Raw genomic sequence first — 259,062 nt, 5'->3', positions numbered from 1 at the left:
CAACTACAATACCCTGTTGTATAGAATGTGATTTTTATCTAAATTAGTTTTTTTTTTAATTTTATTTATTTATTTTTTCCCCCAAAGCCCCAGTACATAGTTGTATGTCATAGTTGCACATCCTTCTAGTTGCTGTATGTGGGACGCAGCCTCAGCACGGCCGAACAAGCCGTGCGTTGGTGCGCGCCAGGATCCGAACCCAGGCCGCCAGCAGTGGAGCACGCGCGCTTAACTGCTAAGCCACGGGGCTGGCCCTAAATTAGTTTTAAGATATTATTTTATTTAGAATTAAAATCAGAAAATATTCTGCATAACTTTAATTTCTAGTAATAAGCCCTATAAATGTGTTCTTGAGAATATTACTTTGTACAGTTCATCTTTAATCTTTCATATAACCACCTACTTCACAATCTGTGATTTTTATAATTAAAATGATGTTTATAATTAAAATATAGATGAGATATATTCAGGGCTTAAATATCAGGTTTTTTTACTTAAACACAGTTGAAGGTTCTACTGGATTCCAAAGGTCTCCAGGTCCAGATTTTTTTTTATTGAGATATAATTGACACATAACAGTATATAGTTTCAGGTGTACAACATAATGATTCAATATTTGTATATATTGCAAAATGATCACCACAATAAATCTAGTTAATATGCATTCCCGTATATAGTTAAAAAATTTTTTTCTTGTGATGAGGATTTTTTAAATCTCTTAGCAAGTTTCAAATATGCAATATAGTATTATTAACTATGGTCACCATGCTGTACATTACATCCCCAGGACTTATTTTATAACTGGAAGTTTGTACCTTTGGACCCCCTTTACTCCTTTCCCCCACTCCCCTCCAGGCCCAGATTTAGGAGACTCAGTTGGGGTTGGTGGCAATAAAATGGATTCTAATCCCCCTAATATATAACGAGTCCTGCCCCCCTTTTATCTGGGTTGATTTAAGGGATAAAATTCACCAAACTCATTTTAATTGAGAGTGTTATTTTTGCTCATTTCTGATTGAAATGCTGTGATAATCTTGAAATAGTAAAAAGAAAAAGAACTGAAGTAATACTCCCTCCACACTTTCCACTCTGCAAATGTTTCAAATAGCTTTACAAAATAAATATTTTAAAAATATTTATTTCTCTTAGTATGTTTCAAAAATCTTATTTAAATTATTCATGGACACAAGGTGTAATTTTCTAAAATTAACATATAACTTAATTTATAAATATCATTAATCAGTTATAAACCCAAATATGTCATTTACATCTGAAATTTTTCTATCTTTCCTAAAAATAGTCTACATTTTCCCACTCTGTTATATAGGTTATAGATAACTAGAATTATAGAATATTTTGGATATATATGGGATCTTAGAGCTCATATACGGCAACTTCTTACCCAATTCATAGATCTCTTCTATACCACAATTAGCAGATAATCATGTGCAATCTTCTTAAATACTTCCTCAGGCAGACTATAACTTTATGATGTACTGTAGAACAGTTCTAAGTGACATAAAATTTTGATGGGCTACGAGCTGTGTTGTGGAGCAGAGGATACATTTTAGGTAGAAGAAATAGGATGAACCAAAGCATGGAAATGGAAATGTATTAGATATGTGTGGCAAACAAACGGATTACAGATTGTCTGGAGCATCAATGTACCTGGAAGGAAGTAGTAGGATATAAAGCTGCAAGTTTGTGAAAATTTTCAGTAAATGGGGGTAAAGTTCACGTTGCCTTACTTCACCAGTAGAAGAGCTGCACTATATCGCTCACTTAGCTCGTGGATGACATTACACCCATGTTGAAGGTAATCAAAACTGTTGTTTGATAGATAATTATTAAGTGCTTGTTTTTTTTTTTTAATTTGTGATAAAGGAAGAGAATTATGTGTTTTCCTTTAAGTTTTGTTTACCTATTAAAAGGAGAAATAAGGTAATTTCCTATATTAATCCTGGATTTTATATGCAGAAGCCTAGGGCCTTGAACTTTGGTGACATGAGATCATGACTGCTGTAGTCGCAGATATTTAGAGGAGCTCCTGGGGAGTCAGGAGAACTTTGGATGTGAAGTTACACTCCCTGTACCTTCCAAACACTTACTAGAGAGTTGTAAAGCAAACTAATGACCTACCCAGAAACCTCCTAACAGACCATGAGGAAATGCGTCATGAGGATAAGGAAGAGTCTGCAGACCAGCTGTGGGGGGCCCTTATGTGCCCTATGGCGAGGACTAGCTCCCAGGGGACTCACTTTGGGATTACCAGGCATGCTCTGGGAATAACGGTGTTCTTCAACTTATTTTTTATCCCACCATACTTGAGACAGTGAAATTTCTTCTGCGCACACATCTGACTTAACCCCAACTTCTTGAGACATGAAGATTGTGGGGTGAGTGTATGAAGATTGTGGGGTGAGTGTATGAAGGGTGTTTGCTAGTAGAATCACAGAGACACCATAAATATGTTCCACATGTGTGAAGTAATACACAGTACATCATGACCATCTAATTTTTCAGATTCATATTATTGTTCAAGAAGGCTCTTGGCTTCCTCCTTAGGGTTGTGTGTGTGTCTGTGTGTGTGTGTCTATTACCTATTTAAAAAGGACATAATGACCATATTGTCTTACATTTACCTTATAATTAGCCCTCAAATATGTTACTAGCCATTGCATATCTGCAAGTATAGCCATTCCGTATGTATCATTCACCTGCAACTCGCATTCCAAAGAAAGTTTGGGTGATTTTTCCATGAGATGGTTTCATAAGTAGAAAGGGAAGATTATAGACTTCTCTCTTTGAGGGCTTTAAGGTGTTCCATGTCACACGTTATGCCTTATTCTTGCCCTTGAAATCTATCAAAAAGCTGGCTTCAGATTCTAGGTTTGCAAGCAGGGGTTTTTCTCAAATCCTGACCCTGCTACTTTACAGAACTCTTTTATTCATTCTTGTGAAAATTTTTGTGTATGAATTCCATTCTGTGTGAAGATGCTGGTACCAAACTGGTATTGACTTTCATGTTCTCATTCTGTGTCTGTTTTCTCCAATACATACAGTGATAAAACAGATATGTTGAATAAAAGAAACAGACTCAAGCCAGTATGTTACAGATGAAATCAGAAGACCAGGATTTTTGTTTTGACTTTGTCTTTTTGACTATAGTTTCCTATACCTTTAACTAGGCGCTAGCTCCATCTTCTATGAGACACAGTTTTCTCACATATAAATGATTTTGGACTTGATGTTCTCTAAGATCCCTTTCAACATTAAAATTTAATAAACTGTATTAGACTAAGCCTGCAAAAACAAAGGGAATATTTCTATTGTTTTTATTAGGTTATTGAAATTTAATGAACCAAAAAAAGAATTTTAATCCACTTTCACTGAGGGAATAGAGTTGAAGGAAGGAACATATCTTGTCCTGTCTGTAAAAAGTTTGTATACACCCCTTTAAGAAAGTTACGATTTTCTCCAAAGAGAAACAATGAGCTAATTGCTTTAGAAGGGTCATAACTTTTGTTTGAATCACAAGGTTTAAAGTGACTGCTAGGTGTTACCTAATCCAACCCACTATCCAAAGAGTTCTAAACTGAAGTCACCCTAAACAGTTCTTTGTTTAAAAAAAAAAAAAAAAAAAGAATGGGAAGACGGGCAGGGTAGACATTAAAGACCCCAGTAATTCTATAATTCAGTCAACAAATCTTGCTCGCTGTGGAGATGGATATGTAAGTGAAAAAAGAAAAGAAAATCTTATTTGGGAATCTCTTTCAGAACTAAAAGAAAAAACAAGATAATGCTGGATAAAGAATGTTCAGAAACCTCATATGAACCTTGAAGAGTCATGCTATATTTTAGAAAATAAGACTCTTGTATTAAATTCAAGACATTTTAAAATTGGAGAGCACATTATCGTTATATATATAATTAAAAAATAAAGTAAGCAGAACATAAAATCATTACCTTTGTTCATTAGAACATTTCTAAAATTTAACCATGCTTATTGCAGAAAGGCATTTTTTAATATTTCATAAAGTCTGTTAGAAAAGAAGCTTATTCTTGAATGTCAATCAGCTGTTTTCTTATACTGTGAAATTTTTTTGCAGAAATGAGAAGTTACTTGCCACAAAAAATTACACAAGATAGAGCTGGCCCCGTGGCTTAGCGGTTGGGTGCTCGCGCTCTGCTACTGGCGGCCCGGGTTCAGATCCCGGGCGTGCACTGACACACCGCTTCTCAGGCCATGCTGAGGCCGTGTCCCACATACAGCAACTAGCAGGATGTGCAACTATGACGTACAACTATCTACTGGGGCTTTGGGGGAAAAAAAAGAAAGGAGGAGGATTGGCAATAGATGTTAGCTCAAAGCTGGTCTTCCTCAGCAAAAAAAAAGAGGAGGATTAGCGTGGATGTTAGCTCAGGGCTGATCTTCCTCACACACACACACACAAATTACACAAGATATATATGGATACATTCGTGTTGTAAACAAATTCAAAGACAAGAAAAGCAGAAGTCCCCTTTTGCCCATTATAACATCTGCATTCTCCTCCCACAGTAACCACTGTTATCATTTTGGACTTGTCTTTTTTTCTGAATGTATGTATTCACATATGTTGAAATACATAATTGGTTTTATAAAGGTTAGGTTTTTTAACAAAAACAGGATATTGTACATATTGTTATGCAAATCACTCCCCTCTTTTTTTTTCAGTTAATTATATATCTTGGAGTTCAGATAGAATTTCTCTCCTGGAGTTATGTTTTTTATCCTGAAACATAAACTTTTCCCTCCCCACTAAATCACTGCCAACAGCACACAGACATGCCCTGCCCCATGTCTGTTCTCTACTCGTTGAGAATTACCTATATTTCCTGTCTCCACTTCCTCACAACCCATTCCTTCTGTTTTGTTTTAGAATTTAATTATAGAAAAGTTAAAAAGAATATAATAAATATCTGTATTCCCACTACCTGGAATGAACTACCCTTAGTATTTTGTCATACATGCTTCTAGTCTATTTTATTTTTTTAAATTGAGATATAATTGACATATACCATTATATTAGTTTCAGGTGTACACATGATTTGATATTTGTATATATTATGAAATGATCACCACAATGTCTAGTTAATATCCATCACCACAGTTACAAATTTTTTTTCTTATGATGAGATCTTTTAAGATCTACTCTCTTAGCAACTTTCAAATAATAATACAGTGTTGTTAACTATAGTCACCATGCTGTATATTACATCCCCATGACTTATTTTATAACTGGAATTTTGTACCTTTGGACCACATTCACCCATTTCATCCACCCCCTACCTCCCACCTCTGATAACCACCAATCTGTTCTCTGTATCTATGAGTTTCGTTTTTGTTTTTTTTTAGCTTCCACATATATGTGACATCATACACTATTTGTCTTTCACTTTCTGCCTTATTTCAGTTAGTGTGATGCTCTTAAGGCCCATCTATGTTGTCACAAATGGCAGGATTTCCTTTTTTATGGCCAAATAATATTCCATTGTATATACATATACCATATTTTCTTTATCCATCCATCCATCAATGGACAGTTAGGTTGCTTCCATGTCTTGGCTATTGTAAATAATGCTACAATGAACATGGGGGTGCAGATATCTTTTTGAGTGAGTATTTTCGTTTCCTTCAGATAAATACCCAGAAGTGGAATTGCTAGATAACATGGTTGTTCTATTTTTAATTTCTTGAGGAGCTTAATACTGTTTTCCATAGTGGCTGTAACAGTTTACATTCCCACCAACAGTGCACAAGGATTCCCTTTTCTCCACATCCTCATCAACACTTGTTATTTCTTGTCTTTTAGATAATAGCCATTCTAATAGGTGTGAGGTGATATCTCATTGTGGTTTTGATTTGCATTTGCATTTGACTAGTGATCCAGTCTATTTTTTTTTTTTTTTTTTTTTTTTTTTTTGTGAGGCGATCAGCCCTGAGCTAACATCCGCCAATCCTCCTCTTTTTTTCGCTGAGGAAGATGGCCCTGGGCTAACGTCGGTGCCTATCTTCCTCCACTTTATATGGGACGCCGCCACAGCATGGCTTACCAAGCAGTGCGTCGGTGCGCGCCCGGGATCCGAACCAGCGAACCCCGGGCCGCCGCAGCGGAGCGCGCGCACTTAACCGCTTGCGCCACCGGGCCGGCCCCTAGTCTATTTTTAAAGAAGTAAAACATTACACATGAAGCTAAAGGATCTTTTAATCACAGCCACATTCTCATCTCCTCTCATGCTTTGCAAAGGCAACTGTTATCATAGGTCTTTCCAGTCCATTTTTTATACTTTATGTACTTATTAGTATATTCATAACCAATATATAATATTTTTTGTATTGTTTTTAATTTACATCAATAGTTCCATTCAACAATTGCTTTTCTTCACTCAACATTATGGTTTTGAGATATATCCATGTTTACAATTTATAGATCTAATTCATTTGTTACCTGCTATATAGTATCTCATATCATTATACTACAATTGATTTATCTATTCCTCTAGAATGGACAGTTTAGATTATTAATATTTTTCATTTTTTAAAAATTAATAAACTCTTTTTTAGAGCAGTTTTAGGTTCACAGAAAAACTGAGCAAAAAGTACAGAGAGTTCTCACATTCCCCACCCTACCTCCCCCGACACCTCACACAGCCTCCACTACCGCCAACATCTTGCACCAGTATGGTACATTTGTTACAGTAGATGAACCAACGTTGACGCATCATTATCCACCAAAATCCATAGTTTACATCAGGGTTCAGTGTTTGTGTTGTACATTCTATGGGTCTGACAAATGCATAGTGACCTGTATCCACCATTACAGTATACAAAGTAACTTCATTGCCCTAAAAATCCCCTAATCTACCTGTTCCTCCCTCCCTCCCTCCCACTAAGCCCCTGGCAACCACTGATCTTTTCACTGTCTCCACAGTTTTGCCTTTTCCAGAATGTCATATAATTGGAATCATAAAATGGTAGCCTTTTTAGAGGCTTCTTTCACATAGTAATATTCAATTTCATATTAAAATAACGTGCTTCAATGTACAACAAAAAGAATGAGCCCTAATGAAAACCAGGGTCTTTGGTTGATAAAGATGGATCAACATTGGTTCATCTATTATAACAAAAGTACTATACTGGTGCAGGATGTTGATGAATAGATAAACAAAATGTGGGATGTCCATACAATGGAATATTATTTGACCATAAAAATGAATTAAGTATAGGTGCCAGCCCGGTGGCGCAAGTGGTTAAGTGCGCGCGCTCCACTGCGGTGGCCTGGGGTTCGCTGGTTCGGATCCCGGGCACACACTGATGCACTGCTTGGCAAGCCATGCTGTGGTGGCGTCCCATATAAAGTGGAAGAAGATGGGCATGGATGTTAGCGCAGGGCCAGTCTTCCTCAGCAAAAAAAAAAAAAAAAAGAAAAAGAGGAGGATTGGCAGATGTTAGCTCAGGGCTGATCTTCCTCACAAAAAAAAATGAATTAAGTACTGATACATGCTGCAAAATGTATGAACCTTGAAAATATGCTAAGTGAAAGAAGCCAGATATAAAAGACTACATATTGTATGAATCTGTTATGTGGAATGTTCAGAATAGGCAAATCTGCAGAGACAGAAAGTTAGATAAATTATGCCAGGGACTAGGGGAGGCAGACGAGGAGGGATTGGGGAATAACTGTTAACAGATATAGGGTTTCTTTTTGGGATGATGAAAACGTTCTAGAATTAGATAGTGGTGATGGTTGCACAACTTTGTGAGTATACTAAACACCACTGAATTGTACACTTTTTAAAAACAAAAATAAAAACAAAAAGTTCAGTAAACACCGTTATAGCAATTTCCTTGTGGAACTGTGCAAGAGTGTCTCTTGGGCACATATCCAAAGTGGAATTATTGAGTTGTGAGTTATGCACATTTATAATTTAGTAGATGCATCCAAATTGCTCTCCAAAGCAAGTGCACCAATTTACACTCCCAACAACAAGACTTTTTACTCCACATCATTGCCAGCACATCCTACTTTTATGCTAAAAGTTTTTGCCAATCTTATGGCTATGAAATGGTATCTCATTTCTTTTATTTGCCTCTCTTCTCCTTATTGTAAATGAACACTGTTCCCTCTATTAGCCACTCAAGTTTCCTTCTGTGGCTTACCTACTGATGTGTTTTACGCATTTTGCTATTGGCTTGTCTTTAAAAATTGATTTTAGAAGTTCTTTATTCTTTATATATATAAATTGCAATTATCTTCTTCCCATCTGTCACTTGTCTTTTAACCTTGTTTGTCATATCTTTTGCAGTATGGACTTTTTAAAATTTTAATATAGTAAACATTAATTTTTTGCTTTATGGCTTATGCTTTTTAAATTTTATTTATGAAAGCCTTCCTTACCATGTGGTCATAAGGATATTTTCCCATATTCTAATATTTATAGAATTTTGGTTTTTTCCCCATCTATATGTAGTTACTCCATCTGGATTTTATTTTGTGTGTGTGATGTGGGACCTACTTTTTATCTTTATGCATACCCAATTACCTTGATATCATTTACTGAAAACCGCTTATTTGTGGTGTTAATTATATCACAGATTAAGTTCCTATATTTGTATGGATTGATTTCTAGGCTCTCTATTTTGTTTCATTGATCTCTTTGTCACCTCTTCACTACTTTTTTTTTTTTCTGGTGGGGAAGATTGGCCCTGAGCTAACATCTGTTGCCAATCTTCCTCTTTTTCGCTTGAGGAAGATTGTCCCTAAGATAACATCTGTGCCAATCTTCCTCTATTTTGTATGTGGTGTGCCGCCACATCATGACTTGATAAGTGGTGAGTAAGTCTGCACCTGGGATCTGAACCCACCAACCCCGTGCTGCCGAAGCAGAGCACGTGAACTTCACCACTATGCCATGGGGTCGGCCCCTCTCCTCTACTTTTTACATTACTATACTACACTCTTTTTTATGTTTTTTGTGAGGAAGATCTGCCCTGAGCTAACATCTGCCAATCCTCCTCTTTTTTTGCTGAGGAAGACTGCCCCTGAGCTAACATCCATGCCCATCTTCCTCCACTTTATATGGGACGCCACCACAGCATGGCTTGACAAGCGGTGCATCGGTGCATGCCAGGCGTCTGAACCGGCGAACCCCGGGCCGCTGGAGCAGAGCGCGCGCACTTAACTGCTTGCGCCACCGGGCCAGCCTCTATACTACACTCTTTACATTAATGCATTACAATACTAGACTCTTCACATTACTTCAGCTTTTAATATGTCTTGATATCTGGTAGAGTTTTCTTCGTTGTTCTTCAAAATCATCTTAGATATTTGTACAGCTTTATTTTTCCATGTGAATTTTAGAATCTGGTTATCAAGTTTCCTGAACTATGCTGTTGTCACATTAATTTCTAAAATAATTTGGGAAGAATCACAGCTTTAAAAGATTGCATTCTTTCATCCATGTACATAGTACCTTTCTCTCTTTATCCAGCTCTTCTTTTATGCTCTTCAATAAAGTTACTTTTTTCCAAAGACCTTATGCCATCTTTATCATATCTTAGGTTTTTTTATAGTTTTTGTTGCTATGTCATTGCTATTTTAAAAGGTTTTTTTTTTTTTTTTTTGGTGAGGGAGATCAGCCCTGAGCTAACATCTGTGCTAATCCTCCTCTTTTTGCTGTGGAAGATAAGCCCTGAGCTAACATCCATGCTAATCCTCCTCTTTTTGCTGAGGAAGACCGGCTCCGAGCTAACATCTATTGCCAATCCTCCTCCTTTTTTTTTTTTCTTCCCCAAAGCTCCAGTAGATAGTTGTATGTCATAGTTGCACATCCTTCTAGTTGCTGTATTTGGGACGCAGCCTCAGCATGGCTGGAGAAGCGGTGCGTCAGTGCGCGCCCGGGATCCGAACCTGGGCCGCCAGTAGTGGAGCACGTGCACTTAACCGCTAAACTATGGGGCCGGCCCCTAGATTTTTTTTTCTAATTGGCTATTTCTGGTATAAAAGAAACCTACACATTTTTATACATTGATTTTGTTTCCACCACCTTTTCACAGTTAATATTGCCATAGCACTTCCACAGTAGTACTGATAATTTTTTTATGTAAATGATGATATCATTTGCAAATAATGGCTATTTGTCTCTTTCTTTTAAAATTAAATGCCTCTTATTTCTTTCTCTCCTCTTGGTGCTTTGACTGGCGCCTCCGGGAGAAGTTAGGACAGTATAAGTGATAGTGGGCATCTGGGTATCTTGTCTTGTTCCTGACTTTCAGGAAATATTTCTCAGGTTGAGCCATTAACTGTGGTGTCTATTTTGGTAGCCCTTTATCAGTTTGAGACTATTCCCTTCATCTTCTTGTATGCCAAATGGGCGTTACTGAATTCTTCTCCCACATCTATTGCGATGATCATATTATTTTACTCTACTGTAGCTGTCGTTATTTCTATTATTTTTGCCTGATAGGGTTGATTTTTACTTTGTCTCTTTCAGTGCTGATCAGTCTTTTCAGAGGTTTCTGTATTTTATTATTTTTTTCAAAGAATAATTTTTTAGTGTTTAAAAATTTTTCCTTGTTTTCTATTTCATTAAATTCTTCTATTATTTTTATATATTTTATCCTATTTTATCAAGGTTTTACATTTTGTTCCTTTTATAGAGTCTTTAATTGAATATCTAGCTACTTTACATCTTTTTTGTTTTCTAATAAATTCATTTAAGGTTATACATTTTTCTCAAGAGGAACTTTTTGCTTCACTGACAAGGTTCAGTATTAGTGCTTTTATTTTCATTAACTTCTAAATGTTTCATATTTTCTACTGTGATTTCCTATTTATACAATGTATTATGTACAAATATTATTTTCAGTTTTCAAATTTATAGGGAGTTTTAAAGGTATTTGTGCTGTTGACTTCTACTTTTATTCAAGTATGAACAGAAAATGTGGCCTATATACTATCTTTGGATTTTGTTGACATTTCTCTTGTAATGTAATATGTGGTCAGTTTTTGAAAATATTCCATGTGTTGTTGAAAAAAAATCTTTGGAGAAAAAAGTCTTTATATATTTATTTGAATAAGCTTATTAATATTGTTTTTCAAATTAATCTAGATAATTAGGCTATTTGGGGGCTGTTTGATCTATCCATTTCTTACAGAGGTTTGTTAAATTTTACCATTACGATTATGGAATTATCAATTTTTCTCTGTAACATTGTCAGTTTTTCCTTCACATAATTCAAAGATATGTTGTCAGGTGCATGCACATATTATACATATGAATGTCATATTATCTTGATTCCTTTTATCAGCATGACGTATCCCTCTTTTTTGCTTAAATTTTCTTTTTTTTTTTTTTGCTGAGGAATATTGGCCCTGACCTAACATATGTGCCAATCTTCCTCTACTTTATTTGTGGGTCGCCACCACAGTGTGGCTGATGGGTGGTGTAGGTCCCTGCCTGGGATCCGAACCCGCGAACCCAGGCTGCCAAAGTGGAGCATGCAAACTTAACCACTACGCCACTGGGCCAGCCCTCTCTTAAATTTTCTGTATGGTCTCATTTAAGGTATGTCTATTTTAAAGAACACATACTCAGATTTAGTGTTTTTAATCTAAATTGAAAGTCTTGGTATCTTTCATAATCTATGAATCTGGTTTATTTACATTTATTGGAATTACTGGTATATTTAGGCCTTTTCTGCCATCTTATTTTATGTTTCATGTTTTTCATACTTTCTCCTGTCCTCTCCTCCATCTCTCTCTTCAGCTCATTCCAATGGAACCTCCATCCTCACCATTCCATTGAAATTCTCTTATCAGGGTAAGCAGCAACCTCTATGTTGTCAAACCCAGTGTTATCTTCTCTGTCATCTTCCTGAACTCTCAGCAGCATTCCTCATGGTCAACACCTTTTTTTCATGAAACACTTTCTTTTACCTTCCATGATATCACATTTTCTTCTTCTATCATTGGCCCTTCAGTCTCCTTTGCTGGCTACTCTCCTCTGCCAACTTTCTGATGTTGAAATGCCTCAGAGTTCATTCCTGAACTATTTTCCCCTCTCTATCTACGCTCTTTTCCTACGTGATTTCAACCAGTCCTTGGACTTTAAATATGCAGACAATTCCACTCTAATCTCCCCACCCAAGCTTCAGTTTCATATATCCCAGTGTCTACCTTACCTTTCCACTTAGATTTCTAATGGGCATCTTGAATTTAACATGTGCAAAACAGAACTCTTGATTTTCTCCACCAAACCTGTTTCTAACTCAGTCCTACTTATTTTAGTAAGTGGTACTATCAACACCTCAATTTCTCAGTCTAAAACATCTAGTGATCATTCTTCCACTTTTCTTACCCTTCACGATGCAATCCATTTACCTTCACAGCATAACTTGAATACCTCCACTTCATTGCCTTTGCTTCCACCCAAGCCTAAGGCACTCTTGCTTAGACTGCTCTAATAGCCTCCTAATTGCCCTTCCTGCTTCCACACTAGCTTCCTTATCCCTCCAATGATTCATACTCCACACAGAGATATTTTAAAATGTAAATCAGGTTATGCCACTCACCTTAAAACCTTTTAGTGTATTCCCATTGTAGTTCAAATTAAATCCAAACACCTCCACGATGTCACCAAGGCCCTTCATAATCTGGCATCTACCTAATTCTTTAAACTCCAGTCCAATCATAATGGCCTATTTCTCTACCTCCAGCATCAGAGCCTTTGCCATTGCCATCTCCTCTGCCTGGAACACTCCTCCCACCTCTTCAGATGGATGGCTTCCCCTCATCATTCAGACCTCAGCTTAAATAGCATCTTCTCAATGAAGCTTTACCTGGTCATCTCATCTAATGGAGCCCCCATCTCCTATGTTTTTCCTTATCACATTATCCTGTTGTATTTTGTTCATAGCATTAAAATTATCTTGTTTATTTGTTTGTTATATTCTTTCCTCACTAGCATGGAAGCTCCATGAGGGCAGGGACCATATCTATCATGTTCCCCCACACCTAAAATTAGTAGGGACTCAAAAAATATTTATCCCATAAAGGAATAAATGGATCTACCGTATTATTTTATACTGCTCCATGGTATAATTAGATACATCTACCACAGTTTACTTAACCCTTACTCTATTAATGGACTTGTAGATTGCTGCTAATTTTTGCTATAACAATGCTACTCTGAAGATTCTTGTGTCTTTTTTGGTAATTGCATGTGACTGCATATTGGCAGGGAGCCAATAAGAGATGAATAAATAAGACTTATCCTGTACTCTTCCCTGACATTATTTCTGTTTCCTCTTCCCACAGAGATATAAAGAGCCCTTTTACACAAAGTAATTTTTAAACATAAAACAAGTTTGGTTTTTTTAATAGCTCAGATCCAAAGAGAAAATCATTGCTTTATCATCAAGAATGTATTCTGTCCCAGTCTGGTTAGATTTAAAATTCTCTTATATCTCAGAAATCACCATAATTATAAGATAGAACAAGTCTCTTAAAATTACCTCTGCAAATAATTTTATTTTTTAATTAAATTAATTAATTAATTTATTTTTGGTGAGGAAGATCAGCCCTGAGCTAACATCCATTGCCAATCCTCCTCTTTTTGCTGAGGAAGATTGGCCCTGAGCTAACATCCATGCCCATCTTCCTCTACTTTATATGTGGGACGCCTATCACAGCATGGCTTGATAAGTGGTGCGTAGGTCTGCGCCCAGGATCCAAACCTGCGAACCCTGGGCTGCCGAAGTGGAGTGTGTGAATTTAAGCACTACACCACTGGGGCAGCCCCTGCAAATAATTTTAAATTTGATCTTTCATCAGTTTATCATCTTGTTCATCTCTGTTGGCTCCCTGCCTGTATACATCTTCAGCAACTTATACTAGAATGTTAAAAACTCCTATACTGAACATTTTGTAACTGTCATTTTTATGGATATTTATTGCTATTTATATTAATTTTTATATTTAAAAACTATTGGTATATTGAAATATATCAAGAAAAATATAATTTAAGAAAATTAGTATTGAGTTAAAAGACAACATATCTGCTAACGTTCTTCTTCATGGCCAATAATTTCTTGTATTCCTTACTTTTTCCCTTTATTACTGTTCCTCTAAGTTTTTTGCTAAAATGAGATGATGTTTTATTCCTTTTGAGTACTATATACTGTACCTAACCATATTAATTCAATTGGAGAATGTGTTCCTTTGGCTATTACAGATTTTTTGAGTTAATTGCCTCATTTAACTGAATATCGAGAAGTAGTGGGCTTCAGGCCAGGCTTGATCCAGTGAAATCTAAAGTCATGGAAATAGATATGATTGCTGATTGCTTTTGGAGAGAGTTGAGTCTTCATAACACATGTTTTATCTCAAGGACAAATGCCAATCAACTAAGAGTGTTTTCCTGAAGGGCTATGTTGTGAAGAATTATTCAAATTCTGTTGATAGGAGTGCTATGATCAATTAATGATGTCTGCTGAGGGCAAAGGGGAGAGAAGGTGGAAGATAAGAAGCCCATGAAAGGGACACTAAAATCAAGACTGAAAGGGAGGACAGAGTTCCTAGGGAAAAAAAGAGATCAACGGTATCAAATGCTAGTGGAAGGATTCAGGATGGGTTTCTTGTTTACCCTTCCGAAAGCCATTTCAATAGTACATGTGCTGGTGCAGTAGTCAGATTATAATGAGTGAGAGGGGAAAAGGAGAAATTGGGGAATGAGGCAGTAAGTACATTTCTGAGGTTTATAGATTTGTGAAATTGGTAGATACTACATGCTTCCCCTGATTTTATTATATACAGTTCTTAAAAATCTACATTAAATCTAAGAGTAGACTGCATCTGAAGCAGGAAGAATGTAAAACCTAAAGCTAACAATATCCATCAAATGACTTTGTAGCACCTGGTCTTAAGCAATACGTTTTAGCACCATTAATCTAGCTTTTACGTCACATTCGTCAAACAAAGAGAAAACATCAGGGAACCACGTCAAGGGGACTAGCTAAGCCACCTGGCACAGTGATGCTCAATGTGCAGTCACCTGACCAGCAGGCACCAGTGCCACCTGGGAACCTGTTAGAAATGCAAATTCCTGTCCCATCTCAGACTTATGGAGTCAAAAACCTGAGGGCCAAGACCCAGCAATTTGTTTAACAAACCCACCAGGTGATTTGAATGCACACTCTAGTGACTGTATTATAAAGGTGATGGCAATTTCTCATTAAATAAGCCACACAGTTATTAAGTTACTAATCCACTTGGTCTGCCTGGCCTAGCTTCTGTACTGCCAAACCCTTTCAAGGGGTTAGAGCCAGCTAAAAGTCTTTTCAGGGCAGTGTGGTCTGCTGGCCAGCTGTGGTCTATTAAGAAGGCTCTGAGCTGGAGGAAAAATGATTACTCACATTGGAGGCCAGCAATCCCCCCAAGTGAGAGAACCTCCTCTCCCTGATTCCCCCTGGCTTGAACTCAGACGTCTCAGGCCCCCAGAGCCAATTCCTAACACATTAAAACTGCATGCGGTAATTTTTGACACATTTGTCTGTAAGGAACATCTTGTTTTGTTGAATTTTTGGCTCACTACCCATTTGTAACATGTGCCCTGTGAAAATTCTTCCCTTTTTGACAAGAGTTTATGTGTACATCTATTACATTGCTCTACTACATACATATACATACATATTATACTGAATTTCAAAATAATCAGATCCTTAAAAAGATCTCTTCATCTAGAAAGCATGTCTCTCTTGCCGAGTTCTCCCTTTCAGTCTTGTAATTATTATGGTCTTTACCTCAAGTAATTAAAATCTGGCTTCTTCGCATAATATCACCCCAGTGTCAGAAAACAGATTATCTAGCCAGCATTAGTAATCATTTTATTTATAATAATATAAATAATCATTTTATTTATAATAAAAATTATAATATGGATTTAATGGTTATCTGCACCATCAATTTCAAAGCATTTTTTACAGCAGCCTTATGAGTGACATTTTTGTTTCTCCTTCTGAACTTTGTCCTTAATTTGTCTTGTAACTATATGAATCTCTAAATAATCTGTGCTTCAGAATTATCATGTAACCTTGAAATGGTTGATGGTGTTTATGATTGTTTTCAATTCATGTCTTCAACATATTTACAATTCTTTTAAAAATTTTCTTATGAGCTCACTTATATGTAGAATCTAAAAAAAGACACAAAAACCAAAAAAAAAAGAGATCAGACTTGTGGTTACCAGAGGTGGAGGGTGAGGCAAGGTAGAATTGGAGGAAGATGGTCAAAATGTACAAACTTCCAGTTATAAGATAAATAAGTACTAGGGATGTAATGTACAACATGACGACTATTGTTAACACTGCTGTATGATACACAGGAAAGTTAAGAGAGTAAATCCTAAGAGTTCTCAACACAAGGAGAAAATTTTTTCTTTTTTCTTCTTTCTTTTCTTTTTATTGTATCTATATGAGAAGTTGGATATTAGCTGAACCTACTGTGGTAATCATTTCACAATATATGTAAATCAAACCATCATGCTGTACACCTTAAACTTATACAGTGATGTATGTCAATTATTTCTCAATAAAACTGGAAAAAATTTTCAAATTGTTTTAAATTCATTGCTACCAATCAAATGCAGGTTCATTATTATTCTCTCTCTCTCTCTCTTTTTTTTTTTTTTTTTTGGTGAGGAAGATTAGCCCTGAGCTAACATTTGTTGCCAATCCTCCTCTTTTTGCTGAGGAAGATTGGCCCTGGGCTAACATCCATGCCCATCTTCCTCTACTTTATATGTGGGATGCCTGCTACAGCACGGCTTGATAAACAGTGCATAGGTCTGCACCCAAGATCTGAACCTGCAAACCCCGGGCTGCCGAAACTGAGTGTGCGAACTTACCCACTAAACCACTGGGCTTGCCACTATTCTCTTTCTTTTTTAAATCCACCTTTCAATTAGTGCAATGTAAAATCACGTATCACTGATGTTTATTAATAATCACGTAATAGCATAAACTACTGTGTTTCAAATAACCTCCTAAACTTTTATCAACATTTAAATTGACAGGATTTTCTTGAAAAACTGTCAATATAAAACAATAATTTCTCTTGCCTCAAAAATTATAATCCTTATAAATCAGTTTGGTTTGAAAGAAAAGAGAGAGGAAGAATGTTTACAAAATTTCACATAAAACCACATCTAGTGCATTCAATAATGTGTATTTAATAAACTCAGTTTCTTCTAGAGTAAGTTGAATAAACTGAAATTATCCAGATCTTCAAATCAGCATTTGATTTTTTGCTATGTAAGCTTCCTTTAAAGTCCTCAACTTGACAGGCCGGCCCCGTGGCTTATCGGTTAAGTGCCCGCACTCTGATGCTGGCGGCCTGGATGTGGATCCCAGATGTGCACCGACGCACCGCTTCTCCGGCCATGCTGAGGCCACATCCCACATACAGCAACTAGAAGGATGTGCAACTATGACATACAACTATATACTGGGGCTTTGGGGGAAAAATAAATAAATAAGTAAAATTATAAAAAAATAAATAAAATAAAGTCCTCAACTTGAAATACTTCACTTTAAAAACATTTCTATTGCAGGGAAAAAATAACCCCACAAATTAGTACCATCATAATTATAAAAGTATGAAACAGCTGGAAAGAAACACAAAATTCTCTTATGCTGTTGGAGCTTAAGACTCCAATAAAGAATCTTATCTGATTAATAACTGAGCAGAGGAGAAGAATGTTTTTCCAGGTCTAAAACAAATCAATAAGAAGAGGATGTGGGCCGGCCCCGGGGCTTAGCGGTTAAGTGCCCGTGCTCCGCTGCTGGCGGCCTGGGTTCGGATCCTGGGCACGCACCGACGCACCGCTTCTCCGGCCATGCTGAGGCCGCGTCCCACATACAGCAACTAGAAGGATGTGCAGCTATGACATACAACTATCTACTGGGTTTTAAGGTGAAAAAAATAAATAAATAAAATCTTTAAAAAAAAAGAAGAGGATGAAGACTTCCCAATTGTTAATAATTAACTACCAGTTCAAACTATAAAAGGCTAATACGCACTATTATCAGATTGGAATTAATCTTTGTTGCCAGACTTATACAGCTCTTCCTCTCTACTGTGACTAATGCTTTGATGGTAATTTCCAAATTATATATCTATCAACATATCATTAGTAATATTGGTAAGACCTTAACCTACATACGCTATCTTTTTCAAGGTTCTTAATATGTAAATGTTTTACATAAGTGTTCAATACAAATTCTGATGATACAGGTTGACATTTCTTAAAAAGATTTTGTTCTATTTCTGTACACAGTATTTCTAGAATAGTAGTCTCAATATTTTTATCTTATGAAGAGAATGCTCTTACTAGAATCAAAATAACATTTATATTTTGAAAATTCAGTAATATCTGTAACCACAGAAGAGTGGAACAGTAGTTGTTTTTTCCAGAGAAAGAACTTCTCTATTTCTTTGCAGCTATTCAAAACAATATGTTGGAGTTTTGCAAAATCAGGAAGTAACATTAAACAACTTACTTTCACCATCCTTGATAAAGAAGTCCTAAAACTAATCAGCAGTAAGTTGTCAATTTTAATATTATCTAGACTTTAAAGTGTATCGATTTTTTTTTAAAATAATTTTATTTATTTATTTTTTTCCCCCAAAGCCCCAGTAGATAGTTGTATGTCATAGTTGCACATCCTTCTAGTTGCTGCATGTGGGACTCGGCCTCAGCATGGCCGGAGAAGCAGTGCGTCGGTGAGCGCCGGATGGGAACCCGGGCCGCCAGCAGCGGAGCGCGTGCACTTAACCGCTAAGCCACGGGGCCGGCCCTAAAGTGTATCGATTTATAGCTAAATGTCAGTGAAACACAACTAACCAGAATGCTTTGAGATAAACTATTTGATTAACTTTTTAAAATTAGTTGAGCGTTAAAAAGAAAGACCTTCTTGATGAAAATCTCTTTAAATTTCCAAATAAATATTTCCACGACTTTGTAATTACACTTTAATTTTCCTTTAGCCACAAAGAGTCTAATCTCCCCTTACAATCAATAGCTGCAACAGCAAGTTTTCTTGCACTGTTGTGGTCTGTATAGAGACACCCTGTTCTCGGAGCTCAGAGGCTGCTTCTTCCTAAGAGGGAGTTGCAGCAAAGACTTCTGATTTGGTACATGACATTTTAAGGGAGCCATTTTATGCGACCATTTTGGTACATTGATATTTTGTAAACTTTATCATAATTTAATAAGACTTGCTCACAGTTACACAAAAAATTAAAACATAACTAAGATACAAAAATCTTCCCCCCCAAGTCAAATAATCTCACTCCCCAGAGGTAGCCACTGTTGACCAATTCTTCTGTAGACTTTTTAAATGTATACACTAGCATATATATTCTTTTAAAAGTTAATTTAAATAAAAATGAGCTATATATATGGTTCTGTACAGTTTTCTTCCTTTAAAAATATGTATGAAGGATCTACCTAATTTTAATGGCTGCATATTATTGTATTATTGTAGCATAATTTAACTGGTATTCTATTTGTACATTTAAGATACTGCTAGGTTTTTAAAAATTACAATGACCATCCTTGTATATACATTTCATGCATTTATGCGAAGTGGAATTGATGAGTCAAAGCTTTTATGGACTTTTCTGTGTTGACAGATATTGTCAAACTGCCCTCCAGGTAGGTTATATCAATTTATTGCACCATTAACAGTATATGAGAGTACCTGCTTCCCTATTTATCACCAATACTAGCTGGATATTATTGAACTTTTCCATATTTTCACTCTGAGTGAAAAATGCTTCATCCTTAAAATTATTTTTATTGTTTTATTTTGCATTTATTTATTTATAAGGCGAAGCATTTTTCCAAATGTTAATTTTTTCTTGTGCTATATATTCATATCTTTGCCAATTTTTCTTTAGGCTTGTTTTTGTCTTACTGATTTGTGAGAGCTCTTTGCCTATTAGCCTTTTCTGTGTCATTCATATATATATTTAACATCTTAAATATATATATAAAATATTATTCTGAAGGACTATTTTATGTAACCAATAACAAAAACGGGGGCAACTCCATACATACTAACATGGCATTAATTACAAAGTATTTCCAAGTAAAAAAAGCAAAGGGAAGAAAAGTATGCTTCCATCTGCTACCAAAACAGATAATATTACACATATGGTATAGAATATCTCTGGAAAGATACCCAAGAACCTGGTTGTAGTGATCGCCTTTGGGAAGAAAAATGGGGAGACAAAGTGGGAGGGGAATTCACTTTTTAATATGTACATTTTTGTACTATTTCAAGGTTTTTTGTTTTGTTTCGTTTTACCATGAATGTGAATCACCTATTCAAAGTTCATAATTTTTCTAACGAAGTGAGATAATTCAAATTTCACCCTCTTTCTTTTATGGCTATCCTATTTTCCCAAAACTATTGTTGAATAAGCCATGTTTTACTTATTATTCTGAAATGTCATCTTTATCATATACTAAATTCCCATATAAATGTTAGTGTTTTTCTGGATTCTTTATTCAGCTTCATTGATCCGGTTGCAAAGTGTTTCAAGTACTGTAGCTTTATAGTAAATATTAATTTATAGGGAGAATAATCCTCCATTAATACTCTTCTTTAAAAGTTCTTTTCTGTCTATTCTTATATTTCTAGACGAGCTTTTTTGGCCAGATTTTTTTATTGTGGTAAAATATACATAAAATTTACCATTTTAACCATTTTTAAGTGTACAGTTTTGTTGTGCACATTCATTGTTGTGCAACTGTCACCACCGTCCATCTCCAGAATCTAGATGAATTCTAATAACACTTTGTCAAGTTCCAAAAATAATGCTGTTGATATTGTGATTGTTATGTTCAATGTATAGAGTAATTTACATAGAAATAACATTTTTACAATATTAAGTCTTTGTAACCAAACACAATATAGATTTTTCCATCTTATTTATTCCTTCATTCATTCTGTCATCATTCACTCAAGAAACACCTATTGAGTGCCTATTACACCAGGAATTCTGCTAGGCACTGGAGATACAAATGTAACGAAAGTAATGTATCTGTTATCATAGATTTTATGCTATCCAGAAGGGACAATAGAGATTAAGCAAACAATCGTACATGTAAACATAAAATTATGAAGCTTTAAGGGAGAGACGCATGGTCATATGGTGGGCTTATATTAAGTGATTTGATCTAATCCCGGGAGTCTGGCAGTCTTCCCTGAAGAAGTGACAACTAAACTGACTCTGGAAAATAGACTCAAATCATCTTCGATTTCCTCCAAGTAGCTTCATACTTGCACATTTCTTAGGTTTGTCTCTGAGTATGTAATCTTTGAAATAGTATATGGGATCTTTTATTCACTTTATTTTTTAAATGGGTCTTTTCTCTTTATAGGAAAGCTATTGAACTTTGTGTATTAAATTTGTAACCAGCTGCCTTTAGTATTTTCTTATTGTTTTTGAGGGAATTCATTCTCTCATTCTTGTAGTTTTTGGTACATATTTGCCTCAGCCAATAAGAGGAATGTCTGCCAAAACTTCCATTCTTTGGGAAGTTTTGGGGTAGATGCAGCTTTCTACTCTCCACTTTTGTGAACTTACAAGTGATGTATCTGTTTGGTGAAATGGTGAGAAGATGACACCTATTGGATCACCTTTCTGTATTGGGTAGAGTTACTGTGTGAAAGGCTATGACTTGTATGTGGCCCATCTCTCCTCGCTCTCTGTAGTCAACAAGTAAGGCAGACCCCAAGCCAGCAAGCAGTAGGCTGTTGACATGTTTGCTCTGTTGACGTAACTCTCCCATTATAGGAGGGGTGTTTGAGTTCCACACGCCACATTACTTCATGTAAAATTTCAAGTTGTTTGGCTAAGAAAAAAATTAAAAATTGTATTTTCATTCTTACATCTTGGATTTTCACCTACTTTATTTATTTATTATTTTTTTTAAATGAGGTGAGCCCCATTTAACATTAACTTTTTTTTTTAATTTTATTTATTTATTTTTCCCCCAAAGCCCCAGTAGATAGTTGTATGTCATAGCTGCACATCCTTCTAGTTGCTGTATGTGGGACGCGGCCTCAGCATGGCCGGAGAAGCCGTGCGTTGGTGCGCGCCCGGGATCCGAACCGGGGCCAGCAGCAGCAGAGCGCGCACTTAACCGATAAGCCACGGAGCCGGCCCTCACCTACTTTAGAATGCAATTAAAATGCTTAATTGTATCAGCTGGGAGAGTTTGATTAAAGAATAAAAAGCATCCTGTCAATGTGGTACCTACTATTCACTAGACCAAGGGTCACCAAACTTCGTTGATTGTACATTCATCATAAAAGTTTTTTAGGCAGCCACCACAAAATTTAATTAGTAAATAATCTATATGTACTTTAATAATGTTCTTTATATTATAAAATACACACAGAACAGGGATTTTTAAAGAATGAGAGATTTCTAAAATAATTTTTACTTTGCTTATTAAATGATTCTCAAACATTTGGCTTTTATCAAAAATATCAATAATAATTTCAGTAGTTTTGAAAATCTTGGTTTAACGTCGTGGATAGAAAGCTACTTGCAAGTCTGATTTTACATTCAGTTTATTTCACTTCTTGGTTTTATTTTATTTATTTTATTTTATTTTTTGTGAGGAAGATCAGCCCTGAGCTAACACCCATGCCAATCCTCCTCTTTTTGCTAAGGAAGACTGGCCCTGAGCTAACATCTATTGCCAGTCCTCCTCCTTTTTCCCCCCAAAGCCCCAGTAGATAGTTGTATGTGGTAGTTGCACATCCCTCTAGTTGCTGTGTGTGGGACACAGCCTCAGCATGGCCGGATAAGCGGTTCGTTGGTGCGCGCCCAGGATCCGAACCAGGGCCGCCAGTAGCGGAGCTCACGCACTTAACCGCTAAGCCACGGGGCCAGCCCCTCACTTCTTGGTTTTAATGTCTGCCATAAATGAAAAATACACCTCAAAAAGGTACTAAGATTCAAAAGAAAGCAGTGCAACATCAGAATACTCATTTTTCCTGTCCTATATCCTAATTATGGAAAGATTTTTGTTGAAATTCCACTAGAAATATCCATGTTCCCTAATGTCAATCAGAAGATGTTGCATTTTTATATCTGACAAATGGATTAAAAATCCACTGTAACTCTTCATTTGGAAAATCTTCAAACAAGGTTGACGATTCTGTTTCCAAATTTTGGCATGCTTGAACTTTTATAGGTGACAAACTTACTTTCAGCACTTTAAGCAATAAAATCATGGAAAGATAAAAACATTTCCAAATGTGTGTTTTCAAATTGATAAGCACTTTTCCATGCATTGTTAAAAGGTCACTGTTACCTTGAAGGAACAGATAAAGTGTTCCTTTTTTCTGTTCCCCAAAATAACTGCCAACATAGCACTTTACAGAAAGCCACTTGTCAGCACAGGAAAGGACAGGAAATTTGAAACGCTTTCCTTTTTGTAAAATGAAAATGTGTAACTTATCTTCACTTTGGCAGCTCTTTTAAATATTCTGCCACAAAATATCAGTGAGCCTCTCTCTGCTGTATGAAAAAAACTTTATACCCATTCTACAGATACTTAAATAGTACTGTAAAGAGTCTACACTAAAATTTTAAAGTCTTGTTTTTATTAAAATAACTAGATTGATGATAACCTGTAGAAGTTTGTACAGTCTGGCCCAACTTTCTTGTTATTATAACTCGCCAATGAAGAATCCAGTGATTTGATTTAATGTGTGTTATTAGCACTGTAACCATATTCCAGAAAATTCATTTATTCTAGTGAAATCAGTTGCTCCAATAAAAAAAAAATCAGTTTTGTTTTCCCATGAAAAATTGTTTTTATTAAAGAAGACATTTATTATTGAAAACATACCCTCTCTGGGATATCTTTCCTTTAATGGCTTAAGAAAAATAGTTCTTCCTATATTTCATTATTGACTCAGAATTTAACAAATACCATAAGCTGAGACATATTAGAAACACTTATACTTTCATCCAAATGAATATGAACCTCCCACACAGCATAATTTATTCTAATACTTGTTTCTTCAACTTTCCACAGTATTTTCTATGCATATTCCGTTTAGTATATATTACCCAAAGAATGTGTTTTCGCTTGTCTCTTTTTAAAAATTCTTCAAATTATTTTAGCTTTTTTTTTTTTGAGGAAGATTGGCCCTGAGCTAACATCCGTGCTAATCCTCCTCTTTTTGCTGAGGAAGATCGGCTCTGAGCTAACATCTATTGCCAATCCTCCCCCTTTTTTTCCCCCAAAGTCCCAGTAGATAGTTGTATGTCATAGTTGTACATCCTTCTAGTTGCTGTATGTGGGACGCGGCCTCAGCATGGCCAGAGAAGCAGTGTGTCGGTGCGCGCCCGGGATCCGAACCAGGGCCACCAGTAGCGCAGCGCACGAGCTTAACCGCTAAGCCACGGGGCCAGCCCATATTTTAGCTTTTTTAACTGTGACAAAAAAGAAATAGTTCCCCAGTGGCATATGAGTTTTCTTTTCAGTTGTCGCTGTTTTTGTTTTGCTCTGTCTTTCACTGTTAGGTAAGAAACCTCAGAAGAAATCTTAGAATTCTAAATATTTATTACTTAATTTAGTGAAACTGTATAAAGTGTTGCATGTCAAATAATTTTAAATATCGCTGAAAAGATTGTTGAGATTTAGCTTCATATTCTGAATACCTTGATTTTAAATATCTTGCTAATAGCGTTTTTATGTTATCATTAGCTAATATCTGAAACCATTATAATCACTAAGGCAAGATTCATTTGCTAGAAAAGTGGATAGAAATCTATATTTCAAATAGTCTTCTTTATAGTTTCTAGGTCTTTTAGCTGACTTCTTGTTAGATCTCATTAAAGTGTCATTTTTTGTCATGTGTTTTAGCTAAGAAGAGATTATACTAGAGATAGGAAAAAATTCTAGTTCTGCCATTTTGTTGTTGCTTTTATTATTGATCTTTTGAATTCTTGTCTTCTTTGCATGACTGTTTTAAAATCATATGCTTATTGTCTTAGGCCAGGTTCTCAAGGAGCAGAGTCTGAGATGAGGTGTCTTGTGCCAGTGCTTTTCGGAGAGTGATCTCAGATGAAACCTGTAAGGGAGTGAGGGGAACAGAGTAGGATAGGGGAAGGGCCTAGCAAAGATGTGGGTTCAGCTGAAGGTTATCCTCAGTCTGATCCCACAAGGAGCTCTGGAGCATGGATGGCACTGCAGAGCTGCCTCACCTTGAGGAGAGGAGGCAAGCCTTTTAATTCCCTTTATCACTCAGTCATTGGCTACTGACCACCTGGGGTTGGGGTGCGAGGGTGGTGGTGGTGTACAACCCCCCATCATTTAAGGGCAATTCTCCCAAGCAGAAGGGTACAGCTATGAGCTGTTAGCAGCCAAGAGTCACAGCTTGCAAGGACCGGTAATGAGGATCTTGGCAGGGCACCAATACCCATTTTGTGAGGTTAGTTTAGTTAAAACTAGACATAATTGGTAAATCTTTTATTCTACCATTGTACGATGTGTCACAATGTGCTGAAAAGGAGCATAAACACTTGAGGGTGACACTTGTGGAATTCCTGCTCTTGTTCCTGGATACCCACCACCATAGGTGACCATCTGACCTTCAGACTGAGTAAAGATGCAAGTGGCATTCCACATATTAAATATTAGTAAAAGTTAATTTCCTGTTTTTAGATTAAAAAGAAATTTAAATACGAGTTCTAATATTTTCTCTGAACCTCAGTGAGTCACCTTGCAAAATCCATCTTGGAGATCACTGCACCAGTCACTAATGCCCAGGAAGCTCAGGCCTGTCAAACACGTGAAATAGAAAAAGCTCGTCTACTACATCCTTTCACCTCCCCTTTCAGTGTCTTTTTCCTTATGTGCACACCCTGTCCCATATTTGCCTGGCGTCTTCATACTATATCTTCAGGCTTGCCAGAATCCCCCATTTCCAGCACTGTCGTCCTACATAAAAAGTTTCTACAAATCAGTAAAACCAATGATTCAACAGGTAAATGAGCAAGAAATAGCTCATTGAAATGGAAAAACACTAATAATAACAGAAATGCAAACCAAAACTATAATGCAATAGCACTTTTTCATTTATCAGATGACAAATCTAAAATAATTTCATAATACATTGTGCTGTATAGGGCTGGAGAAATAGATATTTTATTTATTATTTATTTTTTTTAATTTGTTTATTTCCCCCCCCCCCAAAGCCCCAGTAGATAGTTGTATGTCATAGCTGCACGTCCTTCTAGTTGCTGTATGTGGGACAGGGCCTCAGCATGGCCGGAGAAGCGGTGCGTCGGTGCACGCCCGGGATCCGAACCCGGGCCGCCAGCAGCGGAGTGCGTGCACTTAACTGCTAAGCCATGGGGCCGGCCCCCGTGAAATAGATATTTTATAGAGGTCCAGTTTGGCAGTAGCTATCAAAATGTAAAATCCACATTCCTTTGATCTAACAATTCTGTTTCTAATAATTTATGCAAAAGGTATACTTCTGTATTGCAAAAGATGCATGAACAAGGGTATTTACAGCATTGTTTGTAAAAACAGAAAATTAAACAATTAAGCTATAGCCACAATAAGCTGCATTATTATATAACGTATGTTTTGTATGTGTACATGAAGAAATCTCTAAGGTATATTGTTAATTGGCTGTTGTACGCCATATGCTGATATAGGCATAGAATATTTCTGGGGGAAAGACAAAAAACTGGTAATGCTAGTTGCTTCCTATGTAGGAATCTGGGTGGTTGAGGGACTAGAAGGGTCCCTCACATATATATATAGTTATAGTTATAGTTTTCACATATAACTTTTGAACTCTGTGCTTACATTAACCTACTTTTTAAAAAGGAGGAGTATTATTTTTTAAAATAACTGACAAGTTTTCCACTTCCTTTCTATTAGCTCCCACTGGTGTTGGGAATGGCGGTAGTTACCTAACAAATAGATCCTAACAGGAGGGTTAAATAACTGATTACCATTTAGAAAAAAGATTCTGAAAATATGGACCAAGGACACCTGAGGGATCCCCAAGATCCACTCAATGAGTCTGCGAATTCCTCCGTTTTCCTGCTCCATATCTGTGTGAAACCAGATTTTCTTCAAACACTTAAACGAAACAACATGATTGAATGGCAGAGGCAGCTATGAAAACCCAGGTGTCTTACATATGTCCGATGTTAAGGAGATTTGCAAATATGTAAAACAGAGCAACTCTTCTTACTATTTTTTTTTGTTTCAGAAAATATATTTTTCATAAAGTATGTTATTTATGTTAACATGTAATGGGTTTAATATTGTTACTTAAAAATAGGTAAATAGTTGATGGAATACTACTCAGCCATAAAAAAGACAAAATCGTCCCATTTGCAACAAGGATGGACCTTAAGAGTATTATGATAAGTGAAATAAACCAGACAGAGAAAGACAAACACCACGTGATTTCACTCATAAGTGGAAGATAAACACATAGACAAAGAGAACAGATTAGTGGTTCCAGAGGGGAAGGGGGTTGGGGAGTGGGTGAAAAGGGTAAAGGGGCCCATATATATGGTGACAGATAAAAATTAGACTATTGATGGTGAGCACGATGCAGTCTATACAGAAACTGACAAATAATAACGTACACCTGAAATTTCACAATGTTATAAACCATTATGACCTCAAAATAATTTTAAAAAATAGGTAAATATTTTAAAATTTTGTTCTAATTTTGAATACGGTAAGTATTGATAGACATAATGCACATAAACAAAAGCTCTTTGGAGTCCTCAATAATTTTCAAGAGTGTAGAGGGGTCCTGAGACCAAAAAGTTTGAGAACCACTGGTCTAGAATGCTCTCTTCTTCATTCATCATCTCTCTCTTCTCTCTCTCCCAGTATTATGTTCCTTCTTGTACATGGAGATTTATGTACCTGTATTATTCCCTCTACTTGAAGAGAGGGAACTCTCTGTTTATCACAGTACTCAGCAGTGTTTTGCATGTAACAGAGGCTCAATTAATATTTTTTCCAATAATTATTTGCTGAATTAAAAAAGAGTGTTGGTCTCCCAGTTTTCTTATAAATCTGCTCTTCTTTTCAAATTTATCTTTGCTTGACTCTGCTGCTCTTGATAAGTAGCCATTGACCCATCTCTCTTTTTTCTTCCATTGCTAAAATTTCTGAGATGCATGCTCTTCGCTTATCTCTATGCCAAGTGTGGTACCTCAACGGGTGTGGAGAGTGTGGGAAGGAAATAGGCCAAGAATTGTTTTGCATCCTGCTAACTTACACACTAACCTTCCTCAAGTATTGGTATTCTCATTTTATTCTTGCTCAAGAGCCTACAGAGTCCCTGTTTACCATCTGAGGTGTAAACACCTCTGCCTGTGTTCATGCCACAACTTTATCCCACCTACCAATCTTATCTCCCATTAACCCAGCACTCATCTTCTGCAGATAGGCTGGTTGCCTCACTGGCTCCCATATGCTCATTCCCAATGATAGACTTTTTGCACTAGCCACTCCCACCACCTGGCTAGATGCTGTCCATCCTCTAACCCCACTTCAGGTCCCACAGTCTCCATTAAATCTTCTTAGACAGCCTTTTCTTTCTTTCTGTATCATCATAGCAAACATGTACCTGGCAGGTGTCAAGCTCTGGGTTAGACATCAGTGACAAGAAGTCAAATCAAACATAGTCCCTGTCCTCCTCAGGAACGTATCCAACAGGGAGACCAACATGACCATAATAAATTCTACGTTCCAAGCATTTAGAATGCATTATCTCACATAATCCTCAAAACAACCGTTATATCAGTGGTCTTACTGTCCCGAATAAGAAATGAAGCAAATGGATGCTAAGTGGATATGTAGCCTGCCCTGTCACATATCTAGGAAGTGCCAGAGTCTTCTTATCTCCAGAGTTGGAGTTCTTAATTATCATCTTATAATGCTTTCTGAGCAAAAAAGAATCAGAGCATAATCGGCAGTGATTGGGGAGCAAGGAAGAAAAAGCCGTTGTTTCTGGGAGGAGGGAGAGCTCAGGACTGGTAAGAGAAAGTTGCATGTTGTCCTTCTGTGTGGCCACAAAAAATCCAAACACAGAAACCAGCATTATCAAGGGCATGGAGCTTTGAGTGAGAGAAAAACTTGGGCAACATGTTGCTCTTTCTTTTGGATTCCCATAGAAGAGGTCATCATCCATGCTTTTAATTACGCATCAAATTCAATGAAGTGTGTTTGTTTTTTATGCATCTGTTTCTGCCATTAGTTCAGTGAGGATGGGGAAGGTGTCTTATTCATCTTTCCACACCCACTAGCTCACAGTAGGTGCTCAATACATGTTCTTAAAGGAATGAGTGATTGGCATGTGGGATGTGTGAGGCTGGGGAGAGAGCGCTGATAAATGAGACTGAAAGCAGGGTAAGGCCTGATTTTAAAGAGCAGGCAGTGGAGATTTAAGGCTTATTTGTAGGCAAAAGGGAGCAGAGAAGTGAGAAAGGTTTTTTTCTTTTTCTTTTTTTGGTGAGGAAGATTAGCCCTGAGCTAACATCCATTGCCAATCCTCCTCTTTTTTTGCTGAGGAAGGCTGGCCCTGGGCTAACATCTGTGCCCATCTTCCTCTACTTTATATGGGACGCCACCACAGCATGGCCTGACAAGCAATGCGTCGGTGTGCACCCGAGATCCCAACCCGTGAACGCCGGGCTGCCTAAGCGGAGTGCGTGCACTTAACTGCTATGCCACTGGGCTGGCCCCCTGAGAAAGGTTTTTTAATGCCACTATTTTCCAAAGTAATACAAGTTTATAGTTTTAAAAAGACATAGTACTAAAAGGCTTATAACTGTAGTTCTCTGCTCTGCCCCCAGTCCTGTTCACCAGGCAACCATCCTCAACTCTTCTAGCTGTTTACTCAAATTTAAAGCCATATTTATAAACAATGTTCTTATAGGGTTATTTTGTTACTAAGTTTAGATATTGACTTCCTGCCATGGTGGATGAGGACTTCATTCTGCCATGCCCACTCCCCTCATTACCGTGGATGCTCTTTAGATCTTCTCGCAGGCCTGGGATAATGACGTTTCCCTATAGCGTATCTTAGCGTATGCTCTCATTCACTGCTCGGAACACAATGGAGACTCATGTCCTTCTGTTTTAGGACACATTTTTGTATTATTCCTTGATAAATACCTTTCCTCCACTTTCTCTCTTCCTGTATCTCATATTAATTGAACCTCCTGAACTCTCTCTTTTAAAAATTCTTTTCTTTTATTTTCCATCTCTTTGCTATTTGTTCCTTCTGTGAGATTTTTTTCATTTCCAAGAGCTCTTTATTGTTAACTAATATATATCATAAAAAAATTATGTTAGGGCTTTTAGTTTGGTTGACTTGGATAGTAAAGCCACTGAGAGAGGAAACACAGAAGGTGGAGAAAATTTTTTGTGGAACTTTGGGGACATTTCATTTAGAAGGAGGCAAAGGGGCTGAAAGAGGACTGGGATGAAAGAAAGCCCAAGAACAGTGGTGTTTCACAAGACAGAAGTCAACATTTTCAGATGTAGGGAGGTCCTGTCAGATAAAAGCAGAGAAAGCCCTTGGATTTGGCAATTAAGAGTTGATTTGTGACCTTTGAGAGAAAGGTTCTCATGGGAGCCTACAGATTAAAGCTATATTCTAGCAGACTGAAGAATGAAGGCGAGATGATGAAACAGAGGCAGCGTATAAGGTATTATAGAAAATGGAATAAATCAACGGGTGGTGAGAGTCACAGGAAAGTTTTTTGTTTTTGTGTGTGTGTGTGAGGAAGATCCTCCCTGAGCTAACATCCGATGCCAATCCTCCTCTTTTTGCTGAGGAAGATTGGCCCTGGGCTAACATCTGTGCCCATCTTCCTCTACTTTATATGTAGGAGGCCGCCACAGCATGGCTTGATAAGCAGTGTGTAGGTCCGCGTCTGGATCTGAACTTGCAAACCCTGGGCCACCAAAGTGGAGTGTGTGAACTTAACCACTACACTACCGGGCCAGCCCCAGGCAAGTTTTTTATAGAATGGAAGAGACTGAAATATCTGTAGGAGGAAGGAAAAGGCAGCACTGAGGAAAAGGTTGAAAATAAAGTGAGGACACAATTGATGATTCAAGGTCTCAGAGGACATGTGATTAAGTGCATAGGCAGAGATCAACCTCAGAAAGAAGGGCTCTCCTGAGGTTCCTAGATCTCCTTCTTACAACCTCTGCTGCCCTTAAAACATACACAGAAAACACCCACCCACAAAGTTTTTGTCTTGCACTAGGATCTGTCTGTGTCTCTCTCCCTATCACACCAGTTCAATTTATAGGAAACAATAACTCACTGTAATATATATCCTAAAATATGAATTATTCAGTCCAGAACAACACAAAAGAGGCTTCATCAGAAGAGACTAAGGTGGGCTTTGGCACTCCTAGTTCTAGTGTCACTGAAGTCTCTCCATCAGTGTGGAGTAAACAGATGTCTCCCATGCTCTGTGCATCCAACAGATAACTGCTGTATAAAATATCCACGTGTGTGCACGTGCATACACGTACACCTCCCAAAGACACTATACTTCTCAGAAAAAATACAGGGTTAACACAGAGTAATCCTCCACTCTCCCTCCTCTTAGCCTGCTTTATTTTTCTTTCTAGCACCAGGGCTGATACTTCAGCATGACTACATCAATTGCTATAATATTGAAATGTTCTACTTCTTTGCTGGCCAGTAAATAGCTGCTGCCCCAGATCCTGAGTTCCTCCCCTGCTCTTGCTATCCTTGCATTTCCCAGACCTTCCCATGATCCAGCAACTAAAGGCATAACACCAGTCTCGACAAGGCTAAGGCTGGCCCGTGTTCTGACTGCAGGTGGGGTGGGGGAAGGGAGGGGTATATGGCAACAGAGTCACAAGCTAAAGCTTATATACTAACGCTTTAATGGGAAGTTCAGTGTCAAGGCTGTTGGGGTGAGCAGGAAAGGGAAGTGAGGCAGTGAAGGAAGAGAGCAAATACAAGGGAGGACAAAGGGATGTGAAACCAAACCAAACCAAGTCTCCCAAGCTGGCCAGATCAGTGTTACATATTTGAATATTCCACCCTGCATAGTACTTATGATTAGCTGAAATTACATTGTATACTTTTTAATATAAATTATAGATATTGTCTGCCAACTAGAAAGTAAGCTGCATGAAGGCAGGGACTTTGTTTTGTTTACCATTGTATCCCCAGGACCTAAAATATATGGGGCACATAATAGGTGATCAATAATATTTGTTGCATGAATGAATCAATTTCTATTAAGGAGAAACATTTTCTAAATAAAACACATTTTATGTAAATTCCTGGCCATAATAGATGTAATACTTTATATTATTTTTGCAGAGTGGTTTCCATTCGTCATTTTTTACCCTCCAGTTTCTTAATCACGCCTGGAGGCCTCTTTGTGCATAAAAAGTGCCCATAATGGTGACCATGTCATGTGACACGGTCATCTGCTTCCAGGTCTACGACCTGTCTACTCACAGACCCAGCAAAACGTCAAAACCCCTGGTTTTCCTTATCTTAGTCAATCAAAGAGGCAGTTAAGGCATCTATAAGGGAAAGAGGGACATTTGTTTTCTCCTCAGAGCATTCTCCCAGGGGTGGGGGGCAAAGGTTATAATTTATCCCACTCATACTTGGTATTTATGATTTTGCTTTTTGAAAGAAACAGTTTTCTTCTTTTCACCGCTCATGCCGCTCTAAGTAGTAGTCAAATAAGTTTTCTGAAATGTAATTTTTTTTTATGTGGAAGATTTACAGGAAAAATAATTACATGCTACAAGTTTAAGTGGGAAATCATTATCAAGAGTAGTCAATTTTGTAGTACAAACCAACAACTATCATGTATCGATTTTCAATATTTGAATTTAAGGGTCAGAAAACGCTAATTAAGCATATTAATATATTCATGCCTCAGACGTAATCTACTTAATGTTCCTTTTCTCTTCTAAATTTTCACTTCGTCAGCCTGGGAGCAATCATCTGTAATCATTTGTAATCATCTGATTACAAACTTATTCAAGCTGCCGACCCCCACAGCGACTCTGTATCTCCTTCATCACAATGTATTTTTTAAAATGAAAGAAAACATGGCTTTATTGCATGTGATATTATTATTGCTCAGATATTAAGATGCTGGCAATCGCGATCAGATCCATCTTTATAATGCTGGGCGCAACTTAGGATATCACGTTATCTGGCAAGGAAATTTATTTAATATAATGCTTAGAAAATTAAATCCAACCTCCTACTAAATACTTTTCTAGGATAGGAGATGAGAGAGAGTCAAACAATATGTAAATCCAAAAAGATGTAGACAATGAGTAGGGATACAATTGGTATTTGAGTCAGGGGGCTGAAAGTTCCAGAAATCCTGCAAAAGAAAATAGAAGGCTTTCCTATTTCATTTACAGCTCAGATAGTTTTGCACTATACTGTCACATACATCAGTTGGAGATCACATGAAAAAAAAGAAAAATCCTAGGGATATCAGATTAGTCAAATAGTCTGTATTTCACATAAGTTCACATCAATTATCTTTTTATTTCATGGATCTTCTTTGCCTATAACTTCAATCTACATCATTTAAACTTCTTTGATTCCACTTCCTGGCAGTTGTACATTCCTAGTGCTATCATTAAAAAAATTCTTTTTCAAGAATCCTTTTCAACAATTAAAGAGCTCAGCAAACATCCTTTTTTGTCATCTTTTCTATAATCTCTAGGAGCAAGTGGTGTTAAGTGGACCAAAGGTTGGAACTTGAATTAATAATTCCTGAATGCCTACAATGTGGCAAGCACTGTGCCAGGCGTCCTATTTATATTATGCTAATTTTTCATAAACTCCCAAAAGAGAGATACTGTTGCCTGTTGTGTAGTTTGAGGTTTAGAGAGATAAATAACTTGCTCAAAATTACACAACTTCTTTTGAGTAATAGTCCTTATTAAAATACCTGCCTGTTGGGGCCGGCCTGGTGGCGCAAGCAGTTAAGTGCACGCGCTCCGCTGTGGCAGCCTGGGGTTCGCCGGGTCGGATCCCGGGCGCGCACCGACGCATTGCTTGGCAAGCCATGCTGTGGTGGCGTCCCATATAAAGTAGAGGAAGACAGGCACAGATGTTAGCCCAGGGCCAGTCTTCCTCAGCAAAAAAAGAGGAGGATTGGCAGATGTAAGCACAGGGCTGATCGCCTTGCAAAAAAAAAAAAAAAATACCTGCCTGTTGTGGTTATGTTTGGAAAAAAAAGTCCTCAGTCATTTAGAGACACAGAGCAATATTTACCAATGAAATGATGTCTTGGGTTTGCTTATAAATAATCCAATAGGAGATGTGGTGGGCACGTGTGTGCAAACAGAAATAAATAAGTTAGCCATTAGTTAAAGTTGACTGATAGAGTCATATACATAAGGGTTCGTGATATGATTTTTTCTACTTTGGTGTATGATGGAAATTTTCCACACTGAACAGTTTTTAAAAGTAAGTAACCTGGAAAGCAGAATTAGGATAAGATGGGAGAGAGGAGAAAAAAAGGTGTAAATGTATAGTGGTATTCACCTTAGCAATTCAATAACTCTCTCAGCTATGTCCATTCAGAGCTAATCCTGTAGCATATGCTCTGAATCAACTTCACATGCGTAGGCAAATAGGCACTTCCATATCTTATTTAAGAAAGAAGTGAATTTATTTTCATAGCAATTATTAAGATCCTAAGCTGCTCCTTTTGGTCCTAACCATAGTTCTCTGTTTAAAATAAACTATGGTTCTAAATCTTAATTAAATAGAAGACTCAGAGACTAGTTTGTCAAATACTCTGGACTTTTTCTCTTCTCCTCTAAACTCCATTTAACGTGCTATTTTACTATTTGTTCATTCTTTTTAACTTCAAAGTGGCAGGAATAGAACAGAAGCTTAACCAGTCAATTCACCACTCTTGAGCAGCTCTGGGAAGAGGTTTTTTGGTGTGTTTTTTTTTAACAGATGGCCAAGTCATCCAGGGTCTTGTAGGCCACTGTAAGGACTTTGGCTGGGCGGCCCCGTGGCTTAGCGGTTCAGTGCGCGCGCTCGGCTACTGGCGGCCTGGTTCGGATCCCGGGCGCACACAGACGCACCGCTTCTCCGGCCATGCTGAGGCCGCGTCCCACATACAGCAACTAGCAGGACGTGCAACCATGACATACAACTACCTACTGGGGCTTTGGGGGAAAAATAGGAGGAGGATTGGCAATAGATGTTAGCTCAGAGCCGGTCTTCCTCAGCAAAAAGAGGAGGATTAGCATGGATGTTAGCGCAGGGCTGATCTTCCTCACAAAAAAGAGAAAGGACTTTGGCTTTTTTTTTTTTTGAGGAAGAGTGGCCTTGCGCTAATATCTGTTGCCAATCTTCCTTTTTTTCCCCTCCCCAAAGCCCCAGTACATAGTTGTGTATCATAGTTGTAGAGTTGTAGCTCTTCTACGTGGGAGGCCACCTCAGCACGGCTTGATGAGCGGTGAGTATGTCCACGCCCAGGATCCGAACTGGCAAACCCCAGGCCGCCGAAGTGGAACACTCGAACTTAACGGCTATGCCACTGGGCTGGCCCCACCGTGTTTTGATTAACATAATTATTAGTTTCAGTACTAGTCCTGCCTGTTCCCCAACTTTCATATGTCTAAACTAAAAGGGGTAATAGTAAAGTCCATCTTAAAACTGAAGGAGTTAGAACACCACCATTATCTTAAAAAAACAGTTTGGCATGATGGCTGATACTAGCTGGCACTTGTCACACAATGTTCTCACTAGCACCCCACCCTCTGGCTTCAAGGGCAGTCTTGTTGACATTTTCAAAAGCTCCAGAGCTGGTAGCTTGCCAGGAAGTACTCCTTACACAGTAGAGGCATGCATGTATTGGGAATCCTTCAAGGGATTCAAGAGTTGGGCAAAGGAATTCAAAAGTTGGTGCTTAGGAAAGGAGCCAGAGGCTTTAAATATAGGCTGTTAGGTCAAGGTCTCAAGGACTAGCCAGCTAAATGAAGCAGGGAGGCAGAGAGAGGCAGGCTGGAGTAGAGTTTGAAGGTAAGGCTGTTCCTTTTAGATGCATTTTACCAGAGAGTGGAAAATGGGATTGGTTTGTAGAACCTGTATGCTTATACTAAGCCACTCCCACAAATACAAGACAAAAATGTCAAACATGGTTCTCTGGAATGACTTCCAAGCCTGAAATCCCACTCTCAAATGAATGATCTGAAGTTCTTCATCTATGTGTTGCTGTGAACATATTCTGTAGATGTGATTAACGTTCATAATCAGTAGACTTTAAATAGAGGAGATTATCCTAGATAATCTGGGTGGGCCTGATTCAATCAGTTGAAAGGCCCTAAGAGCAGAACTGAGGTTTCCCAGAAGAAGAAATGCTGCCTGTGGACTGCAACTTCAGCTCACGCCTGAGAGTCCCAGCCTGCCTTTCCTGACAGCCTGCTCTACAGATTTCAGACTTGCCCCCTAGCCAGCCCCCAAAATTGTGTAAGTCAATTCCTTGCAAAAAATTCCTTAAGATATATCTCCTACTGGTTCTATTTCTTTGGCTGAGCCCTGATACAGTGAGTGAGCATAAGTATTTCCAATAGTATTATGTACAATTTGGACTTTATATTTTAATAATAACAAATACAAATATTTTTGTGTGTATACAGGAGTGTGAGTGTGTGTAGGGGTATACATATATATGTGTTCTTTTTGACTAGGTCCAGCCTTGGGCTCCCAAGTCCTTTCTTGTAGTATCCAGTTCTAGCAAGGATTCTGGTAAGTCAGTTTAACCAGAATCCCCCTCCCTCGATATCTGATTGGGTTCCTCATCCTTCACTATCCCCCAGGTGATGTCTGATTACCCCAGCCTGCTTTCAGCAAGAATACTGTTGGGTCAATCTAGCAAGAATCTCCCTTACCCCTGATGTTTCCTCTTGGTAATTTTCCATCCACTGACCCCCACACCCTGCTCTTTGGCTATAAAGTTCCACTTTTCCTGTTGTATTCAGAGTTGAGCCCAATCTCTTTCCCCTATTACAAAACCCCTCCACAGTAGCCCCCCTTGAATAAAGTCTGCCTCACCGTCTTTAACAAGTATCATGCATAATTTACTCTTAACACCTCCAGCCTTTTCTGATCACATACTTTTCAATAAAAATTTCTTTTTACCATTCACTCCAATATATATAGTAATATTTCAAAAAGTTTATACTGTTATATCATGCACACAATTTTTTAAAACACAGAAATGGAAAGAAAAATTTTTGAGATTAAAAAGTAAATACAAACAGGGTTTGTAGTATTCTCTTCCTGCATCGCAAGAGTCATCTTGCATTTATCTCACTTTGAGGTCATTCCTTAAACTATTTCCCAACAGACGATGAACAATGATGATTCCATTACTTCCAAAAAGGCAGTAACGGTTCCTGTTTCAATTTCTATTTTTAAATTCTCAACAAATAAAATAACTACTTAAGTTTTTTCTCTTTTAAAATGGAACACTTCAGGAGCTTCCAAAAGACTTCAAAAGGGTGAGTGCTTAGGACAATCAGTACAGTTCAGCCCAATGTGCTCACAATTCAGTCACTCAGCTGATTATCACGCTGCTGAACACTACTAACCACAGTAGCAGTCTTAATACCTGCAGTTTTTAATGGTTTTTATTCTTAGTCATATGAATTTAATTTATTCCAAATGGTCTATTGATTTAAAATGGGAGGCAAAAGCTAAATACCATTAAAATGCTAATTAATGGAAAGCATTAAAACTGATAATTCTCCATTTTTGCCTTAGGGTGATTTTCGTATCCATATACATCATTTAGTACATCATATAGAGCATTAAAAGGAGAAATATAGCAGTGATTACACTCCATTTGGCTCTTCATTCATTGAGAATAAAAAGAGGTTATATCATCCTCGTTTTATTTACAAATAACCTGAAACCTTCTCTTATTATTTAGAAACAAGATACAAAAATTATAAAAATAATTTTATTTTTTAAATGAAAATACAATAATTCCAAGCATCAGTCATAAAAGCAGGTTTTGCTTGGCTTTAATCCTGTAAAGTGTACTTAATTTTTAATCCAGAAATGTAGAAGTATTATATATCACAAACCTTGCTTTTTTCTTAGGCAAATGAAACAGTTTGTATTACATGTTAAACAGGAAAAAAATCTGTCGAAAGAGAAAAGTCCACTCAGGAGAAGTGTTTGGTATTTATAGATTGATTTTTACTTTTGCTAAACACAAAAGTTATGAAATATTACTAAATGGGATCTCAGAAGTAAAAGGAGATCATGATTCATTAAAGGCAGGGAAAACCGTGCCCTAAAACAACATAATGTTTCCATAAAGGCAGAAAATGGACTTCGTAATACAATCTTGAATAACATACAATTTGTGTACCTCCTGAAATTGGTCACGCTTGACATTTTAACTATGGCAGTATTTTCCTGTCAAGAAAGCAGCCAGTTCTGCTTCATGTCATAGCAACACGATTTATGTAAGCAGTTGCCACTCGCGCCAAAATAGTACATGTAATTGCTAAATTTAGGGTACTTTAAAAATATTCTCGAATGGACACTGATATGAAAATCAAAGACCGTTTTGTTGTAACAGCAAAAATTTTACAAACCAAGAATTTTACTATCCACTTAGTGTGGTAATTACGAAGATCTAGCAGAGCGCCACGCACAATAGTAAATGGTTTGAAACACTAATATTTATCTTTACAAACATACATGAAGTCTTTCCAGTTTTCCTAAGTGTCCGTTGGCTTTAATGGTGCTGATAAGTGAAAAGATGAAGAGTACAACGGAATACATCAAAACCACACTAAACCTCAGCGGGAGCTAAGAATAAAGAAGAATTCAGCAGCAACCACCCCACTTAAAGCTAGAGGACTTGAGCGTCCGGGACTACAAATCCCAGAGTTCCCTGGGAAGGAGGCGGAGCTACCTACAAATTGATAACTTTTTCAGCCAATGACACAGCCACGCCAAACAAGGCGTGAAGGATTAGTGCCGCGTTCCAGCACGGAAGTCACCGTTAGAAGTTCTCAGCGTTTGTGGGCGCTTCAGGGCCTGATTCTAACTACTAAGCACTTATCACCCGCGGTAGAAGCTTCGTAGTCACCATAACAACAGCCGCAGTAGAAGCTTCGTAGTCACCATAACAACTCTCTACCAGAGTTTGGCTGGGTGGAAGTTCTAGCGTCTAAACGCTGAAAGGAACTCACTTTGCCCACTGTCAACGGAAGGACCCAGTCACCCGAGGAAGAGGCGGAACCCGCTTTATTCTTGCCCTTTATTGGCCACGCAGCCAGGACACTCTAATAACCTTTATCACAACCAATGAGTCGCTGAAATTTCCGTTTAAGTAACGTCAAGGGCGGTGGTGTGCGGTGCTGTACGTAGGCTGGGTCCACGCAGGCGCAGACATCCTGCTTCCGTTCACTGCGGCGAGAAGCCAGCGCCCGGCAACTCTTCGCGCCTCCTTCCCAGCCTCCTTCGCTTCCCTTGGGCTGTGGCCCGCCTCTCGGCTACTGGCCAACCCTCTGCATTTTCCTTGGCGCGTTTACCCAATCAGAGAGGCAGAGGGTGGAGTTCCGGTCGTCCGCTCCGCCGTGACTGAGCTCGCGTTCTCTCCCGCGCCAGTAGTGGCCTTGCAGGTGAGGTATAGTTCACGGGGCCGGGCAGGGCACGTGTCTGGGGTGGGCAGCCCTCTCGATGGGCGGCGACGGTGCCGGTTGAGTCTAGAAAGCCGGAGTCGCTGAGCCTTTAGCCACAGGCGTGCTGAGGAAAATCGGGAGGAGCTGGGACGAGGGGGCCACGTGTTGGGGCTTCTGGTGCCGGGGGCGGAGCCGCTGGGTCAAACCCGCGCTGTGCCTGCCCCGCGGGTTAGGTTGGTGTGCCCACGCCGCCCCCAGCGCTTCCTCCGGGTCATTTTTCAGTAAAAGCGAAGCGCTCTTCGCCAGGGGTTCGGGGAAGGGTAGCCAGGACCTGTTTTTCCCCTGCCTCTCGCATTCTCTCCTATCCACCTCCTGGGTTTGTTAGTTTTCGAGATCAGAAAGCAAATTTTCTTTTGGGAAGAGACGTCCTGTAGTATATAGTAAGAACTATGAGATGAGCCCATGTGTTAAGCACGTTACGTGTACTGTCTCATTTAATGCACACAGCAATCTGAAGGGGTAGGTACTGTTACTGTTATCATTTTCACTCGAAGAAGCACTTAGATAAGTTAAATTACTCGTCCACGTGTTCTCTTAAGCTTGTCTCTGACAACTTAAATTGAGTGAGGCATTCGGTTTCCATGGACATAAAATTAAAATATGGTATTACTTGTAAAGTGTTTGCTCCTGTTTTCTTCCTAACTTGAAGTGATTTTAGAAGTTAATACAACACACTTAGAAGTAAACTGATTGATGTTATCGAGGTAAAGTGATTTGGTAGAAAGACATTGGAGTAGGAGCCGTTTACTAACCTTTGGGCAAGTCACGCGCGCGCGGTCGCAGCTTTCTCAACTGCAGAATTGAAATCAATACCAGACTTGTCTACTTCCTAGAGTTGTGAGGATCAGATGACATAGTGGATTATAAATTACTGAAGTTAACTACATATGACTTTCTGCTTTTCAAATTCTTTCCTGTGGAGGCTAGACTATCATATCTATATATATAAAACAGTGGTAACATGCAGCCTAGTACCCCTTAAGTGTAGCAGTAACTCTTAAATCTGTGTGTCCCGCTTACCGAGGGTTGAGGACAGTATTCCCTGTGCATGCAAAGGTGTTACTTGTCTGGTTTGTAGTCTTACGTTGCTGTAGATAGCATAAAGCATAAGTAGATCAGCTCACATAACTGCTTTTCTGAGTTCTGGTTCCTTCTGGAGGCTCTGAGAGGAAGATGCATGTCCTTGCCTTTTTCAGCTTCTGGTGGCCTCTTATACTCCTTGGCTTGTGTCTCCTTCCTCCATGTTCAGAGCACATTGCTCCAGTCTACTTCCATCATCATATCTCCTTCTCTTCTGTAGTCAGATCTCCCTCTGCCTTCCCCTTATGAGGGAGGGCACTTGTGCTTATATTTAGGTCCCATCTAGATAATCCAGAATAATTTCTCCACGTCAAGATCTGTAACTTAATTATAAAATCCTTTTTGCGATGTAAAGAAACATTCATTCATAGGTTGCAGGAATTAGGACTTGGATATCTTTGGGGGCCGTTATTTAGTTTACTACAAAGGATGTGAAGAAGGGTAAAACAGATCCTATCCTAGTGCAGCTTAAAAGTCTGGTAGGATATGCTATAAGAAAGAAAAATCAACGTTAAATGACTTCCAGATTGCTGTGAAAAAAAACTTCCAAGTTACTATAGGTTGGTGCTTCTCCAACTTTTCCACTGGAAAACAGTAGAGGTATATGAATATTCCTGTGATATCTGGATACAAATTAACCCCTGAGAAGAGTGAAATTTCTTTGAATTCTAATCTTCTACCTTAAAAATCCATGTGAATTTGGCATTCAATTTTATAATATGCCCATGTTTGATATTGTCGACTGTTTATTTTGTGGCTTCTTAAAATAGCCAGTTTACTGTAGTCATACATGTGTCCCCCAGTTTGAGAAGCATGACCTCAGTTGATAGGTATTCATTGTAAAGAAGCCATTTAAGCAACCAAGTAAAGACTCTGTGTTCCATTGCTCCTAAGGCTAAAAAGTGCACTAGGCTTTGAGGGAACCGATAGTCCATCATCATTGATACTCTTCAATCTCCCCAGCAAGAATACGGTAGCTCTGATGACTTCAGTTTTTGTCATATCTTCAGAAGAAGATAACCATCTGTTGCTCTCATGTCTGGCTGGAATTCATAGTTCTCAGGAGACAGGATCTGATGAGTTGGGTTTGTTACCATCCAGTATGGATATGTTGGAATAAGATAATGCATGAAAAAGAACCCAGCTCCCAGTAGGCATTGAGTATATAAGAACTGTTCAGTAAAGATCTCGGGGCTTTTTGCATGGAGTTGGAGTGGGAAAGGGCAAGGAGAAGCACACGTGGGACATTTCTATGGGCCAGGCCTGGGAGTGACCTACATCACTTTTTCTTGTGTTCCTTTGGCTAGAACTCTGTCACATAGCCATACCTAACTAGTCTAGTTTTGTGCCTACCTAGTGATCTGCTGCTGATGAGTTAGCCATCTCTGCTACAACAGGCAATACCTCTAGCCAGCTGTTTAAGACTTGTTCTCAGCTCTTAGTTTCCAGCCTTTAGTTCTTTAGTTTCTTCACCCTATGAACTCTGGGTGAATCTTCCTCAGAAAAAAAAAATTTCACCATTCCTTGAATTGCAGCAGAGCTAGTGGTTAAGAGCACAGATTCTGAAACCAAACTTCCAGAGTTGAGTATTGGCTCCAATTACTAGCTCTGTGATCTTGGGCTGTTTACATGTAACCATTCTGTGCTTTGGTTTCCCCATTTGTGAAATGGAATAATTATAAGTACTTCATAGGCTGTTATGAGAATTCGAGTATTTACAGTGCCTGATAAACATTATTAAATAAATTCCATCCTCATTGATTTTATTCAATTTCACTCATTAAGTGTTAATGTAAAATAATACTTAGAAGAGGAAAAGCTCTAGGTGATGGCTTATATTTTAAATTTATATCTTATAGCTGGTATTATTTTAAATCTGTCTTTAGGGCTGTACAGACTTGGAAATTTGCACATCCAGGCAACAACTTTGCTTTGGACTTCACATCATTCATATTGTGATTATCTTAAAAAAATCTTTATTAGTATTAAGACTTTCCACGTGTCCACTTTCCATATATGCTTTAAATATTTTGACTGTATGTTGCTTGGTTGTATGAATGATGATGATTCAGTTAGTGTAAAGAATTTTAATAACACCACTTTACATTTGAATGGCTATTTAAAAACGCTTTGTAAAATACGTCCTTTATATCATTTGAGAGGCAGTATAGGAAAGCATTTAAGAGTGTGGGCTCTGAAATCTTAATTGAGTTCCAGTCCCTGCTATGCAGTTGTGAGTCAAGTGCCCTTTGGCAAATAGGTCGCCTACCTTTTCTAAGCCTCACTTTCCTAATTATAAAATGGGGGAAGTAAACATACCTCCTTTATGGGCTGTCTGAAGGTTAGATGAGATATAATGCGTATAAAGCATTCAGAACAGTGTCTGGCATATGGCAAGAGTTCAATATATCTTAGTTACCACTAATGTCATTGATGCACACCAAAGAACCAGTGAATAGAACAAGTGGAAATGTGAGGAAACCAAGATTCAGATCAGATGTATAACTGAAAGTCACATGCAAAAAAAAAAAAAAAGGCCCTTTTGCTTCCAGTGCAGATCTTTTTCCATAAAACACTACCTCCTTTTCTATGGTAGCACCTCTGAGCGCTCTCATATTCACTAGGTCCATCCCAGAGACACGTTCCTTCATTGCCCATTGTGTTTCCCGTTGTTGGCTGCTTGTTAGAGTGTTTTTATCTTGGTTCTAATTCTTCACAGTCCTTCCCTTTCTTTGAATCCTTCAGCCCTGTGTTACTCAGACTTAAAGTTGTTAGCATGCATAACAGGCATCTATTTTCAAGAAAGAATAGATATTGAAAAACAATTTTTCATAGTGGTTAATTTTTTTTTAATTTGTGGTTCCATTATCCTATTATTAATTTGTATTTAAGGTAGCACTGAATTATTTTTACAAAGCTATTTTATTCTCTCCAATCTTTCCCCTTTTTATCCTGAGATTGTAAAATTGAAGTTTTTCTTAAGAACTAAGAAAGGAGTTTGAGAATTGCACAAATCCCCTGAGCCATTCTAAAAATAGGAAGAATACAATTTATGAATCATTGGGTTATTTTTGAAAATCTTGAGTGAATAAAATGTAGATGTATCTTTTTTTGGCATCAAAAACATGTTTATATCATATAAGCAAAGCTCATAGTATTTACTGCATTATTCTGGAAATTTGACATAGTTTGATCCTATAAAGTATTTTGTGAAAGAAGAGTAGCATTTTGAACATATTGTTTAATTCCAGAATTTGGGTGTATAGGATTAGCTATTAAATTACGTTCAAACCAGGAGGTGTTCACTGAATGCTTTCTGCATAGAGGCCACTGTGTAAGATGGTCAGATGATGTTCCCAAATCCTAACCTTTCATTGGCTTCCTCAGTTATGCCTTCATGGTGCTTTCTATGACTTCAGGAGATTGGAGTGAATTGACCTTCTCAAAGCTGTGGTCATGGATGTTTTATCAGTGTTGTTACTATTTGATTTATTTCTTATGTAGGAGCTTTGCTTTCTCTAGAAAAGCGATAGCTGCTTCTAAGGCTTGATTTTGTGTGTATTTCCTGTCTTTGTCATTGTTTTACATGTATGTGTAGTTTCTTATCTTTGCCTCCTTATCTTCCTCTAATGAGTGTATTTTGTGTGTGTTTGCACTCTTACACTCCTCTCACGGGAAGTAGGACTTCGTGGGGTGGGCTGTGGAATTAGCTTCAGGCTGGTAAGAGGATTGATATTAGAGAATTGGAAAACACAGTTCCTGTCCTTAAAAAGTTTATACTTGACAGTGGGGAGAAACAAATATAAACATGTAAAACATAACTAGAGATAAGTAACACTTCAACATATTTAGTATGTGATTATTGCTGTATGAATAACAGACAATATTTTGGCATTTAGAGGAAGTAGAAACTTACTTTAGGCTGGGTTAAGAAAGATTTTGTAGTACTGGTAGAATTTGAGCTTGATCTTGAAGCCTGGGTAGGATCTAGATAACTCAGGAAAACAATGTAGGATTATTGGAGAGAAGTAGCAACACTTTTTGCAGTTCTATTGTAGGAAAAATATTTTACTACTAAAATATTAATGAGTCTGGGGATGCTCTGAAATACAGTGTGTAATTCACATGTTCAAACATCTGCAGCCCATGCAGAAACAAAAGAATGTGTATGGTATTTGATAGAAGTTAAGTATTAGTGTTATGTGCTTAAGAAATGTTTGTGAAATCATATATTTGCTTTTATTTCCCATTTAGTGTCATGCTGAATGCATGAAATTAGTTTCTAAGAACAAAACTCTTTTATATGATATTTTTCCTGTGGGAAGTAAGAATTTGCCCCGTTCTTGCTGTCTTTCTCCAGGAATCAGTTGTTAAATCAAGTGTTTCCTGTCCTGCTTTGTGTCAGGCACGGAGGAGGTTATTGCAGTTGCAGATGAGAGGTAATGAGAAACTGAAGGAGGATAATGACAGGGCAAACACTGAGGAGATGGATGTGAGGGGTGATTTTCAAGGTAGGCTGTATTAGCTAGTTGAATCTTATCCTCTGCCGCCTTTTAATCAAAGATGATTCTGAGATTTTGAGCGTAGATGACTGAGAAGATTGTGTAGTTAACAGAGATGAAGAAAACAAGTATTTGAGTTACATTTTGGGTATATTTAATACGAAGTTTTGGCAGCACGTTTGGGGTAGACGTCTAGGCAGACAGATATTAGAAATATGGGATTGGAATTTTGGAGAGAGATCAGGGTTGAGGATAAAATCTATGAGTTCACGTAGAGGTAATAATTTATGTTGCCCAGGGAATAGAGGAAAAGAACAACTAAGAAAAATTCAATCTCAGTTATCATGGTTAACAGTATGAGGTGTGTATGTGTGTATATATATATAATACACACATACACATGCATTTATATGGGGTGTATATATATATAGTAGGATTTATATCTAATAGTTTATTCTGCAAGTTTATCATCTGACACTTGCATTTCTTTGAAATTCTCTATGCTGGTACTTATTGGTCTTTTTTGTGACAGGCATCATTCTAGGCACTTAACATGTAGTAATTAATTTATTCCTTGTAACAACCCTGTGAGGTTGGCACTCTTATCCCCTGTTTAAAGAATAGGGGGCTGGCCCCGTGGCTTAGCGGTTAAGTGCGCGCGCTCCGCTGCTGGTGGCCCGGGTTCGGATCCCTGGCGCGCACCGACACACTGCTTCTCCGGCCATGCTGAGGCCACGTCCCACATACAGCAACTAGAAGGATGTGCAGCTATGACATACAACTATGTTCTGGGGCTTTGGAGGGAAAATAAATAAAATAAATAAAATCTTTAAAAAATAAAAATAAAATAAAATAAAGCATAGGAAGCTGCAATACATGGCTGGTAAAGCCAGGATTTGAACACTGGCAGTCTGGCCACCCCTCCATGTCCCTCAGGCTTGATATGGGTAAAACTGTGAGAGGATTCTAATCTAAAATGGAACCAAAGGATATGAAGTGGAGAATCTCACACACGTGCCCTCAGAAAAACAAAACTTAAAGACTGATTTCCCGTAAATGCCTGATTTACAGAAGATGGAAACTTATCCTTTGACCAAAGGCGTTCACCGAGAATCTCTCCCCATCTTTGAGCCAACAAAGTTGATGCGTGGCCCCTAACTGGACTTTCCGCTTTTGCACTTCTTGCCTATAAAAGCATCCTGACCTAAACCCTCAATGGACTTGCCTGTAGATCGCTGCAGTTTGCATGTCCTGAATTGCAGTTCCTTTGCTATTCCTGAATAAACTCAATTTCTGGTAATCCGAGCCTGCCTCAGTTTACCTCTTTTCTTTTAGGTTGATATTACATGGTGTCAGCAGTGGGATCCAGAGGGGCCGACCACCAAGGAATGACAACCTCCAGAATTGAGTGAGGTTCCTGCGCTTGAGCCTTCTGTGCTCTTTGCTTCTGCGAGTTGCTGTAACTTTCGGTTTGGTAAGTCTCCTCTTGGATTTCAAGCCCCCTCCTTTTGGTTGTGCTCTCTGACTTTATTTGGGATCTAGATTGTCCTTCTGGTGGGTACTCTTGTTTCTGATAATGGATCCCAGTCATCTGAATGTTCTAAGGGTGGCCCCCCTTGGGGATCCCCAGCCAGTTTTATGTTAAAAAATTGTGGTCCTTCCTTATGCACGTGTTTGACTAAATAGACCAGTCTTACTAAGGATTACTTAGAATTCCAATGGCCATTATGGGGAACCTTTGATCTTCCCAAACTTGTTTTTCTCCCTAAACTTGTTTTTCTTCAAACTAAGTTAGAAGACCATGGCTACAATATTAAACAATTCAAATGGGATAGTTATTTTAATAAGTATCTGGAGGCTTCTAAACGTGTACTAAACAGTACAAATTACTGTTTCCAAAGTGACAGAAGCAAATAAACAGCTAAAGATGGATAAAAAAATTGCCAGAGGCCTCTTCCTCAGTGCTACCCCAGGTCCTTCTTAACCCCACTGTTCCACCTCCTCTATATCCCTCTTTGCCACTTCCTAACTCCTCCCCTCTCTCTTAACTACCTTTCTTTCCTGTTGCTGGAAGCTCACCAACCAAGCTCATTTAAACCTTCCCTTGTAAAATTAGACCTTCTGAGGATCCTACTAAATCACCCCAGATTTCCTATACCCCATGGACAAAGGCTGAAATTAGGGCTATAATTAAGGATTTTCCCAAGGTAACTGGGGATCCCCATACCTTTGCTGAGGAATTCAATATTATAACCCTAACTTACTAAACTGGTCTTTCCAATCTCTATTAGTTAGTCCACATGCTTATTGGAGAAGGTCAGGCCGAACAATGGATTAAAACTGCTGGTTGGGGAAACCACAAACAATCTCTAGGGTTTAAACTAAACCAACCACCAGCCCTTTTATATGATCAAGTTCACAGTATAACCAAAAGGCTACATGAAACCATTCCTACAGCCTTCCCCAAACCCCTGGGCTAGAATAAAATTCAGGCCTGCACCCAAACGTCTGCCAAATCTGCCCATAACTATTACAGCAGACTCCAAATTGTTTTCAAAGAAAATTTGGGACTCCCTATAGATGTTGAATCCACCCAGGTGGCTTTTTTTTTTTTTTTAAAATTTTTTTTTTTTTATATTTATTTATTTTTTCCCCCAAAGCCCCAGTAGATAGTTGTATGTCATAGTTGTACAACCTTCTAATCGCTGTATGTGGGACACGGCCCGAGCATGGCCGGAGAAGCAGTGCGTCCGTGCGCGCCCGGGATCCGAACCCGGGCCACCAGCAGCGGAGCGCGCGCATTTAACCGCCAAGCCACGGGGCCGGCCCGACCCAGGTGGCTTTTAATTCCATGTTTATAAATGGCCTAAACAAGGACTTATCCCTGTTGGTCAAAAGAACCCATGTAGAATGGGAGACAGTGTGCACCCCTGACCTTGTCAGTCTGGCTAATCAATCAGCTTGCACCCTAGAAGATGACCCCAGAAAAAAAGACAACTAAGATTTTGAGTCTCCAACTGTAACAGATAGAAACTCCAAAGCAAATCCATCTTACAGGACTGTGTCATTATTGCAGAAAACCTGATCATTGGAAAAAGGATTGCTACAAATTGAAATCCTAACAGTCACAACCTTCCAAGAACCAGTGGACAAATCCACCCCAGTAATGGGACTCTGCTGACACACAGGGACTGTTTTCCATTCTGCCATTAAATGGACTGGGGGAGACTACTTACCAGATTGGGGATGAATTCATTATAGTATTAATTGACACAGGAGCTACTCTATCAGTGCTCAACTCCACTACAATTAAACAGTCCCTTCCTTGGTGTAATACATTTGTTCAAATAGTGGAGGTCTTAAACCACACCGTGTCCATATTTACAAATACCCATTTTCCCTCGGTCATTCACTCCCATGCATTTTTTAGGACAAGATTTCCTGGAGAAATAGAATGCTGCCATTTTTTTCTCTCAAAAGAGGGAAATATCCCTTGAGTTCGAATCCAGCACTCAGGAAAATTCAACCCCCTGTGCCTTTACTTGCTCTGTACAAATCAAGGAAGTCCAAACTTTGGACTCATCCACACCATTAAGCCTGGTACCCTCCACTCTTTGGGCGAAATCCTCAACAGGCGTAGGCAGAATTCATAGTTCCCTTCCATTAAGATCCAGATTGACCCCTCAAAACCCCTCCCAAGAATAAACAAATACCCTATAAAGAAGCCTTGCAGGGCACAAGGCTTTTTATAGAGGACTGTACAGCCCAAGGACTCATTACCCCTTGCACTAGTCCTTGTAATACCTTTATCTGTTGGGTTTTTTAAAAATTTTATTTATTTAATTTTTTTGGTGAGGAGGATTGGCCCTGAGCTAATACCTGTGGCCAATCTTCCTCTATTTTGTATGTGGGTCGCCGCCACAGCATGGCTGATGAGTGGTGTAGGTCTCAGCTGAACCCTGGCAGCTGAAGCCGAGCCTGCAAACTGAACCACTATGCCACTGGGCCGGCCCAATAATACGCTTATCTTGCCTGTAAGAAACCCAATGGCTGAGGATAGAGATTTGTCCAAGACCTTAGGGCAGTAAATAACATCATAGTTCCCCTAATCTGTACATGCTATTGGCATCCATCCTTACTGGAAGCAACTTTTTTCCTCTGGTTGACTTATGCAGTGGATTTTTTAGTATCCCTGTTGATAGGGATAGTCAATATATTTTTTGTCTTTACCTAGGAAGAACAACAATATACCTGGACAATCATGACTCACAGCTTTACTGATAGTCCTTCTCACAAGTTTTAAAGGCTGACTTAAATGACATAAAATTCTCTGGAGGATCCACCTTACTATAATATGTGGATGATTTGTTTCTTTGCTTGCCCTCCAAAGACTCCTCAAAAAAGACAATATTCACCTGTTAAAAATCTTGGCTGTTAAGGGACACAGGGTCTCGAAGGAGAAAGCACAGTTTGTCCAAACTCAGGTCTGATATTTAGGACATGTAATCTCAGAATAGGGACTACACTTAGATCCTGATAGGCTTCAAGGCATTTTAGACGTTCCAAACCCCAAAACCAAATGTCAATTGTGAGGTTTTCTTGAGCTAGCTGGTTATTGTCATAATTGGATCCCAAATTTCTTCTTAATGGCGCAGCCCCTATATGCCTTAATAAAGAACACCAAACCTGACGTCGTTTGGGATGACCAGAATAGCTTGGCCTTTAAGACCTTGAAGGAAAGCTTAATAAATCCACCTGCTGTTGAACACCCAAATTATCAGCTACCCTTTTTCCTTTTTGTATATGAGAAGGCCCTTGGAATGTGTGCCCAAAAACATGAGGGCTATTACTGACCTCTAGGTTACTGCAGCCAACAATTAGATCCAGTGGCCCGAGGATACCCCACATGCCTTAGAGCTGTACCTGCTACTACTCTTTTAGAAAAGGGTACCAAAGAGAGAGTTATGGGATCCTCCTTGACCATCTTTTTACCTCAGCCTCTCGAGGCTCCCTTAAATTTGCACCACACTCAGCATCTTTCAGCAAGCCATCTTACTTCCTATGAAATACTCTTACTAACCGCCCCTCATATCACTCTTGTTCACTGTAACGGTCTCAACCCTGCTACCCTTCTTCCCTCTTCTACTGACGAAATTCCCCACGACTGTCTGACCTGGACGGATCGCCTGTTGAGTCCTCACGATGGTTTACAAGAAACCCCCTTGGTGAATGCTGATCTTCCCTAGTTTACTGTTGGCTCTTACCTAAAAAATGAGAATGGTAAATTTTGTGCCAGGTTTATAATATCGATTCCATTCGAGGTCATCGAGGCTGCACCCTTGCCGTCAGCCACTTCAGCCCAACAAGCTGAGTGCCACTTCAGCCCAATAAGCTGAATTATATGCCTTCACTGGAACATGCATTTTAACCAAAGGCAAGACAGAAAACGTCTATACTGATAGTTGATATGCCTTTGGAGAAGCCCATCGCTTTTAAATGTGTAAATGATGAGGTTTCCTCACTTCCAGTGGAGATAAAATTAAGAATGGCCCTTATGTCCAAAATCTGTTGGATGCCATACTGCTATCAGCAGCTCTAGCTATCAGTAAAGTCCCTGCTCATTCCAAGTCTGATTTGCTGTAAGCCAAAGAAAGCCACCTCACCGATACTTTTGCAAAAAACGCCACCCTTTTGAGATCCATAGTCTAAACCTCTGTCATGGTCCAAAAGGCTACTCCCCCTGGCAAGGACCTAAGGCAACTAACCAGGGAAGTATCACAGCTGACCTCTGAAAGAGAAAAACAAAATTGAAAAGCTAAAAGCTATTGATACCATGAAGAAAAGAGACTCTGGTTTAGACCCAATAATAAGCTAGTCCTGCCAAAAAATCTAAAATTTCCCTTAATAACCACCATACATGAATTAAACCATTGAGAAAATGATAACATTTATGCATCAGTATTGGTGGGGAAACATTGGCAAGACCACAAAAAGTGCTTATCTTGTTTGTTCCACCTGTCCTAAATTCAACCCAGGGAAGCCTAGCTGCACTGCCCTGGGACATTTTGATTTACCCAATGGACCATTCAAAGTCTGGCAGATGGATTTCATACAGTTGCCCCTTTCTCTTGGATATAAATATGTTCTAGTAATGGTTTGTATGTTTTCACATTGGACTGAAGCATTTCCATGTAGAAAGGCAACTGTCTCTTCTGTGGCTAAAGTCCTTTTAGAAAACGTTATTTCCACTTGGGGAACCTCCCTGGAACTCCGTAGTGACCAGGGAACCCACTTTACTGGACAAGTACTTTGACAAGTCTGTGCCATCTGGCCAGTTCTGCAACATTTTCGCTGTGCTTCTCATGCTCAGTCTTCAGGACTGGTCAAATGTACAAATGGAATTATCAAGACCCAGTTGCTTAAATTAGTTGAAACCGTCCAAATACCTTGGCCAAAAGTATTACTGCTGGTTCTTCTAAATCTTAGATCTGCTCCATTTAGGATTCATAAGCTCTCACCCTTTGAAATAGTTGCAGGATGACCAATGCATTTGGCCCCTGCTTCCTTTGACCCACAACTAATAAAAGGGAATATTCTTTAGTTTTGCAAGGGTCTAATTAAATCCATTGAGAGAAGTCATGCTTTAGTAGAACAATCTTTCCACAGCATGCTCTTGGGAGATGAAGACATAAAACACCACACTTTACATCCTGGAGACTTCATCTGTTAGAAAAGGCATCTCCATAAAGACTCCTTCTAACCTTGTTGGAAGGGCCCCTACCAGATGTTGCTGACTAACCCATGTGCCACCAAGCTCCAAGGAATAGACTCCTGGATTCATGTGTCTAATTTAAAAAAGGCCCCCAAACTGAGTAGTGGTGACCTACAGCTAAAAATTTCTAAGGGCTGAAGCAGATGTCATCAGAAGTAAACAGCTTTCCCAAGATATCTGGACCAGGCTTGTGTAACCTCCCCCTTTGCCCCATTCTGTATCACTCAACCAAATCATGCTGCTTAAAGTTGTAATTGTCTTTTCTCTGGCTTTCTTGCTACCCTCTCGTTTAGCTTTAATGCATCCTTTCGTTCCCACCTTACAAAAACTGTGATTCTGCCAGCCTTACTGGTTGTTGGATTTGAGCCAGGGCTAATAACACTCATGATGAACCTGAACTGCTGGCTGGGCCATTATCCTTGGAAGGATGGTGAAATCTGTCTGGCAGAGATGTAGGATTTTCCTTTGGTACCTTTGAAGCCTTATGTATTCTCCCTTCTGGTAAATTGGCACCAGACATTACAGCATTCCATTGGGTGTCCCTCACCCATAAAGGAATACCCCTCACTCAAGTCTGGACTCTTACCCAAAATCTTTCTTTGTGTTTTGAAAACATTAATGGGACTGGCAAAACTCTAGGCTACCTCCCACTAAACACTTGTAACTATACAGTTCTGTATGACTCAGATGATCATGAGTTCACTCCCTGCTGGAAGCAAGAAGACTATAATGTCTCCTCCATTAAAGTCTCTCTTTGGTGAGGTAATGAAAATTATAACGGTACTGGGGAATGGGAAGTGACTGTGCTTCCTTTCAATGGTACTTCGTGGAGAATTGATCAAAAAGCTGGTGAATAGTGGGAATTTAATTCAACTTACCTTCTCCCTGGAGATTCCCCTCCATCAGAACCTCACTCGCAGCAATCAAACTCACCTATTACTCCAAATGTATAGAAATTTAAGATGTTCTTGTAACCATTCCCCCTATGCTGACTATCATGTGCTATGTGTAAATGACTATATTTTTGATCATGAGATCTCCTATTTTGATCATCCTAGATCTCCTATCCTAAAAAAGTCTGGGCAACAGGGCCCACTTATGCCCTATCTTTAGAAAAAACACGGTTATTTCTTTATGTGTAGCAGAAACATATACCCCACACTCCCTCTTAAATGGAAGGGACGCTGTGGAGTTGTTGCCCTTGCTCCTGATGCCCAAGTTGGGAAAACCCTCCCTTCCACTGCCTACATACCCAATCTGGCTTCTTTCACTTACCAACTTAAAAGAGCACTTGGATGCTGCAATGGATATAATTTTGGGTGGTTGCCCACAAATTACCCTATAGTAGATAGAAAGGGATTTGGGCATGCCGTCACCCAAGCCTTTTTCCCATGGGTTAGAGGAACAGAACTTGAAAAAACAATTTGCAACCTCTCTATAAGCATGCCTACTAACTTTAATGCTTCTGTTAGAGCTTTGGAATATCAGCAAACCCAAAAAGACAGCCAAGCAGAAGTAGTCTTACAAAACTGTGGCACCCTAAACCTCACTGCACGGGCCGGCCCTGTGGCTTGGCGGTTGGGTGCGCGTGCTCTGCTACTGGCTGCCCGGGTTCGGATCCCGGGCGTGCACCAACACACTGCTTCTCCAGCCATGTTGAGGCTGTGTCCCATATACAGCAACTAGAAGGATGTGCAACTATGACGTGCAACTATCTACTGGGGGGCTTTGGGGAAAAAAAAAAAAAAAGGAGGAGGATTGGCAATAGATATTAGCTCAGAGCCGGTCTTCCTCAGGAAAAAGAGGAGGATTAGCATGGATGTTAGCTCAGGGCTGATCTTCCTCACAAAAAAAAAAAAAAAACCTCACTGTACAACAGAGAGGAACTTGTGCCCTGTTTGGGGAAGAATGCTGTTTTTACATCAACAGATCAGGAAAAATAATGCCAAGAACTAAAAATAATAAAGGACAATATCAAACTGTTAACTGAAATAGGCCAAACCCCAGGGACTTAAGACATTTTTGACCTATTAAATATAGGGGACCTATTAAATAACTGGGGAAACTGGTTGAGAAGTTTATTCCAGTCAGTAGCTATAATTGAACTTCTGACCCTGGGTATAATCCTCCTAGTTAAATTTCTGCTGTCTTGTATCAACAGGCAAACGTCTTCTTCCCAGATATATGTACAAAAGAAGGTTCCTTTCTTTTTCAAGGCTTATCCTGAGGCTCAATTGACCGTGGAAACCAAACTGACCACCTTAGAAGAGCATGACTGAGATTCCCCATTTCTCAATCCTTTTGTTGTTCAAATGAAGTCAAAATCTCCTTGCCGTTTCCTTCCTCTGTGGGACAGGGCATCTGAGGATGGTCCTCCTCAGTTCTAAGGGATACACAATCCTCTTATGACTAATGATGTCTCTGACTAAACAAAATACCCAAGCAATAAGATTGATCAGCAGTGCTTTCTGCCAAAGATCTTGCTCCAAAGGGGTAAATGTGAAAGGATTTTGACCTAAAATGAAACAGAAGGATGTGAAATGGAGAATCTTACACATGCACCCTCAGAAAAAGGAAACTTAAAGACTGAGAAATTGATTTCCCATAAATACCTGAATTACAGAAGATTGAAACTTACACTCCGACCAATGAGCATCTGCCAAGAATCTCTCCTCATCTTGCATCCAGTAATATCACTGCATGGCTTCTAAATGGACTTTATTCTTTTGCACCCCTTGCCCATAAAAGCAGTCCACCCTAAAACTTCAGTAGACTTGCCTGTAGTTCGCTGTAGCTTGTGTTTCCCGAGTTGCAACTCCTGTGCTGTTCTCAAACTCAATTTCTGATAACTCTTGGTCACCTCAGTTTACTTCTTTTCTTTTAGGTTGACACTTCATTTTCTTAACTGATTTTCAAAAAGCAGAAGTTTTAAATTTTTATTAACTCAAATTTTTCTTTCCTGGTTTGTGCTTTTTATATGCTAAGAGATCTTCGCCTAACCCAAGGTCATAGGTTCCCTATTTTTTCCCTAGAAGTTTTGTAATTCTTGCTCTTATATTTAGGTCTGTGATCAATTTTGAGTGAATTAATATTCATTTCTTACTTCTCCTTTGTCTGATACTAATAAACCACTGCAGCTTTCTTTTTGTGTGTGTTGTATATCTTTTTCTATCCATTTATCTTTAACCCACTTTATATTTAAAATAGGTTTCTTTTAGGCCTGGCCTGGTTGTGTAGTGGTTAAGTTCGGCGCTCTCTGCTTCAGCAGCCCAGGTTTGGTTCCCAGGTGCAGACCTGCACCACTCATCAGCCATACTGTGGTGGCGACCCACATACAAAATAGAGGAAGATTGGCTACAGATGTTAGCTCAAGGCGAATCTTCCTCAGCAAAAAAAAAGAACAAATAAATTTAAAAAATGGTTTTCTTTTAGACAACATATAGTTGGGTCTTACCTCTCCCCTCCACCCCCCAACCTGAGAATCTCTGCCTTTCAATTGAGGTTCAGACCATTTATATTTAATGTAATTATTGACATGGTTGGATTTAAATCTACCATCTTGCTAGTTGTTTCTAGATTGTTTTCTGTTTTTCTCATCAGTTGTTTGTTCTTTTTTTTCTTTTCTTGCCTTCTTTTAGATTGAATGTTTTTTATGATTATATTTTATTTCTACTATTCGTTTGTTAAAATAATTTTACCTCTTAAATATTTTCCTTTAGTGGTTGCTCTAGGGTTTACATTATATTTCTTTAACTTGTCAAAGTCTACCTTCAAATAATATGATACCATTTTATGTTGTTAACAACTTTGCAACATTATCTTTCCATTTCCTCCCTCGCATCCTCTTTTTTTTTTTTTTTTAAAGATTTTATTTATTTATTTTTCCCCCAAAGCCCCAGTAGATAGTTGTATGTCATAGTTGCACATCCTTCTAGTTGCTGTATGTGGGATGCGGCCTCAGCATGGCCGGAGAAGCGGTGTGTCGGTGCTCGCCCGGGATCCGAACCCGGGCCGCCAGCAGCGGAGCACGTGCACTTAACCGCTAAGCCACGGGGCCGGCCCTCCCTCGCATCCTCTTAGTATTGCTGTCATATATTTTACTTTTAATAACCCCTCAATATGTTGTTAATATTTTTTGCTGTAGACAGTCAATTATTTTTTAAGGAAATTTTTAAAAGAAAAAGTCTTATATTTACCCTCATGTTTACTGTTTCCAGTGCTCTTTATTTCTTCGTGTCAATCCAAATTTCCAGTACTCCTTCTGGCTGAGTAATTTTAATGTTTTTTGTTTTGTAGATCTGCTGGCAGTGATTCTTCTCAGCTTTGGTTTATCTGATTTTCTTTTACCCTCTTTTTTTTTTTAATTTATTTTTTTATTGATGTTTGAATAGTTTCTAACATTGTGAAATTTGGGGTTGTACATTTTTGTTTGTCCATCACCATATATATGTCTCCCTGCACCCCTTGTGCCCACCCCCTACCCCCATTGCCCCTGGTAACCACAATACAGTTTTCATTTAACATAATACCCTCCAGGCCCATCCATGTTGTGGCAAATGGGACGATTTTGTCATTTTTTATGGCTGAGTAGTAGTCCATTGTATATATATACCACATCTTCTTGATCCAGTCATCAGTTGAGGGATACTTAGGTTGCTTGCACTTCTTGGCTATAGTGAATAATGCTGCAATGAACATAGGAGTGCATAAGCCTCTTTGGATTGTTGATTTCAGGTTTGTTGGATAGATTCCCAATAGTGGGATAGCTGGATCGTAGGGTATCTCTATTTTTAATTCATTGAGGAATCTCCATACCGTTTTCCATAGAGGCTGCACCAGTTTGCATTCCCACCAGCAGTGTATGAGGGTTCCTGTTTCTCCATATCCTCTCCAACATTTGTTGTTTTTTTGTCTTGGTGATTATAGCCATTCTAACGGGCGTGAGGTGATATCTTAGTGTTGTTTTGATTTGCGTTTCCCTGATGATTAGTGATGTTGAACATCTTTTCATGTGCCTATTGGCCACCTGTATATCTTCTTTGGAGAAGTGTCTGTTCATTTCCTCTGCCCATTTTTTGATCGGGTTGTTTGTTTTTTTGTTGTTCAGTTGTGTGAGTTCTTTATATATTATGGAGATTAACCCATTGTCAGATATATGTTTTGCAAATATTTTCTCCCAGCTGGTGGGTTGTCTGTTCATCTTGATTCTGGTTTCATTTGTCTTGTAGAAGCTCTTTAATCTGATAAAGTTCCACTTGCTTATTTTTTCTTTAGTTTCCCTAGTCTGGGTAGGCATGTCATCCGAAAAGATTCCTTTATGACCAATGTCAAATAGTGTTATGCCTATATTTTCTTCTATGAGTTTTATAGTTTCAGGTCTCACCTTCAGGTCTTTGATCCCTTTTGAGTTAATTTTTGTGAATGGCGATAGCAGATGGTCCACTTTCATTCTTTTGCATGTGGCTGTCCAGTTTTCCCAACACCATTTATTGAAGAGACTTTCCTTTCTCCATTGTATGTTCTTAGCTCCTTTGTCGAAAATTAGCTGTCTGTATACGTGTGGTTTTATTTCTGGGCTTTCAGTTCTGTTCCATTGATCTGTGTGTCTGTTTTTGTACCAGTACCATGCTGTTTTGATTACTTTTGCTTTGTAGTATGTTTTGAAGTCAGGGATTGTGTTGCCTCCAGCTTTGTTCTCTTTTCTTAGGATTGTTTTAGCTATTTGGGCTCTTTTGTTGCCTCATATGAATTTTAGTATTCTTTTTTCTATTTCCATGAAGAATGTCATTGGGATTCTGAATGGGATTGCATTGAATCTGTAGATTGCTTTAGGTAATATAGACATTTTAACTATGTTTATTCTTCCAATCCATGTGCGTGAGATGTCTTTCCATTTCTTTATGTCGTCATCGATTTCTTTCAGTAATGTCTTATAGTTTTCATTGTATAGGTCTTTCACCTCCTTGGTAAGATTTATTCCTAGGTATTTTATTCTTTTTGATGCAATTGTAAATGGTATTATCTTTTTGAGCTCTCTTTCTGTTAGTTCGTTGTTAGCATACAGAAATGCAACTGATTTTTGTAGATTGCTTTTGTACCCTGTGACTTTGCTGTAGTTGTTGATTTTTTCTAATAGTTTTCCAATGGATTCTTCAGGGTTTTCTATATATAAAATCATGTCATCTGCAAATAGTGAAAGATTCACTTTTTCGTTGCCTGTTTGGATTCCTTTTATTCCTTTTTCTTGCCTAATTGCTCTGGCCAGAACCTCCAGTACTATGTTCAATAAGAGTGGTGAGAGTGGGCAGCCATGCTTCATTCCTGTTCTCAGAGGAATGGCTTTCAGTCTTTCCCCGTTGAGTATGATGTTGGCTGTGGGTTTGTCATAAATAGCCTTTATTATGTTGAGGTACTTTCCTTCTATACCCATTTTGTTGAGAGTTTTTATCATAAATGGATGTTATATCTTGTCAAATGCCTTCTCTGCGTCTATTGAGATGACCATGTGGTTTTTATTCTTTGTTTTCTTGATGTGGTGTATCATGTTGATTGATTTGCAGAAGTTGAACCATCCCTGCATTCGTGGTATAAATCCCACTTGATCATGGTGTATGATCTTTTTAATGTATTGCTGTATTCGGGTTGCCAATATTTTGTTGAGGATTTTTGCATCTATGTTCAGTGATATTGGCCTGTAATTTTCCTTTTTTTATATTGTCTTTGGCTTTGGTATCAGGGTGATGTTGGCCTCGTAGAATGAGTTAGAAAGTGTTCCATCTTCCTCTATTTTTTGGAATAGTTCGGGAAGGATGGGTATTAAATCTTCTTTGAATGTTTGGTAAAATTCACCGGAGAAGCCGTCTAGTCCTGGACTTTTATTTTTTGGGAGGTTTTTGATTACTATTTCAATCTCTTTACTTGTGATTGGTCTATTCAGATTCTCCATTTCTTCTTGGTTCAATTTTGGGAGGTTGTATGAGTCTAAGAATTTATCCATTTCTTCTAGATTGTCCAATTTGTTGGCATATAATTTCTCATAGTATTCTCTTATAATCCTTTGTATTGCTGTGGTATCCATTGTAATTTCTCCTCTTTCATTTCTAATTTTATTTACTTGAGCCTTTTCTCTTTTTTTCTTAGTCTGGCTTAGGGTTTGTCAATTTTGTTTATCTTCTCAAAGAACCAACTCTTTGTTTTGTTAATCCTTTCTACTGTTTTTTTGGTCTCAATTTCATTTATTTCTGCTCTGATTTTTATTTCTCTCCTTCTGCTGACTTTGGGCTTTGTTTTTTTTGTAGTTCTGTTAGGTGTAATTTAAGGTTGCTTATTTGGGCTTTTTCTTGTTTGTTAAGGTGGGCTTGTATTGCTATGAGTTTCCCTCTCAGGACCGCTTTTGCTGCATCCCATATGATTTGGTATGGCATATTTTCATTTTCGTTTGTTTCCAGATATTTTTTGATTTCTCCTTTAATTTCATCAGTGATTCATTGGGTGTTCAGTAGCATGTTGTTTAATCTCCACATTTTTGTCACTTTCCCAGTTTTTTTGTCGTGGTCGATTTCCAGTTTCATAGCATTATGCTCTGAAAAGATGCTTGTTATGATTTCAATCTTCTTAAATTTATTGAGGCTTGCTCTGTTTCCCAGCATATGGTCTATCCTTGCGAATGTTCCATGCACGCTTGAGAAGAATGTGTAGTCAGCTGTTTTTGATGGAGTGCTCTGTATATGTCTACTAGGTCCATCTCGTCCAGTTTTTCATTTAAGTCCACTGTTTCTTTATTGACTTTTTGTCTGGATTATCTATCCATTGATGTAAGTGGGGTATTAATGTTGTTGTTGTTAATGTCTCCTTTTAGGTTTGTTAATAGTTGCTTTATGGACTTTGATGCTCCTCTGTTGGGTGCATATATATTTATAATTGATATGTCTTCTTGGTGGCATGTCCCTTTTATCATTATATATTTCCCTTCTTTGTCTCTCTTAACCTGTTTTATCTTGAAGTCTACTTTGTCTGATATAAGTATGGCAACACCTGCTTTCTTTTGTTTGCCATTAGCTTGGAGTATTGTCTTCCATCCTTTCACTCTGAGCCTGTGCTTATCTTTAGAGCTGAGATGTGTTTCCTGGAGGCAGCATATTGTTGGGTCTTGCTTTTTAATCCATCTCCTGCCACTCTGTATCTTTTGATTGGAGAGTTTAATCAATTTACATTTAGGGTAATTATTGATATATGAGGGCTTAATGTTGCTGTTTTGTCCCTTATTTTCCGGTTCTTTTGCATTTCCTTTGTTTCTTGTCCCATTTATTTTGGACTGCCAATTCAGTTTGGTTGTTCTGTCTTAGGACTCTTCTAGTTCTCTCTTTGTTTATCATATGTGGTTTTGTTTTGATTATTTGTTTAGTGGTTACCTTGAGGTTTGTATAAAACATTTTGTGTGTGAGATAGCCTATCATCTGATGGCCTCTTATTTCCTTACACAAAGTCAATTCAATCTCTTTCCTTTTCCCCTTCTAAGTCATTCTTGTTATACCTTATTCTATCTTGTGTTGTTTGTGTGTGTTTACATTGATGAGGTTATATTTATTTTTGGTGAATTCCTTCCTTTGATCTTTGATTTTGGTATTTAAGTGGTTGCTAACCTATTCCGATAAAGATCTACTATTTTTCTGATTTTGTCTACCTATTTTTCTCCTTGCTCCAAGCTTTGTATTCCCTTTCTCTTCTTTTTTTCAGGCCTGAGGGCCTTCTTGAGTATTTCTTGTAGTGGGGGTCTCGTGGCCATGAACTCCCTTAGCTTTAGTTTATCTGGGAAAGTTACTATTTCTCCATCATATTTGAAGGATATTTTTGCTGGATAGAGTATTCTTGGCTGAAAGTTTTTGTCTTTCAGTATTTTGAATATATCATTCCAGTCTCTCCTAGCCTGTAAAGTTTCTGTTGAGAAATCCACTGAGAGCCTGGTGGGCGTTCCTTTGTACGTTATTTTTTGTTTTTTTCTAGCTGCCCTTAACATTGTTTCTTTGTCATTGACTTTGGCCAGCCTTACCACCATATGTTGTGGAGTGGGCCTTTGCCTGTTGACGTATTTAGATGACCTGTTGGCTTCACTTACTGGTATTTCCTGCTGCTTCCACAGGTTTGGGAAGTTCTCAGCTATTATTTCCTTGAATAGGCTCTCTGTTCCTCTTTCCCTCTCTTCTCCCTCAGGAATACCTATAATTCTTATGTTACATTTCCTAATAGAGTCAGATATTTCTCAGAGACTTTCTTCATTTGTTTTTAGTCTTAGTTCTCTCTCCTCTTCCATCTGGAGCATATCTGTATTCCTATCCTCTATAATGCTAATTCTTTCTTCCATATTGTCAGCTGTGTTCTTTAAAGATTCTAGATTCTCCTTTATCTCTTCCATTGTGTTCTTCATCTCCATCAGTAATGATTGGTTTTTCTTTATGATTTCAACCTCTTATGTGAAGAAATTCCTAATCTCGTTGAATTGTTTGTCTGTGTTATCTTGTATTTCGTTGAGTTTTTTTATGATAGCTATTTTGAAATCTCTGTCGTTTAGGTTATGGATTTCTGTCTTCAGGGTTGGTTTCTGGGTCCTTGTCATTTTCCTTCTGGTCTGGTGATTTCATGTGCCTTTGCATTGTGGTTCCTGTACTGGCTTTGTTTTTCCTCATCCTGGAAATATCTGGTTGCAATTTCTACCCGCCGCCACCGTGTGGGGGTTAACGGCTGTGTAATCTGAGCGCCCTCTGCTCTGCCTCGGCTGCTTGCTGCAATCAGCCAGCCGCTTGGTCTGGTCTGGTCAGCTGAGCTGCAGTGTTGGGCATCTGGGGGGGGACGGCTCTTTCTTTTGCCTGCTGGGTCCCTGGTGTGGGAGGCTTCTCACTTGCCCCTTGTTATCCGCTCTCCTGGGGTGCTCAGATGTTGATGGTACCCCTGTAGCAGTTCTGAGTCCTCTGTGTGGAAGTTTCCCACTGGCTGAGAGAGCCCAAAGAGCTATGGTTTCCCCCCAGAGGGCTGCCCCTCCCCACTCTCTGGGAGCCGTGCAGACCTGGATCGCTGATCTGATGGGGAGGGAGAGGAGTTCTCCTTACCTCTCCCCACTTTCTCCAGGGGCCCCAGCACGGTCCACTCTCATATGTGTGGCAGTGTGGATCTTTGTGATCTTCTTTTTTGCTGTCTAGGAGTCTGTTGTTGGTCTGTGACTATTACTTTTGTTGTATCTTATCTGGGGAAGAGTTTACAGGAAAGCTCACTCCGCCATGATGCTGATGTCACTCCTTTTACCCTCTTTTTTGAAAGGTAATTTTGCTGGTGCAGAGCTTTGTGTTGACAGATTTTTCTTTCATTTCAGTGCTTTAAAAATGTCACTCCTTTGTCCACTGGCTTGTATAGTTTTTCTGTACCTGTTAGCAGTCACTCCCAATTTAGTTAGAAGTCACTCCCTCCCTCAGCTGCTGGCAACCATTAATCTTTCTGTCTCTATAGATTAGCCTATTCTAGACATTTCATATAAATGGGATCATACGATATGTGGTCTTTCGTGTGTGGCTCCTTTCGCTTAGTATAATATTTTCAAGGTTCATCCACATTGTAGCGTATAATAGTACTTCATTCCTTTTTGTGGCAGAATAATATTCCATTGTATAGATATACCATTTATTGTTTATCCATTCATCAGTTGATGAGCATTTGGGTTGTTTCCACTCTTTTGCTATCATGAATAATGCTACTGTGAACATCGTGTACAGATTTTTGCATGAACATATGTTTAACTTTATGAGAAACTGCCAAACTGTTTTCCACAGAGGCTGCTACATTTCACGTTCCTACTAGCATTGCAATAAGCATTTCCATTTCTTCAAATTCTTGCCAGCACTTCTTGTTTTCTGTTTTGTTTTTGTTTTAATAGCCAATTTATAGTTATTTTATTTATTTATTTATTTATTTTATTTTACCCCAAAGTTCCAGTAGATAGTTGTATGTCATAGTTGCACATCCTTCTAGTTGCTGTATGTGGGACGCGGCCTCAGCATGGCCGGAGAAGCAGTGCGTTGGTCCGTGCCTGGGATCCGAACCCGGGCCGCCAGTAGCGGAGCGCGCGCACTTAACCGCTAAGCCACTGGGCCGGCTATTTATGTTTTATTTTATTTTATTTCTGTGAGGAAGATTGGCCCTGAGCTAACATCTGTGTCAGTCTTCCTCTACTTTGTATATGGGATGCTGCCACAGCATGGCTTGATGAGTGGTACATAGGTCCGTGCCTGGGATCTGAATCTGCGAACCCTGGGCTGTCAAAGCAGAGCACACGAACTTAACCTCTACGCCACCAGGCCAGCCCCTTATAGTTATTTTAAAGTCCATCATCAGGATGGTCTGTTCTGTTTTCTTTGCCTCATTTCTTGACAATTTGTTCTTTTTTTCTTGCTTGTGTGTCTCTTTTTTTAAAAATTGAATTCTAGGCGTCATGTGTAGAAGAATAACAGAAACTGAGGTAAATAATATTTATCCCTGGAAATGGACACCTCTCTGCTTTTGTCAGACTGTTAGTGTGGGGGATTGAAGGGTCTAATCAGTAGGTGAGCTGGTTTGGGTTTTGTTGTTGGTGTGGTTACTTTCAGTACACTACAGGGTTGAAATTCCTCAGCTGTGGGCTGTTAATATCTTATGGTTGGTGTTGGGCCTGGGATGCTGGAGGGTCTTCCTCATTGCCCTCTTCCACTCTCAACTTTTAGCAGGCCCTGCTTGCCTGTGCCGAATAGGGGATTTCTCACACGCTCTTCTTCCTCCTCCAACAGTAGACTGTTGATGCTCTTTACTCAGGGTGAGAATCGTGGTGGAGGCAGGGTTTCATTCTCCATGATTTTTTTTTTCCAAATGTATACATGTGTACATAATCACCACCCACAAAGTTCTCTTGTTCAGTTTCCCAGTCCACATCTCCCCCAAAAGATAACCAGTATTCTGATTTCTAGCATTATGGATTTGTTTTGCCTGTTTTAAAACTTCATATAAATGAAATCATATAGTACTCTTTTATGTTAGGATTCTGTCACTAAACAATTCTGATTCATCCATATTGTTGCATGTACCAGTAGGATGTGTTTTTCTATTGCTGTGTAGAATTCCATTGCATTACTATACCACAATTTTATCAGTAAAGACTACTTAAACAATTGGATAATTGCCTAATTACCTAATTAATCATCTTATAATTATCTTAAAAGCTTGTAATTGTCCTAAAAGTGAGATGCCAACGGTATATTCACCTTGTTGCTCAGGCCGGAAACCCAAGAATCATCTTTGACACCTCTTTTCATACCCCACTTGCAATCTTATCAGAAAATTCTGTTTATTTTTCTTTCATATTTGTGGTCTGAATCCAGCCACTTTCCCCACTTTCCTAGAATTTTTTTTTTTATGTGAGGAAGATCAGCCCTGAGCTAACATCTATTGCCAATCCTCCTCCTTTTTTTTTTTTTTTCCCCTTTTTCTCCCCAAAGCCCCAGTAGATAGGTGTATGTCACAGTTGCACATCCTTCTAGTTGCTGTATGTGGGATGTAGCCTCAGCATGGCCGGACAAGTGGTGTGTTGGCGCGCACCTGGGATCCGAACCCCGGGCCGCCAGTAGTGGAGGAGCGCGAGCATTTAACTGCTAAGCCACAGGGCCGGCCCCTCTTGCCTAGAAGTTTGCACAGTCCTCGTTAGTGCTTTCACTCTTGCCTGAAGTCTGTTGTCCAGGCGGCAGCCGGAGGAATCCCTTAACAAACGTCTCTCACCTGTTCTCAACCTTCAGCGGCTTTCTTTCTCACTTGAGAATAAAATCTCAAGTTCTTACCATGGCCTACGGAGCTCTTATCTGGCTCCAGCTACCTTTTTAGCCTTATTTCCTGCACCACTTTCTTTCTCTGATGGCTTTAGCTGCTCTGGCCCACTTGCTGTTTCTCTCTGGCCAGGAGGCTCTTAGCCCACATAGTCCAATACCTTGCTCTCTCATTTCATTCTGGTCTCGGCTCAAAGGTCATCTTATGGGAGAAGCTTTCCTTTAATGGCCGAATCTAAAAGGACTTTTTTTCTTCGTTTTTCTTGCCTTAATCAGTATTATTTTTTATAACACTTAACACTGGCCATTTTCATTATTATAATTAGTGATTTGTTTATATATTTATCTGTCCCTCCACTGCCCCTCAGGAGGGCAAGGACTTTGCCTGTGTTCTTTGCTGAATCCAGTGTGTTCTAGGCCTCTCATGTCAGCCCTTCGAAAACTGTTTTTGAATTATTAAATATGGTAATTCTTTAGGACTTTTGAGTAGATTTAAAGGTGATATTGCATATAAATTCCTAGCTATAACACATATATTCAGGTGGCTGGTTCTTTGATAATGTTAATGTCATTCTGTTATAGGCCAAGATTCTTTTTATTCCCCCTCTCTGCTTTTTTTGCAGTTATGAAAGAGCATTTGCTTAATTTTTAAAAGCATCTATTCAAAATTAGAAAAAGAAGTAGTAAACATGTAGTACCAATTCAAAAATTGGATTATTCCACATTGCTACTAACTGTTCCAAATTAAGACATCTGGTGACTGGGAAGTTGGGTTTCTCTCTGTGTTTGGTTAACCAGCTGGTTGTTCTGGAAAGGCAAAGGCCATTAATTGTTCTTGTTGAAAGAAGCTGGGCATTCACAGACTTACTTTAAAGGGTGACTTTTGAGTGGAAGATTTACTTGAGAAACTGGACATCTCAGGAAGTTATTGAGGAAAATGTCTTTGTTTTAAAAAGATACTTTGCATGTTATATCTGGAATCTGAAGGATAATCTCATAGTGCATGAGAAAGTGTGTGTGTCATTCCCTTCCACCCCCTCCCCCTTTTCCTTGGTAACAGATTCCTGCACTTTAAAAACTGTGCTTTCCCTAAGAATTTTAGTGTATTTAATGCATGAGATGCCATATGTTGCTGCAACCAGTATCTTGAACATTGATGTGAATAAGAATAGCATATTCAGGCTCACTGAGCAGGATTAATTTACAAAGACATTAAGTCTCAGTTATTAATGAATATGATATTGAAAATTACGTTGAAGTTGTAGCAGATGTTAGTTTAGCATACCTTCCACTAAATATTCAGCACTTCGAACCAATTTAAAACAAATGGTTCTTTGGCAAATTGTTTTAAAGCCAATTCTATGTTTCTTTAAAACATATACAAAAATTTCTCTAAATTTTTGAAACAAGGGTTGTCTGAGAGATGTTCTACTAGAGTTAAACCAATGCATGCTTTTGAGCCCAAGGTATTGTTTCCTCTAGGACATACTGATAATGCGTATGAATGACTCTCCCTATTTTACTCTTCTCAGTTTTTCTGAAATGTTAGTAACCATATTGCTAAGTTTCACTTGTACAGTTTTGCTTCAGATAAGCTGACATTAGGTATGCTTGATAAATAATAAGCTTCTTTAATGTTCAGTATAGAGCTTTTGTGGCTACCATTAGATTTTTCAGGTTTGCCACTGACTGTGCCACTAGCATATGACATTAGACATTAGCAGTTACTGCTTCCAAATGCTCTGCTAGTACACCGGCCCTTTAGAAAATATGCTATGTACTTACTGTAGAGGCAGTGCAGTGCAGGAGTTAATAGTATGGGCGCTGAAAGAATACTTGAGTTCAGAAGCCAGCTTTATTATGTATTAGCTGTGCTTTTCTCATCAGTTTAATGAACAGAATAGTACTTATGGGGTTATTATGAGGTTATATCATCATTATTAAAAATTTTAGCAATATAGAAAAGTACTGGAAAGAAGACAACACACCCCCTGCGCACGCACGCACGCACACATACACACACACACTCTGGATACTTGAAATACATTTTCTGAACATTATTCTGGAGGACATTATTCCTTTCTGTGCATATATACAGATAGGGTGAACAGAAGCATGCATGAATAGGAATAATTTTAGTAAAGTAGGGTGGTAGATTATACATTTTCTCTAAATAGTATTACATTTAACTTGGATTTAATAAATGAAAAATAAGTAAAATGAAAGAAATTACTGAAATGCAGGCGTTTCTTTAGTATACGAGATTAATTCCCTTTGAGTTTAACCCAAAGAAGAGATCAATGGTATTAAGAGGTTGGAATCATTGTGTTTTGGAGTTTTTTTAAACTCCGTGTTTCAGATATCTGTACAGCTGACTGACTGATGCAGTCAGATGTAGGTTTTTCTGGTCAGCAGATACCCTTTCACGTGGTGACTGGGGAAGTCAGACTCCTTTCATTTTATGGCTCAACAATCCTGTAGGGCCTTGGAGTCCTCTGCATCCAGCCAGTAGATGGGTGAAGGGAAAGTGAAGAAGACACACCACCTCTTGGTCACCTGGCCCAAATATGACATGCTTCACTTCTGCTGGCCAAAAGTAATCACATGCTGGGGCTGAGGCGATCCTTAATGGGGGACCTGGGCTCTCTTTTCTGAGATCCCATGAAATGTCTTGTGCCAAATCTGAGGTGTATCCCACTCATTTGGGCTGCTTCTCATTTCCCAAACCTAGCATGCAGACCTTAGAAGTATAGGAATCTCTACCAGACCTCCTTGCCTTTGCTGAGTTCCTGCAGTGCTAAGTACGGATGTTTACTTTTGAGAGTTTTTCTGAGGTCGCCTACCTACCCGCTCAGTTGGCTTCCCTCCAAACTTGGGAGTATTAGTAAGATCTCCTGGAGGGAGTGTATCTGCTTATGTTACTTGGAATTCTGTAAGGAAGGTATGTCCCTTCTCCCTCATTTATTTACTTATTCAGTCATTTATTTTTATCAGTATGACTCATGGATATTTATTTTAGTCTTTGGGTTATAATCCAATGTTATTGTTATTTTGTTCCTCCAGTTGGTCTAGGTGACCAGTGGGAGATCTTGGCTCCTGCAGTGGTATTTTTTTAAGTGCCTCTTTATTTTCTGGCACTGTTTGCTCCAGGCTCATCTTGTATTTCCCTGCCCTAGACCTAGAATCAGCCATTTGTCCAAGGCGCTCAGAAGGGATTTTTAATAGGTTAGATCTTAAGCCTTTCTGATTGGTACCTAACTAAAAGATAAGGTTATTGGAAAAGTTCACTGAGAGCTTAAGGCAGTGAAACTCTTAGCATCTTCTAAAACATGTTGAAGTTCATTTGCTCTTTAAAAGGCACCAACTCAATTTGATATATTAATAGTTTATTCAGGTTTAAGAGTTGTTTGATATTTGTGTTCGTGAAATTTTGCATGTTGATTCATTTTTTAAAAAGTTTTAACATAAAAGTAACTGAGACTGCTTACATTTTTAAAAAGCTGTAAGAATTGTAGTTTTAAAAATGTGAATGTGAAATGAAATTAAATATAATAAGGCAAATCTAATGAAAATCCCTTAGAAAGAAAGAAAGTTAATATTTGTTGCTTATTTTCTTTATGTCAAGAATTGTGCTCTCTGCATACTTCCGCTCTCTGTTCCTGTATCATCTGTGATTACCTCTGTCCTTGGACCTATCACTCTATGTTGTAATTGTTTACTGGTTTATCTCCCAACTTCTTGAAGACAGCAAGTACGTTTTTCATCTGAGTCTCCAGTATTTAGCATATTGCTTGGCCATAATAGGCACTCAGTATTGAGCGTGTCAATTGTTATCCCCATTTTAAAGATGAGGCAACTGAGGCTTAGGGAGTTAGGTAATTTGTGCAATGATGACTTTGCTAGCTTGTGGTAGAACAAAGGCTTGAAATTAGGATGTTTGATTCTTAAACCTATTACTTTCTTTATTGTACCACACTGACAGTTTTTTGATAAGCTGAAAATACTTCACTGCATTATTTCCAAATTGACAATCTCTGAAAGTATTCATAAGAAACTGGTAACGTTTGTTGCCTCCTAGGAGAGGAAAGGGGCTTGAGGACAAATATTCCAACACATTAGTTTTGGAACCTTTTCATTTTTGAACCATGTGACTGTTTTAGATATTCAAAAATATAAATACATTTAAAAATATATATAGAAACTTACCAGATGGAGTTTCATATTAAGTTTTTAAGTATTGTATCATTTCAGTGGTTTGGTTTTTTGTTTTGTTGATATCTTTAGAATCAGGCATCCTAACTTTATTACTGAGCATAGATTTTTATAGAGTCTTCTGAGAATTCCTTTGTATATCTTATTTTTTCTCTTTTATTTTTGAACAAAAATAATTGAAAAGGTGGGGAGGGAGAAAAGATAGAGTGTTCTAAAGGGAGCAAAAGTTCCAAGTCTCTCTTTAATATGAATGGAATTTGACTTTTTAAAGTATGTTCCCTAGGGCCGGCCCTGTGGCTTAGCGGTTAAGTTCATGCGCTCCGCTACTGGCGGCCCGGGTTCGGATCCCGGGCGCTCACAGACGCACCGCTTCTCCGGCCGTGCTGAGGCGGCGTCCCACATACAGCAACTAGAAGGATCTGCAACTGTGACATACAACTATCTGCTGGGGCTTTGGGGGAAAAAAAAGGAGGAGGATTGGCCATAGATGTTAGCTCAGAGCTGGTCTTCCTCAGCGAAAAGAGGAGGGTTAGCATGGATGGTAGCTCAGGGCTGATCTTTCTCACAAAAAAAATAAAATAAAATAAAGTATGTTCCCTAAATCTTTCCTTGTAGGAGCCCCTTACATTAAGTCAATATTTGGTGGTATACTCAAGACTTTATTTGATTACCTCTAATTAGTTGGGGTGGTTCTGGCTGCATTAACTAAAACTCTGCTGCAAACTGACTATTTAAGTCAGAAAATGTCAAATCTCATAAACAAGGAATAAAAGTTCTTTCCATCAGTTGGATTGGGTCCACTTTAGATTTAGTGTTCTACATCTTGACAAATTATAGTTGGGAGGGAAATACATGCATGGATTGGCAAAAATGTAAGGTTTCTGAACCAATTACTGGTTAGAAGTGATAGAATTACTGTGATTGGTTTAGGCTAATCAGGATCTGCCCCTGGAGCTGGGGTCAAGTCCTGAAACCTGTTGATGCCACATGGAGGAGGGAGAGGGGGATGAGTTGAAGGGGTTCCATCATACTGTCCACTAGAGTTTCTTAATTGACCTTCAAATAAAATATGATGTATAACTGACCTCTCTATGCCTCATAATAACTTTTGAGGAATGTCATTGTTCACGCTGGATGATGGGTGCTTGGGGGTGTCTTTTTTTTTTTTGTGAGGAAGGTTAGCCCTGAGCTAACATCCGTGCCAATCCTCCTCTTTTCGCTGAGGAAGACCGGCCCTGAGCTAACATCTATTGCCAATCCTCCTCCTTTTTTTCCCTTTTTCTCCCCAAAGCCCCAGCAGATAGTTGTATGTCATAGTTGCACATCCTTCTAGTTGCTGTATGTGGGACTCCACCTCAGCATGGCTGGACAAGCAGTGCATTAGTGTGTGCCCGGGATCCGAACCCGGGCCTCCAGCAATGGAGCGCATGCACTCAACCACTAAGCCACAGGGCCGGCCTGCATGGGAGTGTCTTTTACTCGTCTCTACTCCATGCAAATTCCATAATAAAAGTTAAAAAAACAAAAAAGAAAAGTGGGACACAAAAAAATAAAGAGTAAGTGATGGTTGCTTACTGTAACCTTTTTCTAGGTTGATGTGTGTTTTTTGAATCTTCCTGCTCGCTTTCTTTCTCCTCTGCTTGTATGTAGAAGTAACATGTAATTCCCCTGCTCAAAGCCTAATAGGCATATTCCTTAATTAAAGTTGATGCTATTACTTCAGTACTTACTATGCAGAAGAGCAATAGCAGAATATTGGAGTGAACATAGGTTCACAGGTTTTGAAGTTACAACTTGGGTTTCAAACCAGACTCCCCCTTGTATCCTCCTCATAGTAGCTATGAGAGCATTGGCAAGTTACTCCATCTCTCTGAGCTTTAATTTCCTCTGTAAAATGAGGATAATAATACCTATCTCATAGGGTTAAATGATTAGGATAAAAAAACTAGATGTAAGTTTCTAGCACACAGCCTAGCATTTGTTGAACTCCAATTATGATTATTTTCTTCTCTGTGAGCTTCAATTATCCTAGCCCAATTTATAGATATGGTAGCATTATTGTAGTTAAATTATAGCTGTGGATTGTGAAGTTATTAGAACCCATTCCTGAATGACTTTTCCCGTTAAGCTCTGCCTACATTTGGGACATTTGCTGGACCTCTGCATTTCGCAGTCATAGCTAGTTCCTGATATTCAATGGGCATTATTAAGTTTCACCTGTGGGGAATTAGGTTTTTCTGACCTAAGTCTGATAAATTGTCCCAAAAAAGTCTTTCATCCAACATATGCTGCAAATACAATTGTTACTCTTCAGTAGTAAAAATGTAACGGTATATGATGCTTATGCTGTCACATCTTTCAAGTATGATGAACATTTATACCTGAAAGATAGAAATACATTTGTTTTTAAGGATACTGTTCATTTCTGATTTCACACAAAATAATATGCAGTTTTTAGTATAGTTCCTTTTGTAATCAATAGTTTCTAAATAGATGTAAAATGTATGTTTTTAATACTTTTTTTGTCTCTTGTTCAAATGGGAAAAAAAACTACTTCCTCTTCCATTATGGAATTATTTAAGCTAGGCTGCCCTTCAGATTTCATATTCAAACTTAGCCAGTTCAGGAATAAGAGCAATACCTAATTGCAGCTAGATACGTTTAGAATGTACTTTATATACAGAAAGAGCATTTTAGGGGGCAGGCCCCATGGCTTAGCAGTTAAGTGCGCACGCTCCGCTACTGGTGGCCCAGGTTTGGATCCCGGGCACGCACCGACGCACAGCTTCTCCGGCTATGCTGAGGCCGCATCCCACATACAGCAGCTAGAAGGATGTGCAGCTATGACATACAACTATCTACTGGGGCTTTGGGGAGAAAAAGGGAAAAAAAAAGGAGAAGGATTGGCAATAGATGTTAGCTCAGGGCCGGTCTTCCTCAGCGAAAAGAGGAGGATTGGGATGGATGTTAACTCAGGGCTGATCTTCCTCACACACACACAAAAAAAGGCATTTTATTGGGTTTATTTTAATAGGAAATAACATGAAATAATATTTCCATTGATAGAAATAACTTAAATCTTGTTAAGGCAAAAGCCACAAGAGGAATTCATACTTATGTTTAGGGATTTTGTTATTAAGTAATCAACTCTTAATTATCTAAGGACAGTTATTCAGATAAGAGATTAGTCAGCAGTTCCCATCTAATGTGTTGCAAGATGGCAGTTCATCAGGAATTTAAAATTCTCACCCCCTTGAAGCTTATCCTAAAGCATTTGTTTTGGGGGCCTTTCTAAACATCTTCCAGCTGCTGCATTATATTCAGACATGAGAATTCTGTATCCCAGTAAGAACCACAACAGCAGTGGTGGCTCAGTGCCTGGGCACTGCTGGGGTTCTGCTTTTCCCTGGTCTGCACCAGGTGGGTCAAGATGAGCTATTAGTAATTGTTCTGCCTCTGTTCTCAGCACAGTTAGGGCAATATTTAAATTGGTTATGATGGCCTGTTACATCCTCTAACTCAAGGACAAGGAATTTTCATAAGTGAAGAAAAATTCTTTATAGCCAAGCAAACTATCATAGTTTTAGACTTTACTAAACTTCCTTTATCTGGACCTCTTTTCCTTGTCTCAGCTCAGTGTTGGGAATTAAGAGCGCAGTGTTTCACCTGTGTATGATTCAAGAGGTAGTGGCAGCAACTTCGCTTTTCTTTATCCATTCCTTTCTCTTTTCTCTGCTGTTCACTTTCGGCTTATCCTCATCTCTCTTCTTTTCTCCTCTCTACTCTTTGCTTTAGTACTCTTTTCTGTCCCTCTCTGTTTGTGCCCCTGTGTATGTGTGTGTGTGTGTGTGTATGTATATATTTATATAAGAAAGTCTCACTCCACGTCCTCAGTCAGCTCTCACTAGCCTGTTGAGATCTAGAATGCTAACCAAGCTTCCTTTTATGCATCTAATAGAAACAAATAGAGAAAAGATAAAAATTATGGTTAATCTTATTTGCTGTCTTCATACGTTTTTGTTAGGTTGAACCATATGAAGTTATCAATATTATTTTGCTCTATAGAAATAGATTTAATCTAACACTTCCCTAAGCAGCCTGCAGCCCAGAAGTAGGATTTGGACATTGATTGGATGAGAGCCCTGAGTAGGAGAGTTGGATATTTTCCAGAGATTCTGGCTTAGATAACCAGGTAGATCAGAGTGTTGTCATGGTGCCAGTACCATTGACCAACATGGAGAAAATTGAGAAATGTACATTGTTTTTGTTTTTAAGGGGAAGATGTGGTGGGGGAGAAGGGAAGCATAAATAATCAGTTTTATTTTGGGGTGTAGTGGGACACGTTCAAGGAGAAATGGCTAGTAGACAGTTGGAAATATGGATTTGTAAATAGATGATCATTTGCATATACGTGGCACTTGAAAACATGAATGTGAAGAGGTTACCCTGGGAGAGTATAGAGGGAAAAGAAAAGATAGCCTATGGCTTCTCTTGAGGACAGGGCAGTGGATCATGCAAAGAAAACTCAGATGAGGGCTATACATAGAAATAAAAGTATATTCATCATTTTGGAACAATTCATTAGTATGTAAAGTTAAGAATTAACTAAATAGCCTTGGACGGTTATATTTCAAATATGACTCACTTGCATATTAATGTGTTAAAACATAAACAAGAGGTTTTCATGTTTCCCCATAAGAGATTCAACTATTTTACTGTTTGTGTCTGCAGACGAATATAAGCTCCATAGCTTGAGAGTCTTGTGGGATATACTTACCTTACCTCTAATATCTGTCTTCCTTTCTTGTTTTTTCTTTTTTCTGAAGTAGTGTACTGCATTTAAACAGTGTGTCACATGGACAGCCATTGCAGTTGTTACCATTGCTACGCTCTTGAAGTGTTAGTTTGCTGTAGCATCCATCTGGGGCCCACTCTGCCTGCCTCTTCAGTCCCCAGAATCTTTTGAATTAAAGCCTTGCAGGGGCCTGTTCCCATGTGAAACAGACTCTCCAGGCAGCATAGTGGAGGAAAGGAGCACAGTACTATCATCCTGCTTGGGTGTAGTCGTGCATAGTTGTAGTCCTGTAAATTACTGTTAGCTTAAAAGCCACATTAAACTTTCTTATTGTTTAAAATGGTCATCAATCTGCTCTTCCATATGCAGGGATCAATGTGAAGTAGTAGCAAAGAATTGTTTCTTTCATAACCTCATATTAACACTTTAAATATTTCAAGAGTGAGCAGTTGTTTTTACCTGGAATTAAAAAGAGTTTCTTCCTTGGAGTGCATAAGCAGTACACTCGTAAGTAAATACACATTTTAGGATATATTTGAATAGCTTGTGCTAAAAAATTATGTTAAATAATGTTTTTCTTCACAAATATGAAATCTTCCTTTATATTTCCTTAAAGTACTGTTCAAGAATGCCATTATTTTACTTATTTCCATGAACAGAGCTCCTCCTGCAAACATACAGACACATGCAATATACTTTTAGGTTTATTCTGTTTCTTCTAGAATTCTTCAGCTCTTAATGTGTCAAAGTTGAATATATTCGTGAATTATTCATTCATTTATTCAACAACCATTCATCGATAACAAATAAGCAAAAAAGAGTCAGGTTATAAGTTCAACAGTAAAATAGGGCTTTTCAAAAATACTGAGTTAAAAGAGCAAATTGCAAAAAAGATACATATAAATGTGATGCCATTTTTGTAAATTCTTAATCATAAGAGTTGTGTCTTTAATGTTTCATTTCTTTAAAAAACTGAAGCAAAATGGCAAAATGTTAACATCTGTTAAATTTGGGTAATATGTATTTGGGTGTCTGTTATACTTTTTCTACATTTTGTACATTTGAAGTATTTCATAATTAAGCATTTTTAATTTTTAAATTAATAAAATAGGCAATATAATAGGGAGTGACAGGGGCTACCTTAGGTTGGTTGATCAGGGAGTGTCTCTGGGGAAGTGACACACTGAGACCCAGGAAGGAGTTACTCATGAAAAAAATGTAGGGAAGGGGATAGGCAGAGAAATAACTTGCTCCAGTCCTGAGGCAGAAGCAAGCATGGCATGTTCAAGGAAAGAAGGCCATTTTGCCTATCTGGTTGGAAAACCAACAGTTGTGCTGTGGAGGTAACTACCACAGCATAACTGGTAAGTGGTCATTTAGTCTCTGAAAACTTATGTTGAAGGAAATGCACCATTTTCAGATTTATCTTATTCTTATACAGATATTTTCCATGTGGAGCTTACTGACTAATGGGGTCAGATCAAAAGGACACAGAAGCTGGCTTGAAGGGTTTCTCAATGACCAAGTCAGGGCATTTGAGCACCAAAAAGAACTACAAAGTGATGGATTATAACACACAATTTTTTAAAATCATAATTTCTTAGTTATACTCAAAGAGAGAGAAAGGAAAAAGCTCTTCTTTATAGAAGAATGCTAGTTAAGGTAGAAAATGACTGTTTAGCAAATCCCAGTATAATCATTGATTTAGGCACCGATAATCCATGGATGCTAAAATCTTTAGATGAAAGGTTGTTGGAGAGTAAGATATTCATACAGTCTAATGTTATCACCTCATGATTACTTATTAACTACAAAGGGAGGAAAGTACCTTTAAAATGGAGAGATCTGGCAGTCACTGCCTTAAGCAAGTAATCAAATGTGGTGTTATGTGCCTCCTTGATGTGATGCAGTAAGAATTACCCAGTATCACCTAAATAGTATCCCTGTGAAAAATGTGAAACTGGAATCTAATCATAAGGAAACAATTAGAAAAATCCAGAATATGAGACATTTTATGACACAACTGGCTTGGACTTTTTGAAAAATTCAGTGTCATGAAAACAAAAGATTGGGCAGGTGCTCTATGCCAAAGTATTTAGGAATAAAAAAGTGATATTGTATCTGCATTTTTCAAATAGTTCATCAAAAGATAATGTGTGTGTATGTGTGTTTATAGAGAGAGAGAGAAAGCAAATAAGTTAACAGTGGACCTAGGAGGTGAAAGGCAGTGTGTGTGTGTGTTCATTGATACTATTCTTTCAACTTTTTTTTAAGTTTTTGAATATTCAAAATTGAAAGTTGGAGAGGATACTTATTCCTGTTTTGAATCCAAATCCAACTTTTTAATATTTTTTGCCCACTGGCTGAATTGTGCTGTTTGGAGCCACTTTGATGTATCCAAATTCTCCCCTATGTGGTGTTAGTGATATTGGTAGTGGTAATACTGGTAATTTTTACGTAACATCTGTTGAATATATGTTATATGCCAAACATTGTGCTGAACACATTATTTCAGTTAATCCTTCTAACAACTCTTGAGTTAGTACTCATTTCTCCTTTTAAAAATGAAAAGACAGATGCTTAAAAAGCTATCACTAAAGCAACAGAAAAAAAGCATTTTGTCTTAAGAATGAAAATGTGAATTTGTAAGGCAGGCTAGAATATTCATTGGTGAAAGCAAAATAGAAAAATTTGTGATACAGTCACCAGGCATGCATATTTCTCTGGCCTTGAACTTGTTCTGCATACAACCTACCTACCATTGAGAGGCAATCTAGTGTGGTGGTGAAGAGCACGGTCCCTGAAGCCAGAATGCCTAGAGAAGCACTTCTCTAGATTCCATACTGGGAACCTCTATTGCATTAGTTTCCTATTGCTGTTGTAACAAATTACTACAAACTTGGCTTGAAACAACACAAATTTATTATCTTATAGTTCTGAAGGTCACAAGTCTAAAATGGGTCTCACTGGGCTAAAATCAGGGTGTTAGCAGGGCTGCATTTCTGTCTGGAGGCTCTGAAGGAGAATGTTTCCTTGCCTTTTCCAGTTTCTAGAGGCACTCACTTATTGACCTCCTTCACCCAAACCAGCAATGTATCTCTCTCTGCCTTTTTTCCGTAGTAATATCTCCCTCTGACTCTTATCTTCTGCCTTCTACTTTTTTTTTTAATTTTATTTATTTATTGTTTTTCCCCCAAAGCCCCAGTAGATAGTTGTACATCATAGTTGCACATCCTTCTAGTTGCTGTATGTGGGACGCGGCCTCAGCATGGCCGGAGAAGCGGTGCGTCGGTGCGCAGCCGAGATCCGAACCGGGGCCGCCAGCAGCAGAGTGCACGCACTTAACCGCTAAGCCACGGGCCGGCCCGTGCCTTCTACTTTTTTTAAAAATTATTTTATTGAGGTCATAATGGTTTATAACGTTGTGAAATTTCGTTTGTACATTATTATTTATCAGTTACCATATATATATATGCCCCTTTACCCCTATGCCCACCCCCAACTCCCTTCCCTTCTGGTAACCACTAATCTGTTCTCTTTGTCCATGTGTTTGTTTTATCTTCCACATATGAGTGAAATCATGTGGTATTTGTCTTTCTCTGTCTGGCTAAATTCACTTAACATAATACCCTCAAGGTCCATCCATGTTGTTACAAATGGGATGATTTTGTCTTTTTTTATGGCTGAGTAGTATTCCATTGTATGTATATATACAATTTCTTTATCTATTCATCAGTCACTGGGCACTTGGGTTGCTTCCACATCTTGGCTATTGTGAATAATGCTGCAATGAATGTAAGTCTCTTTGAATTGTTGATTTCAGGTTCTTTGGATAAATACCCAGTAGTGGGATAGCTGGATTGTATGGTATTTCTATTTTTAATTTTTTGAGAAAAGTCCATGCTGTTTTCCATAGTGGCTGCACCAGTTTGCATTCCCACCAGCAGTGTATGAGGGTTCCCTTTTCTCCACATCCTCTCCAACATTTGTTATTTTTTGTCTTGGTGATTATAGCCATTCTAACAGGTGTAAGGTGATATCTCACTGTAGTTTTGATTTGCATTTCCCTAATGATTAGTGATGTTGAGCATCTTTTCATGTGCCTATTGGCCATCTGTATATCTTCTTTGGAAAAATGTCTGTTCATATCCTCTGCCCATTTTTTGGATTGGGTTATTTGCTTTTTTGTTGTTGAGTTGCATGAGTTCTTTATATTTTTTGGAGTTTAACCCCTTGTCAGATATATAACTAAATATTTTCTCCCAGTTGGTGGGTTGTTTTTTCATTTTTTTTCCTGGTTTCCTTTGCCTTGCAGAAGCTCTTTAGTTTCATTAAGTCCCATTTGTTTATTTTTTCTTTTTTCCTTTGCCTAAGTAGAAATGGTATTCGAAAAGATGCTAAGACCGATGTCAAAGAGTGTACTGCCTATATTCTCTTCTAGGAGCTTTATGGTTTCACGTCTTACCTTCAAGTTTTAATCCATTTTGAGTTAACTTTGTGAATGGCGAAAGATAATGGTCTACTTTCATTCTTTTGCATGTGGCTGTCAGGTTTTCCCAACACCATTTATTGCAGAGACTTTCCTTTCTCCGTTGTATGTTCTTGGCTCCTTTGTCAAAGATTAGTTGTCCGTAGATGTGTGGGTTTATTTCTGGGCTTTCAGTTCTGTTCCATTGATCTGTGTGTCTGTTTTTGTACCAGTACCATGCTGTTTTGATTATTATAGTTTGTAGTATATTTTGAAGTCAGGGATTGTGATGCCTCTAGCCTTGTTCTTTTTTCTCAGGATTGCTTTAGCTATTCGGGGTCTTTTGTTGTACCATATGAATTTTAGGATTCTTTGTTCTATTTCCATGAAGAATGTCATTGGGATTCTGATTGGGATTGCATTGAATCTGTAGATTGCTTTAGGTAGTATGGACATTTTAACTATGTTTATTCTTCCAATCCATGTGCATGGAATATCATTCCATTTCTTTATGTCATCATCGATTTCTTTCGATAACGTCTTATAGTTTTCATTGGCTAGGTCTTTCACCTTGCCGCCTTCTGCTTTTAAGGACACTAGCGATTACATTGGGCCCACCTAGATAATCCAGAATAATCTCCCTATTTTAAGGTCAACTGATTAGCAACCTTAATTCTATCTGCAACTTCAATTCCTCTTTGCCATGTAACCTAACATAGTCACAGATTCCAGGGATTAAGGCATGGACATCTTTAGGGGACTGTTTTTCTGCCTACACATCTATGTTTCGATTCTAAAGTTATATAAGGCAGCTGGGTCCAGGAGAAGAGGATTCCAAATTGGAGACCCTGGCTAATGGTGAGGACTATGAGTAGGATGAGTAGGACCAATAATTGGGTTTGAGCTAAAAGGAATTCATGAGCAATGTATGTACATGTATTTACATTCTCTTACTAGCATAAAGTATATATGGTAGATTTGGTATTCAAGAGTGATTGAGTGAGAAGGAGGCAACTGAGTTTTTGTTATATCATGGCAGGGAAATGATTAAAATATTAAAATAGATTTTATTTCTGTTGTTTTGTGCCAGCCCTCAGAGGGAAATGTTCATGGTTTAATTACAATTTTAGAGACGCTTTGGGTTTAATTTTAATTTTTGTATTTTTATTATAGATTTTTACTACCTTGGATGCCACTCCTGATATGGAGAAGATTGAAGAACAGTTTACTAATCTGAACATTGTTAGACGTTCCTCAGGAACTAAAGAGCCTACTTATCTGCTTGGCATAGACACATCAAAGACTGCACAAACAGAAAAAGGAAGCTTGGTTGCTGTTTTATGTTCTAATGGATCAATCAGAATATATGATAAAGAAAGGTTAAACATACTTCGAGAATTTAGTGGAAATCCTGGACTTCTTAATGGAGTCAAATTTGCAAATTCTTGTGACAGTGTATATTCATCATGTACTGATGGCACTGTAAAATGTTGGGATGCTCGAGTAGCCAGTGAAAAACCTGTCCAGCTGTTTAAGGGTTACCCTTCCAATATTTTTATTAGTTTTGATATCAGTTGTAATGATCATGTCATTTGTGCTGGTACAGAAAAAGTTGATGATGATGCCTTGTTGGTATTTTGGGATGCAAGAATTAATTCTCAGGATTTGTCTACTACCAAAGACCCACTTGGTGCATATTCAGAGACACATAGTGATGATGTCACTCAAGTATGTTTCCATCCCAGCAATCCCAACATGGTAGTCTCAGGTTCAACTGATGGTCTGGTAAATGTATTTGATATTAGTGTTGATAATGAAGAAGATGCACTGGTTACAACCTGTAACTCAGTTTCATCAGTAAGCTACATTGGTTGGTCTGGGAAAGATTATAAACAGATTTACTGCATGACACATGATGAAGGATTTTGTTGGTGGGATCTTAATCATCTTGATACTGATGAACCAATTACACGTTTGAACATCCAGGATGTCAGAGAAGTAATTAACATGAAAGAAGGTAATTTGGACTATTTGATTGGTGGCCTGTATCATGAAAAGATGGACAAATTGTTTGCCGTTGGAGGAACAAACACAGGAATTATTCACTTAATGAGCTGTACTACATCAGGATTGATCCATGTGACCAGCCTTCAGGGAGGGCATGCTGCTACAGTCCGTTCTTTCTGTTGGAATACGCAGGATGATTCCTTGCTAACTGGAGGAGAAGATGCACAGTTATTACTTTGGAAACCTGGAGCAATAGAGAAGACATTCACAAAGAAAGACAGCATGAAAATAGCTTCCTCTGTGTACCAGCGAGTTCGAGTTCACAGTAATGATTCTTATAAGAGAAGGAAAAAGCAGTGATATTACATTGGGAGTTTACTTGGTAGGTTTTATAGTTGCAAGTAATTACTTTTGTGTACTACCTGTGGTAGACATGTTTAAGTTCATATGTAAAAACAAGCCAGTTAGCACACAGTCCTGGAAAAATGTTGAGAATGGTTTAATTTGGGTCTTCATGTATTCTAAAATTATTTTTTTTTAAAGCCATCAGTTGAGTATATAATCAGTGAGTTGAAAGTAAAATTACATTCCTCATTTTTCCAGCCCATCTGTTGAGCTAGTAAATGTTGGGTTTAAAGAAATAGCTTTGATAAGGACTTTTTAGAAGTAGATGGCTGGTGTGACTTAAAAAAACAGGTGGTTGGAGCTGTGTTTTTTTAAGCTCAATTTTTTACATTTTAAATCATCTTCATTATTTGTAAAACCAAATCAGACTTTTTTTCATTTGAAGAGCTCCTTCTTGCTTAATACTCATAGATTACATTGGAGTAGTTAAATATAAATATTCTAATGAGTCTAAATAGAATTAAACTTTTTTAGAAATAAAGTGATTTGCATCTATTTAAGAAAAATATATTTAGTAAATATTTGCATCTATACTTTAATGTTGCTGGTTAAATAGTAAACAGGTGTTTCACTGATGAAAAGGAAATTTTCTTGCAAAATTCGTTTTGAGACTCAAAGCAAATACACAAAATGAAAGTATTTATAATAGCAGAATGACTATTTTTATTTCAAAATACCCTAATATTTTGTGACAAAATTTTCTTCCATAGTGTTTCGTTCATAATTTTAAATTTGAATTTTTGTTTACTGCTGATTTTTTCATCCTTCCTGTTAAATATTTCTCCAAAGAATCTTAATTAAAAATTAATCTCTCTATGGGGCCGGCCCCGTGGCTTAGTGGTTAAGTGCGCGCGCTCTGCTGCTGGCGGCCTGGGTTCGGATCCCGGGCGCGCATCAACACACCGCTTCTCCGGCCATGCTGAGGCCGCGTCCCACATGCAGCAACTAGAAGGATGTGCAACTATGACATACAACTATCTACTGGGGCTTTGGGGGAAAAAAATAAATAAATAAAAATCTTAAAAAAAAAAAAAATCTCTCTAAATGCTTGGTATCTTTTATTATGCTTAATTAAAAATAAAATATCTTTTTATAGATAAAAATATTTGTAAAATTATTTTTATCTTTGGAATTACAAATATTGTCATGAAAAACACAAATGTTACTTTAGAACCTTTTCTGTTTCTCTTTAAATGTTAATAAGGACTTATCTCTGAGCCTGTAACACTGTGGGAAATTTTTATTTTTCTGTAGAACAATGCAACTTACATTGAAGCTGTGATCTAGCCTAACTCACTTGAGACTGAACAATAGGTAAGTCACTGTTAGACGTATTTAAAATATATAATTCTTTTTTTATTGTGAGGAAGATCCGCCCTGAGCTAACATCTGCCAATACTCCTCTTTTTGCTGAGGAAGACTGGCCCTGGGCTAACGTCCATGCCCATCCTCCTCCACTTTATATGGGACACTGCCACAGCATGGCCTGACAAGCGGTGCGTCACTGCGCGCCCGGGATCCGAACCGGTAGACCCCTGGCCGCCGCAGCGGAGCGCACGCACTTAACCGCTTGCACCACCAGGCCAGCCCCTAAAATATATAATTCTTAATTGGAGAAATTCAGCTATTCTTGGTGTTGTCCAAACCATAAACCTAAGGGTAATTCTGGACGTTTCTCTTTTCTTCTAATCAGTCAATCACCAAGTCCTATGCCGTTCCCCCTCCTGAGATCTGCCAGCTGTCCTTTTGCCTCTACCCACCACGACTGCCTTAGATGAGACTTGCATCATTCCTCACCTAGATTACACACCGTCTCTAATCTGCTCCAGTTCATTCTTCCCACTCGTTCAAGGCTGAACATCAAAAACAGGGATTTGATAATGCCTCGTGCTGCTTAAAATCTTTGGTACATTTTGATCTTTTGATGGAGCACCATATAAAAGTGAAAAGCCATGTTTTCAAGATATTTAGGATATGAGACAATGCTGACTATGTTGTAAGTGGAAAAAGCTGGTTAAAAAGACTTTTAGAGATAGTGCATTTAGAAAACAACAGGAAATGAAACAGAAGTTATCAGAACAGTAGAGGTTTTAAAAATATTTAAAATTCAGAAGTAATTAATAGAGTTGGAAGATGCAGATGAAGAAATATCTCTGAAAGTAGAACTCAGAGAAAATGAGAGAAAAGATAAAAGCCACAGAAGATAAATATAGGGGTCTAATATCAGACTAATAGTTTTACAAAGTGACTTTTTTTTTTTTTTTGTGAGAAAGATTATCCCTGAGCTAACATCTGCCAATCCTCCTTTTTTGAGGAAGGCTGGCCCTGGGCTAACATCCATGCCCATCTTCCTCTACTTTATATGGGATGCCGCCACAGCATGACTTGACAAGCGGTGCGTCAGTGTGCGCCTGGGATCTGAACTGGCGAACCCTGGGCCAGCGCAGCAGAGCGCGCGCACTTGACCGCTTGTGCCACCGGGCCAGCCCCTGAAAAAAATTTTTAAACACGGAGAGGGATTATTAAAATGAAAGATCATAAGAGGCTATCCCAGAACTTCTCTTCAGTTTGAAAGGCCCAACACAGTGTCAAGTGTAATGAATGAAAAAGACCCACACCAAGGCATAGCACTGTGCAGTTTTAGAACTTCAAGAATAAAGAAAAAATATTAGAAGTTTCCAAAGAGGAGGGAAAAACACTTAGAAACAAGAATAACATCTACGTTAGACTCCTCATTAGCAAGTCTGGATGACAAAAAATGGTGGATCAATGCCTTCAAAGTCCTGAGGACAAATTCCTGCTATCTGAATTTACGATAGTCTCCAAACTCATGAAGCAAATAGATTACAATAAAGTTTTTTGAGACATCCCTTGTTGAAGTGAACATTTCCTACTTGCTCTCTGAAACTCAGGAACCAAATTTATCACAGTGTCCATTGCTAACCAAACTCATTGGCTGAACCCAGGAAATAAAAGAGATTTGGATTTCAGGAGATAATTGCTTTTTCAACCTATAATTCTATGACCAGTCAAACTGCCCTCAAGTGTGAAGTTAAAAACATTTTCAGACATACAAGATTTCAAACTTTACTTTCTATGCAGCTTTTTAAAAGGCTACTAGAGGATGTACTTCACAAAATATAAGGGAGTAAATCAAGGAAGAGGAGATACCAGAAATCAGGGCACCAAGCCAGCATAGTGGCAGGATAACAGCTTTCCAGCAGGACTATAGTATTAAGGCCAGGTTGGAACAAGAGGACGAGAGCTATCAGGAGGGAGATGCCCAGGGAGAAAAATGAACTGACAAATTACCCAATGCATTCAACCATGTGGAAAATGGTATAAGTGGATTAAAATCACCAATTAAAAGAGACCCTCATATTGAAAATAATTTAAAAGCTTTCAAAAGTAAATAAACAGGGCCGGCCCTGTGGCTTAGTGGTTAAGTGCTTGCGCTCCGCTGCTGGCGGCCTGGGTTTGGATCTCAGGCGCGCACCGACACGCTGCTTCTCCGGCCATGCTGAGACCGCGTCCCACATACAGCAACTAGAAGGATGTGCAGCTATGACATACAACTATCCACAGGGGCTTTGGGGGAAAAATAAATAAATAAAATTAAAAAAAAAGTAAATAAAATTCACTTAAAGACATAGGTTAAAAAATAAAAGGATGAGAAAAAGTATACCAACCCACAGAGTGGGAGAAAATATTTGTAAATAATATATCAGATGACAACTTGCATCCAAAACATAAAAAAAAACTCTTACCACTCAATAATAAAAAGATGACCCAATTTTTTAAGTTGTCAAAGGATCTGAAGAGACATTTCTCCAAAGAAGATACACGAATGGTCACTAAACACAAAAAAAAGATGCTCAGCATCACTAATCATTAAGGAAATGCAAATAAAAACCACAATGAGATACTACTTCACACCCACTGGGATGGCTGTAATCAAAAAAAGTGTTGGCGAGAATGTGGAAAATTGAAAGCTTCACACACTGCTGATGGGAATGTAAGATAGTACAGCTGCGGTCTGGCAGTTCCTCAAACAATTAAACAGTTGCCATTTGACTCAGCAGTTCCTCTCCTAGGTGTATGCTGAAGACAATTGAAAACATATGTCCACAAAAAATGAATGTTCATAACAGTATTATTCATAATAGCCAAAAGGTAGAAACAACCCAAATGTCCATCAATTGATGAATGGGTAAAATATGTTATATCCATACAATGAAGTATTATTTAGCCATAAAAAGGAATAAAGTACTAATACGTGCTACAACTTGGATTAATCTTGAAAACATGCTAAGTAAAAATAGCCACAAAAGATCACGTATTGTATAATTCCATTTACATTAAATGTTCTGAAGAGTCAAATCTTTAAAGAAAGAACATATATTAGTGGTTACCTAGGGCTAGGAGGTGGGAGAAAATGAGAGGATTGGTGGATGATAGCTAAAGGGTATGGGATTTCTTTTTAGGGGTGATGAAAATATTCTAAAATTGATTGTGATTATGGTTGCACAACTGAATATATTAAAAACCATTGAATTGTACACTTTAAATAGATGAATTGTATAGTATAAGAATTTATCTGAATAAAGCTGTTACAAAAAAAAAAAGATATGCCAGACCAGTATGACCCCAAAAGTCAGGGTAGCACTCTTAATTTTGTTGACAAAATGGAATTTAAGGCTAATGTAATGTTGATTGGGAAACCAGATGAAAATGAAAAAAGTTAAGTCCATTTTGTTTATGAATATATATTCACAGTTAAAAATATTAGCTAACCAATTCCAATGGTGTATTTAAAAAAAAAATGACCAAGTAAGATGACTCAACATCAGAAAATCTATCACAGTAAAGAACAAAAAGGAAGAAAATCATGATTATTTTAATTGATAAAGGAAAACATGGTATGTTTTCATATCTATTTATGAAAAATATAAACATCATGCTATCAATAGAATAATTTTTTTAACTTGGTTGAGGTTTATATATCAAAAATCTACAGTAAATGTTAATCTTAGTGGAGAAATGTTAGATTAAATACGTTCCCTTTAAGACCAAGACTCAGTGAGGAAGCCTGTCACAGTACTACAGATTCTGGCTAACACTATAAGGAAAGAAAAAGAAGCATAATGTGTAAGGATTGGAAGCAAAGAGGAAAAACAGTCTCCTTTGTAAATGATATATACCTAGAAAATCCAACGATTGACAAACTATTCGAACTATTAAGAGATTCAGCAAAGTTGCCAGAATAGGGTCAGCCTATGAAAATCCAAAGAATATCATTTCACGATAGCAGCAAAAGTTTAAAAGTATCAAGCAATTGACTAAGATTATACAAAATCTATTTGGAGAAAACTTTAAAATTCCAATAAAGACATAGAAAATGATCTAAAAAACTTTCCATGCTTCCAATGAGATGATGATATAAAAGTGAACATTATAAATTTAATCTGAAAAATCAATGTAATCCCAACCAAATTCCAGTTGGGTTTTTTGAGGAATCCAAACTTACTTTGAAATTCGTATGGAAGAATAAGATTCACAAATAGCTAAGTAATCTTAAAAAAGAAAAGGATTTTCCCTAACAGGTATTAAGACATTCCACAAAATCATAGTAGTAAAAACTGTGATATGGCCTTAGAATAATGCAGATGAATAGAGCTCAGAGACAGAGCATGGATATATGGCAACTTAATATTTTATAAAGGTGGCATAATGGAAAAGGGAGAGTTTGTTATTAGATGGTATTGAGGATACTAGCTCACTTATATAGAGAAAAATGAAACTAGCTTCCTTAAATGATGAGTAAAACTATAAATTTAATACAAGGAAGTGTGGGAGAATATCTGTGACCTAGAGGTGGCAAATGGCTTCCTAAACTTCAAAAGTATGAAGTATAAGGCAAAAACAAAAGAAATTTGATTATATCAAAATTGAGCATTTCTGGTCACAAAAGATATATAGGTAAATGACAGAATGGGAAAAAAGATATTTGAAATCAACAAGTGGTTAAATTTAGAACACAGAAGGAACTCCTGCAAATCAATAAAGGAAAACAATGCCAATGGAAAAATGAGCAAAGATTATGAAAAGGCAAATTTCAGAAGAAAATGAAAAGATCATTAAACTCCTTAGTAATTAGAGAAATGAAGACTTATAACAGTTACTTTATACCTTTTAGAGTTACAAAAATTAGAAAATTAAATGATATCAAATGTTGAAGGCATGTGAGCATATAGGAACCCTCGTGTGCTGCTGATGGGAGTGTAGACACACAGATACAGCTAATCTGGAGAGCAAAAGAATATGTGTGCCTGTACTCTCCGACCTGGCAATTGCACTGCTTGGTGTAATATCCCAAAGCCACTTTCATACAGGTCCATTATTAGGCATTATTTGTGATGTCATGAAGTCGGAGACCACCTGGATATCCCCCCCTGGGAGACAAGGGAGGTGAAAATGTGGTGGATGTACAAAATGAAGTATTCTGCAGTATTTGCAAGCCACAGACTAGATGTACATTTAGCCATATGGCTTGATCATAAAAATATAGTACCCAATGAAATTCACAGTAAGAAACAGAACGCATCTGTGGGGAAACCATTTATATAAATTTAAAATATACGAAAAACAACATTTTGCAAGAACATACAAACAGTTATACATATTAATCACCATAGAGGGTTGCCTAGTATACCAAGGGGAGAAGAGAATGGAAGTGGGTCTGGAAATAAAAGAGGAGGGGAGAATGAGAAGGAGGAGGAAAAGAGAAGAGACAAGAAATTTTAATAGGAAAAAAAATTACTTTGAAAGGATATTACAACTCTATTAGGCACACGGAAAACCATGCAAATGAATAGGAGTGGGGGGTGGTTTTTAACTCCAAGGGGTAAAAAATTGTGTAAGAAAAGAAATGTAATCATAGTACACTACTTGACCCAGTGTTGAATAATATTTATGTAGTCATAATAATGTAAGCACCATATTGATTTAATCAAAAGCTGTAAAAGTATATTGGAAACAGGGAAGGAGAGTGGAGGGGTGTGCAGATGCTTAGTTTTCCTCTTCCGTTGGAGGAAGTCAATATTCTCTCTATGGATAAATCAAGAAAATAGCGGTTTAAGCATATTATTTAGAAGCATGTAAGTTAATCACGTGCCAAACAGCCAAAAGAGTCGAAGGTGGTTCCCTCTGGAGAAGAGAGAGAGGCAGAAGAGGAGGGACAGGGGGCTGCTGTTTTTGCTGTCCTTTGATCTTTGTTATATACATACCTTGTGGTAGAATATTAGGATACTTCTGGCTGCAAATAACAGCTCAATTCAAGTTAGCCAAATAAAGAACATATTACCTCACATAAGTTCAGAAGTGGAGCATTTCCAGGGTTGGTTGTTAGCAAGAATGCAAATTCTGTTTTTCTGCTCTGCTGCTCATCTTGTCAGCTTCAAGTTCACAAGATTAGTACAATCAGCCAGTGATCACACCCACACTCAACAATGTCCAGTGGAAAAGGGACTGTTTCTTCACCTGTGATTCTTTTTATTAATGATCACACACACTTTCTGAGAAGCCTCGCAGTAAGTGTCATTGGCTGGAAATTCATTATGCGCCCATGCCTAAAATAGTCATAGCGAGAGGAATGCCCATCACCACCGATTGGCCCAGTCGTGGTTCACTGCCTGAGGGGCTGGAAATGACACATGCTCCATGGAAGCACACGGGTTCGGAGAAGGGGACATACAATTAGGTTGGAGTTGATGGCTAGTTGTTGAGAGGATGACCAACAGTGTCTTCTACAGGTACCACTTCAGTTATGGGTATGTGTTACTTCAAAAAATTTTTCATTTTAACATTGAATCAGATAAATGTGAGATATTTGTGAAGTAATAACTTGCACTGTTTTCTTTAGTCAATATGCATTAAGCGCAAACTATTTTATCTTTACTGGACTACCATTTAGAGGAGAGGTTGATGTTAAAGATAAAAAGGAGATATAAAAATGCGTCAAATGATTTTTGTTGTCCTTTTGGCAAATTTTATGTAATCTTCTGCCACTGCTATCAGCAATGTCGTATTATATCAATTTACTGTTCAATTACTGACCCAGTAGTAAATCCATTCTCAGATCCACAAACCAGCTCTCAATTGTCCAGCTTTGATATTATTCATACGTTATGTCTTTTGCACTTTTAGTGCTGCCTGGGTTTTGTGCATTTCACTGCCCATTATCTTTTTGGTCATGGAAAGTGTAAAATTAGAATCACACAACTTTGTAGTCCCATCACCCTTCATTCTTCTAACTTGACACTTTATGTATAAGCCAAAAGAAACTACTTGAAATCCTTGAATGCACCATGAATATAATGCAACCACGCTTTGCATTGGTTTCATTATCTGAAAAACGGAGATGAGTATGTGACAGAAACTGCTAATTGTCTCCCATTATCTGTTCTCCTTTCCGTAGTTATAGAACCCCCAAATAGGGGGTGGGGACGTGATGCCCAGAATAAAGACTGTATTTCCCAGAGTATTTTACAACTGTTTGTGGTTAGAAGACTATGATGGGGTAATGAGATATATGTGGAAACTTCTAAGAACCTACATAAAATGACAGTTGTTGAGTTCCTTGTGCTCCCTCTCCTACTGTCTGGAATGTCGATGTGATGGCTGGAGCTCTAGCCAACATCTTGGACCATGAGGATGAAGGCCACTAGCTTGTACAGTAGTTGGCTAAAAGTCTGAGACCCTGAGGTTTTGTAGAGAAAGAAAGAAACTGCTCTATTGTTTAAGCCACTGTTATTTTAGGTCTGTATTACAAGCAGTGGAACCTAACTGATAACATTGTATAAACTTTTTAAGATTGTTGGTAACATTACATAAGCTGATACATGTAAAAGCTCTTAGAACAGAGTCTGAGAATAAAGTAAGCACAAAGTTTATATTTATAATTATACATATGTTTATATTTAAAATGTTATACTATTTCCATGCTTTGGTAAGATTGTTCCCTCTGCCTGGAGGTTTGTTTGGCAAACTCCTATCTCTCTTTAAGACCCAGATCCATCATTTCCTCCTCTGTGAAACTTTTTCTGATCCCCATCTGCAGAATTAATTCTTCTTTTGCTTTATACTAGTTCTTAATTTTGTGTATATTTTTATAGCAACTTGCACATTTTTGTTTACACATTTGTCTCCCTACTAAACCACTCGCATTTAAAAAAAATGGAATTCTCTTTCAATAAACATAAAAATCTGATGGCTCATGTGAATTCCCATACTGTCTCTAAAGGTATTACAATATTCAGTATGCCAGTCTTGCAGAACCCCCACCCCTATTCAAGGATCCTGATGCACCACTCCTGGAGGAGACATATCCTTCCTTCCCTCTCCTGGCCCGCTCAGCTGATCAGCTGAGATAACATCTGTTGGGCTGGGCACTGTGTTAGGTGATGCTGGAGAAAGAGGTTTGGTCTCTGCCCTCAAAGAGCCTGCAATGTGCTAGGTGCAATAGAGTCTCACATGATAGGAATAAGAGTACAGAGTGCAAAAGTAGGAGGATGCGGAAATGATTCATTCTGTTCTCAGGCACAGGTTAAGAAAAGATGATGCCTGGAATGTATTTTGAAAGAAAGATATTTCACCCGATGGAGAAAGGGGAGAAAAGAGCAACAGAAGATAAAATGGGCAGAAGGAACAACATGTGCAAAGGCGCAGAGGCATAAAATACATGGCTAATTTTAGTCATGAGCATTGGCTCAGGTCTCCCCAAGTTTCTCTGCAAACACATTCACAAAACATTTCTTAGGGTGAGTTACCTCTGCAGATGGCACATCACATCTGTTATGTCTTGATTTTTCACTGTTTTCATTCTGAGGACAATGTTTCCCTGAGTCTGTTTTCTAGACTCGGTACCACTAGATAATGGCTGAATTGTTAACGTTACTATTCTGGAGAAATGTTCCTTGGGGCCAGTGCAAGGGGCAGCCCCCGCCCTTGGACTCATCCTGCAGTTGTGTGCATTCAGGAGCTCTTCCTTCTAAAGGCTCGTCCGTTTCTCTAACATTCAGAACATTTACAAGACTGCCTGGTAAAAACTTCCTGGCTAGTTTTTAGCTATTCGTTTCTAGTTAACAGCAGATTTGTCGGTTTTCTACCTTCTGTCTTTAGTCCCTAGCCGACGGGCAATGCTGCATTATAGTGTGTCTTTATTTATTTATTTATTTTGGTGCTCGTAACTTGCTCGTTGATTATGCTAGACTGTATGTATGAAGTGGCTGTCTCTGTCTTCATTTCTCTTCTCTAGAACAGAATAAAGAGGCTTTACAAAGAATGTAGCCTGGCCCAGGAGTTGAATGAGATCCTATCAGGTTTAGCCAAGTACTGTTTCCCCAGAGACCCTCAGTAGCTATGACTCCCACAGGGTCCTGAGTGTGGCATGATTGTGCTGTCACTTGGCTGGATAGAGCTGCAACATTCTGCCTGGCAACTCCTTTTAAAGTTAGGTTGAGTTTTCTACAAGCCTTGAAGACTGTTCCAGGTCCAAGCATCATCTGTAAGCACCTGCCAGTGCGGTTTTCTGTCTGTGTCCATTGCACTTGACTCATGCACCTCTGCTGTGACGTGTGTGACATGCTGTAGATATTTATTTCCATTTCTGACTGTTCTGTCGGGTGAATGTAGCCATCATCCATTACTACCATTAGTATTGACCAATGCTAAAGAATTGAATTAATAAGAAGTGAATGCACCGTCTTGTGAATGCTTCTTCTCTTCACGGAGGCTGCTTACTTAGCCGTGGAGTCTTTGACGAATAAGACCCAAGTTAGAGTGCTGGTTCTCGGCATCAATCTGGCCATGCAAATATACTCATTAATCGATGCTCAGCTCCTCCTACGTTAGGATGACTCGTTCTCTGCACCACTGTGGTCTTTTGGCTGTTCTTTATTGCTGCATCTATTTCAGGGCAGTCGATCACTGGCTCTAGGCTTGAATTTTGGCTCTAGGTTTGATCCCCTTCCTGGCATTGCTGCCTGAGGCAGTGTTAGAGTAATCTTCGCAAACAATTTTGTGAGGGAGGGACCATTAATATCCCCATTTTACATATGAGGAAATAGAGGATGGAGAGGTAAAGTTACTCATGACTCTAACGCTGGATCAAGAAGCAGTATAAGAATGGGAAGTAGTTGGCTCCTGTTATGACCTGGGCACATCCTCAGGGTTGTATAGGAGGCAGCAATGCGATGAGGTTAAGAATGTGGACACAGATGCCACATTGCCTGGTTTAATCCTGGCTGTATTACTTATTCCCTCTGATTTTGGAGGGTAAGGTACGTAGCCTCTCTGTGCCTTGGCTTCCTCATCTGAAAAAAATGAGGAAATTAATAGTCTTTGCCTTTTAGGTTGTTATAAAAATTAAGAGTTAATACAGGTGAAGCACTTAGCATAGTGCTTGGGCCATGAAAAGTGCTCAGTAAGTATTAGCCATTATTATTGTTATTATTATTACTATTGAAACCAAGGTTGCCAGGTAGTAGAAGCCAGATAAAATGAGGTCCAGGGTCATTAGTCACTGATCACACGACTTGTACTTATGTAATGCTTTCCGGTGTTCAAAGAACTTTTGTATTCTTTATCCTGCCTGATTCCATCACCACAAGACAATGTTGGCTGGTACAGCCAATTATGCCACCTTCATTTTATAGATTCATTCATTCAGCTCTGTTTATTGAGGCCTCTTATGTGCCAGGCACTGCTATGATCTGAGAATTCAAAGTTGGAAACTTATGGTTCCTGCTCTTGTGTTAACAAGAGCTATCTTTGGGAGTGGCTTTTGAAGGGATATTTTACTTTCTATGCTTTGTTTGAATTTATATTATAAAAATATATCATTTTTATGGTCAGAAAAGAAAAAGTTGTGGTGCGTGGAAGTCTAATGGAGAGGCAGACGTGCAAATTATAATACAATTGTCATTGTGGGGGAATAGACAAGTGTCAGTGGACGTACAGGAGTTCCAGGAGGAAAGTCAGAGCAGTGGCATTTAAGGCATATTGTGTAGAATTTTGCCAAGTGAGTGAAGAGAGAAGGCTGTTCAAGTGGGGGAAGCGTGAATGAGTGTGGCGTTATCTTGAGGAAACTATGTATCCTTCAGTATTGCTTGACATGAAGTGAGGGACAAATGGTGTCAGTTAAGGCTGGTTAGGTAAGCAGGAGTCAGATAATGAAGGAATGTAGTAGAAAGAGGTGTTCAGCATTTTCCCTACAGGGGATAGGTGCCCATGAAGAATTTTATACTGGGGAGTAACATAATCAGATTCGTATCATTCAGTTGGCAGTGCAGGCAATGGGAACTGATAATTTTCTAAAAGGCTAATGCAGTCAAAGCAATACCAATACTGGAACTCAAGTCTTTTGACCCAAGTTTAGCAGGTTTTCCATTAAACCGTGCTGACTCCTCTATAGAACAATATATAAAAGGTCCCACTATTTACTATATGCATCTGCTAGTGTGAATTTAAATTCATGACTAAAAGAATGGGAAAAGATTTCACATAATCACTAAGTAACATAACCTTGTCTTTTATCTCTTTTGGGGACATGCCTACTAGAAGATAACTTTTCTCTTGAATTCCATCTCCACATCTGAATGGAAGAGAGCTTAACATTCATTTATTCTTCAGATATGTGCAGAGTATAATTTCCACTGAACAATTTGTTCTAGGGCCTATATCCTTTAATAATTCATGCAAGTTTTGTTAAGTCTAGATTTAATTTCTCTTGATATAGGGTAATCCCATTTCCTCCAGTTCATTTCATAGGATTATATATCAAGCCCAAAGAAGTATGGACAGCAGCCTTTAGCAGGAGAGCTTACTTTCTCTATGGGACAGTAACTACCCTCAGTTTGATTAATCCTCTCTTTGCTTCCATACCCCTGTCCTCATCGGAGGGCATCAGTCAGCCTAATGTGCAGCAACCTGGCCAGCAGGGACTCTTCCACTGCCAAAGACAGTGCTTTTGCTTCTAATGCTCTCTACCCAAGGTCCATGCTGTGTGGCCGAAGAGAAGGGGAATACAGTCCTGCACTATTAGCGCCCTCTCTTGGCTTTTCGTACCTAAAGCACTGTCCCAGTAATCTGGCAGGACCTTATTAGAATTCCAAAGGTTCCCCGAGCTTCCCAAATCCTCATGGTTTTGATCCTGTGTTATCATCAGCACTTTAGTTTGAATTCATCCTAGGGATGGTATCATCATTCTGGCAAAATTCATGTCATTGAATGTCTCTTTGCCATCTGTGTTCTACTTCCTGCTTGCTGGAACAAGAAGTGCTAAACTATTCTCTCTCATCAATGACAACACACTTCTGGGGTTAAGTTCAATTTTTTAAACTATACCCAGCAACATGGTCTTTTATTCATGCACTTACTCATTCACTTATCCATTTTCTGAGAGCTTAGTATATGCCAGCCACTGTGCTAGTTACTTTAGGCACAATATTGAACGAAACAGATAGATCCTTCATCATGAATCTTCTGATCTAGTGACCCTGATGTTGGGGGGGGGGGCGCGTTAAAAGTGAAGAACAGCTTGTTAACTGAGACTGGGAGGAAATGTAAGCGTCTACAGTTGCCAACATTGTAATTGATGCATCTTAAGTAAGAAGTTTAAACATATTTTAATGGTTATATATGAGCATGATTGCTATTTTCAATTTAATTAGAGGGAAGGCAATATGCCGCCTCTTAACATATTGCAGTGGAGTCCATGAGAATGGGGCTATTTGTTTAAAAGTTAACATGGTTCCTAAAAAAACTAAATATAGAATTACCATATGATCCAGCAATCCCACTTCTGGGTATATATCCAAAAGAATTGAAAGCAGGATCTTGAAGAGATATTCACACATCCATGTTCATTGCAGCAGTACACAATTGTCAAGAGGTGGAAGCAGCCCAAATGTCCATGCACAGATGAATGGATAAAGAAAATGTTGTATATACATACAATGGAATATTATTCAGCCTTAAAAAAGAAGGAAACCCTGTCATATGCTACAACAAGAATGAACCTTAAGGATGTTATGCTTAGTGAAATAAGCCAGTCACAAGAGGACAAATACTGTATGATTCCCCTTATATGAGATATCTAGCATTGCGAAATCATGGGAACAGAAAGTGGAATGCTGGTTGCCAGGGGCTGGGGGAGAGAGAAATGGGGAATTGTTGTTTGACGGCTATAGAATTTCAGTTTTGCAAGATAAAAAAACTCTAGAGATCTGTTACAGAACAATGTGAATACAGTTAACACTATTAACTGTACATTTAAAAATGGTTAAGAGGGAAATTTTTATTTTATATGGGTTTTTCTGCCAGAATTAAAGACAAAATAAAAATTTTTTAAAAGTTAACATGGTTAACATGGAAGCAACTGTGGGTATGATAGAATGAGTGGTGAATTGGGGTCAATTAGAAGGTTGGGGTTGCAGACGTGGCACTGCCAATTCCCTTACTGTGTGACTTCGAGTTTGTATTTAACTTCTAAGCCTCAGGGTCCTCATTGGTAAAATGGAGATCATGTCACCTACTTCAAAGAGTTTTGCAAGGATTAAATGAGATGATATGTGTGCAAGCTGGCAGACCCTGAAGCACTAGTCAAATGGCAGCGATTTTGACGGTGAAGGTGGTGGATTTCTCTGCCTTCTGGCTTCCCCACTGTTGTGTCGGCCGCAGCTGGGCATGGCGGGATGTGGAGGCACCAGCTCCAGCTCCTCTCTTCCATTTGTCTCGCTAATTTCGCCACTTCAAGTTTACAGATGTTAAAAGTGTGCTGCCCAACCTGGTTGCTGATCCTCTTACCAACAACTGTTCTTATTGACTTCTCTCCAGGAAGTTCCACTTGTCTCCCTTTTCTTATTTTAGTTAACTCAATCATAGAATTGGAGAGATTAAATACAGACAGATGAGACAATTGAGTAGCAATGCAAGATAGTGGGCTAACTCCTGACTAGGACCCTTAGAGTAGCTCAGACCCCAGCCTCCCCTTGAGGGAAGGAAAAGGTTTGAATAAACATATCAAAAACAAAAGGAATGGAAGGAAAGGTTGGCATTCCTGGTGTGAGGGAACCTCATGAGCAAAGTTTGTAGGAAAAAATAAATGAGGGAAGTTTAGGGGACAAGGAGGACACTGGCCTGCTTGAAATGATGAGATTGAAAGATGAAAAGGGCTACAGATAATGGGGGGGCTTCAGTAGCAGGCTGACGGTACTCGATTCTATGCAGTGAGGAGTCCAGTCATTTCCGTTTGAGAGTAGAGGAATGAGCTGTTGAATGTGAGTTTTAGATAAAAAAATTCGTGGGTCTAATGCAACTACAATAAAATCTCAATGGGTTATTTAGGAGAACTCTACCAAGTGATACTGAAATTCAACCAGATGAATCATCGGATGAGAATAAGTAAGAAAAAGATATAAAAGTGTAATGAAAAAGGTCTTGCCTTTTCAATACGTGGTGGTGGGAATATTAGTTAAAAAAAATCAACTTAGGTTCCCATTTCACACCATATGTCAAAATTAATTCAAGCTTGATTAAAGAGTGTAGTGTAAGAGAAAAAGAAAACAAAAATTAGAAGATAATATAGATAGGGCCGGCCCCGTGGCTTAGCGGTTAAGTGCACGCGCTCCGCTGCTGGCGGCCCGGGATCGGATCCCGGACGTGCACCGACGCACCACTTCTCCGGCCATGCTGAGGTCGTGTCCCGCATACAGCAACTAGAAGGACGTGCAGCTATGACATACAACTATCTACTGGGGCTTTGGGGGGAAAAAAATAAAAAAAATAAAATTAAAGAAAAAAGAAGATAATATAGATAAATGTCAGCTCTCGGGATGGGTAGGATTTTTTAGGGAAACAGAATCTCTTATATACTGCTGGGGGGATTGTAAATTGGTACAATCACTTAGGAAAGCAATCTGTCCCTTCAACTTGTGAAGTTGAAGAAGCACATACCCAACCACCTGATTCCACTTCTAGATACACACATGAACTCAAGAAACCACAGTACACAAGGAGATGTGCCCAGGAATGCTCAGAGCACCACTGTTCAAAATAGTAAAATGTTGGAAAAATCCAAACATCACAAAAGGAGGAATAAACTGCAGAACATTTGTAAATAGAATGCCATATAACAGTGAAAGGGAATGATTGATGGTATCTGTATCAACATGTTTAAATTAAAAGCACATCATGTTAAGTGAAAAATTAAGCTACAGAAGATAACACATAGTATAATACCAACTATATACAATTCTAAAATATGAAAAAAGTACTACACGCCATTTAGGAATATGTACATATTTAGTAAAAGTATGACATCATGGGAATAAAAATCACCAGATTCAGGGTCATGGGGACCTCTGAGAAAGAAGGGATGTGATGCGAGAAGGTTACACAAGAAGCTACCACCATGTAGGTATTTATTTCTGGTAGGTACAGGGGTGTTTATTGTATTAGTCATTTGGTGCTTTGTAAGTCTAAAATGTTTTGTGAAATAAAATTTAAAGGTAATACATATTCTTTATAAAAAATTAAAACATCTACCTATATAATTTAACCTTTACCACCCACCTCCAACCCATGCTAAAAGGTATTCACTAACAGTTCCAAGTATATTCTTCTCGACCTTTTCTAGATATCTACATATTTCATACATGAGGTTTTTCTTAACATAATAAAGTGCTACTTTACCTATAATTCTGTAATTCTTGCTTTTTTTCACTTAATATCATAGACACCTTTCCATGTGAGTAGGTATACATTTCTCTTATATTTAACAGCTGTATGGTATTCCACAGTGTGAATATGCCATAATTTATCCCTCAACTGATACATATTTAGATTGTTTCTACTTTTTGTTATTAAAGTTCTGCAACTAATATCCCTGGTGAACCTTAGGAGTATTTTTGTTTGAAAGATTTCCAGGGGGAGGAATTTTTACAGGAAAGACTTTCTAAGCATTTATGCTTAGAAATGAAATTCCAAAGGAAATATGGTCTACTCCTCTATGTTAAGTCAATATATAAAAAATTCATATCAGTAAATCACAAAGGCACTAAAACTATAATAGAATAATAAGCAAAGAACGCCAATAGACAATTTGCAGAAAAAGAAATATAAATGACTACTAAATACATGGAAAACATTTTAACTCTTCAAGCGCTGTAATTAAAGAGATGAAAATTATAATTCATTTCAAATTTTTGGCCTATAAAGTTAGACAAGATGAGAAAGAGAGTAACGGTGTTGGCAATGTGGCAGGACTTAATCAAGAACTTAAAAATGTTCCATTTCCTTAGACTATTAATTCCACTATTATAAATGTAATTTGAGGAAATAATCAAAGAGGTTATCAGTAGACAATCATTGTGCGTATTTTGGTTCCTTCTCTTCTTTTTCTTCCCCAACACACATGTAAACAGCAGAGAGCCCCCAACATTCACTCCGTGCAATGCGACTCTGATACCCTGACTGCCGTTGATTGGACCAAGCAGGTACTCGACCTAGGCTGGGCCAGGACCCCCTTTCCAGGGATTCTAGCCGCACTTCTGGCTGCTCGCTTAAACGGAGACAATGCAAACGCGAGAGCTTGATCCGTTATTTTGTGCCACCACGTAGTCCAACCCTCAGAGAAAGCCCTTCTTCAGTGCGAGAAAAAAATGGAGCATGACCACAGCAAGGGACAGAGACAAAAAAAGACCCGAGGGCTTTCCCGTCCTGCTGCTAGCTACTGCTGGCTGAGGCTCAGTGCCTCCCTGCCCGGAATTCTAGTAACAGTTCCCCGCTTTGCTTACACCGGCTCCCGTACTCTGGTAAGGCTCCTGCTGCTCTGACTCAAGAGGGAGAACCCCAGATTCTGCCCTTGACCTCAATACCCTCGGTACACCCAGAGAGCCAGGGGAAGTGAGGAGCCTCATTTCCAACTCCGAAGGTCTACTGGAAGGACGAGAAGGAATGGAAGGAAGAACTTAACACTGGTTGAGCACTTACTCATAAGATGAAGATCATCCATGTGACTCGCTCTGGATAGTTCCTGGCCTGTAGTAAAGAACACCATGCACAAACACACCAAAACACAGGGTGCCAAGCGAGGAGTGAGTGAGAGTTCTGAGTGTCACAAGCTTCAACTTAAACATTACTTCGGATTTTTCCTTTTTAATTTATTTCCATTTTCCCCTGCTGGTCACCAGGTATTACACTGGGCTCTGGGATTCCATAATAATTAGCCCTTGATCACAACATCTGGTAATACACTAGAGTGATGGTACTTATCATGCCTTATTCAGATTTGAATTTCCCCAGAGCACAGGGTAGTTTCTTAAATGTGTGGAATGAATGCATGAGGGAATGATTAAATAAAATAATGGAAATTTAGTCAGGAAAGTTCTCTGATATTAAGTATTTGAAAGCCCTTTTGAAATGTACTGGCCGTCATGATGGTGATGATTTCTCTTGAAGCTGAGCACTTACCACAGTTTGCCTATGAAGCCAGTGAATTTTAGTTAATTATAACTTTTTTCCTCTAAAGGGTCAAGACAGAATTTTACACTTTGAATGAGTCTCTTCCAATACTTGTTTTTCAAAAATACTTTATTCCAGTTGCCAACTGGTTTGTTAAGTGGGTCACTAACCTTCCAAATCTGAGCGTATAAGTTTCTTGACTTTGAAAAACTGTCAAATGGAACATTTTCAAATATGGGAAGTGACCACTGCCATTACCCTTGTTTTCAAAGCTCTTTAAACCTAAATTCTCCAAAGAAACCCACAAAACTCTTCTTTAAGAGGGTTGATTTGGATCCACACTGCAACCTAACTCTACCAACAAAGTGTGCTTCTCACCAAAGACAGAATGGAGGTTCTTTGTTATTTCGGAAAGAGACAAATATCAAGGGAAATGAGCTGGAAAGGCTTTATGTTTTCTAAGTACTCTACACAGCGCTATACACAGACGAGACTGCAGAGATGTCCAGGGGTAAAACACACAGTAAAATAGTCTAGAATCGCGTGGCCTGTCTTCTAGTCTTAACTCCTGCCCAAGTTCTGCACTTACTAGATGTATAACCTTGGAAAAGAAACTAAAGCTTTCTGTGTCTTAGTTTCTGCATCTGTAAAATGGGATAAAATACCTACATCAATGGGTTATATGTCTGCCACAGTTCCTGGCTCAGAGTGTTCAGTGAGTGGGAGATCATGTTGATGATGATGGAAGACTCAGCCCCTTGTTTCTATTTTCTTTTCTTTATGACCTTGTATAAGACATTTAACCTCTTATTAATTAATTAATAAGTTAATCTTATTAGTCTTTCCTTGTGTAAGATGGAGAAAATAGTAGCCTTATATTCAATTACTCAGACATATCATTAGCAAACAAGGACATAAAGACAGAGGTAACTTGGTACAGTGTGAACTGGAAGAACTGGGTTCAGACTGTTGTTCTACTAGTTACTAGCTGTGTGACACTGGACAACTTCCAGGGGTAAAATACACAGTAAAATAGTCTAGCATTGCGGGGCCTGTCTTCTAGTCAACTTCCCTGATCCTCACTTTTCTTATTTATAAATTGGAAATAATATGTATCTACAGAGTTAGGGTTCAAGTTAAATAGCGCATATGAAAGTGAACTAAATTGCTCTGCACATTTGCAATTATTATTACCTGTACGATACAAGATTGTATACGTTGTCCTTATTGGTTTATTTTGTTTTAGTAACAGTGTGCTCAGATTTAAGTTTTCACCCTTTTTTTGTTGTCTTCCCCCTTTAGAACATTGTAGCAGTGATTGACCCTATGTTCATAGATTTTACCCAATTTTATTGATATCTTAAAAACTGTGTTCTCGCTCTATGATAGGTAAGAACCCTAGATACAACATTCAACCATAGGCTGCATTTTCTAAAGTATGGCGTTGGTGTTTTAAGGGACATAGTAAAAATAACCTATTGAAAAGCAGTAGCTTGCTAAGAATCGAGCTCATTTTCATGTTTAGTGGGCCACTGCACTGTCTTTCCTCAGGTAGGTGTGTTCTAGGGGGACTTAATTCCGCAAGTGTAATTCTTAAGAATATCTGCTTTGAGTTAAAAAACAAACAAACAAACCTCGAACATGATGTAGTCTTCACAGAAATTGAAATATAATGATGTACACCTGAAATTTATATAATGTTATAAACCAATGTTACCTTAATAAAAAAAAACCTCACAAATAAATTTGACTTGATAAATTACATTAGGAAAGAATTCTGGGCAGGGTCCACTTTAAATGATTTCCTTTCATGCTTAAGATTAGATTTCATCTAAAGATTTCAGTTAGTTCAACCCTTAGGAAACCCCAGATTCAAGGCCTAAGAGTAACTGAGGCCTGGAGAGGTTAAGTGACTTGCCTGTGTATTATTAGTCAGGATTCTTTTGGGTGTAGGTTATAGAAATTCAACACCAAAGTAGCTTAAACAAAAAAGGGAATTTACTGGCTCATATAACTGAAACTAGCTTCAGACATGGAATCCAACACCTCCAAATGTGTTGTTAAAACTTGGCATTTGGGTCTGGCCCCGTGGCTTAGCAGTTAAGTGCGCGCGCTCCACTACTGGCGGCCTGGGTTCGGATCCCGGGTGCACACCAACGCACCGCCTCTCCAGCCATGCTGAGGCCGCGTCCCACATACAGCAACTAGAAGGATGTGCAACTATGACATACAACTATCTACTGGGGCTTTGGGGAAAAAAATTAAAAAAAGGAGGATTGGCAATAGATGTTAGCTCAGAGCTGGTCTTCCTCAGCAAAAAGAGGAGGATTAGCCCGGATGTTAGCTCAGGGCTGATCTTCCTCACAAAAAAAAAACAAAAAAACTTGGCATTTGCCAAAGTTTCTTCCACTGTATTGGCTTCCTCAAGGATGGAAGAGGGGGAGAGAGATGGTCATAAGTAGCTCCAACTTACATCATTTCTATGGTTTATGATCCAAAAGGAAGAGAGGCACCCCTCATCCCTCTCCCAGCATTCACAGAGCAAATCTTGGGGAAGATCCAATTGACCCCCTGGGGTCATGTGCCCATCTCTCTGGGGGAGTGGAAGAGGGAAGCAGCATGGTTAACAGTCCCACCAGGATCTCATGAAGTGAGGGGTGTGGTCCTCAAAGAAAAGAGGGGATGAGTGGGAAGCAGATATCCACCACCCCAAGGCTAGGCCATTACTAAAGGCAGGGCTAGGACTTGAACCCAGGACCTCAGTCCTACTGTGGTTCTGGAGGTTACAGTGAGGAAGAGAACTAGGTAAGCTTAGAGAGCAAAAATAGATTGAGCGTTTTAAAGGAATATCAATTAGAAATGAAGATAAAGCTCTGAAATGTTAAGTCAGATGACCATTTTTTTATTTCACAAGTATATGAATATTGTAAAATGCAAATCTGTTATTGCTAATGAATGCTGCCGCACACGTCCCATAATTTAGTGCAGAAGTGGATTGAAAGGCGTGTCTCTCATGTCCTTGCTCCTTGTTTTCTTCCTGTCACAGTGGGGTATGCCAGAATAAAATTTTAAGGAAAAAAAAGAAAACTTCTTAAAGAAAACTTTCTAGATGGAGAAAAAGTATTAAAAGAAGAAGAAAGTGGGTGATTATGGTAATAACTAGTATTTATGGAGCAGCTGACATGAACCAGGCACCGTAGTAAATGCACAGCCTCATTTCAGTCTGATGACCATCCTGAGTCAGGAAGTGTCTGTCTGCTTATTTCAGGCCAGGAGACCACGACTGTGAAAGGTGAGTACTGCCCCCAGCTCCTGCCGTCAGAGCTGGGATTCCACCTGGGGTATATCTGATCCCAGAGTCTGTGTTCTCCTCATTGTGCTTACGATTAGTGATAGCTTTAGTTCATTTAATTGTGTAATTTGACTATTTTACAAGCAATATTATTGCTTGCGATATATTATTTTGTATTTCATCCTGTGTGAAATAAAGTGCACTTGAAGCTGCCTTTCTCCTTCCTGTTGTTTTTTGTTTTTTTTTTTCAATTCTCCTTCCCCATCAGTGACATAGGGCCCCTCTTCCTGCCTTGATCCCTCAGTGACCTGGGCCTTGTCACTGCCAGGTAGGGAAGTGGAGCACCTAGACATTTTAACTCTCAAGCAGTAATTATACACATTAATCACATGGAAAGCCATGAATAACCTACCACCCTTGAGGCACCTCTGAAAATGCAACTGCACCATTTAAACTGTGGCCCAAGAAAATGTCACTGCTCAGGGTGTTTCCTATGTAGATAAATGTGACTCAAGAAATGTAACACCAAAGTGCCTTGTCTACACTAGTTGTGTGTATACTCCTTTTATTGTTTTTCCTAAAAGAGCAGCTGTCGCCTCAGGCTCTTTCACTGTTCTTCCCTCTCAGCCCACAACCAGCTCCATGTCACCTCCACCTCCTACACATAAGTTGGGCTAGTCTACCTCTGATGAGGCTGCCTTATTAGCATAAGTCTTTTCCTCCTCTATTGGTTGATAATTGGTTTGATGATGCTTCTGCTGATTTTCTTGGCCCTTTTCCGTTTACCAGTCAGCCACCATTCAATAGTCTATGTCTTCTAGTCTCATCACATGGCCAGCTTGCCAGTAGATTCATAAGCTCAGCCTTGATATCTGGGAAGTGAATGCTGTCAATGCTGTCCGTTGATAGCGATGGACAGTATTTTGTCACTTGATAATGGCTTCCCAGATGGCTATAATGTATATGTTTTTGTATTATCTAGAGTAGCAGTCTCCAAAGTTTTTTGATTATTCATTCCCATCAGTATATTTTTTGGGAGCAATTCTTAACCAAGTATACATATATTTATTTATAATATACATATGCTACCACAATTAGCTTATAACAATCACAATATATACATAGGGTGAAGTTCATTGTTAATGACAGTGGATATAAATCACATTCAAGTAATCTTGACGAATTTTTTTTTCAGCCAAAATTTGGTTGGATTTACTAGATTGTTATGTTAACTTTGAAATGTGGCTGTCAAAGATCTGATACTCCGAGAAGCATCAGTTCTGTCATTTGGTTGTTTTCTTGTGGTTTCTTTGCAAAGGAACTTCTGGTAAAGTCACTTGTCTATTTTCTATGAGTTAGTTTAATTAAACCTACATAATATAATCAGTAAATCCACTTAATTGAACCTAGCAAACTGCAATAAGTCACTACATGTTGACAGGACTGACTGGGTGGGACCACCATTGCCAACCCCTGAAAATGGGTAACTCCTACTTTCCTTCAGGACATCTCCTATGCTGTTGTAGACCAAAAGACCATTTCATGTTGAGTGCAGGGTCACTCATTCCATATATAAATCATTATTTGAGCTTAATGCCTTTCTTTTTCAATTAGAATTAAGCATAAATAGATGACCTCATATTTTCTTCTCCTGCATCCCAAATGGATTGCCTTGCACTATTCCTGGAATATAAATACTCTTGGGATGCATGGATGTCCTTTAGAAACTATTGGTCCAAGGAACAATTTCTCACATAGGCAAGGATGTTTCCATTTAAAAAGACCTGCTCATTTCAGTTACTCAGCCATTTTATAGAAAGTGAAATAGTTTTGAAATGAATTGTCTTTATAGAGATCCATAATTTGCAAGCAAAATCCCCACTCTACAAAATGTGAAATGTTCTAAGCAACAGCTGTGAGCATTTGAAACGTGCACTACTCTGACGGTTCAACTGTTGCCAAGGGAAATGGAGTTGGCTTTAAAACCTTCCTTGGTTTTTTTTTTTTCTTTTTTTGTGAGGAGATCAGCCCTGTGCTAACATCCGCCAATCCTCCTCTTTTTTTTTTTTTTTTTTTTTTTGCTGAGGAAGACGGCCCTGGGCTAACATCCGTGCCCATCTTCCTCCACTTTATATGGGACGCCGCCACAGCAAGGCTTGCCAAGCGGTGCGTCGGTGCACGCCCGGGATCCGAACCAGCGAACCCCGGGCCGCCGCAGCGGAGCGCGCGCACTTAACCGCCTGCGCCACCGGGCCAGCCCCCTTCCTTGGTTTTAATTCTGCATTTACCCTCAATTAGAGATTGAGCCAACAAGTTCTGCATGGCTGGGGCACCGAACTTTTCCCGAAGACTGGTACGGAAAATGGAGTGTGGAAATATAAGTTTCTTGAAGCTGGGAAGGAGACTGGTATTCTAGCCAGTTTTACAAGGCCCAGCGGCGATAAACTTTTCAGAGCAAAAATAGGCACCATTGCATAGTGGCCCATCATCTGGACTCAGCAGGGGGAGCCTGCTACCACCTGACAGCCATCTTTTCCCGTTTCCCATTTCAGTTCTAAACAAGAATCTTTTTTTTATCCTTCATGACACCAAAATTTTTTTTTCCATTCAACAGCCATTTCTGGTAGTGCGCCTAGAAATTTGCAATACTTGAGCGTTAAACAACACAAACAAGAAAAATGCGATGCATTTTTTTGTTATCACTTGTACATATGTTATAGTTTTATTTATACACAGTTCTATTTCCTAACTGTATAGAAAACATGATATAATGCTGAAGGCAAAAACTAGGGCACAGAACGACACACACAATATTAAAAGAAAAAAATTGTAGAGGTCAAGTACACTAAAATACTAACAGTGGTTATCTCTGAGTTAAGGGAATATGAATGTTAATTTTGCCTTTTCTTTTTTCATTTTCCAAGTTTTGAACAATTGGTACTCTGACATTTGTAGTTAGCATTAAGAATTTCTTTCTTCCTTTTTTCCCCCCTTCAAAAGATGTACGTAGCGTGCATTCAAATAGAGCGACAGTCCAAGAATATTCTCTGGAAATGCACCATTTGGCCTAGGGCTCACCAAGGACGCAAACACATCTCTACATATTTGATCACTTGTTCTAGCCAGAGTTAAGTGAAGTCTTCTCCATAAACTCTTTCGGATCCAACCTGCCAATTAAAAGCTCCCAAGCTCCTCGAGTTTGGAGCCGGGTTTCCCTGAGCTCTGTGTAGAGTGGGGGCGGATGCGGTGGATCTCACGAGCTGACGGCAGAGCGCAGACAGCGTTCCCACCTGCACAAGCCACAGTGAGGGGCCTCAACCAAGGCTTGTAGGAGCTTCAGGAAGCTGATGCTCAAAACAGAGGTTTAGGGAAAAGGAGACTAGGTGGCAGAGAATTAGAAGCGATACCCAGCCCTTGGCCAGGCCCCAGGGTTCAGACTGCGGTGCCAGGCCTCCCACAAGGTTCAGCGCACAGCGACTGCTGGGGGTTTCACAGCGGGCTGCAAGGGGCCCGGTTACACACGCAGTGGCGCCCGGGCGGGGGCGCTGGTTCCGGACCCGAGGGGGGACTCCTCGAGCCCAGAAGGGCCACCCTAGCCGCTGACGGGAGCGGAACCAAGGTCCAGGGGGCGCCCCCTGGACCCCACCCCTAGCCGACCCCTGCCCTTGGAATCTTCTGGTTGAAGACGACCGCTGCCCAGAGAAGTCTCGCATTGCGCGGAAACCCATCCATTGATCCGCCAGTCGCACACGGCCCGGGCTGAAGGAGCTCCTCTCAGGCCCGGCGGGTCCCGCGACTCTCCTCTCCAGCCTACCCCACCGCCCGGCGGAAGCGGCAGCAGCGCGGCTGGAGATCGCGGCTGCATCCGGGTCCCTCTCGCCTCAGCCCAATCCTCGGCCTCCTCTCTTCCCACCCTCCTGTTTCTCCGCCCCCCCCGCCGCCAATCCCTGATCGGCTCTCAGCCGAACATGCTGGCCTGGGAGTGAAGGCGGACGCCGGCCAATGAGGCCTCGCTTCCCGTTTGAAGCCGCCAGTGAGTGGGGGCCGGAGGCGGGAGCTGCTGGCCAGAAGGTTCGGTTGCGCGTGTGCCATGGACTCAGCCGCCCGGTGATATTGACAATAGGAGAGAGAAAGGGGCATTGACGGGAACCCACCGCGGGTACGGAACGGCGGCTCTGGCAGCGGCGACTCCAGCTCCAGCGGCTCCTCCTCCTTCTCCTTCCTTCTCCTCCTGCTGCCGCTGCGGATCCAGTCTTCCTCCCTCCCTTCCCCCCCTCCCCACGTCGTCGCCGCCGCCGCCGCCGGGTCCGGGGCAACGAGCAGAGGCGCCGCCCGCCGGGAATGTGAGCGAGGAGCCACCGGCGGAGCCGCAACGGGGTCGGTGCCGATTTGATGGGACGGGCCCGCGGGGGAGGATCGTGAGGCCGCCGCCGCCGCAGCGCTGAGGTTCAGGTCCGGCCGTGAGGCCTAGAGGCGCCGCTGCCGCGGAACCGGAGGGACGCCGCGCCGGACAGCCGTCGCCCCGGGCTCCCTGCCGCTGTCCGGACCTCCTCCCGCACGTCCCGGTCCCGCCACCCGCCCCCGCTGCGGCTCTCTCGCCGGTCTCCCGCCCCTCGATACCACAGATCATCTTTGGATTCTTCCTCAGAAGCTTCAAGGTAACTTCGTCCCTCCAGCACCGCGGCTCGCCCGCTTCCCTTCCTCCTCCTCGTTCTCCTGGGGAACCTGCAGGGCACCGGCCCCGGGAAGGCCTGGCCCGGGCAGGCGAGGGGTGCGGTGCGGTGGGGTGGGGTGCGGGAGAGGGAGCGCCCGTCCCACTTGTCTGATTTACCTGCAAATGCTTCTGATGATGCCTCTCGTTCACTCTGTTCCCCTTGGCCCTTTTTCGGCACCTTCCAGCATTGGAGGCCTATTTTTGCCCCCGTTTATCCACTGACGGGGGTGGGGGGAAAAGGGGGGATTGGTGTAGTGAGGAGGATTCTATAGCGGCTTATCTTCTCCAGGGCTTGGGGTGGGGGGCGGGGTGGAAGCAAAGGGAGTATGTGAGCATCCCTACAGAGAGACCCCTTCCCCGTCTCCTCCACCCCAGTACCCTCTTTGGATTATCCTGAGCCTTGGAAATGCCCCGTGCCCGCTGCTCAGAGGATGATAAAGCTTCGGGCGCCCTGGTTCAGGGTGAAACCTGTTTCCCCGGGCTTTGCACGGACCCGCTGCTCCTGCACGTTCAGTTCTGCAGCGCTTTAGGGTTGAGATCCTTGACGTTTGTTCTGGGCCGCGGGCATAAGGGGCAAATGATTTTTTTAAAAAAAAGTTACTACCGATAAATCATCTGTAGAGATGGGATATGAGGAATAAAGAAGAGACAAAAAGAGTGATGGAGGAATAGGATCTACTGAAATCTTGTGTTGTTAGTTAAATGAAATCTAAAAAATTCACATACCAGATTGGACAAGCAGCCCCTAAATTTACAACATGCAAATGTGATGTGGAGCTTCTTGCTGATGCAGTCATTATAAAAAATTTTAAGTGATCTTATTTCTTTTATAGTCGTTCATAGTTTGCAATTCCATTTTGAATCTGTCACCTTTTAAGGCTAAATTAGGTAGATTTCCAAAAACTTTTTTTTTTTTTTTTTTTTTTTTTTTTGTGAGGAGATCAGCCCTGAGCTAACATCCGCCAATCCTCCTCTCTTTTTTGCTGAGGAAGACGGCCCTGGGCTAACATCGGTGCCTATCTTCCTCCACTTTTTTATATGGGACGCCGCCACAGCATGGCTTACCAAGCGGTGCGTCGGTGCGCGCCCGGGATCCGAACCAGCGAACCCCGGGCCGCCGCAGCGGAGCGCGCGCACTTAACCGCTTGCGCCACCGGGCCGGCCCCCAAAAACTTTTTTAAAAAAAAGAACCAAACAAGACTTCAGAATTCCAAACCTCAACATCATGTGGTTTTGTTTTTTGTGTATGTTTTTGTTATTCTTACTTTGTCAGAATTCAGGTAATCCAGGTGACTTTTTATTGTTACACATTCAGGAAGAAACTCTCTTACTCTTTTATTTAGAGGTTAAAAAACATTTGTCTTATGTTTTGGAATGACAGGTGAGTAATTGCATTTCAGTATTTCCCCCATATGCATTATTTGTATTTGAGTCTGCCATTAATCTTGCCTCGAGCATCAGTGGGGTGGAAATGATGGCATCTGTGAATGAAATTGAGCTTAACACTTGTTATTTTAGGAAATAGCCTTCTTTTCAATAATTTGAGACAAGAGTTAAAAAAATTCAAAAGAACTGTTCACTTCTATCAGTTTGATGGAATGAAAATTAATATTTGATGATGAACTTCAAGGGAACTCAACTTGGTTGTCTAAGTAGGCTGTGAATTTGTTTTCATTTCAACTTTGGTGCACAATTCCATCACAGTTTTGTTTATTAAGCTTTAATAACTTAAGATGGCTTCATTCAAAAAGAAGACTTCTTTGAAATGATTTTAATTATGCCTTTTATGTGTTCTGTTGAAAGTAATCTAGGTTGTCCTCATTGGCAGTGTGGTGTAGTTTATCGTAACTAACACAGTACATTGCATTAAAAGTCATGTCTAGATAGTTTCAGTGATTGTAAATTTCACCTTGCTGTGATACTTTGGTGTAGATTCTTGAAGTACAATGAGAGTTTCAACTCCAGAGCCATTCATAATATTAAATATCTTGGGAAAATGTATCGATGGAAGTTTTCCAGCTGCAGAATAGCTCCAGAATTACTTCAGGAATCTCAAGTTGAGAAGAGCTTTGCAGTTAGAAAATGAGTAGATGGCTTAAAAGAGTTCTTCAAGTCTAAATGAGCATCTCTAATGCTTATCATAGCGGGAACAGCACAATACTTTAGAATTACAATATTGCTGATATGGTAGTTATATTACTTCTATTTTTCACCAAATTTTTGTGTTTCCCATTGAACATATGACTTTTCCTAATTGATTTTACTTGCTTTCTTGATCACATATTCCCATCGGCATCCATATTGTATATAGGAATTTTAGAGTTTGTGTCACTCACATGTCTGCTTCCACTGTGGGACTGTTTATGATACCTCTTTCTCTTCAGTAGGGATATGTCCTCAGCACCAACTACTCCTCCATCAGTGGATAAAGTAGACGGATTTTCTCGGAAGTCCGTCAGAAAAGCCAGACAGAAGAGGTCACAAAGTTCCTCACAGTTTAGGTCTCAAGGCAAGCCTATTGAGTTAACACCTCTGCCGCTGCTAAAAGGTAAGGCTTGTAATCAGGTAATCGATTCCTTTTCAGCTGATCTTTTTTTGTCTATATATAATTTTCTTTTTGTAGAGTTTCACATTTGTTAAAATTCTGTGTTGCAATTGAAGGGATGGGAGATTTCAGACATGTTCAGGTTACAGGTGTGTGACCAGACACGCCCACTCTCCTTTTTAAAAGGCTCAATTTAATATAAATTGCTGTGGACAAATGGAAGGAAACTTATTATCGGGGGAATCTCTCACATTGTTAAGTAGAAAGACTGAATGCCAGAGAAATTTTATGATGTCTGGGTCTGTTTTTCATTTTTCCTTCTGTTGACATTTAGATGTATACGTGGTATGCAACAACAGCCACAAATTGTACAGTCTTAGTCACAGGAAGTAGGCCTAGTAGAGGAGGTGGTACCATTAACTTACATATAGAAAATGGTGTTTGAAAGAATTAATTTTTAAAAATCAAGAAAAAATGGTCAGTTAATAATTGATTACATGCATCTTTGTTTTCAGATAGTACAAATAGAAAACAAATATGATGATCATACTTGTTTAGTATTACTTTTCTCTTTCCTTTGGAATGAATTAAGAACAAGGTTTTAATATAAGAACTGTTTTTTCTAAATTAGACCTTTCAACTTTTATTTGGGTATGTGGATACTTTTTGTTCCTTTTAATTTTCATCTGTTTTGCTTTATGAACAGGCATTTTTTTTTTTTTGAAATATATCGGAACATAGCACTTAGCACGGAAACTATCAGAATCTACCTTTGAGGGTAGATTTGTGTCTGCTGAACACTTTAGAGTCAGGAGAAAAGGGAGCATGAACAACACAATGCACTTTAGTGGCTCAGAGGAAATCAGAAAACCTGGTTTACTAGTTCATTAATGAACATTTATTTCTGTGACAGTTTGTGAAATCAGAAGATATTATAAGAAAAACTGGAGTTTGACTAGCCTAGGATATTTCAAACTTTTATTTTTCCCATGTGAACATTTTTTTAAGGGACGGAGTTTCATAAATGAGATTTATTTTTATATTTCCAATGTTTATACTTGAAATTGATGGAAACTAAATGAATACTGATTACTGATTATTATTATATAGAATAAAGATGCTACATCTACCAGTTAGTAAAGATGAGCTCTTATGAGTTTGGGGGGAGAAAATTTTGGCTAAAGCTATTTTGCTGGTAAAAATGAAAATAGTCTTTATGAGGATTTGGAGGAATAATGAAGGAAAAACTCTCTAGGGATAAAACTAACCGTGCTTGAAATACAAAGTTGGGAGGCATATTGGATTTTTTTAGTAATTTATTTAATCTGAACTAGACATGTAATAGCTATTAGTGTCTATATCTGGCAAAGGACTTTATTCTGAGTAAGCAGATTAAACTTTTTTAGGGTTAGAAAGAATTTTAAACTTTATCATTGTATTAATTTCTTGGGGCTCATGGTAAACATTTAAATTAGAACTTAACTGACCACTCATAGCCAGGGTGTTGGTTTTGTGGGTAGTAAAAGAGGCATCCAAGAGAAGAATTCGGCACATGTTTTAATATTTTATTGTTCCTTATCTCATTTTTTTTTTATTGTGGTAAAATATACATAACATAAAATTGACCATTTTAACTATTTTTTTTTTTGTTTTTGGTGAGGAAGATCAGCCCTGAACTAACGTCCATGCCAATCCTCCTCTTTTTTTGCTGAGGAAGACCGGCCCTGAGCTAACATCTATTGCCAATCCTCCTCCTTTTTTTCCCTTTTTCTCCCCAAAGCCCCAGTAGATAGTTGTATGTCATAGTTGCACATCCTTCTAGTTGCTGTATGTGGGACGCAGCCTCAGCATGACCGGACAAGCAGTGCGTCGGTGGGCGCCCGGGATCCGAACCTGGGCCGCCAGTAGCGGAGCACATGCACTTAACCGATAAGCCCTGGGGCCGGCCTCCCATTTTAACTATTTTTAAGTGTGCATTAAGTGTGGTATTAAGTGCGTTCACACTGTTGTGCATCCATTACCACCACCCATTTCCAGAACTTTTTCATCTTCCACAGCTGAAACTCTATTCCTTAAACTCTAATTCCCCATTGCCCCCTACCTCTAGCCCCTTGACAACCACCATTCTACTTTCTGTCTCTATGAATTTGACTACTCTAGGTACTGCATATAAATGGAATCATACTTTTTTGTGATAGGCATATTTCACTTAGCATAATGTCCTCAAGGTTTATCCATGTTGTGGCATGTGTCAGAATTTCCTTCCTTTTTAAGGCTGAATAATATTCCATTGTGTGTATGTACTACATACTGTTTATCCATCTGTCAGTGAACACTTGAGTCGCTTCTACCTTTTGGTTATTGTGAATAACGCTGCTATGAACATGGGTGTACAAATTATCTGTTCAGGTCCCTGCTTTCAGTTCTTTTGGGTATATACCCAGAAGTGGAATTGCTAGGTCATATGTTTAATTTTTTGAGGAATTGCCATACTGTTTTCCACAGCAGCTGCACCATTTTACATTCCTACCAGCAGTGCACAAGGGTTCCAATTTTTCCACGTCTTCACCAACGCTTTTTTTTTTTTTTTGTGAGGAAGATCAGCCCTGAGCTAACATCCATGCCAATCTTCCTCTTTTTGCTGAGGAAGACTGGCCCTGAGCTAACATCTGTGCCCATCTTCCTCTACTTTATATGGGACGCTGCCACAGCATGGCTTGACAAGCGGTGCATCAGTGCGCGCCGGAGATCCGAACCCGGGCCGCCAGCAGCGGAGCGCGTGCACTTAACCGCTACGCCACGGGGCCAGCCCTACCAACACTTCTTTTTTTCTTTTTTTTTTGATAATAGCCATCATAATGTGTGTAAAGTGGTATTTCATTGTGGCTTTGATTTGTGTTTCCCTAATAATTAGTGATGTTGAGCATCTTTTCATGTACTTATTGGCCATTTGTATATCCTTTCCTCATTTTTTAAGTGAAGTCTGGTAGTATTGAAAATGTTCCAAGAACTCTGCTCTCCAAGAATACGATTTTTGTGAACTTGTATATTTTGCCAGCATGGGAGAATTGGAGAGTAATAGGACCATATAATACTAGATATATGCACAAGCTTAATTCCAGACGGACTGAAAGTGATTCTTGTGTAGTAAGCACGTTTTGGGAAAATATTCTGGAAAGTATTCCATAAGTTAGATTTATATATTTATAGAATAACAAAGAAGTACAAATATAGAATTACAGATATAGACTTCAGGAATGTGTGTTTGCTCTTGATTTTTGTAGTGAATGTAAAGAATTTGTTAAATGACACTTGCTTTCCTTGCAATGGATTGACTTATTTGTGTGTTGCCTTCTCACCAACTTTAGGAAGTAATTTGTGGAATATAAAGAAAATATAGGAAGATTTTCTTTTTTTTGTTTTCGTCATTTCCTTGGGAGAAGCCAGAATAAATTATATATGCATGCTAGTGGATATTGATTGAATTTCTGTAGTATTGCTTTGACTAAATTGGAAAGTTTGAGTTAATTTTATTTGGGGGTACAATATAAATTGCTGTTGAATTTTGTGGGTTGCTTTAAAGAGTTAAGTAAAAGACATGTCCTCAAGGTCTTTAATTTTAGGGGAGTTTGAAAATGAAAATTGTGTAAACGTAATAATTATATAGCTCATCTCTTTAATATGTAATTTTTAAAAGCTCAAAAATTAGGTATTCATTAATGATCACTTATTTTCTGTGTGTCCATTCTCAAAATGTTTAGTATATGTATCATAGTATTTGACTTATAAGTAATACTGCCATGAATTCGTAGCATTTTAAAAGTCTCTTCGCTTGCAGAACTATAATAAAGTGAAAGGAAAGTTTCGTCTATTTTGCCCTTTTTCTAATACGTGGGGTTTTGACATTTGTATCAATGTTATTTTCTGTAGAAAGCAATGCCAGCATGTAGTTCGTGTAAATCTATGGTGAGCGACCTGGCTTTTCCTCAGCTGTGTGCGCATAATGAAATTGCAGGATAAACCTTGAAATACAGACATTTGAATCTTCTCCATCTTTATGTACTTCTGAAAATGTTTTCAAAGAGTCCTCAAGTTTTTTGAGCATAAAGACTCTTGGCCATTTTGCTGATAAAGGAAATCCAGTAGAGGCTTAGTGCCTTCTGTGCTTGACCAGAAAGTAAAGACTTGGGTACTTTCCTTGTGCCTACACAGCAGGGTACGAAGCACGCTTTTACAATTATCTAGGTGAGGTGCTGAATAAGGACCATCTAAGTTAAACACTTAAGCAAATAGACACACACACATTTATTCTAATGATAATAATAATAGTAAGTAGTAGTAGTAGTAGTAGTAGTAGTAGTGTCTGGTTAGGTGATTTATGTTCTCTCCCCTCCCCATCCTCCCATGCCATATTTCCTTCTTTCTTTAACTTTAAAAGATTCTGTAAGTTTAGATGTGAGTGATTGTTTTTAAAACTACCACCTCTTTGAAGATGGGATTATAGTGAAAGTGGCATTATTTCTAGTCTCACAATTCATTACGTATTTCTGAGGCATTTTGCTGATAGTGTGGACATTCAGTAGTAAACATTCCCCAAACTATGGTGACTGGAGGTACCGTTCAGCAGAAGGAAACTCTTTGCCTCTTGGTGTTGAAACCTTTAGATGGGTAACCTTGTGTTTCTATAACACTCCTTCTCTGATGAAAACATTTGTTTTTAAGCTCTAGGCTTATGATTCAGCTTACATTTTTATTTTTTAGGGTGTCAGTTTGTGAAAACTTTAAAAATTCCAATTTAAAACTAGTTTTTGTGCTTCTTAAATTGTTAGATGGGGTAATTCTCTCTCTCTTTTTTTTTTTTGAGGAAGATTGGCTCTGCGCTAACATCTATTGCCAATCTTCCTCTTTTTTTTTTTCTTTTTTCTCCCCAAAGCCCCAGTACATAGTTGTGTATCATAGTTGTAGAGTTGTAGCTCTTCTATATAGGACGCCGCCTTAGCGTGGCTTGATGAGCAGTGAGTAGGTCCACGCCCGGGATCCGAACCCACGAATCCCAGGCCACTGAAGCGGAACATGCAACCTTAACCACTATGCCACCAGGCCGGCCCCTAGATGGGGTAATTCTCTTTCCTCTACATCTGCTTTGTGTAGGGTAAAGAAGAAATACACGGATATAATTGCCAATTTTTATAATGGGCTAGTGCTCTAATGTGTATTTATAAAGAGACTAGTCTCTTAAGGAATAGTGTTCTCTAGTTTAGTGCTTACCTCTTCCTTGTAGGTTATGATGCAGTGTCACATGGGGGAAGGACATGGGCTTTGTTGCCTGCAAGAGGCCTGGCTCACTCACTAGCTGTGTTGCCTGGGGCAAGTGAGCTAACTCTGGAAAGCCTTTGTTTCCTTGTCTGTCACATGGGATGATAATAATAATTGATAGATATAGTAGTGCCACATTCAATAAATACTAGCTCGTGTTATTTAACTGGGATTTCTAACTGGAAGTTAGAATAAGAGTAATGTGGAATTATTATTTGACTTTTATATTTTCCCAGCAAAAAGTTGAAATTGGAAATTTCTCTGAAAATTATGAAACGAGCATAGTTTTGTAGTCATGAACCTTTTTCAACCAAAAAATTCAAAGAAACAGTTTGCAAATGTATTGAATTTAGTAGACTAGTTATCTTAGACATCTTTATTTGGAGATTTTCACCTACTGCATTGGTAGCCTGCCACATTTTTTAGTGTAATGCTTTTTATTTTTAACTTACTCATTTTTTGGCTAGGTAATACAGTTATATGGTTCAAATTTCAAAAGATACAAAAGGATGTATAGTGAAAAATCTTCCTCCCCACTCAGTTCTACTAGTTCCCCTTCCCAGAAGTCAAAATATTCTTAGATAGAAGGTGTAGACATTCTTAAGTCCTTGATTGAATTTGAAATGCATTGAGCAGCTGGAAGTTATATGCACATTTTGTATGTCTATGTCTATTTTTAAATGGGAGAATTTCATAGCATTTTTTGGATTCTCAAAACGGTGTCTGAATCAAAAAAGGTTAGGAACTATCGATCTAGTTTGTACCGTAGATTCATGATGTGTGTTCTTTAGACAACTAAATTGTAGTATGAATGTGTGTGTGTGGTTTTAAAAAATAATCATAAGCTTTGCTTTTGAACTAGAAGAACACCTGTAAGTTAATAGTTGTTAACATTCAGCTTTGCAGCTTTTGAAACAATGTGGCAATATTTTTCTTTTTGGAAAAAAATTATAAGATCTTGCACAAAACCAAGTGTCAAATTACACAGTTTTCATGTGTGAAAGATTACACTCAGTTGTAGTGGTATTTCATTCACTTTTAGGTGGGAATATTTTTTTTTATATATCCTAATAGTTTGTTTCTGTAGCAGAGAGAAAATTCCCATACAGAGTCTTATGTGGGCCAAAAGATGTTGAGAGTAAGCGTTCCTGATTTATTAATCATTTAAAGTAGGGTAGCAACGTGCGTTCGTATCCCATTCCATATGAGTGTGATAATTATGCTTAGTTCTTAACCTAGGGTTCATGGATTTCTGATTGGGGATAGGGTGTGTGCATCGTGGATGGGCTGTAGGGTTCTAAGAACCTCCTAAAATTCTATGTAATGTTTCTGTGTATGTGTATTTTTTTTTTTTTGGCTTCGTTGCTTTCATCAGATTCTCAAAGATTTAGCCCTGCCACTCCTGTTCTTTCCCCATGGTTAAGAGCGTTTGGCTTAGAGTAAAAGATTGGGAGTTGTTATTGTTATTGTTATTATTATTTCCTGAGTATCATGTTAGCTGTATGTGAACACATATGCATTGGACACTTAACAGTAACCATTGTAAGCTGTAAACAGAATTCATCATAATGTGGGTCTCGCCAGGATATCACCCAGCTAGGGCATAAAAATATCAAGGTGCTAAATGAATCTTCTCATAAGCTGAGGTCATCCTTTCTACCTAGAATTTTCTTCCTTTGACTTTGTATCATTCTTCAAGTTTCAGCTCAAATGGGACCTTCTTAGAGACCATCCCTCATGACTTTTAAAAATAGCCTTTGAAGTTACTATCACTCTTGTTTCTTCCATTGTAGTTATAATCTGAAATTATTTTATCTTTGTTTACTTGTCTGTTATCTGTTTCTCCTCCCCCTTTAGAATATAATCTTCAGTGTAGAAACCTTGTTCTCTCATCTCTAGGGCCTCCATCAGTACCTTGTACTTAGTAGGCATCCAACAGATATTCGTTAGTAAATTAATGCACATTGTTAGTTGACATCTAAGTTGTTAGTCATAGTAGTATAGGCATTTATATTTTCTTTCTAAATATTAAAATTTTTTTTCCCCAAAATCCAGGCTATGCAAATTTTATTTTAACTTGTAATTTACACAAGATTAGAAACTTGTTTAATGAAGACTTTTTATTTTGAAAGGATCAAATTGCTGAGTGTTCACTTAAAATCCTGAGAGTGGCTTGGTGCTCTGGTAATTCTCCATGTTTCAGGATAAAAACAGAAATGATATCCTGTGGAGGGAGGATGGAGTGGATTTTATGTATGACATACTAAGAGAGATTCCTTTTACTTAGGGGATTCATCACTTTTGTTTTGCAGAAGTTAAGATGTTAAGTACAGTGAAATCCCCTTTCTCTGCTGGTGTTTGGGGACTGAATTATGGGCTCATCAGATCGCCAGACTTTCTTTGTAGAGTTTGAGAGAATAGCATATCTGAATACTATAATGGGCTTTTAGAGCAGGGTTTCTATTGTCAAATTTTCTCTTGTTTTTTTTTTTTTGTGTGTGTGAGGAATATCAGCCCTGAGCTAACATCAATACCAATCCTCCTCTTTTTGCTGAGGAAGACTGGCTCTGCGCTAACATCTGTCCCCATCTTCCTCCACTTTATGTGGGATGCCGTCACAGCATGGCCTGATAAGCGGTGCGTTGGTGCACGCCCGGGATCCGAACCCGGGCCGCCAGCAGCGGAGCACGCGGACTTAACTCCTATGCCATGGGGCCGGCCCTTCTCTTGTCTTTAAAACTTTTATTTTATGTTAATGTTCACTGTTAATATTAATTAGATTTTGTAGTGCTTGAAAAAGAACAGTAAAATTTCTAGACATTTCAAAAATGCTAACTAAGGTAGTTCTTTGGTTTGTTTGCAAATAATGACATCCTCTTTTACTACTTAGAAGTACTTGAATATTTTATGAAAACAAATATGGGATCTTATTTTTGTGTTACAGTAAAATTAAGCCTGTAATGAACATATTAATTGAATAATATGATATTACTATGTTGTTATATTATTACCTAATATATAACAGTATATACCTAATATATAGGACATATTTTACCTAAGGGAGGCAGGTGGCCTCTCTGAGGTAAGAATGGAGGCCCTGGGGTCACACACACCTGGGTTTGAATTCTGGGTTCACTCACAGCTGTGTGATTGCTAAGCAATGGTTTTTCAATCTCCAAAATTGGGAGAGTGTTAGAACCCACCTCACAGAGTCAGAGTAAGTGCCATAAAGCAGGTGGAACGTTTAGCTCAGTGCTGAGTATGTTTAGGAGTTGAAGAATATTAACTGTTATAATTGTAGGAAAAACCGTATAGTGGAAAATGCTTGCCACTGTTTTTCAGTTGATTTTTATTCCTTTAATACCTTACAGGGATTATTTCCATTTAAGGAAGAAAAATATGGAGTCTGTAGAGCTTTGAGAATTAGGCTTTTAAAGCAAAAAGGAGAATGAGTTCTGTGGAACAATCTCAGCATTACTGTTTAGTTAACATCAGTTTCAAACTGACTTCTCATTTCAGAAATAAGAACTTAAAGTAGCTAAGGTAATTATTTTCAGGGGAAATTCCATTTGCAGAGAGTTAACAGGTAAAATTATTATTCGATAAACTTATTTTGGAAGTCTTCTACTAGGACAGGATCTCCAAATACTTTTTGTAATTGCTTACTCCAATCTGTAAAAGTAACATGCATATCTGTGTATACATAGTATACATGTGCAGTTATACAAATATATAATGCACATTAAGAACATACACGTAGGGGCCAGCCTGGTGGTATAGTGGTTAAGTTCACGTGCTCTGCTTCGGTGGCCCGGAGTTCGCAGGTCGGATCCCTGGCACGGACCTACACACTGCTCATCTAGCCATGCTGTGGCAGGCGTCCCACGTACAAAATAGAGGAGGATTGGCACAGATGTTAGCTCAGCAGCAATCTTCCTCAAGCAAAAAGGAGGATTGGCAACAGATGTTAGCTCAGGGCCAATCTTCTTCACAAAAAAAACCCCAAATACAAAAAACATATACATAGAAAGTTAAAAAAGGATGATATTGAAAAATAAAACATATAGACATAATGGTTTTTTTAAAATTTTGCACCTCTTTTCCCTTGCCCATCCCCCCAGCACATGCACTGGCCCTGAGCACATCTTTGTTTTGAGATTTTGCTTCCAAGAGAGAACCTTCTCTTCAGGTTTTGAGCCTTGTTAGTTTTGTAGCAATTTATTTCAAGCCAGAGAGAGATGTAAAGAGTTGAATGAGAAAACTTTCTTCACCTTCTTGAGGTTTTTGTCCAGACTTCTGAATGTATTGCACCTTAAAGAAACAAAATCTGAATTGAGAATTTTGCCAGTTTGAGTACTGTACATGGTTCTTTGCTGAGGGCTCTTATCTTGCTGTCGATGGTGGGTTTCAGAGGGCCCTTGACCCTCTTGAAATTCCAGGTAGTATTTTTTGTCTCTGTGAGATTGCCATTTTTCTGGGTGAGGGGTTTAGAGCTTTCATCAGGTTCTCAAAGGAGTGTCCCCAGAGGCTAGGAACCACTGCTTCGGATGGTGGGCGTCATTCCCTCACCCATAGCGGAGTGAGAAAATTTGTCATATAATCCCTTTCTGTAGAAGGGGGATCTCATGACGAGAGGTTTTTCCTGCATGTCTCTCCTGGTTTTTAATTCTTTTTGATACCAAACAGAATTTTAAAAGACGTTCGAAGGTAGAAGTTTCTATATGACCCCAGTGTGGTGGTTTGGAAGTTTTTGATCAGTATCATGTGAAAAAGTAAGCTAGGTGCGTAGGGCTACCAATGGTAAAATTGAGCGTGCCTGTAAACAAGTTTTTCTTCAATGCATTTCTTCAATGCATGGTGTCGCATTGAAGCTTCTCAGTAACACAGAGGGCAAGGAATGTTTGCTGTTAACTGAGGGCCAAGTAACTTGCCCACTCTGCAGAGAGAGCTGGGGTTGGGACCCCAGGCCCGTCTGGTTCCAAAGCCAGTGTCTTCTGTATCATGTGCATTAGCAGTAGATGAACACAGGGGAGCACTGGAGCTGATGGCCATCTTGCGCACGCTGTGCTGGGATGATTTACTAAGTGGATCATCTTACTGCCTCTTGCAAAAACTCTGAAAATTGTGAGGAGACTGAAGTAGTGAGAAAGAGAAGCGGAGAACAGAAGAGGGGGGCAGCCACCACAGCAGCGCTGTGGGTGGCGGGTGGTGATGGGGAAGAGTTGTGGCCGAGCAGCAGGCCTCCGGCTCGGCTCCTTGGAAGGGTGGGGTGGTGCCTCCAGGAGGCAGGCAGGAAGGGGAACTGGTACCCAGGATGGTAGGGAGGGGGAAGATGTGGCTCTGGACCTCCGTGAGACTCAAATGCTGTCACAGTAAAGGCATGTCAGCCACGGGGTGGTTAGGGTTTGGTACACTGGTAGCATTCTGGCAGTGGTGTCCTTTCCTATTCATCTTTCCGACTTAGGGAACTCGCTGATTGTAGGAAAGGGCATGGGTTCAAGTCTAGGTGATAATGTTGGCTTTGTGAACTGAGGTCAGTTATTTACCCTCTTTGGAGCTTCAATTTCTACTTTTGTAAAATGGAACTCATGCTTCCCAAGGTGGTTGTAAGGAGTGAGATAATGTGGGTGAACTGCCTAATGTGTGGTCGGTTGCTTAATAACTATTCCTTCCCTTATCTTTCTGTTTGTCGTTGATCTTTCTTTGAGTCACTCCTGTGGACCTGGATCTTGTTTCAGAATATGTACACAGTGTTGTGAGGGAAGAGATCTGGCAAGAGTTCATCCATTTATGTAGGCACCATGAAAGACTTTCATCTTACGGTGATGTTACATTTTAATTTAATTAATTTGTGGTTGCTTGTGCCTGGAACACTGTTCAAAGTTAAATGTTAAAACATTAAAAAGAACATGGAGAAAATTAGGACTTGGCACCATTTCAAGACAAGTACTGTTTTCTAATAAGGAAGATATAGGCTTTGGAATTAGCCTTTTACTGAGGGGCCCCCAGAAGACCGACCATGTCTGGAGATGGAAGGGGTGCTCCTCTGCCTGCCTGATAAGGAAGTACAGTGAGAGTTCAGAGTGAGTTTGCGCCCCTGAAGAGCTCTTCTATATTAACAGTTTGGAAATCACAGCTTTTGCATGCCTTGCACATTATGGACAGATAACACTTTTCTTTTTGAATGAATGAGTATTTTGAAATCAAGGACATTTGTAGCAAAGATGAAGTTTCTTTTGAGGGTCAGAAGGCTACTTCAACCTTTGTTTTATCAAGTTAATTTTTCAGAAAGAGAGTGATGCATCAAAACGACTGGTGTTTTTCCCTAATTTGTGAGCAAAAGGCAAAGGGGCTTGAGAGCAGATTGATAGAAGGGACTTTTTAAATTAGGAGGAAGTTTCAATAGTCTGTTCTGCCCTGTCTTCCCTGCATCCGTTTACATTTGCTTCTTGAACTCCATCTCCAACTAATGTAACTAATTGATGTTTTTAACGGTAACCTGTCTTCTAGAAATAATGTTCATTTCCCTTTAAGAAAGCCTAAAGATGACCGATAAAAATCAGACTACTGGTGGTGAGCACAATGCAGTCTACATAGAAACTGATAAATGATAATGTACACCCGAAATTACAGTTATAAATCTTTATGTTTTCAATAAAATAATTGGAAAAAAAAGAAAGCCTGAAGATGTTTTAATCGAAAACAGTTAAGATGAAGTTCTAAAACTTAGTAGTTTTAAAACTTACCTGGGATGTGGCTGGATCTAGGGGGAGATCTGTCTCTAAGGTTTCAGGTGTGAGGGTCTTTGACATAACCTTTGGCTGCTGAGAAAACTTTGCACTTTACTACCTAGATTTAGTTATTCCTTAAAGATTTTGGATAGAGCTATATTTTGTTGTATTTAGATTTATATCTTAACATTGTAAAAGAAATTTCAACTAATGGTGGAATTTATTTAGGCTTTTCTGGTTTGGTGGGATGTTCTAGAAGTGGTATATACTTTAGATACCCTTGGGCTTAGGAGTGGTAGACCCTGTACTCATACTCCTGAATTATAGTGACACTTGAAATAAATAAATTGTGTGCAAATGTTTTTCAGCATTTGTATGTAGGAAGCAAACAGCTGTGAAAGGAGTCTGCTTGTGACCTGCCTAAATAGTCTCCTCCGAGGGCCTTAAATTCTCATTTTTGTAATTGTTCTGTGGGCTGTGTAATTCAATCCATTCATTCATCAAATTTTACTGAGCAGTATGATGCACCAGGCACTGCGCTGGGAACACAGTGATGAGCAAAACAAGGTTGATGAGGTTCTTCTTCTCAAAAGGCCATTGTAGCTGGAGGTCAGAGACTGATGGGGCTATTTAGGTTGTTGGGGCCAAATCACTCAGGCTGGGTTAAAGTTTGACCTTGATCCTAAGGCATTTGTACATATCCATAAATATACAAACACAGACTGTATAAATCACCCCTAAACCCCCTACCAAGTCATGAGGAATAATATTTCCACTCATGTTTGTATATTCTTCTGTTATGCATAAAAAATGTTTTTCCTATGTGATGAGTAATAGTATTATAATTACTTTGAGATAGTCTTACTATTGGAGTTGGAATTAAAAGAAGTTTCATGGTAACATTGTGCTTGTCATTTTATGATACTGAGCTTTCTTTGAGGATTACTGGGAGATTACCTTGAGAGAGTCTTATTGTTGGAGTTGGAATTTTTTTTTTTTTAAACAGTTTTATTTATTTATTTATTTTTTGTGAGGAAGATCAGCCCTGAGCTAACATCCATGCTAATCCTCCTCTTTTTGCTGAGGAAGACTGGCTCTGAGCTAACATCTATTGCCAATCCTCCTCCTTTTTTTTTTTCTCCCCAAAGCCCCAGTACATAGTTTATGTCATAGTTGCCCCTCCTTCTAGTTGCTGTATGTGGGAGGTGGCCTCAGCACTGCCCGAGAAGCGGTGCGTCGGTGTGCGCCCGGGATCCGCGCCCGGGATCCGAACCCGGGCCGCCAGCAGCGGAGCGCGCGCACTTAACCGCTAAGCCACGGGGCCGGTCCCTGGAGTTGGAATTTTAAAAAGTTCTTTTTTCTTGTCTTGGTAACATTGTGATTGTCATTTTATGATACTGAGCTTCTTTGAAGACAAATCACTTAATCATTGCTTGCTTTAAAAAAAAATTACCAATTTACTTTCAGACTATAAACATGAAATGTACAAAATGTAAAAAACATATTAAGTGCTTTTAAAACTAAGTAAAATCCATCTGTAGGTCCAGCTGCATGCTCTATAGATGGCACCATGATGATAAAGTGCATGGCCTTGAGTTGTCATGTGTTTTAATTCACTGTTTTATGAACTGCTGCTTGGAATAGTGGGGGACATACTATAATAGATTTAATTCATTAAGAAAAGAAAGGTTTAGAGCTAGAATTACTGTCAGCGCCAACTGAAGTTCATTAACTGGGAATGCAAGCAGCAGTAAAACCACAGTGAGGAAAAGCAATTAACATTGGTGGTGTTATGGTTGCTGTGAAGATTGGAGAAATAAATAATTGAAAATGTTTTAAATTTGACAAATTGAATGAAGTTAAAAATTGAATCCACCTCCTTGTCACTTGCTAATTTTAAATTTTCCCGAGCTATTATGATTTAAATTACTGAGCCTTATCTGTACTGCATTCTGTGGGTGGTGAAAATTGAGTGGGGTGAGTGCTTTTCAGTACCAGTGCTTGAAGCAGAACTGGATTTGTGATGGTTTACATAAGGAGGAAAAGCATCATCGATGATTATCTCAGACTCTGACGTGTGGGAGAGTCCAACATAAGAAATAGAAGGACTATAGAGTTTGGAGTTTTTGTTTTTTTCTTTTTTTTGTGAGGAAGATTGGCCCTGAGCTAACATCTGCCAATCCTCCTCTTTTTGATGAGGAAGACTGGCCCTGGGCTAACATCCATGCCCATCTTCCTCTACTTTTATATGGGATGCTGCCACAGCATGGCCTGACAAGCGGTGCATCGGTGCGTGCCTGGGATCCAAACCGGCGAACCCCGGGCCGCCGCAGCAGAGCACGCGCACTTAACTGCTTGCGTCACTGGTCCGGCCCTGAGTTTGGAGTTTTTGACAGTCAGTTCTTAAATGACCACTCTTGTACTTCATTGGTTAATGAATTTCAAAATGATTTTATAATCATTTCATGGTTAGTCAAATAATGTGCATTCCTGTGAGTACAAATCTATATTTAATATTAACATAATCTTAGTAAAATTATATTTCTTTACAGTTTTACTTAGTGGAATATTAATTTTGTTTTGTGTGTTAACGTAGGCAGGACACTACGCTTACATTTCTTGGCTAGAAAGACATGCCCCCCGCCGCCTTATTCTTTTGAGCAAGGCTGTTTATAATTCTGTACTGTCTCTTAAGAGAATACTTTCTTCACATTAGTGTATCATAGTTAATGAATGATACTCATTTCTCTCCATAAATACAAGGATAATTATTTTCCTTTTTCTTGGTGAGATAGTCATGAAGTTTTGCTTGACTCATTTGGAGAAGATGAGAGATCAAGAACCTCTCCATAGGGGGGTTTTGAGGATTGAATGAGTTAATATATAGCTAGTGCTTAAAGCAGGTCCTGGATCATGGTGTCATATAAATGTTAGCTGTCTTTGTCGTTGTTGTTGCTGTTATTATTATTTACCTATAGGTACTACTTACTGTGTGTATTTTAAGACTTGGGTTTCAAGTGGATCCTGTAAAGATGATCTATTTTTGTATACTATGTTTAGGGAAGAGGGTGTTTGTTTTTTAAAATTCATTAAGTCTATCCACAGACTAAATTGTTTAAGTAAAACAAATATATCACTATATTACATTTGCTAATGAACTTTAAAAAGCATTTGAAAAGAATTTTTGAGAGAGTAACATTTGGAAGCTGTCATAGTCAGTACTTACTGAACCCAAGAACTAGTCCAGCCAGGTGTGAGCTGCATTGCTTTATGACAGATTTTTTTTTTTTTTTTTTTTTTTTTTTTTTTTTTTTTTGTGAGGAGATCAGCCCTGAGCTAACATCCGCCAATCCTCCTCTTTTTTTGCTGAGGAAGACGGCCCTGAGCTAACATCGGTGCCTATCTTCCTCCACTTTATATGGGACGCCGCCACAGCATGGCTTACCAAGCAGTGCGTCGGTGCGCGCCCGGGATCCGAACCAGCGAACCCCGGGCCGCCGCAGCGGAGCGCGCGCACTTAACCGCTTGCGCCACCGGGCCGGCCCCTATGACAGATTTTAAGGCATTGTGTTCACCTGTCTTTTCCAGCTGGTGTGTGTGCTGTGTTGGGGGGGATTGGGGAGTTGGATGTGTGTGATGACACTGAACATTGTCACTACTGAACATTGTCACTGTGAAACATCGGGAGGGACTGTTGGTGGTTGCTAAATGTAGTTAAGAGGTTGATGGATGCTACCTGGACAGATAGGAAATAGCTGCTAACCTAACATCTTTCCTTAAGTGGGAGCGTTGAAAAATCTTAAAAAAAAAGATCCAAAGAGGTTGCCAGGAGTTTTACAAAAGTATCTTTGGAGCAGGTGGCTTAGAATATGAATTTCGTATGTGTTAGAAATTTTTTCTTTATCTGTGAGTTTTTACCTAAAGCTGTTTATATGAACTGAAATTATGGATTTGTTGTGCATGTGTAGTTTTGATTAGCAGTGAAACCTGTATTCAGTCTTTTTTTTTTGTGAGGAAGATCAGCCCTGAGCTAACATCCATGCTAATCCTCCTCTTTTTGCTGAGGAAGACCAGCTCTGAGCTAACATCTATTGCCAATCCTCCTCCTTTTTTTTTCCCCAAAGCCCCAGTAGATAGTTGTATATCATAGTTGCACATGCTTCTAGTTGCTGTAGGTGGGACGCGGCCTCAGCATGGCCGGAGAAGCGGTGCGTCGGTGCGCGCCCGGGATCCGAACCTGGGCCGCCAGTAGCAGAGCGCGCGCACTTAACCGCTAAGCCACAGGGCCGGCCCTTTATTTAGTCTTTATTCAGACCCAGAAAGTTTTTTTCCCTTTTTGTCCTTCAGGGGAAGTTATGATTATTACGATGTCCAGACCACTCATTTCTCATACTTATCTCAAGATGATGAGTGTTGTCATTGACGTGTCTTCGGTTTTTATCACGACAAGAAAATGTATTCAACCCGAGTGGATTTTTTTCCTTTCATAATGAATTCAGATAAAATAAGTGACTGTGAATGAAAATGTTCACAAAAGCAACATGTCTGTATATTTGGAATAGGTATATGATGAGGGGAGCCAAGGTTCTAGGAAATCACCGGCCGTGCAGATCGCAGTAATTGTGGTTGAACTGGCATGTCAATCAGAACTCTCTTCCAGTTTATCTCCTTTGGCTGGTAGATGCCAGTGTTTCTGTTCTACCTTGAGTTCTTACTTTTTATCTTAAAGATTTTAAATATAGACGCAAAGACTGAACAATGAAAGCTTCAGTCAAGGCAGGGCACTTGGGGTTTATTCTGTTTGACTTCTGCTTTATTTTTCTCTCCTATCTGTTTAAAATTTTTTTTTAAAACAGATTTTTGACATTTATTTTTTCTTCTCTCTGTATTTTTCCTTCCCTTAGCTGTTTTGCAGGTGGCTTTGCTTAGGGCCATATAGAGTGATGGCCAGGTCAGAAATACAGAGATGGTGTGGGAAGCCAGAGAGACTGATGATTATGACACACAGATGTCACACGTCCAGGAGGGTAGAGTTATGGAAAGAGGACAGGTTTGTGAGCTAGCCAGCCAGTCTTAGAATTCCAGCCAATTTTCCTTGCAAGCTGGGTGACCTTGGACAAACGACCTTCTCAGAGCCTCAGTTTGCCCATCTGTAAAATGGTGATAATATCACCTGCCTTCCACTATTTGTTTGAGAGGCAGCGTATGTGAAATGGCCAGACCAGTACTGACGCTTGGTGGGCGCTCGGTAATTGACATAGTATTTCCATCCTTGAGATCAGGGACCAATTCCATTCATGATTGTATTCCCATTGTCTAGGATAGTGCCCTCCTCACATCTTCACTGCTCAGTAAGTACCCGTTGAGTGAAACCATCCTTTCAGGTAGGTAGGGAATTCTTCATGTATATAAAGCAGTGCTGACTTAAAATATCACTTCTTATTCCCTTTTCTTTTCTGATTTGTATCTTCAATATTCTTTTAAAGAATTTTTTTTAAATGAAGAGAGTTTTTGTGTAATGTCATTGTGTAATAAACTGAGCATAGCTTTAAAGACAAAGATTTACGATTATAATCACTCTGTTGAGTTGAAAAGGTGCTGCTTTGGGCAGAGTATAGTCTCTGAAAGGCTCATGATTATCAGAGGTTGCCAAGTGCTGTGAAAGGCTCTGGGCATAAGTTTCCTTCCTTTCCTTTCCTCCTCAGTCTCTTCAGCTGTGCTTGAGACCGGCGGTGTCTGGCGAGACATAGAATGAGTGTTATTGAATGAATGAATGAATGAATGAATATGGTGATTTTCAGATATCAAAATTTAGTCGAGTCTTTATTGGGTAGTATTTATTTGATCAGCTTTGGAGAGCAGAAATAGTATACAAACATTAAGTGAGTTTTAGTGCAGCCTTCACAGTTAAACCAACTCAGTTTCCTGTCATGTTTTGGGTTTGGATGAGACAGAGATCTGCTGGTTCACAAGAATAGCTGCTGACACTGACCTGACACTTTGCTGCTCTCCTTGAAAATAATAGAAAACTTTGCACTAGGCTAGAACCCGGGACCTGAAAAGCATTACCTTTGTATAGTGTCCTCTGGGTGGCTATGTGGGGGAGCTCTGGGAGAGGGAGCTGCGGGAGAGAGTGATGTTCTGGTCCTTTCTCTTGCTCTCGCCCCTCTTGCCTTGTAGGGATTTATGGCAGCTCAGAGGCGCTGGTTCTGGCTTATCATGATTAATGAAAGATAAGTGCTATGACAGGTACTCCTCTGGTCCTCTGCGTAGTTTCCCTTTCCTCTTAGATGGACTATTCTCTTCACACAAGCTGTCTTTACTTTTGTTTGATGTGTGTTCAGGAAATTTATAAAGCTTATTTTAATTCTAGCCTTAAGCAAACATAATTAAAAAGGAAAAGTTTCTGTTTGCTGTTGCAGGAAACCCTCCTCCCTCCCACCCCCTTCTTCTACCCCTACAATCGGTACTTTTTTTAATACTCAGGAAGAAGTGAATTTTAGGTTATCCATGTTTCTATCCCTTCATTAGTGAGTATAATTAAGAGGTGCAAGGATTTGATGTGGTTTGCTAAATTTTTAAGTAGCAGAATCACGCTTAGTGGGTCATATTTTTGAAAATCTTTGTACAATATTTGGGAAGATTTTCTTTTACTAGAAACCTCATTTTCTGGGCTCTTCTTTTTGCTATGCATAATTTGATAAGACTTGATCTGTCTATCTGTCCTTGTCTTTTGTACTTGAAGGAGATGCAGTGTATATTCTGGGTAGACAGCGCGTGACCCTGGGAGGCCTTTCTTTGGTGAGCGTATCTCCAGAAACCGAGGTAATCAGGCTCTGTCTCCAGGAATTTTCTTTCTTCCCAAAGACTCATTTCCACACGTCAAATATAAACTAGGCCCATAAACTCTGGCGAGTGCTTTCATTTAACCATCCAAACAGTTTCTGTTTCAGTTCCAAAAAAGGTAATTTTTCCCCTACCCATTAAATACTTAGGTTTTCTTTCCCCCTTTTTTTTTTGAAGGTGAGTCGGGTCTTTCACTGCTGTTGAGTTCTCTTTGTTGACAGTAGATGAGCTGTTTCAGAAATCAAGCCAGTTAGCATATAATAAATACCAATGTTAGATTTTTATAGAGTTTGGAAAGCTATGATAGAACATGTGTGTGGGGAGGATTCTACTTAATTCATAGGGATAGCTTGAAAGAATTATAAATGTTTTAGTTTTAAAAATTGCAGTGTCAGGGCCGGCCTCGTGGCCTAGCGGTTAAGTGTGTGCGCTCCGCTACTGGTGGCCCGCGTTCGGATCCCGAGCGCGCACCGACGCACTGCTTCTCCGGCCATGCTGAGGCCGCGTCCCATGTACAGCAACTAGCAGGATGTGCAACTATGACATACAGCTATCTACTGGGGCCTTGGGGGGAAAATAAAAGGAGTAAAAATTGCAGTGTCAGACATATAACTTTTAGAAGAAATGGTCAAGAAGAAGGTACAAAGAAACTATAAACAGTGGTGGTCTTTGGGGAATAGGAACAGAGGGTTTCACTTTCTACCTTGACGTTAAAAAAATTAATTGGAAAACAGAAGGGTAGTCATGTGTCTGTTTTCCAAACTAATAGAAGGTAAGTACTGCTGGGAATAAAATTATCCGTTGAACATTGGTGATCATTAGATTAAACCTTTGCATAATCAGTTGTAACATGAGGAAATATATATAGGAGTCTTTCCATACAGCATAAATGCTCATACTTAAAGTAATTAATAATCAAATTAGTAATCAGATTAATAATCAACGTATTGTTTGCTGTATATATGTTTGTCCTTCTATCTATTCATCCATTCATCATCCATCTACCCATCTGTCTGTATCAGCCAAGGAAGAGGAGTCCAGCTTGTGATCTCTTCAATATAATTATTTTCTTTTCTATGAGGAAAGAGCTTTAATTGCTCATCTATCTAGATTACCGTGTAAAAACATTATTTTTGATGTTCAGCAGGAGAGTGAAGTACATAGTAATTTTCAGAAATTGTGTGTGGGACATTGAAGAGATAAATTCTATTGGTGTGAAATCTTTTATTCTCACTGTTTTTTGAGATTCTTATCATGGTGATTTCATTGCGCAAAGAACTCAGCTCCCTGGCTGTCATGACACACTTAAATGAGCCACAATAATTTGTGACTTGGGCTCTCTCCTTTTCTAATCAGCTCATTAACTCATCAATATCTTGCCCATTCTGTGTCAATTTGCTTTAGAATTGAAATTTTGTTTTTGTGTAATGCCCTTAGAGAAACCAAGAGAGCTTAGTGGTTTGCATTTGTTTGGAGGATGAAAATATATTGTCAGCTTTTGCTGCTTAACAAACCACTCCAAAACTTGGTGGCTTAAAACAACAGCCATTTATTTAGCTCAGCATTCTGTGGTTTGGCAGTTTGGACTGGTTTCAGCTGTGTGATGGTCCTGGTCTCCGCTGGGTTTGCTCTTGCCCCTGCAGTCAGGTGGCAGTTGATGGTCTCATTCACATGTCTGATGGTTGGCTGACTGTCGTTTGGCTGTGGCTACAGGGGTGTCTGGGCTGTGCGAGTCTTATCATCCAGCAGGTCAGCCTGGGCTTCTCTACTTGGTGGGTTGTGGGGCTGTCTAGAGCAGTAAGAGATGGCAAGCGCAAATGCTTAAGTACTTTTCAAATCTCTGCTTGCCATATCCTTGCTGTTATCCCATTGGCCAAAGCCAGGTGCAAGGCTAGCTGAAATGCCAGGGTGAGGAAAGATTCCACCTCTTTGTTGGAGGAGCTCTAGAATTATACTGCAATGGCATGAATTCAAGGAGGGAAAGAATTTGGGGCTATTTTTGCAATCTGCCACAGATATTCTGAGGACTCCAAATATTGGTTCAATGGATATTGTCTCTATTTTGCAATATATCTAGACTCCAACCACTTCTCACTGCTTCTGCTGCCTTCTAGTCCAAACCACTGTCACCTTTGCCTCCCAACAGGTTCCCTGCATCTGCCCTTGCCCCCTCTGCTCTATACAGCAGCCAGAGCAAACTTAAAAACAGAAGTCAGATCATGTCCTTCTCTGTTCAAAACCTTCCATTGGCTTCCAATCTCATTCAGAATAAAATTTAAATTCCCTACTGAGGCTACAAGACTTTACGTGATGTGGCCCTTCCTCTGACCTCCTGTCACTCTGCTCCTCGTTCATCCTGTTCCAGCTAAATTTCCCTCCTCGCTGTTTCTCACACGCTCCAAACATGCTCCTGCTTCAGGCCTTTGCATTTGCCGTTTTCTCTGCCAGATATTCAGCGTGGCTCCCTCCTTCACTTCTATTAGGTCCCATTTATATGTCACCTTCTCTGAGAGGCCTTCACTGCAGTCCCTCCATAAAATAACAGTCTTTCTACCAGTCTCTGGCTGGCTTTATTTTGCTCCGTAGCACTAATCACCACCTGACGTTTGTTTATTTTCTGTCTCCTCCACTTAGAACGTAAGCTCCATGAGGGCGGCGACTCTGAGTGTTTATCCCAGGGCCTGGAACGGTGCCTGGTATAGGTTGGATGCTCCCTCAGCCTCAGTGGAGTGACTGTTACATGAAATTTATCACCTGTTCTGGGTGGTGTCTCTTCCATAGAGTTAGTGAGGCCTATGTCCCATCATTGCTGGGCTAGAGGCAACCTGTCTCTGCCCCTTGCCTGATGCTGGACTAGTGTAATGATATTTAATGAAGTGTTCCTCTTATTCCCCTTAAAAAAATGTAAATGATTTTAATTCGATGATTTTTGGATCATTTTTCTTTGTAAATACGTATCATCATGGATTTAGAAATATAATCATTCTATCATATGCTGATGGTTTATGTAAATGCATAAATATGCATACACGTGTTTTGCAGAGAGTGGCGCACAGAGCAAACCGTCTAGCCTAGGTGTGGAGGCTCAGGTAGTTGCTGTGGTGCTAATACCTTCTTCTTGTCCTCTTGACGTCCCTTCAGTCCGCTAGCCTCGTTTTCTTAGACCTGTGTACCAAGTTTCTGTGTGCCACTGGCCAGGCTTCCTCTGAGCTTCAGCTGACCAGGTGTAAGGGGCTGTCCTCCAAGTGTCGTTTGTCTCTCCAGCGGCTTTCCTACACCAGCTGCTGCTTAGGCTTTGAATCTGGATTCTGCGAGTCCACAAGAGTTTACCGTCTACAGGTATGTGTTTGTAATGTGTAGTCAAACCTCTAATTTGGAATAATGAGATGGGACGGGAATGAGTAGGAGGAAGGGCAGTTTGGTTTGGTGAAACCTCTGAATCACAGAATATTTAAAAATAAAGGCAATTATATGATTTTTAAATTATAGTGCGTGTGATAGACTAAGATATAACTGGGACATAATGAGCCGTGTAAGCAGCAGTAATGGAAATATTTACAATTCTCAACAGGTCTACAGAGTAAGCTAAGAATTTTAAGCAGCAAAGTCTGTGTAAGGGTTATTTGACTCATAATTGAAGGCTAATCCAAAGAACTGAGGAATCATTAATTTCTTGAAACTTTTGATTTGAAAAAGTTAGTGACTTTTATATTCAATTCTCCCAGTTTGTAAGGATCTAAAAATGTGCAGGTGCAGATTGACTTGTACTTGATTAGAATCACATTCTTCAGGTTTAAAATGGAAACTTCAAAGAGGAGGAGCTGAGACAGGAGGTCTCACTGCCCTGGCTTCCTTCCTTCTGGCCTGTCCAGGTAATCCTCTCTGGAAACATCTCCCATCCCAGAAAGCGGATGGATATCCACTTATCCATCCACTTTTACGTTAACTTTTGTTGCCCCAAAGCTGGTTGAGTTAGAAAGCTGGGAAGCAAAGCAAGATGGGGTTTTGAGTAATTTAGTGGAAAGAGAGTGCTGATAAATGACAGCAGGGATTGTGGGACTGTCCTGGACTCTGGCTTCTTATGGCAGGAAGGGTCAGGGTCAAGAATGTGCAGTTTGGAGGCAGACAGACGAGGGTTTTAGTCCAGTTTTTGCCATATACTGTTTGAGTGATTTTAGATAAGTTATTTAACCTCTCTACATCTCAGTTGCCTTTGCAATTAAAAAAGGGGGTGCTGATAGAGTCTGTTTCTTAGGGTTGTTGTAAGGCGTAAAATATATGTCAGAGACTTAGTACTAGAGAAGGCACATAGTATATGCTCAGGAAATGCTAATATATGGAGAACGCACACTTTCTCAAGAATTGAGAAAAATAATGGTACCAGAAGGGCTTAAATGTGATGTTTTGGCCTCTGTGAAAATTTTGAATACATGCAGTTTGTTTGTGAGAGGGGCAGGATGAAGGGTGACAGGCAGAGGACAGAGATGCCATAGCATTCACAAGGACTGCAGCTGGGGTGGGTGGTGAGTGGGGTGGTTTGGCGAGGAATGGGAGGGCCTTTCATGTGTGCACAGTGGCTCCAAAGAGAGGAGTGAGGTGTGTAGGAGGGAGAAGCACATAGCTGGTAGTGGGGCAGGAAGAGCACATTGGCGTGTGTGGGAGTGTACTGGGGACGGGATGGGAGGGCGGGAGTGGGGCGTGGAGTGAGGGCTTGCAGGCTTCAATTCGGCAGTTACATTTGATTCCAAAGACAATTGGGAGCCAGTCAAGCTAGGCCTCTGCAAACGGAAATGATACACACTGAGGCTCTGGAAGAACAGAGTTCTTCCTGTTGGTGTGCGACAGGTGGCTAGGCTGACGCTCAGATTTGTCCACTCAGGTGCCCCTAGGCATAAGAGAATTACCCTTGTCACAATCCTGCAATTTCTTTCATGTCTTGTTTTTTACTTTAAAAATCAGAGACTTCTGATTTCATAATATATTAACTTCGTTTCATTCTAAAAATTGGTGTTTTTAGTAAACTTGATAGCTCTAGGGAGATGTGTCGTATTTATTGTATGGCTTCTGCAGGCACTCGCACTGTCCTCCTTGGATTAATCTAGGAGCAGGATAATTAGCAAGTAGGGTAATTGGACTGCCAGGCCAGAGGGGCTTGAGAAGGGGCTTCCTACTCACGGCCCGCAGGCGGGCATAGTGCCCCTCATGATGCTTCTTCCAGGCCTTAGAGGCTCCAGTCCTTTCTGTGAGGCGTCTTGGGAGTTTCTGAAAGCCCGTTGACAGTCCTGTAGTGCCCACTGCTTCCTGTCTTTTCTTTTTCTTCCCATGACCTAAAATACCCAACCTCTGTTACTGCTTTTTCTTTAAACAATTCCGTTGAGGCGTAATTTACATACCATACAATTCTCCCATTTAAAGTGTCCAGTCAGTGTTTAGTATATTCACAGGGTGTGCAACCATTGCCACTGTCAATGTTTAGAACATTTTCGTTCCTCCTACCTCTGTATCCATTATTGATCATTCCTCATTCTCCTACCCCCAACCCCTGCCACCCCTAGCGCTAGGCAACTATAACCTACTTTCTGTGTATAGATTCGCCTGTACTGGACATTTCATATAAGTGGAATAATACAATATCTGGTCCTTTGTGACTGACTTCTTTCACTTAGCATAATGTTTTCAGCGTTCATCAATGTTGTGGCATGAATCAGTGCTTCATTCCTTTTCAGGGTTGAATAATATTCCATTGTACCGCATTTTTGTTTGTCCATTCATCAGTTGATAAACATTTGGGTTGTTTCCACTTTTTGGCTGTTATGAATAACGCTACTTTGTTTTTGTGAGGACATGTTCTCAGTTTTCTTGGGTAAATACTTTAGGAGTGGAATTGCTGGATCATATGATAACTCTGTTTAACTTTTTGAAGAATTGCCAAACTGTTTTCCAAAGTGGCTATACCATTTTGTATTCCCACTAGCGATGTGTAAGGGGTGTAATTTCCCTACATCTTTGCCAACACTTGTGATTTTTGTCTTTTTTGGCTATGGACATCCTGTTGGGTGTGATTTGCATCTCCCTGATGGCTCATGATGTTGAGCGTGTTTTCATGCGCTTATTGCCCGTTCGTCTGTCTCCTTTAGAGAAATGTCTGTGTAAAGCATTTGCCCATTTTTGATTTGACTTTTTGTTATTGAGTTACAAGAGTTCTTTTTATATTCTGAGTACCAGTCTCTTATCAGATATATGGTTTGTAACTATTTTCTCCCATTCAGTAGGTTGCCTCAATTTTCACTTTCTTGATAGTGTTCTTTGAAGCAGAAAAGTTTTTGATCTTGAAGTCCCATTTATCTATTCTTTCTTTTATTGCTTGTGCTTTTCTTACTGCTTTTTATTTATTTATTTTTTTAAATTAATTTATTTTGTTTTTTTCTCCCAAAGCCCCAGTAGATAGTTGTGTGTCATAGTTGCACATCCTTCTAGTTGCTGTATGTGGGACGCGGCCTCAGCATGGCCGGAGAAGCGGTGCGTCGGTGCACACCCGGGATCTGAACCCCGGGCCGCCAGCAGCGGAGCGCGCGCTGGTAACCGCTAAGCCACGGGGCTGGCCCCTCTTACTGCTTTTTAATCCCTAACTGTTCTGCAGAATGTTGGGCTAGGACCAAGAGAACCTGGGTTTTAGTCAATTTTGCCACTAATGAACTGGTTGACAGTGGGTAAGTCACTGTCTGTTTGCCCTGCCTATACCAGTCTGTCCTCTGCAAAAGAGATCTTTTCCTAAAAAATCCAAGTGGATCATGTTACTTCCCTCTTCACAAATGGCCATCCATTGGTTTCCTAATGTTCATAAAGGATAAAATCTAAACACTTGAGTTTGACATTTAAAGCTCTGCCACAAGCTGGCCTGCTTTATTTCTTTAGCACATCCTCTGTAGACATGCTGAATATCTCACCAGTGTCTAAACCTGGGCGGACTATCTCACCTCATCTCAATCTGTCATGCCTTTTTCCTACTTCATGACTCTGCATGTGCTTTTTCTTGACTAAGAGTGCCTTCCTCATCCCCTACTCCTCTTTATATAGTCAACTCCCTACTTAGTCTTTCAAGATCTAGGTAAAATGTTCATTGTTGTGTCCATGCAGTGCCTGGCAGATTGTACATGCTCAATAAATATTTGTTAAATGTATGAATGAATGAAAGAAACACTGAATGAATGCAAAAAACCTCTTGCTGGTCTTTTTATACAAAGTTGTTTCCTCTCTTGGATTCCTAGAGTACTTTTCCTATCTGTCATAATACTCCTACGCTGTTTTGTAATTTATTTGTAACATCTTTCTCCCTCACCCAGTGATACTTTGGGAGGCAGGTGCTATGTCCACTGTGTTCCAAGCTGAGTTTCTGGCACGTGTAATAGGGTAGTATAAGGTGGTCGGTGAATGTTGGCTGTGAATGGATGAACGTCTCTGGGAAACTCTGTCAAGTGAAAGAGGGGATGCATCTGGTCTAGTTGTTGGTTCTCAGCTTTCATGAGCCTGTTTATATTAAGATTGTAGGGTATAGGGCCGGCCCCGTGGCTTAGCGGTTAAGTGCACGCGCTCCGCTGCTGGCGGCCCGGGTTCGGATCCCGGGCACGCACCGCTTCTCCGGCCATGCTGGGGCCGCGTCCCACATACAGCAACTGGAAGGATGTGCAGCTATGACATACAACTGTCTACTGGGGCTTTGGGGGGAAAAAATAAATAAATAAAATCTTTAAAAAAAAAAAAAGATTGTAGAGTATATGCAGAAGGACGTGAGGAGTTAAGTCCTCAGAAAAAGATATTCTCCAGCTTGCAATCCAAACTTTGACAGTGAGTGTTTGGAGACGGGCTGGCTCTGCTAACACAGCCTCCCTTGGCCTGTGTTTTGAGTGTAGGGAAGGCGTGGGGAGAACAGAGTGAATGGCAAAGGGTTTAGTGTGTGAGCAGGTTGTTATTATTAATGTTCCATAATACCCACTGTGTATGTGGATTTCCTCAGTTTTAAAGTCGTTACTACCAAGTTAAATTATCTGTTTAACCTTAGAGGTGTAAAGCTGCTTTGGCATCTTTGGAAACTTCCTTGGGCGTTACCAGATTACACGATCCTACTAATGCTATAGGATTTATTCCAGCTCTAAGATTTCATGGTTCAAGACTTTGTCTTCCCCCTGAAATATTTCTTGATTACTTTAGTCCTCAATGATCTCTATCCTCTTAACCTAAGTCATGCAAGACAGATTTATGCGTACTGCACCGTATCATTCATTCATTCAGCAAACATTCTACTAGGAACTTGCTAGATACTGGAGTGACAAAGATGACTAAAACAGCATTTATTTGACAGTGTTTATTGAACACGTATTTTATGCTATGCCCAGGGGATAAAGTGTGAATAAGACAGGCAAGACTCTTGTACTGTACACGTTGTTGCTTTTTGTGGGTGTTTGTTTTCTCTCCCCAATTAGACTATAAGCTATGTTTTTTGTATTTCATTTCCCCAATCATCTTAATACGCCAAATAAATAGTTCTCAAGAACAAGAATTACTTGATTGACTTCCTGGATGGGGTTCTTTTGATTGTCAAGAAAACATGAGGGCTGTTTGGTGAAATCAGAACTTGGAAGTTTATAATCTACACAGTGTGTGCGGGTCTCGGGTAGTGTGGTAGGAATAATCTGTACCTGTGGTGGATTTTTCATTTGGAAGAAAAATTTGCAAGTAGCTTAGAGAGTTTTTCAGAACCTCTCATACTCTCTAGCTCTTTAAACAGATTTCATTTCTGAGTAATGAATTTATGTATTCAAATTTTGGACTCAGGACACTGGCATGTGATTTTGGTACTGCGTGCTTAATCAGAGATTCAAAGAGTTTTTCTGTTTTGTTTTGCTTTGCTTTTAAAACAGGGCTATGCCCTTCTTAGTAAAGCAGATGTTTGTTTGTTTGTTTGTTTGTTTGAGTTGATTGGGATTTTTTCCAAATGGTTTTCCTAACATTCTGCTATCTGAATCTTTTTAATAGGGGCTTTCAAAGCCCTCATGCAATTCTTATAGTTTTGTTACACCTAAAAGGGGAGAGACTATTTATGATCTTTAGATGTGAAACTCATTAAAATACATAATATATTAAAACACTTTTGAGGAAGGATAATAGTAGGGAGTATTAGAACAGCTTTTAAAACAACTGTCTTCTTTGCATCGTTTAAAATGTGATTTAAATGTACTGTGTTTTGCCCTAACTACTTTCATGACGTTCCCTCCTTGCTCTGGAACAGTTGTTTTCAAACTTCGGTGTGCACGAGAATCACCTGAGGAGCCGGCTCAGTTGTTGATTCTCATCTGTACACCCCAGTGGTTCTGACTGGTGGCTCTTGCTTGGGGATGTGCAGGCCAGATGATCTGGATGCCGTGAGCCGCAGACTGGACATTGATTTGGAAGCTTCACAATGTTCCTTTCTAATCTCTTTTCTTAGCACTCCCCTGGCACAGGCCAGCTGGCCTCTTCCCAGCCTGCTGCCCCGTACCCCATGTTCTTCAGCGGCCTCAGTCCCTCTGTTCTATTCATTCCCTCAAGATGGAAATGCATCTCCTGCCGCTTTAGGGCTTGGCTCAAGAGGTGGGCTTCCCGAGAAGCTGTCTCTTCTAGTCTCGCCCACGCTGATGGTGCCTTTCTCTAAACTCCTCTGTATATATGGTAGTTTTTCAAAAAATCGCCAACATTTGAATTTCAGGACTACTCATAAAAATCTGGGTTTCTAACAGACTGGGCCAATATTCCTTCTTGATAACTATTGGGCGGAGCCGATTAGCAGCATTTGTTACATTACAGTTTGCAAGTCTCTCCCATTCCTGTTATCTCCTTAATTCTGGACAAGGATCATTTGTTGTTTATCTTCACATTTGTGCTGCTGTCTTATTTTCATTGAGCTGGTTTTACTTATAAACTTTCCTTATTTGGCTCTTGTGGGTATTGGGTATGTAATTCCTGATTTATGGTGTGTATTGTTCATTGGACTGTTCCCATGTATTGGATTGCCTTACTAGTATACCTTTCAAGGCTCCCCTCTACAGCTTCACAGGTTGTACACTGTGTAATATGGTGTGCTTTTAATGTAAAAAATAGTCCATTTCTCTCAATAAGATTTTAAGTGCCTTAAAAGTAGGAACAATCTTAGGTTTTTGTGTTCTCCATAACACCCAGTAACTATTTATATTCAACTTATTTCTTCTGATTTTTTTAATCAACTTCATATAAGAGAAAAATATAGTATACTCTTTTATCTTTTATTTAGAAAAGAACTGTACCGGCAGAAATGATTTAAAATTAGACACAGTCTTAACTTTGATGAATGTTGTTTTTTAGTTTTTAGAGTTCTTTTTCCACCAGTGCTTCATTTACATTATAATTTAATAAGTTTGTGACAAGTAATGTTTTAATAACCATTAAAATTAAAGTGCTACCGATTGAAGGTCATCTTATGGAATATACAGTTGCTAAAGGAGATTTTGATGTAAAGATTCCAATTAGAAACCTTGGGCTAAGTATTTCTGAACCTTGCCAAAAAAAAAAGTACAAATTGTTCGTATGTGAATAGTTGAATGTGTGTTTTGGTCTTTTTCTAAAAAAAGAGAAAAGGAAACTTTTTCAAGTTTCAAAAGTCATGCATTTATTATTGTAGAAAATAAAGATGAACAATTACAAAAGGACATAAAAATCATCCCTACTTTTAGCTCTAGAGATAATTACCGTTTCAGACATTTTGGTGTGTATTCTTCAAGCTTTTTTTTGCGGGGGAGGTGATGGTGGCTATATTTGTATGGGCTCATGGTCTTAAAAATAATTCTGAATTTATTTGTAAATAGACCAAAAAACCTTTTTTTGGAAGGGCTAATTCTATCCTATCCCAGTATTGTAACTAATCTGGTAAAAGTTTAACAAGTCCTCGCTATGAATAATTTATATTAATTTGCCTTTTTATCAAGTCAAATTGAGTGATTGGCTTATCCAGTTAGTGGTGCATCTCGTGATCAGATTAGTGCTTGTCGAACCAAAAGACTGAAATATAAAGAATGTAAAGTAGCGCTGCTAGAATATCAGGTAGTATGTGTTTCTGCTTTAATAGACTATGTATCCATTTTGGGAACGACTGACTTTTTTTTTTTTTAGTATTGAAAACCGAGCCAGAATATTTTTGCTTGTAGTTTGAGGAAGGAGAGTATTCGTGTTCAGCTTCTCTGCATTTTGGAGAATGATGATTTATGACACAACGTGTACATTTCTCCCGTTCCCTTCTCATCCTTCCAGGCAGAAAGAATCCAGATAACCGCTGGCTGGTGCCAATACAAAGACTGCTTGTGTTTGCAGAAGGAGAATGGTGGAGGGCAGAGAACAGGCCTTGGAGATTGACTGCTTTCTACCTGTGTGTGACACTTAGCGAGACCTCAACCCCTTTGAGTAACAGTTCATCTATAAAATGGGAATAAACCCAAACAAGAAAGATTAATTTGACATAAATGAGATAACCACTTTCTCCTCAAGTCTCCAGTCCCACCCTGTTTCATTCCCCACTTCTTCTCCACGCCCCGCCATGAAAGTGCCTCCTTTGTGATGGCCAACAGGCAGGAATCGTCCTGAACTTCCCGCCCCGTCTCTCATCTTGTATGCATCCATGTACGTTTTCCCTCTTACTTCATTGGGGAAGCTGTTCTTCCTTTTGTTCAGCAAAGTCAGTTTTCCATCTGTGTCCTGGATTTATCTCCGTTGCTTCTAGTCCCTGCTCCATTGATCATCCCTTCTGTTATCCTGGCTCTCTGCTTTTTTTTTTTAAATTTTTTACTTATTTATTTATTTCCCCCTCAAAGCCCCAGTAGATAGTTGTATGTCATAGCTGCACATCCTTCTAGTTGCTGTATGTGGGACACGGCCTCAGCATGGCCAGAGAAGTGGTTCCTCGGTGCACGCCCGGGATCCGAACCTGGGCCGCCAGCAGCAGAGCGAGCGCACTTAACCGCTAAGCCACGGGGCTGGCCCTCCTGGCTCTCTTCTTCCTCCTCTTCTTGGTGAACTGACAAGGTGTAGCTCAGATGTCACCTGCTGGGAGCCTGTGACTTCCCTGGCCTCAGGGAAGTGGCCCTCTTCTGTACTCTCACAGCATCCCTGGCAGTCTTATGGCACTCTTCCCACAGTAGCATTTGGGGTTTATTGGCCTGGTTTCCTCACTACAGGGTAAGCTCCCTGAGGGCCATGACTGTATCTTACTTGCCTTGTGTAGGGCCTAGGTGAAAGAGTGGGATGAGTGGGATGAGTGGTGAATGAATAGCTTTAAAAAAATGTGAATCATTTTTGTTTTAGGAACAGTAGCTAAAGTGGATTAAGATCATGGACTCTGGGGCCAGACTGCTCAAGTTCGTACTCAGCCCCTTGTTAAGCATGTGCCCTTTGGCAAGTGCCTCAGTCGCTTCTTTTCTCAAATAGGGCTGATAATAATAGTATTTATCTTACATGGTGGTTGTGAGAATTCAGTGACCTAACAGATGAGTAGTGCTGTGAACATTGTGGCACACAGTGAGTGCTCGCTGTGAATTAGCTCTTATTATTACTATTACTGTATTTCATGAGCCTCAGATGCCTTCTGCTGATAATTTTCTGATAATCTTCTACTGATAATTTTGCTTTTATAAAATCTCAACATGGTAATATTTATCCTTCTTAGAGATGGTATTTGATTGTTTTAGAAGCATTTTCATTACATCACGTTTCATTTGGTCCTCATGGCAAGTGAGGGAGTGAGGAGGATGACTATTATCACCCTCATTATTTACATAAGGGAAGTTACCAGTGGTGGGAGGCTGGCCAGCACTTTCTGTCTCTAAATCCGGTGCCCTCTACTTTATGTTATCTTGATGGTTCCATTCAAAATAAAGCAAAACTTAAAAAAAAATTTTAGACTTCAAGTTGCAAAAATAGAGAATTCAAACTGCTTCCCCTAATACTGGCTATTTACATAACCATCATCTCCATTTTTTTTTTCTATTGAGTATGGTTCAGTTTTGAGTATATCTTCACCACCATCCTTGTTTAAAAAACATCCTTATTGAGATATACTTCACATACCGTGCAGTTCATCCATTTAAAGTATGCAATTCATTAGTTTTTAGTATATTCACAGATTTGTGTAATCGTCACCATAGTCTAATTTTAGAACATTTTTATCACCTCAGAAAGAAACCCCATACCCCTTAGCAGTCACTCACCATTCCTCTCTGGACCCCTTTCCCCTAGCCGCAGGCAACCACTAATCTATTTTCTGTTTCTCTGGATTTGATTATTCAGGACATTTCTTGTAAATTTCCCACAGTATTTGTATCTTAGCATTTTCCATGTAGCCCTGGAGCCACACTGCCTGGATGTACTTCCTGGTTCTCCCCCTTACAAGGGTCTGACCGGGCACTTGTCATTTAATTTGTCTCTGCCTTGGTTTCCTAGTTTGGAAAGTGGGGGATAATAATAGTATCTACATATGGGGTTGTAAGAATTAAATGAGTTAACAGGCGGAAGGCACTTAAAACTGTATCTGTCCCCATTAAGTACTCTCTAAATTTTAGCTGTTATACTAGGATCTGTCATATTTCTAATTAATTCATTTTGTAGTTTTCCATATTGGTATTTATTGTTTCTGCGTTGTTAACAGTTAACCTTATAAGTGTCTAAAAATTATTCAGGTCAGTTTTAGTTTTGTGTCCTAAATCCTGATTTTAGAATTTAATCATTGTAAACTATTTCCTGTCACAAAGACTTAGTTGGTGAAAAAAAAACTGCAGCATTTGGCAGTGTAATTATGTATCTTCATTTGGCACCTGGGTGTATTTATTTGCATGAGAGATGATGCAGCCATCTGATGTAGTTAAAGAAAAATCGAGGGCATTGGTTTCCGAAAACCAAGTTATGCTTTCATTAAAGTAAGTTTGTTTCTTGAAAAGTTGCATTTGAAACTGATTTTTTTAACTCATTTATTTCTCATAGTCTTCCAAGATCAAAGAGGAGATATGTTCCTATAAGAAAAATTCACAGTGCCCAAAACATGTTCACCACCACCACCTCCATAGATGGGAAGACTCTGAGGATCTATTTAACTGATCTGCAGGATAGCAAAGTGAAGTGTGAGAAATGTCAATTGCAAAGAGTTATCATTGTCAAAATAATTTTCAACATAAATGGGAATTAAATCTAGAGTAGGCCACATGCGAAGGATTGTGAAATACCAGAGAAGACACCGGAGACACTGGGCGAGGAACCAGAAGTTCTGGGACTAGGACTTGCTGCCAGTCAGCTGAATGACCTGGAACATGGCTCTTCTGTTCTTTGGGCCCAGTTTCCTCATCTGTAAAATGAGACAATGGGATTAGAACAGATGGTCTCTTGGGGCTTATCCAGAGTGAAAATTCTCTTGTTTATGTCTCATAACAACACACAAGATACTACCAAACATTGATCAATTATCTGTGCATTAGTAAGGGAAGGAGATGGACAAGAAATCGCTGAATTTGTATTTTTGTTGCTCTTTTCCCCATTCTTACTATTACTGCCACAGCCCTTCTAGTTTCACAGTGAGGTGGCTATTTTATGAATTGTATTTTTGCATTTCTGCCACGTGTATTCGTCTCTTTTGCAGGCAACTCTGACCTGTGATACCTTCAAAATCTTATTAAGATGTTAGTTACAGGTGCTTTGGCTGGACAGTGGAGCGTAGGACTAAAATCAGCCTTCCCTCTGTGGTGGTGGAAATGGAAGCTGGCATGTCCTGTGTTCCAGTGTGTCCTGAGGCCTTTTTATGAGTAATTGCACTTCTTAAAAATTGCCTATGAAGTAAATGCTTATATATAAATTATTTTTGTGACTAATTTTTTTTTTTTTGCCAAAGAAGGGTAGCCCTGAGCTAACATCTGTGCCAGTCTTCCTCTATTTTGTATATGGGATGCCTCCACAGCATAGCTGATGAGTGGTGTAGGTCTGTACCCAGGAACCAAACCTGCGAACCCGGGCTGCCGAAGTGGAGTGTGTTGAACTTAACCATTAGGCCACGGGGCTGGCCCCTTTTTGTGACTAATTTTGATTTTAAATTTGGAATTGTAGTTTTATGGGGGAAAAAACATATTGGTACCTGACACACAATAAATTTTCACTTAAGATTCCAAATATTTACTTTGAAAAGCCATTCTGTTTGTAACTAGGCAGTTTTATATTTCATGTTCTCTGCCAGTGGTTCCCTGTTGTGGGCTCCAAAAGCTGGAGAAGTATATGAAGTTATTATAAGGGGTTCAGTCATCTATATGAACCCCTGAGCTGCAGAATAAATAAATAATAGGCCTTGGATGTAAATGTAGTAATATTTTTCAAATGTATGTAGGTGCTTGTGATTAATGAAGCACAAATTTATTTAAAAGCATTTACTGAATTCCTAAAAATCTTTTGTCTTTGTATTTTTTAAAATAATATCAATGATACAATTCCTAGCATGTAAAGATCCAAGAACACTTAAAAACCTTCCAAAGATTCATATACATGAAGCTTAGAAAATATTCTTCTCTAAAATCGTGTCAAGAAGTTAGTGAAATGGTCAGAGGAGCCCCCTGATATACATTTGTTTAAAAGTATGTATATATTAAGTAGTTTCTGTTTTAAGTAAAACTTAAGGAATTTAAGCAATCTTTGTGTTTTCACTTAATAAAAACCACATGATTTGTCTCTTTAATGGATTTAGGGCATTGAGTCTCAAGACAAAAAGACAAACAGTCAAAAAAGCCCTCAAGACTTGGTTGAGCCTAACTTAAAAAGTGATCTAACTTGTAAGGAAAAGATTTTAACTTCATTTCTGATAAGATGATTAGTTTTGTTGACTGAATTGCCATCATGCTTAAAATAAGACATAAGCTACAGAAACTGAATTCAGTTACTGCCAAAAGTTCACCGAATGTATTATCTTCTCCTAAGTGAATAAGAAAATGAGATTGATATCTGTGACAAAAGAAATATTGAACAACAGAGGTGTGACACCAGGTGACGGGAATAACGTGAGTGCCTTTCTGGCCACGGCAGGAGCAGTGCTCTGGGACAGCCTGCAGCCATCGTTGAGTGACCTGTCCACTTTCCGGTCAACCTTGAGCAGGCTCCTGTGTTTATGCCCAGTTACTTACCCTGTATCCTGTTAGTGACCTTTGGAGGGGAAGGGATATGGTTTATCCAGAGATGGGTTTGTCAGCATAGAAAAGGCTTGTGGCCTTTTGATGTAGAGCCAAGTTTTATGAAATCCCATGGAGCTGGGTTCTCATTGAGTGAAGACCAAGGTTCTTTTGTCATAGTGTTCTTTCAAAGGAAAGGAACTACTATCACACTCACATTTATGCATCTCTATATAAAATGTTTAGAAATCATATGGGTGTTGTATATTTGTGATAACTGCCTGAATAAAGGTTACAATGTCATGGAAAAATGGGAAAACTTAAGCAGGAGGAAATAGATATGGTTTATTTTTAGTAATTTAGAATGTTCCATTTAAAAGCAGTTAAACTGGCTAGAGCTAGGGGAAGGGGGAGGGGTGCTAGGGTAGTTTAAAGGCCGCAGCTATTATGGTGAGTGCTGGACATTTTATTTTGAAGTGTTTGCTTATTTATTTTAGAACCAGAAAAAATTTCTTGGAAAACTGTCTTTTTTACTGTGCACCCGGATAAGATAGTTATTCCAAATCTAGAATTGAGATTTTAATTTTTGTTGTCAGGTCTGTCAGTCTTGCAGACATTTGACTTCTTTGGTTATTCATTCAAGATTTAAGTAGGAGAGGAAAAGCCACATCAATAAGTTTTGACCATTTAGTTCAATAAATTGAAAAGGAAAATTAGAATCATTTAAATTTGACTGTGTACGATCAGATTCTGCTAAATTAAACAAACATTTATTAAAACTAAACATTCTACTAAATTAAACTACTCCTCTCTGGATATGTTCTTAGATGTTGATTGTTATGGTTCAAGAGGGCAGCTGAGGGGGCCAGCCCGTGGCTTAGCGGTTAAGTGCGTGCGCTCTGCTGCTGGTGGCCTGGGTTCGGATCCTGGGTGCGCAACGACGCACCACTTGTCAGGCCATGCTCTGGCGGCGTCCCATATAAAGTGGAGGAAAGTAGGCACAGATGTTAGCCCAGGGCCAGTCTTCGTCAGCAAAAAGAGAAGGATTGGCATGGATGTTAGCTCAGGGCTGATCTTCCTCTCACACACACACACACACACACACACAAAGAGGGTAGCTGGGTGAGGTTTCCTACCTCTTTGAAGTTGATTTGGCAAATTGAACTAAGCCTTATGTCACTTGAAGGCTCAGCAGTGTCAGTATAATGCTGGTGGACATGTGGTGACCACCAGTACTTCACAGTGTATGGTATAGAATTATCCACAAAGGTTGATTAATAGAAAAAGTAACTTTCACAAAAGAAAGTTTTAAGCCCTAAATTTGAAAAATGAAGATAGCCCAAGTCTACTTTTAAATGTCTTAATTGCTTAAAAAAATACATACTTGTTGAAAGAAGGAAAACAAATTGGTATATATTCTTTTACACTTTTTTCTTGGTCTACATCTACATATGTGTATACATGTTTATTTTTACAAAAATGGGATCATTCTCTCTCACTATATATATATCTTTGAACATTTATTTCCCACTTCTGTCATATTGTTGCTTTTCTTTAATGGCTGTACAGTCTTCTAAGGTGTGAATGTAGAGTAGATTATTTGAAAGCATTTCCCTATTGATAACACTTGAAGTATTTCCAGTTTGTTGCTCTTGTAAATTTGCTGTGGGAACTGCTTAACACCTATCTCTCCTAGTGCTTAGATGAGTATATCTGTAGGATAGATTCCTAGCAGTGGAATTTTGAGTAAAAAGTAAGAAGTTTGGTAGATGCTGCCAAATTGCTTTACAAGTAACAATTTACATTCCTAGCAAGGGTATCTGAGAATACCTGTTTTCCCACAGGCGCTGAATGTTCTCAGTTCTGTTAATTTTTGCTAATTATATGGGTCAGAAAGTGGTATCTTATTTTTACTTTTAAACTATATTTTTTAAAAATAAAAATCCGAGTTTAGGAGTTGGAACCTGATGTCTTCTGAAAGTTGACCATCATTTTTGGTTAATCTGATAAAGAAAAATTAAAAAACAAACCAAATTAGTTACTGAGGCTGTAAACTTCTCTTCTGCCGTAGTTGAAGAACCTGTGTCATGCTCAGCTGGGTCATATCCCTAGAGTGCTTCATGATAGTGTTACCCTTCAGGTTTGGTAATGTCAGAAGTATTTCTTACCACATGTGCAAGGGCAGCTGCTTGAGTACAGCTTGCCACCCTGGATACAGAGAAAGCTGACTGTGATTTGGCTGCTGCTGCTGCTACAACTTTTTCTAGATGCTTTTGCTCTGAATACCATTGATTCTCAACCAGGGGCATTTTTGCCCCCCAAGGGACATTTGCCAATGTCTGGAGACCTTTTTGGGTGTCACAACTCTGGGGGGAGAGCAGGAATGGAGGGGGTTACTGCTGGCGTCTAGTGGGTAGAGAGGCCAAGGATGCCACTTAGTATCCTACAATTCACAGAACATCTGCCCACAATAAAGGATTATCTGGCGCCAAATATCAGTAGTGCTGAGGTTGAAAAACCCAGCTCTACACAAGACGTCAGGGTGTTCAACCTTACAACTGTCTAATTCCTTTACTTAAACCGATTTTGCCTCGTTTCTTGCAGCTGCATGCCAGGCCTGTCTTTAATATATAAGGATTCCTTACCTAGAGTGACTGGCAAGTGACTCTGGCTATGTTTGGGGACTTTGTTGTTACAATTTGCAGCTTTTCGCATGTTTTGCTCACAGGTCTAGACAGGCAGAGTTAGGTAGAGCTTGGCAGAGTAAAGCGTGGTATACAGGCTCAACTTCTGAGTTCTGGTAAGGATTCTGGTAATTTCTGGCCCACAAGAAGTGGCTATTATTTTGCTGGTAAGTACTTTTCCACTCACATGGAGAAGTAAAACAAACACCTCCTTCCCCCCAAAACAAACAAACAAAAAAATCCCCCAACAAACGTAAAACACCTGGTGAACGAGAAGAGCCTACAGTAATTATCCTTATTCCCCATTTCAGGTTTGTACTTGACCTGGGCTAGCATAGAAGGAAATTAACTGGTATGACTGTCCTGAGTGCATTTCCAGTGAAGAGGCTGGGAGAGTCCAAAAGAACATTTTGAGTCATCAGATCCTTTTAAAATGCCAGATTATTTCCATGGGGTTAATTTAAACCTGTTGTGACCCTTCAAAAATCTTCACAAGAGGCCTCAGAGCCACAATAACATGGAATACTGCTTGTTTAGTTCAAGTCTTGCTAAAGGGCACCTTTATATCTGGCCACATTTGTTATATTATCAACCATCACGTATGAGAAAAAGATAGGAATTTTTGGGTCCTTAACAGGAAAAAACACCTGCTTGGGGCAGAGATTCTCATGAAGTAACTTTCCTTTTGAATAAGCAGGAAGCTCTCCCATTGGGAAAAAAGGTATATTCTTCTTCTTTCTTCCTTTTCCCTGACAATTTAGGTTTAGGCTAAGCCTACAAAGTGTATATCAAGGTGTAAAAATTCATTGTGCTATTTAATTATACCTGTAATTCTTGTTCAGAGGTAGGAAGTTGTAAGTCAGGTTATTGAAGAAGAGAGAACGATTGGGTTTCTTTTATGACGACAGAATAGAAAGGTTCTGGGCTAGTCCAGGTCTGAGGGAATGGGACGTTTCCCCTTTGTGTTTTGTTGTCTTCCTTTGTCTTTGTTTCTTTCGTTCTTAGGTTAGTGCTCCCCCAAAATGTGATGCAAACTTCAAGGTGAGCCACATGTGTAATTTAAAATTTTCTAGTAGCCAGGTTAAAAAAAATAAAAAGAAACAGGGCCGGCCCCGTGGCTTAGTGGTTAAGTGCGTGTGCTCCGCTACTGGTGGCCCGGGTTCGGATCCAGGGCGCGCACCCACGCACCGCCTCTCTGGCCATGCTGAGGCCGCGTCCCACATACAGCAACTAGAAGGATGTGCAATTATGACATACAACTATCTACTGGGGCTTTGGGGGGAACAAAAAGGAGGAGGATTGACAATAGATGTTAGCTCAGAACCGGTCTTCCTCAGCAAAAAGAGGAGGATTAGCATGGATGTTAAGCTCAGGGCTGATCTTCGTCACAAAAAAAAAAAGATGAAATTAATTTTAATATGTTTTCTTTAACTCAGTATATCTAAAATATTATCGTTTCAGTATGTAACCAATGTAAAAATGAGTTGTTGTACATTTTTTTAATACTAAGTCTCTGAAATCTCCTGTGTATTTTATATTTATAGCACATCTCAGTGAGGACTAGTCCTATTTCAAGTGCTCAATAGCCACAGATCGGCTAGTGGCTACCATGTTGGACAGCACAGTCTTTTTTTTTCCCCCCGGCTTTACTGAAGTATGATTGGCAAATAAAAATTTTATATATTTACAATATACAGTGTGATGTTTTGATATATGTATGCATTGTGAAATTTTCACTGTCAAGCTAATTAACATATCCATCACCTTACATAGTTACCATTTTTTTAGGTGATGAGAACACTTGAGATCTACTTTCTTAGCAAATTTCAGGTATACGTTATTTTTAACTATAGTCACCATAGTGTATGTTAGGTTTCCAGAATTTACTCATTTTACAGCTGAAAGTTTGTTCTCTTTGAGCAACATCTCCCCATTTCCCCTGTCCCCCCTGGACAGCACAATCTTAATTGGTCTGTGTCAATTCTGCAAGAATTTTTACTACTTATTAGTTACAGGACGTTCAGACAAAGGTGTTCATATACTAACACATATAATTTAAGAAAAAATGTTTTCATAGTTGATAACCTCAACCACTGTTGTTTAAGATACTCAAAATATGTTGTGTGTTAGCTTTGTATTTGATGGCATAAATTGGCCTGAACTTCACTGTATTTGTGGCTGTGCATATGCCAATTTTCCTGTGACATGTATTCCTTAAAAACAGGCATATAGCTGAGAAAAATGTCATCCAAGGAAAAATAAAGTGACTTTTACTTGAGTTAAATTTTAACATAATTTGATAGAAACATTCTAAACTTCTGTGTTATCAGGAACTTGTTGACAATTGAAATGAAGAATTTTGGTATTTGATGCCCAACATTGTGCGTGCTGCTATATAAATCCATGAAGAAGAAAATGGGCTCACTTTCACTAAGACTTTACAGATTGAAGATAGGACTAAGTTGGATTTAAACTTAAACTTCAGTATAGGAAACTCCGAGTTTTGAGACAAATATAGTTTGTATTGGATGAGGGTATCTGAGAGGCAGTGACACTTTAAAAGTGAATCAGCAGTATTTTATGCTCTTTTTTTTTTTTAAAGATTTTTTTTTTTTAAATTTTCCCCCAAAGCCCCAGTAGATAGTTGTATGTCACAGCTGCACATCCTTCCAGTTGCTGTATGTGGGACATGGCCTCAGCATGGCCGGAGAAGCGGTGCGTTCATGCGCGCCCGGGATCCGAACCGGGGCCCCCAGCAGCAGAGCGCGCGCACTTAACCGCTGCTAAGCCACGGGGCCGGCCCTATGCTCATTTTTGATTTTCTAAATATTCTACAGTGAGCCTGTACTATTTTTATTATCAGAAATAAACTTGAAAAAATTAAAAAAAAACTGAAAGAAAAAGGAAGCACAAAACCAAAAAAACCAAAACCACCAGTTATACACAAAAGTGAAAAGGTTTGAAGACCTGGATTCTAATCCTGGTTCTGTCATTAACCAGGAGCAAGTCAGTTAACATCTCTGGGTCTCCATTTCTTCATCTGTAAAACCAGACATTAAACTTGATGAGGTTCTTTAGGTCTTTTTCGTTATATAGAAATGAAATTCCATGATAGTTATCACGTAAGTCTTTTGGGGAAGTTTTTAGAAGGAATATGTAGCCTGAAGAGAGTCTAGGAGCTTCTCCTGAAATCATACATTGAATGAATATTTATTAAATGCCTGCCAGGTGCCAAGCAGTGTCCATTAGTTCTAAAGAATTTGGAAGAAATTGTCCTAAGAAGGAGTTGGGCGTTGAGATTGCAGTGGAGAGAAGGAATGAAGCAAAAAGATGAGAATGAATAATAGAAATTAAGTGAGTATGTACATAGTATTGTATAGTTTAAATGGTGCTTTCCTGTTTAGTATTCCATTTAATGCCATTTAATATTTTGGAGACATGAGGGAATATATAAGGAAGTAGTTGGGGCCATGGGAAAGACAAATAAGAGGAAATTAACAAAACCTTAAGAATACTGTAATAAAGCAGTATTTGGAATAATCTGAGAAAAGAATATTTGGACTGAATTTGAGAGAATTAAAAAGTGATTGTGTTGAGATGACCAATGTGAGGATGGAACCTTGAAATTAAACTTCAGTTTTAGAAATAACAGGAAGGATTCTTTGATATAGTAAATATGTAGAGGGTATACAGTTAAGTTTATTACTGGGTTTAAAGAGCTTTTGAAAGCTGAATGACCAATTTGTGAAGTAGAAAGGATTAAAACAACAAATTTGTTGAGACCCTTAAAACATAGATATTCCTCCCAGGTGTACATAGTAGTCTCTGAAATGCTTTTCAGAAACCATTGGATTGATTTGCAAATGCCCACGTCATTGGTGCCCATCCTGCCCAGTTATGCACACTTACCACTGTGCTTCCCTTCTGCTTTTTAATGATTTTCAAACTCCTTTTTTTCTCCCAACGACTAAGCTGAAGAAGGAAACATCTGGAGAAAGACCAAACTGAGGAATTTAAAAGAGAGGCAGGATAAATTGTTTTAATTGTTTAATTATTTTAATTCCAAATCTGATTTCCTAGTGGAATATATCAGTTTTCTCTTATTTTAAAATGTCTTAACAACTTGAGCTAATATTTATTTTCATTTTCAAGTATAATGTTTAGTTGGTGGCATTATGGAAACTGAGGCAGTGTGTTAAAATACTAGGATACTGGTTTTGTATTACTTTTCTGGACAAATAACTTTCCCTGATTCTTCCTAAGGTAGAAACTGTGCTTCTTAAAGGGCCTGCATACAAGTGTGGCTTAATGGGCAGCTGTATTTAAAATAAATTATTTGTTACAGAAACACGTGGGTTTGAGACAGCGCAGCCCTATTCATGTTATGTGCTGGTCTCACAGGTGCTACAGGGACACAAATATAATTAAATATAATTCCAAGAAGGCAGATATTATTACCTCGTGTAATCTAGTTAAGTGTGGTAAGAGAGGTACCAGCAAGGGGCCTTTGCAGTTCAAAGGAAGGGAGAGATCACACCAGGCTGAGAGAATCACCAGGAAAGGCTTCATGAAAGAAGTGACATTTGAGAGGGACTTCTGAGGATGGATGGAGATAGAGGCCAGAGGGGGAGGGACATTTGAGGTGGCCAGATCTCGGGGAGTGAAGGCTTACATGGGGTCCTTGAGCTGAACCACAGGTAACAATTTTATGGGGCTTAGAGTTATATGGGATGGTGGGGAAGGAGGAGGCAGGAAGGCAGAAATAAGATAGGAAAGAAAATGGGAGGAGAGGGAAATGGAGTACTGTGGATCTCAGATTTTTTTGCAGTTTTATATTTTGATATAACCCAAATGACGGTGTTGGTAAACACTTCGTGATGAGAATTTGCGGTGTGTAATTCAGTATACATCTCAAAATAGGAATATTGGGATATATACATAATTGTTCTTTATGTGTGAGTGTGTGTGTGTAACTTATTCTCGAAAAGAGTGTTTCTTTTGGGATTTGTTAGAGAACCTATCATTTGTGCAAATGTTTCCACTTATGAGCATCATGGAAAAAAATTGCTTCCTGGTGGAAATGTTTAAAGAATCTGTGTATGTGTGTGTGTGTGTGTGTGTATATGTGAGAGAGAGAGGGAGACAGAGAGAGACAGAGAGCAGGAGAGGAAGTTAGGAGAGGGTGGGGGAAGAAGGGTGAAGAGGAGAGAGAGGAGGAGGGAGAAAAGTGAAACGAGGGGCTGTGAAGAGTAGGGCTGGAACTAAACATAATTAGGGCACATTTTTTAGAGGAATTGCCTCTGAGGGGGTTCTCCACCACTAATGTTTGTCAGTGTGTGTACCCACACAGACTGCAGCAAATTAATTCGAAGTTATACATTACTAAAAATGAAAACCCCTGTAGATTTTTATGTTTTTTTTCCTACCTTAAAAAACGGTAAGAAAAAACATAGAAGGCGGCATTCATATTTCATAGTTCATCTTGTTGCTTGTATATTTTTACTTGAATGCTATAGCAGCACCAGCTCTTCTGTGAATCAGAGAGAGATCAGGCCAGAATTGTACAAAAGGAATTGATGCTTCATTTGGATAGAACATTTACTTTTGTAAAAACAAGGCAGGTGAAAAGGCTATTTAAAGAAATGAACTGTTGAGTTTGGATATAATAATTGCTTCAGGTGAAAGGTTTTTTTTCCCCTCTCTTAAAGTTCTGAAAAGTTATTTATTTTTAAAATAAGTGCTCTTGCATTGTTCCTTCATATGGGAGTGTTGTCCGAAGTACATCCTCTGAGGAGAGAGAAGCAAACTTGCCCAGTTTGCTGTGGGGCAGCTCTTCTTTGCTGCCTCGGTCTCCTGCAAACTGGAAAGAAATTATTGGCTTATATGGTTTCATTGTGAATTACTGAAATATTAGGATATAAAAATTAAACTTCATCATGCTGTGGTAGTGTTTTTAAACCTCTCTTGTATCTTTTACTAGCCTGAGAAAATTGTAAAGGACTTAGCAAAAATGCTTGGCCTAGATTTAGAACCTTGTTGTGTCTGGCCTTCCCGATCTTTTGAGTAGGTTCTGAATACTTGTGTTTGGTTTGAATTATAACATTGTTTCTTGTGGTTCTGAAAACTATCTGTAATAGTCTAGTTCTGGTCATTGCCTCATTCTTAAGAAGCTGCTTTTTGCTTTTGGGTAATTGTGGGTGTTTGACGCAGTGCATGCTTAGGACAGGAGAAAAAATATTAATAGTAGTGTTGATGCAGCCTAGATCTTTCTGGAAAAGGGAATAATTAGAAGTCCTTGGTGCTGTTCTTTGTAGTTGATATAATCGTGTATGTATGTGCGTGTGTGTCTGTGTATGAGAGAGAGAAAGAGGGAAGGTGGGGGGGGAGAAAGATCTTATCCCTTCTCATGCCTTTAGCTGTCCCTCTCAGACTCTTCACTCAATATTTCCAGGCTAGAGTTTTCTCCAATCCAGACCTGCATTTCTAGTTACTCCTTGGTCCCTTTCACAGGCACTTCAAGTTCAGCCTGCCCCAGGTCTCTCTAGGATCTCTTCTTTTGAGTTTCCCCATTTTAGGGAGTGGCACCATCATCTCCTTTGTGGCCCAGGCTGCATCTGTGTGGGCTCTGGAGTCTTTGCTTTTAGCTGCTCAATAGCTTTTCTTTGTGTGTGTGTGTGTGTGTGTGTGTGTGTGTGTCTGAGTGTGTCTGAGGAAGATTGGCCCTCAGCTAACATCCGTGCCAGTCTTCCTCTACTCTGTATATGGGACGCTGCCACAGCATGGCTTCATGAGTGGTGTGTATGTCCGTGCCGGGGATCTGAACCTGTGAACCCCGGGCCACGGAAGCGGAGCGCGTGAACTTAACCACTAGGCCACCGGGCCGGCCCCTCGATCGCTGTTTGAGTCTGTCCTGTCCTCTCCTTTCTCCATTACTGCTCTGCTTGTTCATTTCTTGCCTCGCCCCATGTGAAGCCACCTTTCAGAGCTGCCTGTGTGAGCTTTCTGTATCACAGCTCTGTGATAGAAAGCTCCATTGGCTCCCCCCATAGAAAATGGAAACCCTCTGATCCGACCCCTGCCTGCCTCCCCTTCAGTACACTGGGCTTTAGCCACGGGGAGCTGCCCGTTCCCAATGCTCTGGCCTGTTGCTCCTTGGTGCCCTGGCACATGCTGTTCTCTGGGCATGAGGAGCCCTTCGTCCTCTTGTACTTCTGGCCAACTTCTCTTGCTCTCTCAACAGTTGGCTCAGATATTTCTTCCCCGGGAAGGCAGAATGAAGTGCCTCCTCCTCCTCATTCCCACTGAGCCTTGATCAAATCTTGTGTGGTACTTATCACATTGATGTCATAATTAGGTAAATGTCTGTCTTCTCCACATCTCGGTGAGATCACCGTATTCAAAATTGTAACCCTGCGCCTCCTCTTTTCCCTTTCCTTGCTCTGTGTTTTCTTTTTCCTCTTGCACTTGTCCCCTTTAACATACTTTCCAATGTTCTTATCTGTAATATTATCTTTGCCCCCATGCTAGGATGTAAACTCCACCAGAGCGGGGATCGTGGGCTCTTTGGTTCACTGCTGTATCATCAGTGCCCAGAACAGTGTCTGATACATAGGAAATACTCAGAAATATTTATTGAAGGAATGCGTTACTTGTATGCCAGGGCACAGCTCACAGCAGGCATTGGATAAATTAAACTGTTGATGGAACAGTTTATTCTGGTAGATTTTTTAGGGGTATATGCCTGTGCCCTTGTCTGGGACTTAGAAGTAAATATAATTAAGTGCTTTTTAGGATTTTTGTGCACTCAAATTTTTCTCTTTGTAATGAGTTATTCTCTATATTTGTTACTCTCTATATTTATTAGTTTCAGATGTCCTAGTCAGCTAGCTGTGTTTCATGCCCACTTATGTTATGCCCCTTTCTTAGATAAACCAAAACTCAACTAAACAACTAAGAAAATATTTCACCAAAGCTCATGCTTTCAGAGTACCATTTATATAGAGTCCCAAATCAGACATGTCCCATGGCAGCAGTTTTAAAACATTTTTGGTCATATTAGCTTGAAAGAATTTTGTAAAACAATGAATTTTTGCGTTGATTTTGAAAAGTTTTTCTTGTATGTTTAGATAACTGCATAGAGGTAATTTCCAGGATATTGTAAATATTAACATTTAGAGAATGTTGGAAAGAGAAGCTGAGTGATGGCTACATGGGGGTTTATTATACTGTTCTCTCTGCTTTTGAGTATATTTTAATATTTACATAACAGAAAGTAAAACAAGACAAAGCAAAAATTCTCTGAAAAGTATTCCCATATGTATATTCTGGTTTGAGACCACTGTTCTTCGAGCTAACAACACCGTTAATCTTAGTGCTTTTAACAAAATAAGGCATTCTTTCGGGTTGAACCAAATGAAATTGCCAATATTTTTCCATTTTTGACCTATAAAAATGACAGTTTCAGGTGCTGGCCAGTGGTGCAAGCGGTTAAGTATGTGCGCTCCGCTGTGGCGGCCCGGGATTCGCTGGTTTGGATCCCGGGCACGCACCAATGCACTGCTTGGCAAGCCATGCTGTGGTGGTGTCCCATATAAAGTAGAGGAAGATGGACACAGATGTTAGCCCAGGGCCAGTCTTCCTCAGCAAAAAGAAAAAAAAAAAGAGGAGGATTGGCAGATGTTAGCATAGGCAAAAAAAAAAAAATGACAGTTTCATATGATTCAACCTAACAATATTTGATAGTATGTATTGGTTTTCCCACGACATCTGTTTCATTTCACTAATTGGAAAAGAGCTTGATGGCTCAAGGAGAATTTTTTTCAGGCTTTCTTTTCTTTCTTTCTTTTTTTCTTTTTGTGAGGAAGATCAGCCCTGAGCTAACATCCATGCCAATGCTCCTCTTTTTGCTGAGGAAGACCGGCCCTGAGCCAACATCTATTGCCAATCCTCCTCCTCTTTTTTTTTTCCCTTTTTCTCCCCAAAGCCCCAGTAGATAGTTGTATGTCATAGTTGCACATCCTTCTAGCTGCTGTATGTGGGACGCAGCCTCAGCATGGCCGGAGAAGCGGTGCGTCGGTGCGTGCCCGGGATCCGAACCCGGGCCGCCAGTAGTGGAGTGTGCGCACTCAACCGCTAAGCCACGGGGCCAGCCCCTTTTTCAGGCTTTCTAATCCTCAAACACCATCTTTTTTAGTTAAGATTTGTCAAAAAGAATTTTCGTTTGCTGTCAGTACGGTGCTAGGTGCTATATAGACTGAATTAACCATGCAGCCACTTCTTACCTTTATTGTACCAAAGACTTCAGTTAACGTTTTCTTCAGCTCCTCGTTCCTAAGTGTGGGCAAACAAACTGCTCAGTTCATTTAGTGAGGTGCTGAGTGAACAGAAGAGAATGTTCGGGGCCGGACAGGTGGAGCTGTCACCTGAACAGTACTTGACAAGTTGACTTTAGAGAGAAGAGGTTAATCTTCTAGAGAGCTTAGAGTGTGTCTCTGTGTTTGTGTCTTTGTTGTGAAGTATGAGGAATAACAGACTGGAGGCAGATACTGTTCTTAACGTTTTCTTTAGCGAGAAGGAGATTGGGATCTAGAGAAGGGAAGTGGTTTAATCTGCCGTCGTGGTAAGTCAGCGATGGAGTCGGGTTCTCATGGATTTTCAGTGCATGCTCAGTACAGGCTCCCTGCCCTAGACTAGTCCTTCTCAAAGTGTGCTGCCCTAGGCAGCTGGGCTCTGGTCACCCAGAGTTTCTTGGCCCTCTAGTTACATGTGTTAATTTTATATATTTTAATTTAACAGAGGATATTAAGCATTTGACGTATTTTTGCCTAGTTAGGTATCATATGCTATAAATTACAACAAAACTCTGGCTTTTGTGATATGTTGAACTAGCCTCTGAATTTCCTTTCTGGAGAGCTTAGTAAAGAGCTTTGCCTACAGGACAGTTTGGTTTGGTACTTCAACCTCACTATAGAGAATCTCAGAAATATCATATGATTGTTTTGTGGTAACTCACAAAAGAATTATGATGCTTAGAAATGACCTGAAATTCACAGTAATTTTCATGTTTTGAATGGGAAAAAAAAGCTGCCATGGTTTAGAATGCTAATAAACCTTATGATTTTAGTTTCACCTGAGTTTTGTAGGGGGACTTCCTCGGTGCAATTCTAGAGTGTGTTTCAAGCTATAGGTTTCATGTAGGTACCATGTTTGTATTTTCCAAACCAATAGGTAGAACTTGGGGTCTGGCAAAGATTTTTTTTTTTTTTCCATGATGTTTGATATGCATAAAACTCAGATCTCACTTAATATACTTCATTTTACCTTTATTTAAAAATACTAGGTTACACAAAAGTAGAACTGTCCTGGAAAATCTAGGATAGTATTTTTCTGATTTTTTTGGTACTTGTAGTAAAGAATTCATTTTACATTCTGACCCCAATACATACACACGCACATTAATGCGAGTGCACATGTAGCCAATATAAAAGGTAAATGAAGCAGAACTTATACTTACTATGTTAGTTGCACTTGTTTCTATTATGTTATTTCATTTTTAAAAATCTGGTGTTGCAACCCTCTAAACTGAGTTTGAAAAAATAGTGAAATAGGGCATACTGTTATTGTACATATGGCATAAGTCCCTTCTAGAAGGAATTTTTGAGCACTGTGTTGAATATCAGTTCTCCTATTAATGACTTGTATAATCTTTCTTTTTTTCCTCCATGCCTCAAATATTTAAGTTACTCTATGCAAAGCTCTGTGCTGACTGCCTCAGGCAGATACAGTGCCTGCCCCCCAGAAGGTTGTATTCATAATAATAACAATTAACAATGATAACTGTCACCTACTGAGCCACCCACAAGTAGATTATAGTAAAATTAATGCCAATAGCTACCACTTACTGAGTGCCTGTTACTTGATAAGTGTTGTACGTTCTGTTTCTTTATTTCTCATCACAGCTTGCTGGGAGAGTGGTATAATTCTCCCATGGGATGAGGAAACTGAGAGAACATTTAGTCAGTGAGGGAACCAGGATTCTACTCCAAACGTATCTGATTCCAGTATGCATTTGATTTCCGTTGGACTTCTGCTTCCTGGTTGAACTTAACCTCTCTGGGTTTCAGTTTCCTCATTCCTAACAAAAAAGGTTGGATGTTGAATATTAGGTCACCGTGGATCAGCAGTTGTTTGATGTTGAGCAAGTTGTTTGAAAATAGTGGTCTAGTGTTCAGTTCTGCAAGATAGGTATGTACATCGTAAAAACCTTCATTCAATTTGCCCCTCTTTGGTTTTCTTGTTACTAGTTTCAACAGATGACCAAATATTAAATGAACCAAGTATTAAATGATACTGAGCGATGTCTTTTTTTGTTGTTATTGTTTCCACTTTTGAGAGGGGAAAGCAGCCTCAAGTGAATATTTGAAGGATCCCAAAGCTAAATCATATTGATTTTTTTGCCCATGTTTTGCTTAAGAGCAAGATCATTTGGAATTCATTGTTTCTCTTATGTAGATTTATGGGTTTTTAACTCTAGTGTACATGTTTATTAAGCGCTTTTTTTCAGTAGGATCTGGTAGTAGATAGGTAGAGACTCTTAGCCTTGTAACTGCTTTACATTTATACTTTTCTTTGACAGGACCTGCCCTCAAATGAGGATTTGCATTTATTTGGCAGTTAATTTTTACAGATAATATGTCTAACTTCTCTTTCCCTCTTTTTCTTCCTTCCTTTTTCTTGCCTTCCCATCTCCGTTTTCTGTCACTGCATTTTTTTTTTTTTTTCCGTAAATGAATCAGTAAAATGATAGAAAAGACATTTTATGACAGAGATTATAAAGCAAAGCTTTGGGCAGCCATCATGTGACCAAACCACTCTTTCTTTTTCTTCTGGAGGTTTTGTCTGTTAATCTGTTTCCTTCTCTCTTCCAGTGTCCTTTTTGCTTTCTTCATTCTTTTTTTCCACTTTTTTGACTTTCTTTGATTATTGTGAAGATTGAATAATACTGGTAATATCACCAGCATTGACGGAGTGTTTATCATGTGCTAGAGTTGTTCTAAGCACTTCACTTCAGTTAGCCCGTTTCACCCACACAGGATGAAGAAAAGAGTAGGGGCTCTCTGGCTTTCTTTCTCCCTCATTGCCAGTGTGACCTTGGGCAAAATGCTTAGTCTCTTTGCATCTTAGTTTCTCCATTTGTGAAGTGTGGTGTTGTGAGATAATTTCTGTAAACCACATAGAACAGTGTGGCTCACTATACAGGCTCAGGAAATGTTAGCTGCTATTTTTTTGTTATCGTTAATGCAGTTTGGCAGTTCCTGGAATGTATTGAGTGCTCAGTAAATGATCGTTATTCATATTATTTAATATTATTGCATTGCGTATTTGCTTTTAGATGATGTATTGAGTTTGGCTGAGGCAGATGTGTAGTAGTAGTATTCTTACATGCTGCCTTAATTTCTAAATGAGAATGATTTTCTTCTTTTATGAAATGATGCGGATGCTGATACTCCATGGCTGTGATCCAAATATTTAGTAGATGTTGTGGACTTCATAAAGGGGACTCCTGAGAGCAGCCCATGGAATTAAATGGAAAGTGGAGAGAAGATTTGGTGGTTGTAAATAAACATTTTAAAATGGAAATGTGTTGGATTTTTTTTTGGTGTGTATAGTAAAGTCATAAAACAGACTCTCTAATATATAGTCTAAATGATTCTCTTTGTTCTTTAATTTTCAGCTATTAGTGGACACTGGTCAGGTGTAATAAAGTAGCTTCTTATTCAGTTAGGTTTATGTTAAATATGTGATCTTATTCATGAATGTCATGAATAAGTGATTTATAGATTATGTACTTTATGACTACTAATTGTTAATGAATTTGAAATCAATGGAACTTCTAAGAAAGGATGGAAACTTAGTGACCACCAGCAGTCTTATAATGAGTTCTGTGTGCTTATAAAGAAAAATAATACAGTAACATAATGAATGAACTGTCAAAATTGGCTTTCTAGTAATACACCAGTATAGAAGGACATTGAATGCCTTAGAACTGATAATCATAGCATGATTAATGTTACTATTACTTGGGTGAATAGTTGAGTCTGTTTTAGAAGTCAGAGTATGATATGTGATATTTGAGCCAATTCCAGCAGGGATTTGAAACCCCCTTATTAAAGGCTTTATTAATATAAGCTTTAGTGGAAGGAGCAGTGAGCTTCTTAGAGCCTACAAGACATAGTTTTGAGTGTGGTCCCTGTTACTTACTATGTATTTTATTTTGAGCGAATCACGCATCTTTGGTGCAACTCAGGTTCCGCAGCTGCAAAATGAGTGTCAAACCTAGCCAGCCTAGTTCATAGCTTTGTTAGGATCATTAACTGAAATAATACATTTAGAGAATGCCTTGAAAAACTTCTGAATATTATACAAATGTAAATTACATTAGTTCTACTTTCAAATGCAAGGGCATTGTTTGGGGAGTGTTCTGGCTCCAGTTTGGGTTTATGGTTTTAACTTTTTGTTTAGGTTCATCAATGGCAAGTATAAGCTTTAAGTTTCATAATGCTCTATTTTTTTGACCACTAATTGAAATGAAGATGGTATGCGTTTGTGTCTGACTGTATAGACATATGCATATGATAGCAGTGCTGTTCATGACTCTATAGTTACGCATTGGTCAGAGTTTCCACTGTAAACTTCCTTGGATGTTTTTTCACTTTAGCTTGGCTTTCTTGTGGAATAAAATTATAGGGCCTGAATGTTTTTGGATGGAAACTTTTTTTCTTTTTTTAATAGGGAATGAATGCATGCTGTTAAAAACTGTGTGTCTTTTCTTGCATTTTATAACATTTTATCATAAAAGTTTTAAAAATACTTATATGTATTTTTTCTGTCTTTAGTGATGAAAAAATATATTAGATATTATGACTCCATACTCATAAACAGTTTTTCTTGCTCTTATAGTTTTTCCTCGTAAAATGCTCACTGTCTTCAGTGTATTATCCAAGTTAAAAGAATGTAAGTCATTTTTATAAGCAAATTATAAGATATAAAGAACAATGATATCTTGAACATCTGGATACCTGTCCCAAGTTAAGAAAAATTAAACTGCTTATAATTTATAAGCTTCCTTAGACTGTCATCAGTAAAAGTATTCATTGATCTTTGTTTTAAATTTTAGTAAAGTGTATTAGAGACAGGCCAAGACTCAAACTATCACTTATAGCCACAGACCGTCTTCTGATGGATGTCATGTGGAACCTTGTGCTCTGGTCTCTGATGACTATCCATAGACAGGTCTTTGGCCTAGGCAGTAATCTGGCCCCAAAGCTGTACCCAACAGAGACGAGAGTGACTTGGTGTACCAATCAGAACCTTTAAGTTTGAACTTGACACACAGCAACTGAAGGCAGGAATAGAAGCTGAAGACAGAAAAAAAGAGTCACGTTAATGGTGGGGCCGTAGGGTAGGATTCCATAAATTCTTGCTGTTATCTGGTTCTGCCTTTATCAATGCTTTCCTCTAGTCAAGGCCACCTTCAAATCTGATAGACACGTGTCTGTCAGCAGCATTTGATACTTGTCCACAGTCTCCTTGTAGAAATCTACTCTTCTCTGTCTTCTGTGAAACTACTCAGGTTTTCTTCCTGCCTCTGGCTGTTTGTTCTCCTTCTCTTTGCTGGTTCTCCCTCCTCTGCTCACCTTTGTGTTGGATGTTTTCGGAGCTCCTTCTGCTTCACTTTCTGTGCTCTCGCCATAGGTGATCTCATGTATCCCATTGGCTTTAAGACCCTTTATATACTGTTGCCTCCCACATTTCTATCTCCAGCTCTGACCCAACTTTAAACTTTGGTCTTGTGTATACAGTTGCTGACCAGACATCTCCGGGTGTATTTCTCCCAAACTTCTCTAACTTAACGCATTGCATTCTCAGTGGAACACTTATTTCCCCCACCAGACAGTTTTTCTCTCTTTTACTCAATGACTCCTCTATTCCACACCCTGTTCAAACCAGACAACTGCTGATCATCTTTGATTCTTCTCTGTTTTTCACTGTCTATTCACCTTCATATCCTTTCCCCAGAACAGCTACCATCAGCAAGTACTGTTGCTTCCGCCTCCAGTGTAGATCTCTAATTGGCCCGCTTTGTCTCCAGTCACTATCACGACTCCATAGCAGTAGCCTCCTATATAGCAGTAGGCTCCTAACTGGTTTTCCCACTTCTTCTCTTGCCTCTTCTCCATTCAGTCAACTCATAGGGACCAGAGTGATCTTTTAAAAAATACAAATCATATGCTACATCCCTCCCTCAGGCTTTAACACTGCCATGGTTTCTCACTGCATCTGGAATTCAGTCCACATTCCTTACCTTTGCCTTTTGATATTCTCTCCTCACTTTGGCTTTTTTCATGTAATTTTCCTGACACTACTAATTAAAATTTAATATTAGAATCAAATGCCTGTGGGTTAAAACTCCTGAGGTTCTAAAAACTTGAATGGACTTGACTTTTTTCCCCTTCATCTTGTCCCTTTTTCCTCTTATTCCTTCTCTTAATTTAATAAAATCTACACCAAAACCAAATTACAACTAGCCCTGTCCCAGGCCCCCAAGTCTTTGGGATACTGAGAGATACTTCACTAGGTATCTCTCAGACCTCTTTGAGAAAGGACTATTTGGGTTGTTTCGTTAGTGTCAGGGGAATTTCTTTAAGGCTGCAGGAGCAGTTTTTCTGCTCCTATGTCTGTCAGACACTGTTAGCATTGGAAGTGGCTTAGAAGCTTTACTTCTTATTTTTGGTGACACTTCATCTTCTTGGTTGTTTGTCCCATCCCACAGTGAGCTTTCTGCCTCATTGTCGAGTGTTCTTTATCTTGTCTTTAGCCACCCCATGGTTCCATTTTTAACCTTCTGTTCTTAGTTCTCCGTTTGCTCTGTCACTGAGCTTATCTGTTCCTCTGACTTTCTCCTTTATGGGAAAACTCTGAAATCTCTGTTCTCTAGGTTAGCCCATGTTTCCAATACTGTCTTGAATCTGTCCTCCTTTGGATGCCTGGAGTTACCTCACTCTCCATTGTCCCCAACACTGAAATGCGTGAGCTTCCTTGATGAACTAACTTCTGTCTGGTGATTCCATTTTTACCAACAGTGTCATCATTCTCCCAACCTGGAAACATTAGTAATCTTTCACTGTCTTTCCTTTCCATTACATCTAGTATGACAAAAAAAAATCCCTGTGTTCCCATCTTCTAAATGTATCTCAGACTTCCTTTTCTTCCATTCTCCTGCTGCCATCAGCTTAGTATAGGCCCTCAGAACTCGTCATACTTGGTTTGATGACAGTGTTTTGGCTAATTTGATTGCTTCCCTCCATACCTCTCTAATTTATTATGTTTGCTCCTGCCCAGCATATCTGTATTGTCAGCTAAATGAAACCCAGATTACCTGTGTTTTTCAGGCTTTCATGGCCAGATTTGTTTTAGTTCTTCACTCTGGTTTCCTACTCCTCCCAGCCAACTGTCTCCTCTGCCTAGTCATGCATATCTTCTCATATTTCCCCTATAATGTGCTTACTCTTACCTCCAGGCTGTTGCCTAAATGTCCCCTTACCTTTCCTTTGTTTATTCCTTGTCCTATTCATGTCATCTGGGAGCAGTTCAAGCTACCGGATGTCTTCTTGACCTTAGGCTGTGCCAGTGATAACACGAGGTTGAACACTCAATTTGACTCATCGAAACGTATGAGGGAGCAACCAATGTCAGGTGTTCCAGAACAAAAGGAAACAGCGAAACCTCTGTGTCATTCCATTTCCCTGAAAAGTAAATTAAATCCAAACAGAAAGATGTTGAAGTCTTTAAAGTAAGGCTCCTTAGGTGCAAAGGAGAATGTCAGAAGGCCAGAGAAAACTTGGAATCATCATTTGAGAGACTTGATACCAACATAAAGGGCTCCTTTAAATATTAACAGAAATAACAAGCCAGCTATTATATATAACCTACTGGTACTGTATAACGCCTGGTAGTTGCATTTTGCTTGGTACAAAGTGGAGATAGATGACTGAACTCATGGTGGCCTCAGTCTATATTAAAGACTCTATTAGGAAGATTAACCCTTCCAGGTGGTCCCTCTAGTGTATGTTGTAGGTATTGGATGAAAAAATAAAAGTGGTTAGTGATAAGCCAATTCATGATACTCTTTAGCATAAGTGACACAGTGTACAGGTGCCCGATTGCCTGGGTCTGAAGGCCAGCGGGCCCCGTTCTAGGTGTGTGACCGAAAGCAAGTTACTAAATATCTCTGGGACTCAATATCCTATACGTAAAATAAGGATAATAATGCCTAGTGCACAGTATTGTGGAGAGGATTAAATGAGTTAATACATGTAAACTGCTTAAAACAGTGACTATCTCAGAGTAAGTGCTTAGTAAGTTTTTGCTGTTATTATATATACATGATATGCCTGGGAAAGGATGACTCATTCAGGATTTTCAGAAAGAACCAATTATTGTGAAACAGGAAATGGCTCTTCAGAATGTGTCTTTTTCTTCATACCTGATTTATCCTGTTGTTTATTTTGGCTTATTCATTCATTAACAAATATCTTTTGACATTGTTTATAGTGTTGCAGATCCTAAAAGGGCAGATTGTCTGTAGGAGATCATGGTATTTTCAGTAGAGAATAGATGGTGGAAAATACTCTAATGAGGGTTGTGTGAATGAGGTTCTCTTGGCCTGTCTGGATCTATGAACAATCTATAGATAAAGCATCTGGTTTTATCGGAAGTTGAAACATACACATTTTTGTGTGTGCTCTCCATTCCTACACAGAGTCTGGTGCATATTTTTCCAGGTTTATATAATACGAGAATTTCCGAGATCTAGATGAGTGTCATTTAATGTGGACTCTCCTGAGCTTGCTACTCTTGGCCCTTTTCAAAGAGACACTGTCATTCACGTGCCATGCTTGGTAACTCTCAAGTCTTTGGATTTCAGGGAGGGGCAAGAAGTGGCTCAGAAGCTATTGCTTGGTCAACTTTGTGATGTCAGGGTGCCCTAATGGTACAAGTGAGCAATGTAAATTGTTGAAACTTCAGAATAAGATATTTTCTCTTTTTATCAAGATGTGCCTTTTGTTTTCAAGATCTGTTGAAAAGGCTTGCCTTATGATCCTGTGAACGTAGAATAGATGTGGCTGGAGGGGCTCCAAATTTGCCCATTTTATGCCTGAAATTCCTATGGTTAAAATTAGGCCATTGGATGAAGCCATTTTGTTATTGTGTCTATGAAGTCTGCAATAGTATACATATGTTTCTTCGTTGGGGTAAACCTGTCAGCCCTTTAACAGCCAGGGTAATCAACCACCACATTTTCAGAGGAAAAGGCAGGCTTATGTGGGTGTGGAAATGTCATGAGCACAGGGTATGATTGTGGTGACAATACTGGTGCCTTGGGGGTTGGCGGTGGACTGTAAAAAGGGAGGTAGAGGATGAGGAGGACAAATTTGTTGCTCTGATTTCCACATTCATGCTGCCACGTATATCTGTCCAGATTAATGTCAAATAAAGATTACATTTTGCTGAAAAATTATACCTTCTGGTTTTATGTAAGGAAGCTGTGTCTATACTGTAGTTATTGACCCATGCTAATGAAACTGGATATCTTTTCTAATTAGTAAATAGGAATATTAATGCCTACCTTGCAGGATTTTTGCAAGGCGTCAATGAGAGAACGTGTGGAAAGACCCTGGCTAAAATATTGTTGGTCCTCGCCAAGTGCTTTTTCCTTTCCTATCTCTTAACTTGGTCCATGAAATTTAGGTACTTAATTGCATTTTTCTTGTAATTTTTGCTCTTATTTGTATATGTTAATCTTGCTTTCCACCAGACTAAATTTTTTTTAAGAACAAGTACCATTTCTTTTTCATTCTCTGCAGTATATGCTCTTATAGTACCTTGTACCTTTTCTTCATGGTGCAACCTGTTTTACTTTTATATTTATTTATGCGACCAATTAATTAGGTTTTCTTCCCTTTTGGTCTGTAAGCTTCATGAAGGCTAGGATGTTGTTTGATTTTGCTCAGAAATGTATATTTAAGACCTAGACTAGTGCCTGGCATGTAAAAAGTGTTCTGTAAATATTTGTGGAATGAATGAATGAATGATTGATGATTAAGTTAAACATAGTAGATTCTAAGCAAATACTTGTTCTGGGAAGGTTGAAACTACCTGTCATATTCCTTCCAGACTTAGCCTGAAGCCTTATAGGAGGCTATAAAAAGTTTGCAAAAATTTAGCTAGGACCTTAGATCTTTAAATAACAGGGTGTGTGGAAAAAAAAGGGTTTACAGAATACTTTGAAGTGGTTCAGTACTTAATGTTATTTTTGTGGGAGGCCAATAATGTTACGAATATCTTATGGTAAAGAATTCTTTAAGTGTAAGTTACTATTACTTTTAACTAGTATTTATAAGTATTAACATTGTGAATACTATTATTAAATTAAAATTTAGAGTGGAAGGACAAAGCTGTCAAACATTGCTTTTCTTTCCTTTGCAAACTTTGCGTAAACCTGATTGTATCTGAAGGGACATGGGTAGGTGTGAGATCCGGGTGTGTCCTGGTCTTGGCAGTGCTCGTCCAGATTGTTGAACTCTTCATAAATTCTTGCTTTTCTGTCCCAAATACTCTGTTAGTCTGTCACTCATTCGTCCAAATGCTAACCCTCTTCTCCCTGCAGGGTTGTGACACGCTGCTGATGCATGTCCCAACAGCTGAATCCCTTCACAGATTGAACTGAGTCAGCACCTTCACCTTTCCGCTAATCAAGTGACAGTTTTATTTTGAAGTAATCTCACTGGATATTAGTAGGCCAAGTTCAATATTATTTTCTTCAAATATGGCTTACACAACTGGACACACATGCAAAAGGGAAGGGAAGAAACCCTGTGTGTGTCAGCAGTTTGTGTTGTTGATTTGTTAAGTATTTGTTTAAAAGCTGACATTTATTGAACATTTTCCATGTGCCAGACGTTGTGTGAAACATTTTATGTATTATCTCATGAAATTCCTGAGCTATCACTGTGACAGAGCTATTCGTAGACTCGTTTTGCAAAGGATGCTAAGGCCCAGCAATGCCTTTTAACAACAACAACAATTTAGCAGCTGAAGTTTGTTGAGCACCTGAAGTATTCCAGACATTGTTCTATGTATTTTTATTCACTCTCTTAATCCTTAAGTCGACCATATGAAGTCGGTGCTGTTGTGATGGCCTGATTTACCTATGAGGCAACTGAGGCACAGAGACTCACCTGCGCTTTCCCAGCTGGGAAGTGGCAAAGCCAGGCTTGGAATCAGGCAGTCTGAGTCCATAGCCCCTTGTCTTAACTGCCACACCACAATGCCGGCAGTTGCCCAGCTCATACATGGTGGAGCCTGGTTAGAACCCAAGCCCTCTGACTTCAAGGTCTGGGTGTGTGTAGCCGAAAGCACACCCTCAGCTATCTGGAAGAATGCAGAATAGGTGTACATTTTTTTGAAGTTCCCAGTCGTGCTGAATGAAATGGAATTAATTTGGCATTGTAAGCATTTTCATGACATTCCACCAGAATTACAACTGACAGACTTGAGATAGTGGACTTAGTTGCCCAGCTTAGTTTTAATTTTATTATTCTTATTAATGCCAAATCTTATTTCTCATATTTGGTCTGGCTTTTTAAGTGGAAGATACAGTTATATAATATGTCTTCTGACAGGGAAAGTCATTTTTAGTATAACTGAAGAGAAAATGTTTGTACTACCCAGTGGCATGTTTCACTAAGCCCTAGGGTACCACATTGGGCATAGAAAGCTGAATTATATCAAGATTCAGAAAAAAGGCTTGTGCTTAGAATTGCACCATTAGTACACATATGTTTAGGTTTCAGTGACTCTTCCTACCCTTGGTGACAGACGTTTGTGGCCAGGAAATCAGTAGCAAAGAAGGGATTTATGTTGTAAATATCCTAACTCAAACTGGTATCATATCTTACTATTCAGTGTTTTAAAATGCTTCTCTGGTCTGAAGGTGTTAAGCTTTCTAAACACATTCTTTGTCTTTTTAAAAATCTTTGCATTGCTGTTCTCTAAGTTTTAGTTTTGGAGTCATGTGCTCACAATTATGCATGCTTGTATACATACATACATAAGTACACACATAAGTTTCTGTCTCTCTATTGTTTTATGCTTGACAGTACTGTTTTTATATACACTAGGAAATAAGTTTTAAAATGAATTGCATTTTTCTTAGTGTGGTGTTTCAGATTTGAAATTTGGATTTCCTCAACCCGCATATTATATATGGGCTTACATTTGTATTTAATTTATCTTAAGTAAGTAACATCCTTTGTATGAAGCATAGGCGAGTTCCACAATTAGTGGGATGTACTACATGCCGTCACTGGCTTTTATTGCCCAGATTATGACTTTAATTATAAATGTACACTCTTTATTGCTCTTGGGATTAGAGGCTGTTCCCCTGTGCTCACTCAGTCCTGTGTCACTCTCAGGAGTTTAAGGTCTCATATTTAAAACTCCCAACTGTGCTTCAAAAATAGCATCTCTGGGCCGGCCCCGTGGCTTAGCGGTTGAGTGCGTGTGCTCCAATGCTGGCGGCCCGGGTTCGGATCCCAGGCGTGCACCGACGCACCGCTTCTCCGGCCATGCTGGGGCTGCGTTCCGCATGCAGCGGCTGGAGGGATGTGCAACTATGACATGCAACTATCTACTGGGACTTTGGGGGAAAAATAAATAAATAAAAATTAAAAAAAAAAAATAGCATCTCTAAACTGGCATTGCCACATTGGATTGACTCTTTTTTTGTACTTTAAATCTTTTTTAAAAAAAAGTTTAATGATGTCTTTGGTGTCAACTATAGGTTGTAAAATAACAAACAGTGGGCTTAATTGATGTTAATGTGATGTCTATCTATCTAATTTGTTTTTAAACTTTATATCATACTGTTAAAATAGCTGCAGGTTCATCCCATTCTGAACTAATTCACATTAATGTTAATCCTCAAAACAAATGGGAAGTAGACAGGCCATTTTTATCCCTTGTAGGAGTAATATCTGGGGGAGAGCAGAACCCTCAATTAACTGAAATACTTGAAAATAATGCATTCTTTTATTGCAGTGTTTTTTTTTTTTTGGTGGGGGATGGTCAACTGAAGGGTAAGCATTTGCTGAAAATCTGTAATTCCATTAATTTATTTCTTTACCTTATAACCATGGCAATAAGTAAAAATAGTCTTTTTGAAGATTTTTGTTGTTCATACTTTTGAACCTGGCTGAAAATTGGGCTTCAACAATGCTGACTCTCAGGTACGTCCTGGAAGTTTGTTCTATTAATTCCTTTTTATCAGATTATGATTTTATGAATTGCTTTTTGTCTGAAAAGCCAAGTGCGGAAGAGAAGACAAATTACGGTTATTTGAAGGTTTTAAATAGGTGGCCTTTGTTTAATTGAAGTTTGCTATTACTAGAATAAAATTTCAAAAAAAATTTAATGTTTCTAGAAACTTCAGAATTTTTTTTTTTTTTATGAGGAAGATCAGCCCTGAGCTAACATCTGACGCCAATCCTCCTCTTTTTTGCTGAGGAAGACTGGCCCTAGGCTAACATCCGTGCCCATCTTCCTCTACTTTATATGGGACGCCGCCACAGCATGGCCTGACAAGCAGTGTGTCGGTGCACGCCTGGGATCCGAACCTGTGAACCCCGGGCCGCCGCAGCAGAGCGCGTGCATTTAACTGCTGCACCACCGGGCCAGCCCCCAGAATTTGCTTTTTAAATGGTTTTAAAATAATTTTGAAGATGTGCCAAAAATAATAAATGTATTACTATACAGAAAATAGTTTTAATAAGAGTTATAAAATAGGGAATTGATTCCATACCATTGTAGATATGTTCCATACTTTTGTAGATACTTGATAAATGTTTGTCAAATGAATGATAACTTTTGGTGAAAAGCACTTCCCACCCTATAAACGGCTTTTTCATTTAGTCCTCACAACCCTGTGAAGTACATTTTCTCAGTTTTAAAGGTAAGGAAACTAATGCTCAGAGAAGTAAGTGGCTTGTCCAGTATCACCTAGTAAAGGTGCAATTCTAGTGCAGAACCAAAGCCAAAGTCCTTGTAGTGCTTCACAAGGCCCACGACAATCTCCTGCAGCTGCTTGTCCCTCACCCTTCTGACCCATCCCCCGCTGTCCACTCAGGCTCCAGCCACATTCGCTTCCTTGCTGATCCTCAGAGTCACTGGCACGCTCCGTGCTGCCAGAGCACCTTTGCACTTATTATCTATCCCTCTGCTCAGGCAGTTTTCCCCCAGACACTCCTTGGCTGACTATTTTACCTCCTTCAAGTATTTGCTCAAATGCCATCTTCAAGGTGAATACTCTATTTAAAATCATACTCTCCAACCCCAGCATGCCTAGTCCTTGCCCTGCATACTATTTTCCCCCATAGCATATACCATATGCTGTATTTATTTATTATTATTATTATTTTTTTGGTGAGGAAGATTGGCCCTGAGCTAATATCTGTGTCCATCCGCCACGGCATGGCTTGATGAGTGGTGTATAGGTCTGCACCCAGGATCTGAACCTGTGGACCCTGGGATGTTGAAGTGAAGCGCACGAACTTAACCACTATGACACCAGGCTGGCCCCTTTATTTATTACTATTATTATTATTATTTTTGTGCGTGTGTGCATGTGAGGAAGATTAGCCCTGAGCTAACATCCAATGCCACTCCTTTTTTTGCTGAGGAAGATTGGCCCTGGGCTAACATCCATGCCCATCTTTCTCTACTTTAAATGGGACGCCGCCACAGCATGGCTTGACAAGCGGTGCGTCGGTCCATGCCCGGGGTCCAAACCTGTGAACCCCCAGGCCGCTGAAGCAGAGCATGCGAACCTAACCACTATGTCACCAGGCCGGCCCCTATTTATTATTTTTAGGTGCGATTATTTGTCTACTCCTGCTAGAATGTGAAGCTGTGTGAGAGAAGGGATTTTTGTCTCTTTTCTTCGTTGTGGTATCCCAGCAGCGCTTGGACCTCAGTGGGCGTTCAGTGGATAGTTGGTGAATGAATGAATAAGTGAATGCAAAGCCTATGTCCTTTGCCCTAGACTTGCCCACTTTTTATTTATTAATAGTATACTTGACAAAATTATCAGGTTATTTTTGCCATGGAGGCAGTCCAAATTATACTACTTCATTAATGTTGTGTGTTCATCTTCATTTTGAATATTTTTCTCTCATCCTTGAGTAGAAACCATTCTGTTTATTTTTAAAAGCTAGATTTTTAAAACAAAGTATTAGAAAATAAGGCATTATCTTATTGGATATTAATAGGGGGAGATAGTTCAAGGAACTAAGGAACTATGCATCTTTTGGTTAGGTATTTGTCAAGTAAGTTAGCCTTTTTTTTCTTTTTACATTCATAAATGTTGTATCATTAAAAACCATCCTAGTTTTTAACATATTTATTTATTTATGTCCAGCTTTTTTGAGATATAATTGACATATAAAATTGTGGAAGTTTAAGGTGTATAAGGTGTTGATTTGATACATGTATACTTTGCAAAATGACTACCACCATAGGGTTAGCTAACACCTCCATCATGTCACATAATTACCATTTCTTCTTTGTGTTGAGAACATTTAAGATCTACTCTTAGCAACTTTCAAGTATATAATACAGTATTATTAACTATATCACCATGCTGTACATTAGATCCCCAGAACTCATTCATCTTATAACTGGAAGTTTATACTCTTTGACCATCATCTTTCTATTTCCCCCACCCCTCAGCCCCTGGTAACCACCATTCTAGTCTCTGTTTCTATGAGTTTGGCTTTTTTAGATTTCACATATAAGTGATATCCTACATTTTTTGTCTTTTTCTGTCTGATTTATTTCATTAGCCCATCCTAGTTTTTTAGTTTACGTTTCTACTACATGGCTGCTGTAAAGTGAGATATGTCTATACTATTGCAGGTATATGATTGTCTTCTCAGCTTTTATGGTCATCTAAATACAGTAGAAGTTAGTAGTGTCATTACAGCTAGAACTCTGTTATCCATGCTAATAGGAAAATGTTGGAACAAAGTGGTCATGTGGCCCAGAGATTCCCAAATACAGGTCCGTGGAAACATTGTTACCGGTACTGGGCAAAGTGAAAAATAAGTAGAAGAGAAAGAATATCGAGGGAGAGAATGTGTGAGTGTGTGTGTGTATATGCACACATGCGTGCATGCATGTGCGCATGTGTATATAGGATGGCCACCCTCCTTTTTAAGGAAGATTGACTTTTATTCTGAGATTACCCTTTCTCTTTTATTATTCAAAAGATCCTTTTTTTTTTGGTATGAAATTATGGTGAAAATAAACGGTGGCTCGTTATTATTTTAAGGCCTTTACCTGAAGGAAAAAAAAATCAAGCTGCTGTTTTTTGTGATTTTACTGTTATGTAAAATCCTCAAAAGAGGGAACCACTGACAGAGATACTTTAGAACATTGTGTAAATCTTGCAGTCTTATTTTTTGGTAGAGCCCAGCATGCTTCAGGAATTAGTCATATTCAGAAGACTCTGGTCCCTATCCTCCTGGTGTCTCCATCTCTGGAAATAAGCCCTTAGGTAATGAATGAAAAATGGAGAGATTGACTATGTCAGTCAAAGGCTTTGGTGGCTTCTGTCCTGTGGGTAGGTTTGGTGGCAGGAAAGTAATCTACACCTATAATTAGATCAATTATAATATGATCAATTTTAAAGTGTTTTATTTCTAGTCCTGACAAGTTTCAATGACTGCCTTGGCATTCGAAGATAAGTATGAGAGATAGCTACTGAAGGGTTGGAAACAGAAATATTTATTAGAAGTTGCGTGTCTGTGTGTGTGTGTGTGCGTGCGTGCATGGTGTGTGTTTCTCTATTAATTCTGATTGGAACATACTGTCAAAATAATGTGAAAACCCTGAGTCCTGTAGTTTTGCTGCTTAGGCCACTAGTCTCCCTCGCTGGTGACTTTTGGGTTTTGCTTATAAATTGGAGAGCACATATTTGTCAGTTTTTGGGAAAGGAAAACTGGAGAGAGCCATGAAAGAATAATAATAAATACATTGTTGACTGTCCAAGCTGGGATGAATAATTAATATATTATTATTTAAAACTTTAATTTACCTACCTCCTGTTATTCACTAGTTTAAGGCTGATTTTATGCTGTTTAAGTTTTAAAACATATAAATACTTGTAGAAAAGTTGATCAAATTTTCCTTTACCTTTGGATTACCACTTTTCTTAAACAAGTAACTAACCGTGACAATTTATCCACAGCTCCGGTGGTGGCGGTGGTTGTCAGTTGCTGTTATTGATCTCAGTCATCACCATCATCATCATTGTTGTTATTGGTGTGGGCTCTGGACTAAGACTACCTGGGTTTGGATACCACCTGCAGCCCTTTGCAGCGGGTGATGTTGGCAAGTGACCTAGCTGTTCTGGGCCCCAGTTTTTTCATCTGAAAAACTGGGATATTAATAGTGGCGACTCATAGGTCCTCTGAGGATTAAGGGGGATAATGTCTGTCAGGAGCTTAGTGCAGTCTCTGCAGTAGTAAGTGCTCATTATCATTGTCGTCCTTCTTTGTACCTTGAAATATCAGTACTGGCCTTTTCTGCCTTTCAGTGTGGTGTTTATTTTTTTATTTATTTATTTATTTTTATTTATTTATTTTTTTGTGATGATTCTCATTAATTTATTCTTAAGTATGGGTGACATTTTCTTGTTTCTTCATATGTCTAATTCTATCTTGGACATTACTTCCTGTTATGTTCTTCTGAGGAGAATTTTTTTTTTAAATTTTTTGTTTATTGCAGTAACATTGGTTTATAACAGTGTATATATTTCAGGTGTACATCATTATACTTCTATTTCTGCATAGATTACATCACGTTCACCACCCAAATACTAATTACAACCCATCACCACACACATGTGCCGAATTATCCCTTTCGCCCTCCTGCCTCCCTCCTTCCCCTCTGGTAACCACCAATCCAATCTCTGTCTCTATGTGTTTGTTTATTGTTGTTATTATCTACTACTTAATGAAGGAAATCATACGGTATTTGACCTTCTCCCTCTGACTTATTTCACTTTGCATAATACCCTCAATGTCCATCCATGTTGTCCAGTGTGGTGTTTAATTAGTACTCACACCTTGGTTTTTTTGAACCAAGATGTGAGTTGGTTCTTTTGACACACTGTTTTGTCTGTGTACGCATTCTATGAGATATGTTTTGAACCTGTAAAAAAAAAAGTGTATGCTAATAATCAGCAAAGTGTTCCTCGATCTTCCTGATAGATTGGAAGGAGTTTTTTGTTTTTTTTGTGAGGAAGATGAGCCCTGAGCTAACCTCCATGCCAGTCCTCCTCTTTTTGTTGAGGAAGACTGGCCCTGAGCTATCATCTGTGCTCATCTTCTTCTACTTTATGTGGGACGCTGCCTCAGCATGGCCGGACAAGCAGTGCATCGGTGCGCGCCCGGGTTCCGAACCTGGGGCGCCAGCAGTGGAGCGCGCGCACTTAACCGCTATGCCCTGGGGCCGGCCCCCTGGAAGGAGTTCTAAAAGCAGCCAACTGTACATTCACTTATTTACAGCTGAGGCCAAGAGGAACGTTTTCAGTGTTGTAGATGTTTCCAGGGACCTTCCTTTGCATGGAAGCGGAAAGTTTTCTGTGTTAGCTGTAAATAAACTGAGAGAGAAAGAATTTCAGAGGTAAAGAAGATGAAAGAAGGATTTTATAGTTATTACTTTAAAAACAGTGCTTTTCAACTGTGGACACACATTGAAATCACCTGAGATGCTTTTATAAAATACAGATACTGGGGGCTGGCCTGGTGGTGTAGTGGTTAAGTTTGTGATCTCTGCTTCGGTGGCCTGGGGTTCACAGGTTCAGATCCCAGGTACCCACTGACGCACCACTTATCAAGCCATGCTGTGGCAGGTGTCCCACATATAAAATAGAGAAAGATGGGCACGGATGTTAGCCCAGGGTCAATCTCCCTCAGGAAAACGAGGAGGATTGGCAACAGATGTTAGCTTGGGGCTAATCTTTCTCACCAAAAAAAAAAAAAATACAGATACCTAGTAGTAGCACACCACCACCACCATCAACAACCACAAATAGTTTTGAACCTACAACTTTGAATACAGTAATAAAGTAATTGGAATGGTCAAGTATTTAATACTTATTTTAGCTAACCTGTTAGTTTTGAGTTAGTTTCTTTTTTTTTTTTTTGTGAGGAAGATAAGCCCTGAGCTAACATCTGCCAATCCTTATCTTTTTGCTGGGGAAGACTGGCTCTGGGCTAAGATCCATGCCCATCTTCCTCCACCTTATATGGGGTGCTGCCACAGCATGGCTTGACAAGCGGTGCATCGGTGTGCGCCCAGGATCCGAACCAGCGAACCCCCGGCTGCTGCAGCGGAGCGTGTGCACTTAAGCGCTTGCGCCACCGGGCCGGCCCCTGGGTTAGTTTCTTAATATGTGTTTATTTGAATTGAAGTATCGTGTGTAATCAACGTGTTAAGCTTGGGTCCAGTTCATAGGACGTGAAGCTTAATTTAATTATTTGATTCATTATAAAGATTTATAGTTGTCTTCTTGTTTTGATGAAATACTGTTGGTTATATCTGTGATTTTTTTGGGGTGTCAAAAGCAATTTCTAATGGAAGCACAGTTCCACTAATAAAATAGGATTCTTTTTAGTTTTCCTGAAATATGTGCTGCAAAAAGAGAATGCTACCTATATCCATGTTTAGAAGTGAAGTTGGAGGCAAGGATTTGGGCAGCAATTAGGCATTTTACCACATGTGCCTGCATACCATGCTTCTGTCCTTCAAGGCTAAGTCAACTTAATATGTTAGTGCTAAGCTCTCCTTAGTACTATGAGACTAGTTTTCTATAAATATAGGCTCATTGCCTTATGCAAGTAGAATTCTCACTGACCTTGTTGAAGTTTTGGAGGGTTGCATGTGAGGCACTGATCGCATACATGGATGGGGATTTGTAGACCTTAGGGAACGTTCTAAGGGATGAGATAGAGGGATCAAAAACCACATTTACATGCTCAAACTATGCTGGTACCTTTATTTTTTGTAAGAGTTGGAGAAATGTATGTAAGAGGGCTAATAGCTTAGGATGTTTTCAGGTGAAAAGTGTTGTTCATTTAGAAGGATTTTATTTCAGGTCTTTTGCATTGAAATAACTGGTTATAAATATTATTCATTAGGAGCTCAAATAGGGACTGGCCCGGTGGCGCAGTGGTTAAGTGTGCACGCTCCACTCTGGTGGCCTGCGGTCCCTAGGTTCGGATCCCGGGAGTGTGCACTGATGCACTGCTTGTCAAGCCGTGCTGTGGTGGCGTCCCATATAAAGTGGAGGAAGATGGGCACGGGTGTTAGCCCAGGGCCAATCTTCCTCGGCAAAAAGAGGAGGATTGGCAACAGATGTTAACTCAGTGCTAATCTTCCTCACAAAAAAAAAAACAAAAACAGGAGCTCAAATAATGTCACTGCTTAGCTTTCAATCAAACATGACCATTTTATAGAAATATTTATTCACTATATTTTCACATAGATTTTAACAGCCTATATGTAGATAAGTTACCAGCCCACATCCTTTTTGTTTAAAACCAATCTGCCCTCTTCCTGTGATATTATGGCTAATAAATATAATGATGTGGGCCTTCTTTATTTACTTGGTTGGGATATTTGCAAGTGGGAATGTAACATTCTGATTTTCAACAGCTTCAGTTGACTGGCGTCCCACAGCACCAAACCCAAAGGACACAGGCCTCATGTTTTATTTCTTCTACCTTCGCTGCCTTTTGCTTTGCAAAGTTCTGACTGAGTCAGGCTCCAAGGGAAGGTGGGCTGATACTGGACCCATGATCCTGTGCCCCAAACGATAGATGGGATGGAATAATGGAGGCTGTTGACTAGGGAGGAATGAGCTACTTTGGCCAATTATAAAGAATCAAACAAATAAATAAAGAACCAGCCCTTGAAATCATGATGATGGTGAGGGGAGTTGTGTGTGTGTGTGCATGTGTGTACATGTGTGCGTGTGCATATGATGGAGGGGGGCTGTGGCTAAAATGTATATGCCTCCCATTGACTGTTCTTTAGACACAATAAGAATCTTTGTCTCTTCATTTGAACTTGCGTCCTCCCTCTACTGTTGAATTCTATGTCTGTTTTTCCATTACTTGTTGCACTTATAAATTTTAAAATTGAGTATGAACGCCTTGGAGGTGGGAGTAGTCATTTTCCCCAGCTTATTGATGAAAATATATAGGAGGAGACTGGGAGATGGTAATAGAAAAGGGATATGGGGAAAATGACTAATGCTAAAAAGGACAGAGAAGGACAATGCAGAGAGAAATACAGCCACCAAGTGGATTGAACACTTAGCTGGTCACTACATTATTTTCTTGGGTGAGAAACATATTCTGACAATGAGCTTAATTTTAAGAGTTGTTCAGAGCAGTGGAATCTGACCTTATGGAATCTTATCAAGCTATCATAATTGGATCAGTTATTCTCCCCTTTAAACAGATACTAACATTGGATGGATGGGTTGTTGTGGTGATGACCTTCATAGTATTACATAACCACTTATTGATTCCTCATTATTTATGGTTAGGATTCTATGGGATCCCTCTCCTGGGGGCAGGGATGGCCTGTGCAGGCCAGAGGTTTCCATGGGAAGAGAGATGACACAAGCATCCACTGCCTGGTCTGCTTTGGGATTCAGAGACGATCTTTAATTTTTCTGATTTACATTTATTTCTAAATCTCTATAATTTGTTTTTTTCTTCAATCTAAGTTACTAAGTGTTTAGATTTTCAGATGGCTTGGATTTGGGAGGTGGGTAACTTTGAGTTGTTAAAATCTATTGTTATTGCATTGTGGTCAAAATGTATTGCTTGTCTGATTTCTTTTTTGTCACTTATGAGATTTTTTTTTTTTAGTTTTATTTATTCATTTATTTTTTCCCCCAAAGCCCCAGTAGATAGTTGTATGTCATAGCTGCACATCCTTCTAGTTGCTGCATGTGGGATGCGGCCTCAGCATGGCCGGAGAAGTGGTGCGTCGGTGCGCGCCCGGGATCCGAACCCGGGCCGCCAGCAGTGGAGCGCGCGCACTTAACCGCTAAGCCACGGGGCCGGCCCTGTGAGATTTTCTTTATGGCCTAGTACATGATACTTTTTATAAATGTTTCTTTAAAAAGAATATTTGTGTCTGCTTCTGAGACTGGTTCCATAGACATTAAATTTATATCACTGAAACCGTCTGCACTCCTCAGAGAGTGTTCCTTCTCTGATCCTGGCCTGTCCTACCTTTCATATTCTACCTTTTCATATCCCAGTGGGACTAGGGAGATGAGGGCGAGGAGGTTGGGAGCAGCATAGCTATGTGGGACAGTCTGAGGGCCAAACATTATAGGAAGAGCCCTTTGCTTGGACTGTTGCTAGTTGGGTCATCCTTTAGCATGAATGAAAAAAATAAATTTAAAAAAATTTTTGCTATAAAGGAATTGGCTCTTTGAGGAAACCCTCCTTTCTTTTGGTCGGTCTTAACTGCATAAGTTTTTTAATTTCAGGAAAGGAGATCGTTTAGAAGAGTTTAGTCTGTGATAAAGGATAAAGCAAAGCTTGTTGCTATATGTGTTAATCTCTGGGGAATGGGCTAGAGGGGTTCACCATGATCCTTTATGAATGGGGCATATTGGAAATTAATTTGTTGATTTCTTTTTGCATTCTTCCTCTTTTCTCTTTGCACATACCCTGTTTTATGGGAAATGGTATTACTCTTGCCTTTGACTGAGTTTGAATGTTGCGTGGTAGTGAAGAGTTCAGGCTCTGAAGTCAGTATGCCTGGGTTTGAATTCTGTCTCCACTGCTTGTTATCTCTAAGACTCTGGGCAGGTCACTGACTCTCTCTGTGTCTTGGTTTTCTCATCTGTTAAATTGGAAATAGTACCTACTGCATAGTGTTGTTGTTGGGATTAAATAAGATATAATATATGTAAAGTGCTTAGAATAGTACCCAATAAATACACGCACTAGTACTCAATAAATGTAAGCTATTATCATTATTCTGTTGGGCAGGTGGATAGCCTGCTTCACATTTGTCCATGACGTTTTATCAATTTGGATAAATAAAGAATAAATTTCAACTGCCTAACATTATTAAAAAAAGGATTAAATGTGAACTGCCTGGATTTTTTTAAATAGCCAAATATATTGCTCTCTGGAGGATTATTGCAGTGACCACCAAGATTAATTGTTGTTGTTACTGCTTAAGTGACCCTTTGCTTTTTGGAGGAAAGGCTGTCATTTATAGATGCTTTCATAATTCATGTATGCTGAATTAAGGAGTTCTCCATGTAGAGCGTCTGATTTTTAAGCTTTATTAAAGTTATTATGTCAAAAATTGGATTAATTAAAATTTCTCCTGAAGATTTTAGCTTTACTGTTACGTTAATAAGCCTTTTCTTGTTCCCTCTGCATCATCAAAACTCCCGTTCAGCTTCAAGGTATGGGGTCTGATTTAGAACTTAGAAGACTTAAGTAATTAACCATGATGGTCCTGTGCATGTAATTAGCTTTTGGTTAAGCATGTATAGTCATATTCATAAGCAGCTTTGTTTACTTTTTGTTTGTTTATGGATTTATTTTAAATACCTGAAGCAGGTAGCAAGTAAAGAGAAAGCTTGGTCTGACTATAAGAAATGTAGTTCTTATAGTCTAAAGCCAGATATTTTGAAAGTGATTAAGTCTAGGGGCATAGAATAAGACATATTTCTTGGCTTAACTCAAATCCCAAAGTCTTTGACTGTAAGTTACATTAGGCTTTAGGCGACCTATGGGGGTGGTGGTGGGAGGGGAAACTCATTGGTTAAGAATAATTTCTAAATTTACAACTTGTTTTTGCTGAGAGTTGCAGTGACGCTATATACCTTCAAAAATATTGACTACTTCTTGTTCCCTTATATCTGGTGGAGAAATCCTGTATTTTCAGATATCTTGTCCACTCTCATCTAGGGCTTATTCTCAAGTCGATGTCAGGAGGCAGTGCTCTAGAGGTATTATCCGTGAGGCCTTGGGTATTTGGGCTAGCACCGGGGTTGCGGGATGTGAGGAGGGGAAGAGGGTTGTGGAGAGGAGTCATGTGGATCCTGTGAATAGGAATCTAGCCCTCACTCCCCTCTGCTGGGGCTGCTAGTGGCCATAAGGTGGGTGCTGTTAGCTGTTGCACTTACCTCCAGGAAGCAAGTGCCCCACGCTGTGAGGCCTCTGCAAAGCGTTTACTGGGAGCCTGGCAACTGAGGCTGGTTGCAAGTGACTGGCCAAACATTGTTAAAAGTCCTTCTTGAATAGTACAAAGGGAGTGTGGGAATGTGGTTAGAGACCCAGGTGCTGTGCCCAGCTCCATAACTCATTCATTGTGGGACCTCAATGATTGTCTCTAATTTGCTTGTTGAAAAATGGAGAATAATGGTAACATAATACCACCTGCTTACCTCTAAGAGTGTTCTGAGGATTAATGAGTTAATTGCCTTGAGTGAAGGCAGCAGGCATAATTTCATTCCCTTTCTAGGAAAGCTCCAGTTTGGGGGAGTAAAACAGTGGAAGGAAGATAGGAGTGGAATGGGCTATCTACAACTTAGTTGGTGTGTTTCAAGTCCAACTATAGATCAGATTTCCGTTCTAGCTGGGGAATTTTAACCTAAAATTTCTACATATTTTTTAGAAACGACACAATACCAAATGTCTGACCTGCTGTTTGTGGGAAAAGAACAGATGTTTATTCTGAGAACATATTAATGAAGATGTTAGTGGTTTTTTCTCACCATAAGGGAAGAAGATGGGTCAAAAGAGAGAACATAGATTTAAGTGGTTTGCTCTTATCGTCCATTACTGATGTGCTCTTTTTGAGAGAGTTGGTATTGCTTCATTTTGTTGATTTTCCATGTTTCTTTGACAAAGAAACTTCATAGATATCAAGCCAAAACAACACAAAAAATATAAACACATACACACAACAGTTGCTTTAAATACCAAGGATGTCAGCATGAAATTAAAATGAATCGACTGACATTTCTGCTTTGAAATTTTTTAGTAAAACTAATTTAAACCAACAGTGAAAACTTCTGTCTTTACCTTATAATGGGAAGTTTGACCTTTTTCAGTGTTTTTCGCTTAAGGGTGTTGACATTGAGGTGTTTTTGGTTAAAATTTGCTACAACTTTCTAATGGCTCTTGGGATTTTGGTTAATATTTGGTTGTGGAACAGCAAATGCTGTCAATTGTGTTGGTACCATGTAGTTTCAAAGCCAAGGTCTCTGAAGTAGTGGCTACGGTATCCCCTCCCACCCATGTGTAACTGTTAAAAAGAACGCTGTTGTCATGTGAATTCTTATTTTTCTCAGCTTGTTTTTGAAGTAACTTTCACAGAGAATTCCTGTTACCTAGAAATTGATGACAGACTTACACCATTTCCTTTTTTTTTCTTAGACGTTCCATCCTCAGAGCAGCCTGAACTGTTCCTAAAGAAACTTCAGCAGTGCTGTGTCATTTTTGACTTCATGGACACGCTATCTGATCTTAAAATGAAAGAATACAAGCGCTCCACTCTTAATGAACTGGTGGACTACATTACAATAAGCAGAGGCTGTTTGACAGAGCAGACTTACCCTGAAGTAGTTAGAATGGTGAGTTTCTTTTTTTCGCCGCGGACACTTTTAAGCACCTTCCATAGGGACTCACAGGTGTATTTATTGCAGAGTCAGGTCACTGGAGGTCACCTCCACAAATAAAAGCCAACCTTCTGAGAGCTAAGCAAAAGTAGTCAGCACAATACAGAATTTGAAGAGCATGATTTCATGAGAATGAAATCCAGAACTTTTCACCTATGACAGTATTGGAGGAATCAATGACCTCAAAATGTGAAGCCAAGATTGCTAGGGTATTATTGGATTTCTGGCATTGAGAAAAGAAAAGACACAGGAGAATCAACAGAAGTGTTAGATCTGTGTTTGAAAAATAATCAAGCCTGTTGGATATCTTGATTTTTTTTTTCTCCCTATTCATTATGGTATATTAGAAATGGCTTTAAGCTTAATAAAATTGTGATTTGTAGAATCTAACTAAAGCCTCTCTTGGCTTTATAAACTAATCATTCTCTTTATAATCTGAAAATCCGGGGTGATGTCTTTCATTATTTTTGAACAGCGTCTTATACTTTGTGTGGTGATTAGGAGTTATGAGAAGAGACGTTATTAGCATAATGTAAGTAATTATGTTCTTATTGTGTCAATAATTATATTAGTTTTTCAAAAACCAAGCCAAAATATGGCTTTCTGTTAGATTTCTGTGGGAGGGTTGCCTTCCTTTGCATCCTAGAAGATCTGGATCTAGAGAGCACATGCTATTTGGAAGAGGTGGGGCTGGTCCACTAACTCCTGAAATTGTGCTGCAGAGATCCAGAAGGGTCAGTGCATCACTGGCAAGCCCACTGGGGAATTTGGCCCACCTTCTGTGTACTGCTGAAGATCTGTCTAGCTTTTCCATTTAACTCTTATGATTTGTATTCAACAAATGTAGAAAAGAGACATCTATGATGGAGTATATATGGTTAACAATGAACAGTTCAGATTTGGGAAGGGACCTGAATTATCACAACTTGAGAAACTGTGACTGATACATGAAGGTCATTTGAAAATAACGTCCAGTATATTGCTCAGATACATATCTGAGTGTATATTGCATTTGTTGTTAATTTACAGGAATGTAGTGCTAGAGTATTTTGGAGGTTAACTGTTAACACTGTGGCTCTTGAGCAGTGGTTCTCAACCAGGGGCGATTTTGCCTCCCAGGGCACTTTAGCAATGTCTAGAGACGTTTTTTGGTAGTCACAACCAGGAGTGGGAGGGGGCTGCTACCAGCATCTGGTGGGTAGAGGCCAGGAATGCTGTTAAACGTCTTTTGATGCACAGGACAGCCCCTATAACAGAGATTATAGCCCCAGTGTCAATTGTCCCCTAATGTCAATACCCTTCTCTAGAGTTTGTATGCTGTCTAAACCTCTTAACCTGATACTTAGGATCCTCTCTAGTCTACCTGCCTTCTGCAGAGCATGGTCTTTTGGTTTTAACCTACCCATGTCCTCAGCCAACAGAGGTATCCACTGTTTATAACTTTCTTCTGTATCTTTCCATGGATAGTCTATGAATATGTAAGCATATACAAGCATATAAGTATAAATATTATTTTTTGTAAACACACAAATGGTGGCATACTAAATACACTCTCGGTACCTTGCTTTTTTCACTTAGCAATATATAATGTATATCAGTTCATCCCTCATTCATTTTTATAGCTGCATAGTATTTCATTGTGTGGATGTACCATAATTTATTTAACCAGTACCCTATGAATATCCTTGTACATACATCAGTTTGCCCTTGTGTGGGAACATCTGTCACATTTGTTGATTTGTTCTTTAATAGCATGCCTCTTTTCCCTGTTTCTGGACCTCCATGTATTCCCTGCCCCCAGCCTCTAATTCTAATCCTCCTCTTCTTTCAAGACCTGGCTTAAAGTGCTATCACTGTTTTCTGAAAAGCACAGAGTTTTCTCCTTTCTTTAGTTCCTCTGCTTCTTGGCAACCTACCCTTTTGGAATTTGTTCATTTGCTGCTTTTTTGTCCTTTCCCACATTTATCTGATTTTTCTAATTAGACTATAAGTACTTCTAGGCAGGAACTGTGTCCTGCACATCTCTGAGGCCTCTGTAAGGCCTCCCAGCCCAGGCCTACCTGGAGATTGTTGAACCAGTGAATGGATTCCCTCTTAAAATGTGGCCATTTCAGGCTGTCGAATTATGGTGGAGATATTGGGTGTCATTGGATTATAGTCAGTTTTTAGACCCAGTATTTGGCTTAATCCAAAAATTGAACCAGCTTGGTCCTAAACCAGCTTTAGTCTCTTAAAGGAGACCATTTTCTCTTCTCACTTACCAACTTCCTCATGCTCCCCCCCCAAGCAAAACAATTTAAAAAAGGACTCCTGTCATTTGTGTGTGAATGTTGTGTTTTAAAATATTCTTGAGGCCTACGTCAGGAGGTGTTGGATCTGCAGCATGCACACTAGTCTAGGGCATTAGAAAATTAACTTTCTAGATGGTAGTTTAGGGTTCTCAGAGGTGTAATTTATTTTTCGTATCTTGTAATTTGTGAAATTGCTAACTACTGATTTCACATGGTTCTTAGACAATGTGGAGCATTTACAGAGAAGAAGGTAGCATGGTAGAGTAGAAAGAGATGGGACTAGGGAACCACACAAACCCGGGCTCAAGAGCCAGCTCTGGCCGTCCTTGCTCCATCACCTTGGATGGAGCCCTCCGTCTTTGGGGCCCGCAGTTTTCATGTGGTGCTAAGAGGTACTCAGCATCAGGGAAGGGTGACCATAGTCCCTCCTACCCTGCTCCATAAATAGTCCACCCAAGGAAAATTGTTGTGCTTTGTTTGTACATCAAGGTTCTCACCACCTCAGATACACATACAATCTAGTAAACAGGGTGCTTACTGCACAGTAAGGAGGGTTGGAACCAAGTCCCTACTTGGTGCTCTCTACTCCCTTCCTTTTTGCCACCTGTGAGCCCCTTGTATATAGAAATTCTGGTGCTGCCACTGCTCACTTTCCTCATCTGTATTGTCCTTGCCTTTTGGGTATTTTGTGAGGATTGGCAATGATGTAGCTAAAGCTCTCAGACCAGTCCCTAACACATGTCAGGCATTCAATAATATTATTATTATATTTTGATGATTTTGTTATCAGATAGCTGATTTTACAGTCATTGGTAGAACCCAGAGTTCCTCTTTGTGGACTTAAAATGCTGTATCAGCAGGCTGGCCCTATGGTGTGGTGGTTAAGTCAGGCGTGCTCCGCTTCGGTGGCCTGGGTTCACAGGTTTGGATCCCAGGCTCAGAGCTACACCACTCATCAGGCTGTGCTGTAGCGGCGACCCACATACAAAATAGAGGAAGACTGGTGCAGATATTAGCTCAGGGCTAATCTTCCTCAAGCAAAAGAGGAGGAAGATTGGCAACAAATGTTAGCTCAGAGTGAATCTTCCTCACCAAAAAAAAAAAAGGCTCTATTAGCTAGATGTGTTGTATCCTCTGTCATTCTGAAATGCTGTAATTCCAATCGTGCCTGCTGAACAGTCACTGTCTCCACCTATTCCTCTTTCTTAATACTGTAAAATGAAACTGCGTCACTAGGCTTAGTGAGGGAAGTGGTAGTGCTTTTAATGAAATATCGATGAAGCGATAACTAGGTTTTACAAACCGGGATGAGTGATGACTTCTGATGGCGTGTTCTGGTGTTAGCATTATTACCAAAAGCCTTTGATCCAACCTGATGGGACCTATACTTTGAGAGTTGCTATTCCTGTTAGGGGACAAAAAGAGTGACAGATGAAAGTAATCTATAGTTGTGGAAACCATTTTTAGCATTTGAATGAAGTCTGGATACCACCTACAGACTGCTAGAATTAAGAAATTATGTGTAAACAAAACAAAACAATACAGCATCTAACTTACCCACGGAAGGGTAGTGTGGAGTAGTGGAAAAAGCCCCAGGCAGAGAACGTGGAAGTCACTGTCCTTATTTCTCATCTTCCACTTAACTAGTGGTGAGATCTTGGGTAAGTAATTTCCTCTCTAAGGCCCATTTCTCCTGTTGTAAGTGGAGGGAGTTGATGATGGTCTCTCTCTCACATCCTTCCAGCTCTGAAAACGACCAACTATTTTGGTGAACACTGTCTAAGAAATTTAGAATGGATTCTGCCATTCTTAAAGTTTACAAACCATTGTCCAAAGTAGTTGCTTAGGTAAGTGGTTTCTCTCGTGTATTTCTCATGGGGCCTGTTAGTTCCCTTAGGCTTTGGTACATTCTGCTCTGTATCATCTCAAGTGTCAGGCTTCTGTCCTTGAGGCAGTGTTTTTACCACATTATGCTAATGTTTTCTTTTTGGTTCTGTTGCCATGCATCCATTTGAAAGATTTCTTAGAATTTCTGACTCTCCCAGTGATCTTGTGTTAATGTTTTTTACCTGAACTTGATCTCTGCATATTTTGTATTCTTTATATTTATTTGCACATCTTCCTTTTCAAAAATGTCTCTTTTGGGGATAGTTCTGATGTGAGATGAAATCTCATTGGTGAAGACATTGTTTTAGTTAACTCCAGGTAATGTTTATTGAATGACTTAGAACCACACCTTTACATTTTGATAATAAAGGCAGGAACCTGCCCTGTCACCAAACTCACAGTCAGGCAGAGAGGATACTGGTGAACAGATAATAAACATAATCTCATATGTGCATTAATAAAAGTATGAACAAGGCAAGGAGTAGAGAGAAAGGGTGATTAGTCAGAGGTGGGGGGGATGGTCAAGGAAGGCTTGATAAAGTGCGTAAAGCCTCAGCAGGGTATTAAAAGGTGAATATGTGTTTTCCAAGTGGCTGAAATAGTGTTGAAATGAAAAAGAGAATTACATGATGCAAAGGAATTTCCAAACTCCATGATATATTCAGAGAAACACAAATAGTGCTGTGATACAGCATTAAGTGTGTGTGTGTGTGTGTGTGTGTGTGTGTGTGTGTTGGGGAGTGGGAGGAGGTGAATGGTGGCAGTTGAAGATGTAGATGTGGGCCAGATCCTGAAAGAAGTTCACAAACAATGGGTAACCATTGAAAAGTTTTAAGCAGTTGAGTGACATGGTTGGATTTGTATTATAATGGCAGTGGGCCAGATAGATTGGAAGGGGGCTGAAATGGAAGGCAGAGAGGAATCGCTTAGGGGACTTGTGTCAGAAAAGTTGTGGGAGGCCTAAACCAAGCACAGGTGTGGAAGTAGACTAGGAGAGAAAAGGATGAGTCTCACTTAGGAGGTAAAATTGAAGCCACTTAGCATTTGTGTGGATGTTTGGAATGTGAGAGAGGAAGGGGTCTAGGATAGCTTTGGGAATGAGGTAGTTTGTGGTATTGCAGTATGAGAAAGGTGCAGCAGGAGGGAGAGGAGGTTTTGGGTGGGAGCTGAGGAGTTGATTTTTGGTGTGTTAGATTTGAGGTTATGGGAGACCTAGTTGTGGAAAGCTGGAGATGGAGATTGGTAATTATCAACATGGGAGCAGGACGGGAGAAAAAGAACAATGATGGACCTCCAGGTGATACCAGGGAATCCATTGTGCTTTAGTGCAGTGGTACAGGTGGGAGTTGGTGGGTTGAGGGATGCAAGAAATATGAGGCAGTTGAGATGCTGACTATGGATAATGATTGCATATACTGTGTACTGTCTTCATTAGAGTAAAATCCTGTCATTTCTCTCCTGCAGAAAGCATACCTTGTCGCTCTGGTTGTTTGCTCTTATTTCCATATTTTGTCTCTATGACTTGGCTTTTTTGGTTTCCAAGTCTGCCCCACTCCTAATCTGTGGTTCAATCTCTATATACCTCAAATTGTAGAATACGTGATTTTCTGAAGCTAATGTAGTTTTAAGGTAAAATACGTTGAACAATTTTTTCTTCTTTTCTATTGCAGTCTTTCCTTTGGTCCTTTCTGTTGTTTCTTGGCTACCATTAGCTTTGTTTTTCCACACTCTCAAATTATACTCTGTCGTTTGGTTATCTAAGTGCTTTGTCTTTCATACGTTCTTTGATTTAACTGGAAATCAGAGCTCCGGTTAGCCTCTTAATAGAATAATACGGTTTTGTAGAAAATTATAAAGTTGCAATTAAAGGTCTCAGAGTCTGCCCACACAGACTCTCAGGAGTGCTTTGTTAACTCCACTACTAACTCCACTATGTACCCTATTGGCTTGAAGGACAGAGAGTTTCTTTTTATAAAATAACAACTATCTAAAAGTAGCCTTGGGAACAATAACTGCCAGGGGGAAATATGAAATTTCCATTTTTCATCTTCCTGCATCTGATAAGGAGTAGAAGTATACATCCTGGCCAGAATTTGCCTTGGAGGTGACTCTTCAGACCCAAAGGAGATAAGATCTGTAGGTGTGAGCCATTGGGGGGGGCGGAGGTGGGCTGCTTACACGATTGGAAATATAAATAATGGAAGAGAATTGAGTGATATCTGGGAATGGCATTTAGGAACTGAAGTTATTGGTAAATTTTGAGGATAGGATAAGTCTAGAAGATAGGACCTGAGAATTAAATTAATTAAAAATAAAGAATTCCTTGGTACTTAGGGAAGAATGTAAGGTTATGATAATGAAGATTGCCAGAAGACATTTTTAGGATGAGATCAGGAAGAATTCACTGCTCAAGGTGAGGAGCAGATTATAACATTTATAATTTATCAGAGGGTAGAAAAACTGGCAGGCACTTTGTCTTTTCCTTAATTACCTTTTTAAACTATCACATTATGCTCCTTTAGTTAATGCTCATGTAACAATATTCGTTTAGCATCTCAGGGTGTCTATGGATTGGTTTCATGGGGTCAATGGACCCACTGATGTTGACTGCAAAATTTTGTGTGTTTTGTGGGAGAAGATCTGTAGCTTTTGATTAAATTTTCAAAGACATATCTTACTTTGAAATGCCTTAAGCTTGATTTTTACCATGTGTGCAGTGCTCTGCTAGATGATGCTCTGTTGGAAAATATAAGATGAGATTGGAAAGGAGCAGGATCTTCCCATTTATGGCGGTTAACTAAAGATGAAAAATGAAGTTGTTAGAATGATTTCACCAATAAAACCATCTGGGCCTGGAGTTTTCTTTGTGGGAAGGTTTCTGGTAGTGAATTCAATTTCTTAAATACATGTCTGAGTCTTCAGATTTTCTGTTTCATCTTGTGTCATCTTTGCTAGGTTGTTATAATAGTTTACAATTTAGAGTTGTAGTCAAATGCTTAATCCTTAGAGGTTCTTCACAAAGGTGTGTACTAATGAAAGAAGGTCACCAACACCTGTACACCTTTCATTGTTGGCAGCATAATAATCTGCAGCATCTACAGTATATGAGTTAATTCAGTCTTCATAACAACCCTGTGAGGTAGGTAGTATTATTATATATATTATTTTATAGAGGATGTAAAGGAAGTAGAGAGAGGTTAAGAAACTTGCCCAAGAAACACCTGGGTAACTGGCAGAGCTGAGATTCAAATCCAGGTTGTCTAGCTCCAGAGCCATACTCATAACTGCTGTGCCTAATGCTTTCCTAGAATCATTCTTTCCAATGGGAGTGAGGCCTGCAACCCCCTAAGATTGGACTCTTGCCTCTGTACTGTGTTGTTTTCCTTGAGCTCTTCTAAATAGGTAATAAGGTCTCTGATTCGCTCATCCTTGTATCTTTTGCTGCTTCTAACAAAGTGTCAGGGTTAAATGTTCATTTTTTGCTTGAGAAACAGCTTCCGTTTCACTCCCCCTCCCCCCACCACCTCACTACCCTATATAATAACTACATTGCCTTTGCGTTATTCTTGAATTAACAGTGCTGCTTACCCTTTTCTCCTGCCCCACCACTCCCTCCATGTAAGAGTGCATGGTGATGGTGGGTGAGGAGGAGCTCAGGAGGAGGGCTGTGTAGTTCAGAACTCTCCTCTGTTCCACCCAAACTACAGTCCTTGAGATGATCCTGTCCCCTAAGTTCATGTCCTCTCATGCTTCTTCTGTCTGTCTGTCCCACCATTGGAAGCAGGCAAGCTCTGTCGGCAGCCAAGACAACCGTAAGTTGCTTGGTTAGCCTGGATTTGGAGCAAGGGAGGTCAATGATTGGAACATCCCTCCATCTCCATGATGGCCCCTAATCTTTGGAAGCACTTACGTGTGTACAGCCCGCTTTTCCTTTTCGTTGTCCTTCACGAGTCAGTGGTATAGACAGATAGACCTGGCCCAGTCCTGCTGTTTACTTAGCTGTGTGATCTTGGAAGTGTATTAACCCTCTTAAGCTTTTTACCCCACTGTAACTTTATAGGGTTGTTGTGATGTCGTGGTTGTTATTATTATTCATGGTCCCACCTCTGCCACCTCTGCTAGACTTACCTTTTTCTTTAGGTAGATTAATTTTCCAGTTACAATGAAGTCTTGCTAGCCTGAGTGCTTTTTTTTAAATCTCTTTAAGGTGACTTTCCATATCTTTTCTCTATTTTAAATTTTAATTCTCTCTGGGAAATTTTATTTTCAAGTCTTTTTTCTTTTTCTTTTTTGGAGGACCCTGTAAATCTTCTTGTGTCCGTGTGTGTATAATTATATATACATGTGTATATATACTGCCATTAGTTCACCTAAATAAAATTTTTCCTGATAATACTTGCATATTCATGTTCGTACTGTATTAATAATTTACCATTTCTCTCCTGCAAACATTCTCTCTTAAGAAATCTGACAGGGATTTTAATGTACTTAGTTTTAATTTAAACTCCCTAAGGAGTGGATTTTTACTCAGGAAGCTTCTGAGCTACTCGTGATTGCTATTTGCTTCATTTACAAGTTGTAGTCCTTTTGTCTTAACTGCTTTACAGATTATTCAGAGTTTTCAATATACTTAAAATTGTTTGACAGCTGCGACTTGTCTAGCGCTCATCCATCCAATACTATCATCTCAGTGTAATGAGAACTCTCCCTCTCCCCTCCCCCCAAGCTGGCAGCAGAATTTTGCAGGATAAGTTACAGTACTGCATTCAAGTTTTGGTTTCTCTTTTCTCCCACCTTTTAGTTTAACCTTGAAACTGAAAATATGGTTAGAGGTGTAAGCAATACTTCTGGAAAAATCTACCAAGAAAATGAATGATAAAATGATTCGGAAATATTGCTTGTATATAGGGTATCTATAAGTGGGCCTTGGCTAATTCTAGCACGTGGTGTTAGTTTATTTGGTTCAGCCATCTGCACTGAGGAGAGAGAAATGAGAGGGATTTTTTGGTTGATTCTCTAGGGAGAAAGCTGGTTGCACCACAGTGGTGCATTATTAGCAGGAAAAAACGGAGAAAATGAGTGTCCTCATTGTGGAATTCTCAGAGACAGAAATGCTTGAGGCAAGAATTTGGCAAGAAAACAACAAGCAGGTCATTTCCAGGAGGTAGTTGGCTACCGATCAATATTAAAAGCCAAACTTGATCTGTAGATAAAAACAAGAAGAAATATGCTATCCAGTGACTTCTGCAGAGGAAGTTGCCTCTGGAAAGTGCAGATAAGATAAGGAACTTTTAGAGTAAAAATGCAATTGCAGTGATGAATAGAGAAAGGTGGGGGTTGGCTGAGTAGTGGAGAAGGGAAAACTGGAAAGACCAGAGCCTAAGGCAGCAAGCAGGTCCTGGGCAAAGAGGAGCATGGCTGTGAGGGCGAGGGGCCGCTCATTCGCAGCGAGGGTGTTTCTGAATAAAAATAGGACTGTAACTGTTTGGTAAGTTGGAGAGCAAGTTTATTTTTTAATAAAACAGATAAGCGAGCTATATTGGAGAATATGATGTTTCCTGACCCTTCAAAAATGTCGGTAACAAACACGAATGGGGCTGGGCAGATAATGTTAGGTACTAAATGGGCTGCTTTGAAGTACTGTGGAATTTCCCTTCCTGAAGAAGTTAAGGCCCTTATGAGAATAGGGTAGGGCACTCTGGAATAATGCAGGCCTCTTCCTTTTGTGGAACTTTTGCCTTTTTCTCTTAGAAGAGTTAGAAAAATTTGTTAAGCTTAGACAGTAGAGAAGGTGCTGGAAAATTGAGTTTTGTATTTGTGCTATCATCGGGTACAAAGTAGGGAGTCTGTTATGCCCTATTCTGTAAAGTAAAAGTAGTTGTTTGAGGGGTGAAATAATGGGAAGGCAATGATCTGTCTCTCTCTCTCTCTCTCTTTTTTTTTTTTGTGAGGAAGATTGGCCCTGAGCTAACATCAGTGTCCATCTTCCTCTATTTTGTATATGGGACGCCACCACAGCATGGCTTGATGAGCCATGAGTAGGTCCACGCCCGAGATGCAAACCTGCGAACTCCCAGCCACTGAAGCAGAGGGCGAGGACTTAACCGCTACACCACCGGGCCAGCTCCGGAAGGCAGTGATCTTTAAATGCACATTTAAAATGGAAGCGAACAGGGTTCGTGGTCAGTTCCTGCCCTTACAGCCCTCTCTTGGTTTCTTTCTGAAGAACTTCCTCCCGCTCTCCTGCCTTCTCCCCAACATGAGGCTCACATGCCTCAGTGAGGCCCATGAGGGAGGGCTCTCTGTCCTGCCCTGCCTGGGAGTGGCCTGTCTTACTCAGTTTATCATGAAGCAGTAGTATTGGGTAGAGAGTGATGCTAATCTGTGGTCAGATGTAGTTCAGGTGTGTTTTTGTTGTCATTATTCACCAGCTAGCTCAGGGCTTTGTTTTATTAATGAAGGGGCACAGAGACAGAGAGAGACGTACACACGGGCACAGAGTAAGGGACAATGACAGTTTCAGCAGTGTTTCCTGTTTATTTTTAGTGATTTCAAATAAGAGCACATACTCAGTAGCCAGAAATATACATCAGGAGCTTCAAGTGTTTTGTGTTTTTTTTTTAAATTCAGAATTCAAGAGGTTTAATTTTTCTTTTGGCAGTTAGCTGATTTTGAACCATAAGGTGTTCAAGCAGATGTTGGAATATATGTGTTCTCAAAAAAGCCCTGTGTTATTGTTGGTTTATAAACTTGTGCACTTTGACTCTTACAGAAATCACTTAATTTACCAATTTTAGTACCTTCCTGGGATATAGGACCCACAGTCCATGTCACACAGGGAAACGTAGCAAAACCCTAGAATCACATGGCCAGCCTGTGTGGGGCGTGAGTGCCTGACTGTGAATGGCAGCAGTACGAGGGCCTGCTCCGTATTTCTACACAGTGAGCACGATGACTATTGCAGTGTTTACACCTCTATTTTTGGATTCCAAGATTTAATATCAACAGTCTTCACTTTTGGATTCACTGCTACATTTCCAATTTTGCAGACAGTGCAATATAGTTGTCTCTGTGTGTGAAATATCATTTCCCTGTGATGGTTTTGTGTGGGCATAACACACTCTAGAGAGAATTAAGTTAACGTTATTGTCACCGTTTCAGCAGGTAAAAAGTTGCTTTTTATTTTGAGCAAAGTTTAATCTTGAAATAGAAGCCTAATGGGAGTGGAGGGTTCATGGTTGGAATTTGTGGGTAATAAGGTGGAGAGGCAGGGATGGCTCTCGATTACAGAGGTCTTGGCAAGCTAAGTAGAGGAGGTTAGGCTTAATCTTGTAGACATCAAGCAGGGAGTTGCTAAGGGTTTTGAACAGGAGGTGAAATGTAAATGATATTCTTATTTTTCTTTCTCCAGCCCCACAAAGAGTGTCTCTGCCCTTCTGCAAGCTCCTTTAAGGAGGTTTAGGCTGGCAGATTTAAGCCAGGATGGCCAATGGCAGAGGGCTGTTGTCCTAATCTAGTCAGATGGTGGCAAAAGAAGAGGAAATAGAGAAGGAATGTAAGAGAACGCCCCATCTCCTGTATTTTTTACCTGTGCTCATCAAAGAAAATTTGGAAACCAGAGACAAAAATTACTCTTAGTTTCATTATTTAAATTCAGTTGTTCACATTGTGGCTAATTTTCTCCTAGTCTATTTTTTTATGAGGTTTTTCCCTTAAATTAAAAAAAAATTTAGATCTACTTAACATGCAATACAATTTTAAGAACAGGTCTTAGGCGTTGAATGGTCAACCAGTTTAACAGTTCTAGATACTCATGTAGCCATAACTCCAGATCTAGAACATTACCATCACTCAAGAAAATTTCCTTGTGCCCTTTCCTGTTTTTCCTTATTAAAAATATTTTTTCTAATCTTACTATATGTATAATTTTGTATTCTTTTTACAAAAATTTCTTTAACTTTATGATGTAAATATGCTTTCATGTAATTAGTTATCTTTTAAAAACATCATTTTAATGGCTGCCTAATATTACATTAAGTGGATAGACCATTGTTTAATTAACTTTTCCATTTTGGGACATTTAAACTGTTTCCAAATTTCCACTATTAAAACTAACACCACCACTAGCACAAAGACACCTTGTGAAGGAATTAATATAATGACTCGTTGATAAGTTGCATAAAGCAGATAAAGGAGAGGAAGAGTTAAAGAAAATTCTAAAGGGTTAGACAGAATGTGGAAGATGAGAAGAGAATTCTCTTTTAGGGGGAGGTGGAGGTCAATGAGGATGAGATTAGTTTTGAATAGATTGAATTTGAGATCTAGTGAGATGTCAGAACTACTCTGTGTATAACTGGAAATAATGGAATTAAGGAGATCCTAGTGTCCTGGGAACAGAAGTCATAGTAGAAAAGGTGACAGAGAACTGAGTACTGAGAGAAGAGCGTCGTGTCAAGGATTCAGCTTGGCTCTACCTTGAGTTCTAGTGCGGATTTTTTTTTTGAGATTTGTGTGCTTGTTCCTTGGGTGAAATGATGACTTTGAGGCATTCATTTGACTTCTATATTCAGTATCCCAAGATGGAGAATATGCTTTACTTTCTATTTTGCTTCATATGGAGACTTGCCAATGTGGTTGGTGCTAATTCTGAGAAAGAAAACTGGTGTGGGATCTCTCACTTGACCTTGGCTAAGGTTAGAGCAGCTGCCATTTGGTTTTCTTGCAGTTCTACTGGATTCTTTCCCACTAAAAGGGGATTGACATTCGCATCAGAAAGTTAAATTACTTGAATTAGCAGAAGTTACTGGAGAATGGAACAAATAATTTAATAGGAAATAATTGCTAAGTTTTGGGTAAATGGAGGAATTCAGTGCGTGATGTGTTTACTTTACTTCCTTTACCTCCTGAAATCACACAAAAATTACTGAGAAGAAATAAAACCCACAAGAACAAAGCAAAGTGGAGAGGAGATCTCAGAATCAATACTTTGGAAACTAGAAAGCAAATGAACTGGTGGTCGCTACCTTGGCCAATCAGAGGAAGCTGAGCCCTAGGCAGCAGCAAGCAAAGTCCGGAAGTAGCCAGCTCACGCCACATTAACTCTGGGAAGGTTCAGAAAGATTCCTTTCAAAGTAAGGCGGAGTGGGGGCAAAAACGGGAGACTTGGTGGAAAGTCTCCATAAGAAGTAGCCGGAACTCCCAATCCTACCCCACTCTCCCCAAAACCAGGCAGCCGGCTGACTGCGCCTCCAAATCCCAGCAAAAGACTTAAGGTTCACTCTCTGGAGAGGCTAAACTGGAGGGAACCTGGACTCAGGGACGTTAGGCACAGCTGAGAGCAGTGGGTACCTTTCTGAAAGTAGGGGAGCACGTGGAATGGGAAGATCCTCAACCCTCTTCTCCACTCGGCTCCCAGATTCCTTACACCTCTGGTCAGGAGGTAGGTGATTCTTCTCTGGAGAATCAGACAAACCCAAGAGAAAAGACCTAGAGGCACCCAGGGAGAGTTCTTAGGGGGGGTGATAGTGGAAAGGATGGTAGTGGTAAGGAAATAGCACAGCCTGTCTCACTACAGGTGAGCCCACTACTCGGACAGCTCCCATTCTAAATATGACTGGATGTGGCATTGTAAGAGCACAGATTTGCTAGGTTTGAATCCTTTCCCTGACACTATCCTGACATTAATACTATCAGTCAGTTTGCATGATTTAGAACTTGATATAAATTACCTGGAGGGGGCTCAGTTCAAATGTCTTCTCTTTCCCTTGCATCTTTCTCTCCCCACCCTCAATCACTTTTTCTGCCTTCATGGCGTCTCTGTCATCTGATGGGCTGGTGATAGATCAGAAAGAGTGGGAAAAAAGACGAAGTCCTTTCCTTCACACACTTTCTCCCTTTTGTCTCCTTATAACTAAATGTTGATGTATTCCTCAAAACTGTACCTTGTATTTACATTTGATCTGTGTTCAAATTCTAATGATTCTCTCTTCTCCATCTGTGGTGGACAGATTCCTTTCTTCCATGTAGTTGTCAATGCTCTGATCCTTCTAGAAATTGAATTTCTAAACAGATCAAATTATTTTTAGAAACAATCAGTATATGTTAAATCCAGTTTACACCAATTGATCATAACAATTGTCAACTAAATACTGTTACCAACAGCGGCAGCAGCAATAACAACAGTGAAAACAGATTTTTTTTTAGTCTGTGTAAATCTGAACAGTGTGTATACCTAGGAGATTATGAAAGAAATGCTTGATAAGAAAATATAAGTAAAAATGGTAACATCCTTGTGAGTTAGGAAGATAGTACATGCACAAGATTTCTATTACTTTAATCTTGTCTTTTGAATTTGGCTACATATTTAAAAATTTTAATTGGGCAATATAAATTTTTAAACTTTTTTTTGTTTGTTATTCCTTTTCTTTAGCTGTTAAGCGTCTTTTATCATTTTAAGATGTTCCTTCTGCCTCATTTCAGACATTAGGTTTAATAAAATAGCTGCTATGTCCTAGAAAGCCCTGCTAATACAGATTTAAAGTGTGACAATGAATGTGTAACAATAATAGGTTGTAATCACTGACTTTAGAAATCTTTTAAATCCTCTTCTAGCTTTCCGGATGTTGTAAAACAAACCTCACAACTGTCACAAGTGCGTGTTTCTTAGTCTCAGGTAAAGAGTGCACTGTCTTTGGTTCTGGTTCGGTGAATGTTTTCTCAAAGGTATAGAGCTTTGTCCACAAAGATGGTTTTATGATAAAAATGTGGACAACCTTGCTAGAGTGGCTTGACCACACCTCTGATTCCCATTATTTTAGTCCCTGTTGCGCTGCTGACACCTGTACTTGTGACAAATAAGGGCACTGGGAGATTGTTTTGGCTCAAGGAATCATATTTAACTCTAGTGAACATGTTTGGAATAATAATTTCTGGAAATTCGTGTCTGAAAATTTTAGTTGTATTGATAATATTATGTAGCAATGACAGTTACGTATTTAATATGTTAGAAAATAAAGTTAGTCCTGCAGTGGATGGCTCGTAATCTAGGAAGTTGTCGTACTGATTTAATTAAATTTCTGTTCTTTAGAGTTAGTGCTAAGGATATGTCCTTATGTTAAAATAAGGGATTTTAATGATTTCACAAGTTCAGATAACTTTTATTTGTTTATTTTTGGTGAGGAAGATTGGCCGTGAGCTAACATCTTTGCCCATCTTCCTCTATTTTGTGTGTGGGAGGCCACCACAGCATGGCTTGATAAGTGGTGAGCAGGTCCCTCCCTGGGATTCGAACCTGCAAACCCTGGGCCCCTGAAGCAGAGCCTGTGAACTTAACCACTACGCCGCCTGGCTGGCCCCCTCAGATAACTTTTATTTTTGTTTTGTTTTTGTGAGGAAGATCAGCCCTGAGCCAACATCCATGCCAATCCTCCTCTTTTTGCTGAGGAAGACTAGCCCTGGGCCAACATCTGCGCCCATCCTTCTCTACTTTACATGGGACGCTGCCACATCATGGCTGACAAGCCGTGTGCTGGTGCGTGCCCGGGATCTGATCCTGGGCCGCCAGCAGCAGAGGGCGCGCACTCAACCGCTACGCCATGGGGCCGGCCCCTCAGATAAATTTTAAATGTCCGTGTTCATTCATATAGATGGCGAGGTTTAAAAAGAGACTTTATACCTAGTCTGATGTGAAAACTACAATAGATTTATCGTGGTGATTAAAAGATCTAGTGTGGCTTTAGAAACGAATTGCTGATTGAACAAATTGCTAGTAAATTAAATTAAGTGCTAATTGAAAGTTTAAAAATTTTACCATTTGTTTCCTAATCAAAGCATCACCTTAAAAGATGTTTATCTGCTCTGATTCTAAATGCCTTGAACATAGTTACAGATGCTTTGGTGTTTTTCTCCTTGTTTGTACTTATCAATAATTATTTATCTATAATTACTATAAAAAGGGCTGAGAGTCAGGTTTGAAAAGTCTTTTATCATTGGGACCATTAAGAATTCTTAAATTTGGTGTTACCAAAAGTAACTTGACATTATATGTATGTTGTTTATTATTTATTTCTTTTATGTTGGCGAGGTATCTTGGCAAATTTTGTTAGTATATTAGTTCTTGTTCTTAGAGTTTGAATATTTAATACAAATTTTAGCATGTTTAGAAATAGTCTTCTCTGTTCAAATGTTTGATTTAGAGATTTAAAGTAAGTCTTATGTTCACATTTTTTATTTTGGATGTAATTGTTTTTAAAAATCACATCCATGGTAAATGTTGATGAACTACTATGAGATTTTCTCATTTTCTTTCAAGATCCAGTTTTACCGTATCTACTTAAATGCATCATTTGGGCTAACACAAAATAGTATGAGAATAATGCATGATAACCTAGCTTCAACATTGCATTTATTAGGTCCTCCCTCTGGTTCTAAATCTTGATTAAATCATTTCGGTTTCTTTTCAATAGATGATGATTATGGAATGAATAAATGAATGAATAAACTGGATGAAAAAACTCAGGGATATCACTGAAATTGTTACTTGCATGAGGTCGTAATACAAATAGCGCTATACGAAAAAGGGCACTTTTTAATTTGCTTGAATGTTCTCTATGTCACATCATTCATATAGTCCTTTTTTTGTTAGAAAATTTACTTTTTAGATACAATCTCAAGAAAATTCATTCCATAGCTGTGATGTCATTATTGTTGTGTTTACAGTTGATATACAGTTGTATTGTGTAATTGTATGAATTATAGTTTCCCAGATAAAAGAGGGAGAAATGTTCTTGAGGTCAACTAGTTCATCTGCTTTTATCCAAGAAAGATGATCCCTAGTCGTCTGGCAAGTATATTGTAAAGCACAGAGAGGATGACTTAAGGTGACTTGTTATACTGTAGTAAAAGTGGTCCTCGATCACACTACATGTGTGGTTTACCTGAGCCTTAAATATTAATAGTGCTAACAAGTATATAACTAAAGGAAATCAAAAGTATTTGTTAAATGGTTGTTGTTTTTTTAATAACTCTCACTGTATTGGCCTTACCTTCATTTTTGTTCATTGTTAATCTTGGCAGATATTTAGTGAGTAGCTACTAGGTGCTAGTCACATTCTATTCTTTTATGAAATGTGCTAGTCATTTTTTTTAAACAACAACAACAAAATGTCAACCAAAATCATGGTGCAAAATTAGTAGTTTCTGTGGCAATAAAGAGATAGGGGACAGTGAGTTTTTTTCCTGCAGTAATTTAAATAACTATTTAAAAATATTAGTAGTTGCATTTTGATATTGCAAGTCAAAAAGTAATAAGTTGTTTGTTTAATCAGAACCTGATGAAAATATGCCTAAATACTTCTTCCTCTTTTTCTTATCAGGCCATGCACGTGGGAACCTTTTGGTCTCCTCTTTCACATTTGGCCAACTTTGAAATTTATTTTTTTGTACCGTAGTTAACAGGAATCAGCAGTAAACTAAATAACTGAAAAATAAGAGAGCAGGTAGTCCCTCTAAGCAAGCAGCTGTGAGTCCTAGGCCCTGCCTGCAGCAGTGTCCCCCTGCCTTGCTCTCCCTCAGTGTGCTGTGGGGCCAGTTCTGAGTCACAACCGAGCTGGAACCAGTAGAGGTTCTTAATTAATATTAGTGTTATTTTAGGATTGTCAGATTTAGCAGATAAAAATATAGGGTGCCTCATTAATTTTGAATTTCAGATAAACAGTGAATAATTTTTTAAATATAAGTGTGTTCCATGCAATATATGGGACATACTTGACCTAAAAATTATTTGTTTATGTGAAATTCAGATTAAACTAGTGTCCTGCATTTTATCTGGCAACCCAGCTTCCCTCCATTTATTGTATATTAGGTGTAGGCATTCAGAAATTAATAAGAAGTCCTTGAGGGGCTCAAAATCTAAATGGGGGAGATGAGAGGAAGGGATATGGGGAATAGGAACACCAGAGGGGAAACTGTTGCAGTAATCGAGATGTTTGATGATGGGGTCCGAACCAGACAGCGGGGATGAAGAGATTGTTATAGTTTATTTCCCTGTTAATGCTGAGCAAGGTCATCAGCTTAGACCTGAATGCTCCCAGGTAGATAAACAGTACCTATGGGTGCTATTGAGGGCCACTGGCAGGCCAAAAACCTAGGAAAGAGTTGATGGGAAAGGAGAGATGGGAAAATGAGAGAGTAATAGAAATGATAAAAAGAAATGTTTGGGGGAGTCAGAGGAAAAAGAGAGGTATAAAGAAGTCAGATCCATCCATGGTCTTCAGGGGTGGAGGTGGAGGTGGTGTGTCAGAGAAAGATCCCTGAGAACCCTCCGTGCATATCATGGCACTGTGTTGCCTTGGAAAACTCACAAGCTCTTTGGACCTCCCTTTTCTTATTTGTAAGATGAAGGAGCTGGATAAGTTAGTCTCTAATAACTCAGTGGAATCCCTAATCCCAGGTTTTTCATCTTTGAGGGGGAGTTATCCTGATTTTAACACCCATTCCTCCCATTCCCCTAGTCTTGCTTTCTGCCCTTACAACCGCTTTGGAATGAAAATGAATTGACTATCTCAAAGACACTTATTTCTTAAACTGTTTTTACTTTGCATTGACACCAGCATAGATTAAAATAAAATAGTTGAAAAATAAATCCTTCTTATGTACTTCAAAAATTTCTTTTGTTCATTTTTGATAATCCATTCCTGAATGAATAAAATAGAAGGCTTAAGGCTAGAGCCTCATATATTTAACTACATTATAGAGACAGTTTGTGACTTTAGAAATACCTGGATGCATTTTAATCTACCCACATAGACTCTTTACCAAACTGCTGTGTGGTGGGGAGTGATCCTGGTGGCTACTTGTGGTCATGATGTATTTGCATAAGCATGCAGCTGCCGTTACCTATGTATTAATGTTGCCTACTTAATAATCCATTTAAAACCTGGGCTGTAAATCAGAAATGGCTGCCAGTGATAAAGGAAGATTTAATGGAAGCAAATTTACCATTTTGGGGAGTGGTTTTTAACCATTTTTGGAAGTGTTTTGAAAATCTGATGAAGGCAACTGGATTTTTTCCCAAATTGGACTCACGTATACAAAATGTTGCAGAAAAATCAGGGGATTTAGAGACGCCCCCTGCCCCTCAAGCCCATCCATGGATGACCCAGTTTTAAACTCATGATTTTGGAGCTCAACTCTACAGCTAAACTGATCCATTCATTCAGGCCTTCAGCAGTTCATTCATGAGCTACACTAGAGGCATTATGGGAGGCTCTGATTTTTAACTGTCTCCTGACGGGAATAATCTTGTTCAAACAAATTCAAGAGGCCATTTTCATCTTGAAAATAACTCATACAGTGTATGTCTCTGAGTTAACGCTTTTTATAGATTTAGGGCTTATTTGGTGTGTCCCAAGAGGAATAACAGCAGCTACCTAATTTATCATCCATATTCCTCTTGCTTTAATACAGCTTTTCTTAATTTCCCTTTGGTTATCCATTTCCATTCTTATCTTTATAGTATAGTCACACCATTTTCAATTGTCTTTCTCCCTACATCTTTATTTTATAAACATTTCTTTGTGCTTCCATATAGCCATCATCTTTAATGCTGCCCAGTATTACACTAAGTTGATGTGCCTCTCTGATGTTGAACATAAAGGTTATTTCCAATTTTACACTGTTTGGAGAGTGTTGCAAATGACTGTTTTAAGTAGTTTTTTCAGTCTTGTCTTGGATTAGTTTCTTAGGACAGATTCTCAAGGACGGGAACAATGGTTCTTTCATTCATGGCATTTTTATTAAGCACCTATTATGTGCTAGGCTGGGTCAGAGGCTTGGTCATTTCCATGACACTTGATGTGCTTTGACGTTCTTTCCAAATGTGCTAGAGAACTGCCTAACCCGTTGAGTCAGCTCTTAATTGTCCAGCCCAATAGATCTGCGCTTCCTCATTATTCATCTGGTGAATGTTTAGAAGTACACTAAATAACGTGTTATAAGGAAGGCAAATCTCAAGAAATGGCAATGTATGGCTAAGTGAACTGTACATGCCTTTAAGACCGTTTGCTGTTTGGATTGTTTACACAACTTGATGTTCTTTTGATATGATAATTGAGAGAGGAAGCTTTGACCAAGTCAGAGGTTTAGAACATCTTAGGTACAGATATACAGAGTTAAACATCTTAGGCTAAATAACATGGATTTATAAATTTGGTTAAAGCAAAACCAAAATACAGTTTTTTTTATTTTTTTATTTTTTGTGAGGAAGATCAGCCCTGAGCTAACATCCATGCCATACTCCTCTTTTTGCTGAGGAAGGCTGGCCCTGAGCTAAAATCCATGCCCATCTTCCTCCACTTTTATGTGGGATGCTGCCACAGCATGGCCTGACAAGTGGTGTGTGGGTGCGCACCTGGGATCCGAACCCAGGCCGCCGGCAGCAGAGTGCGCGCACTTAACCGCTACACCACGGGGCCAGCCCCTACACAGTTTTATTAATGTATTCAGACTTTCATTTTGTGAACATTTATTGGATGCCTCAAATGTGCTGGGAAAACAAATGAGAGTGTGACACCGCATATTCTTGATTAGTGGGGAGAGGCAAACACATATATAAACAAGTAATTGCTGTAGCACATATGTCCAAGAGTACAGAGGAGCAGGAGTTTCTATGTCCTTTCACCCAGATTTTTTAGTATAGAGAAGCTTTTTTTTTTTACTTTTGTGGTTTACTTTCATCTCTTGGGAAAGGAAAAAAACTTGTTAGAGTACGGTAAATATAAATGACTTAGTTGGGATGAATACTCAACTCAATTTCTGAAATACATGTATAATTTAATGAAGATTCAAAAGCAAGTAATTAAGACTTTTGCCCTTTTGATTATAGTATGGCTGGCTGGTTGAAGAGAAGTGAGGTTGATGGTTATCTGAAAAGTCACGAGTTTCTTTGTAAACATCATTTCTAATAATCATTGGAAGGGACAAAAATAAAATAATAGAGCTATGTATGCTGTCATTAGCCATAGCAAAAACATTCTAATATGATAATTTTCTTTTAGTCATCTAAGCTAAAATAGAATAGAAGAGGTGGTCTACCTGCTTTTCTAGAACACAATGGAAGAACCTGACAGCCTGAGTTTGGTTGTAACTGCTGGTTACTAACTGTAACCACTGATCTTAACAACCCCTGTCCTTCTGTTTGCTCATTGGTAAATTGGAGATAATAATAGTACCCGCTTGTTAGGGCTGCCAAATCCAATAGATACCTCTCTATGCTCATCTTAGTCAACCTGAGAGCAGCATTTGCTAGAGTTGACCTCTTCTTCTTTCTTAAGACACTCTTCTCTCTTAGCTCCTGAGACCCCCAAACTCTAGTTCTTTTCTTCTTCTACCTCTTACTCCTTTTCATTTGCCTTTCTTGGCTGTGCTTTTTCTACCTGATTTCTAAATGTTGGATGCCTGAGGGTACTTTGCGAAACTTCTTTCTATTTACTCCTTTCCAAGGTGATCCATTAGTCCCATGGCTTTAAATATCGTCTATATGCCAATGAGTCTTTATATGTCTCCAGTCCTGACCTGTCCAGCTGTGAGGTCCAGATTCGTATGTCAGATTGCCTCCTAGATATTGCTGCTTTAACACATTCCTAACTGGCTCTCCCCACCAAAACCAGCAAACAAAGAAACCTTTTCCCTTTCTCAGTCATCTCCATCTTGGATAAATGACCTTACATCTCTGATTCGTCCTTGATTCTTTTATTTCCTTCACCCCATATATCCAAGCCAGCAGTAAAACTACCTCCAGAATATATTTTGAATCAATCTATTTCTGTCTTCTCTGCCACCATCCTAGTCCAAGCCATCATCATCTCTTGCTACTTTCACAGGCTTCTAACTTGTCCCCTTCCTGTCTCTTCTCTCCATAGCTGCTAGAATGGTTTTTTAAAAAAGCAAAAATCAAATCACGTCACTTCTCTGTTTAAGATCCACTGGTGGCTTCCCACTGCACATAAAATAAAGTCGAAATCTCCTTTCCATAGCTTACACGTCTGGGCTCAGTTTCTATAGCTTGGAAATTTGGATAGTTGTGACTTTAACTAGAGTAAAAGCTCCTAGAGGACACAGGTTTTTATCTGCTTGTTCATTGCGTTTTCCCAGTGCCTAGACCAGTGTGTATACAGAATGGGCACTTAATAAGTATTGTTGAATGAATAAACATATTCAGATTATGTGGGCCCCCAAAAGCCTATCTTCTTCCCTCTTTCAGAGCGGCATATTATAGCTTAGTATTTTCTGCATTATATAGAAAGTCCAGCAAAGGCTTCTGATATAGTATCTCCATTCTTTTCCCTTCTTGCCTTCTACACATATCCCCCCCTGCTTTTGTTCTTCAGATCTGAGGATATGTTTGGGTCATTAAGAGAGGATAGATGAGTAAGCAGGACAAGAAACAGAATAGAAATTGAAAAGGAACCCTGAGAATAGTAGCAAGAACATTTTAAAATAAGCATTTTACTATAGAGATATTGGAATACTTGCAGAAATAGTTGAGTAGTATAATGAATTCTTATCTCTTCATCACCCAGTTTCAACAGTTATCAACTCATGACCGTTCTTTGAACCACCAGCGTTTAAATTGGAAATTACCTGTGGTAAAGGAATACCTAGTTCATAGAGGTTTGTATCACAGGTAGATTTTACCCTGGGCATTGTTACTATTTTGTAAACCAACAAAACAGAATAGGTATGATTTTAAGGATATTAGGTTCTGAAATATCTTTTCTGGTTGACTTTTTGTGAATGCCTGAAATTTCACCATTAGTTCATCTGTAAATTTGTAAATCTTGAATAAGCCTGAGAAGGGAAATACATGAAGCCCATTAGCAGTTATTTATGTCTTAGGGTAAAGTGGTTAATTAGAAGCATGCTTGACTGGTAAGTAACCCAGAGCAGGCTTTGATGGAAGGTACGAAGTCACAGGGGCCTGGGGTGGGGTGGCCATATGAAGACAAGGAGTACTGTTCTAGGGGTAGAAGGTGCTGCTCTGCTACTTTCCAGCTTTGCCTAGATGTGGTCCTGGCCTCAAAGCCTATGGAAAAAGAGGTCCCCATTCCAGTTTGGTGATGTTCCTGTCATCTGTCATCTGGGTTCCCTTCGGCTGGCTGCAAAGACCTTGTATAAGGCTGCCCTGGAGGTGCTTCCAGCTAACTCGGCTGCTTGTTTGTTTTTAGGTATCTTGCAATATATTCAGAACTCTCCCTCCTAGTGACAGCAATGAATTTGATCCAGAAGAAGATGAACCTACCCTTGAGGCATCGTGGCCACACTTACAGGTACTTTGAACTACCATTTGTTATAAAAGAAAGCTCCATTAACTCGTTAGCTGATTAGCATGGGAATTCCTTGAAAGGCATGTATTCACCAAGACATCAAATTAGTGTACATTAATGGAAAAGCTAGAGAATACTTTTTATGTTTCTTACTCTTGATAATTAGGATGCCAAAAGAATAAAATAATAAATTGCAGTGTAATACTGTAGTGTGGGCCCTCGCGGGTTACAGGTCCAGCCAGCAGTTCTTAGTCTTTTATTAGAGTTTCTATGTGATCCTGTCTGCTGAAGCCTCAAACAAGAGCAGAACTATTTTCACATTAATGTTAGTTAGATGTGATTAGGTCACAGAGTACATATCTCATTTTCAGCAGTAAGTACCCTGGGGACTTTGAATGCCTGTCTTTATGATAACCGCGAATGCGTTTCTTTAGCCTGGAAAGGCAAAAACAAATTGCTACAGCTATTTCACAGTGTTGTAAGGAAGAATAACAGCTGAGAGAAAGCTTGTGTGAAGGCCGGTTTTTGTTCTCTTACACTGAGAAGGCCATGTTTTCCAGTCATACTCATGTGCCAGGACAGATCAGAGCCATCCCTGCATCTCCTCGCCCAGCACCAGGCCCATCTGTATTGCATTTACTTACCCATTCCCGTCATTTTCCATCCTCCTTTCCTGGCTGCTTTCTTTCAAGGTCAACATTTCTCGAAGGAATGGAACAAGGAAATTTGAATGTAATGAACCCCAAAGCCATCTTTCCACTGAGTCAGAATGTTCTCAGAGGCTGTGTGACAATGAGCAAGGAAGGAAGGGGTGGAAGAGAAGGAATGTGACCTTGTGCGTCTTCACCCGGAGGCAGCAGCTGCTGCATCTTTGTACAGATGTGCTCATAGTTACTAGTTGACTTTCTGAAGAGCAGAACACTGTCCAGCAGGGACATAAGGCCTAAAGATAATTCTGAGTTTATTTTTTTCTCTACTTCAGAATTTTTGACATAAATTTGCAACTTTCCCTGTCCTGCTTTGGCAACTCAAAGTTGCTACAGATGTACGTGTGTGCTATTTCCCCTGGTTATGTAGAGAGCTTTCAGGGGCTCTGTTCTCAATTCTTACCCAGGCATGTTATACATATGTATTCCTACTACCAATGCCAAGATTGAGTAAATGAGTTAAAACACTGTAATTGATTTACTATCTTAGATGCTTGATTTTTTTTTTTTAAGGTGCCAGACATACTATCTGCAATCTAAGAAATTTGCAAAACTATTTGTGCTTTTCATGCTATATCCCAGATTGTGACAAAAATCCAAAAAAGAATTACTCTTTTGAGTGGGTGGACTTCTTATCATGTCTTATTCTTAATGCTTGGCACCAGTTAATAGAAGTGCAGTGTAGTCTAGAAGAAATTTAAAAAACAAAATGAACAAAAAAAGATAATCTCCTCAGGAGAGTTCCACATCTTAACCATGGAAAAGACAGGGAGAGAGACATCTTAAAAGCTTCAACTTGTCTTCTCTACATCCCAGAGAAGAGACAGTAGACCACTCTTGCCATTTGGAAAAGCTTTTTGAATTCTCTAAATCATGATCCCCATAGATGTGAATTTCCCCTAAAGTACAATAAAGTTTAACTCAATATTTCAATTAATGTTTCCGAAGCTTAATGACTCAGTAAAATATAGGACCAAATTAATTCCTAAAGCTATTAAACTAAATTCTGCCACCAAAAATCTCTAGCTTACACTGTGTCATTACTACAGGAACATTAACCATTAGTTCATCTGAAATTCTAAAACCAGAGCAACAGTGAGGAATGGTGATGAGACCCCTACCATTGTAGATATAAAGTCACAAACTGTATTCCAGAACGGGCTGATTTCATCTGTGTAGACATCCTGTTCGAGCCTATAATCCTCTTGTCCCTTCTTTAGTTCAAGGGGAAATACAACTTAACGCTGGATCAGGTAAAGGAACCCTACTCTTAAAATTCACAAATCAGTCTTCATTCATAGTAAAGGTCAAGTCAGTAGGCACACTGTTGCCTTCACCATCTATTGCTTTATGGAAGTCTTTGTACAGGCTCCTGACTTGTCTCAAGAATCCTGGGCTTCCTTTGTGTATTCTGACTCCACAAATTACTCACCTTTCCATTTTCACTGATACGCGGTTTTAGTATTGACAAGAGCACTCATTGAACGTTTAAGAAATCTCCTTTTCTGTTCGTGGTAAGTCATACATGTCATAGTGACCCATCACTAAATTGAACACTTTCCTTTTTAGTTGATGCAACAATCTGTTTTTCTTACAAAAACACACTTTACCAAAAAACACTTTTTTTACTTTTTCTTACCTCCAGCATTAGCCGTGCACCTCCTCTTCTGGACCGCATTTTACAAGGAAGCACGGTGTTTTTACCAAATATCTGACAATAGTAGAAAACAGCAAAATTGCATTGAGATGTGGTTGTTGGGTGTTTGGCTGGGCTTATTGCCTAGCTAAATGACTACTCCTGCACACCTCTTCTTTGATTTAAATTTGTGACCCATACAAAATTACTCATTATAACAAATCATGGATCTTTGGGGAAATTTAAAAATAGAAAAAAGTATTAAATCTACAAATTTTTAGTTCAAATATGTCAAAGGGTTTGCTGTATGAATGTTACTTGATCTCTTCTATTATCTATATTGGTATCTTTTAAGCTGGTATCCCATAATTACCATGGTTATTCTTTGTGTATTTTCTGAAATTGGGTCTGTATTTCCAGTAGAATGCGATTTGCAGGACTTCCATTTACAATTAAGGGATTGTTTGTAATGCTTTACACTTGAGACTGAAAACAAGAATGCTAAAGTCTTTTTACTCATGTTCCTTGGACAATTCATTTACGTGACCTTTGAAAGTAATTTATCTTCCCCAGTCCTCAGTCTTTCCCTTTAGAAACTCAGGGGAGATTTTTGATTCTGAGGTAAAATCTGTCTCTTAAGTGTAGAGAATATTTATGCTTATTAATAAATGTGTCTGAAGTGTTTCCACCAAACTGTTTTAAACCATAACTGCTTTCAAGGCATCAGAGGGGAGAGAGCACTTAGCCAATTCCGCTGGAAAACCCTGCCAGCCCACAAGTCAGGCTTGAAAGATGAGAATTTCTCTCCTTTGTGGGAATCAAAAGAGAAATGAAATCCCCTTTTATGAGTTATTTGAATAAGGCTGACATTCTGTTTGTAAAACTGAGAGTTGAAAGATTCGTGTATTGCAAAAAGAACAATTCTTCTAGGAGGTGTTGGGACGCAGGCATTATAACTAAAATAATAACTCGACAGCGTTCAGATCATTGGGAAAGAAGTTTTTCTGAATTCAGAAAGTGTCAAAGAGAAAAACATAGTTTTATAAAGAAGTAAAATTCTAGTGTGAATACCTAATTTAAGTGTGGAGTTAGCATCTGAAGTCATAGGTCACTATATGATGCATTAAGTCAGTGGTATCTGCAGACCCTTAGGGAGTTCGTGAGACCGGATTTTCAGTGGCCTGCAAGGTCAAAATTAGTTTTACAGTACTACGCTATTTGCTCTTTTCGTTGTGCTGACATTTGCACTAATAGTTGTAAAAGCAATGGTAGTTGAAACTGCTGTTGCATTAGCACAAATCAAGGCAGTTGTGCCCAACTGGCCTAGTAGTTGTGTTCTTCACTGTCATGCACTTACAATAAAAACAAAGCCAGTTTCAATTGAGAATGTTCTTGAAGTAGCAGCAAAATTGTTAATTTTATTAAATCTTGACCTTCGAGTATACTTAAAAAATATTCTTCGTGACGCAACGGGCAGTATGCATAAAGCAGGTCTGCCGCGTCCTGAAGTGTAATGGTCGTCTTGTGCTAAAGCACCGGTGTGCTTGTGTGAGCTGTGAGCTAAATCAGCTGTTCTTTCATGAAATATTGTTTTTACTTGAAGGAATGCCTGACAAACTATGGTTGTTCCCACTTGGGTATTTGGTGGATGTTTTCTCTAAAACAAACAAAGAAAATAGTTGTTACCACTGATAAAATTAGAGCATTTAAGCACAACTTAGAATTTTGGAAAACTTGTAACTGTCTTGTATCTGTCACCTTGAGCTTTACAACTTCCCAAAGATTAAAGACTTTTTTGATAAAATTGGAGATATTAAAGAATGTGACTTTTTTTTTGATATTGTATAATGAAATGTGTCAACATTTGAAAAATCTGCATAACTCAGTGAACCAATATTTTCTAGTTGGCTAATGAATGATGTTGGGAAACCGTGCATGGGGAAAAATCCATTCAAAGTGCAAGACAGATGATTGGAATTTAGTGTAACAGAGTATGAAACATTCATTGATACAGTTTCAGATTCTACATTGCAACTCATATTTAAGAAATGACTGCGAGTTTTGGTATAGTATCAAAGTAGAATATCCACAATTATGTGAAAAGACGATGAAAAAACTCTCTCTCTTTCATACTACTAGATCTGTGTGAGGCTTGATTTTTCTTTATATACTTCACCCAAAACAGTATATTACAACAGATTGAATACAGAAGCAGATAGGAATCTGTATTCTAATATGTCACTAAAGAGATTTACAAAAATAAAAAACAATACTTTTCTCAATAACTTTGTTGGAAAATAAAGTTATTTTTCACAAAAATATATTATTTATGTTAACAGGTAATGTATTTTATTGTTTCAAAATGAAATAAGTACATATTTTAAATTTTCTCAGTTTGTATTTGTAATTATTTATATCTCATATAAACAAAAGCTTTTTGGACTATTCAGTAATTTTTAAGTGTAAAGGAGTGCGACTAAAAAGTTTGAGAATGCTGTGTTAAGCAGTAATGACAATAGTGGTACATGTTAGCCACTGTATAGAGGGCTTTATATATATATATTATCACATTTAATCTTAGGGATTACCATCCCCATTATACAGTCGAAGAAACAGACGTTTAGAGAAATTAACTTGCCTAGAATTACATAGTTAATAAGAGCCAGAGCTAGGCTTCCAATCCTTCTGTCTGTCTCTTAAAAGTTCTGGATTGTTGTATACTACACCAGGATCTAATGTATACTTTAACATAGATTTATTTTGCAAAGAACATAAACAGTGATCCCCCACTGTTTATCAGGACAGTTATTTGAGGTTGACCCAGCAGATGAGAACACGCTTCCTCTTTGCAGATGAGAATATTCTCCTACACCATAACATATTGCTTAGAGGAGTGTAAATTGCCATAAACTTGCTGAAAGCAAATTTGGCCATAAGTGTTGAAAATCCTGAAATGTTTGGATTTTTTTTTTTTTTTTTGTGAGGAAGATCAGCCCTGAGCTCACATCCAAGCCAATCCTCCTCTTTTTTGCTGAGGAAGACTGGCCCTGAGGTAACATCCATGCCCATCTTCTTCCACTTTATGTGGGACGCTGCCACAGCATGGCCTGACAAGTGGTGTGTCGTGCACGTACAGGATCCGAACCTGGGCCTCCAGCAGCGGAGCGCACATACTTAACCACTATGCCACGGGGCTGGCCCCGTTTGGATATTTTTTGATCTAACAATTCCACTTTTAGAAATATTTCCTCATGAAATAATTGAGCAAGTGCACACTGATGTATGTTATATGAGGTCCATTGTGGCATAATTTGATAGAGAAGTAATTCAGAAACTACTTAACTAAGTATAGGAGATTAAATTAACTATGAATAATAGAATTATTCATTATGAATTATGTATAATGGACTACTTGTAGATACTAAGAATGATGGCTTAGATTCTGTTGACATAACTGTTCACAATATGTAGTTTAGATGGTAAAAGGAGATGGAAAACTCCTTTTTTACATATAAAATATATTATAGTACATTGATATGTTGTAGAAGCATAGAGAAAAGTCGAGAGGTTTATATATTAAAATGTTAACACTGATTATCTCTGAATGGTGAGATTATAGGGATTTTTATTTGCTTTGTAGCTGTATTTTCAGATTTTTAATTTAAAAAGTTTAAAAAATAGAACAGCAACTGTGAAGCCACAAGAAAGAGTAGTGTAGTTAGTCAATAGTCAATTGGTATTAAAATCCAATTTTCGAAGTCCTGTCAGTTTTAGTGTTACAGGCTTTTTATGCTTTTTGATACTATTCTTAGTGAATTGTAATTTAAAATTAACTGTAATCTGTTTGTTGCAGCTTGTATATGAATTTTTCATACGATTTTTGGAAAGCCAAGAATTCCAACCCAGCATTGCCAAAAAATACATAGATCAGAAATTTGTATTACAGGTAAGCAAATTCTTCTGGTTGTATTTGTTACTCAGTTGATAACACTTTATCTCATTTTCTCTTGATATTTGTTAAAAAATCTTGCAATGACAGTTGTATCACCTTGTAAACAAATATATACACATAAGTCAGTTTCCATTATTGCCCATTAAAAGTAATAGGTACCTCTTTAATTTGTGCTGGAAATTAATTACATTTTAAACAACGAGGAATGCTAATGCCTAAATCCCTGCACTTTTCTTTCCTAAAGTTTTGATTATAAAGGAATTTCATTTATATAACCTTAGTTTGTATGAATCTTTATGTAGCTTGAAAACTTCTATTTGCGTAAGGATTCTTAAGGAACTGTCGCCTAGGTCTGTTAAAACTGAGTAGGCGTGGTCTAGAACATAAGTAACCTTTAATAAATAATCATAGTCTGAGTACTGATGAGCTTTCACAGCTAGGAAATAGCACAGCTTAACCTTTAAAATTCCCCCAAAGGGATTAACTCTCACCTAACTGGAACTTCTCAGGGTACGTGTTTTCCTTCATTTGTCATTTTACATTTAAAACTGTATACCACATCTTCCTTTTTACTGGGATCTGGGTACTTTTATGGCACTGAATTTATAGGTAATGTCTCCTTGCTCCTGTTGTTAACAATCAATTAGAAAAATGGGTACTTGAGCCAATTGCTGTATGGACTGTTTTAGCTCCTTTCTAAGCGATTAGCAGGACACCTCATGTAGAAGAGAATAAATATTAATCTCCTAGTGAGCCAGTAAGCAGAACTTCAAACTTAAAACATTATTTTGGCACGAAATTGATCTCTTATGCCTTACCTGGATAAAGGTTGATAACCTTCTTTTTTTAAAAAATTTTTATTTATTTATTTTTCCCCCAAAGCCCCAGTAGATAGTTGTATGTCATAGCCGCACATCCTTCTAGTTGCTGTATGTGGGACAGGGCCTCAGCATGGCCGGAGAAACGGTGTGTTGGTGTGCGCCCGGGATCCGAACCCGGGCCGCCAGTAGCGGAGCGCGCTCACCCAACCGCCAAGCCACGGGGCCGGCCCGATTGATAACCTTCTTGATGACCTCTTTCCCCCTCCTTAATTAAATTAATAAATTTAGAATTCTGGATATGTGAGGTTGAGAGGCTTTGGAAAAGTGAGGTTCGGGATATAGATAGAGAGGTGGATATGTGGATCACTGGATAAATAGGTAGATTGATCCACCACCATATATCAAGGAGGCAAAAATGCATTTCAGACAAAATGAAAGCAAGACATAACAGGTCTGTGTTTTGTATTGGAAAGTCCTTGCATTTATATAGCACTGTATAGTTGTCAGAGCATCTTTACATTTATTATTTAATTTGATTTGTACAACAGTCTAGAATAGATATGGCTAAGTGTTATGTCCATTTTGTAGATGAATAAACAGAGGTCTAGAAAGATTATCCAGTTTTCCCAAGAACATTTCGTCTTCTGGTTTTTGGTCCGTTATGCCATGATACCTCCTTGTTATTCCCCTCACTGTAGCTTGGAATGATTTCAAGGCAGGAGTCGCCCTCGCTTCTCAACACTGATGAAATAACAAGGTTCTCTTATATTTCTGGTAAATTAAGGTACCAAGAGGATCAGATAATGATTCTGCAGTAAAGCCTGTGTTTAGTTGACATGGAAACAGTAAATCCTACAATCTTGCCATGAAGCCAGTGCTTTTCTTATAAGAAAAACATGCAGGGCCCAGCTCAGTGTGCTCTCCATGGGAGATGGGTACTGATGATAATATTAAAAAACATCAGAGAAACTTAGACTTGGAAGGGACGTTTTGGGTTGTATATGCTAGTTCTTTACCTACCTAATCAGTCTCCTTTGAGACCCTGATAAGGGGTGACCTCTGCTTACCTTTTTTCAGTGAGGAAGGGCCGTATACACAGGCAAATTGTTTCCTTTTTGTTAGAAATTCTTTTTTATGTTGACCCTCCCTATACCTTGTATCCTTTGGCCTTATTTCTCCAGAATAGCCTTTCAGTATATCACTAGTCCAGACATAACCTTCCAGGTCTTGGAACACAGCTTTTGTGTTTACCTCTTGGTTCTTTTTCTCTAGAACAGCGGTTGCAACTCTAGTGCTTGTAGGCCCATTTATGGTGAGTCTGGTGGCCAGACTGGGTCAGACAGTAGGAGGGAGACTGACTTCTACTGAATGGAGCTGTGGCTACCCCTCTTCCTTCAGTTATTGCCAGGTTGCTTTTTTTTTTTCTCCAAGAGAAACAGAAATCCAGATTTTTATGTGAAATTTTCTGATAGTTCTAAAATCCTGTTCGGGATGCACTAAACCCATCTGCCTTCTGGATCTGGCCTACCAGCTGTCAATATGCGTTCTCTGCTCTAGACTGAGTCCTTTGTTCTCTCAACCCTGTCTCATTTGTCGGTTTTTGAAGTCTTCAGCATGTGTCCGTTTGTCTTCAAGGATGACATCTATGTCTGAACACTGCCCTGAGCCTGGGGAGTCCAGGGCAGCGCTAGGTTCTCCATTCCCTTGTCTGGAGGCTGGGTTTCTTAAAGGGGAAGTCTCACGAGCTCCCCTTTCTGTTCCATGACACTGCTAGCTTAGGTTAAGCGTGTGGTCTTAATGGACTTTTAATTTAGCTTTATGTATGTTGTTGTAAAGCTATGTTTTCCCTTGTTCTTGTTCATTATGCAGTTTGCTTTTTATCGAGGTATAGGATTTGAGATGTATTCATATGGAAGATCATTTCTCCCCAGCCTTTTGAAGTCTTTCTGGATCTTGGTTCTGTTGGTACCTTATTCACTGTGTCTTCCATCTTTATCACATCTGTGACCTTCTTTAATATTGGCCTAGCTATTGGCCTCATCTAAGACATTGATGAAAATTGTTAAATTAGCCAGGACTGAGGATAGAGGCCTGTGGCAAGCCTTTAGCAACTTCCTTTTATTTAAACACAGATTCATTAATCAGCAGTTTTTGAATTTCATCCTTGAATCAGTTAGAAATTTACTTTAGAATGTCATCATCCTTCTTGCATTTTTAAATTTTGTTCAAGGAGAGTGTAGAGACTCTGTCAGATGCCATGGTAAAAGCCAGCATTGCGTGTTTACAGCATCCCCTCATCTATGGGCCTTGGAACTTTGTCATAAAAAGGAATGCCATTCATTTGCCACAGGGCAGTAGTGCTCCTGGGTCTACTGTGTTTACTGGTGATGTGGCCCTAAGTACTCAGAAACCGTGGGATTGGCCGTCTGTCCCGAGTTTTGCCAGAGATAAGAAATAAAGTATAAATAGTGAAGTGCATTTACTGAAACTTTATCTTTTCAGCCTCTGCCTCATTTTTACAACTTTTACCTTCTTTACCTTTCCTCTGCTGGGTCTGTTAATGAACTCAACTTGAAAACCAGGGCTCACCCCAGTTCCTGAGTCAGTCATGAAAGGGACAGGCAGGGGATTCTGCTGTTGGCAGAATCAACAGCACCACTGAGTGGCACTGGAATGTCATTGTGTGACTAACCAGTGCATTAACTCTCGTGTCGGGGATGAGCCCTGGGTACCGGTTAGCTGCCATTTTCCAGAATACCCTGTTTATTCATGTTGGTAACCTATAAAGTTGGCCTCCTTTCCCTTTTCCTGCCCTTTAGTCTGCTGCTGACTCACCTGGGATCCCAGCACCTTCTAGGAGGGGGGCCTCAATCCCCTGCCTCCTTCTCCCAAGCCCCCTTCCTGGGAGGTTGGGTCCTGCCTTGGGACCTGCTTGGGCCTTTTGGAGCTTGAGGCGTTGTTGCTGCGATTTCCCTGTCATCCCCCATCGCACCCTACCCCCTCCTGCCGCCGTGCCTTAACTGTCCTTGAGCCGGCAGGCCCTTCACGTGTCTGTACCGCGTAGTCCGCTCATTCATTTTTCACACCCTCGCTTTTCCCCCGCTGGTTTCTCCACCCCACAGGCTCCCGTGGTGCCACCTGGTCCTGGTGTGTTTTGTACCTAAACCTGGTTCTCTTATGACATGAGAACCCTCATACTTTTTCCCTTTTGCAAATCAAGATGACATTTACCTCATTCCTTTTCTTTGAGCAGATTTCTTATTCTCTGTGGATTCTCAAAGATCTCAAAAAGAATTTTGGTGATCTCAACTTATAACTTTTTTGTTCAGTTAGACATAATTTATTCTAGCCACAAGATTTAAACTTATTTTCTATAGCAGCTAGCTGTATTCTTTACAGCCCAGTCTGGCTCTCATTCCCCCGTCAGTAAAGACAAAGGCAAAATAAGAATGGAGCTATTGTAACATGAAGTAGTGGACAGAGTTAGAAAGCTCTAGATTTGAATCCTGATTCCCTTGTGTACTCTAGGTGTATTGTAGGAGCTGAAAATATGAGCTGTGGGGTAAGAAGAAACTGCATTCAAACCTTGGCTTTTCTCCCTTCTTGCAATGTGGCTTTCAGCAAGTTAATATACTGGTGCCCAAGCTTGAGTTTCCTCATTCATGACGTGGGGATAACAAGATAAATGAGATACTGTTAAGTAAAATAGGATATACCTCAAAATTGACAGCTGTTAAATCTGCTTAATTGAGTTGGCACTATGGATACAAAGACAGGCTCCCTACCTTCAGTCTTATACAGGTACTGAAAACTTAGGCAGATTATTGGCTCTTCTGAGCCTCAGTGTTTTCTTCTGTAAAATGGCAATAACAGTCACCTCTCTTACAACAGTTAGGCTTGTTATGATGATAAAATGATATGACTTGTAAAAATGTCTGCAGGTACCACGTTTGGGGCATAGTAGTTGCTCATTAAATATTAATTCCTCTTTTCATACGTGCCTCATATTATATTCTCTGCCAACATTAGTAAGATGTCTTATTTTTCTTGATTCCAATATTAATTTTAAAATCTCCACCTTTTGAAACAAAATTTAAAAGTTTATATGAAACTTATAATAAAATTTTGCAAAAGAATGCTTGAATAAATTTAGAAGTGTAACATATTCCTGGATGGGAAGACTTGCCATCGTAAAGATATCCATAGACTCTCCAATTTAATTTATACATTTAATGTCATTCTAATTAAAATTTCAGTAGTTTCTTTATTTGAAAATTTCAGAGTTCATGAAATAAAAGAAATTTTTGAAAAAGGAAACTAATGATATGATACTTTGCCTATTAGATATTAAAATGTACTATAAAGGTACATTAATTAAAGCATTGTGGTATGGGTACAGGCAACTAGAACATAATAGAGGCTTGGGTGGACAAAACCCTTCTTACTATGCCATGAAACTCATAAAAATATCAATAAATAGATGCATATATATATATATAAATAAATTGTTATAATCCTCTGAAGAGGAAATCTGATAGTATTCTATCAACTTAAATTTTGACTAAGCAATTCCAAGAGAAATAGTCGGATATGTACACAAAGGTAAATGTACAAGGATATTGAATGCATCATTGTTAATAATTATCAGAAAATTGGAAACAATTTAAAAGTTCCTCAGTAGGGGTTTGGTTGAATAAACTGTGGACATTGATATAGTGGAATATTCATCAGTTTATAAAAAGAATGAGGTAGAGCTACACATGATCTGTTTTTAAGTAAAACATGCACATTATGGAACAGTATGATTTTTTGAACCTCAGTCTGTTATTTTAGGGAAAACAAATGTTTGTATATACACTAAAAATTTTGGAAGGAGATACACCAAATTGTTGTTAATTGTCTGGTAGGATGTGGTTATGTGTTGTGATGATCTTCACTTGCTAATTTTTATCTTTCTCTATTTTTCCCATTAAAAAATGAACATATAGGGGCCGGCCTGGTGGCGCAGTGGTTAGGTTCGCGCACTCTGCTTCAGCGGCCCAGGGTTCATGGGTTTGGATCCCAGGCACGGACCTATACACCACTCATCAAGCCCTGCTGTGACAGCGTCCCATATACAAAGTAGAAGAAGATTGGCACAGATGTTAGCTCAGGGCCAATCTTCCTCACCAAAAAAAAAAATAAAATAAATAAAAGTAAAAAGTGGACATGTATGTTATAATCAATAAGAATAGTAAAAAGTATTTCAGTTACAAGTACATTCTCATTTTGTTGCCTTGTGTTTTTCGTAAACCTCAGCTGATGCTGTGCATTAGCGTTCCTATGACTATTTTTGTAAGACTGTGCCATTCTTTTATACTTAACGTTTGCCGTGTTTCCTTCCTTTATCATTTGTATATGTCCTTTTAAAATCTGAAGCTTGATGGAAAGCTTCCTGTGTTGCCTCAAGAGCCTTTTTCAGTGCCTCTCGTTTTAGGTATAAATTAGAGATTAAGTGTACAGACTCGTGTGAATTCAGGCTCTGCCATTTCTTAGTGTGTGATCTTGGGAAAGTTAGATAACTACTCTGTGCCTCAGTTTCCTCATCTGGAAAGTAGATGCAAAATATCCATAATATAATAGTAATTCCATTGTAAGGTGGTTATGGAGACTTACTAAGTGAACAAACACTTAGAACAATTCCTGACATAGAGAGTAAGTGCTCAGTAAATGTTATGCTGCTGCTGTCACTACTGTTTTTTTAGGATCATATGTTGTTTTGAGAACCTTCTTTTGTCATATTTTTTAGAATAGGCTCAGTCCATGAAGTCATATGGTGTTAGTCTATTATGTCTTACCAAGCATGTTATGAACTTTTTGAAATTTGACTTTTAGCATTCTGAAAATCAAAAAAACCCTTTGGGGGCTGGCCCGGTGGCTTGGCAGTTAAGTTCACACATCTCGCTTCAGTGGTCCAGGGTTTGCCTGTTCGGATCCTACTCACCGCTCATCAAGCCATGCTGAGATGTAGAGCTACAGCTCTACAACTATGATATACAACCATGTACTGGGGCTTTGGGGAGAAAAAAAGAAAAAGAGGAAGATTGGCAACAGGTGTTAGCGCAGGATCAATCTTCCTCAAAAAAAAAAAACCCTTTGGACTCCACTTACATGGTTCTTCTCTGGCTGTTGGGATTTTTAAAGATGTTAAATGTGGTCTCTCCTGTCCTTGGATTCTGATCAGTTCCACTTCACCATCTGATTTCTTCCAATCCGTGTGAGAAGTGAATGTTTATTACTGCCAGGAGCATGTACTTTTTAATATGTGAGAACCAGGCACATTCAGATCTTCACAGAGGCCAGACAAGTCGTACATAATGGCATAGTCTGGGTGTGAGGAAAAGGAGTGATAGAATGCTGGTGACCTAGAGGGCTGGGACCCTGCTGCCAGTCCGCTCCTATTAACTGTCGCCCTCTAGGCAAGTGGGCCCAGTGTTGCGAGATCTGATTTTTTCAAGAAATTTCAAGAAGCTGGAAATTCAGATTTTTGTGTGAGCTAGACAAAAAACCCTCTGTAACTTGTACCTTTGAAGGATTTGCTCTTTTTTATTTAAGAACGGTCTGTCTGGCTTGCTTAAATTTCATTGTAATTTTTGTTAAATCTAGATTTACTTAACAGTTAGCATTTCTTATGTACTTAATCTAAGTCTTTATACAAGAAAGCTGTCAGAGATCTAGCAAAGATAGTCAGTTGATTACATAGTGCAGTTGTGTCTATGGTAATGTTGTTGATTTTAGACTCAGGTAACTTGGTAACTGCTGTGTATAGCCTTGAGTGTGTAGGCTTGCCTAGGCTTATAGAACAACTTTGTCTTTTCCCAATAAAGATAATTTTCATCTGTATTAGGACAGTTGGGAAACATTTTCTTTATGATCTCCTCGTGCCCCGCCCGGACTGAAAATGAATTGCTGAACTTTGAATTATTTCATTGGGTGGATGATTGTGGCAAGAGTCTAGCAGCATATTTCTAAGGACTGCTCTCAACCACTCTGCAAATCTGAAAAGCAGTCAGTGGTTGCTAAGAGACATACTGTTCAAGTATCCCCATAAACATATGTACTGCTAGAGATTGCTATTTAGTAATTTGTACTTCACATTTGCAGTTATATTTAGCTGAAAGGTGCCATAAGTATATGCAAATTATGCAAATCATTCAGACTGTCCTTAAAAGTGACCTTTTTGTTATTGTGTTTTATTTATTTATTTATTTATTTTTTGTGAGGAGGATTGGCCCTGAGCTAACATCTGCCAATCCTCCTCTTTTTGCTGAGAAAGACTGGCCCTGGGCTAACATCCGTGCCCATCTTCCTCCACTTTATATGGGACGCCACCACAGCATGGCTTGACAGGCGGTGCGTCGGTGCGCGCCCGGGATCCGAACCAGCGAACCCCCGGCCGCCGCAGCAGAGCGCGTGCACTTCACTGCTTGTGCCACCGGGCCAGCCCCTGTTATTGTGTTTTTAAAAACTCAAGACAGGTTGGACACGACTCAAACCAACCTGTTAAAAAATTTTAAGTTTTGAACTGAAATAAATTCCACGAGGCCTTGAATCTCAGCTTCAATACAAAGAACTGTTTTCCAAACAAGTTCCTTGAATATGTCAAAATGTTTACATTTCTCTCAGAGTCTATAGCAAATATAACGTTAGAGAATTTACTTCTACTAGGAATTGTATCAGATAGCCATTACCAATTAACAATAAATCACCTCGTCCTATCCTGTCCAGCTTGTCACTCAAAAACCTTAAAAAGAAAGGCTTTACTGCTCTGACTCCTGCATCCAGAGCCAGCTACATGGGCATGCAGCTTGTGCAGGGGCACAGGGCCCCGGGCTGAGAAGGGCCCTGTGCTTGGTTTAACGCTTTGCTGTTGCTGTCTTGAAATTCTTAATACTTATTGAATAGGAAGCACCGCCTTTTTTATTTTGCACTGGACCCTGCAAATTATATAGCTAGTCCCTGCCTGCATACCACTAAGTGCGTCATTGTGTAGCATAACAGCTCGTTCTCGAAATGCTGACCAGATTGGTTGTCTTAAAGATTTAAATCGCAAAGTTTTCTTGAATCAGATAGAATGAATGCTTGAGGGAGAAAAGAAGGGACTTTTCTGGTTTGTGAGAAGAATGCCTGAAATTAGGAAGAAAATAAAAGCTTGTGAGTTGGCAGAGTTGTCAATATTTGTATGCCTTACACCTTTGAAATTTTTATACTAAATTTCCGTAGGGGTCTTGAAGTCAGAATTGCTAGAAGTTTATGGTATGCAATCTGTTGATCCCTAATCCCCACTGTGCTTTCTAGTGGTTGCCCTTTGGTCGGCTAATTTCATATCTGGAGTGGTCCTCTTAAGTTGTTCTGATTCATTGGAGTCAGGCTGCCATTGGCTCTTGTTTCTTGGTTCTGGGCTGTTTTCTCCATGTGCATTACTTCGTCAAGGAGAAGATATTAGGAAGATAAAAATTTTCAGGTAGTAGAATAGCTAAGGTTAAAACAAACCCAGAGGGGCCGGCCTGGTGGCATAGTGGTGAAGTGTGCGTGCTCTGCTTCGGCAGCCCGGGGTTCGCCGGTTTGGATCCCGGGCACGCACCGATGCACTGCTTGTCAAGCCATGCTGTGGCGGCGTCCCATATAAAGTAGAGGAAGATGGGCACGGATGTTAGCCTAGGACCAATCTTCCTCAGTAAAAAGAGGAGGATTGGCATCCGATGTTAGCTCAGGGCTAATCTTCCTCTCACATACACAAAAACCCCAAAAAACAACAACAAAAAAACCCAAACAAACCCAGATATGTGGATATCTGATTTTAGTTTGGATGAAAGTGTTCAGAACTAATTCCATTGATTGCCTACTTGAGGATTTCTTATGTTCGTTAAAATCTTTCTGTACGTGGACTAGGGCAGGGCAGTTGCTGCTTTGTTGTAGTAGAGGGTAGTTGGGCTTTTTGTTTCAAGTCCTTTGCTTTAAATTTTTAAAAATAGTTTTAATTAACAAAATAATGTCTATTTAAAAAATTCAAATATATTTATATGGTTTTTAATTAAAAATAGCAATCCCCTGCCTCATCCTTCCCCAATCCAGAGTCTCATTCCTCAGAAGTAACCACATTCAAGTCTTCCAGCTATTTTTCGTATTTATCTCCATATTTCTAAAATAACATCCTTGGGGGGCTGGCCCGGTGGCGTAGTGATTAAGTTTGTGGGCTCCACTTCGGCTTCCTGGGGTTTGTGGGTTCGGATCCCGGGCTCGGACCTACACACCGCTCATCAAGCCATGCTGTGGCAGTGTCCCACATATAAAATAGAGGAGGATTGGCACAGGTGTTAGCTCAGGGTGCCTCTTCCTCAGCGAAAAAATAAAAAATAAAAAATAAAATAGCATCCTTATACTGCTATGTCTTAATTTTTCATTTTAGATTTTATCAGTTCCTACTATAAACCATTATATGTCTCCCTCTATATCTTCCTTCTCTGTATGTTTTCAACTAGTTATGTCACAAAATTTAATTAAATCAAATTGTAGTGTTTGCATTAGTATGACTGTGTACATGTTGTTCAGCTGAGGCACATATGCTATAATTGCATTTCTTGTAGGGCTTTTTTTTTTTAAACCCCTGGAATTAATAGTTGCCTTATTTTTCACTTGCTTGCTTTCCTGCATATTGGCCACTAGTTCATCTGTTAATTCTCTGAGAGCACCGTATAGCTCTTCCCAGTATGGCCTACACATCAGCTAGTCTGTCAGTTCTAATTTTTTTTCTTGTAGGTCTCCTTCCTGGATCCATGGCCTGCTCTGGTTGTCACTGGTTGCCTCCTCTAGCCTCTATCCACAGTGGTCATCCTGGGACTTCCAGGATCGGTCATCCTTGCCACTCTTCTGGACTGTGTCTTTACTTGCTTAGTTTCCTCTCTTTCGTTTTGGTGGAATACATCCTCTAGATGCTTCCTAAAAGAACATGAATGGGATGTAAATTTGAAGGGGTTATAGACCCAGTTCCTGTGTGGAAGAGGGTGCAGGGTGGGGGTTCCCGCATACCAACAGGCAATTCTCAGACACCAGCTGGGTGTCCTACAATTCAACTCAATTCTGACACTATCTACCTGAAGATAGTGTCAGATTCCGCAGGTTAAGGCCTCAGTCCTACAAGGCTGACCCCCTCCCCCCGCCCCAGGCACACACCGGATGCCAGGTTATCACCTGTGCTTTTGTCTGACTGGCTATAGATTGGAGGATCCAATGACCCCCTCCTTGGGTTCGATTACTTGGCTAAAGCAGCTTACAGAACTCAGAGAAACATTTACTTATTAGATTACTGGTTTATTATAAAAGGATATAACTCAGGAACAGCCAGATGGAAGAGATGCATAGGGCACGGTGTGGGGAAAGGGTGTGGAGCTTCCATGCCCTCTCTGAGCTCACCACTTTCCTGGAATCTCCATGTGTTCACCAGCCTGGAAGCTCTCTGAACCCAGTCCTTTTGGGTTTTTATGGAGGCACCGTTACATAGGCCTGATTGATTAAATCATTGGGCATTGGTGATTGATTCAACCTCCAACCCCCTCCCCTCCCCAGAGGTCAAGGGGGTGGCACTGAAGTTCCAACCCTCTAATCACATGATCTATTCTCCTGGCAATCAGCCCTCATCCTTAGGTGCCCTCTGTGAGTCATCTCATTAACGTACAAAACATGCCTTTGCTGCTCTTGTCGCTTGGGAAATTCCAAAAGTTTTAGGAACTATGTGCCAGGAACAGTGGACAAAGATTAAATATATATTTCTTATTATAAATCACAATATCACAAAATGTTTTGAGACCTGCTTCTCTGAAAACATCTTTATTCTACCCACATACTTGATTGACATTTTGGCTAGATATAGATTTATAGATTGGAACCCACACTCCCTCAGAAGTTTTAAGGAATTACTCCATTGTCTTCTAGCTTCCAGTGTTGTTATTGAGAAGTCCTGTGCCAGCTGAACTCCTTATCCTTTTTAGTGACCTCCTTTCTCTGTAAGCTTTTGAGATCTACTCTGTCCCCAATATCTAGAAACTTCAAAGTGATGTGCTTTGTTGTGGGTTTCTGTTCATTCATTGTGCAGACGACACAATGGCCCTTATCTATACTGAAACTCATGTCCTTTTTTCTGGAAAATTGGATTGAATTCTTCCTCAGATAATTTCCTTGTCTTCATTTTCTCTGTTTTTCTGTCTCTTTGCCTATTTGGAATGCCTATTAGTTGTATGTTGGACCTTCTGAATTGATCCTCAAATTTTCTTATCTTCTTTCTTCCAGGTATTATCTTTGTCTTTTGGTTATACTTTCTTGGTAGATTTGCTCATTTTAATGTTCTAGCCCTTCTGAAATTTTTATTTCTGTTACACTTTTGAATTTCCAAAAGCTCTTTTTTATTTTCTGAATATTCATCTGCAATAGCATCCTGTTTTTGTTTCAGAGATGCAATATATTTATTTCTGAGGATGTTATAGGTTTTTTTTTGCAGTTTTTCTCTCCTCCTTGTGTTGTGGCTATTTCCTTTGAGTTCTTTATGATTGTTTGTTTTGATCTCTGTCTTTTATGTTAGAATGTCTGGTGATCCTTTCATATTCATAGTTACATGTTAGTTATCAAAAAGCCTCTAAGAACCTGTGTGTGAGTGTACACATGCATGTATGTGTGGGAGACACTTGGCACATTGGACAGAGAGCTTGCCATTTCATTGGCTACCCTCAGATATTAGTATATTTCTAGGTGTTTCCTCTTGAGACTGTCAGTTTCCCTAAAAAGGGATCTTCTAATCTTCTGCCTCATCCAGAATGAGAAGCTTAGTCAGGGAAGGCGGCTGGCAAAGGTCACACTCTTCAGCATCAGAGTTTTACTTAATCCCATTCTTTTCTTTTTTTTTTTTTAAAGATTTTATTTATTTATTTTTTCCCCCCAAAGCCCCAGTAGATAGTTGTGTGTCATAGCTGCACATCCTTCTAGTTGCTGTATGTGGGACGCGGCCTCAGCATGGCCGGAGAAGCAGCGCGTCGGGTGAGCCCGGGATCCGAAAAGTTTTACTTAATCCCATTATTTTCAATAAGTGCTTCACTTAGCTGTGTGTGATGTCTCCAAGACTGGAGACTTGCTCATTTATTCTCTCCAGACTTGGAGTGTAAATCTTGAGTACACTGCATGAGACAGGGCTCTGGGAAGTCTTGTTACTCCTTCCACAAACTTTCAACCAGTCCTCCTGTTTTTAGCTCCTCACACCCTTGCCATCAGATATATCTGATGCCTTCAATTCTTAAGCCTTTTAAGGGTTCTCTGGTATGAATTGGCTTGCTTCTTGTTGGCTTCCCTCCCTGCTGGCAGAATGGAACAACACTTAGCACAGTGGAGAAAGAGGAAACCTAAGATAGTTACCCCTTGCCATCCACTTTCCGTCTTTGAAAAGTGTGCACATTTGTCTAATCTGCTCTCCAATCTTCTCTGCCTTGTGGTTTCTTCCATTTTTATTCCTTTACTCATTTCAGGGAGGGTTCAAGAGGAGGATGGAGGTTCAGTCTCCCATGTCTATCTGGAAGAGCCTTACTGTCTTTTTCACGTGCCCTTCTCATTTCGCCGTAGGTTTGTTATGAGGTTCAAAGGAGGGTTCTTTGGCTAAATCACCACACAGTTCCTCCCTGTTCGTTGGCTTCAGGAAGGCTGGTTTTGTAAACGAGGAGTCAGCATATTGACAGGTCTGTCTTTGCTCTGTAATCACCTTGGAAACTCTCCAGCTTCTTTTTCTGAAAACAAGTTGCCTGTTATATTGTGGAAGGCACCGTCTACATAGGCCTTTACAGATGCTGGATTGTATTTCTCATTGCTTTTTTGAGGGGAGTGTTTGGAGTGTATATATGACTAAGCACACACATATTATTTGTTTTTGGAAATCAGAACTCATCCTACTCCCCCTTATTTTGGCCTATGTGCTATTATACTTTTGTCTCGTACATCATAAAATCATTGAGTGTGTTCTATAGAGCAGCAGACAAGTAATTTATATACTGCAGTTCATCTTTCTCTCATAGAACGTGATATATATATATAATGCTTGTGGCTTTGTAAGTGACTCAAGTTAGGTGCCTGGGAATACATTTTCTTTGAGGGCCTAATGAAAACATTAGTTAAGTACTTTTTGTTTAATTATTATGTTTTCATTAAACTCTTAAGATTAACAGTACGTAAGCATAGTTGATTCAAGCTTTGCTAACAGTACACCCCCTCAAGCCTTCTATTATGTTGGTTGTGAATTACTCATTAAGCTCTTTTTTACAACATTTGAAAATAGAAACCAAATTAAAAAAATAGAACTCAAAAGGTTGATTTTTCCCATTAACAAGGAATGGGTAGGTTAGAGGTCTCAAGTCATTTTGTGCCTGTAGTAGATGAGAGAGACTGAGCCCGTGGGGCCTTTTTGGCCTATGGGGGTCACGTATCTTTCTTAGTCTCTTTCCTGTGGAAATATATAGTTGACTTGCTCGTTACTTTCCCTGTGGGCTCCAAGTTTGTTCACTAGTGTGTGTGTGCCCAGCAACGAGGACAATCCCTGGCATGTGCAAAGATTGATTTGTTGATTGATTGCATGGTTAAGTGGGCAGAGAGATGGCAGATATTTTAACAACATCTTCTGTTTGGATAGGCTGCTGGTGAAGGTATGTGCTATTGAATCTGCCGTGAACACTTCCCCCACCTCTAGCTCCTAATTTCTTCATGGGTCAGCCTGGATGTCACTTCCTCAGGAAGCCTTCCCTGATCACTCCACTTCTCCCAAGTAGAGTAGATATGTCTGCTATGTATTTATATAACATCCTGAACCACTTATCATGCTGTTTATTTATCAGTATCTCTCATTAGACAAGACTCTGTGGAAGCAGATTGTGTCTGTCTTCCTCATCATTGTATCCCTGACGCCTTGCCCCGTGGTTGGCTCTTAATAGGTATACATATTTATTTGAAGTATTCATTTTTTGAATGAATGGATGGATGACATTGTGTTGCCAAAAACTGCGTCTGTCTCACTGCCTGTTTTTGAAGACTATCCTTCAGTTTGTGCTTCCTGTCATTATTCGAAGGGCTATTTTTTGTGTCTATTAACTGTCTTTTGTTAAAAGAAAAGCACCAAACAAAAGTAGGAAATTTATTTGATTACTGCCCACTGAGTTATTCTTCTGCTGTCAGTCTCATGCTTGGGCCTTAGTCACCTGAAATCATGCTTAGGTATGTCTTGAAGCTTTTTTGATAATTAGGGCAGTCTGCGTTCATTCGTATGCTCTCTATATGCTCTTGAAATGTTTGCTATGAGTCAACATTAGAACTATGAGTTTTGCTTTATTGTGATAATAATGAATGTTTGAAGAACTCAGTAAAATTCAAACCAGTCTCCAAGTTTGTTCTTCAGCCAGAGGAACCTGCCTACTGTCACTTTAAAAAAAAAAAGCGGTTTTATTGAGATGTAATTTATATGCCATAAAATTTACCCTTTTAAAGTGTACAGTTCTGTGTTGTTTAGTATATTCATGGAGTTCTGTAACCGTCACTGCTGCAATATTGTTGCAGAACATTTTTATCATCCCCCAACAAATGCCATACTTATTAGGAGTCACTCCTCATTCTACTTTCTGTTTCTATGGATTTGCCTGTTGTGGATATTTTATATAAATGGAATCATACAGTATGTGGCCTTTTGTGTCTGGCTTTTTTCACTTAGCATGGTATTTGAAAATTTCATCCATGTAGTAACATATATATGTAGTAACATTCCTTTTTATGGGCGAATAATATTCCATTGTGGCACATTTTGCTTATCCATGCATCAGTTGATGGACATTTGGGTTGTTTCCACTTTTTGGCTATTATGAATCATGCTGCTATGAAAATTCATGTACAAGTTTTTAGGTTGACATGTTGTGACTTTAGATTTCAGTTATTGACTTTAGATTACAAATGATTGGGAACTTAAAAAATGTTCTTCGTGTATAACATACATAAAGAAATAGTAAATGTTCAACTCATTGAATATTGACAAAGTGAGCACACTCATGTTACAAGAACCAAGATCTAGAAAGAGCGCATTGCCAGGATCATTGGGGACTTTGTGATGTTTGCTTTGGTTTAGCTTGTTTCATTTGCCTGTATGCTCTGGTAGAGCTGAAGGCTTATCTTAACTGTATATTGGGAACATAAGCCCAGTAGGTAGCTTATGTTATAGTAGTGCAGTGGTTGAGATAATGGACTCTACGGCCTCAACTGCTTCGGTTCAAATCCCAGCTCTACGACTTAGTAGCTGTGACACCATGAACAAGTTACTTAACATCTCTGTGCTCTAATTTCTTCATTTGTAAAATGGAGATAAAACTACCTCATGGGGAGTATTGATATAAAAGTAGATTGCTTAGAAGATTACCTGATGGGAAAATTGCCTGATGATCATACTAAATGCTGTATGTGTGTTCGTTTTTGCTCTTATTATTGTTATGGTTGTTGTTATTATTGTGTATCTCTTCACTAGAATATAAACCCCTTGTCTGACTTGTCACTGTATTCCCAAAGACTAGCACTGTGCCTGGCACATAAGAGATACTCAATAAATTTTTAAGGAAGGAAGGAAGGGATTTTAAATAATGAGCAGCAGAATTCCTAAATCCTCTCCTGAACCATGTTTGACAGCTACTCTGTCTTTCATTTACAACAGCTTTTGGAGTTATTTGACAGTGAAGACCCTCGGGAACGGGACTACTTAAAAACAGTCTTACACAGAATTTATGGCAAGTTTCTTGGTCTTAGAGCATTTATCCGAAAACAGATTAACAATATTTTTCTAAGGTAAGTGGAGGGTGGGGGCAAATGGAGAAGCAAAGTTGGAGGTTTTATAGAAGTATTAAGTAAACCTCAAATATTTGAACATAGTGTACTGACTTTATTCTTTCTTTTCTTTTTTAAAGGTTTGTTTATGAAACAGAACACTTCAATGGTGTAGCTGAATTGCTGGAAATATTAGGGAGGTAAGCACATTTTTAGCTAATTGCTAATCTCAGGTGAAAATTAGGTTCAGGTGGCACAGGAAGTGTTGACCTAGATCTCGCACTGTGTGTACGTCAGGGACTCTCATTTATGCTTTCAGCATGTTTCCCAACAGGCTCTACACGATGCAGTTTCTTGTTCCCTTGTTCCCCAATTACGCATTGATAATTTTACTAGAATGACGGAAAGAGCGAACAGTTTATTCATTACTACAGAGAGGGTACATCTAATTGCAGTCAGGGCAGTTACTTTAAAACATCTTATTCTTGTTAGTTTCTAGCTACCTGTCTTGCCATATCTTTTGAAAGCAAGTTTATAATAAATTGGAAAGGTTGCCATTTTCAAAGGAACTGTGTACCCAGGTGTAGTTCTTCAACAGCTGCTGCCTGGGGTAGTAGAATGAATTAGAAAGAGACAGCTGTTGTGTAGGTTTCTACACACAAGGGAGGCTTATGTAACTGGATGGGGTGATTACGTAGTCTCTCCTAATATGAGGAGAAAAAGAAGGTGGAGTCACTTCATTTTCTCTGTGACCTCTCTGGGCTGGGCTTCATATCCATGGGTATTCTTGGTCTGAGCAGAGATTTCAGGGATGGGAAGGAATGATGTCTGGAAATGGAAAGGGTCATAAGTCAGCAAGGCAGGCAATTATTTATGGGAGGAAAAGAGGAAAGGAAAAATAGAGAGTTGTTGATACAAATTGTTTTGGAAACCATCCAACTAGCTTTAAGAGCACAGGAGCCTTAGCTGGGAAATCATAAGCAAATTTTCTTCTCTTAAACCGTCTTTCTACTTAAATGTATTCTTTGAAGTAACTAAGAAATCTTGAATGCCACTGGGATGGGTTTTGGGTTGTTCTGGACCAAATGTAAACTGATTAAGATTTAACCTGATTTCAGAAGAACAGTTTGTCTCAGTTTAGCTTGTTGTGGTAACATTGCTAATTCATGTCTCTTTTCTTTTTGCAGTATTATCAATGGCTTTGCTTTACCTCTGAAGGCAGAACACAAACAGTTTCTGGTGAAAGTATTGATCCCTTTACACACTGTCAGGAGCTTGTCACTCTTCCACGCCCAGGTAGAATTTTGTACAAGTGCTTTTGGAAGTAAAATAAAGTTTGCAAATCCAATGTTTCTTTGCTATTGGTATTTACTTAATTTGAAAAAAGGACTTGTTAAAGTTTAAAATACTCCCCAAGGAAAATAAAAAGGTGTATACTTTGTTCTATGCCTGGGAGAATCATGGGAATATTTTTTAAGTGGGAGGAGCGTTTGTTTAGTCATTTCATTTTACGGCTTGCCCAAGTTCATACCATTATATATTGAACATGTTGCATATAATAAAGTGTATGTGGGCTTTTCAGATTCAGATCTTTGGACATGTGTAATCATTTTTGAATGTTCTTAAATAATTTGGCATCCTTGTTTTGCATTAGTCTATCCATTGCCCTTTGCCCCCTCTTCTAGTTCATTTGCAAATAAAGACTTTCAGAAGTAAATTGATCAGTGTTTTCACATCTTTTTATTTAATTATTTTTATTTCTTATTTTTATTTTTTTTGGTGAGCGAGATTGACCCTGAGCTAACATCTGTTGCTAATCTTCTTCTTTTTTTTTGTTTTTTGCTTGAGGAAGATTGGCCCTGAGCTAACATCTGTGCCAGTCTTTCCTCTATTTGTATGTGGGTCACCACCACAGCATGGCTTGATGAGTGATGTAGGTCTGCGCCCGGGATCCGAACCCATGAACCCAGGCCACTGAAGTGGAGGACGTGGAACTTAACCACTGCGCCACTGGGCTGGCCCCTCTACATCTTTTTATTTTTAGCCTCCATTACTCTGTCTTGTCCTCAGGCCAATTTCCATGTTAACACTGACTCATATGGGAAGCATGTCACTAGGGGGTACATAAATGATCTAGTGGCATTTGAATTTTAGTATTTCAAATCTCTGAGTGCCCCCTCCCCTCAGTGGGAATGTTTTGAGTTTGCATAAAAATGTAACACATTTTTCTGAGCAGTGTTCCTCTTTAAATGTGAAATTCTGTGTTTCAAGGAAAAATTAGTCCATATGCTTCTAATTTACAACACCATTAAATGTTGTTTCGCAAGAGTAGATTTCTTGTCCAAGAATCTTTACGAACCCTTTTACAAATCTTGCCTCTAGTTTTTGAAATAGGATCTCACATTTCGCGATCACTTAAAAGAATTCTTACCTAGATGAGTTAGCATCAGGTGTAGAACTCTTCATATCTCTCTGCACTCTAACCATGGCAGGTACAACCTTCTATCTCCATGAAACTGCTTTAGTTTGCATGTGCCATTTCAGGCAGTCAGTATGGTTTTTAGTAAGTGCCTGCTTCTCATCTCGGATTCTTCTGGAACCACAGTAAAAGCCAGCACTGTTGATGTTAGCAAAGAGAGAAAGGAAGCCCATGAGATGTAGCTCACTGTGGATGAGATGCTTTCAATATGCTGAGTGTGAGATTTCACCTCTGCTGTTCATTATCTGGATACTTCATGTCTCAACATTATTTTTAAGAAAATTCCCCTGGAGCCTTATTAGTGTTAATCTTTGCCTTGAAAAAGTAGCTTTTTATTTTGCTTTATATATATTTTATTTTTAAAATGGATTGAACGTGAAGATACTAAGACCAGAGTCTGGAAACTTTTTAGGAAGTTTTAAAAATACATCTTTTGAGCCCTTAGTATGTAGAATTTCCAATTTTGTCTTTCATTTCTTATTTCTCTAGTTGGCATATTGCATAGTACAGTTTCTGGAGAAAGATCCTTCACTCACAGAACCAGTAAGTATTTTTTCCATAATTTCAAAAAACTTAAGAAAAGACCACTTTTCATGGAGTGTATATGAGAAATTAAGTGCCATTTGTTTTTCTTCTTTTTATTTTAGGTTATTAGGGGGTTAATGAAATTTTGGCCCAAAACCTGTAGTCAAAAAGAGGTAAGCACTTGGTGTCAGTCTGTTAATAGCTTACTAAATGCTCTGCTGAGTGCCAGGCACTGAACTAATAAGCACGTGTAAAAATGCATTATCTCATGTAATCCTCATTGTAGCTCTCTAAGGACAGGATTGTAAATATTCTCATTTTACTAGTTGTGAAATTGGCACTTAGAGAGGGTAAACAGCCTGCCCAGGTACGCTAAGTATAGGTGATTAGAGAAAACCTGCCTTCCCGATTCCTGAACCCTGAACTTTTATCATGGTGCTGCTCAGCCCCAGGGAAGCCCAAGTCAGGCCCTGGTCGCATATCCAGCTGTCTAGCTCTCTTGATGTCACTTTCCTGGTGACCACCTTCGTAGTATGGAGGTTTTGCTGTCACTGTAATGGATGCTAGAGCAGCCTGCCCACATACCCACTTTAAAGCATCATGTAGCTGGGATCTTAACTACATACAATCTTAAAATATATTACAGACTTTTAGTTTCAGCTGTTCACAAGTAGCCCTGGAAATCTCCGACTTAAAATCGTTTGTACTTTTGCCGAGACCTACCTGCGCACGTGCGGTGTGAGGTTATTGTGGGGGAGTGAGCGCTTAGCTTGGAGGGGAGCCTAGCTGGGCACCAGGTCTGTACCCACTCTTCTGAAAGGTCAGAAACCATGTGGAAAATGGCCCAGAAAAAAAGGTCAGCTGTTAGTGTTACATTTTGGGAGTATTTTGGAAGAACTTCTTTATATATCTTGACAAATGGCAAGGGTCTACTATATTTTGCTTTTAACAGAAACACCTTCCTTCTCAAATCAGCTTCAATTCTCCAAAACACTACAATACACAATTTCAGAAAATCGTCTGATTTCTTAATACCTGTAGGTGAAAGTAAACTATGCATTGCTACCCAGATGCATCTCAAGATATGAAAACATTGTCATTTTTCATATTTTAATTGCATACTTAATTCTTTTCTAAGATAGTTATTTTTTCATGCTTAAATAGGTAACTGGTTTTTATTTCTCTGTCAGTTTTCCATTATATTTAAAATGATTGACAATGCTAGTGATTTGGCTCCATTTTGTGACCTAACAGCTCTGTTTCTTGAGGCACATGGTACTGAGGCCATGAGAGTCATTGTGCTCGATAGTGAGCAATTATGCACGCCTTGCGTATGTATGTCAGTGTGTGCGAGTGTGGAGACTGGGTCGGCACGTGCTCAAGTGATAACCCGTGTGTGGGTGAATCTGCTCATTTGTGTCTCTCCAACTCTGTATGTTCTGTTAACTGGTATATCTTAGAGGAGCACCTACCCCATAGCAGGGGCTGTAAATATTGGTGAGTATCTGCATGTGCTGCTGTGGACTTTTATACGTCCGTGCAGGAGGGCCACTCTCCCATTGTTTAAAATATATGGGTCGGGGGGACATAGCTCGGTTGATAGCAACAAAGCGGAGAGCCCCACAGGTTCCTGTTTTCCCGGGGCCTGCTGCAGTGTGTGTCGGGGCCCATTGTTCTGTAATAGATGTAGCACATGGAGTATTTTTTCCAAAGTGAATAGAATCATATTTTCAGTGCTGTAGGGAATTTGCTCTTAACAAGTACCCTCTGGTGAATTCCTTGTGAAACAAACATCTCTAGCATGGGTTAATGCCTGATTTGTTCCTGTTTGGTTTTATGTTTAAATTATTCTTAAAACAGTGCAAACTCTCATTAATCCTCATCGTTCATGTGGATTTTTTAATGAAGTGCCTGACATTTTGTGTTTTCCATGTATTTATAGGTCATGTTCCTTGGGGAGCTGGAGGAAATATTGGATGTGATTGAACCTTCACAATTTGTTAAAATTCAAGAACCTTTGTTTAAACAAATTGCCAAGTGTGTATCCAGCCCCCATTTTCAGGTTAGTAATAAAGACGGCATGAGCCCAGAGTGGCTTATACAACATGTATTGTTTTGGTAAGGTTTTACTTGTATTGAAAGAAATGTAGTGGATGCTAGCTACTTGTTGGTTTTTTTTTGTTTTTTTGTTTTTTTTGCGGGGGAGGACTAGCCCTGAGCTAACATCTGATGCCAATCCTCCCTTTTTTCTGAGGAAGACTGGCCCTGGGCTAACATCCGTGCCCATCTTCCTGCGCTTTATATGGGACGCCGCCACAGCATGGCTTAACAAGCGGTGTGTCGCTGCGCGCCCGGGGTCTGAACCTGTGAACCTCAGGCCACCGCAGCGGAGCTCGTGCGCTTAACCACTTGCGCCACTGGGGTGGCCCCCCCGCTACTTGTTTTTATTAGCTATTTTCTCACGTGATAGGTAATTTTAATAATAATCACCTTTATCTTGAGCACCTGCTACATGACAGCCACTGTGACGGTGCTTTATGTCCAGTAACTTAATTCTCATGGCCACCCTGCAAGGAGGGCGTTATGATTTGTACAGATGTGAACACGGAGGCTCAGAGTGGTGAAATCGCTTGTCTTGAGTAATGTAGCTGAATAAGAAGTGGCCTGGTGGAGTTCCGGTAGTGTGTAAGAGAAATGCCAAGTAAAGCTTCAGAGAAAAAGAGAACCCTGATGTTCTGCACTGTGCTGGACGCTGGCATACATTCAAACTTCAAATGATCCTATGAAGCTTTTTTTTTGGCCATTTTCTAGATGAAGAAAAATGAGACTCAGAGAATGATTTGCTCAAGGTCCCAAGTTACTAGGGAGTGGAGTCAGTAGGTGTAGCTTCTCATGAGAGCCTGTGACCTTCCCATGGCGCTGCTCTGCCTCCTTGTGGCACTCCAGGAGAACACAGGGAAGCGAACCTGGGCAGTTTTTCTCAGTTGGCGCCATTGCTGCAGTGAGGTGGGACCCACAGGGGAGGGAAGAGGGTGAGCTGGGGTGAAAACACGTTAGGTTTTATCCTTTAGCTGTCTCACCAGAGGTCCAGATCACAGACCTGGAGAACTGACTCTGTATACTGCCTGTCGATTGAAGGGATTGTTTAGATTGTAGTTGGCAGCACAGAACCACACTGCTCACCTGGTGGACTTGATGTGGGCTTTTCCCTGAGGTGTCATTATCCTGCATACTTAGAGACACTAGCTGTTGCTGTTGTTTTAATTTTTGACCTAAAGACGTCTTAGTATGTCAAGTCAGTGATCTTATGACAGTTCTGCAATTGTACCACAACACCAAAAAAAAAAAGAGTAGAAACTTTAACGTGAACTGTTACATTCAGATGATATAACACGTCTAGATTAAAAAAAAAAACCCAATTGCAGGATACTATGTAGGTGTTTTGCATATCACACATGGCCTGTGGTGCTCAGACATCTGCGTTGTTTGCCTTAGTTTTCGGTTTTCATCAGGATGTTTGATGTAATGGAGGGCAAGGAGCAGGAATCTCTTTTTACATGAGTATTACCAGAGAGGCTTAAATGATGCTTAGAAGCCTTGAAAGGAGACAAAGTGTCTTAGTCAGCTGGGGATGTGTCATAGTCAGGCTGCTCTAACAAACTACCACAGACAGGGTGGCTTATAAACCACAGAAATTTATTTCTCACAGTTCTGGAGGCTGGAAGTCCGAGATCCGGGTGCCAGCATGGTTGGGTGAGGCAGTCTTCTGGGTTGCAGACTTCTTGTTGTATCCTCACGTGGTGGAAGAGGTTAGGGATCTCTCTGGAGCCTCTTTTAAAAGGCACTAATCCCATTCATGAGGACTGCACTCTTATGACTTAAGTACCTTCCAAAGCCCCCGCCTACGAGTACCATCATCTTTGGGGGTTAGGATCTCAACATATGAGTTTTGGGGGGAGATAAACATTTAGACCATAGCAGGCTTCCATAACAAAACACCATAGACTGTGTGGCTTAAGTAACAGAAACTTATTTCTCATAGTTCTGTAGGCTGGAAGTCTGCGATCAGAGTGCCAGCATGGTCTGCCCTTGGTAAGGGCTCTCTTTCTGGCTTGCAGATAGCCACCTTCTCACCGTGTCCTCACATGACCTTTCCTTGGTGCGTGTGTGTGGAAGGAAAAAGAGATCTCTCTCTCTTCCTCTTCTTATAAGGCCACCAAGCCTATCAGATTAGGAACCCTCCCTTAAGACCTCATTTAACCTCAAATACCTCCTGTCTCCAAATACACTCACATTGTGGGATTAGGACCTCAACATAGGAATTTGGTGGGGGACACAATTCAGTCCATAGGAGAAAGAAAAAGGAATTTAAAATTATTTGACAAAAGTAAAACTAAGAACCCAAGAAAGGAAGAGAACAGAGGTTCTTTATTCATTCATTAAATGTTCATTGGTTCATTCAACAAACATTTATCGAGTGCCACTCTGCAGCCAGATGCCTCTCACTGCGTGCCCCAGGTGTGGCATTGGGGTCAGAAGGGTCCGAGCTAGAGACACTGCCACCATGTGTGCAGGAGGACAGTCAGTCCCAGGAAAGTAGTGATTCTGTCCTAGTGTCAGACTTGCTGATTTTTACTTTGCATAAACAACGCCTTTCCTCTTTAAGGGGCTTTGCTGGATACTGACTTTCTTTCTGTAAGTGATTTTACATATTGGCAAGTAGACACAGAGATTAGGATACTTGTTAGCATTAAGTAGCAGGTCCACATTAGACTCATAACTGGATGTAGGAAAAGCCTGGTTCCCTCCTTCTTGGCTAGCATCCTCCTGTGGTCTCTTTAAAATTCCTCTTTCACTTCTAAGTTTCAGAACAGCCTCATCCCCATTCCTCCTCCTCTCCCCTCCCTTGCCTTGCCTTGCCTTGCCCACCACCTGCCTCAGCCACACCATGTGCTCCATGGTTTCTAGACACATTGTCCATGTTGGTGCCTCTGTCCCCCTCTCCATGATTCCCTCAGCCTGGAATGCCCTTTCCTTCTTTCCTTCCTCCCTCAGAGCCCAGCGTAGATGCCACCTCCTGTGTTCCATTCCTGCCACTCTTCCTCTCCCGCATGGCATCTGGATTGTCCTGCCTGCTCTTTGCTCTGGCGCTCTATTCTGTATCTGATGCAGCATCCATCACAGTTTCCATTGGATAGGCAAGTAGATCCCCCTCAGTGATACGTGGGGATAACAGAGTGAAGAAGTTAAGAGCAGGACTTTGGACTCTGCCACTTGCTAGGTTGTCACCTTGAGGCAATGGCTTATCTACTCTGATCCTCAGTTTCCTGATTTGCAAAATAGGAAAAATGGTGCCTACTCTGAACGTTGGTTGTGAAGATTAAATGAGATACTATGTATGTGACACACTTAGCACAGTGGCTGGCGTCTGGGACACACTGAATAATAATTCATTGTTTTCTCTGTACTCTCAGGGTCTAGTGCCTCATGAGTCCCAGGACTTTTTTTGAACCAAGTTGAATAATGTAAATGGAAAGGTTCTAATTTCTTAGAGTCTATTGGTGGTTACATCTTGTACCATTTTATTAAATTAATTATTAAATTTAAGTTTAATTTAAATTTAATTTATTAAGTTAAAACCATAATTTCTTCATCTATATGAATGAAAGAGGCCACACTTTTTCTCCTTTCCCCATATATATATATATACCCATTTTAGATATTTTAGATTATTTTTTTGAGATTTTGGGTTATCTTAATTATTATTTTAGGTTACTTTTTAGATATTTTAGATTATTCTTTTGAGGGCTTCCTTTGAATTCATAGAGTCAGTTGATAGCGTGCTGGTCAGAGAAAAGGGATCTGAGCTGGCAAGCAGGTGTATGTGCAGCTAGGGTCCTGAGTCCTGAGACCGAGTGACTTTCTCCTGGCTTACCTGGTTCAAAGGAGGGGACCAGACATGAAGTCTGGAAAGAGTCTGGGCAGTCGACTTGAGTCCCAGCTTTGACTATTTACTAGCATTGTGACCCTGGCCGGGTTACCTTGGCTGGGACACTCAGAACCTCAGTGTCCTCATCTATACAGTGAGCACAGCGGTCCCTACTCCTTGGATGGTGGTGGGAATGGTGCATTCTACCTCAGTGTAGGCGCAGTGCCTGGCCATAGAGGGTGCTTAGTGCATGTGACTGCTCTGCAGTGATGGGCAGCCAGGTTTTGCTCAGCAGCTGTTGACCAAATGCCAGCCATGTGCTGGGCCCTGTGGTTGATCTGAAGTGTGGGACGAAAGAGGTGAGCCGGGAAGGAGGTTAAAGTGATGGGGAAACAGTGTGGTGATAGAAGTAGGTACAGGTGTTTGTAGTTTGGCAGCTATGTAAGGGAAATATGGAATCAGATAAAATGGGCAGTATTAAAGAAGAATATAAATAAATAGGTAGGAACACTTTTTTCCTTCCCCAAATTGATGAACCACTTTGGAACTTTCTGAAAGATAATTTTTTTGTGTGTGAGGAAGATTAGCCCTGAGCTAACATCTGTTGCCAATCCTCCTCTTTTTGCTGAGGGAGATTGGCCCTGGGCTAACATCCATGCCTATCTTTCTCTATTTTATATGTGGGACGCCTGCCACAGCATGGCTTGGTAAACGATGCATAGGTCCGCACCCGGGATCTGAACCTGTGAAGCCCGGGCTGCCAAAGTGGAGCACGCAAACTCAACCACTGCACCACTGGGCCAGACCCCTTTCTGAAAGATTTTAAACCACAAAAATGTAAAGTGTGATTAATGTTTAATTTTACATTTGCTTGGATGATATAAAAAAATAGTCTTAAAATACTTTTGTTTGGAGAGATTATAATTTTGTTTTATCTTTGTCTTTTTCTCTCTCTTAACGTTGTATTTTTCTTTTTTCAAAGGTGGCAGAAAGGGCACTCTATTATTGGAATAATGAATACATAATGAGTTTGATAGAAGAAAACTCTAATGTCATCCTTCCCATCATGTTTTCCAGTCTTTATAGGATTTCAAAAGAACACTGGAATCCGTAGGTTTTTGGTTTCTTTCCTCCGTCCCTCTCTCCCTCTCACCTTGCCTCCTTTCCTTCCCTCCTTTCCTTCCTTCTCTCTCCCTCCCACGCCCCTCCCTCCCTCCTTCCCTCTCTCCCTCTCTTCCTTTGGCCTTCTCTTCCTCTCTCCTTCTCTTTTGCTAAATAAAATGTCTTGAATAGTTGCTCTGTGCCAGATGTTGTGCTTGTTGCTGAAGACGGATATGTAAAAAGATAAAAATTCATACCTTTTAGAAATTCACTGACTGGTTGGGGAGACCTACAAGTAAACAGATATTTTCCAAGCAGTGTTTTAAGTGCCGTTATGTTAAAATATCGGTTTACCCGAGGGCTTCCTGACTTGTCTGTGAATGTAGCTGAGACATTTTGGGGATGCTCTGGAACAAGAGGAGAGGTTTGTGGATATTGAAAAGGTGGCCATGCTCAAACTGAATCTTAAAGGAATTTGGCAGGTGGAGAGGACGGGTAAAGCCCTTTCAGAGTGTGGGTCTATTCATCACATAAAAAGGCAGAAAAATGTAAAAGGCACCTGTAAGTTCTGAGACCTGTGGGTTTGGAGGACTAAAGCACCGGGTCTTTGGGGAGGTTGTTGGAAGATGAGGTTAGAAAGGGGAGTGCGGCCCACGTGAGTCTTCACCAAGTGGATGGTAAGGAAACACTAAAAAGTGGTAAGGAGGGATGAGGTGTGAATTGATTTGCATTTTAACAGGATCCATTTCTTAAAAACCAACTCAGTCATTGTATATGTTCTCTAGGAAAAAAAATAAGTTTAAAATCTTCAAAGAGAAGTTTAACATCTAGTCCTATGAAAGTTAAAGCATTCTGTATTTGAATGGCTTTACATATTTCTTTGTGGAACAGGAAGAAACTTTAATGTGGCATGAAAAATTAGTAGAGGCAAGTTAGTATTTTCATAGTATGTTTGCGTTGAAAAGTTTTGCATACAACTGTAAAATACCACATTTCTCAGTTTTCAAATTTGCCAGATTTTATTACTAAAATTTGTAAAATTAAAGAACCAGTAAACAAATAAGTATCATCATGCAGATGGTCTCTTGAGGACCTAGACAGTGTTTCTAGCAAGTGTCTGTAACCGCTCAGTATACTGTATTTGGCCTTTCTCAGTCACTGCCTGTCATATTTGAGAAGGTCATTCCCCTCAACAGAAGAGGGCTTGAGTTCTCCTTTTAATGGGCACAGGGAAGACGCCACACAGCAAGTACACTTTCTTATAAATGTTTTGGAAACATCAAGCCCGTGGCTTATTTAACATATGACCTTTTATCAGTGCTTTTTTCAGTGATATTAGTAGGGCGTTTGTTGCAAAATGGAAGCAATGTTGTATATTTTTGCAAAGGGCAATGCTATTTAGAGTCTAGTCTGAAGATACCAAGCTCGTCATGGCAGAAGCCTCACATTGCCCAAGAGCTTATTCTTGCACTTGATAAGTATGGGCCACCAGTTTGGCTGATTAGCTGTGTAGTGTTCCACAGTTAATAGCAGCCATCACCAGCTTGCCAGTTACCTTACCGGCGTGTGTATTGGGTCAGCAAGGGGACTAAGCAGGAGTGGATGGACTGACGCCGATCACAACTAGAAACATAACTCATATTAAGCTACCCAACTGACGGGTTTGGTATCATACCTTTGAATATGAATTATATATATATACATATTATTTGTTTCCATGGGAACAGCTTTTGATTTTGATGAATTATGTATATTATCACTTTAAAAATAAAATCTATGCAAATTCAGGTCCCTAAGGTTAGACCTACCACAGGCGCTCCTTTTTAGGGTGAAGTTGCTTTGTTTTATTAAATGAAGTTAACAAATGCCCACAGGCAGGTCTATTCTGAGTACCAATAATTAGAAGGGCGAAATTAGATTCTTGTTTTTCTAATCCTGTCTGCCCCTCAGAAAGATATCTTGCCTTGAACAGTAAAGAATATAACTCTCTTGATGTGGAAATGAGCTGTAGGTCATTACTAGTTGTTCAGCTAGAAGGGGAGGGAGGCTGTGCGGTACGAGGAGCTCATTCAGAGAGAGGGTGCGCTTTCACTTTTTTCTTGCAGCATCCGTTATTTAAGACTAACCAGTGCATTCCCTTTTCTCTGTGCTTCCCAGGGCTATCGTGGCGTTAGTGTACAATGTGTTGAAGGCATTTATGGAAATGAACAGTGCCATGTTTGATGAACTGACAGCCACATACAAGTCAGATCGTCAGCGGTAACTTTTTAAAGCTTTTTTGTCAGCTGTGCATAAAACTATTGAGTTCTTTCCTTGCTTTTTGCTGAAGTTGCCTAATTGCATCCAAAATCATAAGCAGCATAATTTTATTTCTTTATATATTCATTTTTGCATGCTCATTAGCTGTGGCTTTATTAGTGTACCACTGGGTAACCAAGTGCCATTTTGAAAAAGGCTGCCTTCCTCCTTCCCTTCAGTGATGTTTCTCTTCTGCTTCAGGGTTGAGAGCCTGGCACACAACTGGTATTTCAGGCCCACTTAAGGGGACCATCAGGTAGTTTGCCATCTGGATTCACTCTCATTCTGAACTTATTGGAGCTAGAATTGGGCTGATCTTGTGCTTCCTCCAGTAGCAAGAGGGATGAGGCACCAGTTTTGTTTAGCTCTTTGGCCCAGAACTTAACTTTCTACTCTAGGACCCAACAAATTCATTATGATTTAAAGGACAGTGAAAAGAACTTGGAGATGAAGTCTGATATTGAATAAATCCTCAAATGTTTAACACCAAAAGGGAGCAAAAACCAGCTGAACTCTTTACAGTAAATGCTTATGGCTTAGTAAAGCCTTTCTTGATTTCGTTTATGTGATTCTTCAATTTTGTTATTTCTCATTCAGCATGTCCAACTTTCCAAAAGATGCTGTCTTAGTCCATTCAGGCTGCTATTACAAAATACCACATGTGGGTATTTCATGGAAAGCTTATAAACAACAGAAATTTATTGCTCACAGTTCTGGAGGCACAAAGTCCCAGATCATGGTGCCAGCATGGTTGGATGAGGGCCCTCTTTCTGCTGCATAGCTGGTGCCTTCTCACTGTGTCCTCCCATGATGGGAGGGGCAAAGCATCTCTGCAGGATCTCTTTTATGAGAGCACTAATCCCATTCACGAGGGCTCCACCCTCTTAAACTAATCATCTCACAAAGGCCCCAGCTACTAATACCATCACGCTTGGGGGTTAGGATTTCAACGCATGAATTTTGGGGGGACACAAACGTTCAGACCGTGGCATTGATGTCCTTAGAGATGTTGAGGAAGGCCTAGAGAGCTTATTAGTAGTTGGGCCTCTGGTTTGGCTTTGATCATCCAGAAGCAGATGTCAGCTTTGTATATTATAAAACCATGGACCTTAGAGGATCCCAGAGGTGTGTGTGGGGTGGGAGTATTCATACCAAGCACCTTGCTGAACCTTCTGAGCAAAGCTGTCTATGGTTCCCTTGCTTCTTTGCTTTGCCTGATTTTGAATATTACTTGCATTTTACTGATAAAAAGCAATGAGGAGAAGGGTTTGGTGGCAGGGGACAAAGGACCATCTCCGTGATTTTCTTTAAGTTACCAGGGTGTACTATATTGAAAAGCAACTTAATTATGGAGTATTAAGTGTTTAACTGTTTAACTGTAGACAGAAGAGGCTGAGATTTTTAGTACAATATTGGAATAAATATCAATTATGGGATATGTTGTGCCACACTTCCAATTTAAAGAGCTTTTAATTTACTATATTTACAGTTGTTGCAGATCATTAAATTTATAATAACCCTCCTTGTCCCAAACTTAAATTAAAATCTTTTAACAATGTTATTTTTACAAGTAAAGGAGATAAAGGGCACATTTTCGTACTGTGACGTACCATTAAAGAGTGGATTGTACATAATGTCCTTTCTTTCACAGCAACTGAAAGCCCATTATTATTATCCTAGTTGGATAAGGATTAAATCTGTGGAATCTCATTAAGAGTATTAAAGACCTTATTTCTAAAATATTCAAATTTGTTGAGTTAAATTAATTCACATTTATTGAACTTCAATAATAAAACTGTTTTCTGATCATTTATCCTTTAAACTAAATAGACCAAACTCTTGAAAAAGATAAGAATTAACCAAGGGGAAAGGAATAGATACTATGAAGTTGATTCTGATGATCTGGTATATTAAAGTGACTTATAGTGAATGGATTTTCTTAATGAGAGAAGGATCTTTTTAAAGCAAGGGTAATATTTTGTCAAATGAGCAATAGAAGGTTGTACTGAATGGATGGAAACATTGGTTTCTCCACAGGTATGGGAATAGGAAAAGAAAGAGATTTATTTGGTACTATCAGAGAAGAATGGAATGGAGGATTTCACTTCTGGGTGGCAGGAAGTTAGTAACAGTTTCAGTTCAGATCATATTTTTAAGTATTTCAAATCTGAAAATGGTGGGTGGAATAAGTAACTAACACAGTTAGATACATACGCCAACATTAGTGCTATGTAAAATCAAAATTGGAAGAGAATTTGACAGTATCCCTAGCATGACAATGTAGTTAAGTTTTAAAATTCCCACCTACAGGGAGACAGAAAAGTGGGAAAGAATGGGAGTGACAGTAACTATATCAGAAATATTTAGAATTTTTGAAGATAAAGTTGTCAGTATAAAAGATGAAGGATAACTCAGCATAAAGTTCATCTGGAAGAAAAGCCTCACAGACACATTGCATTGAATGCTGTAATACTCCTGATCAAAGATGTGAGTGGAACGCTCTAGTAACAGGATGATGAGTGTTTTAATGATGTCGGCACTTAATTTAAACTGCAGATTAGGGCAGTATGAACCTAACATGTGTTGAAGCTATTTTTCAGTTGAGTCAAGTTCCTAAGCCCTTGCTTACCACCGTCTTCTTCCTCCAAATAAAAAGGTCATATGCATTGAAACTCAGCAGGATCTATAGAATTTATTTAAATGTACTCAAATCAAAGTTCTGTTATAACATGTATTTTGACTGAATATTATCCCCAAACTGTACTGAGAAACCAAAAGTGATAATTTACCAAACAGCTTGCTTTATAATTAAGAATCTGGAATCCATAATGATTGGAGAATTATCTCATCGTGCCCTTATTGCCCTGTAAATATAATTTTTCAGGGTCAAAATTACCAAATAGGTAATTGTTTGAAAACTGTTATGCCCACTGAAATTCATGTTGTGCAGGTTGTATTTGAGATAGCTAAAACTAGTTATAATATAAACAAGGCTTCATTTACCAAAATATTAATTATGAAATGATAATATTAATTACCATATTATATAATTATTCCCTTAAGACTTCACTGGAATGAGAATATAAAATTACTTAGATATTTCTGGAGATTTTTGGGGGGAGATGGAGATTAATTTCTGTTGCTATAGATCAATATAACTTTAAAAAATTGGTGATGACATTAAAAAAATGAGGCATTGGAATTATATACAAATTTCACTTAACCTATGTGGATTTCCCTGAGTAAATACTGTACTGTAACTGAAGTTCAACCCTTGCAAGGTGAAGTAGCTCAAGGCCAACATCCCCCAGGCCTGAGATGGCAGAGCCCGTTTTCAGGAATTATCTGAATCTGTGGATTCACAAATGTCATCAGGGTCTGCAGTTTACTGGTTCATCACAACATGAGAAAACTAGGGCCAGTGCAGTGAATTATTTTTAATGTGAACTTATTTAATTTAGAGTATAGTCATGTATTCTTGGATTATGTACTTCCTACTTGGTTGATGTTAAAATTAGCATCCTTGCTTTTATAAAAATATGGTGATATAAAAATGTCCTTGGCAAAATAAAATTTGTTGACCCTACTTTGGACATCTAGTATTTTGGTAAGTTTTACCAAAAAGTGAAATCTGAAAGTCTGGAAATCACTAGTCAGATTGATATTGAGTCAAATTTGAAGGCTTGGAACATTCAAAGTGTAATACATAATAACATCAGTGAAGTTCTGTCTAGATCATTAAAACTGAAACCAAAAACGAAAGAATATTTAATTTGGTTGTATATATAGGTATAAAGTAAGTTAATAATTTGGATTTTGTGGCTTATTAATATTTGTAAGAACAAGATTCTGCTGAAGAGTTTACATATATATAGTGTAGGAAAAATGGATAATAATAAGGAGGAAATATATTTTCTTGGCATACTACATTCTTGGTATTAGTGTCATCTCTGGCATCCCTTTTGAGAAACTATTTGGAGACAAAGAGAAAATTAGATTTTAACTAGACCCCAAGTAAAAATCACTAATGTGCCATTGGTTTTAGGATAACAGATACGTATAAATGATCCCCATTTTTGTTTCTCAGTAATTCTGAAGTTAATTTTCTTTATTAAGCTAAGTATAAAGAGAAAGTATAAAGATTAATGTGAAATCTTAAAATATCCTTGTCAGGGCTGGCCCAGTGGTGCAAGTGGTTGGGTGCGCGCGCTCTGCTGCGGCGGCCCCGGGTTCGCCAGTTCGGATCCCGGGCGCGCACTGACGCACTGCTTGGCAAGCCATGCTGTCGCGGCATCCCATATAAGGTGGAGGAAGGTGGGCATAGATGTTAGCCCAGGGCCAGTCTTCCTCAGCAAAAAAAGAGGAGGATTGGCAGATGTTAGCACAGAGCTGATCTCCTCACCAAAAAAAAAAAAAAAAAAAATTCTTGTCATCTCCTACTGTGTTCATTGATACTACTTTTGTGTCTATATAAGTGTCAGGAAAAAAAGAAAGGAGCAAGAGAAAGAAAAACCGAAAAGAAAAACACCCGTAAGCTTAATGCCAAACTTTTCAAAGACCGTTTAAAACCTACATGGGGAAAAGTATGTCAAAGGTGCAGTTATTGTTGGATAATCTCTTTAAACCTTCTCAGTTGTTTACCTTGTATTCTGTTTTTCCCCCAGTGAGAAAAAGAAAGAAAAGGAGCGTGAAGAATTGTGGAAAAAACTGGAGGATCTGGAGTTAAAGAGAGGTCTTAGACGTGATGGGATAATTCCAACTTAACAAAAATAATGACGACAACATCACTAACCTGTGGAGTCACACATTTATGTAGTAGAAGATGGAGCAACAGTTTTCTGTATTGTGCAACTTTACAGTAGATTTCACATTTGTTTCATTATTACAACAGCACTGTATATACCTGTCTCTAAGTAAAGGAAAAAAAATAAGGACTTCAATCCAAAGTTTGGACAGTAGATGGACTTCTCAGAACTTTGCAAACATAATCATTGTTCTAACCCTCTTTAAAAAAAAAAGCAGTCTTCAAAGATCTGTTGATGAAATTGCTATGTTAAAATTCCATTATTGGGAGTTTCTTGTTTATCATTAGCAGAGAGTATGAAACAATTTTCAAATGTGAACAATCTTAAATTTAGCTTGTCTTTCTGCTAAGCTGTTAAATGTATTTATAGTAAAGGAAGAAAAAAAAGACTGTCATTTCCTTAAAAGTTTGTATAACATCTTCCTCTGGATGACTTGACTGTAATTTGACATCTTTTCCTTTTGCACATCTTCGTGAGTTGAATGTCCACATGGAATGGGGCTGTGAATTATAAAGGTCCCTGATAAAAAGTTTTGTTTACTGGAGTGAACATCCCTCCAGTAACCAGGTAGTCCTGGTACTCCTTTAGTTTTAAAATTAGGAGTAAAAGAGCAGAGGTGATAAACATAGTAGGGAAGGGAATTTTGGATTCATACATCAGTTGATGGTGAATCCAAATCAATGTCTTGAATCCTTTGAAAACAGGCACTGGGACATCATAGGCTTCAGTACCTGACCAGTATTAGTTGCGTACATCATTGAACACACGTACCAGAGATGTTTTAGAAATGTTAGAAAACATCCTTTTGGACCATTTTGAAATAAGAAAGACAAACACTAAACGCTACAACCATGAAACTGATGGCCAGGATTTCGAATCTAATTGGGAATAGAAGTTGAGCAAACAGCAGGAACTGTTTGGAGTTGTTGCCTTACTTTTTAATATGTATTTATAAAGTATTCCAGCAAAGAGGATATAGCCTCTGGGAAAAAACAAACATGTTACAGTGTTTTTTGTAGATTCTTGTTCTATATCTCATCCCAGCGCCAGCCCTGTTTTTAGCCCAAAAGGATTCAGGATAAACATTATTATGCATTCTGAATTGGATGCGTATTCCTAACTACTGTATTTGTTACCAAAAGTGGTTCTACAAATGCTACTGAAAAAATCTGGAAATTCCTAATGTCCTGAGTATTAATAATAAAGTTTAAAAATGCTTTTATATCAAAGGTGCATTGTGACCAAATTGTTTAAGAAAAACACAAAAAACAAAACAAAATAGAGGGCTGTATTATAGATATATCATATTGGCTCTCTGCTTTGTATTTAAAAGAGGAATCTTACATCCTGGGGAGAGAAAATGCTGATAAATCTTGTGTACAGTGTGTACTTACCTAATGCGGTTGCATTATTATGTACTGAAAGATACGTATTTTGGGATTTATTTCCAGGATGCTTTTGCTCGTTATGGACATGGCAGCAGTGAGTTGATAATCCTAAACCATCACTTCCAGCAGTGTTCGTGGTAGAGAGCTGATTCTGTGTTCATGTGTTGAATTGTGATAGTAGCCAACATGAACATACGAACTGTTGTTGCTCTTAGTAGAAGTATAATATCAATAATGGACTTGTATATTTTCTTCCCTCCGTTTAAATATAAAGTAGAAAATGCAGTTTTTATTGTTTCCAAGAAAAAGGAAAAAAAAAAAGCCGCTGACCTTTCTCCCCTATGAAGTGTTTCAGGATTATCAGGTCACAGTTGGTGCGCGCAAGTCAGCTAATTACGGATATTGTTATCAATAATTTTGTAGAACAAAAACAAAATTTGGCATTGTTAATTCTGAGGAAAAAACAGCAGTAAAAGAGTCATATGCAACACCAAACACAACATGGTTTAATGGAATTAATAGATTTTTTTAAAAAGAACAATAATGAGGATTCCATGTAAAGTTGGCAGAGGCTGCCAAAGATGAGACGACTTACTTTAAAAGTGCTGGAGCAAAGGTGCAAGATCAAATACTAAAGATAAAAAATAAATTTGTAACAAATCATTTCCTCTAGCCCTTTTGATTTTAGCCTGTTAGTTTTGACTCTGTGTTACATTTATTTTTGACAATATAAACTGTTGTTTGCCATTAATTCATCTTTTTAGATAGAGAACATTAAAATCACAGGTTTGTGAAGTTAGAATGAAATGCAGTCATTTGAAATGAGGAAGACCAGGATCCTTTCTCGCATCTTCCCCTGTCCTCAGAGTTCAGGTGAGAACTACACAGATATCCTTGATGTCAATTTGGTGTGTTGATCATTCCAAACTGAGAAGAATAAAGCCAAATTTTAGACATATTTAAAGAAGCTATTATGGGTATGTGTTTAAAATTCCTAGGGCAACTTCTGAGAAGAAAACTGTCTTTTCTTTTTGACTGAAAGTGACAATGTGACGCTTGTCACGCTGTGTCCGGTGGCGCAGAGTAGCTGAGGTAGTCTGACTGTTGCACTGTGTAACGTGTTGAAGGACGTACTCGCTGCATTTGCAGCAGCCCTCTCTGCCCTTTCCCACATTTCTGCTGTTGCTGCGACTTGAGTTAATTGTGACAAATGCATCTTTGTGTTATATTTTGTTTGCTTCATAATTTCCAGAACTATATATAAATATATTTTTTAAATAGCAACTATTATAGTTAGCGAGTGATGATCACTCCAACCTTATCCCTACCATATTGGTTTCAGGGGTAGGATTCAGAGTGTCTTTGGAAGAAAAAACAAACAAAAACCCTGTGGTTTAGAATGATGCTGAGGCCTTAGGCTGTGGGCCCGAACAACCATGTGAGTGAATCGACCCATCTCATACTTTGAATCAAGCATGCATTCCTTTTCTCATTGTGCAAGTGTCCCCAGTTGTTTTCCTTCAGTGTTTCGTTTTTGTCCTTTTAAATTTTATTATATTTTGCTCTCCCTCACATGACTGTTTTTTATAAAATAAAATAAAATAAATAAAAAAAGTAAGAAATAAATAATACCCTTGATGCTGTTGGATACTCACAAGCAGGGTTATGCTCCTTCATCTTGGGCTTGCTTGCCTAAATGGAAGGGTTTAATTTATTTTGTACCTCCTTCTATGCGTGGGACAGCCCAGGGTGCAGAGCCAGGATTTGCTTATAATTGCACCTGCTATACTTCAGCGTATAGCCCAGGCTCAATCACACTATGGAAAGAAAAAAAAAAAAGTATATTTAGAGCTTTAAAAGCTTTTTTATTTTTTTGTGGGGATCGGGGGGTGGGAAAGGGAAGATGTATGGATGTTATTGGCATTTTTAAGTGTTCAGAGTTTTTCTTTTTCCTCCTGTTTTGTTTTTTCCCTTTAATTGGATGCACTGACCTGGCCCAGGAAATGAAAGAGATTCTCTCTTTTCATGCTCTTACCAATGTTATCACAAACTGACAGTCACCTGTAGCAAAAAGGTGGCAGCAGACATGATCAGTGATGTTTTATTTGCACATCAATATTTTTATTTTTATATTCTGGCTCAGCTGTTTCTCTTGAGTGGAGTTAAGGAATGAGCCACAAAGGATTTTTGTAGCAGGTATATTGGCAATGCATTTTATATTTCTCAGTATTTAATTTTGAAAATCTAAAAGGATTGTGCATCTTGAAAGAAAGTTGAGCAACTTTTGATCTAGTGGAATGTTGATTTGTGCTGCTGCTTGTGCACGATAGCAGCAGTAGTATCTCTTGGAAATAAACATCCCATATTACGATGTCTGAATATAGGTTTCCTTTTCTTCCCTCCCTCCCTCCCCCCTCTTTCTTTACTTTTTTTGAAATCACTTATTGTAAATAAGTTGTAATCCAAACCTCATGTATCAATGAGGAACTTTCAAATATAAATATTACCAATACATTTTCTGGTTGTTGTCTGATTTTTGATTGAGGTATAATCAGAATGACATGTCCATAGCTTTGGTTTGAGGATTTCGCTTTAGCCTCATAAATCTTTTGGTATTTTAGTATTTCATTGTTTTAGCAGGAGAGGGCAGCAAAAGTTCATTTTCCCTGTTAGAAATGCTGTGGTTCATGATCGGTTTTAAATTTAGTTATGTGTGTGTGTGTTTTTTTAACCAGCATCTGTTTGTGAGTAGAGGTAAAATGAAACATTTTTGATATGAAAAGTTGCATATGAAAATTATAAACTGGTTCAACCAGACAGTGAAGACTTCTGATCCACATCAAAGTTAAAATGCCACAAAACAATCTTCCAGCTCTGGCTAAAATATACTACTTCCTTTTCAGACACACGAAAATGCAAGCTGAGTCTTAAACGCTTGGAATTTAAAATGTCTTTCTTTGAAAATGATTTACTTTCTTCAAAGTGGTAACAGAAACAAAAATGAAGGTGCTCCCAAAGAGAAATGTAACCTTTCCCTTTCACAGATGTGTGAGAGGTTCTGTACTGTGGGTGCATCCTAATAAAGAAGCAATGAAGAGTTTTCAGGTGCCTGGCTGTGTGTGTTTGTGTGTTTCTGACCTTAATGGCCTTTTTGAACCATACAAATAATAGAGTAGATCGACTTAGCTGTGAGGCCATGGGGTTGATATGTTCAGGCTTTCATCTTGAGAAAATCAGTTTATGGTTAGGAGTATGTTATGTTGGGGAGTGGTCCAGTGTCTATTCTGTGTGATAAACTACTCCAAAACTTAGTGACATAACCCAGTAATTATTTCTTTTGTTCACAAATGTACAATTTGGGCAGTACTTGGCAAGAACATCTTGTCTCTGCTCCTCAGGTGTCCACTTGGGTTTATCAGGTAGGGCAGGAGAACTCATTTCCAACATGGCTCATTGACATGGCTGGCAAGTTGGTGTTGGCTGTTTGCTTGGGGTTCGTTCAGCCAGAGGCCTCAGTTCTTCATGACATGGGTCTCCTTATGGGGCTTCGTCACAGCATGGCAACTGGGTTCTGAGAATGATTGTTCTAGGAGACAGGAAATGGAAACTGCCAATTCTTTGAGGCCTGGGCCCAGAAACTGTCATGGCATCACCCAAGTCATATTTTATTGGTCAAGCAGTCACGGGGCCTGATCAGATACAGGTGGAGGGGACATAGACCTCCCTGTGACATGATGAGAGAGTGTCATCTTCAATCAACCATGAGATACTTTCTTTGTAAAGCATTTGATTTAGGTGAGATCTACTCTTGGCTAATTAAATCACATCTAATTTGGAACCACATAGAGTTAACCAGTTAATGTTTCACATTCAGTTAAACTCTGAGTTGGAGAGGGAAAAATCCTTGTAAATTCAGCGGTTTTGTATTTCAAAACATAACCATTCATAACATCTGAAGATCACCCTCTTGGTAAGTTACAGGGAGAAGAAACTTGTAACAAAGAACTTTAGGGTTCAAAGAAATTTAAGAGTTGATTTCAACTGCATATCTAATCCTTTGTATAACATTGCCTCCTGCCTGTAAATATTTATAATAATGGAGACAAAGTAAATGTACAGTCCAATTCCTATTGCCCAGGTTTTTATATAATAGTGCATCCTGGTGGTTTCTATTAGATCAAATTCACTTTAGATTTTTTATTTTTTTAACGAGGACTGAACTACGGGATAGCTAAGGGGAATTAAAATTTGATTTTTTTTTCTGGTGGTGATACATGTTTCGTTGTACAATTTATTCCTGAAAAGGAAGATTTTTAAAAACAAGTTGGGTAGCTACATGCTGCTCCTCATACCTGAAAGTCCACTATAAGATGTACATTCATTGGATTACTTGGACCAGTGTTTGTTGATTGGCTCTGTAGTCTTGCCTGTTCTCTGATGTTCAGATTTTCTGTCTCTTCAATCTCTTAATTTAGTTCACCTCTTTTGAAATCATAGTCTGAATTAATCATACAATTTTGAGTCAAATTTTGCTGCTACCAGGTGATATGAGGCCTCAGAACCACGATGGATATCAGCCACGGCCCCCTTTGTCCTCACCAAAAGTGCTTCAGGCAAGATGCGTCTGGCCAGTCACCCAAGGTGAAGGCCATGGACTTGGAAATCAGAGCCCCTTGGGATGGTTTGGGTTCTGCTATTTATCAGCTGTGTGACTTGGGGAAAATTTCTTGATCTAAGCCTCAGTTTCACTTGTAATATGCAGGTAAAATGGTACTTATTTTACAGTATTGTTTTATTACATTAGCTAATCTATGTAAAGCAATTACCACAAAGCCTGGCACATGGTAACTTGCAATTAATATTAATTATTACCTGCAATAAATATTTTATTAGCTATTATTTGTAGTGAAAAATATGAATGAATAGTTATAATGGCTATCATTTATCAAGTGCCATTTGCCTTGTATTGTGCTAAGAATTTTATATCATCATTAAGTTTTCACAACAATCCTGAGGTAGAAGTTATTATCCCCATTTATGGATAAGGATAAGACTGTTGAGGCTCAGAGATGTTAAGTAATCTTCCTGAGGTCACACAACTACCAAGTATTGAAGCACGATTCTGACTCCAACTTGCTCTGGACAGTGACCACTATACAGTACGATGACTGCTTCTGAGTATACACATCAAATTTTATGCCCCATAACTTAAAAGACTGAAATTTACTCCCTTCTTGCAAGAAAGAACCTTATTTCATTCATCCTTGCATTTCCACTCACCATCCTATTTATTCCCCCAGGAGCTACCCCAAACTTCTGTATCATGCTTTTCAAGTCCCTTATCCCAACCTCATCCCATTTGAACTTCAGCAGGGAATGAGCTTATCAGCTGCAAACTCTTTCAGTTTTCTACTCTGACTGATGAACTTAGCTGTGTCAGCACCTGTCCCCACAGGCTTTTCTCCAGCACCCTGGGAAGAGGGCCCTTCTAATCTTGGTTAACACCTTGCAGGACCCTGCCTCCCACTCCTTATTTTCTGGTGCACTATCAAGTGTTTTCCCTTAAGAGTATATAAAAAAAAAAATAAATACAAGATTATATTTTCATGGAAAATAATTCAAACATTATCTAAAGGCGTAAAATACAAATCTCTTTCCACCCCTAAATCCTTAAACTCTCCCCTAAGGTAACCACTACTCAAATTCTTTTTTGTCATCGAAGAACCCAACTTTATTGAGATATAGTTCATATACCGTAAAATTCACCCATTTAAACAATTCAGTGTTTTTTAGTATATTCACAGTTATGCAATCATCACTAATATCTAATTTTAGAACACTTTCATCACCCTAAGAAAAACCCTCAGACTCATTAGCAGTCACTCCCCATTCTTCCTCCCCCTCCCCCCCCTGGCCCCAGGCAACTGCTAATTACTGTCTCAAGAGATTTCCCTATTCTGGACTTTTCATATAAATGAATCATACAATATGTGGTCTTTTGTGACTGGCTTCTTAAACTTGGCATAATGTTTTCAAGGTTCATGCATGTCGTAGCATGTATCAGTAGTTTATTTCTTTTTATTACTGAATAATATTCCATTTTGTGGATTTACCATATTTTGTTTTAAAGTTCTTTTTTTGTAGCCTTCAAGAAAAATTCTAGGGCCTTCCCCGTGGCTTAGCGGTTGGGTGCACGCGCTCCGCTGCTGGCGGCCCAGGTTCGGATCCCAGGCGCGCACCGACGCACCGCTTCTCCAGCCACACTGAGGCCGTGTCCCACATACAGCAACTAGAAGGATGTGCAGCTATGACATACAACTATCTACTGGGGCTTTGGTGGGAAAAAATAAATAAATAAAATTATAAAAAAAAAGAAAAGAAAAATTATAATATATGTCTCTGCATGTATATATTTATACTGCTAAAATCTTTAAATTTCATACTGATGGGATCACATGCTGTTTTGCCTTTGTTTTGTTTCTTTCCCTCCCCATATTTTATTCTGAAAAATTTCAACCATATAGCCAAGGTGAAAGAATATTACAGTGAACACCATATATTCACCATTAGCATTTTACCATATTTGCATTTATCACATTGTATCCATTTATCTATCACCCTATCCATCTGTTAATCCATTTTATTTTAAAAATGCATGTCAAGGTAAATTACAGACATAAGTAAACATCCCTCCTAAATACTTTAGCATGCATATCAACTAGAATTCAATATTTGTTTACAGTTGTATTCTTTTGTGGTAAAATTTATATACAGTGAAATGGGTTTTGACAATTCCATACACCTGTACAATCCAAATTCTTATCAAGATATAGAACATTACCATCATCCCAGAAAGTTTCTTATGCACCTTCCCAGTTAATCTGTAACATAGCCTGATGTGAGGGAACAACTTTTCTGAATTTTTCTCACCATTGATTAGTTTTGCCTGTTCAGAATGCCATATAAGTGGAATTATGTGGCATGTACTCTTTTGTGTAAAGCTTCTTTCACACATTATGTTTTTGAGATTAATCCATGTTGCTGCATATATCAGTTGTTCATTTCTTTTTTTTGCTGACTCGTGTTCCATTATATGAATATATGACAGTTTGTCCAGTCTCCTGTTGATGAACACATGGGCTGTTTATAATTTTTGGCTTCTGTGAATGAAGCTGCTATGACCATTCTTGTACAAATCTTTTTGTGGACATATGTTTTCAATTTTCTTGCAGAAATATCTAAGGTGGAACTTTGGGGTCAGATGGCAGTGGACATTAGTTTATAAGACAGCAGGATTCTGGGAAGATGGCAGAGTAGGAAGCACCAGGAATCTGTCTCCCCACATAGACAACAACTGCACTGGCAAAATCTGTCTGATGTAACTATTTTGGAACTCTGGAGTCTATTGAAGGCTTGCTAATTCCAGGGAAAGATTTGGAGGGTAAGTTATGGTTAATTTGGTCAATTTCAGCTCTTAGCGCAATAGCAGTTACCTATCCCCTACCCCCAGGCAGATGTCAGGCAGCTGTGCACATGTTCCTGGAGCAGCTTGCACATAATGTTTGGGAGCTAGGGTGAGAAAAATGGACTCTGTCCTCCAAATATTGAGGATCTGTACTCTGATTGCTGATTGCTGCTCTGATCACAGAGGTGCAGACAAGGAGGTAAGCACCTATTGTTGCACATTCTCCCCATTGTTGGAAGTCCCTCCCCCTCTAGCTGAAGTGACTTCCAGGGGATTTAAAGGGCTGGGACCCTTTTTATCCCCCCTTCATGTTTTGCTTTTTCCCCTTTCAGGAGCCAGGCTATTAAGGCTGGCTTAATTAAAGGCTATAACATTAAAAAACAACTGCATATATGGAGCAAATTAGAACGTGACCACACATGCCCAGGGAATGTCTCAAAAAAGACCTAGTTTACAAGCCAAGCTGATCCTTGGCACAGAGACAGCTTACAACAATGATAATTTTAAAAAAAGCAACAAACCTTGGAGAAGGAGGAGAATTTGATTTCCAGAGTTACCATATGATTAGATTCAAGTGTCCATATTCAACAAAAAACCCACAAGGCAAACACAGAAAGGAAAGTATGGCCCATTCAAAAGAAGAAAAATAAATCGATAGTTTATGTTGAACAGAAATAAAAAATTCGCTAGAGGGATTCAAACATAGATTTGATGAGGCAAAAGAAAGAATCAGTGAACTTGAAGATAGGACAATGGAAATTATTGAGGCCGAGGAACAGAGAGAAAAAAAATTGAAGAAAAGTGAACAGAGCCTAAAGGAACTGTGGAAGATCATCAAGGGGACAAACATATGCATCTCAGAAAGAGGAGAGAGAGAGAAAGGGGTAGAGAGAATATGTGAAGAAATAGTGGCTGAAAACTTCCCAAATTTGATGAAAGATATGAATATAAATATCCAAGAAGCTCAACAAACTCCAAGTAAGATGAGTTCAAAGGAACTCACATTGAGACACATTATAATTGAACCATAAAAAGTCAAAGACAGAGAATCTTGAAAGCAGCAAGAGAGAAATGAATCATCACATATAAAAGATCCTCAGTATGATTAGTAGTGGATTTCTCATCAGAAACTTTGGAGGCCAGGAGAGAGTGGGTCAATATATTCAAAGTGCTAAAAGAAAAACCTGTCAACCAAGAATTCTATATCTGGAAAACTGTTCTTCAAAAGTGAGAGAGAAATTAAGACATTCCCAGATACACAAAGGTGAGGGAGTTTGTGACCACTAGACCTGCCCTGCAAGAAATACTAAAGGAAATCCTGCAAGGTGAGATGAAAGATCATTAGACAGTAACTCAAAGCTGTATAGAGAAATAAAGATCTCAATAAGGGTAAATACGGGAGCAATTATAAAAGCTGATATTATTGTAACAATGCTTTGTAACGGTGCTTTTGTTTGTTTTCTACATGATTTAAGAGACTAATACATTTAAAGGAAAAAAATATTAGTGTAAAAGCCAGTATTACTGTAACTTTGGTTTGTAACTCCAAATCTTCTTTTTCCACATAATTTAGGAGGCTAATGCATTTAAAAGAATTATTAGTTTATGTTTTTGGGCACACAGTATATAAAGATGTAATTTTGTGACATCAGCAACCAAAAGGGGCAAGGAGAGAGCTGTAAAGGAGCAGAGTTTTTGTGTGTTATTGAAGTTAAGCTGGTAAAATTTCAAAATGGAGTGTTATAACTTTGGAATGTTAAATGTAATCCCCATGGTAACCACAAAGAAAGTAGCTATAGAATATACAGAGAAAGGAAATGAGAAAAGAATTTAAATATTTCACTATAAAAATCAACTAAACACAAAAGAAGACAATAATGCAGGAAATGAGGGACAAAAAAAGCTATAGAGCGTTTAGAAAACAGCACAATGACAGAAGTAAGTCCCTCCTATCAGTAATTACTTTATTTTTATTTTTTTTAATAATTTTATTTATTTATTTATTTTCCCCCAAAGCCCCAGTAGATAGTTGTATGTCATAGCCGCACATCCTTCTAGTTGCTGTATGTGGGACACGGCCTCAGCATGGTCAGAGAAGTGGTGCATCTGTGCACCCCCAGGATCCGAACCCTGGCCGCCAGCGGCAGAGCGTGAGCACTTAACTGCTAAGCCATGGGGCTGGCCCAGTAATTACTTTAAATGGATTAAATTTTCCAATCAAAACACAGAAATTGGCAGAATGGCTAAAAACACGTGACCCAATTGTATGCTATCTATAAGAGACTCACTTGAGATCCAAAGACACAAATAGGTTAAGAGGGAAAGGATAGAAAAAGATATTCCCTGTAAATGGTTACCAGAAGAGAGGAGGGGTGGCTATACTAATATCAGACAAAATACACTTTAAATTTATAAAAGTTTACAAGAGACAAAGAAGGGCATTATACATTAATAAAAGTTTCAATACAACAAGATATAGCCATTATAAACATGTCTGCACCTAATGACAGACTATCAAAATATATGAAGCAAAAACTGACAGAATTGAAGGGAGACATATACAATTCTACAGTAATAGTTGGAGACTTCAATACTCCACCCACAATAATGGGTAGAGCAACCAGACAGAAGATAAGTAAGGAAATAGAGGACTTCGACAACACAGTGAGTTGACTAGATCTAACAGACATATACAGAACATTCTGCCCAAAAACAACAGCATACACGTTCTTCTCAAGTGCACATGGGACATTTTCCAGGATAGACCATGTTTTAGGCCACAAATTAAGTCTCAGTAGATTTTTAAAAAATAGATACCACACAACGTATCCTCTCTCACCACAATGGGATGAAGTTAAATAATAAAACTGGAAAATTCACAAAATAGTGGGACTTAAACAATACACTTTTAAGCAACCAATGGATCAAAGAAGAAATCCTAAGGAAGATTAGAAAATACTTAGAGATGAATGAAAACAAAACACAACCACAAAACACAATGTACCAAAACTTACGGGATATAGCAAAAGCAGTGCTAAGGGGGAAATTTATAGCTATAAGTGCTTACATTAAAAAACAAGAAAGATCTCAAATCAGCAACCTAGCTTTACAACTTAAAGAACTAGAAGAAGGACAAACTAAATCCAAAGCTAGCAGAATGAAGGAAATAGTAAGGATTAGAGCAGAAATGTGTGAAATAGAGAATAGAAAAACAACAGAGAAAATCCATGAAATCAAAAGTTTGTTCTTCAAAAACATTTAACAAACCTTTAGTTAGATGAACTAAGGAAAAAAGAGAGAAGACTCAAGTTACTAAAATCAGAATTGAGAGTGGGGATATTACTACCGATTCTACAGAAATAAAAAGGATTATGAGAGTACTATGAACAACTGTATGCCAAAAAATTGGATAACCTAGATGAAACAGACAAATTCCTAGAAACACAAAACTTACCAAGGCTAAATCACAAAGAAATAGAAAATCCGAATAGACCTATAACTAGTAAGGAGATTGAATCAGAAATAAAAAATCTCCCAATAAAGAAAAGTCCTGGTCCTGATGGCTTCACTGGTGAATTCTACCAAACATTTAAAGAAGAATTAATACCAATCCTTCTCTATGTTTCCAAAAAATTGAAGATGAGGAAATACTTCCTAACTCATTCTATCAAGCCAGCATAATCTGATACCAAAGCCAGACAAAGATACTAGAAGAAAAGAAAACTACAGACCAATATCCTTTAGGAACATTGGTGCAAAAATCCTCAATAAAATACTAGCAAACAGAATTCAGCAGCATATTAAAAGAATTATACACCATGATCAAGTGGGATTTATTTCTGGAATGCAAGGATGGTTCAATATACAAAATAAGTCAATGTAATATACCACATCAACTAAATGAAGTGAGGAAAACCACACAATCATAT

At 39.1% G+C, this 259,062-nt stretch overlaps 2 protein-coding genes across 8 annotated transcripts; both read left to right on the top strand.

Moving 5' to 3' along the window:
- The first annotated feature begins 39,660 nt into the window (after window positions 1-39,660).
- On the top strand, window positions 39,661-84,448 carry WDR89 (WD repeat domain 89). 6 transcript variants are annotated; one of them, XR_009223689.1, is made up of 5 exons: window positions 39,881-40,356; window positions 46,815-46,953; window positions 79,733-80,948; window positions 82,226-82,285; window positions 82,665-84,448. XR_009223689.1 is itself a non-coding variant. In XM_058567086.1 (4 exons), exon 3 carries the CDS (start codon window positions 79,763-79,765, stop codon window positions 80,924-80,926), a length of 1,164 nt encoding a protein of 387 aa, XP_058423069.1. In that variant the 5' UTR covers window positions 39,881-40,356; window positions 46,815-46,953; window positions 79,733-79,762; the 3' UTR covers window positions 80,927-80,948; window positions 82,226-84,448. The 6 variants fall into 6 exon arrangements, 5 of the variants coding, with proteins under 5 accessions (XP_058423066.1, XP_058423068.1, XP_058423069.1 ...); XM_058567086.1 differs by having other exon boundaries at window positions 82,226-84,448; XM_058567084.1 differs by lacking the exons at window positions 82,226-82,285; window positions 82,665-84,448 and adding an exon at window positions 45,338-45,488 and having other exon boundaries at window positions 79,733-81,787.
- A 22,405-nt stretch (window positions 84,449-106,853) lies between these two features.
- PPP2R5E (protein phosphatase 2 regulatory subunit B'epsilon) lies at window positions 106,854-247,509 on the top strand. Of its 2 annotated transcripts, none has more exons than XM_058567080.1 (14): window positions 106,854-107,443; window positions 109,887-110,047; window positions 182,425-182,621; window positions 206,068-206,169; window positions 212,363-212,455; window positions 229,034-229,164; window positions 229,284-229,343; window positions 230,331-230,439; window positions 232,112-232,165; window positions 232,270-232,320; window positions 234,090-234,209; window positions 239,059-239,186; window positions 241,335-241,436; window positions 246,140-247,509. In XM_058567080.1, exons 2-14 carry the CDS (start codon window positions 109,891-109,893, stop codon window positions 246,237-246,239), a joined length of 1,404 nt encoding a protein of 467 aa, XP_058423063.1. In that variant the 5' UTR covers window positions 106,854-107,443; window positions 109,887-109,890; the 3' UTR covers window positions 246,240-247,509. The 2 variants fall into 2 exon arrangements, with proteins under 2 accessions (XP_058423063.1, XP_058423062.1); XM_058567079.1 differs by having other exon boundaries at window positions 109,884-110,047.
- Window positions 247,510-259,062: the final 11,553 nt, after the last annotated feature.

Source organism: Diceros bicornis, chromosome 24 (assembly GCF_020826845.1).
Source record: "Diceros bicornis minor isolate mBicDic1 chromosome 24, mDicBic1.mat.cur, whole genome shotgun sequence".
In the NCBI taxonomy this organism is placed as follows: Eukaryota; Metazoa; Chordata; class Mammalia; order Perissodactyla; family Rhinocerotidae; genus Diceros; species Diceros bicornis.
The sequence above is the reverse complement of the archived record's forward strand: the minus strand, read 5'-3'. Positions and strand labels throughout refer to the sequence as shown.

What these genes read in the sequence shown, in the direction of transcription:
- PPP2R5E (XM_058567080.1), top strand. Translation starts at nt 109,891, where the DNA reads ATGTCCTCAGCACCAACTACTCCTCCATCAGTGGATAAAGTAGACGGA. An exon ending in ACCCTGAAGTAGTTAGAATG is followed by an intron (nt 182,622 to 206,067) that starts GTGAGTTTCTTT and finishes GTTTGTTTTTAG; the next exon opens with GTATCTTGCAATATATTCAG. An exon ending in ATCAGAAATTTGTATTACAG is followed by an intron (nt 212,456 to 229,033) that starts GTAAGCAAATTC and finishes CATTTACAACAG; the next exon opens with CTTTTGGAGTTATTTGACAG.
- WDR89 (XM_058567086.1), top strand. Translation starts at nt 79,763, where the DNA reads ATGGAGAAGATTGAAGAACAGTTTACTAATCTGAACATTGTTAGACGT.